At 36.6% G+C, this 204,548-nt stretch overlaps 4 protein-coding genes and 1 long non-coding RNA gene across 12 annotated transcripts; 3 read left to right on the forward strand and 2 right to left on the reverse strand.

Annotated features, from left to right (window-relative positions):
• The first annotated feature begins 3,977 nt into the window (after positions 1 to 3,977).
• Positions 3,978 to 36,041, forward strand: LOC117419678 (GAS2-like protein 3). Of its 3 annotated transcripts, none has more exons than XM_058986197.1 (10): positions 3,978 to 4,217; positions 18,059 to 18,114; positions 19,601 to 19,778; positions 20,370 to 20,488; positions 21,714 to 21,855; positions 27,054 to 27,117; positions 27,208 to 27,346; positions 28,177 to 28,239; positions 28,881 to 28,988; positions 31,307 to 36,041. In XM_058986197.1, exons 2-10 carry the CDS (start codon positions 18,091 to 18,093, stop codon positions 32,750 to 32,752), a joined length of 2,283 nt encoding a protein of 760 aa, XP_058842180.1. In that variant the 5' UTR covers positions 3,978 to 4,217; positions 18,059 to 18,090; the 3' UTR covers positions 32,753 to 36,041. The 3 variants fall into 3 exon arrangements, with proteins under 3 accessions (XP_058842180.1, XP_033888562.3, XP_058842181.1); XM_058986198.1 differs by lacking the exon at positions 3,978 to 4,217 and adding an exon at positions 5,006 to 5,135; XM_034032671.3 differs by lacking the exon at positions 28,177 to 28,239.
• Positions 36,042 to 56,985: 20,944 nt separating this feature from the next.
• Positions 56,986 to 150,861, forward strand: LOC117419832 (anoctamin-4-like). Of its 5 annotated transcripts, XM_034033091.3 has the most exons (29): positions 56,987 to 57,336; positions 59,362 to 59,439; positions 66,403 to 66,645; positions 96,415 to 96,615; positions 102,310 to 102,446; positions 103,085 to 103,243; positions 109,586 to 109,686; positions 113,150 to 113,194; positions 114,760 to 114,891; positions 120,193 to 120,299; positions 121,911 to 121,966; positions 122,238 to 122,359; positions 122,867 to 123,001; positions 123,762 to 123,858; positions 125,713 to 125,773; positions 134,605 to 134,687; positions 135,685 to 135,825; positions 138,983 to 139,147; positions 139,461 to 139,497; positions 139,949 to 140,060; positions 140,638 to 140,695; positions 141,917 to 142,014; positions 142,577 to 142,719; positions 145,039 to 145,191; positions 145,443 to 145,590; positions 145,711 to 145,812; positions 146,986 to 147,091; positions 148,632 to 148,840; positions 150,233 to 150,861. In XM_034033091.3, exons 1-28 carry the CDS (start codon positions 57,099 to 57,101, stop codon positions 148,821 to 148,823), a joined length of 3,450 nt encoding a protein of 1,149 aa, XP_033888982.2. In that variant the 5' UTR covers positions 56,987 to 57,098; the 3' UTR covers positions 148,824 to 148,840; positions 150,233 to 150,861. The 5 variants fall into 5 exon arrangements, with proteins under 5 accessions (XP_058842183.1, XP_033888982.2, XP_058842182.1 ...); XM_058986200.1 differs by lacking the exon at positions 135,685 to 135,825 and having other exon boundaries at positions 56,986 to 57,336; XM_058986199.1 differs by lacking the exon at positions 113,150 to 113,194.
• On the reverse strand, positions 123,854 to 132,604 carry LOC131697428 (uncharacterized). Of its 2 annotated transcripts, XR_009307273.1 has the most exons (5): positions 132,395 to 132,604; positions 131,707 to 131,808; positions 130,199 to 130,357; positions 128,090 to 128,286; positions 123,854 to 124,557 (listed from the first exon to the last, which is right to left on the reverse strand). It is a non-coding gene; the product is annotated as an uncharacterized LOC131697428 (long non-coding RNA). The 2 variants fall into 2 exon arrangements; XR_009307272.1 differs by lacking the exon at positions 123,854 to 124,557 and having other exon boundaries at positions 125,767 to 128,286.
• A 1,069-nt stretch (positions 150,862 to 151,930) lies between the features above and the next one.
• Positions 151,931 to 162,736, reverse strand: LOC117419833 (sodium-coupled monocarboxylate transporter 1). Its single transcript, XM_058986203.1, has 15 exons — positions 161,877 to 162,736; positions 160,989 to 161,054; positions 160,663 to 160,714; positions 160,434 to 160,501; positions 160,193 to 160,347; positions 159,415 to 159,555; positions 158,983 to 159,112; positions 158,600 to 158,688; positions 158,283 to 158,392; positions 158,004 to 158,071; positions 157,799 to 157,885; positions 157,348 to 157,559; positions 156,913 to 157,016; positions 155,491 to 155,579; positions 151,931 to 154,655 (listed from the first exon to the last, which is right to left on the reverse strand). The coding sequence occupies exons 1-15, from the start codon at positions 162,225 to 162,227 to the stop codon at positions 154,521 to 154,523; spliced, it is 1,857 nt and encodes a 618-aa protein (XP_058842186.1). The 5' UTR covers positions 162,228 to 162,736; the 3' UTR covers positions 151,931 to 154,520.
• A 1,405-nt stretch (positions 162,737 to 164,141) lies between these two features.
• Positions 164,142 to 199,496, forward strand: utp20 (UTP20 small subunit processome component). Its single transcript, XM_058986204.1, has 62 exons — positions 164,142 to 164,415; positions 164,918 to 164,998; positions 167,572 to 167,638; positions 168,052 to 168,184; positions 168,491 to 168,679; positions 168,944 to 169,025; positions 169,138 to 169,275; positions 169,488 to 169,643; positions 169,730 to 169,870; positions 170,004 to 170,138; positions 170,246 to 170,323; positions 170,695 to 170,873; positions 171,438 to 171,596; positions 171,715 to 171,803; positions 171,896 to 172,001; positions 172,568 to 172,718; positions 173,821 to 173,883; positions 174,026 to 174,184; positions 174,310 to 174,386; positions 174,617 to 174,696; positions 175,048 to 175,291; positions 175,546 to 175,722; positions 176,235 to 176,325; positions 176,897 to 176,982; positions 177,797 to 177,922; positions 178,253 to 178,419; positions 178,935 to 179,143; positions 179,896 to 180,039; positions 180,631 to 180,710; positions 181,279 to 181,514; positions 181,700 to 181,844; positions 182,195 to 182,282; positions 182,684 to 182,827; positions 184,020 to 184,073; positions 184,189 to 184,341; positions 184,784 to 184,939; positions 185,795 to 185,935; positions 186,397 to 186,534; positions 186,896 to 187,035; positions 187,274 to 187,362; positions 187,590 to 187,879; positions 188,650 to 188,789; positions 189,019 to 189,175; positions 190,272 to 190,370; positions 190,770 to 190,937; positions 191,159 to 191,325; positions 191,782 to 191,929; positions 192,265 to 192,381; positions 192,799 to 192,969; positions 193,324 to 193,455; positions 193,750 to 193,860; positions 194,219 to 194,298; positions 195,192 to 195,261; positions 195,448 to 195,630; positions 195,914 to 196,045; positions 196,340 to 196,472; positions 196,805 to 197,001; positions 197,206 to 197,277; positions 197,422 to 197,691; positions 198,053 to 198,179; positions 198,326 to 198,471; positions 198,573 to 199,496. Exons 1-62 carry the CDS (start codon positions 164,371 to 164,373, stop codon positions 198,726 to 198,728), a joined length of 8,382 nt encoding a protein of 2,793 aa, XP_058842187.1. The 5' UTR covers positions 164,142 to 164,370; the 3' UTR covers positions 198,729 to 199,496.
• Positions 199,497 to 204,548: the final 5,052 nt, after the last annotated feature.

Below are 204,548 nucleotides of genomic sequence, written 5' to 3' on the forward strand. Positions count from 1 at the left end.
TTGGTACTCAGCAGTTTTCATTTTTCTCAAACTATATATATATATATATATATATATATATATATATATATATATATATATATATATATATGCGCCTTTGTGTCAGCAAGGCAAATTATGTGCATGGGTTACAATAATGTTTTATATGTTTTTAAATAATAATTTGAATGGAATACCTAAACATGTGCATTTGGGGTCAATGTATCCAATACTGGTTTATACTTAATCTATTTACACTGTTTGTGGAATGGAGACAAACTTATTCCACATCTTATTATACTGTATGACTTGCAATAATTGCTAAATCGGTTGCTGAACTCATGGTTTTACAGTCATATGATGTTGCACAATATACAGTACGTTTTCAGGAGCAGAGAGAGCAGATCATGCAATTTTTGATCCAAATTACCGATAACACAGTTTATAATAAGATCATTGTCTACAACAGTAAGAGCTGCACATTAACCAAGCTTAAGTTTAAAGGTTCACCAAACGTGGGCAGCAACATGTTTGCTCTTCTTAACATGTCAGGGGCTTTGAATGAAAAGATTGCTTTAAAAACTTTGTTTTTGGTTAATGAGAATTGCATCCTGCGAGAAAATCAGAAGGTGTGATTGATCTGAGGCTCATTAAATCTGCTGAAGAAGGATCTGAAGTCAGTTATAAACTACTTCTTGTGAAGATTTAGCATTCCTAATTGACTGGATATTTGGAAACTATGATATAATTCTCATTGCACTGATGAATACAACCACTTCTAGAGCAAGCTGGTACAGGTACATTACTTATGTGTGTCTTACATCCACTAGGGGTAGAATGATGCAGATGGATAGATCACTGGTTACACTGTGGTGTACCAGACATGATTCTGAGAGCTCTAAGGAGGCCACAGGGCTGAAAATGGATGACAAATATAGAAAGTGAATAAAAAACAATAGGAGTACATTAGTTAAGATAACTCTAATATGTCACACACACACAGTTTGCCATGCATAGTCTGGATCTAAAACAAATCCTATTGGCATAACTGTTAACCCAATAAAGTTTTTTTTTTTTTTTTACCTAATTCCATTAGATATTGTATTGCTCCAGTAGGTGTCACTGGAATACAAGATGCAATCCATCACCCACCATTAGTGCATTTAACAGTAATTTAATCTAATGGCTGAAGTTGTTAAGCAATTGCTAAACAAGAGATGCATTTTAATCATAAGTGAATAGATCTTATCCCTCATCTTACAGATAAATGTATTTATGTATTTAAAGTTTTCATACAACATTTTAATATACTGTGTGTGTGTGTGTGTGTGTGTGTGTGTGTGTGTGTGTGTGTGTGTGTGTGTGTGTGTGTGTATATATATATATATATATATATATATATATATATATTTACAAACATTTGTATTGTTAAAATATGTAAATCCATATACTAAATATGCTTAACCAATTTTGATGAACCTTAAATAGGACATTATTTTGCACAAGTTAATAAGAGCATCAGAATCCAGGGGTGTATGGAAGCACCCTATTTGTCTCTATGTTAAACTTATATACTGTGGATCTAGTGAACACTTAATTTCTTCATTAACATATGATTTATAAAACCATATACATTTTATTTTTTTTATCAACCATCCATACCTTCATCCTAACTTCAGGTCTCCACTGTTTTCAGCTGATCTAAAGTGTTGGATCTAAATACATTTACCCCTTTTAGTTAAATTGTTACAATATTGGATGTTTGATTTTCATCACCGTGGGCAGTTTTTTTATTTAAAATGATGGTGTTTAGATTCACCTCTGCTTGGATCAATTGAAGAGACCATATGACATTTAAAAAATATATATATCACTGAAAATACATTGTATGTCAACTTTGCTGTGATAAACTGGTAAAGTGAATCGGCATACAGCTTGCTTGCAGATCAATCTGTAAAGTTATGATGAGACAAGCTATTAACAGCCTATCTTTAACCAGGCATTTAAAGTGGTTAAAGTTAGCAAAGCAATTATATTCATCTTACCTGCTGTACAGTTCCATTTGCACTATATAGGTCTCAAATGTTCAATTATATGTTCAATTTTAAAACAAATTATAGGATATTATTATTATTATTATTCATTTCTTAGCAGACGTCCTTATCCAGGGCGACTTACAATTGTTACAAGATATCACATTATACATTATGCTACTACTCGAGATGAAAGACATGTCTGTTTGCAAACCTTGGTTTCAGGTAGTCTTGCACTTCTTTGGTCATTTCACCTGGAGAGTGAAATTGTCCCCATCTGTATACTTTATTCTCTGTAGAATATACAGTATTGTATATAATCTTGTATTAGTGTGCTGACATAATGTATAAGAAACTTCAAGATTTAAGAGATATACCATTGACTCCTACCTATTCCTCCACCCTGTTCCTCTGCCTCTTCTCTTTCACAAGTAGCTTCTTCTGGCTATATGCTCTACAATCCTTCTCTTGTGTTATGTCCAAGGAGCATGCAGGCTGTCACTGAAACGTACATAAGCATAAAGCTCCAACATATAAACACAGCTCATGTACATACACTTGAATAAATAACTGAGTAAGATATATATAATCACAGTAAACACATGAATGTTGCCATGTCTTTCAAGAGCATTACAACCAGAAGGACTGTTTCCATTAACACATAATAAGTCACTGTAACTAGCTCCAGAAAGTCATTTGTGATTGATCAAAAGTAGACCAAAATGTTATCTGTAGTAGGTGCTATCTACTTGCCAATCTGCAGTAGTGTCTGTCGTAAAGACGTTTAATATTGGGACATTTCACAACAAATGGGCCAACGGTCCACACCTGACTGTCTCGGATTCTTTTGATATCGCATGTGGAGGTACCTGGAAGTGGTTTAGGAGGAATTCCAAAAATATTAGCTCTCAACTCATTTTAAAGCTATGGGCTACAATTGTGTGCAATTACCCTATTGTCTTGTTTTCTGTTTAAGTTTTAATTAGGCTATAAAGTGATGAAGCCCATCACTGATGCCTGACCCTGTGGTTTCAATAATGTGTCTGATGTTTTACTACCACTAATTAATTAGACCAAAAAAAAAATAACAAGACTAGTTTGTGGACTAGCTTTCATGTTTGTGAAAAACAGCAGGGATTTTTCATCCAGGAGTCTGACAAACATTCTAATATAGGAGCTATGGTTGCCAAGGCTATCCTGTTGCTTGCACATCACTGCACTTTGTCTAGCTCCTGTCTGCAGCTGTTTGGCTTTAGCAAGTGCCTCTCACTTTTTATGAGATGATTGTGATCATAATAAAAACTAACAAGCTTTTCTATGGGACAGAACTCAAAGTCAAAAGTTAGATCAATCACAATGCTTAGGCACACTTCAACCGTCCATTCATAAATATTATATGTGATGCAATGCAGTGTATTTGAAAAATGCATTACGTTTTCTATTGGTTACAGTTGGAAGTCGGTGCACTACTCACTGCAGGTTTAAAATGAATTAGGCTACTGTATTTCAAAACATGCCCAGACAAGGAATAACATTACCATGTGAGGCACCTCACTAAAGCATGGATTTTAACAGGATCGTTTTCAACTTGACTTAGGTATTACTATACAGTATTAACTTTTTTTTTTACACTTATAAAACTTTACCGTAGGGTACACATTAATAAGCAATTTACCATCCTTAGCACATACTTGCATTTATTTATTTATTTATTTATTTTTTTACCACTTTGTAGAAAGTAAAATAAAAACATAAAATGTCTTAAAAAGTGGTATTTCTTTATCTTTTGTTTCTATTTAATGTGGGTCATACTGTAACCCCATTCGCTAAAAATGACTGTCGTTTTTTTTTTTTTTTATCGCAACACAGCGCCAGGTAAAATAGTTCGGAATGCACACTCAGAATCACACTTTTATTTAGGCGTGTCCCGGTCCACCCACAGCAGGACTCAGTGGATTTGATCACGCTCCACCCACCTGGGCGTTTCAGTTGGATCTCGGAGTGTTCAATTGGCTGTTTCGAACGGCTGCCCTGCAGGATTTCCATGGCGCTTGGTATCAGCGGCAGCCGTGATGGGACACGAAGTGACAGTTAAAAAAAACACACACACACTGGACAAAAACAAGAATATAGTTAGGTTTACTACAAGGTCACTAGACACGTTTGGCAGTATTTGAGAAACATCGTTAGAAGAATCCAATGCCGGTGAGTAAAGATTTAAAATCACGTTTGTGTTGTAGTCTGTTCCGTCCCACTGGTCAGTGCAACAAGTGAGCTCATTTTAAACTGTATACGTGCAGTGTTTCTTTAAATCATTGAAATTGGGAAACTGTAACAAAAGTGTTACAGAGCCCCGTTCACCTGGAGTATACTTCCTGGCACATAAATAAATAAATGGTAAGTACATTAAAAAATAAATAAATCATAAAATCAAAAATAAAATCCACACAAATGGTCAGAAAATAATAATGAACGCAGAGTGAGTCATATTTTGGCGTTTTTTTTTGTTTGTTTGTTTTTTTAAATATATACAAACAATAAGTAACGTTGGAATTGCGTTTTTAAAACAGAGTTGTACTAGTCATAAAAACAGTGTGTTTGACGGAGTAGAGAACGGTAGGGGTGCAGGTTAATGATTTTTTTTTTTTTTTTTACCTTTTAAAATAGAAGGCATAAGAAAACTGATTTGTGACGGGGTTCAGCCCAGTTTTAGTTACACGCTTGCATTGTCTCAGTTTGGATACTGATAAGCTCCAGACATGTTTTAGTGTAAATTGGTGCAAGTCATTTTTAATAAATGAGTCAAATTAATTTATCGTACTGTATGAAATTAAAGCTTGCTTAGTACTATGCTTCGAAGATGTGTGTGGTTTTGTTGGCAAGACCCACCTCCTCATTCATGTGATTGGCGCAGCCGTGAGCCTTGGCGTCTTGTTGTTGGGTGTCTTTGCTGTCGTTCACAGCAAGGCAGCAGCTGTAATGTATTTATGAGACAGTTAGAGCGCTAATCTCTGCTAGATTAGTTGATGAGAGCATGTTGGTACTGGTGACTGAAGACAGCGTAGAGACGCTTCTGTCGGTGATATTTACCCTACAGAGTAGTTTGAGAGCGAAGAACAACAGGTAGATTTGTGTATTTTAAACTAACAATAACATTGCACTAACTAACAATTTTGTGTTGTCGACCTCACAATACCATTTTTATGAATACAGTGCTTGGTAGTTGAGTAATTATATGCTAACTGAACAGTCCCGTCCTGGAACAGTTATAAGCATGGGACTCTTTTTGGTTTGTAATGCAATGAAAGTAAGTGAAGGACTTCTCAAGCATATTTTAAATAGTTATAACGTTCATAGCCATAATAAGAACAAACACACATTCTGTTGTATGCAAAGGGGAATATTTATTACTGTCAAGACTCATGTGCGTGATCTCGAAATGTAGCCTATACTGTACTTTTATTCAGCCTTCCACAACCAGTAGTTAAATATATATAGTACATGGGTATCTCACTCAAAACAACTTATTCCAATTGTGTTCTCATGTGTCAACTGCAATTTAAAGCCCCTTTCACACTGGCAATCCTACCTGGGTCCCGGCTACCCGGGTCACAATCCCTGGTCATAGTGTGAAACCATGTACCTGGATCGGACCCGGGTTAACCTGGGTCCCTGAGACCCACCTCAGGATGTGGGGTGACATGCTTTGACCCGGACTGAGTGAGACAAAATGCTTGACAGCCGTTTGTGAGCCGACACATAACAAACTTAACTTCTGCAAGGAACATTTCTGTTTATTCTGTTTAGCCATATTTTTGTTGATTTGAGACACAACATGAGCCGGATTGCAGCAGGGATGAAGAAACATTTTCTGTAATCAACATTTGGGACAAAGATTCAATCCAGAGAAGCTTGGATGGAAGCGTCTGTAACAAGCTGCTTCCGGGGCATTGGGTTTAAGATAAGCAGCTGCTGCTTTTAAGCATATAAAATACAATTGGTTAATGAGGAATGGCTGGTAGTGATACTAACTTGGTAAGGCTGGCTTACGAAAACCTAATATATTCTATTACAGTAGTAAGATGCTAATCTCTTATAAAAGTTTACCATGTCAGGTCTGCCGGTTTCCCATGCATTTCCCATGGTTATACAGTACTATGCTTTTACTATGGAACACTTTTATGAGGGATTGATACCATAAAGGAAAGACTCAATACATATTGATTACATGTTTGAAGAGTTCAAGAAAGCATTAAGATCTGTTTAATGCAAATTAGTCAAGTCACTAGCACAAATTAATTTATTAATTATTATTAATATTATGCTTATGAAGCTTGTTTCTCTTTTGTTCTGTTGTGACAGAACAATGCAGAGTAGATTAATTGGAAATCTGGGGTTTTATATACAGGATTTCTCGCGCATAACCACATGCTGTCCTGTTTTTAGTAGGGCTTTACAGTGATATGCCATTCACAAATTCAAATACATTTGTTAAGAACACAAATGTTTTGTCTGGGGATTGTGCCCATAGGGATCTTGCAGCTGGCTCTGCCAGATGTTTCGGGCTATTGGAGGAAAAATGTGCAAAAGACAGGAAATATGTATTCATCTGGCTGTACAATATGACCTTCGGCCTATTTTGTTTTTCCTGCTATTGTACTTTTAAAGAAATGTTATGCCTGTAATGCCTTTTATTATTTTTAACATAATTAGGTCACCAACTTCTGTCTAGTGACTCATTTTTAGTGTGACAGATGTTAACAATGTGAAACCCTGTCAGTGTTCAGTGTGTGGTTTAGAGAAACTTTTCTGTACGATGGGATATTCAGTGAGGGTTGGGTAATAAAGCTGTATTGTAGCGAGAGCTTTGAACAGAAGTCCCATGAATTGCATTTATTTTCTGATATCATACTTTTCATTCAGTAACTTGATGTTTTCATTGAAAGGCTGAAGAAGAATTATGCAGTATTTATATCGAGTTTTTAGGTCTTGGCTCAGTTAAATATAATTCAACAGTAAGTCTGAGGCTACTAAAAATGCTTGTCTTTGTGTCTGAAATGGAATGAATCCCTAATTACTATTATTTTGGGGATTATTAGCAAATACTAGTGCTGTGCCTGCCTAACCAGAAATGCTAAAAATCTTTAATGAGCAGTTTGGCATTTAAAACACGTTGTTGATGTACTGTATGTCTACAAATATATATTTATTAAATGGTTTCAGTCTTTTAAATGTGTAAAATGATGGTGATTCCCTATTTGCCTTTCACACTGATCTTTTATAATTACTATACTGTGAATAAAGGTTGTCGCTTAAATGTAAAATAACAATAAAACAAGTATTTTCCCCAAATAAACTTCATTTATAGTTTAAGGGAGTTAATCTTTAAATATTTAAACTGAGTATCAGAAGAAGGCAAGTATCTAGTTTAGAGTTCAGAGCGATATCGTGGAACAGGCACAATATTGTACAAAATAACTTTTTGCCATTTCAAGCAATATACTATCAATTTTACAGTGATCTTTGTTTTGAGATGTATAACTTTAATTGGTGTTGTATCCTCTGAGAATAGAAATGATTTTAAAGAGCCCCTTTAATGGTCCCATATTGCTGTTTCCTGCTAAAGCCTATTACAGTAGGAGTGTTAAAACAGGGACAATACAACCAAGCTCTGCACCCCAACAGTAAGAACGGGACTCCAGATTGTATTGTTTGTTTCTTTAAGTTAGAAACATATTTTTTGCTTAAACTGTTAAAAGGGTTGTGTGCCTTCAGCAAGCAGTAACGATACCTGGACAGTTTTATGTTGGAATAAAGCTTAGTGTCTTGTTTGAATTTGGGAGTAAATAAGTTGGGGAAAATGAGCTGTAAATTTCTTAATACTTGTACTGTAATGTGTAGAGTCTAGGAACTGGTTAAGATGATTGCTTTTGCATTTGGTTTTGTATTAGATCACACGCTGTGAAAGGTGCTAAACATTCAACAGTGCTTAAAGGAGAGCTAAGCAAAGTTTTATAATCGCACAATGAGCTGTCCTTTTTATAATATATTCTGCAAAGTGTATTCCTGGCATGTATTCCATAACTTTTTAAAAAACTGCATATCCCAGTTGTGAGTCCACTTCAGTCACAATTGGCAAGGAGGCAGAACTGACAGACTTTTCACAGAGGACTGGGCGTGTAGGAACATCTGCTTGACAGGTGCTTTCATACTGCACAACTTTCTGGTGAACTTGCTCTAGATTTCGCTGAAGAAGTTATAGGCAATAATTAGGCTCCAGAAGCCCCTTGCAAAGTTACCACATTAAATCAGGGAAACTCAGGCTGCCCATGATGGCCCTACATCCAACTGACATTGACATGGCAGACGAGGCCTTTTTTATTTTTTTGTTAACTTGTGTATGTACAAAGAAATATAAGCAATTCACTCAATCTCAGAATTCTGACAAAGTTCACAAGCCTTATATCTTTTAGTTTAATTACATCCGTATATATTTCATATCCATGCATCCATTTTACTGTGTTTAGGGTTCCTTTGCACTATTGGGACTTGAAAAGGAACAAAAAAGCTTAATTGCCTTTTGAAGGCCAGTGCTTGTGTTTTGTGATCAAACAAAGCCTGACAACCTTTGCCTTTCCTAGTCTGTTAAATAAACCAGTAACAGTGTAGTGAATATCAATAACTATACAAGAAGTATAGTGGTTTAATGACATTTCTGTATTCAGTGCTATAATGTGAATAACTTTTATATAGGCTCTCATTTTGGAATCTAGCTTTAATTCATTAAAACTCTAGATGAATCTCACTGTCTTGTGCTGCTATTGTAAGCAGATGCAAAGCTATCTAAACATGTTTCTTTTCCATATATTCTACATGGTTCTCAAGGGAATCTTCTAGTTAGTCGATGATAATGATATCATAACAAACAAACAAAACGATTTAAATAACTTGTGAGTGCTTTGTCAATAAGACCAAATGTTGCATATCAAATATCTTGGTTGATTGAGGCAGTTTTGAAAACAGGAATTATCTGTAGCCACATAGTAATATAATCCCTGGCATACAGCAAACATATTTAATGAAACGTAGATTATTTTTCACATTTATTGAACATTTTTTATTTATCATGCATGGAATATATTGAATCTAGAATAACACATAATTTCTGAGGTCTGCATTTAAGAGGACTTAATTCCTTATTGGACTATATGTGGTTGGCAGAGCATCACAGTGGTATTGTTAATTAGTCTGGAATGTGGGTTTGTGCCATTCAAGAGTTGATTTAAGAGGATTCAGTTAAACCTACAGTTGTATTCTGTATAGTTTAGTTTAAACTCAGTGAATACATAAGGTCAGTACAGTGTATATGACCCCATTCACACTACTGTGCTGGCCCAAGGCCCGCCTCGGGTCCGCGGCATATTTAGGTCTGCAACCCCGTGACTATTTTGACTTAATGTTATGGTGTGTAACGGGGTGACGGTCCAAGCTTACCCCCACCCACAATCACATTATTCTCTCAAGAGCACGGAGGTATTTAGAACACAGGAAACAGCAACTTGCTAGTGTTCACAGATATAAATATTTCCCTGTTGTAAAACAAATAGTTCCATTGTAATAAAAAAAAAAAAAGAAAACTATTCATGTTCGTTCAGCTAGGAGTTAGTCTTTGTCATTTATTTAAAAATTGTTTATTCAGGAAAGCCATATGAGCTACATTTAGCTAGTTCACAACGGCGCCCCAATGAGAACCGCACCAGGTTACAGTTTGAGAGAAAAAAAATATATAAACACACGACAGTACAACACATAGTATACATTAAAATTATGCAGTACAAACACAAGGCTTTGTCAAGTACTGAAACATATTTTTTTAATTAGTGTGAGGTCTCCGATCTAAGTGCAGCAGGTAAACCAAAAGATTTTCTACCCGCAACACTTTTTACAGTAGGTGTTATAAAATATTGTCACAGACATTGCGTAAGCTATACTCACACGTGAACTCCTGAAACAAACTGTTTAAGTAAACAGGTAATGTGTATATTTAACAAGAATCTGGTTCCAATGATAGTTTCTTCTATTAGCAGGTGATAACACATTTAGTCTAGAGTACAAGGTACAATGATGTTCTAAGGGAGTGCACTGAAGAACAAATACAGATCCTATTATACTTTGTATCAATCTTCTTCAGTGACTCCTTACTAGCATTCCTGTAGATCACATCGTTGCAGTCTAGAATAGGGAATAAAAGTTGTTGAGTTAATTTAAACAGTGCTTTAAAATTGAAACAATGTCGCTGACCATATAATATTCCTACCGATTTTACTACATACATCTTTAATGTGTTTTTCAAATTTAAGAGATGTCTCAATATAAACACCTAGATATTTAAGTGTCTCTCCCATGGTGTAGTATTACAAGTAATAATAGTACAATTTGAACTAGTATTTTGTATAATTTTCTCTGAACCATATAGCATGATATTTGTCTTTTTTTTAAATTTAAGATTAAACCATTTTCACCAAACCATTTCTGAAGTTCCAGAAAATCACTCTGTAGTATCTTAGTTAAGTCATGGATATTATCAGAACTATAGTAAACCGGTTTTGATGAAAGTACTGTATGCACAGTATGTCTTTTGACTAGTGAAACCCAATCCACCTTGCAGTGTTCAGTGACTGTATTTATTTATTTATTTTTTCATCCAAGGCCATCGGTTGCTGTACATTGAACACAAAAAAATTGGTTCACTATTGGTCAATACTATGGACAGGTCATAAAGACTATTCTTGACTTTTACTGGTTCTATGAAGTAGTGGTGACATACATTTTTGTGTACACTAATTTGTAATCATCTGTTTTAGGAGAGCATATATATATATATATATATATATATATATATATATATATATATATATATATATAATATTATATTTTTCTTAACATGCTGCCAGGTCAGGTAGTGTAGATTTAATTTTTATAATCGGTTACCTTAAATAATTTCAAATAAATAAAACCTTTGACAAATGCACACCATAGGCCCACTCCCATTAAAATTCAGCACACGTACAAAAGTAGTCTTGTAAGAGACAAGCGTGTCTGCCATCTGCTACCATACTGTGCAGTTAATCAAACTTTGAAGCTTATCTGTGATTTTGCCACTCCGAAGTGAATCATGTGCATCCCCCACTCCCACAACTCATGATGCCATAAAGCCTGTAAGCTTTAAATGTCATTGGATTGTTCAATAATATTCAGTCCTTGATAGGGAGCAAAATTCCCTGATTTTAGTATGTATTATACACTAAGGAGAAAATGTTAGTTGAAATAGGCTTTGCCAGAAATTGATCTCTTAGTTACATCAAGTACTGTAGTGCTGGGACAAATATTAGAACAACAATTTTTGAATTATTGAGAGGAAAAAATACAGTAGTAACATTGACATTGTATTCAGTGTTTAATTCCTTCACTGTTGCAATAACACTGCTAATGCATGCCATTTTTTTATTCTCTCTTTGGTCACTGCTGTGCTGATCAGGACATGGCTGTCAGGAAGATAATGCTTCCCTGAAGGTTGCAACTTTCAGACAAATCGTTGATGCTGTTTAGTATAACGTCATGGTTACAATTGTATGCGTTACCTTTTTATATTAATATGTATTTGTGTTCATATTTGTGTAACATCTCATAACCAAGGGACTGAAATAGACACCTGCCATATTGCCCTTATTTATTTATTTATTTATTTATTTATTTATTTATTTATTTTGTATATACTTTTTTTGTTATGAAGGTGAAGAAACTTGCAGTGTCCGGAAACTAGATTATTGTTGTTGCATGTTGTTACATTTTTATGTTCCAGCATCAAAAAGCTGGATTTCTTGGTCAAGGAAGGAGGATTTCATTCTTGTGCCACTGAGAATGATTTAATGCCACTGGAGTTCAAGCTTGAAGAACAGTCTTGGATCACTCTCTAATGTCAATCACAATGGTGTGCTCTGCTTTTAAGTGGAGAACAAAGCAACTGTCAGCTTCCTGCAAACTGATTTTAAACATCCTAAAGTCTTTGAAAGGCTTCAGGCTCGTTGGGCTGTCCCAGTTAAGCTGTGCTGTGTTTGTGGATTTGGTAAACAAGGGGGTGACTTGCCAGCAGCATGTTAGACATCTTGAGACCTTCCCTATTTTACATCTGGTACTGATGATATTGTATACAGTAGGCCAATTGAGTTTAGATGATGTTATGTGGGAAAGTTATCTATGTGGGAATGGGTAGCTTTCATTATACAGTGCACTCTGTTCATAAGAATCACATCTGTCCCGGGTGATTTGATTCTTCTAAGCGGTTGATTCTTCAAAGTGGACTGATGTGTTTGCTGTGGTGAAGTGCTGCAGAATCGGTATGTTAATTTGAAAATGAGAAGAGCTTTGTTCCTTGCAGAGCAATGGGTTGACCACTAGATGTCATGAGTTCCTGAATGTATGCACGCCTCTGGAAAATCCATAGTTGCTTGTTTCCTTAACGAATTAAGGATAATGGTCAATTGGTTAACTGCTTGTTAAAGTTAATGACACCTCGATAAAAAGGGTTTAGCCGATAGCTTTGTGGTGGGGGTATAGAGGGGTCTGGAATTGGAAGCGTGCGTACATTGAGGAAGCAGAAGAGAAATAAATCAAAAGCAAAGAGCGAGTAAGAGATCTGTTTGTTCCAGTGCTATACTGAACAAGTAAGTAAAGTAGTTACAGTATATGTGTACCTCCTGGGGGAACGTATAAACTGTTTTGATTTGTATTTGTTTAGTTGGGTAAACGGCTTATCCGTCCTCACGTCAGCCAGGCACCACACAAAGTTATGTTTAGTTAGTGCTCCAACTGACAGCTAGCTTTATTTTGTTTGTTTTGTTTTATTAGCGGTTGTTTCCCCACCGCACTGTAAGGAAAATAAAACCAACACCGGTTTTAAACTGTAAATCAGAAGTTTAAATACAGTATGCAAATGTCAATGGTGCTCAGTCACTGAGGACAATACATCAAAATAAGGCCTTGTGGTTAAGCAGCTTGTTATATGATCATGATTATCTTGACTTAAGGCTGCAGAATCCTATTTTACTACAGTACACTTGAAGCGATCATCTCATGAGGGTGCCTAATTTAACTGTCGTGCGGTGTTACGTGTAACCGCCTTTGAATTAAAATGACATTACAGTACAGTATTTTACTGTCAGGACTCTACCACTGCATATAAGCATCTGTGGCTTACTTGTTTTCAGTTGCGATGCAAATCTAACAGTTTTTCACTAAAGCTCCGCAATCTCCCCCCTCCTCCTCCTCACCGCGCCACGCAGCAACCCCCCTCACTCTACATGCATATCACACAGTAACAGTGCTGTACTCTGTATGTATTAAATTAATGTGTATTCACTTTATTGTAGTGCTGGGACAAACACAGGATTTTCATGTTCGGATATTCGCTCGTAATTTAAATATTTGTTTGGATATTCGTTTTGTTTTCAAAAAGTAATAAAAGCCATTATATTGCTCGGAACGCAGGCAGACCGCATAGCGGCAGGGGGGCGTGGCCCATGTGTGTGCCTGTGTTTCACAGCAAGACGTTACAATATGTAACACGTTAAAGTAGAAAAATATCCCAGGAGTAACGAATATGTGTAGGCCTTACTTTACCCCAGTGAATTAACTACAAAACAAAGGATGCCAAATAGCAGTTCAAGTGAAACATTGTTTTGTTTATTCCCGAAATAAGTAGTGCATAACGTTGACACCAAGTTTCATTGGTCACGTTTATTGGTCATTCTGAGGGCGTGTGGGCTACCGATCCAGGAGAACAGAGATCAGCCCTGCTTTTTATCCACTCTGAATATGCTCAGTGGCTGGCCAGTAGGGTTCACTGTCCAAGCTGTATGACTCCATCCTGTGCTCCCAGCAGCTGCGCTTTAACTGGATGATCCACTCGGGAACCCGGTAGATTTTAAAAAAAAAAATAATAATTAAGGATCTTGAACTATACAGAAGAAGTTATGGCTACACTGCCTTAATTATCTACCTCTTCAATCTTACCATCTCTGAAGCTTTGCTGTTTCCAAATACTGTTTGTTTTTTTTGTCCTACAATAACAATGTTATTCTGATGCAAATCTCTCTAAATATATGAATACATACAGTTCATTTTCTGATTCAGGCACTTCAGGTAGGTGTGTTTTGACAGATTCTGATTCTTAAATATGTTACCTGTGTAACTATTTACCATCCAGCAGTGCTCCGTCCCCGTCCCGTCCCGTCCACCCCTTTGGTCCTTTCTTGGGGATAAATACTGGGCTTGCTCCTAATTCAAACCAATTTACCCAGCCTGTTTGGTGATCGTGACAGAGGGATTCCACAGTATTTAGATATATTTACTATTAAAAGTGTTGTTGACTCTTTCTCTAAAAAAGGTAAAACTTATATTACTGTATGTAGCTTTTAATATTTCATATTTATTTTAGAAACATACGTTTTTCATGGTTTTGTTATCCAGCTCATATCCTTATATCTGCAGTGACCAATCTAACCTTAAAGTTATACAACGGATGGTCATGATGCATATTTTTTTTCTTTTCTGTGTCCAAAAGTCTGTCTGACATTTAAAAAGAAATTCAGTAGTCTTTAGATTCTTACAGTTGTCTATCATTTTCTATGAAAAAGTGATTTAGTTGTTTTTTCTAGACTTGCAGATGCTGAACATTCTTGTGATGAGTGCTCTCTGTATATTCCACATTGTAAATCAGGCCCGCTTTTGTTCCCCCTCTTGGCAGTTTTTCTTGTTTATTGGGGAGAGAGAACGACCTGTCTACTGGCTGTCCCACTTTTTGTGTTTAACAGAAGCCACTTTCCGCAAGCTTGTTCCAATCTCTGTTGGCGACAATGGACTTATTGTACTTAACCCACTAGAAGATGATGGGGTAAAAAGAACTTGCATTAACAGAAACTCTTAATTGGCCAAAGCCTACGCCATGACATGGCCTTTTACTGCAGTATATTCTAATAATTTTGACATTTTGGGGGGGGGGGGAGGGGGGGTATTGTTCAGCTCTTATGTAGTCAAAAAGAATGATGTAATTATTCACTACTGTGCATACTCTAATACTCCAGTGTTGTACAAACTCAGTGCAGCATATCAGAGCTCTTATCAAAGACTTACTAAGCTACATAAAATATGTTTAGCTTTTTGGGTTTGTACTCCAGAGTGTTTTTTTTTTTTTTTTTTGATAAGGTAAGTTCAGCCTCTTGCAGTTTAAACTTTGCAAACATAGATAAACGGCTGAAGAGTGGGTAAGGGCCAAAGTGAAACAAAAAAAACATTACAAATCCTGTACCAGCTGAAAGCTACTTGATCATATATTGTGTTGCATCTTTAATGCTGCATTAAAATGGTAGTATTCCTGTTGGCTATTAAGACTTTACAGAATTCTACTTTTGAAATTGTTTACATTTCTTTGGTAGCAGAGCCTTTCTTATAGCAGCCCTCTATTATTTTGAAATAGCAGTAATGCAGTGCTGTCCAGCCATGATACACAGCATGTATGCATTGAGAAAACAGGAACACATTGTGCTTGCATCCGAGAAACGGCGCAGTAGTAAATGAATCCAGGGAAAATACACTGCTTTGAATGTGTTCTATAACTTGTTTGTCACAACCTTCTTACATTATTACTGCCAATTGACATTTGCAAGATAGCAGATCTCGCAAAAGATTAATTGCAGTATGGGCCCATTTTTTATAAAAGCTAAGAATGGAAGGCAATGTGCAGACTCGAGCACTCGCATTGCGTCCTGCCATGTTATTTTGAACAGAGCAAAGGCTGGATGTTAGCGTGATTTGGTTAGCGCTGGCCAAGCCATGGAAAATTGGATGAAGAAAGTGTTAGCAAATCAAGATAAACTGACTTCCACTTAAATATTGAACACTTTTTACTGCACATGCGTTTTCTGTGAATTGTCGACACTAATAAAATAAGCATTCATTATTTCCATTACAGTAAACCTCTCACCAGGAATTTTTCACAGCGTGGTGGTGGGAGGAGCGGGGGCGTGGCGAAAAGAATGAAACGGAGATCCTCGCCAACCCCTGCAGGCGAGGCAGGACAAGTCATGCACATGCTTATGCTTTTGTGGAAGTAGTTGTCAGCATATATAATATTTTATATCTATGGTTGTCAGTAGGTAGATGCAGAGTCTACGTCATAGGATGACGTACTCCCTAGCAACGCATGGATGCCATTCCACGTAGGGGAAACTAGATTTTTGCCATAGTGTTATCGTTTCTGTCTGACAGAGAAACCTGTTTTTGCTTTTTCAGAACATTAAGAATGGCCTACGGTTATGTGTATTATTTTGTTTACGACTGTAAGTCGCCCTGGGTAAGGGCGTTTGCTAATAAATAAATAAATAATAATAATAATAATAATTATTATTATTATTATTATGATTATTATTATTATGTGGATGTAATTGTTAAGCTACGTTCCCGCTAGCCGCTCGCCATGTCACCAATTACCAGAATCATGTTCCGAAAGATGTAACCCAAGGAATACCAGTCACCCATGTACACACAACTAAAATATGACTGATACTAGTCACAGGTAGGTGAAGCAGTCATGGTTTCAAACATACCCTCTGGTCCCGAAAGAACATTTTCACAGACAGCAAGCCAGGAACACGCAGCTTCAAGATCACAGCTAAGTTTTAATTATTTATTTTTTGAAATATATTTTGGAAATAGTAACAGAGTGATTCAAAAGAGGAATAATTTTAATAAAATAATAAACACATTTATTATTTTAAAAAGAGGATTCGTCTCACTATGATTTATTGGGTTTTAATGTCAGAATCGGTGCAATATTACGGTCAGTAGTCACAGGTGAAAGAACACGGTAAAAAAAAAACACATTTTTTTAAACACAGTAGTGGCTGTACAATCCTACTAATATTATTAATAACATTAGTACAGTCTTGTGTAACTAGAACTGCAGTTGGTCAGGGAGGCATTAATATTAACATACACTAATAGCACTGTCTACTGGTACAATTTTGCTTTACTGTTCTGTAGTGGAAAGAAATGCATCACAGTCAAAATAATGTAAAGGATTATGAATATCTCTGCAAACCTATTCAGAATTTAGGAATTCTGTAATGACCTTTTTCCACGTGGGACTAAGTTTGGCATTTATTAAATGGGAATCAGAGTTATAGTGTAATTTAAATATAATATTTAAGTGTATTTTAAATGGTAGGGTTTGGCATTTAAATATCTATGTGTTTTCAAATAAGATACACGTATAACATAAATGTTATACTTGCTAAGGACCTTTGCCTTCGTGTTAGCGCCACCCTGTGATCAATATTGGGCCCTGTGTTTTCTTTTTGATTTACTAAGATAACATACCTATACAAGGCCATATTTACTCGCATGGTTCCAGTAGATTCTGTCTCTATTGTACTGTTGTAGGTTGGCAGGTGCCATCCATGCAGCCATTCTTAAGATTCTAATAACAATTTAAAGGTTTCTATTTGAGGGCTGTACATATGTCAAGTTTGCATAGAGTTTTGGACAATTTTTCCCAGTTTGCCATTGTGTATTTGCTGCCATTCGAGGTTAAACACACAACCACTGTATTACATGTACGTCACAAACGTAAACTGAATAATTACTAGATTTTGAGCTTGGTTTGCTTATCCATAATTAAGCAACTTTTTATATATTCAATGCTATGGAAACTCCTCTGGCAAAATCTAACGTCACCCTTCGCTTTGACATGTGACTGCCGTAGTGGAGTCTTTACTTTTTTGCTTGACGGAATACTGGAGACCTTCATAAAAGCTGTCTCGGTACATGACTGTATTTTGTGATTCTCTCAGTCAAGTTCAATCATAGGTATCGTACAAGAAAAGTGAACCCTTTCGTGCAGGTTATTTTATAAGACTCGTATCTCAGAATATGTACAAACCTTTTTATTGTACTTGATTTGTGAGAATGTTATTTCCTTTCTGTTTTAGGTTGCAGATTTGAATTCTTTGTGATTGCACCAATGGCAGTACAGGCTGGGATTCAGGTACTGTATAGTCCTTTTTATTTTATTTATTTTTTTACCGTTGAAGAGAAAGGCTGCACTGTGTAAAACAATGTATTGATGGATTCTGATGTCGTGAAACAGCTTTGTGTAGATTATCTGTTTTACAGAGATTTTAATTTAAATCTTGTGATTGTGTCTACTTTCAAACCAGTCATTTCTTTTGAACATAGAACACTGCAAAGTGTAACCCGTCAAACTGTCTTTTGTTTAAACTTTCCTGTCGAAACATACAAGTTTGTATATCAGGTAATTGATCGTTACTACTTTAAATATTGTCTCAATTCTACCTATATATGATTGAGTTAATAATTGATTGGTTTTAAATGTTATATATAAGCCATTTCTAATGTGTGTGTTTTTTCTAAACTTTGTTCTATTTTTGTGTGTCTGGCTTAACTGGGTTATTCTTCAACTTGCACAGTTATGTTGCCTACACACTACTGCTCTGCCTACAAACTACGATAGCAATTTATTTTTCTAAACTTTAAAAGATTTGCTTTTTTGCAGTATGTGATCTGCTTCATACTTAATTTGCAATGACTTGTTTACTAGATTCATTATTCACATTAGCTCTTTCTTTGAAGGAACAGTCTCCCCTAAAGAGTTTTTTCACAATGATGTTATAATAATAAATATATAAGCTTAACAGCAGATACCTGGTGAGTGCTTTTCACGACATTCTGTATATTTACTTGAACCTATAGCACACCGTCAATACAAGAACATTGCTCTTTTAGCGTGCTCCTATTTTTTCAATCCCCTAGAGGTGGCCATTGGATGTTTTTGATTGTAGTGCACAATGGGAAACATTTACTTTCTTCTTTTTTTTTTTTAAATAAGTATTTTGTAGCATTAAAAGGCATTGAAACTCATTTGTACTACAGCTCTTTCAGTTACTTTGCATTACTTCTGGTAGAAAAGCTGTAGGTGTTTAGTGGGTTTAAGCACTCTATTTAGTATGTTGACCCAATTCTGTCTAGTATGAGTTTCAGCTGGAACTTGGGGAGAAAACGTGTTCCTGTTAAAGTGCTGCACTTACAGTACTGGCTGTGCCTCAGATACAGGCTGATTTCCCTGCTAGTTCTGAGGATTGCTCTGATGGGACTGGCAATACATTTCAAATAATTGAATCAATAACAAAGACTATCTAAAACAAATTATGTTATTGAAGAGAACTCTTTTTAAGTATGACAAAATTCTGAACTGATGCCCTACTAAATCATTGCAGGGCTTCTGGTACCCAGCTGTAGTCACTTAGACACATTGACCAAACGTCATTTGTTTAGTACCAATAAATGATGTGATCTGAGCATTCCTTTGTTAGCTACACTGCTGTACACCACCAGGAACTTGCTGGCACCTCAGTGATACAATGAACCATCAGTACATGCCAACGGCATTGGAATAGGGTTAAATTCAAGAAAAGGGAACAACGCTTTTTGCCAAAACATCTTCTTGTTTGTAGGGGTGGTTTGGAGAAAGGTTTGACGTTCCTGTTCTGAGCCCTAGAAGTCCTTTGACTCCCAGACATGGACCAGGCTTGACAGATGTTTTCCAGTATGACCAGTGGCTCTCGGTGCGACATGAAGCCACCCTGGTGCCCATGCAGGAAGACTTAGCTATCTGGCTGAGCGGCATGTTGGGTAAAAGATCTCTGTTTTGTGGGATTATAACAAAACAATATTTTAATGCAAGTTTCCTGGGCAGGATGCCATTTATATAACAAACCCTGTCAGTGATATTTGTTCTGTAATAAGAACAGCCTGTCAGTTTAGAATTGTAATGTTATTAAAGAAAACTTTGTTTTTTAATAAACTACTTGGAGCCTTTTCATGAAATACACCTTTTTGTTTATGTAAATAACTAATACATGCTGATTTTCAAATGATTTAACATTGACGGAATTTAAATCCCATTCTGATAATAGACTTTCAGCTACATACAGTAAGTTGATTTTCTTGTATTTCAAATAGTGAAAGACAAAAAAGTTGAAGTATGGTTGAGGTTCCTGGAACATTTTTAACGCACTGTGGACCTAAAAAAAAAAAAAAAAAAGAGTATCACCTATAATATTATTATACACATGTAGCTAAATACTGGTATATTCCAACAACGAAACAGTTATATTTACTGCATGCCTCATTTAATATTACTGTGCAATTGGATAATCTAAACCCTTTCATGACTTTTATCTGTTGAATTGTAATCTGACTGGGCTCTGCCTGTTATTCCAGATCGAGAAGTAAAGGCAGAGCGGTTCATGGAAGAGCTGGATAATGGGGTCCTACTTTGTCAGCTGATCGGGGTCCTTCAGAGCAAAGTACGAGAATGCTGCAGCACAGACCAATGGAAGGTAAGCACACAGTAGTGCTAGTGACTTTGCAGTCATGTCATTTTATTTATTCATTTTATTTGAATCAAATCTGGGTTCGAACTCAATGCGTTGTATTTTTGCACAATTAACTCCAGTTTTTTCTTTTGATTCTGATCTATTTTGCAGTGTTAAAAAAAAAAAAAAAAAAAAGTGCTTACACTTCCGCAGCTTTGTTCATGGTGGAGGTGTCGTGTTTATTTATTTTGCACAGTTTTACAAATTGCTGTTGTATCTAAAAATAAAGGATGTCAAAATAATCTAACGCTGCTATCTAGCTGATGTAATTGAGAATAAGTACAGTAAGCTTGATGTCTCTCTTCTGTAATAGTAGTTGCTATACTTCTGCCTGGATCTGGCTCAGGGCTCAGTTATATTTCATTTTTCTGCACTCAGCAAAAATACTAACAAAGAAGACCATATTGTCATTCAGGATAGCTTATTTTAATAGGATAATGTGAACAGTTGTATCAAGTAAATATAGCACTGAGACCCACATATATTAATTGAACTGCAATTCCATTGGGGCTAAGCTGTGATTAATTGGTGATATAGAATGCACTACATACTAATGGTTAATTTTGCAGACATTTGTATACAGCTGTCTGGGAGGAATGACATATATATGTATATATATATGGATATATATATGTACTCAACAACTTTAATGGAGCTTTGGTTGGAGTATTTAAAATAAGCTGTGCCAAACCAAGGTCCCACCTGTTTTGTGGATATCAAAGGTCTTAGACTTGTTCAAGGAAATCTAGGCTATTGAACCAGGTGGCCTGATCAAATTTCATTAGGAAGCAAACTTCAAGTACACTATAGAACATGGGACCTCTTTGAAAATAACAATTATGCTCGAACAGTTACTGGGCCAGATTTTCAAAACTTTTTACTACACGATGTATGAATATCTGAATGGAAAAAATAAAACAAATTATTAAAGAATTCTTAAAGAATAAAACGCAACTCAAAACTGCTTAAAAGACCCTGAATTTACAAAGTTGTTTCTTTCTGGTAACTTGTAACTTTATACAGTGTGTTTTTCCTTTCCTACAAAAATCATGCTTATGACGATTTTGGTAATGTAGTTATTAGAGGTTGACCGCATGCTCTCCAGGGTATGGGGAAATCTAATATACTTTGCCTAGTAATATTTGCTATTCCTAATCTATAACAAGATATATCTTTCCTTTTTGTTTAGCATTTTCCCATGAAGAAAGTCCCATGCAAAACAGCTGCCCCATCGGGTTCCTTCTTTGCTCGTGACAACACTGCTAATTTCTTGTGCTGGTGCCGAGATGTAGGAGTGGATGAGACATACCTCTTTGAATCTGAGGGTTTGGGTGAGTCTTTGTCAAGCCTGTTTGGATCTTTTGTAGGGTTTTTTTGGTTGTTTTGTTTTCTAAAGATTTTAGAGTCTGTCTCTTTTATTACAAGGCATTGGCAAATTTGTCCTTTTGAATGCCTTTATTGAAGATTTCTAAACATTTATTGAAAGGGTGTAAAGCAGGCAGGGTTGGAAATAAGACTCCCATTGCATAGCAGTTTCATCCATTCCACACGTGAGCTTGTTATCTGTACTGTGGCTAATCAAGCTAGTAGTAACACCTGGGATGGATGAAACTACTGTGCAATATGAGTCATTTCTAGATCTGTATTTGGATTGGGAATATAGCACAGTAGTCTACGGCTAAGAGAACACCACTCGGGGAAACAAGCAAAATGTTCTCTTTGTCGAAGTATTCTCTACGATGGAGTTGACCACAGACACAATATTAATCAATCAATAAATACATAAATATGTATTCCTTGTCATGGTGCATCAACATATTAACCACTTCAGCTCCGGGACGTACGCATGTACATCAAATGAAAGAGCACTTGCAATACCATGCCATACCTGCGCACGTCAAAGTTTGCCGTCTAGTCTATTTTTTTTGTTTTCTCTTCAATCTGATGTCTTTGTATACATGCCTGTCAGGAGGTGAGTGGTGTGGGTGACAAAGTGAATGTCCAAACAGTTTTCTAATTTTGTGAAGCTTTTTGTTTGGGACTGAAAACCGTTTTAACCCCATAACATTGCTGGTATCGGGGTAAAACTGTTGGTTTTCTGTCCCAAACAAAAAGGTTTCACAAAATAATAACACAGTACAGTAACCCATAAGTGCATGGGAAAGTACTCTTGTTGTAGTACAGTGGTGCTCTGTGCTGGGTTGTAGTGCAGTGGTGCTCTGTTGTTGTGCAGGGTTGTAGTACAGTGGTGCTCTGTCGTTCTGGGTTGTAGTGCAGTGGTGCTCTGTTGTTGTGCAGGGTTGTAGTACAGTGGTGCTCTGTCGTTCTGGGTTGTAGTACAGTGCTGCTCTGTTGTTGTGCTGGGTTGTAGTACAGTGGTGCTTTGTTGTGCTGGGTTGTAGTGCAGTGGTGCTCTGTTGTGCTGGGTTGTAGTACAGTGGTGCTCTGTTGTCCTGGGTTGTAGTGCAGTGGTGCTCTGTTGTGCTCTGGTTGTAGTACAGTGGTGCTCTGTTGTTGTGCTGGGCTGTAGTACAGTGGTGCTCTGTTGTGCTCTGGTTGTAGTACAGTGGTGCTCTGTTGTTGTGCTGGGCTGTAGTACAGTGGTGCTTTGTTGTGCTGGGTTGTAGTAGAGTGGTGCTCTGTCGTTCTGGGTTGTAGTACAGTGCTGCTCTGTTGTTGTGCTGGGTTGTAGTACAGTGGTGCTTTGTTGTGCTGGGTTGTAGTGCAGTGGTGCTCTGTTGTGCTGGGTTGTAGTACAGTGGTGCTCTGTTGTGCTGGGTTGTAGTGCAGTGGTGCTCTGTTGTGCTCTGGTTGTAGTACAGTGGTGCTCTGTTGTTGTGCTGGGCTGTAGTACAGTGGTGCTCTGTTGTGCTCTGGTTGTAGTACAGTGGTGCTCTGTTGTTGTGCTGGGCTGTAGTAGAGTGGTACTTTGTTGTGCTGGGTTGTAGTAGAGTGGTGCTGTGTTGTGGTGGGTTGTAGTGCAGTGGTGCTCTGTCCTGGGTTGTAGTGCAGTGGTGCTCTGTTGTGCTGGGTTGTAGTACAGTGGTGCTCTGTTGTCCTGGGTTGTAGTGCTGTGGTGCTGTGGTTGTAGTACAGTGGTGCTCTGTTGTCCTGGGTTGTAGTGCAGTGGTGCTCTGTTGTGCTGGGTTGTAGTACAGTGGTGCTCTGTTGTCCTGGGTTGTAGTGCAGTGGTGCTCTGTTGTGCTCTGGTTGTAGTACAGTGGTGCTCTGTTGTTGTGCTGGGCTGTAGTACAGTGGTGCTTTGTTATGCTGGGTTGTAGTAGAGTGGTGCTGTGTTGTGGTGGGTTGTAGTACAGTGGTGCTCTGTTGTCCTGGGTTGTAGTACAGTGGTGCTCTGTGCTGGGTTGTAGTGCAGTGGTGCTCTGTTGTTGTGCAGGGTTGTAGTACAGTGGTGCTCTGTCGTTCTGGGTTGTAGTGCAGTGGTGCTCTGTTGTTGTGCAGGGTTGTAGTACAGTGGTGCTCTGTCGTTCTGGGTTGTAGTACAGTGCTGCTCTGTTGTTGTGCTGGGTTGTAGTACAGTGGTGCTTTGTTGTGCTGGGTTGTAGTGCAGTGGTGCTCTGTTGTGCTGGGTTGTAGTACAGTGGTGCTCTGTTGTCCTGGGTTGTAGTGCAGTGGTGCTCTGTTGTGCTCTGGTTGTAGTACAGTGGTGCTCTGTTGTTGTGCTGGGCTGTAGTACAGTAGTGCTCTGTTGTGCTCTGGTTGTAGTACAGTGGTGCTCTGTTGTTGTGCTGGGCTGTAGTACAGTGGTGCTTTGTTGTGCTGGGTTGTAGTAGAGTGGTGCTCTGTCGTTCTGGGTTGTAGTACAGTGCTGCTCTGTTGTTGTGCTGGGTTGTAGTACAGTGGTGCTTTGTTGTGCTGGGTTGTAGTGCAGTGGTGCTCTGTTGTGCTGGGTTGTAGTACAGTGGTGCTCTGTTGTGCTGGGTTGTAGTGCAGTGGTGCTCTGTTGTGCTCTGGTTGTAGTACAGTGGTGCTCTGTTGTTGTGCTGGGCTGTAGTACAGTGGTGCTCTGTTGTGCTCTGGTTGTAGTACAGTGGTGCTCTGTTGTTGTGCTGGGCTGTAGTAGAGTGGTGCTTTGTTGTGCTGGGTTGTAGTAGAGTGGTGCTGTGTTGTGGTGGGTTGTAGTACAGTGGTGCTCTGTCCTGGGTTGTAGTGCAGTGGTGCTCTGTTGTGCTGGGTTGTAGTACAGTGGTGCTCTGTTGTCCTGGGTTGTAGTGCTGTGGTGCTGTGGTTGTAGTACAGTGGTGCTCTGTTGTCCTGGGTTGTAGTGCAGTGGTGCTCTGTTGTGCTGGGTTGTAGTACAGTGGTGCTCTGTTGTCCTGGGTTGTAGTGCAGTGGTGCTCTGTTGTGCTCTGGTTGTAGTACAGTGGTGCTCTGTTGTTGTGCTGGGCTGTAGTACAGTGGTGCTTTGTTATGCTGGGTTGTAGTAGAGTGGTGCTGTGTTGTGGTGGGTTGTAGTACAGTGGTGCTCTGTTGTCCTGGGTTGTAGTGCAGTGGTGCTCTGTTGTGCTGGGTTGTAGTACAGTGGTGCTCTGTTGTCCTGGTTTGTAGTGCAGTGGTGCTCTGTTGTGCTCTGGTTGTAGTACAGTGGTGCTCAGTTGCTGGGCTGGGTTGTAGTACAATGGTGCTCTGCTGTGCTGTGCTCTGCAGTGCTAGTTGTGCTGGCTCCGTGGCTGCAGCTTCTGACTCACTAGTCCTCTGCTGCACAAATAAACAAACAAAAACACAGCGCTCTGACTGTGTCCCCTGTGTACTGAGATTTGCAGCTCAGATCCCTTCTCGCATTTTAAAGAAAACTGGACATGGCAGTTTAGTAAAGTAAAATAAGAATGTGAATAAACTAACCAAAGAGGCATGTGTAACCTCAATTCCAACCATCTGCTCAGAATTGTACTTCACTGAAGCAATGCCTTTTTTTTGTTTGTTTTGGGGACATTTTTTTTTTTTTTTTGTATTTTGTAAAAAATAATTATACATGACATAACAAATAATTAACTTTACTGTTGTACACCATATATTTATATATTTTTTCAAGTAAATGTTTCCCGTATTCGCTCGAGTAAAAGTCGACATTGTGTAAAAGTCAAGCCCCCCATTGTGAGGGTGAGATTCAGGTATAATTTTTTTTTTTTTTTCATTTTTGTTATTGAAACAGAGATGGTAAGTTTTTAGTGTAACAGAAAACAAAAAGTAAGTCCTGAAATTGAAACTGTTGTTAGAGTGCACTTCAGGTGTTAGTTTTCCTAAATATATGTATTTGATATCCTGACGACGTTTGAGCGGCAGATATGCAAAAATAACAATTTTATAAGCACTTCTACCTAGAACCGCAGTACATCTATAGCCTACAATAGTATTATTTTAGTATACAAGCCCCACCCCCAGTTCCTTCTTAGCCCACATGGAAGTGTGTATTTCAGTGGAATGTGAGAGGTGGTGTGGTCTGGCTGTACAGCTGCATCTGTGTTTTACGTGACCACTCTGGATGTAAACAAACATGGGATTCATTTTTTTTATATATAGACAATGTCACAGAATCGTTTTTGCCAAATCTTCAGATGTTTGCATTTTGATTTGAGAGAAAATAGAAGCATTTGCTCTGGCAGCGAGGGCAACAAGGATTTGCCCACAACAATTGATGTGCTGCTGTTTCTCACAGAAGCACTATGTTGCAGAGTCATGCTATTGAAAAGGTAATGTTGTTGGCGTTGTTGGCGGGCAGGGGGACAGGGTGCAGGTACGTGGCTAAGTACTGTAACTGAACTTCCCTCGTGTACTGAATGCATGCCTACCACAGGGCTCCCCTGGGTCCTAAACCCTGCTAGGTACAGACAGGGATTACAGTAACCACACACCGGCCATGACTTTTGCAAACATTAAAGGTTTGCTGACAGAAGGGGGTTTTTCCTCGTGTATTAGTCGACCCCCCCCCCCCCCCCCCCTTCTTCAGGATTGTGTTTTGGGGTTAAATTTCTCTGCTTATACACGAGCAAATATGGTAAGTTTGTTATTTGCTATACTTAAATAGACAAACATAAAAATGAATAGTTGTCCCTTTTTTATATTTACGAATACTGCTACTACTTGTACATAGTTATTGGAAAGGTGAATACAGTGCATCTGATAACTTTATTTAAAAGTGTGCGGATGGTGTCGAGGTTTTTTTTTTTTTTTTTTTTATTATTTAAGGCTTTAGAGGAAAGCTATTCACAGTGTTATGCATATAGTACAATTTCTAATGTAGATATAAAACCATGTCTAGTTTACAAATCTGTCTTTCTTCATAGTTTCAAGTTTGCTGAGATAGGGAGACTTAGTGCTGCGGTTGGGTTTTGTCATGCTTCATTGAAAACCTCTGTAGCATTTATTTCTGTTTTGTCTGTTTTTTAGCTTGATTTTTCACTTCGGTTTAAAAACAAAAAGTGCCTGTCACAGTACATCTTGAATGTGTGATGAAAGAAATAAATAATCCTGTCAACAAAGAAGAATGCATATTGTTTTGTCTTTTCAGTTTTACACAAGGAACCTAGGCAAGTGTGCCTTTGCCTGCTAGAAATTGGAAGGATGGTATCCCAGTAAGTGTTTAAGAATATGTACATTTTCTGTAAAATGTATTTTAAGGTGTGGGGTTGTTTTGTTTTGTTTTAACAATGTTTGTATGTCAGGTATGGTGTAGAACCTCCAGTTCTGGTTAAGCTGGAAAAGGAAATTGAGTTGGAAGAAACGCTGCTCATCACAACAGGACCGACTGCTCCTATCAAAACTTTCAGTGTGTGCTGTAATCATGGGGACCTTCATGAAGCCGTAAGTGAAGCAAACGTCCATGTTGCATTGGTCCTGTTCAAAATAGCTCGAAGGCTAAATTCTTAATGTGCATTGGGTTTTCTGAAAACCCACTAATGAAGTAAGTTGTGCTGTCATGTAACAGTATCATACATCATGGTTTGTGTTTGTTGACATTTAAGCAAAATGTTGCTTTTATAGTTCTACAAATTAGTATAACTTGTTCAGAAAATTAAGAGAAGAGATACTTTTTAGCAGGTTGAGGGAAGAATAAGTAATTGGATAAAGAACCGTTATAAAAAGTAAAGGTGTTGATTAGGAAGTGCTGGGTTGGCACCATAAGACTCAATGCTGTGAACATTACTGTTCACTAGGTAAATGAAACAGATTCAGACCTGCTCTGTAACAAGGCTTGTGGCAAATAAAATTTAAAGATTAGAAATGTAAATACAGTGCTTTTTACATACAATTACCAATTTATACAGTTGGGTTTTTACTGGAGCAATCGAGGTAAAGTACCTTGCTCAAGGGTACAGCAGCAGTGTCCCCACCTGGGATTGAACCCACGACCCTCCGGTCAAGAGTCCAGAGCCCTAACCACTACTCCACACTGCTGCCCTACTGAACATGACTTTAAAAAAAATAATAATAATAAAAAAAAAATCACGGTTGCGTTAGATTCCAAAAAATGGTAAATGGTGCCTGATGAGCACAATAGCACCTTTTTCCATACATTCTTTTTTTCTTTCTTTCGGTATAATTTTGCTGTACTTTCCCATCCAGTTTGCATGATGCTCATGTTGTATTTATTCTTTCCATGTTTTGTTCTTGCTTCTTCCTGGATTATTCAGTCTCCTTCAGCTTTCCTTCTAAGCTTTTTCGGCAGTGAGAAAGATGCCACACAGACTGAAAAGGTCAGAATGATTAGTTAGAAATGTAGTGTTTTCTATATTAGGCTGTTGGTGTTGATTTTTATTGGCAGAGGGCTTCAAAAATACTTTTTTCTTATTGAAATTCACTGTGTGTAACCAAATGAAGTTAAACAATTTCCAAACCTTGCACGATAAAATATAATACAATATAGTATTTAAGAAAATTAGAAGTCATTTCACATTTTGTCAATCAATTTAGTACACTATCAATATTTATTTATTATTACACTGTTCCCTGATTTTGTGGTTCTTATCTGGCTAGGAGAAAGAAAATCTGTATCTACGGCAAAGTCTTTTCTGTGTATTTTTTTTTTGTTCAATACATGTTCAATACATATGTGAAAGAGTGCTGTGAAATAAATACTGTGAAATAAATACTGCAAAATGCGAGACACTGGTGAACTTTCCTTTTGCACAGTTTCTTTGCATTTTTTGTTTGTTATATGAAATGACAAGGTTGTTTTTCATACAACACCCATCCATTAAAAAGCCGTGACAAAACAAACAACAAATGTGTTCAGAGCATCAGCAATGCAGTGCAAAGACTTGATCTTTATTACAGTGATGTCTGTAAGCAGAAAGTAAACCGGATCTCATTTTGTCCTTTTGTATTTTTGCTTCAGGTCCAGAACATTGCGGAAGACCCACCTTGCAATTGCTCTCACAGGTTTTCAATTGAATATTTATCTGAGGGCAGATACAGACTGGGAGATAAAATTCTGTTCATAAGGGTGAGTAGGAAGCAAAATTTAAATATGGAGTTCATTCAATATTTTCCTTAGAATATATTGATGAAGTTCAGTATAATTGTGTTTTGTTTCAATTGAATGAATGGTTTAAATAATAAATATGCAAATATGGGTATTTGAGAACCCCAAACTTGCTGCATACAGATGGTCATAACAAATGCCATGGATTCTGAGCATATTGCTCAAGTCTACATTCTAAAAAAGAAAGGTCAATACCAATTCTGAGCATTATGCCTGCAGATTTGAATCCCACTCAGTTATTGTAGTGCTTTAGCCAAGGTAACCTGAAGATGATGATGCTTCCATTTTCCTACAGTTAAGACATACTTTCTTTTACCCTTTTTAATAAGACACAATTTTAAGAACACACTCTAAATTGGACGGGGACAATACAATGTATTATAAACACCACATCAATGCTACCAAAAGGAAGGAGCTCATTAAGCCCAGCTGTGGTGCTCTCCTTGTTAGGAACAGGGGTTCTTTTATAGCTTGGTGGTCCATAAGGAAACAGAACTCTACTTGCATGTCAACGTCCTGAATATTTTGGCTCCATCTTTAACTTGTGTAAATATGCAGTACAGCTGTATTGACTGTACATAAACTGCCTACAAACTAGCCGATGGGTTGTTGGTACAGTACTTATTGTAAGCATAAAAACCAGTGTGGGTGCTGCTACACTAGAGAGGAAAACCGAGGATAAGAGACATTAAATATAACCGAGGATAAGAGACATAACTATAAAGAGGAGGGAGGAGGGAGGAGTGAGGAGGGAGGGGGGTGTGAAATTTAGTAGGAAGACAGTTGGTTTGTGTTGCAGTTCATTCAGTTTTTTGCTCTTCAAACTACAAAGCAAAATTAGTGCTAAAACCCTTCTTCCTTTTTTTTATACTTCAAACATAATAGAATGTTACCTATTCCAAGACAAAGTTTCTTTGGTACAACTCTAATTGGTAACACTAATTGTTTGCTGAATGATTCTTAGTCACCAGGAACAAAGCCTTTACACCTTTGTAGAAGATGTTAAACTTTAATTTTGTATCTCCTTCAAGAATTTTGTCATGCATTACCAGTAACGTAACCAAATGTTCCTTGTGTTATTTAAAGAACTCGAACAAGCATTTTGCATTGTCAGCAAAATCTACCATCATTCTTTTTCTTTTTCCTTTAATAATAAAAAAAGATGTGAAATGGGTATGACCTGAAACATTAGGAAAAAGCAGTTTCCTGGTAAAGTGCTCTCAAAATGCAGCTAGCCACACCAATCTGTTAAAGAGAGTGATCTATTTTTGTACTTGCATTGCAGTGCTATTAAAGCAGCCTCTCCGATGTTTTATCAAGAAGTATTACATTGGATGAAAACCAATAAACATGGTGCTGCCCTTCAGAGATATAAAATGTATTTTTCTAAATAACACCACATGCTAAACACTTCCCCTTTGGGGTAGTACCCAAGTGTTGCAGAAAAACACATATGTTTTAATTGGTTGATTTGTAAACACTGGGCTGATTTAAAACAAATACAATATATTTTAAAGACAGCTGGTGTTTATGGTAAATAAGTACTGCAGAGTGACACTGGTACTTCATGTTCTGCTTTCCACATGTTTTTTGAAACACAGACATTCAGAAATCCGAGGAAAGCCTCGCTGATCTAATGCAGTTGACAGGAGGACATGTTTTATTACAAGGGTCTGACTACAGGAAGCTGTCATTAACCTTACACCAAGATTGTCTGCAGTAATAGAACCAGAAGTTGTTTGCAAAGAGCATTTACTAAAATAGTTTGTTCATAAGGTTCTAGCCTCTCCTAACACTTAAAATTACTGGAATATTTGTAATTTCAAATTATTTGATTGGCTTGGACAGATTTAATGCTATCCAACATTCACTCATTCTCCAATACATTTTTTTTTATTTCAGTACATTTTCAAATTGTTTAATAATCAGCATCATTCCATTTCTTGTATTTCTACTCCCTCCTCTAGAATATGTTCTGAGAAGAATAAAGCAAAAACTATCAAGAAACAACCAAATTGTAAGAGAGCAGTTCAATTATTGTTTCTTGCTAGTTTTAAAACATAATTTTGTTATCACTCAGAACACATGCTGTTGCATTTGAGCATGGTTTTAAAAAGGGGCCCAGTGCTTTTGTATACTTTAGGTGTTTCTAGATGCACATTTTTTAACATTTATGCTAGAAAGAAAGTCTTAGTTGGCATGTTGCAAATGTTTTGAAACGAGAATCCCTTTTGAATTTATACCACATTGTAAATACTGTTTTCTTCACTTTATTACAGATGTTGCATGGCAAGCATGTGATGGTACGTGTAGGTGGTGGGTGGGACACCCTTCAAGGCTTCCTGTTAAAGTATGACCCCTGCCGGGTGTTACAGTTCACCACTCTCGAACAGAAAATCCTTGCCTTCCAGAAAGGAGTCTCAGGTTCTCTTGACGTTCCACCATCCCCGGCCAGAACTCCTCAGCCACCTACTATGAACCCCTTATCAGCAGTTAATCTGCAGTCCATGCCTTCTAAGCCTAGCTCTCCTGCAGTACCCAGACTAACTACTAACAGAGCGCCAACCCCATCTAAATGCCCACATTCCCCTGCAACAACACCACGACTAGCAAAAAAACTTCCACCACCACAAAGTAAATCTCCACAGCCGCCCTCTACACTGACTGGGGGTAGACCCCAAGACGCCTCATCTAAAAGCCCCTACTCTTCAGCCAGAACACCTATAACATTAACAAAAAATCTAGAAAACCAGGCAAGGCGTCCCCAGTCACCTTTGACACATTCCCCAATGGTGTCCAGGCTGAAGCCCTCATCTAAATGTGCACCCCCAGCTTTATCTAGGAGTCCATCTGTTTGTTCAGAACCATCTGGTAAGTGCTCCAAGCCATCAACCAGGAATCCAAGACTCTTCTCCAAACTAGCCCCTTCACCCCCCAGGTGCTATCCTGTACCCTCTGGATCAAAGACACCTTCAGTTTGTTCAGAACCCATTAATTCACTGATGTCGACTCCAAGAATGCCGACTAAAAAGGCACCTGAAAAGCCCAAGCTACCTACTGCCAGCACAGCATCACCAGCTTCTTCTGTTCAAAGAAGGCTTTCAGAACGACGGGCTGGGTCTCCTGCAGCAACACTGAGGTTGAACACCAAAGGCGTTCAGCCTTCTGAACAACAACATCCTTCTTCACCTAGGATTGGAAACGCCATCAAATCAGAAACCCCTGCTAAAAACAGTCACACTTCCAGGCCATTACCTGCTTTAGGTCGTGCACCTCCCAAGTCTTCTGCAAAGAACCAGGCCCCATCCTCTGGGACTACAATCCCTAAGACTTCAGCTAAAATACCGCTGTCCACTGATATAGTATGTAATAATCTACAGACCAAAAGCCATCCTTCTCCAAGGATCATTCCAAAAAACACCAAAACACCCAGAACTCCTACTGCTAATTCTAATAGTTCTCCAAGGACACCATTGTCTGTAGTTAAAATTCCCCAAACTGTAGCCAGAACTCCAAAGGCTCCAGCACCCACAACACAGACAGCAGGTAAGACTGCAGCTTCTGCGAAGGGACCTCCAAAGTCTGGAAAAGCTCAAGGTTCATCTATAAAAAAGCCCTATTCAAATACAAAGATTGCGCCTTCTGTAACAAGACACCCTGCAGTGAAGACCAAAAGTAAAGATGCCTACTTTGAAATGGATGGCAAGAAGAAACAGAAAAAATAAAAATTAGAGTGGAGGTTCTAACAAAAGTGAAATGTGCTGCAACCTTTGATTTGTCAAAGCTGACAACCACCTGTAAATATGGTGCTACCTTTAAAGAACCAGTGCAGAAGATGAACATGCTTAAGGACAAATGGAAAGGTACACTGCAACAATGAGCTGCTCATTTATTGATAAACTTTGTTGTTTAATTCAATAAAATGTTATTTGTTCATTGTTAGTGAACTATGTCTTTATAGCACAATACCATGTAACCAAGATTTATAATTATGGTATAATAATCTACAGCAGGGGTAGGCAATCCTGGTCCTGGAGTGCCACAGACACTTCTGGTTTCTGTTTTGTCAAAGCCCTAATTAATTTAATGATTGGCTTAATTGGTCAGAATTACCATGTGTTCCAGGTATTCAGCAATTGATGATTTAAGAGATACCTACAAAACCAGCAGGATTGTGGCACTCCAGGACCAGGGTTGCCTACCCCTGATCTACAGTATAATTCTTATAAAGGGGGGGTTACAATTTATGTAATCCACTTAACCACTAACAATAGTATTACTGGTCCCTGTCAACAGAATGTCTTTTGGTTCTTTGCATAATTGCTTTAATTTGTGACAGGTGGATGTGTGAAATACAATCATGTGCCTAAACAGCAATTACACTTTGTAGAGGAGGCACTAGATCAGTGGCCCTCGAGATCCAATCCAGTCCAGGTTCTTACACCAAGCAAGTTCTAATGTAGTTAATTGAAGCTGTTAAGAGGCAATTAACTAATTTAGGACCTGGTTGGAATGAAGACCAGGACTGGAATAGATCCTGAGGGCCAGAGTTGAGTACCACTGCACTAGACTAGATCATGGAGACGTAGATTGGGGCATGCAGCAGATGTCTAGAAGTGTTATTACATGAACTTCTTAACATGGGCACGGTTCTTCTCAACGATGTTATCTTTGTGCAGGTTGGTTCAGGTTGGTTCACAGCCTCTATAATCCACCCCTCCTGCCAGGGACAGGAAATAGTATTCTTCTGTTGTGTATGTACGTGTGTTTATTTTATTATAATTTGCACTGACCCGGATACCAGTGGAACATTTCTATACACATTTAGTTTTAAAGAGACATATGGGTTTTGTTTCTGTATTTACCTTGTAGTTCCGGTGTCTTTTGAAAACCCCACTGTTTCTGTATAACTAAGGGATGTTGAGAGTGTCCTACAGACGGCTTTGCCTGTGCTCTCAACACAAGCCTTTGATAAAAAAATTTCTTGCTAAGCTAAGAGATGTTGTGGAAATGTTCTGGTTGCTGCATTAAACAGCAATTAAACTTCACTCCTCTCAAAGCTTCCTTTACCACATGTCTTCTCCCAATCAGATTGCGCTACATGAGGTGCATCTGATAGTTTTGTTTTTTTTTTCATTTTTTATATGTATTTAACCTTATTATTATTATTATTATTATTATTATTATTATTGTTATTAATAGTTTACAGCTATTGTTAAATGGTTAATAAAATCTAGCAGGATTTTAATGTATAACTGCTAAGATTTAATATGTAATTCTTACTTGTATGATGGAAAGCAGTAGGACTGCAACGTAGGGTACATTTTGATCTTCGAAGGTTAGGAACACATTACCAAAGGAAGGTTCGAACCTTCAATGGTACTAATTTGCATAGTATACTGGTGACATCACCATTGCTACTAGTTTTATATTTGATTGAAAATCAAATTTTACAGGTAAGCCATATAAATGTAATAAAACATTCACGTGGTTTAAAAATATGTTATATAGAACACTAATCATGTTTTTATCATTTAAATAAAAGTACACATTGTTTATGTACACGTAGTTGATGCTGCTTGTGATATACTGTATATAGTAAGCTTGCATTGCAGCAACACCAACTGCAGCAGACTTGGGCAAAAACAAAGCTTTATTTAACAATTACCATTCCAAGCAGGTTGTCAGTCAAAGTCACATTTTACTACTAAAAAATAGGAACTTATGCTTGTCAAGTTACCCTGGAGATTGGTTGTGCCTCCATGATACATCAACAGTTGCTTGCACAGTTTGCATTCAACTTTTTTTTTTTTTTGGTCTGGGCATTTAACAAAGAAATCCCAAACAGCAGAGGTGTTCCAAGACATTTCTTTAAATATAGCTTACGCTATACAAGGCTTTTCTGTCAAGACGGCAAATGAATAAATTAAAGGTTTGCCTCTGGATAACATGAGCTGGAGCAGGGTGGGGCAGACGGTGCTCAGTTTTCGAAATTAAAATTATTAGTGTTGGCGTATATTTATGTTTTTCAAACATGTTCTACCATAGCACTTCTCTTACACTGTCTTGTACAATAGGTATTCAGTACATATTTTACTGAAGCACTGCAACTGCTATAGGTACCCCTCCCCCCCCAGTGCTTTGGCACAATATACCACGCTCCAATACATGGCAGCAGCACCATATAGAGTTGTACATATAATGACTTGGTAGTGGATTTTAATACAACAACTGTTCAAGTGATATGCATTATACAAATCAAAAGATCAAATTTTGCATGCAAGTGACATTTAATGTGTGATTTGTATAGTATTCACACATTGTCAAACGGTTTCTATTAACAGAGAAAAAAAAAACCTTTGAAGGTTTAAAACTACCTTAGAATTCCAGGTTAGCAAACAAACTTTCGAACACAGCCCTAGAAAGCAGTCCCTTTAGAATGTATGGTACCTCAGATTGCTTGTCAAGAGTTCTAATTAAATCAAAGTTATTATACAGCTTGAATGTATTTGTATTTGCACTTTTCGATAAGGAACAAATACTAGACGTTAAACTGGATTTTCTAAAAAATATATTTATACATTGAAACTGTTATTTGTCTATAACAAGAACTTCAGGCATCAGTAGACAATTTGTAATATACTATTTAATACTAACTTTTGTAATGTAAGATTGCTAGATTAAATGTTACAGCAGTCAACTAAAATCCTATTGTAAATGTTTAAACATGTGCTTTCTTGATTTATAAAGTGCATTTACTACTAACCTCACAAAGGCCTTACCAAATTAATGCTCGTTTTTTGTTTTTAGATGTGAGGTAAAGGTGTAACCTAGATAAAAGTTCTAAGTAAAAGTAATGCAAAATGGCTTAATTAGTACATTCAAATTAATTTTGTGCCTGAAAATGTTGATGAAAACTACAGTAAGTAAACGGTGGGAGGAGAGACGGTACGTTTTTAGAAATTTATTTTTAGCTCTATGGTACATGGAATGGTCTCTCTTGTGCTTTTTTTTTAATAAAGCAGAGATCTCCCCCGTTTCAATACAGTCTAGAAAATGAGTCTGCTAATTGGCACCCTATTCATGAGCCAGTTTAGCTCAGACAGGGCTAAGAAAAATAATTTCCCAGACCAGTAAACTAATTTTATCTATTAAGTTATAATACACATTCTTTTTCAGTATAACAAACTGAAACTGTTAAGTTACTTAGGATCTTCTCATCCCATTTCACCACATTATTGTCCTTTTTTGGACAAAGAAAAAAGTATAGAACTGTACAGAACACAATCGTTAAAGGCTAAATATGATTTTTTTTTTTTTTTTTGCATGAAGCTCTTTACAGTCATAGCCTGTCCATACATGTATAAGCTTTTACTTTACTTTCTAATGCAACTTTTACTTCACTGGGCAAAAATACAGCAAACAAGACAGTATGTAATAAGCAAATACTGTTAGTTTTATACCTTTTACTGTTGGTATAAAACTACTCTAAATGCAATTGTTTTAGTAGGTTTGGTTTGCTTTGTTGCCAGCACTTTATTGTAAAATGTCTTAGATATGGGGGGGGGGGGGGTATTTAAGTTATGGTGTCTTGCTTACTTGTGTGAATAAAAAGTGGACAGTGTAAAACCTTTTTATGTAGTGTTGTGTTATTTTTTTTGTTTTGTTTTTTTTTGTTACTTTTTATACCAGGCAAAGGCTAAACAATAGTGTATCCATAAATAAACATTTACACTTCTTCCACAGCTACAGAGGGAACAATTTAGACTGTGTGGTGGGTTGGCCAGTAACACAATAAGATAATAAGGATTGCCATACAGTTTAACACAAGCTACAGTGGGCCATATTTCCAAAGCATTTCCTCCATTCTTTAAGTAACTCCTACATTTTTGAAAGGAGAAAAATTCTTGTTAATGTTTGCAGGATGAATATGAAACATCTTGAGAGTGCTTAGGATAACTTGGATGATATAACTTAGTTGTATTGGTTCTAGTTTTCTTTAATTTTTTTTTTTTTAAAAAAATAAATAAATAAAAATTTGAGTTAATTAAAGAATATAGTAAACACTTTGAAAATATGGCCCAATATTTAAGATATGCCTGTCTATATATACAGAGAAAGACTACTGGCTAAGTCTGATTGTGACTGCCTTCTGTCCTCTGCACACTGAAGGAATGTTAGTATATTAAAAAAAAAAAAAAAAAAAAAAAACAATCAACATGTTGCCATAAAACATCTGCCTGTTAATATGAAACATTAACTCTGTCAAACACTAATGCAACAAACAAAACAAATTGGTTAAATTACAACATCCTTGACATTGATTCACCCCCCCCCCCCCCCCCCCCCTCCTCCCCATAAGAACCAAAAAAAAAAACAAATTAAACTACAACTACAGTTCAAGTTATAGCACAACATGGTTCTGAATAGGATATTTCATTTCAGGATTTCCTTATAATACTTGGAACTGCTACATAACATCACTGTGAAAGCTGTACTTTCTTCAGATTTCTGTATTGCCAAAGGGTGTACCAATTAGGCTGATTTGGTGCAAGTACAGAACAATCGAACCCCTTGTATCCAAAATGTTTTCGGTATTGGGGGGGGGGATTGGTTCTACTGCTTGTACATTTAGTTTGCAAAGTTATATACAATATTTCTAATTGGTAAATCCACACCTTGGTTTTGTTTATTTATAGGGTTGTCCTAGCTTACTCATGCCTAAATTGTATTGTATTGGAAAAGTTACTAATACACCCATAATGAGGTACATCCCCTTTAAATAAAACAAAATGGACTAGCTAAATTCTACTGTTAACTCTTTTAAGTTAAGTTTTTTCCCAATGTATTGAAAAAAGGAACACTGAAAAAAAATCCCTCTATTACAGCCTTTCCACAAATAAATATCAAAAGTCACACTTCGACAGTCTCTGAGATGGAAGGTTGTGTGTGCTGTATCTGTAAAGTGTATGACTACACTACTTCTATGTACCTTTGTTGTTCTTGACAAAACTTTAGAAAATGAATGTAGTGAAAATGACCATCCTTGTCACGGTCAAATGCTAAGCACAAGCCGTCCATCACAGCAGGCAGAACATTGCATTTCAGAGTTAGAAACGGCATAGACAACTCTTAGAGGCACCTTTCTTGAGCCGCTGGGATCACTGACCTTTAGAATTGACTTGATCTGTTTCCATTGTTTAATTATGTGATTTCTCAGCTTAAGCTGGGTCAGTGCCGCAGGGTTCTCTTCTCTGGGACCTTTGCGATTCCAGGAAAAAGAAAATGCAAATCAATACCCAAGATTGACATAGTATAACAAAGAGTTTTCTAATCATTTGTTTTCAAAACTACAAAAGTATACTTTGCTCTAATTACAGTGGGCCGCCACTGAAAACTGAAGGGAGAGGTCACTTGCAAATCCTAAATAAATGGAGGGATGAGGATTTAAAATTAACATTGACAGTAACAATTTACTACAGTATTTCAGTAACAAGACAGTTACATTAATTTATTTTAAAAAAGGACAGTCACACCAAATAAATTATATTATTAAGAGTACATTCAGATCGAGTTTAGGGATTTAGTTTAAGTAACTGTCCTGCTGTGTTTCAATTTACCAGTATTCACTGTGAAATGAACAGTGCATACCAAAAAATAGACTGTTTGCAATACTTAGGGAAAGCCTGCACCCCTGTGGCAGTTAAGCACCAGGTTGGTGTTTTTTCAGTCTCAATTCAGAATTAAGTAGGATTAGAAAATAGGGCACATGCAGTTACATTTATAATCTACAATGTAAAATAATTAGTTATGCACTGATAAATCTATAAGCAAAGGAAAGTGTGCAGTTGTTGTCTCTAGAGAGTAAAGCAGAATGTTAGTCTTGCCATTTTTATTATTTTATTAATAGTTTGCTTACAAAATGCATTTGCCAAAACATTTGTTTTCTTTATCATAGTGTCTCCTTGCTATACAGATGAAGCATGATCTCACTTGTTAAGAATATTTGGGGCCCTGTTGAAAAAGATTTATCTCTGTCAAGTCTGGTTTTAGAATAATAAACTGCTTTGAAGGCTATGTACAGTAACTTAAAATGTCATTTATTTTTCCAATTTTCAATTAACTTAATCATTCTGGGTGGTTTTGAGTTCTGTTGCTTCAATAATGCATTTTAATTATTTATCTCTTTACTTAGAATCCACCTGGCATTATTAGTGCCTGTTAAAGGATTAGATTTGTTATTATGTCAACAGACACCCAAGAAGAACCTAACTATTCTACATTTAGCCATAATTGTTGTTACTATTAGTATTTTAATAATCTTAACAAGCTTAATAAAATGCTTACTGCCGCAATACTTGCTTTTAAAACTCAAAGTAGAACAAACGCCTAAGCCAGCTAATTGAACCACACAGGCGCTTTGCCTACCTGATTCTTTCTCTATCTTAAATTTGCTGAAATGGCAAAGAAATTTCCTCAGAGAAATGGCTTCTGCAGGGTAACTGACAGGCACGCTATACCAGAGTTTCCCCAGTTCCATTGCAAGGAGTATTATATTCATTCTGAAGAGAACATGACCCAGAAATATACAGTGCCTCATAAAATATATATTTCTAGGAAATAATGTAACCCAGCATACAGTACGGCTATCGTTTACATCACTTCTTTAGACAGTGGACTCTTTCTTAAAGTTGTCTCTTCTTGTATACAGTTTACGAGATGGGGTTGCTTGGAATATAAAATACTTGTACAAACATATTTATAATTAACTTTATTGCAGCAGTTTTTCAATTACAAATGGTTAATAAAGGCATGTTGTAAATAATGCTATGCAATATTTTATGAATTTCACCATAATGGTTACAGATTTAGAAGTTACTACTAGATAAGCAGTACTTCCCATACAGAGAATGGAATATGGAGACGCTGGCCCATCCATGTACTAACAAGGAAGAGATGAAAAATGTTTTCACCATGAGCTTACAGGGTGAAACTATGAAAATGATCAGTACAGTATTAGGTTTTAGTGAAATTATGCATATAACCAGCACACCTTAGTTAGTCATCTACATGTATATTAATTGATGATACGGTAATAGTGGTTGCCAGGCAGTGGTTATTAATACCTTTGTAAAATGCTTTCTTTGTCTTTCAAATGTTAATGAAAACTCTACAAAACAGACAAAAGTTTTTTTGGAGGCTGTAGACATGGACACACAGCTAGTGTAAGAAAAGAAGAACAGCAAACTAGTTATCTCTGAAAACAAAGCAAAACTCTACACCACAATGGCACCTAGATTAAGTTAAACAAACCCCAAGACTTGCCCCTGCGTTTTGTAATGGTAATAACCCTTATTAATATGTTACTTTTACCTCTTGTAGAGGTCGTATCTTCTGTGCGTGACTGTATCGAGACCAATCCCCTTTGAAGCTCTCTCTGTAGTGTAGTTTGTCTGGACGGAAGTTGACATGAATGAGAGGGCTGCATCTTTCCACTTCTTTTAACTCACAGGTTGTTGGCCTGTATGAAAATGAATTGGAAGCAATACCAATTCAAAATGATAATGTTTTAAATCAACCTTTATTAACATTATGCCGGTTGGCTTACTTATAACTTGCCATTAAAAACCCTTATTTTTCATATTTATTTTTTCCTTTTTATTGACCTTTTATTTTGTTTACAATCATTCTTTAAAAGGTTGCATGCAACTGCAACTACAGCTGTGACTTACAGTATTGTATATTTTTTCTGATTTCCCAGCTCATATCATTGTAAGTAGGTACCTGTTGTGAAATGGAGTGAACAACTTTGTATAAGAGATAAGATTTGTTTCTTTGTCCCCGATAACACTCACTGCACCCTGAAGTTGCTCCTCCGTCAGCTGGATCTGAAATGTCTTTTCAAGGATTTCCTTAAACTTTTCAAGGCTAACAGATCCATCATCAGAGTTATCAACCTTCCTACAAAACAAGAACGACAGCAGGCTGATGGGATTCAGCTCAGTTTCTGCAATGGTACACAAACAGGTATTGTTAAAAAAAGCCATACTCTTTTCAATGTAACTAGTATCTTTTTGCAAGCAAAATCTGTTCTGTAACTGCAAATATGGTTGTATAAATAGCATTTAAAAGAATATCTTTAGTAATACTGCCATAGATTATTCATGTATTTATTATAATAATTTGCCATTTCTGAAAACATTACTGTAGGAAATGCTTAAGTATAAAAGAAAAGGTGCAGCTCTCTCACTCCAAACAAAAGACAAAGAGTCCGGTTCCGTTTAGGTAATCAACTTTCACGTGTAAGGTAAGAATCTAAGGGGGGGTTGTTTTATTCACTAGTATTCTTAACTGTCGCCTTAGTTACCAATATTTTATTTCACGATTAACGTAGGTAAGGTGTGGCACAATATATAAATTACAGCTTTGACATTAAGCTGTCTATCTTATATCAATATGAATGCACCAGCTGCTTCTAATTATTAGAAACATCTTGGCTTCCTGTAACATTATCATCGTATGGATATTGAGGGGCACCATTGTGTTTCCAGTGTCATATTCTGTTTTGAAGCTCTTTGCATAACCATTTCTACCTAAAGCAGCAGTGTTCCATGTGCATGTTCTATGTTAGACCTGAATATAATCTATTAGTGTTTACTCTGTTTACTACATTCTTACTACTGCACAGTTTAGTCTAGACTAGATACCTACAGTCATTAAGTCAGGCTGAATTTGTTTACATTCTCAAAAAGGGGCATACCAAGACCAGTCCAGCCATGTTACCAGAGACTACCAGAGCCAGCACTGGAATTGACAAATACATACATTATATATATATATATATATATATATATATATTAACTAAATACAGTAATTTTTATCATAAAGCCAACCAAAACATTCCAGTACATTTTGTTATAGGTGTCAACTGTAGAAATGGCCTTGTCACTTTCTCGCTCAGCTTAGTCCAAGAATACAGACACCATAAGAGACAGGGTCAGCTATCATTATTAACATAATACAATATTTATTTGGTATATGCTTCTTGAGTTGTCTCTTTGTTACCTGAAAGCAGTCAGAAGTCTCAGGAAAAGCCCCTGACAAAGCTCAAGCAGACGTGCCTCAGCATCAGAAGCTGTCAGCCCCTCTGCAGATCCAGGAAACGCTGTCCTGTCACTAGAGGAGAGGCACGACAAAACACATCACTATCAGGCTTATAGACACAGATATTTCTCTGCGGAAAAAAAGGTACCTACAGTCATTAATGACAGAGACCAACAGCATATGTTTTTATTACTTTAAAGCTTTTGAGACAGTTATGGTACCTAAAGAGTACTAAAGAGTCTGCTAAATAAACAAATAAAAAAAAAATAATAATAAAGAGTGTTAGATTGGCAGTCCTGGATACAGAGGCCCTGTGTTTCTCCACAGAGCAGCGCTGGTACACACGCTCTTATGACTCAACAGTCCTGCAAAAGGGGTATATTCCAGCTCTCTTTCCTCTGCTGCTAAGTGAGAGGCTGTTGTTGTTTAAGAGAGTACTTTAGTCTTGCCTCTTGCCCTTGCTCTTTTTTTCCCCCAATTTAGACCCCTGCAAGTTTAATATTGGATTTAGAAATGTTCATATGTACTCCTTTTTGTGGCTCCCAAGTAAAATTACATTTCTAAACATTAACTAAATACTTTTAACCGTGTGAATTTATATTACTACTACTAGTGTTTTACAAATACAAACTGACTTTTTGCATGATGTAGTTTGTATAGTATTCGTATGCATAGTTTCTTCTTTAAAAGTTGTTGCATTGGTAACTGTTTAAGAGATTAGTTTAATTTCAGAACTTTAAAACAAAACTATTATGAGTGGTACCAACCAGTATGCACTATTATATTCTGGCAATAGGGCATGATAATGTCTTGTAAGGTTGTATATAGGAGCTAGGAAATCACTGGCCAGAAAGCTTGAAAGAGCATCTTAATACTAAGTGCTTAATTGCAACTGAATCGATCTGTTCACTGAGGTTTATGTATAGCAGCTTAATCTCTGAATTCATCCACTAGAAAAGCAGCCATGTACGGGTATAAGGCTATCGCAGTGATAAGGTTAATTTGGCCTTAGTCCCATTCTTTATTATAGTAGATGGTTTTAAGTGGCATTGGGCTGCCATTAGAAATACCAATAATTCTAATGTTGTAATGTTTGTTGCTGTAATTAGTGAAGGATGTAATGATATCATATTTGGAACTTGAAATCAAGGACTTCATTTTTACCACATGACCTTGTGCTGTATGATGATTTTGTTAATTGCCAGCATGACGAGTACTGGGTAGCAAATAGCTGGCTCCATATTATTATTATTATTATTATTATTATTATTATTATTATTAGTTTATTTAGCAGACGCCTTTATCCAAGGCCACTTACAGAGACTAGGGTGTGTGAACTATGCATCAGCTACAGAGTCACTTACAACTACGTCTCACCCGAAAGACAGAGAACAAGGAGGTTAAGTGACTTGCTCAGGGTCACACAATGAGTCAGTGGCTGAGGTGGGATTTGAACCGGGGACCTCCTGGTTACAAGCCCTTTTCTTTAACCACTGGACCACACAGCCTCCTATAATTATAATATAATTCACATAATGTTGGGTGTCCTGTCCACCAGTCTTTATAGTTTTTTTCAGTCTATACAATGATGTTCAGTACCCCATTATCTGTCATCAAGCAAATAAAAGCAGGCTTGTGAGAGTCTATTTAAATACACAGCGACAGATCTCTTTTCTGCTATTATGTATTAATACTGCTTGTGTTTTTCCCCTTGGGGTGATTTATTGACTCACTTATAACTAAATTTAATGTAATAAATATAATGATATACAAAAAAAGTGGAATGAGCTTTATGATTTTTTTTCTTTTACAGCTGTTTTAAATCATAAAAGATAGAGCACCACAGTCGTACACGATCAACATGTAACCCCCCTAGATTGATGATAGATATATATGTGTGTGTGTAAAAAATATATTTTATGTAATATAGTATTGGTATGTTGGGAGTATAATTGAATACTATTGTACTGCTTCATCAACGTTTGGGAGGCTTGTGTGAGTTTCTATTTGCATAAATTAACTCTGGAATTTGATACATTATACATTATATTTCCTTATTCAGTACTGTAAGAGATCATGCATACAATAGAAGTTTATAGATTGAGTATTCAGTATAGGATTCCACTCCAGTTCTTGAAAATGGACTTGGGAGCAGAAAGTATTTGGGCTCATTTCATGCTTTATAAATGTGAAAATGATCAGCTGTTTTAGTACACCTGACCTTGGCAGCTCTCAGTTATGGCACCAGTGCTATCTTACCCCTTTACTGCTTTTCTTTATCAGCACTTAAAGATATGAAAAAAGAAAAGGTGGACACTGTTTGAGAATATTCTGCTCAGAGACCTTGACGGAGTCTTAATAATGTTTTTAATAACCTCCGGTAACATTCTGCTGATTGAGTCTATTTTAGGTGTCCTGTAAAACGGAAAGTGTCCTGTAAAAAAAAAAAAGAGCTTCTGTAAAACAGAAACTCTTTTTGTCGACAATAAATCACTCTGGTGACCCCCAGCCAATTGCGGGTCTGTGTGTTTCTTCTCAGTAAATTGTCAATTTACAGATGCCACACTTAATCTAACAGGTTCACACATTTCACAACATGCACCTGACTATAATCCATATCTTTGTGTGATTCTTTGAAAATAATTTTAAAAAGATGAATCCTGTAATAAATGTATATATGACCTATACAAGGGTAATTGTTTTCCCTGAAATACAGGTTAAGACATTTTACAGTACAAATGGTTTTACTAATTACAACTAATCTTGGACTACCTATTGTTTGGTAATATAGTCCATGACTATCCAGGGCCTTTTACACTTGCTTTTTTTTTTTTGTCTTAGCACAGAAAAGATATTTTAGCATGTCAGGGTGGGTACCCTGATAGTGTTTACAGTAGTGAGTATCGGCAGCATGGCTGTAGCTAGTTTTCAACTGCGGACTAGATTGTCAGGCTTGTGTTGGAATGCAGCCAGCCTGAGCATGCCCTGGCACATTAATAATTGAGAGAGTTAAGGATAGTAGAAAGCCTGGACTAGATATGAAAACAAGCCATCTGTTTGTCCTACTCCCTGTGGGAAAAGCTTAAAGAAGATGGAGTAGCATTGACAGCTGTCATACATTACCTCTGATTCAAATTTTCCATTGTGTGGTTTAACATGCTAAGTGGAGACCTGCTTCCTACTTTCTCCACAAACCTCTCGTAATGCACCATCCCATCCTTGGACCTTAAATTAAGCCTGCAGGAAAATCAAAGTGCGCTCTTTCAGGGCAGATAAGAAACCACTGCAGTCATTGCAAGGTCACAGACATCTTCTACCAAGCTGCATATACAGGCACTTCTGAATAAGAAGCTACTCCAGATATTTGTCAGAATATACATTTCCATTTAATGTACAGCAGGACAGACCTTTTAAAATATCTATGCACTTGTTTTAGCTCTTTTATTTCAGTGTTTTCTGCAATGAATTTATATGATATTAGGAAACTGGAATTTTACACAAAATATTTGTTGCTGCATATAACATGCATGTATGTATACCCCTTAAATACCACTAATATAGTGCACACCCACGTAATGTTCACATTCCTATTGGAACACATAACAAAACATAACAATGCCACTGTACTGTAAAATAAACTGCCATACAATACACATAATGTATACCATACCCTAACACCCATTAACAATTCAGAGCAAAAGCAGGTGTGTGAGATGGAGCTCTTGTATTCAGCACTTTCTCCTCACACTATCACTCTGGTACTCTTAAACATTAGTCTTCCTGCCCCCAAGCATTGCTGAAGAAAGTGAGCTATGGGTCTTTGAATTCTATTCAGAGAAACTGCTGACGAGCAAGCTTGTTCTTTGAGGTTCTTCCTCTTTCCATCTGCACTGATAAATTGTATAGGTTGCTGGGGGAACTACAGTAGGATAGAGATAAGGTAAACAAATACATATATGTGTGTGTGTGTGTGTGTGTGTGTGTGTGTGTGCGTGTGTGTATCATTTTTAGTTGTAGTTCCACTCATCTTAAGCTCTTTTTTTAAAATTCATCAGGGCTATGTATTGTCAGTTGACTTGTCAACCAGTATTTTGTTTGCTAGGCATGTATTTTAATACAGGTTTCTGACCAGTAAGAACCCTGACCCAGCCAGATCATCAAAACCTGTACTTTTAGTATGTTTGAGCTAACACAGCAAAACTCTAGAAATCACTAGCTTAAAACAAAATTGCATAAGGTTTCATTATAAACATCTGCAAAAAAATAAGCATATTTAGGTATTAAAAGAGCTTGGTGGTGCATACGTACGGCATAATCCTCTAGTTTCTGAACTAATATGACCTCCTTTCCTCTTCATATGCACTTACTGCTTTTACACTTATATAAAAGCTGTGGTCTATCGGGCTGCTTTACATTGCTTTGGTTAACATGGTTCAGTAGCTCGAAAGTGATGGATTGTGAGATGGGAAGAGTTAAAGAAAGTCTTCAAAATAAGGTTCCTAATTAATAACCGGGCTCGTGCAGTACCTCGCTAGAAGATGTTCTAGATCAATAGCTCCCATCGGGATGCTGAATTGAGCCAAAACTTGTCGGAAAGCAGTCTGGGTAGCCTGTAACAACAAAGGGCACAGAAGGTTCCAATCCTCTTCTTTGAGGCAAATAATCAAGATTAACAAAGACATGTTGTGTGACTACCCCGCAAAATCGTCTCGCAAGTGTTATATTTTATGTGACGTATTTTGTATTTTGAACAACATATTGTAAACCGGAACTGACGTGTTAAAGGGCACATAAGGACCTTTTAATTTTGTTTTGTTACATGTTCACATGTGTTGCTACAACTGTTTATGTAAGGCGTGTGTATTGTTTTTATTTATTTTTTATTTTTTTACATTTTGACCACTTTTTTAAACTTTTAAATTACATTCCCTGCCTCAAGATGGCTTCTCATGTACCCGCATGGACCTCTCAGAACTACATTTCCCATCATCCTCCTGCTCACTGGTAAATCCATCAGTTACATATGTGAGCAGGAGTATGATGGGAAATGTAGTTCTGAGAGGTCCTTGCGGGTACATGGGAAGCCATTTTGAGGCAGGGAATGTTTAAAAAAAGTGGTCCAAAATGTAAAAATAATAATAATAATAATAATAATAATAATAATAATAATAATAATAATAATAATTAAAGCAATACACATAAAAAAAGTTAAGACTGGTAACTGCCCCCATTATTTTACACCATTTAATGGCAACATCTGAGTATTTACTTGCACACCTGCACAAAAGCACTATATAAATTGATGCTGTGCTGCATTGGTTCCTTGGATACAGTAAGTTGTCACTATGAAGGAAAACATAATTTCAGTGGAAGCTTTAAGGCTCCTATGCAGTACAGCCTTAAGTCAAAATATTGGGACTATTATGTCAAATTATTATGTCAAATCGTATGTAAAAGCTCTGTATGCAGGGATGGGAATAAGACTCCTATTGTATAGCAGTTTGATCCATTCCTGGTTCTACTATGAGTTTAATAAGACACACCTAAGTTTGTTACCTATACTATGGCTAACCGATTCCAACAGGGGAGTCCCATTCTAGTTTTCAATGACCTCTTCAACTCCTGAATTTGATGTTAACTCCCTAGCAAAACCTCCAAAAGATCAGATCTGGTTTCCTAGTAAAACTAATTGATTAGAATCAGCTGTCAGTCTGTGATAATTGTAGTACCTGTACTTACATTCCAGGTATTTTCTTGGATCACAGCCATTTGTGACTGAACTAGTTCAAATGGGCTTCACTCGGGACGGCTGATATAGATATTTTTCCCTAAAGAGCAGACAGTCAATTTAAAAAAAAATTAACTTGGGGATACAGATTGTAGGAAATAAATGGTGGGAAGTTTTAATACAACTGCAATAAAATACATTACAAAAGATCTTCTTTCAGGGAGCTTTTTGGGTCTCCCAGTCCTGGGTTTGTCAATTACAGATGACGTTTCTCTGAACTTGTTGATTATGCTTCGGATACCACACCTTGAAAATCGAGTGATGCAATCTATTTCACTCTGTTTTTCCTTCTTTATGCAAGTCAAGGTTGTTATAATATTAGAAAACACTAGTGGAGGCTTTGAGTAAATTATTGATGCTCATAATGCATCAGAGTAGAAAAATGCAGCATGTCTAAGACTTTTGCACAGCAGTGTGTGTGTATATATATAGATGTGTATGTGTATGTATATATATAATGTGTATGTATGTGTGTGTTCTACAAAGGGTAGTATAAACCTGTATTCTGTAATTATGTATTTTTATATTAACAAGTTTCCTTCGAGGTTCCCCTCAAACAGCTTCATTGTGTAACAAAAGCCTTTTTTTTGTATCTTAAAGAATTCTCTGGCATATGTAGGTTAATCCCACAGGGGTTTAAAAGGAGAGTCATACTCCTTCACTGCCTTTGGTTTTTCAAACAAGGAGTTTTCCAAATGAAGTACTGAGCCTCCCTCACCTTGCCCAGAGCCTGTCAAACATGTCATCATTAATAACAAGCCCCATACTGTCAAGGGACTTCTTTAGCTGCACCGCTGTGATATTTCCACTGGGCTGCAGACAGGAGAGGAGGGAGGTATTTTTCAATGGAGAAATCACTGCAAATAAACATAAAAAGAAAATGCTGTGTTTGTATGTTTGCACATACAGTATTTGTTTTTGCATGAAGTGTGATCATGACAAGTTGACATTATAAATCTATTTTGGCTGTCTACAAATATTGCATGGTTTGTCTCAATATTTTATTTACTGTATAGAATTATACAGCTGCTCATACAGTGTGTGATGACAACAGCTCCACTGAAAAGGATGGGAATCTCTAATGTGAATACTTGCAGTGTTCACAAGTTGGTTGAACAGGAGACATCCATAGCAAAGCAAATATAAACAATTGCACACGTTTTAATAAAATTAAGGAAATTTGTAGATTTTGGTCTGAACAGTACATCAACAAACAATTGTTGAAGCTGGCACTGAAACAAAACTGAACACAGCATCTCATACTGATTATCCTAGAAGGTGCTGTAACTTCCATTATTAAAGTTTTGGTTTCGTGGCTAAAAATAAATGAATAATTCAAAGCTCCTGCCATCATAGTACTTGAGCAACTTTCATAAAGATCTACATGACTTGCATTCTGTATTTGCATACAAGCAAAATTGATTATTTATAATGTCAAATGATAAAATACACTAGTTCGGTAAAATGGATGCACTGTTTTATACACAAATGCATATAGTACTGTTAGTGCTCTTTATTATTTATAAAACAACATTGAAACAAGCCAAAAGAAAAATGCAGTCACAACAGTTATGTCTATTTTACTTCATAGTAGGAGGCTAGTATTCTTAACATTTTATTCCTGTATTATGTAATTTTCTTCACACTGTTAACCAACTAAGTTGTGTTCAATGTTGAAGCCAACAGCGCAAATACATAAGATTAAGGGTAAGATGTATCCTTCATCATAATGTTTCATACATGTGAAACAATTAACTACAACTTTACAGACCATATTAAAGAGTAAGTAACGGGGTGAAATAACATACCGACAACATTTTTAACATCCTGACAACTTTTTACACTTACAACTTTAAAATCTGTTTCAACGCTCTTTTCAAAATGTCCGCTTTAGTGCACTGATAGTGTCAGGATTATTGCCCACATTGTCAAAGCGGTAACACAGCAATAACGATCCATGATGTTGTATGGAACAGGAAAGCCAGAGTACTTGTTGTTGTTATTATTAATTTTTTTTTTAATTGCTCTTCCTGCAGTGATTTAGAGGACAGATCTCAAACCCCAGTGCCCTAGATCGGACATTTTGAAAGGAACTTTGAAACAGACTTTAAATTTATAAGTGTAAAAAGTTGTCAGAATGTTAACAATGAAAATAAAAATTACAGGTACATTATTTAAACAGTTGTAGCAACACGTGGGGACGTATTACACTATTTTTCGGAACCCTGTTACTTACTCATAAACCAAGGTTGCAATAAAAAATAAATAAATACATAAAACAGCCATTTATCCAGAAATTATTGAAAAATGCAAAGATCATTAAAAAAAAAACAGTTTGCATGGCTATTTACCCCCAACAATTTAAAACTATTGTGTGCAATAGCCCCGCATTGCCCTAAAGAGACAAACTTACATGCTACATGCTGGTCTTGCTCCTTTTTCAACATTTATTTTTCAGGGACTCATAAAATACTGCAATAAATCACTCCTGCTATTTAACTGGGGTTTCACCATTTGCAGTTTATAAGTCATTTCTGACCTGCTGAGCTGACGACACACTGACTGGGGTGGAGACACTGGTATCCAAATTCAATAACAAGAAAGTGTCAGGTATTCCAGACACACAATTAACAGGTTGCATGATGTTTAAATACCGCGAGTCAGCTGAAAAATAAACACATTACTTTAAAATGTGAGTTATTTATTACAGTATTTTGTGAGCCTCTGAAAAAATAAACATAAAAAAGGAATCAACCTATACATACTGCAGATAATGACTTCCACTGTACTGTAGTGTGTGGAATATCGCATGCACCCTTTTACAAATATTGGGAATTTCTACATGCTATATATGGGTAGCAGGGGATATCAGAGCATAGTACACATGTAATAGTATTCTATGTAGTGTATAATGATGTTGATACTGTACAAGAGGTGCACATGTAACCTAAGTCTGCTTAATCATGTGCAAATAATACACTGCTATTATTTATGTCTCACCTTTTTCCATCCTTAAAGTTAATTTACATTTTCTTAACAATTAGGATTACCTCTCATTTACTTTTTCTTTTACCAAATCCCAAATTCTTTCAGCATTCTTGTCATGCATTCTCTCACATTTTGGGTCTGAACATTTCTGCTTAGCCCCTCATCACCAAGCTGTTTAGCTATTGAAGGACCAAGCCATTCATTTTGCATTACCTACAAAAAACAAACAGAATCCAGTTTCTATTGTTTACAAGAAGAGCTAAGATAATTGGTAACTGCATTGTATCACATTTTAAAGGTTTTCTTTTAAATGCCACCTTTTTGTCTTTTCTCCAATATCTTTACAGTTTATATATTACATTAACATTAAACATTTGCATCCCTTTTTCTTCACTGAGAGAGCCTACATTGCCTACACAGAAATAATGATGTATACATGGTACTGTGTTGAGTAACCATGTCACAACCCCCCGCTATACAGCTTCAGGAAAATGTTGTTCTGCAATATGTCTGCAATATCAAAGTTCAATTATAAGAAAATGTGTATACTGAAGAAGGCACTAGCTGAAATGTGTGTCTGCTTTACTTAGTTTCTTTAGATATTGTATTTTTTACATGAGTCACTTAAAGCAACAAAAGCCCATACTACCTGCACACTTCTTAAATGGGTAAATGAAGCCACACCACATAATGGAATGTAAGGGATTTTGTTTTTTAGACAGACCCATAGAAACAGTCTGTTTACAAAGCAAGGTCTGGGGTCCTTGCAACACAGTCCATCATCCTGTAACAAGCTGCTCATGAAGGGGTTGTCTCAGCACCTGCATACCGTAATTTATTTCCTGTATTTTCATCTGCAGATACAGCTGCAAGATGCAGGAGGCACAATTACTCATCAGTGGTGGAGCAAAGAACATAGAATTAATCATCTTGTCACAGTTACAAAACTTCAAAGCCCAGGCACGCAAAAGACAAAATACATTTAGCATGGAAGCTCAGGTCAACAGGCAGATGTTCCTGTTCTCTATAAAACTGACTTCCTCAGAGGTTTTCTGTAACACCATCAGAAAGCTAAATGATAATCTTAGTGCCGGGATTTTTCCTTACCTCTTTGGTCAGAAAATAAGAGATGAACTCATCAAAAGGAAAGCTGGAATCGCCAACAAACCCTACCCTAAATAAAGAAAAAAAGATCTGACAATATTGGACTGACAGCGCACTTATCATATGGCAGTTTGCAACATCACTAAGAGCAAAAATGATTCTCTACATTACAAGAGGCTGAGAAAGATGGTGAGATCTAGTGGATAAAGCTCTGGACTGGAGCTGGGAGGCAGGAGACAATGGATTTGAAACTCACATCAGTAATTCTCAAGTGACCCACTTCTTCACCTCCACCCACAGACTATAGTTTAAAACAGCTTGCATGAGCAACTTTTTATGTTGTTAGACAGTTCCAAACAGCTGGAAGCTCTTTTATGTTGTATTTCACATTTTTGTATTTGATATAATCAAATATAATCAGCCGCTTGTCATATTTTATAGCTGCCTCTGATAGATGGATAGGAAGCAAAGTGATAACCGTTTTCAGTATTAAAACCTTGACTCAGATTTGATCCACTCCAAAGACTTATTTTTTAAATTACTTGCATCTAATATTGTAATATTTTTGTGCAGTGTCTTAGCTGACTCTAGGACCTTGTTTCCTCTCAAGTAAGTACATGATTTAAAAAACAGACAAACCAGCCTAGCAATAGTTATGCATTTAGCCTTGCCATTTTTCATATACCCACTTGGAGGCATTACAAAGCCTCTGTTTGCTAATGCATAATTACTTCTATTTTTTTTTTATTTATTTATTTTTTATAAATTTAGTCGTTGCCAATTATTTTTATTATTTTCTCCCAATTTGGAATCGCCAATTATTTTATTATGCTCAGCTCACCGCTACCACCCCTGCGCTGACTCAGGAGGGCGAAGACGAACACACGCTGTCCTCCGAAGCGTGTGCCGTCAGCCGACCGCTTTTTTTCACACTGCGGACTCACCATGCAGCCACCCAAGAGCTACAGCGTCGGAGGACAACGCAGCTTACAGGCAAGCCCGCAGGCGCCCTGCCAGACAACAGGGGTCGCTGGTGCGCGGTGAGCAGAGGACCCCCCGTCCGACCTAACCCTCCCTCCCCCCGGGCGACGCTCGGCCAATTGAGCGCCGCCTCCTGGGAGCTCCTGTCCTCGGTGGGCAAAGGAATAGCCTGGACTCGAACTCGTCCAGACTATAGGGCACATCCGGCACTCTACGCAAGTGCTTTTACTGGATGCGCCACTCGGGAGCCCCTATTACTTCTAGTTTTATTCTAAAAACTTATGTTGTTTATTTGTCTGAACTATTATTATTATTATTATTATTATTATTATTATTATTATTATTATTCAAGGATAAGTGCTCATATCACCTGACACATTTTTTAAGAAAGTGAAGTGGTTTATCAATGAATATTTGATGCCACTCAGACAGACATTTATTTTCTCCCTCATGCAGATGACTTCCTTGATCTAGTCCAGAATATCAGACAATTCAGTGTTGGGGTTTGTTTTGCATTAAACTTCCACTGCGATCAACAGCTTAGGTAATTGATTTCAAGGATTCTTGCATAATAATGGTTAGCCATTTGTCATGTAAAAATGGGCAAACACCTGGCTGTCTCACAATAAGACTGATTTGCAACCAAAATAAACAACATCACGCATAAGTAATGTAAAGAAACCACTCACATTGTTGAATGGGGGAACTGACAGTGATGGGTTATTTTAACACTGGTGCATATGGGTCTTAATTCAGGGGCAGGTTAGATGGTTGCAAAGCAGGTTAACTTGGATTACAATCCTCTTTTTAGCCTGCAAGGTTTCCGGCTAGTGAGATATACTGTAATTTATGTTACCCTGACAGTACAATAACCCTCGCTATAACACCCTTCATTATAACAAACCTTTGGCTATAACGAACCTGGCCGCTGGACCCCAAATAAAAAAATAAGATAATATAAACACATACTGTCAACATCCCGGTCTATAAGCACAGACCACCTCCGCAGTGAAGTCAATGCTTCTGTCTTAATAAAAAGAGCACGCTGTGTAGCTATGCTTCTGAAAGGAAACAAAATGTGAAAGTAAATCAAATAAGGCACTACTGGAATGTAATACAATTATACTGTGATGCACACAAAATGATCAGTCTAGTCTAATTATTGTTGCTTTGCTTTCTTCTAAACTACAAAGAATATGCTGCATTTTTGTTCAATGCAGACATGTCAGCCTATTAAAACAATATAACCCACTATAAAACTAAATACAAATGTTCCCTATTTGATATAGAAATGTATGTTTATTATATCCAGTATTTGAAAATATTACACAAAAGAGAAACTTAAATATAACTAAATTAATAAAGTAGCATTTAATGAGAAAGACTGCAAAAGTGGTTGGCTAGCAGAGCCTGAATTCCTTTACATTCAGAGCATGTGACAGACGGGTCTGTTATTTTCACTTAGCCACTGGGGCATCATTAACTTGATTAAACTAGGTTTGTTTAAACATGTCAGTTTATTTAACACCCCTATGTGCAGAACATGATCTCAGTTATTACTTCACTGGTCATGCAAGTTGGCCACGGAGGTACAATAGCTTGACTCATTTGGGGACAGCATTTCTAAACCAGGAAGCTGTTACCAAGCACCGTGTGTTTGGATACACTAAAGCTGAATAGAAACCTGACACCCTTTTGTCGAAAGAATGGGGTATTAATCAGACCTGTTTGGATGAAAGAAATAACAGTATCTCTGTCTCTGTTAAGGGAATGATTAATCACATCCACTTATGCCTCTAACTGTGTAATAAGAATACCTTTAAACAATTCTCAGTATCTCAGTACCTAATAATACATTTTGTTTTTAAAGACACTGTATACATTTTTTTGCAAGTAATGTAAGATGTATTATGCATGTAGCTACTTAAAAGAAAGAAAAGTTTCCATGTATGTATGTCAGATCCACCATACATACAGATGGCTTATAGTCAAGATAGTTTTCTCTTACTTTGATCTATTATCAAGAAAAAAAAATCACATGACTTCAGGCCTTGTAAGGTATTATTGTATTTTCATGTTCCTTCTGCTTTGAAGACAATGAAACAATCCTCAATTTATTTTATTTGTGTAGTTATTCTACGGATTTTGGAATAATGTCTCCCTTTTAATTTTCAGGTGTATAAGCTAATTGGAATATCAAAACAAATTGGTTTGTTCTCAGATAACAATCTGGGTAACAAAAATCTTAAAGGGTGTTAATCTTTTCTGTTTGTTGATTAAATACCACGTACAAAATGGAAATTCCTTACATTTATTAATCCCCCAATTTTGTTTGGATTATTTTTCTGTCAATGTTTGTATTAAAAAAAGTAATAATTTACATCATTCCTTATTAAGATAACTGCCTCTTTATTTGTAAATGTGACTTGTTGCAAATAAACTCATATTGCTGTAAATGTCAGGAAACATACAAAAATATGTCAGTATATAAACACAGAAAATAAAATAAAGTTATGTTGGACCATTCTCAATTCAATTTTGTTGACCATAGGTTTTTTTGTTTGTCTGTTTGTTTGGTTTTTGTTGTTTTGTTTTTGCTTTTTTAATATGTTTATGTTTTTTTAAAGAACCGAGCTCGCTTAATTTCAAACATTCTAGAAAACATTTGACTTTGACCAAACATGTTTTCTTTTACTTGTATCAACATACACGACAAACGAATTGAAAAACAAAGTCAATAGTCGTGTTTAGATCAACCACAAAATGCTGCCTTGCTCAGAGTACAGTAAGAGATATACAATGTACAGCAAATTAATCAGTACAGTACTGTAGCAGTTTGCATTTCCCCACATTACCTTGAGTCCAGAGAGCTTGTGCTTCTCCCAGATCAGCTCGAGTCGTACATGCTCGCAGCCTGCCGTCTCCAAAGTTCCCAAAACTTTTCTTGTTCCAAAATATTTATCTGTTTTTAATCTCTTGCTCATGGAGGTTGCCCTTTATTAGTACAGCATTCATATTCCCTGCTTTCAGAAACGAAGGAGATTTATTAGGCAGGCTTGTACTTACAATGCTGCAAGGCTTTTTGGACTATGCAGGAGAAAACCACGCACGTGAATAATAAGATAACTAACTTGCAGGGGGCTGGTCTTTTGAAAAATGCAGTTCTTATTGTCTACACTTTCATAACGTGTAGCAAATTACTGTTTATCCTATAAAAATTACCAGAATATACCACTGTTTTTTTAACATGCCATTTTGTTTTAATAGTTATGTAATTATATTATAATTATTTATTTCTTAGCAGACGCCCTTATCCAGGGCGACTTACAATTGTTACAAGATATCACATTTTACAGATATCACATTTATTTTACATACAATTACCCATTTATACAGCTGGGTTTTTATTGGAGCAATCTAGGTAAAGTACCTTGCTCAAGGGTACAACAGCAGTGTCCCCCACTGGGGATTGAACCCACAACCCTCCGGTCAGGAGTCCAGAGCCCTAACCACTACTCCACACTGCTGCCTTTATGAATCCATTCTGCACAGAAGTATCTGCAACATGTTTGTCAGATGTGAACGTGAAAGGCTTACAATAAAAGCAGAAAATGTCGTAGCTTGTTAGAATCTTACACCAGTGTCATTTAGTTATAATAGCTTATTTGCCATAAATGGGATTTAGGATTTACAAGTCGCTTTTATTTAAAGCATCTGGAAAAAAAAAAGCACAACAGTATCTGCAATTGCTAACGAACTATATTGGTGATGGTTAGCTGTGTATATTGTCTGGTGTACATAAAGGCAGTTGAAAACTAGTTTGGGCTAAAGTAGCTTTTTTTTTTTAATTCTCGGCGAACGGCAACGTATTTTCCACCTTTACCTAAGAGTCAACGCAGGCGCCAATCACCTGAACCACGTGAACCAACACCACGCCTGCTTGCACTTCTGTGAACTATCACTAGACAAGTACCAGTAAAAGGCGCACGGTTAAACATGTCTTCTCAAAGCTAAACTCATTGTCGCGCCAGATTTACAGACTGCCTTGCTAATTCTTGGATGGATATAGTTGAAAGCTGATTCAATGTTTTTTCTTGCCAGTTAGAATGTGGCCGTCCTATAGACCCGGGACAGATGGCAATGTAAGTCCCAAACTGAGTCCAGCCATGAAAATCAAGCCTGTTTTCCCTGGTGGGACAGTAGAGCTGAAACGATACAAAGCGAGAGACTCAGAGGTAACGGCAGATGAGAATGAGAACGTGGAAAATCTGCAATTGACTGTGGAAGATTCAGCCGTTCCCGAAAGCCCACCTGGAATTAGATCCAGATTGTCTTCTTTCGCTGGTAAGGCTAAATTGATTATGCTATTATTACATTATTATTGTCATAAATGATTAACAATGTTAGCGCTTTCAGCACCAAGGCTAGCAACTTTTCCTGACTCAAATTACCGAACACATAAAAAGCAATCGCGTGATTTACTTAGAAAATGGTTTTATCCAATATACAGTAGCATGATATGATTTAATTCCCTAAAGAGGTCTGGAATCTTCCAGTGCCTATATAATATAGGTGTGGTTTTCTAGTGTTCTAACAATCTCATTTGGGCTAAAGGGCCGTACAAGCAATCGTTCTTTTTCCAATTTTATTATTCATGACTCTGGAACGAACGATTTAACAGACATACAATAGAACAATTATGCAACAGGGAACCTTATATTCACTTTAGCAGCTTTCTTGGGTCACTGCCAATTTTTTTTGGGGGGGGGGGGGGGGGGGGGGGGTATAATGTTCTAATAGTAGCCTCCAGCTCTGAATCTCTTATCTTGTATAATAGCATTTTATCAATTGAAAGGTACAGTGGCGGATATGTTGCTTGCTCATTAAATTAGATGCCAACATGTTTTAATCGTTACTAGAAATACTATTAAAAGCAACGGTATAGCAGTATAAAGATCCATGTAACATGGGAGAATTGCGTGAAAATTAAACGACATTTACAACTTTCATAGCATGGCATCTAACCTACTTAAACATACAACAAATCCAGGTCTATAAAATGAAATACATATAATTTAAATCTCAGAATATACAGGGAGTATGACAGATCAGTAATTCAGTTTTGTTAGCCAGATTGAACAATGGTTATTAGAGCATGTGATTTCTTCTGCTGTTAGTCATCTAGTCTGGTCACTCTTGTAAAAGCTCTCAATGGGTCTATTCCTATTACTACTACCTATCAAAAATGAAAAAAGGAGCCCGTAGAAAGCAATTGTTGAATTTACGGATACTGCAATACAGACTTAAGAAACTTGGAAAATCAATGAGGGGATTTTAGTATTCTGGTTTATGTTGAGGTGTATTATACATTTCACTGGTTCTTTCTTGTCTGATTTTAGTATAATTTAAAACTTAAGGATTTTGGACACATCAGGAATTTCAAATGGTAACTTTCAATTCTAAATAGAATAAGCTACAGAGCACCAGTGAATTCTGAGGTTTGTTTTCCCAGCGTGGTCCTATGGAATGGATCGCATTTATCCAGGTCTATCTACTACACCATTTTGTTTTGTGAAAGTGAAATAAAACTGTTTGGTAACTAACCATCTTAATGTCCATCTGATATACAATACTTGATAGTAATGATGTAACATGATCAGTTTTCTTTTTTTAAAAAAATTACATTTCACTTAAGAGTAAAGACCTGGAAGATGTTGAGCTGTCTTTATTTAAAGCTGCTGTTCTTTTTCACTCTTGATGATTAACACTTGATGCCTTGTAATCTGAAAGGACTGAAAACTGTGAAAAGGGTTTCGGTTTGCTTACTGGAATTTGATTAACGGAATAGCCACTTTTTACTTCCTAATCTAGTCTTTTGACCAAATACATCCTATTTTACTTTAAACAGACAGGTATTCACTGGGGTCTAAACTTAAACCCAGACTTGGTTAATCTATAATTGAAGACAGATTTATTTCTTAGCAGACAGATTTGGAATCATGTCTACAGAGGCAATAAACAGTAACACCCATTATTTTGAGTGGTACAGGTTTTCTTTCACAATATAATTCAATTCTTCAGTGAAATTAAGGTGATCAATTGTCCCCCTACTTGATTCACATACAACTAAAACTGTAATTCCAATTTCCGTAAACAAACATCACAAAGGTTCCCCTTGATTCACAGCACAGCAGAGCTTCTATGATTGATTGAATGGCTGTTTCTTTTGAAGAGCCTGACCATTTGGTTCCACTTTACCAGTATATGTGTTTATCAAAATATTTTTACTATTATTAATACTATTATTAGTAGTAAATATTGCTTTCATGTGTAATTCTGTTTAAGTAGTGGTAATTGAATCTTTTACAGATAGGGAACCCAGCAGTGGAAGTTACAACCTATCCTCAGGAACCAGCTACTACAGTTGTGTCAGCCAAATTACCATTGGTGAGTATCACAACCAACTAACTAAGCTTCTGTTTTTGCAAATGGGTCTCCTGTCTTTGTTTTTCATACACCAGCAAATCCAACAACAGGTCAGGGATTATGGGACTGGACCTTATACATTGTTAACCCCATGTATTGTTGTTTCCACTAACCTAAATACTTAACTTGCAGGGCACATATCTGAGTAATTGAAGTGAAGCACAAAGAAAGCCTGTAATATCCTTTAAATCAATGTGAGCTCTGCTTGCTACTTTTAAAGTTGAGCTGTGTGATGATACAACATGTAGTTGGAGAAGCTGGATTGTCTCCAACATGTATTCTAATTATCCTGTAATGTACAAAGAACTTGAGACTAGAGAATCCTGGAACGAGAAGTCGTAGAAAGTCACAGTGTCTCCAAAGCTTACCAAGCCTCTGACTGAGGACTGCTGAGTCAAGAGGTATAGGAGTGGCTGACATTTCCCCACATGTTGCAGAAAGCTATTTCATTATTTATTTATTTTTATTTTATTTATTTAACTAGGGCATGTCTATGCGGGAGGAAGTATCTATTTTCCTGTGGTGTCTCGGAGAGATAAAGAATACAACAAGCACATTCTCCCAATGACTGATATGCCGTATAGATTTAAATAAAACATAAATACTTTTATGTGAATCTCCCCTCTCTTTCCCAATTTTAATTATTTTGCTTGATATATACAGTGTGTGTGTGTGTGTGTGTGTGTGTGGGGGGGGGGGGGGGTAGGTAGGATGGTAGGGGTCATACGCAAAACACACTATCATATAATAACAGACGTATCCCCTCAACTCAACACCGCACGACCAGCATGACAGTAAACACAGACACAATGAAGCGTTCTTACCTTTGTATACAGGTAAGTTAGTGATCATCAGATGTGTCAGCCGCACGAAGAGCACAGCGTGTGGTTTTCACTACTGTACTGTGCAGAATAAATTATTTTTTTTCTATATGTAAATATCGGGACTTTCTTCCTACGCATTGGGACGCGGGACATTTGCTAGGAAATCGGGACTGTTGGAGTTTCATATGACATGTGAGGTGGCAGCCTGCCCACTGTAACAATGGATTATGCTCTGTGGTCATTTCAATCCAAACTCCAGACATGCAATTGCTGTGACGCATGCTGACAGTACTGCATCAGCAAGCCTGAGTATGTGGAGTCTGTCTTTCAAGTGGGAAAGCATGTGATATGTTGGCAGGACTAAACTTATGTTCATCAGTTAAAGACTCAGTGCAATTGGGCACAGGCCTTCATTGATTCCATTCTCAAGGATCTTAAGATACTAAAGGACAGTACTGGAGGGCATTGGTTGTCCTCATGTGGTTACAGATGTTTCACAAAGTACAGTCAAAAGTGATGGCTCTATAGGACATTCTGAGGTTTGGAGGTGGGACATAAACCACTAGTCCTACTTTAACCATAGCATCAATTCAGTATGAAACAGCATGTCTCGTACAGTGTATTTGTCAGAATTTAGGAACAAAAAAACATAAATATAATTATTGCTCTATTTTTACAGCTTTTAGCCTTGTAGTGTTTGCTGTCTGACAATCACCAATCAATACTGCTTTTACAACACAGTGTGTTACCCATTTACCATGAACAGAATCAATACTGTGACTGTAGTCATTTGCATCCAGTGTCAGCACATTGAGCACTAAAAACTAGAAGGCTCCAGACAGTCTAGAAACCAAGCAGAAGTTCTATATATTTATTTATTTATTTATTCATTCATGTTTAGTGATGTAAAGATGATTTATCACCTTCTGTGAAGTGCTACAGAGCAGGTGACTTTTAAGATGCTGCTTGCAATGGCATACAAATTTGCCTGCTTGGAATTCCTCTCCAGACTTCTCTCACAGTTGAACATGCAAGCACAGAAGTGTCTAAAGGTGGTGTGGAATGTAATGTAAAATGACTGGACTGTCAACAACAAGCCTGCATTTCCATAGAGCAGAGTGCACAGAAAGAGACATGCTTTCAGGCATGCAGACATCAGTAATTCATCTTAAAATTGAACATAATTGTGGGACATGTTGCATATATATATATATATATATATATATATATATATATATATATATATATATATATATATATATATATATATATATATATATATATATATATATATATATGCGCTCTTGCCAGCAACCATTGAGCCATAAATCAGATTATATAAAAACAATGGAATCTATTGTAAATATTACCTAAGTTTAGTTTTAGAGCAATATATATACTATTATATCATATTGGCAAATATTAAGATAAAGGGCAACAATTGATTCATATTCTAATATCTGTAATATACATAATTAAATACATTACGCCCTGTGTGAATCACTTGCATGTTGCAAGAATTCTCCACTAGATGGTGCTGGCAGCACATACCTTTTTCTATTTTTTTTTTTTTTTTGGCACTAAGGAAGTTCTGCCTCCAAGACAGTTTTGCCTGAGAGGCAGATTTGATAAAAGTGCACATAGTCTAATTACATCAGGGGTGACCCTTTTTTAGACACACATGTTTATCCAAAACTGATCTCTGCTAGTAATGTTGTCTTTAAAAACTGTCCCATTCCTTGTATACATTTTATGATTCAATATTTTGGATACACAGCAACCCTTGTGCAGTGTACAGTTTTTGTAAACCCAAAGTTCCACCAGGGGGTAGTGTTGTTTAAAAAAGGACAGTTCAGCTGTTCTGAGGCTCATCACAGAAATAATGCCTTTGTGGAGGATCATTCACATCATTAGGAAATTACATGCAAAATGCTGTGGAAGTTACAAATCTATTCTTCTTCAGTTCTGTAAACAGAATATATGCTGTATATATACAAATATTTGCTGTGCTTTTCAAGTAGATAGTGTGCTATGTGTGGGTTATAATTAGGAGTGGGTGTGGGGGCACAATTGCATTTCATGAGCAAGAAATACAGTATGCTCATGCCCAAAGCAAACAAATTTAATCCAATATTCAACAGCACAGACAGAAGGAAAAGGTAATCAAAAAGAAAACTGTTTATTCTTAAAGAAAACAGATTAGTTCAAGAAGAACCTTTATGTTTTTTTTGGCACCAACAAAGTTCTGCCTCTAAAACAGTTTTACCTGAGAGGCAGATTTGATACAAGTGCACATAGTCTAATTACATCAGGGACAACCCTTTTTTAGACACACATGTTCATCCAAAACTGATCCCTGCTCATAATGTTGTGGGTGTTTGTGCTGAAAAGCTGCTACTGTACAGTATTTTCAACACTACCAGGCTGCATTACCAGGCAGTTTCATGCTGTTGTTTAGTACTGTCTTCTTCCCAGTAACTCTGTATAGTGTGCACATGTGCATCATCTCATTCTTCTGTGTATTCTGTGCTGCCTCTCAGGCAGAATTCTAAATTAAAATACTGAGTGCTGTCAATGTTCACCCTCAGGCTCACACTCATCCTCCATGCCAGCAACAAGGCATTTGTGTGGCAAATTAATATAGAAACACCCTGATTTCAATCAGATTTTGTTGGAAACAGAATTTCAATAGATAATTTAAAAGTGAAGCACAGGCTTCAATCTGCAGAGAGTGTCTATTGTTCTTGTAATATTCCCACTGAAGTCATTAAATTGCTTTTATAATTTTCTAATTAAATGCTAATTACTTTTGGCCATCACTATCTTAAATACCAAGTCATTTTTTATGAAAAATAATGGGAAGCTGATTATTCAACATTAAGGAATTAATCCACAAACAGAATTGTAATCTGTAAATATAAATTGGGGCTGCAAACAGTTTAGCTACGCTAGAGATTTTAATTACTCTATATTGACATTTACCCATACACCAGGACCTTGAAGCACCGAACCGTGGCTGCCAAGTACCATTTGGGGCACGCCCTTCTAAGGCTTCAAAATCTCTTCCCGCTGCATCTGGTTTTCCTTTAAGGTTGCCCATCAAAGTAATGACCAGGGAGTAATGTTGTCACCTGGCCCCAAAATCCCTAGACATTTTCAGCTCAGCCAAGTTTTTCAACTCACCTCTAAAGTTGTAGGAACAATTGATTCGTTTATAATTTTAAATATAATTTAATTTGATCAGCTTCAATTCAAAATGACGTTCAATAGATTGAGGAGTTAATGATGAACACCCTAAACTGGACACAAGACTAGTCAAACACTAAAAGTTATCTTTCACAAAATGAGTAGCTTTAAATAGTTAATTAGCCAAACTTCAATGTGACTATCTTGCAATTAATTTGTTCCATGAGGGAGGAATGTAATTTTAGGCTATAGTATGTGCATTGTCTAGTCCTTGGAACCTTCAGTCAGTCAAAGTGATCCAACACAGTCTCTGTGTCTTGCTGCAAATTTGGACTTATTCGTCTTTTCAGGTTAAGGGCAGGTATAGATCCTGACGGTCTCTCGTTTCCTTCCCCACGATGTCTTGCTTGCTCAGGCTGATAGTCATGGTTCCCCTGTGTAGCAGTTTTAGAGCATTGAAGCGCTTTTGGACTTTTACAAACCGGGACTGGTGGTATTTTCTCTATGTAACTTTCTCTATGTAACACCCCCCCCCCCGCCCCCCCCGCCCCCCCCAACAGGGCTGTCGTTTCTTTGTTAAACACCACTTACACAGGGATCTGAGTTCTTCTTTTAAGGGACTCTTTTAAGGGTTTATTCTCCAAAATATAGGTAGGAAAGAAGGGTTGAAGACAGGTATACCAGGGAAAGAGGTGAATAATCTTATTCAGAGCAAGAGGGTGGTGGCGGCCTCTGTAAGAAACACATTATCAGCAGGATCCTGCCACCTCCACGCGTGTTGCATCATATCTTGGAATTCAGTACAATTTAACATGTTTTATACTTAATACAAAACACAGTATTTTATTTAACCAACAATAACAGAATCATTGTTATATTATAGAAAGAAACGCTGATGTACAGGTAAGTAAGCTGGGCTGAGTTGAGTGGGGGACGGAGGGGGGTGATGCTGGGACGCCAGAATCACAGTCGAGCCCTCTTGAGGTGTCATGGGCTAGTCGACGAAACACTGAGGATGGAAGGTGCCCACTTGAAGACCCCAGAGATGTACCCTACTTAGCTCAATCCAGACGGTTGTCATGCTGATGCGCTGGGGAGGCCGCACTATGGTTGATCCCCGGAGCCAGCATCGCAGCCGTTGTGTGTGCTGATGCGCCAGGGAGGCAAAATAAGCTGATCCCTGGAGCCAGCATTACACTTCAGCCATTAACACTAGACAGAAGGATATCTACATCATCATATGGAAGGAAACGTAAATGGATGGAGACACATATGGATCACATTAGTTTACTGTAAAGCTACGTCTTAGTTGGTGCTTATCTTGGCGAGAGCCGAGTTCAAATCAGCATGAAGTTTTAACATCTACTCTCGTGTAACGGAAATCATGTGAAAGTATAACATCTGCTATTCCGTTATTTTCAGGGTTCCAGTCAAACTGCGCAACAGGTGCTTCGTAATGCAGCTCTCTCCATCCAGAGATTTTCATGCTTTGCCTAAAGACCCTCACAATTCTCTGTGTAAAAAAGTGCCTCCTATTTTCTGTTCTGAATGCCCCTTTATCTAATCTCCATTTGTGACCCCTGGTCTATGCTTCTTTTTTCAGGTCGAAAAAGTCCCATGGGTCGACATTGTCAATGCCTTTTAGAATTTTGAATGCTTGAATCAGATCACAGCGTAGTCTTCTTTGTTCAAGACTGAACATATTCAGTCCTTGTTTGTGTTGTCTGAGGCTCTTTTGGGCTTCATTATTATTATTATTATTATTATTTATTTCTTAGCAGACGCCCTTATCCAGGGCGACTTACAATTGTTACAAGATATCACATTATACATTATTTCACATTATACAGATATCACATTATTTTTACATACAATTACCCATTTATACAGCTGGGTTTTTACTGGAGCAATCTAGGTAAAGTACCTTGCTCAAGGGTACAAGAGCAGTGTCCTCCACTGGGGATTGAACCCACAACCCTCCGGTCAAGAGTCCAGAGCCCTAACCACTACTCCACACTTCATTAGTTCATCATTCATTTCTCAATCTCTTGAAAGTCACATTGAATTGGAACTGATCAAATTAAATTATAGTCGAATAATCACAGCCATATTTATTTGTGGCTAAAAATTCACACTCTTCACTATTCTCTGTCTCTTGCGGTTGAGTTTTCTCACCCTTTCTTTCCAAGAGAGTTCTGATAACATCAGTCTGTTGAGTATGTGCAGTAAGCAAGCTTTACCGTGGTGTGACAGCTGCACTGAATTACTTACTGGTAATTAGTCAGGTTGCATGAATCGTTCCTACAAAGTCTAAATCACAAATGAATTGACGTGTGAGCTACTTTGAACTACTAACTTACTAGAGGCAAGTCCATCCACAGAATCGTAACAAAATGCTTAAAAATCCTATTCCGACCTTTGCTGTCACCCACACGTGTTTTATTTTAACATTGTTGTCCGACATTGTTGTACAATCCTGCTCAATCAGGTAATAAAGCAAGTCAGCTCGCTGCAGAGGGCTGATAGATGGAAGCAGTCCCTGCTGGAAGTAATCCTGCCCCTATGACAGAGCTTTTGATAGAACAGCTAACTAGGATCAAATAAAAGAGTTTATTCATTTAGCAAGGCTGCTCCAGCAATTCAAACGCCCTTTATTAGATGTCACGGAATCAGTTAATTTGTTTTAAAAGAGAGATAAAACAAAACTGACATGGCATTAAATGTGCCGGACTTAAAGGACCTGGTGGTAAACCTACCAGGAGGACCTCTAGGGGTCTGATTTTTTAGTCTGATTTTACACCATGTAGCATTTACAGCTGACCTACAGCAGACCTAAGCCGGGCATTTAAACATGGCACAGGGGCGTTTTTGATGCTGCTAGTCCCTTAGTTTCTTCTCTTCTTTCTGTTTGCAGGTTTTGACGTGGGTGGACAAGTAGCCATCGGTTTCTCCCGATGGAAGAATCCTTTTCCTCAAGATGGCCGCCTGTCTCCCAACCCGGCCCAGTGTAACTCAGAGGACACCAGAGTTCCCTGCCCTCTGCCTCTCATGCCCCCGGCTGAGCTCTCAGAGCCTGTTTCCTGTCCAGCTTCAATTTCAATCACACCAGTGCCTTCTTACAGCAGCAGTCAGGAAACTATCAGCGAAAACACTGCAGGTAAGGGATCACGGTGTGTCAGTCAGTGGCCATACATTTTCTTACCAGCTATTTGTTTTAGACCCATCTTCATCAGATTTTATTCAGTTGTTCCACTGAGTACTGTCTAGGTAATAGAGAGTAGTCTGTGCCCTCAATGCACAATGGATAAGCTGTATGTTTGTTGGTTAGGTTTTCAGAACATTCTCAATCTTATAACCTTAGGAGTTTGTTGAGGTAGGGTTATTTATTTATTTATTTATTTATTTATTTATTTATTTTAACCTTTATTTTACTAGGTAAGCACATTGAGATTAAAATCTATTTTACAATTGCAACCACTTATAGACCAAGTGACTATAATCCCTTGTGGAAATCTACCTTAGTTTACCATAGATATGATATGAACATACTGTGCCAAACCACTATATGATGAATATGTATGATGGTGGCCCTTGCTAATATATGTCTGCCATGGTTTTTCTAAACCACATCTACAGTAGTACTACATTTAGGTTTTGGATTTGTTTTCTAGTGTGCTTTGGTTGCAGCCTTTTTAATGATTAAATTAAAAAATGGATGGTGACACACTTAACAGGATGGATTTTTTTTTTTTTTAAAGAATCAGACATCTCAACCCACAAAAGATACTTTTGGGGATTAAATAATAAATGAACTCTGGGTAATTCTGTGCTGATTAGGTACCAAGAACTGCTTCTCACTATATTTGGGTATTTTGCATGTCAGGTGCCATTGATTTATCCAGTTTCCCCCCCTGGCTCTAATAAGGTTGTTAAAGCCAAATTGGATTGGAAAAGATTTAAGGCTTTAAACAATTCACCAAGATTGCTTTGGAATTGCTATTAATGTACAGTGCATAGAAGTAACAAATATAGAATGAGTGTCCTGTCATTCACTTATTTGAGGTTGCAGGAGTTCATGTCCTTAACTGCCAGGTCAATGATGTGTAAAACATAGATTATTGATTCAGTAACATTTTTGGATTTTAGTTAGCTGTCAGCTTTAGGTTACACATCAACAATAGGAACAACAAAGGGCTCTTGGAAATGCCTGCTGTTATCAGCTGTATGCTAACTAGTATAATGATAATGATTCTGAGTTCATATATTATTCATTTAAAAAGTGCCAGATCAGTACTGACCTGAAACCTAACTCAAGGACATCTGAGTGAACGGTCCCAGTTACTCTTATTAGAGAACAATGCTTTCATTACACTATTGAGGTCAACTTGTCAACTTACACATAAATAAAAAGATGTGGTCCATGAGCCAATGTAATAACAGTTAGAACCATGTGTTTTTTTTTTGTGGTTATAACAGTAAATGCCCAAAATATTTTAATATTTCATCAAGCTAGCATCAAGTGCGGTATGTCATGTTTAGCTTGTCTCATTTAGTTCAGTGTACATCACAGGTTTATTTAACTGATCCCCCTTTTTTTCTAAATTTGTATCTGTATGGTAGCCATGGCCAGTTATAAAAATGACAGTGAGTTGCACTTATTCCAATAACTTCCCATTCATCATTATTCATTAGTACACAATGGCGGACAGTTAGTCATTTAATCTTTCTGCTGCAAATTATCTCTGGCATGTCCTGTAATATGTATATAGTACATTGGGCACACAGAGTAAGGAAACATTAAAAAGGAGGGTACCCAAACGTGTACATTCAGTTTGTAACATGATCCGGGCAGATTGTTCAATACAACTTTGACTGTGTTAAAAAACAAAATAAAAACCAATCCTGATTTCTTGTTTATATTTTGTAACCGCCCTTAGTCCTCCAAAAGCAATTTAATTGAAGTCCACAGCGCCCCCTGCTATTTTAAAATATATTTTCCATTTTCTTTTGCCACCTGGTGGCAGGAATAATGACGTACAGTTAATTTAAAGCTGATCAGACAAAACAGGGTTGGAACATTGCAACATGTTTGCGTTGCTCTACTGTAGCAGGTCTGCATCAGGTAAATGGCTGGCCATGGCTACCTCTGTATGCCTTCTTGGTATACCATTTATTGATTAAGGATCTGATTAAATGCTAATTACTTTTGGCCATCACTATCTTAAATACCAAGTAATTTTTACGAAAAATAATGGGAGGCCATGATTATTTGACATAAAGGAATTAATCCACAAACAGAACTGTAATCTGTAAATATGAGTTGGGGCTGCAAACAGTTTAGCTACGCTAGAGATTTGAATGGCTCTATATTGACATTTACCCATAGCACCAGGACCTTGAAGCACCAAACAGTGGCTGCCAAATACCATTTGGGGCACACCCTTCTGAGGCTTCAACATCCCTTCCCGCTGCGTCTGTTTTTCTCTTAAAGTTGCCCATCAAAATAATGACCAGGAAGTAGTGTTGCCACCTGCCTCCAAAATCCCTAGACATTTATAGCTAAGACAAGTTTTTCAACTCATCTCTAAAGTTGTAGGAACAATTGATTAGTTTGTCATTTGAAATATAATTTAATTTGATCGAATATAATTCAAAATATTATTGACGTTCAGAGATTGAGGAATTACTGATGAACACTGAAAACTGGAGACAAGAATAGTTTAATTAATAGTAGCAGTTTATTGAACATAGAAATAGTAAAGAACAGAAAAATTAAACTCAGAAATAAGCCTTCTGATGTGCACTAAATATCAAGAGCAAATAATAGTATCACCACAATTCATAGCTGCTATTCTGTTTTATTTTGTCTTGCACTTTTCTCATAGTTGCTGTGCAAAAACATAGGAAGCAAATATATAATAAGATATTTCGAGATAAAAGGAATACAAAATGTAAGATGCATTAGTTTTTTAAACTATAATAGAACATAAGAACATAAGAAAGTTTATAAACGAGAGGAGGCCATTCGGCCCATCTTGCTTGTTTGGTTGTTAGTCGCTTATTGATCCCAGAATCTCATCAAGCAACTTCTTAAAGGATCCCAGGGTGTCAGCTTCAACAACATTACTGGGTAGTTGGTTCCAGATTCCCACAATTCTCTGTGTAAAAAAGTGCCTCCTATTTTTGTTCTGAATGCCCCTTTATCTAATCTCCACTTGGGACCCCTGGTCCTTGTTTCTTTTTTCAGGTCGAAAAAGTCCCCCGGGTCGACATTGTCAATACCTTTTATACCTTTTATACCTTTGAATGTTTGAATCAGATCGCCACATAGTCTTCTTTGTTCAAGACTGAATAGATTAAATTATTTTAGCCTGTCTGCATATGACATGCCTTTTAAACCCGGAATAATTCTGGTCGCTCTTCTTTGCACTCTTTCTAGAGCAGCAATATCCTTTTTGTAGCGAGGTGACCAGAACTGAACACAGTATTCTAGATGAGGTCTTACTAATGCATTGTAAAGTTTTAACTTTACTTCCCTTGATTTAAATTGAACACTTTTCACTATATATCAAAGCATCTTGTTGGCCTTTTTTATAGCTTACTATAACATTTCTGAGTCAACATTTTCATAGATTCCTTCTTCAATTTCAGTATCTCCCATATGGTATTTATAATGCACATTTTTATTGCCTGCGTGCAGTACCTTACATTTTTCTCTATTAAATGTCATTTGCCATGTGTCTGTCCAGTTCTGAATACTGTCTAGATCATTTTGGAAGACCTTTGCTGCTGCATCAGTGTTTGTCACTCCTCCTATTTTTGTGTTGTCTGCAAATTTAACAAGTGTGCTTACTATACCAGAATCTAAGTCATTAATGTAGATTAGGAATAGCAGAGGACCTAATACTGATCCCCGTGGTACACCACTGGTTCCCTTGCTCCATTTTGAGGTTTCTCCTCTAATCAGTACTTTCTGTTTTCTACATGTTAACCACTCCCTAACCTTTTATCCTTCTCGTAGGGACTGTTTTTTAAAATTATTTACTGAGCCATAGCTTTTGTAATTATGTTTTCCAGCTCTACTTTAGGCGCAATGTGTTTAGGCTGGGCCTTGGTGGCTTTACAAGGCAGGATCTGTAGTTGGTGAAGGTTACGTAACAACAGGTTTCTACTCATGCCATTTGTTCATATCTTTAATAAGTACATGTAAACTGCGAGTCAAGGCATCATCAAATCCTCTAGAAATAATGTCCAAATAGCCAGTTGCAGGGTGGGTTGTAGGTTTTTATTTTTATGTTATATTCTTAACTTAATTGTGAGAGATGTTATGGTTGATAAGACATGGTTTGGGCTCATTCTTCATGGGTTCCAGATAGGTACAGTTATTGAGGTATAGTAAATGGTCTTAACACTGGGAAATACATACACTCTAAAAAATTACCTTTTCTTCCTGTTATTTAGTAATTAAGTGATAAATATAAAAACTGCAGGATTGTGGATCTCAATAATGATCAATAATGGTGCTGGTGACTTGGCATATTCAACTACCATTGTTTATTTTGCACGCAACGATATACACAGCTACAGACGTGTGCGTCTTTACATTAAAATGCCAATCATTTCTTTAGCTGCTTGCTTTTACACACACATAAAAAAATACTGTTCTCATCCAGAAATATTAAGATTGTTGATGCACCATGTGATGGTGAGACCTTAGGAGGGAGCAGTAGTACTATTATTAGGTGGTTGGTCGTGAGCTTGTTATGCACAACCTGATAGTCATTTGCAATCTGAGTGAAGTATCTGTTACAAAAATACATATTTATACCTGTCAACAGAAGCAAGTTGCTGTTTCCTGCATTCTAAATACCTCCGTGCTCTTGAGAGAATAATGTGATTGTGCATGGGGGTAAGCTCAGACCATCACCCCGTTACACACCATAACATTAAGTCAAAATAGTCAATAATATATGTTTTTTTTTAAATATATACCATACAATTGCTCTTGTGCTGCATTGCAAACATATATATTCATAAGAAACATCTGCTACAAATCAAGGATAACAGTGTACTCCGGTAGATCTGGCTGTTGTTCCATAAAAAAACAAGCAATTCACCACATTTTAGGCCTGCTGTTCAGTCACATATGTGAACACGCAAAGGCACCTTAAACTGCAAATGTGAACGGGGTTGCAGACCTAAATCTGAGGCGGGCCTGGGCCAGCACAGTAGTGTGAACGGGGTTTAATATACATAATATGAGTGCATATTATTACTGATAATGGAATATAATTAAATGTATCCTACTGAAGTACCTTTTTTTAAAAAAATAACAGTGTGACACTTTATTATTAATACAGTTCATCCTTAGCAATCAATCCTCACTTCACATTAATATTTTATTAATAGTTTTGAGTGTGAGTGACTTCAACCTTGTTACAGCTGTATATCACTACTGGTTATGTGAAGTATGTTCTGATAAGGGCAACATTGTATTCGATGTACATTGAAAACCCCAGAATAATGACCACTACATCACCTAGCTATAATTGTTGCTCCAGTTTTATGGCTGCAACAGTTGACATTATTGCCTGTATCTGTGGCTCTATTAATACAGTATGAAGCTTTTTAAAAACTAGTTACCCCATCCTTAACAATCATTATTGCAATCTTGACATTTTGGCAGTCTTATCTCAATATATAAATTGACAGACTACTTACAACACTTATGCTTAAATCTATTATGCTGTTGTTATAATGAACATGGTTATTGTGTTATGGTGTGTTCTTGAAGTACTACATTTTGGCCAATAATAAGAAAAGAAATGGCAAACATTTATTTTACTTGTGCACGTACCCTTGGATTATGAATCTTTTTCATGGAAAGAGTGAGGGTTGGTAGTAGGCTCGTAATGTAAAGGGGGTAGTACAATTAAGGCTATACATAAGCTTGTAACTACTACAGGTTGCCCTGTAAATCACCACTTGTTTGTGTGAAACACAATCACCGGCCAGCCAGATACAGTACACACATGGTAATCTTTGGGTTAATATGAGACACGTCTTTCTGCCCCTGAGCTTATTTTTCATCAAAATGTTATGGTCTTCAAACCACCAGCCACCTTAGGGTATGATCCTTCTTGAACTGTATCAGTGGATCATTTATCTCTCTGTCACAAACCCAATTATCATATTTCATTTGGGAGCAGCCACATTCTCACCTATTTTTGGCAGGGACAGGAATTAACCCAATGCCTGCCAACCACCACCAAAACACACACACACACACACACACACACACACACACACACACACACACACACACCGACACTATTTACAGGCAGAGCTCTTGTTCTGCCACACTCTCATTGTAAATAAAAATTCTCCATCAAGCACTTATCTCATTTTCTTCTTAAGTCACTCAAAGAGACTGGGGTAACATTTTACTTTGATTTACATGAAGGAGGTGTGTAATTTGTACCCGCAGTTTTGGGTCTCAGGTAATCAAAAAAAAAAATACACAGGTCTTCATCTGTTTGGAGGTCAAACTTTAAAAATGTAACATTTTACAACAATGCTGTTTATAATCTAAGCCTATCCTATTATTATAGATTTTTTAAAACAAATAATTATTTTCATTAAAATGAAAAGTACCAAGGCTGCAATGTGCTAACCTTGACAGCTCCAGTTAGTATCTTGAATGAGAGCAACATCAAAATTGGTATTAGCTGTAGTTACTTAATCCCTGGAGCATTTCTCTGCAGATATATTCACAACACTTTTTATTTTCCACTTTGACAGGCTGTATTACACATCTGAAAAAAAGTAAATATTATTTTACTGGTCTCCGTTGATTTGAAGGGTTTTTTTTTTTCTTATCAATATTACCCATGTTTTTCAACCCAATTTGAAATGCCCAATTAGAATGTCCCCTCACCACTTTACCTCATTTACTTATCATGGGGACTGAATATCAACAGGAGACTTCCTTACCCGCTGTCAATCCAACTGCAGAATCTAAGCGACGGCAAGGGCCCAGCTTTAGAAGTCCCAACCTGACCTGAAGGGATTGCTGATGCAGAATGAGGCAAATTATACCCAAGATGATTTTCTTTCCCTACCCAATGCAGGCAGGCAACTCCCTGACCAGTAAGCTGCTGATCCTATGAATCGCCTTGCTCTCGATGCAGTGTCTTTGCTAGATGAGCCACTGTTTTTAATACAGTTGTTTCATTGAATCCAAATGAAAACTTGTCATTATGGCATGTGTCACTCTGGCATCATTTTGTGTACTCACTTGTATGTATATGGAGCATTGGAAAAAAAAAACATTACTTTCTGATGAATTACTTAGCAAAGAAAACCAAGAGCAACAAGTGAGTAGAGCATTGATTCCTCCATATTGCAAGGCATAATGTCACCATTATGTAACCGTCAGAAACGTTTTTATTCCTAAAATCACTAACTGACATTTCAGGAAGACATTGAGAAAGACATTGAGAAAGAGTTCTACAGTTGAAATGTTAAAATTAAACAGTCATTCTTATTTTATGTTTGACATTTAATTATGTTTCAACAAAAACTATAATGATTATTGGTATATGAAAAGTGTGTATTTGTAGATTTTTTATATACAAGGGCTGTATTACTAATACATGCGTGTAACGGAGCCTGAGTCTCAGAGTTCTTTTCAGCACACAACTAACCCAACACACAGGAAGTGGATTTGAAATGCGCGATTTATTTATGTACAAAAATAAATAAAACTAACAAAAACCTAGCTCTGTTTTAGAGCACTAAACTAAAACTAAACACAGATTTCCTAACTATACAATCAGACAGCTAAGCTGCTTCCCGATTAAAACACAAACACGTTTTACACAAGAAACAAAACAGTGCAGTACAGTACACACAGTCGGGGCTCTTCGCACAGGAGAGACCCCTAACAGACTGACTGTTCTGTTTTTATACTTTGGCAGCTGGTTTCAATTTACAATTTCCCAGCTGCAACTAATAATTAAAATTAACAAAATAGCAATTACATTTGGCAGGGTGATTTGATCCCCTTTCCTGCCAAAACCACACGTTCTATGTTACAATGCGATTACACATTCTACTGTATATCAAACAACAAGTTGCAGGAGAAAGGCCTTGTTTTAATCCCAGTACTTCCATAAACAGTTGAAATTAAAAAGAAATGTTGCCTGCTTTATTACTGTACGCCCTTAAACGTCCCTTGTGTAAAATCATTTTGAACAAACAGATAAACATATAAAGTAGCATTAGTACTGTAATTTCTACATGTTAGAAGGTTTAATGTAAAAGTTATGTGCCGATTACTTTATGGCACATGTTAGTGGCCAATTATCCTTCATTTAGTTTTGTTTAAGTACTGTAATATTTATCTTTACTTTGTGACTTTATTGTTGTGAATAAATGTTAGTGTGAATTTAAATTCATATTTTTGTATGTGAAATGTAGTTTTATGTAGACTAAATCAAGATGAAAATATGACATATAAAAATAGATTTTGTTAATTGATACAAATTATGGGTCTTTTTAAAAATTATGGGTTTGTGTTTGTCCAACCAACACAAAGCTGTATAAAATATCTAAGTAAGTTATGAGTCATATTAACTGGAATAACGTAAAACATGTTATTCAATGAAATGCATTATTTCCACGAAGGTCCTTTAGACCAATATGCGCTGAAAGCAAAGACAGTCTTGTAAATGTAGTACAGTACATTTCTATTTTTACATTTTAGCTTTGCTTCCTGAAGTTGTTGCATAGCTTGAAGGCATTATTGAGTTACCTGCAGGTTTCAAGACAGGATGCTTATTGTTACTACAGCTAAAACTAAGTGTTTTCTGACACAATAATGGAAGAAAGTAATAAAAGGACACCAATGAATTGCATTTTAGTATAAAATGATTGTGAGACCCTGCAGCTTTAAATCAGTACCATTACAAATATTTTTAGGGGAACTGGCATCCACTGCACCCAAGTTAAGTTAATCTAATTCTTTAGAACACTAGGGGGGACATGTATCACGCGTTTGCGACGGCATTAAGGCCATAGCCCCAAGTTTACGCTGGCATTAAAATTGCCCCGTATGTATCATGACAGTTTTGGCAAGTTAAGGCTGTGTTAGCACCACCAAAGCGCTCCGCCGTGCAATGCGCTCTGCCGCTCATTAGCCATGCATTTTAGGGTGTGTCAAGCCTTAATTATATGCATGGGCAAATTGTAGGCGGGGCTCATTTGTAAATTAAGATGGATTTCAAATTGGTCTTATTTGGGCACAATTAAAAAGTTAGAAAGTAGCTGATAGGAAAGAGCATTATGGCAGAAGTCATAACTTATTTCTTATGACAGAGAGTGCCGGCTCTCTGTCAAGCTTCCTGAACAACCAAGGAACAGAGAGAGAGTACTGAGAAGAAAGGAGAGTATTTAGGGTCTGCATTACTCTTTTTGATATCCCTGAGGATGAAATTATAGTTCGATTCTGGCTATTTCATTATGTACAATTGTTTGTATTCGTCGTATAATAAACTTGGTTCATTAAGTTATCCTTTTCATTATGTATATTTGGTTTTACCTGTCATATATTAATAATATAATATAAAGTCGAGACACTTAGTCAACACGGGTCATTTCAACTTCTCCAGATGAGCTACCCAGGCTTTAGTGGGTTAAAACCTGTACATTTTATTTAAAACCCAGTTTAGCCCATTTTGATCTGTCATTTCTGCCTCTCCAAATGACCTTCCTATTGTTCAATTGAGGTAGTCCATTTGGAGGGGAGGCGCTATTTTTCAGATTCGTCTGTTAATCTGTGCTACTGGTAGCCCATTTTGAGCACCGGCGCAGCACATTGAAGCATTTAAATGTGCTAGATTATGCTGTGCCTCATTCATTTTGAGCCAGTTAATACATTCTGGATGGGGTAAAATTTGTGCCGCGGCAGAGCTCTACTTTATACTCTGCCAACATGTCCTCTTATGTCCATATTGGCCACAGTAGCTGTTCAGTGCACTTGTTGGAGACGAGATGGGTCCTGACAGAAGTTATTTATTCTCAGCATAAGACACGCTGCTTGAGCTTCTTTGTCTCTGAGTGATGCATGAAGAAGTAAACTGATAAATATAGGCTGTGTCGTCCTGTCACTGTGATTTTCAGTGACATTAGTGAATTAATATATTCAATAAAGGGTTTGGAGGTTTTTTCTTCCCCCAGATTAGTGCTTATTATTCCCTATTAACAGAAACGAACCAAAGCATATTTCATGTGTTTCTACTTTTGCGCCATGGTGGGTGGGAAAGAATATGTATGTACCATTTAATCATACTTGACAACTACAACATAAAAAATGTCATTGTGTTAAAAAAGTGTCATTCTAAATAATGATAATAGTAATTGCTTTCCATGCTGGTGAAGCATCCTTCTTTTAATACCTTCTTTATCTACCATTGAATTGGTTGGGCGAGAAGCATTTGTTAATGACAAAATATGGGTGAGTGATTTCATATAATTGAAAAAAAAAAAGTTAATATGCAACCATGTGATCTTATATGTATGATTTTTATTGTCAGCAGATAAATGATCAAAACATGTGTTTATACTTCAATTATAATTAATTAATTACCGATCTTAAACCACATGCAGTATTCAAATTCTAGTGGCCAAGCTTTCAATGCTGTAGTAACCATCAACTTAAAGAGTTCAAAAGCGAATGAATGTTGAAATCTAGATACAGTACTTTTAAAATAATGGAGTGCTGCACTGGCTCTGGTGTGTCCTTGGGTTAGGGAGGCAAAGTCAGAAGTTAACTGCCATATTAATTAACTGTGTCTAATTTAAAATGACACAGGTTAATTGTGTTGCTTGCAATGTCGAATCGCTGTTGACAAAACATTGTTACTCCTGTTGTGGAGTTGTAATGCCGAATAAAAAGGTAGTATTAGTCCATCCTTCCAGTAAAGTTAACTAACCTCTCTAGAATATTAAATTAGTGAACTGAAAGAAAATTCTTGCTTATATTGCACAACTACTGTAGTTGTTCATTACTGTTGGGTAAAAGGTTACATGTGTTGCTCAGAGCCTCTTATTAGAATTACCAGAGTTGGTTTAGTTTATTGATTTTGGTTGGATAATTAAAGGATTATATATGCACAGAGCAGGCAAGCCAGGAGTTAACAAGTGTCCTAGGATGGCCCGGTAAGGAAAATGGTGTTTTTAAATTGGATTGCTTGTCTGTATTATTATAAGTAAAGAAGACTCAGGAATGACTTACCACAGGCATTAGGGAAGCCTGTCTACTACTTTTATGTAAGATACAAATAAAGGTTGGCTTGGGAATTGCTGCAATTAGTAAACAACCCAGCAGCTAGTTAAAAAAAATGAAGTGGAGCTCCAAAATACTGTGCTGCAGTGCTGCAGTACTAGCCATTACTTCACAGCACCAGCACTAGGCAGAATACATATGCTGCAGTCAAACTGAATACATGCTGCCAGAACACTTAAAAGTGCTTTTTTTAAGCAGAGCATGGTTCCAATGAGCCCTGTAGTTTAATGTGTAATGTTGATTTTCATGTCAGAAGATTTTGTGCTTGTGTAAGTTCTTTTGTGTCTGATGCAGTTGAGCATAAAGCAGGGTATTTCACCTCGGCATACTGCCTCCAGAACATTTGTTCTCCTGGAATTTAAGAGTGAACGTGGCACATCAAAACACATCAAATGGATCAAAAGGGCTTCAGCCCTTGGGAAATATGCAAATGCCTCTTAGATGTTCTGTCAGCTTTAACCAGTTCTTAACCCCTTTACAGGACTAATTCCCTTTACATGGTTAATTGAAAGGTTTCTGTGACAACCCACAGTTTGTTAACCAATTACATTTGTCTGTGCAGATAAAACATTCACTATCTAAACATCTGTTCAAATATTCAGGCTAGCAACCAATATCATCTCGATAAAAGGTTGAATCTGAATACTTCTAAGGGAGGTTGTTGCTTACATAGTTGGTAACAATATGTCAAAGTATTTGGCTAGTATGATTTAGCACATTATGAACAGCACTAATTCAATTATTTCAGAACTGTACACAAGGCACTTGTTTAATTGGACATTTTAATTATTCTATTAACTATTGACTAGAGTTTACACTGCTTATCTTAGCAACTGAAACAGATTTAGGTATACCACAATAAAAACCCTGGAACTCTGGGGATTGCTAATGAAATGTATTGTGCTTATTTTTTGTGTGCATAATTTGAACAGAAATTTTAAAAAATGAATACAAATAAACATTCCTGTGGCGGAGTGTCCCGCCTCTATGTATTATTATTTGTATTTTTGTTTGCGGCGCAGGTAAAAGTGCCGCGTCTTTTATTATTATATTTAAAAATCCCGTGAGGATGCATGGCTGATCAGCTACTGATTATTTAACTAGCTGACAGTCATGCATCCTTACCAAACGTGTGCAGACTCTGGCCGAGGGATAATAAGATAATTAACAACTAGTTAATCCCTCGGCCAGAGTATATAAACCTGCAGCTCTCTGCACTCGAGGTTGGGTGTACAGAGGAGAGTACGGGGAGCGGAGAGAGCGAGTCACATTTAAAAAAACAATTGCTAAAACGTGCTGGATTCTCCAGCACGACACTTACTTGTTTGTTTGTTGATTCGTTTGGCCCTCGTGCCCTTTTGTTTTGTGTTTTGTTGTTTTGTTTAAATCTTTTGTTTGTTTATTAATAAATACGCTGAGTGCCATTGCACTCAGCTTCAACCGCCCATCCATTGTTTTGGTTTCTACTTCCTGGTCCGTGACGTCACCACTGCGAGCCAGTCTGTCACAATTCCCAATAATGGTAATAGACAAGCCCACACCCTCAACGTTATGCAGGCCATTATACAGTGACTGGCCACAAAACTGGAGAACGTAGGTCAAATTAAAAAAATCCCCTAGTCTCTAATGTATTCAGACCTATGTATGTATGCATGTGTGAACCATACAACACTGTGACAAGCTAGACCTGTTTCCTCTCGAAAAATGTTTTAGGACCTCTATGGTCCCACCCATTATTAAGGTAATTCTGTAATTTGTTCCAGTAAGTCTAGCTGAAGAAGTGAGCAGATAGTAGTAACTCTTTCTACGCTCCAGCAGGTTGTCTTACTATTTCTAGACGGTTCTGCTTTTTGTGCCTCTGCCGCTGCAAACCTTTAACTCAATACTTGTCACTGAAACAGATCCCTGAGGAGTTTCTTCAGAGATAATGACTTCTTCTGTGACCATTTAAAATAAACCAATCTTACAGTGCATTATCATCTCCTATGGATTAATATGCACACACGTCATACCTGCATTTTTCGTTGTATCTTGGGAACCAGTCACTTATTTGTGATAATCCATTGTATGGGTCGATATACCTGAGTACAATTTAAAGAGGGAATTAAAATCTAGGTTACAGTGACCTAGTTCTGATTGATTAGGCTAATCCTTAAATGACTGTTTGCATCAGCATCTGTTACACAAAGTTGTGAAACACACTATAACATATCGATGACAAGTCCTGTAAAATTGTGTCGTGTCCTTGCCAGTATACAGTTAAATTAAAGGTGAGTAGCAGAAGTTTTGTTTCAAAGTATGGATACTGATAGAATTATATGTTGCAACATACAGCATGTTTTGTTTCAAAAAGGCCTTTTAGGACATGTTGTAGTGCTGTACTTGCATGAAGTCATATTTTCTGGCTTAAGTTTACACTTGTCACAAAAGCTTTGATCCAGAAGTTTAACTTGTTCATTTGGATGAGTGCTTTCTGTTTTCTGAGAACACTGCCTATAGGTTTGTCTATAAACAAGTAAAAAGCCATTTTGAGGTCCTTTGCTGAAGTAACTCCTTTAAATGGTCTAAAAGTTTGGCTTTCTTGTTGACATTGAACTGAAATACACCCTGTTTGATGTTAAATATAGATATAGTACCATTTATGTTTCATACAAATTAATTTTGGCCTCAATTCGTAAGTTCCCTCTGCTGTATTTTAATTGTCATTATCTATGCATGCTCATTTCATTATTAAACTTAACTGATTGGTGAGAGCTATTAAGCTACGAATGGTGAGTTGATAGTTGGCAAGCAATCTTACAGAAGAAAATAAAACACTAATAACCAGATTTGTAGGACTCGAGTCCGGAACTCGGACGCGAGTCGCATTTTTCATGACTCAGACTCGGACTCGCGTAACGGCCGCAAAAGACTCTGACTCAGAGAGTTACAGTTACTAGGAAACTGTGCACAAAAAAAACTCACTCAACAAAACATTATCCAATCACTGGTTAGTCCTGTTGTCTTTGCAACCAATCAAAATAAGAATAAGAAATTGGAAGCAAATTAGGTTGTAGCATAAACACACACCCCACACAACTCAAACTGCAACCACCACAGACTAATTTTTTTGGTAACGCTTTACATTGTGTGGCATAAATTAATATTAAATAGATATGCAATTGCATATTAAATTAATGTTAAATGAATATATAATAAATATGCTATAGCTGGTTTCTTGCTAAATGTTAACCAAATGTCGATTGAAAATGTAATTGCGTATCACGTCCACTTATATTACATTTTGTTACCCTTGAAAATATTTAATAATTTCCCATTGTTTACATGTTTTTAATTGAAAATACAGTTAATCTGACTTAAATGTTAATGGAAAGTAACAAGGAATAATTGAATGTAAATTTAATATCAATTGCATATCTATTAAATATTAATTTACCATTAATTTAATATGCAATCGCACATCTATTTAATATTAATTTATGCCATGCAATATAAAGCGTTACTGATTTTTTTTCTCGTTTACATTAAGTTTTATAAGGAATAAATTATGTCAGCATGGTAAACAAGTAAGTAATTATTTGGCTTTTAACATGTTCATAAAGAGCTATGGTTATTTCACTCATGAAGATTCAACCCCTTCTGGGGCTCTTGGTTTATTCTGCTATCCTCATTTGTGGAATAACTACAATACCCTATGAACATTCATGGAGTATCCTCTGTATCTATTATTAAAATATAGAAATACACGACAACACAACTGACCTAAAAATACAGTTAATGCATGAGTTCATCCATGTGTTGTGAATTGGTTTAAATCCTCTTAGTGTTCAGTTTGTCCAGGCTATTCTATAATATTTAATTGACACATTGTCTCACCCTAGGCAATGTATGTGAGACTCTTTCTCAACCTCTGACCTACTGTTAACTTGTTTCCTTGGCAACTAGGATCTCCGAGGTCAGATCGACAGTATCTCATCTAATGTTAATGGTGATACTGAGAAAAAATCTATGTATACAGAAAAAGGAGTAAGTGCCAATGTAAACATTTTAATCTATTATTCTGCAAGACGTGGTGTATGTTTTATTTTGTTTAAATAGCCAGGGTCACATGCATTAATTTGAAATTATACTAAAATGTTATTGAGATCAATGAAATAATCCCAGGAATACTGTGCTGTAAACTTTATAGTTAATTTAATATTTTGTAATCAATATCTTTACTCTACATTCAGTTCAGTATCAAGAGTTTCCTAGGCTTGTAAGTTTAAGTTGTTTGGGCAAATATAATTGAAAAGAAATAAAACGAAAAACGCAGTTATGTAGCTCTTATCCAAAGAAAAGGAACCTAATATGAAAGGAACAATATTTCTTTATATTGAACGTAATGTTAACAGTAGAATATGCTCATCCAAGTAAGTTTAACACACATTGTACAGATATAGATCTTAATAGATGTTTCAAATATTGTAATCGATTTCTGTAAAAGACCTGAAATGAACTTTTGGAAAAGAACCCTGTATGTGTGATAAGAAAATACATTACCAAAGAATGATATTCTGGCCATTTTGTATTATTTCAATATTGTATTACATTGAAGCAAAAGTCAATTGTCTATACATTTCCTATAGATCCCACCTCCATGTACAGCTAGGTCATGAAGTATTGAAGAGACATTATTCTTGACGACTGAGGCACCAGTCATTCCATGTTTTACAATGCACTTACTTTGAGTAGATGATTATGCCTCCTGTTGCCTTCTCAATGACCTTGCAGAGCACTGACAGACAGAAACACTGTATGTAATGTAGAAGCAGCAGTGCACACTGCTGTGGCTTCTCTGCTGACACAAAGCACCAAGGCAAAAGGAACGATTTCATCAGCTAATTGTGCAACAGTCCTGTCTTCGTAATGGGAAATTTAATAGATTCACTTATATAAATTGCTTTTATAAGATTTTATTCTTTCATTTAAGAGGGCTTATTTGCTGCTTAGCCTGTTCAGCATCTTTCGGTTAATCCTTAGACAGCCATAGCACACTATAGGGCTGCGCTAAACTTATCGTGGATTGCAATCGATTGTTTCTTAGCTATATTTAAATGCATGATTGTATTCTCCTGTTGATCCTGATTGAACAGTTGTAGGACAAATCCTCCTTGTTAAAATGTTCTTTTACAGAGAACAAATATAGCAGTAGTTTGTTTTCTATACATGATTTACAAATGTAATGACTGTGGCATTAAGCAGGCCTTTTATTTTATTTTTTTATAATTAACATATTATGAATATATAATAACTGGTTAGCAATTGTTTTAAAGACATCATCAATATCATCCAATTGATATTTTCCATAATTATCGGTTATTAACACCAGCAACAGAACATGACCCCAGCACGAGCTGTCAAACTGAAAGGAATTCCACCAGTACCTCACATAGTTGCTGTCTTCCCTCGCTTGCCTCAAAAATTGCTCACAAGAGATTATAAAAAATACTGCATTGGGTGGTGTGTGACAAATGAGAATGTAATACCCACCCAAGGTGTAGCATCCCACCCCTCGGGTGGGCATTACATTTTAATATCACACACTACCCCATGCCTTATTCCCTATATAGCGTGAAAGATACCATAATAAAGTTTTACAATATGGAATGTCAACACTTTAATTGTAATTCTAGCTTTTCATACTTGAAACCCCTGGGACCTGAACTCAGTACAAAATTGAGACAGAAGGGACTAATCTGATTTAACTGCTGTAAAAGATTTCTTGTGAAACAGATTTATATACCATGAATGTATCATTAAAAACAGCTTTATCCCAAGCACAGGATGTCTCTAAGGTGACATAAAAAGGAAAGGGTCTGAGATAAACCTTATACATATTATTGAAGTTTCTTACAAGCTTGGTTTGTTTCAGTCTGACTTGTTGGTTTTAAATGGTGTTACTTCTGTTATTACCCTGCCTTGAATGATTGTGAGGACTATATTGCTTCAATTGTGCATTAGTTATTTTATTCTGCCCCTCCCCCCCAAAAAATACATTCCTTGATCATCTGTTACATAATGAATGGTTTGATTGGAGGTCAGACGTCTTTTTATTTCTTGTTCAAGAAAGTGTGTACCACTTTTTACACATTTATTGTTTTTTTTCCATCAATTTGAAATAACTAATTTGAATGTTACCTCACCTCAATCACGAGGTCACCCACTGAATCAAGGACAATGGTTTTTGCCAAGCTGTTGTCTGAGAAATTTCAGCCTGGAATCATGAAGCGCCTGACCAGTAGGTAGCTCTGAATTGTGATGAGGTGAACTACACCCAAGTTAACCTCGCCAACCCACAGAAGCACAAAGGCCAATACAGGCAACTCAGCAAGACCAGGATTCGAACCAGCAAGCACTTGATCGCATGACTCACCCTGTAGTACAGTAGTATCTTTATCTTTGTTGAAGGAACAATTGGGAACCCTCATATGATTGTTTGAAATACAAATTGAATTAGGTTAGTCTGAAGAATATGTTAACTTGAACCACTGATAACTACTGTATCCAGAACAGCCAAGGGCCTCAAGGGTCCCTCCCATTGAATAATACATAGACAATGGCTTATAAACTTAGGGGGGCCTGGTTCAATTTATAATATAGTACCTTTACAGAACAGTTGGATGAGATGTAAAACCAAGGTCCTATTGTAAGTGATTCTGCAGCAGTTGTTGATGCATAGTTCATCCCCTAGTCTCTCTAAATCTAATAAAACTAAATATTAATAGTATTTCACCTGTTTGACCATTCTGAAACCAATTTATTTGTTTGTTTGTTTGTTTGTGTGTTTGTTTGTTTTATACACTGGCAAATATATGAGTGAAATTATAATAAAGCATCAATTAACCGGACTAATGTGGGATCTAAGTAGTCTGGTTAGCTGATAATTGAGCCACACTCTGAAAGTAACAAGGACAATTTGCAATACTGAAAACGACAAGCTTTTCCTGTTTTAAAATCACAATGCTTCCAGTTATGAACCTTTATAGTCTGTAAATGTTTAGTACATTTCACGCTACACTTCCGACTGGTTTGCATGTGGTTTGCAACGATTGCAACAGACGCAACACTTTAGTACATCTATCCCTAAGTGTTTTATGTATCATTGATGTTAGGTGTAAATTATCACTGCACAAATTGATTAATTTCAGTAAGTGCTGCTTAGATTAGTAATAGGTGCAACTCACACCTCCTAAAATACTTGTCAAAATCCCTATAGTACCTCATGAAATCCAGTAATAAAATCTAGATTGCTACAGGAAAAGTGATGCAAATTAATCCAATGCACAGTAATAACTGACATGGTCCCCTCTAGAATAAAGAATTGGCCAAAACCATCTCCTTTGTCTGCAAATAACACAATTTACTGTAGGCTATTTTTTTTTTCTTTTCTGTAGCAATCATAAAAACCAAAGAATATTAATGAAAGGGTTAAATTCCACTTTTAAATTTCCTTGTAAACTGTGATCTATTAGGCATCTTTCAAACGGATCCGATTTGTCTTTAACACCCAGGGTTAGAGAGCCCATTGACTCTCTCACATTGTGCTTTGGAAGCAGCTGAGCATGTGCCTCATTCAGAGCTCTGTTGTCATTCCTCTGCTCTATTGTGGTGCTGACACTGCTGACCTGGCCCTGATTGGCTGCCTGTAATGACAGACAGGAATACTGATGCTCTTGCTCTCCCCCCCCCCCCCTTTCTCTCCCCCTCTTGCTCTATACAGATTCTCTGCATTCCACTGAAAATACAATTTTTCTTTACCCCTCCCCCAGATGTGAGTGAGAGTGTTTCTCAGAGCAGACGTAGTTTTGTATGTTGCTTTCTTTTTTTTTCTTCTCCTCTCTGCTGCTTGAGTCAGTGAGACAAACAGCACATTGCTTCAGTGGCTGGTTGTGTGTAGGAGTTCTCTTCAGTGTGAGGAGCTCTACTGTAGTGTATGTAAGTGCAGCTGATAGACACAGGTTTGGGTGATGTGATGTTGCTTCTGCTGCTGCTGCCCAAGTTGGCTTCTGTGTCCTTCCTGACCTGTTAACTGAACTGGAGCAATTATATCTTTATAGCTTTTTTGTTGTTGTTTTATTTCCCGAAGCCTAACTGGGAACTTCTTTACATTTCACACCTTCAAGGTAGCTTTTTTCCTGTACATGGCTGAATCTTTCTGCATCTCATGGTAAGTGTCAGCATGTTTTGCCTCAGCTCAGCCCTTTTTTTGCTGCAGTGCACTCTCTTTCCTAGCCACGCAGTTCTTTGACCTTCAGTTTCTTGTCCTGAGCCAAGACTGCACGCATTTCTTAAGCTAAGAAATAAAGAATTATTGTTATTATTATTTTTTTTAATAATATATGATTGCTGGGAATATGTGGGTCACAGCTTATAAAGGGTATCAGGTTGACATTTTACAAATTGCGTCTCAAGATGTGTTGCTATTCTGAAATTGTCATTTTTATATAGAAAATGTGCATTAAATTGTCATTTGATAGCCAGCATCATCAATCCGTAGAAGGCACTGAAGCACTGATTAGAATTTCCTGAGTTGGTATAAATGATCTTATACCATCAAATATGATTCTGTGAGACACCTTAAAGTCACTGCTTCACATGGATGTCTTATCGGTTTGTCCTTCTCCATGTGTTTAGGGTCTGTTTTGTGTGTAACCTCAACATTGTACACATTGTTTGCACGCGCACTGTTTTACTCGTCTAAAGATAACTGTAATGCTATGGATTAGAGTTTGTTGACAGTGTAACATGGCGGTTTATCATTCACGGTTTCAGTTTTTTAACAGTGTGTATTCAAACACATATGTGTTTTTCCTTTTCATCTAACCACTGATTAGTGTATTTACTTTCTAAGAAAAAAAGTGAAAACAGCCCCTTTTAAAAATAAACATGTATGTGTAAGTTTACATAGAAAATGTTAGAAAGAACAACTGGCTAATATAGAGTAAAACTTTTTAAAATGTATACTTAATACAATTTTTCCACTGAAATGTTTACAAACTTTATAACCGCTGACCTTGTTATATAAATATTGTTACAGTATATAAACGTTGTTTTTAATGAACCAATGATTTGCTTTGTTTATTCACATAATTGCTTTTAGATAGAACACCTACAGTAAGCATAGTCTGAAGCTGATCACTCATAATGTACTGCCAAATACCAAGTTTGCATTGCAACAGTGTTATTAATTTGGTTGAAAAAAGATATTAAAGTCATTGCAAGTAGAAGTCTTGCAAGACAGAAAGTTTTCAACTGACCATGCAAAAGGCATTGGCTAAGTTATCACCTAGTAAAACACTAACACCACAGCGTCCAGCAACTGGTCACTCATCCACAGTAAAGTATGTATTGAGCATCCAAGGTGGTATGGCTGCATGCCCTTCGATCCATTTCAACGTCTTTTCAACGAATGATGTATTTCTGATATTAGTTAAAGCACTTAATAACTGGCTTTTCGGATTGATGGCCTAAAACAATCTCAGCTGATGCATATTAAACATTGTACAGAATAGACCACTTCAACCCACCCAGGCAACGCTTAGGTAGAACAAACAGGTTCAACTCATGGAATACCTCTTGTCTATATCTCTTTTTGGCACTTGAGGTATTGCTGTGCAAACTCTTTTTAGCCTGCAGAACAAAACAACTGACAGTGAATAACAACTTGAAACTGACTGAGTCGGCATGGCCAGAGCACTGTGATGTAATTTGTTCTTTATAGACATTCTTGCTAGGTAGTTCAACCAGCTAAAAGGTGCTGCCTGTGAATGGAGATATAGAGAATTTAAAATAAATGCAGTATACCCTTGTTTTATTAATACTGGACTGTCTAGTTTGGCACCAGGCCAAATGGTTTAGTGATTAGCATTTGTATTTTCACATTGGGAGGCAGTGGGGGGTTCTTTGGAACAGGAATCTCTAGCTGTAGCTGTTTGCTGCAATGTGTCCTGCAGAAAAGAAAGACACTGCCATTATTGCCCATACTGACACAGACAAATGCCATGAACAGGACTGGGTGGCTTGGCTCAACTTGTAAAATTCAGATCAGCGCTGTCTAGAAACCTAGAGTTGGATTTCCATCCCTCCTGCTGAGCCCTTATGCTGCACAGTGGGATGAACATAGATTTTTATTTTTGGTTTGTCTTGTGTTTTCTAATATTGTTCCAAAGGGAAAATGTTTCTATCTTTTCAAGTTGGAACGTACATTATCAATTCACTGGTTTCTGCAAGAAACACAGTCAGGTGTTGTACAGTGCTTTGTACAGTGCTTTGTTTTATCTATGATTTACACCGATGAAGGCATACGCTGAAAGATGTCTGCTTGACTTGTACCCCTGAATTTATGACTGCATTTGACGTAATGGAGGTATAATTTATTATTTAACAGTTTGTATGTAAGCTACAGTAAGTGGCATGTCATTTCCACTCGAATTTGTGAGTGGTATGTTGTAACATTTTGATTTTCTTTTCTTTATAAATACCTACAGAGCTGTGCCAATCTCAGATAAGTAATTCAGTTTTTTTTTTTTTTTTTTTTTTTTTTGCAAACATGCAACATGAAAAGCTTATAGTGATCAAAACTTTTTAAAAATGACTTTCAGTCGGAAAAAAAAAAACTAATAAAACAGCATGGACACCATATTTACAAAAAAACATTATGTAACAGGCATTTCCCAGAACTGAACGACATTTTTCTTGAATAGTTATATTTCAGTATGTTTGATGGTAGGTTGACTTTCGAGCTCTTAACACTTAGAGGGTCTTTAATACAAAATACAGACCCTCTGTTTTTTCTGTTTTATGGTGACATTCACTCAAAGCACTCAAAGAGTTTTGTCACTTTTGCTAAAGCAGTTGTGTGTTTTGGGGCATCCTCTGTTGTCTGGAAGTTTGATAGAACAGCATGAAAATAATGTGGGTGATTAAGCAGTGCAGTATTTTCTGATTTAGTTAAGTTTAGCATCATTTATTGGTTTGTTTCTTATAACAGTTTCTCAAGGCTGTGGGGAGATAGAGGTCCTCTCTAACTAGTGCTTATTAGTTTCTGTTTGGTGCCTCTTGGTGGCTTTCCAGTTTCCACTGTATATCATCTTATCCTACATTTATATGCCATTCTGAACAGTTGGTTTCCAACAGGATGGTCATGGGAGGAAAAAAGGAACTCAACATAAAAGCATGTTAATATTTTATTTATAACACATTAACATTTTAAAGAAAAAATGACAAAACACATTTAGCATAGATCTGGGAAAAAAATAAAAGTAAGAAAAACAGACCAGACTTATTTGCCCACTATTTGATAGTAGTAATGTGTTTGTTCTGATTCTGGCTGTGGTACAAGCAGATATAATCAGATTAAAACCATTTGTGCAGTCTATAATATAAAGGTGATGGGTATGCTGTCAATGTGCGTTTGTACCAAATTGCAACTCTTTGCACGAGGTAACCACAACCACAACCCCTGCAGATGTTTACTTTGTAATAACTGACAGTATTGTAAATGTCCGCAGTGCAATACAAGACCAAAGTTAATAGCACATTGCTGGAGTATTCTGCAGGCAAAAAGAGCACAGAACTCACTGGGGAATGCCCCCAGCTCTATATAAAGACAAGGGCAGTTCTAAATATGTCGCCCCTGCTATGAGCTGCTGATGTGCTTTTATACACGTGGCCATCTCCGAATTAGTAATCACTTAATCAATTCGGAGACGGCCACATTCTGCACGCGTTTAGAGGGATGGGGCTTTAACACCATCCACGCCGCAAAACAATAACAAACAAAATCATTGCATTTAAACACAAAACAATACATTTAAATCTTAATAATCCATTTACCAACTGGGCTCTGCCATGCCACATATTTACATGCAGGGCTCTGCCCTGCCACAAGGTCTTATTCAGTGCTGTACTTTCCTGAAACACATTTCCTGCAAAGTATTTGATTTTTAAACTGCCAGGGATTGTAAAGAACATGAATCAATTATAAAATGGTATCCTTCTTTTACTATAACCTAAAACAAAAGTAACCAGTTTCCTTGGACTAGAGTTGTTGATGGAGCTTTTATAAGACATCTTAAACCTTCACCTCCCACCTAAATCAATTGTAACCTGTTTGGAGGTCCCTGTACATACTATGTTTACATGTACACGCTACAGTATAAACAGATGGCTGAACCTGCTGTGCTAACAATTGAACTACTGTAGTTGGGATCATTACATTTATTATTCAGAGTTTTAATGAGAATACTGGAAGTAAGTTTCATAATTAGTTTTTGTGGTGTAATGTCAAGGGAATTTTAAAACAAAAAGACAATGCTATTCCCTGAACAGGATTTTTTTGTTTGCAGTGCTGAGATAATTTATTTCCAAACATCTGCAAAGAGAGGTGCTTTATTTTGTTTGACTGAAATATGTTATGGCTACTGATCCTGAGGGTCAGGGTGAGTGATCAACATAGAGGAAAGTTAACAGGTGATTCAGAACATAAATATTATTGTAAAAATAAGGTGGTAGATCTAAATACTGTCCCATGCATATTTCATAGTTTCCCAGTGATACACTAAAAAGACTAACCTTGATACATACAGGGCCCTATCTTAATAGTCAAAACAGTGGAACTATTTAAATCCACCACTGTGAAGGTAATTTTTTATAGACTTCAGTTAAAGTAAATAGATTAACATGCAAACAGTGCAATAAATCTGAAAGTACTATGCGTAAGACATTTGTGGTGCAAATCCAATACGATTTCATTTCTTTATTTATATAATATTTGACCACACATGACCCATTGAGGTGGACATGTCCTTTTGAAATGGTGCCTGAGGAATGCACTGTTAGTCAGGGACCTTATACTGCAGGATAAATCAGGTGGGTACTGTGTGCATAGTCTGGTTAGTCCTGAAATGCTATATTTTAAACAAGCTTCACAGTGCTGAATTTTCTATGAGTAAGATCAAAGAGGTGTTATTCAACTGAAATAAATCATGAAAAAGGGTCATTATTCTTGCACCAGACATTGCAGTTTTCTTTGTGGTACACCTCCTATGAAAAACTATACTACGGTTTTCCATAATTGGACAGCTTTGATAAAAGAGTGAAATTAAATATGGGGCTTCAGTTTGTCAGGAAATCAATTATGTGTAAAAGTGCATCGTGTCTATTTCTATGCTGGGCTGCTCTAGGGTATATCCCATGCAGATCCCAGTAGGGAACTGCAGCGTAAACACTGAAATCACTGCGTTTGTTTTTTTTTCTAATGGCTGAGTCTATAGAAAATTCCTACATTTGCAGTCTCTCTACATATCTAACTGTCATCCTGTCTATCAATCTATCTTTCATCTGACAACCATGCTTTCTAGTGTATTGATCAGGATAAGATCTGTCAGTCTATTTATACAACTATCTATGTATTTAATGTGTCTTTATAAAGTATACTCCTGTGATGAATACAGTACATTTGTATTCCTGTTAGGTGTACAATGCTGCATATTTATAATGTCAATAACCTATTACAATTCAGCCACGTTGCATTTAAAAATATATATATTATTACAATTTGGGTGCTTGCAAATTAGTGTCTATGTAAGGTGAGGGGCACTGTTTTTGAGGTCACAGGAGGCTATGTTAAGAATACATATTTGTTCAATTTATTTTTCTACAAGTTATTAGAATATGTAAAGCCCTAAAGTTAGGAATACCCAAAGGAGTTCAATATTATTTACTGCACCCATATTGCTATTATAGCACATTAGGAGATTTACTGGAATCACCAGCAGGGTGCTAATTTAAATTAATATAATCGCTGTGTCTGCCAAATATAATTTACATAAACCAGAAATCTGCTTTGAGGGAAAATATGTAACATTGTTTTATATTTTTATAAATTTAAAAAAGAAACCTTAAATGCATGCTTTACTTTGTACAAAATAAATACTGTTTTAGTGTCATAAATGTAAGACATTAAAAGCAAATAAGAAGGCAATATCTGTCTATCAAGTCGGATTTTATCTTTCATACATTATCTTTAATTTTGATGGGCTGTTAAAAGCATAGCTGAAAATGATTTGCCAACTTTGCCCACCCCTGTCCCACTTACTAACCACAGTGGTAAACTAGAGTCCCCTAAGTAGCTGGCTGTGAGTTCAGACTCATATCAGAGCCATGTGGATAGCTAGGAAGTTGGTTACAAATGTGAGCAGTCGAGTGATATTTGTTGAATGTTCTATAAAATATTATAAGGCACTTAAATAACCATTTAACTCAAATGTGGCAATTGCATGGTTATTACTACTACAATACGTAGTAATTAACATGTATGTTACGAAGATAAGCCGTGAATGGTTTTAACCTGATATCTTATGAACGTGGACGGTAACCATGGCAAACAATAAGATGCATTTTTACAGAAAACACTGTACAACTAGTTTAAAATCAGACCATTTTAATGCCTTCCTGTAGTGAAAGAGCATAATCTCCTTGAAACTACAAAAACTATCCTCTTCATGAACCCCACCAGTACAAATATTATTTGACATTCTATCTCCTGTTTAATAGTATTATCATAGCTTTTACCTTACAAGCTGCTACCTTTTATTAGGTAAAACATATATGACGGCACTAGTTGAAACGTTTGTCTAATCTAATCTTCTTCTAAGTTTTACCATATCATTTCTGATGGATGTACTACTGCTCATTGTAACTTAGCCATCACATGCATAGACTCGTTACTGGTTACATTTGGTTACTTTTTTCTGTTTGTGGATCCTCAGAGTAACCTGTAAAACAACTAACCCAGAAGCAAGGGACCCAGTTCTCTAACTTTGTGGGTGACGGTTCACAAAGTCCAGGAACACCTGCCTGTTCTTGTAATCATAGTGAGATTTGAAAACTTTTTCCTCTAGGTGACAACTTCATTGCCAGCCAAGTTTGATGGTGAAAGAACATGGCAGGTCATTTCTCAGGCTTACTCTCAGATGAGAAGCTTCAAATAGATTTTTTATTCTTCTTTTTTAACACTTGTTCTTATGGATTCACTTGCTGGTGTAGGTGTTGTTACAATTTTTGTGCAATTGTTGCACTTTAATAAGATGTATGTTAAGCACAACAGATGATGCATCCTGGGTATAAGACTCACTACTGAGGGGTAGATGTACTAAGATGGGCCGGTCACAGAGCGAATATCCCACAATTTGCATTTTTGTTGCAACAGTTCGCAAAGTATACATTTTATCGAATGTACTAAGAGAAAATATGTTTATAAAGAGAGACGCAAAATCTACAAATTAAAATCTTTGTTGCGTCATCTTAGCGAGATCTCTAGCATTGCGAGAGTCATTTTTTTGACCAAATAAGGAAAGGCAGTTTAATCCCATTATATCATATAGTGGGGCCCCCACCTTCACCCCCAAATAAAAAAGGTGTTTCTATCAAAAAGCTTTTTGTAATCATAGTGTAGCCCCTCACTAAACCAGACTTGTTTATCCGACATAAGGAGATGTCGAGTATAAAAAAATACAACAAAATCGCACACATATACATGTATTTATATATGTTATTTTAAATGTATAAATGATTGCACTGAAATAACACCAATGGTGGTCATGTATCAAGTGTCTGCAATGGCATTAAGGCCATAGCGCCAAGTTTACACTGGCCTTAAAATTTCCCAGTTTGTATCATGACACTTTTGGCAAGCTATGGCCGTGTTAGCATCGCCAAAATGCGCTCCGCCATGCAATGCGCTCCGCTGCTCATAAGCCATGCATTTTAAGGCGTGTCGAGCCTTAATTATATGCATGGGCAAATTGTAGGTGGAGCTCATTTGTAAAAGAAGTGAGAGTATTTAGGGTCCTCATTACCCTTTTTGATGTCCCTGAGGATTAAATTATAGCTCAATACTGGCTATTTCATTCTGTACAATTGTTTGTATTCATCGTATAATAAACTTGGTTCATTAAGTTATTTATTTTATCCCTATTTTAATATATGTAAAATAAACTCTGAAAATGTTTTGGTTTTTTTTAACCCTAACCCGACACATCCTTATGTCATACAAACATATTCGGTTTAGCGAGGGGCGACTGTATGATTATGAAAAGCTTTTTGGGGGTGAAGGTTAGGGCCCCACTATAGAAACTAATGGGATTAAACTGCCTTTCATTTTTTTAAGTATATAATAGTATTATGAAGACGGGACAGAATGCATTGTACAGATGAAGTTTACATTTAACAAAAACAATGTTATTTTGATTCTTGTACTTTTGCACTTATAGACGTTATCCTTCTGGTACTCTCTGCGGCAACAAACTGCAGCTCAACTCCCGCTATTTATTTGAACAATGTTGCACGACAATCGCAATGTATATTGCTAGAGATCTCGCTAAGAAGACGCAACAAATATTTAAATTAGTATATTGCGGCTCTCTTCATTAATATATTTTCTCTTAGTACATATGACAGAATGGTTACTTTGCTAAGTGTTACAATGAAAATGCAAATTGCAGTATGTTTGCTCTGTGACCGCACCCCCAGGACTCCCCCCCCTGGATCCGCCCATAATAAATCAATACTGTGTAAGAAAACAAAGACGAGTTTTCTTAATATCTGTTCAGACCTTGATAGTTGAAATAACCAGACTTGACAAACAATTTCAAATCAGAGTAATCAAGTTTTATTACTAACATACAGGTAAAATCATACAGAGAAATGCACTACTACTAGAGTATGTGAACTAACCCTAATACAGAGTAACACATAATGTAAAATACTTAGACCTTTCCTGTCTTTTGTAATATCCATCTGTCAAAAATGTTGAGATTTAACAGGTCGCAAGGTAAAAGTGATACCCACCAAACGTCCTTGAGTCAAGGGGAAATCCTTTCAGAGAATGTGTAAATAGTGAAGAAATATCGAAGAAGACAATTTAGCTAATCACCTTTCCAAACATGTTAAAATTAAACCTAGTTCCCTTCTGGCAAGGATGATAAGAAGTGATTGTATACATAAGCAGTATTACTACCTAATGAATAAAAAACTTATTTTTTCACACAGTTGATTTATTTTATGATTGGTTTTTACAGGATGTTTGTAATCTAGTCCTGCACTTGCAGAAATTGTATTTATATACAGTATTTACAATGTGATAAAAAATCACTGGTTAATACATTTTGGAGCATTGCCAAAGTATTCGAAATTCATGCTCTAGTAGAAAAGTGGATTAATTTTCAGCCATTGGAGCTCTGTGTGCTTTTGTTATTTAAAGTTTGTTTTATTGCATGTTGCACACTTTAAATGACTGTAGTTATTTTATTGTTTGACTTTAAAATAAAGTGACCATATCATTTGTTTGCAGGGTTTTTTTTTGTATATTTTAATCACTTCTATCAGAATAAATGCCCAAAAAACATTTGTTTCCAGTCCTAATATTTTATTAAGTTTTAGAGAATGACCAGTCACATCTAGCTGTCAATTTATTCTCAGCTTAAATGAATCACTCTGTAAGAAAGTACTGTGCCTTGAGACATGTTAGTAATTAGATTGCACAACACCTCTCCCCAGCTGTGTCACTGTTCTGTACTCAGATTTGGCCTCTGGAAGGTCACTGTGTTCTCTGTGTTGCTGTGCTTTTACTATATCAACATAATTTAGATATTTTATAAGCCGTAATAGTAGTACATAATAGTAATACAGCATTTCATGTTAGATTTCGAAAAATGTTTAATTTGTCAGTTTTTCGTTAAGTATATGGAAAACTACAAAGCAGTGTATGATTCAATATGTTAACGCAACATTATTCAGCAGGTTTCATTCGACTTTATGAAGAAAAATTAAGTACATTTTATAGGGCGATGCAAAACGTTTGGCCAGCGGTACAACAAGTGTAAAAACAAATAATATATAACACATTGTTTGTCCGTTTAGTAGTTACAGCTTTCTTAAGCTCAACCAGAGAAATGCTTTGATTATTTAACACATCATTGAAAATTGTTTTCAAAGATTTTATCGGTATTGAAATGTGCTTGCTCCTTAACTCTGTAAGCTACATTGACATGCCAACTGCAACAGCAACGGCTTCAATAGCAGTTAAGAAATGTGATTTATCGCTGTTTTTCTAAGTGATAACATATCATGGGAAACATCGACAGAACTTGTAAAGTAAAACCATCCTTCAATGTGTGAAAAATTAAAAAAAACAGTTGTCCCTTATCCTTAGAAGTATTATTGCCATTCTGTCACTCTATGAACTAAACAGAAATGTCCAACACTGGAAGGTACAGTAAGGTTGTATGGGGACCTGCTCCTTTAAGAAAGCAATGAAAGACGTGCTGACAAGAGCACTCTCAATGTTAATGAGGAGTCTTTAAAGCTGAACTATGCACACATGTCTGTGCTGCAGGCTGTAAGAGTCCAGATAAGATAAGTGACATCACTGCGGCTTTATTTCCAATTTAAATGTTTTAAACCAAATTCTAAATATTTTGAATCCTGGAGCTCTGAGGCAATAGAGAATAACATCTTGTTTTCTTTGTTTTTCAGGTATAAGTTTATCTATTCATGGGGCTGAAAAACAGATACGAAACCATCACAAAAGAAGTGCGCCTTGCCATCACACTTCAGAGCGCCTTCCTGTGGTCAGGCATTCCTCACTCCCGCCTGTTAGAAAGTCAATAAACATGGAGGAGTCATCCTCTGGATCCCCAGACTCAGCAGTCACTAATGGAAAAGTACATCACCCAGGTCAGTTCAATATTAGTTAGTGCTAGAGCCTGCCAACTATACACCACAGCAATCATTTTTAATCTATATAATTAAAACTTTAGAAACTCAATTTTGAACATTAGCATTACAAAACATTATGCCAGATCTAGTAGATATGGTTATTTATTTTTCAGCAGATGACAGGACTTGAAATCTTTACAATCTACAGCAATCTGCAGCAAAGCCCTTTCCAACATAATCTTGACATCACCAGAAGGATTGATATAGAGTTAAAGGTTATCAGTCCTTAGCTCTGACAAGGTTTAGATCAATAAAATTTACTTTCTTCTGGAAGCAGGGGGCAAATGATTTTATATTGTCTATACACTACTGAGCACTGTTGAACATGTACTGGGGAAACAATACATTAAAAAGAGTTTAAAAGAGTCACAGGACATATGAATTATTATCAGAAAAGATATAATAGCCACTTGGAATTTCTACTGCTTTTGTTTTGTTGAACATTTCTTCAGGATTCCAGAATCCCTCTGGAGACATTTTGCCTCATATCTTTTCATGAAACTCAAATATAGATTGAACATATTAATGAAAAAAAAAACTGTCTTCCTTTGGAATAAGAACCTTTTATTGACCGAATTCCTTCCATTCTAAGTACTAAGCACCAAGTGAATTTAGGCTTGAGACAACAGGGCTTGGACAAAAAAGTTCCTTGCATGCAGCTCTGGTCATGGAAAAGTGCTAATACATTTCAAATTACAAATAATCATTCCATTCAAGATGCATAATGAACAAAGTTTAATTCAGTCAGTATCTGGAGAGGAAACAGTGTAGCAGTCAAAAGCTATGTTGAGACTACAATCGATCTCAAACCACTTCACCAGAGAACAGTTCTGACAAGACCTGATCCAACCAGATCTGTCCTGTACATACACTTTTATTTAATCAATCTAAGGGGTCTGTTTCTTGTCATTTCCACGGCAATAAAAACTAGTCTTAAAATGAGTACTGTTTTATGTTGACATTTTTCAGATGTTTGTAGATTTTGCAAAATTTAAGTCAGAAAAAGACAACAATAAAATATATGAAAATAATATAAAAAGCATTAAATTGATTTAAAAAAATGTAAAAAAAACCCCAAAAAACAAAGAAACCCTGTTCCTAATGAGCCACCATAAAAATGTGCATCAGCTGCAGAAACAGCTACCTTCAGCACAAATATTACAGTCTGATAAGTGTTTTTATGTGAAACAGGCGAGTCTTTACTCAACGCAATGCTGAGATGCTGATTCATACACGATCAGTGTAGTTGATTATCCAGTTGGGGTTTCATTGCTGTGCCAGGCCCAGCTCCATCTCCTTTAGGATGGGAGGGCCAGTAGACCTCTTAGAGGGGCCACCATTTAGACACATACTTTTAAACTTTTAAACATAGTAATTTTTCATTGCAGTAATAATATAGGCTTATAGGCAATTCCATGATAAAACAAATGTAAATGCAGAGTGACTCACCAAATACGATTCTTTTAGATGTATTCAGTGCATCCCTGCCATCCATGTTCTACAGGTGTACATGATTTGGGATGACGTTTTTTTTATCTCTACCTGAGCTGTCTTTTTTATTCCTTTAAACTTATACTGCCTTTCCATTCATTTTATTTAAACTATTATACAGATATATAAAATCTTCCTTTCCACTTTCCAAAAGTAATGGAAAAAAAATGAAAGCAATATAATTAAAGCATAAGTTTTCTATTTTTTGACTTGGAGAACTCCTTTACAAGGTCCTCTCCATGATCAGACTCATAGTGATAGCTTTTTCATGAGCAAAAATAACAAGTTTTTCTTTCTGTCATGAAGCATGGATCGACGATAAGGAGTAAGTACTCATGACAGAGTGTAGAAGGGATTTTCACATGAAGCTTTAGATACACCAAGTATTAAAGCTGACACATACATCTTATGCTGTAAAGGAAATGCATTGCATATCCATGCAGAAGTTTACAGACAGCAGCACAGTCTGCATCTTTGTTGAGTTTTTTAAGCAACATAGGTTTAGCTACAACAATTTCCATGTAATTTTTGTCAACAACAGCTATCATCTGGAGAGGCTCTAGCATGTTAGCATCAAGAAATGTACTAGAGTGTGGTACAAGGCAAGTCAAAGAATTGATTAAATCCAGATTCTTCTGAGAAAATCCAGATTCCAAATCTCTATCTAGAATGTTTAACATGTGAGACTGCAGTCAGATTTAGCAGTACTTGCAGTGTCTGAATGACCTAGTGTTGAATGCACTACAGAATCTATTTACTGCTACACTACAGGGCTCATTCCAGAAATCTTCATCTTGACTGAGATTTTTTTTAATGCATCTACTGATGCATTTACCACCTCACAAGCAGAGCACAGGTGGACAGATTGTGACTGAAGAACAGCATTGGCTGGCTTTAAAATACCAAGAATATGGACTAGGAACTTACCAAGAACAAAGAAGCTCTGTCTCTTCAGCTGAGACAAAAAGTCTGTACATAAGTCTATGGAAGCAAGACTTCTGAGAGTATATCAAGAATAAGATCCTGATTATCAACACATTTGGCCACTTGAAAATGGCTTGTCCAGCAAATTTCTAGCAATCTCTTTAGTGAAGGGTCATCGTACTTTTGAGTAATGTAGTGCCGATGAAAGAATGCATACAGAGAACTACAAAGATCAAAAAATGTTTTTGCACATGGTTCATTTTGAATTGCATGCACTGCTACTAAGTGCAGCTGATGGTTGTAACAATGTATGTACGGTAGGTGCCTTCCTAGTTTTCTTTGCAGTAAAGACTGCACACCTCTATTAACCCCACTCATCATTGATGCACCATTGTAGCACTGGCTGATGATGTTGTCAGCATTAAAGCCTACTTCAGAGAGGTGTTGAGGTATTTGAGTTGTAATGTATTCTGCACCCAACTGATGCAATTCTAGCAAGCCAATTAGATGCTCCTCAGGTATTGAATCAGTAACAAATCTTACCATGATCGACAGATTTTCTACATTGCACTTATCTTGTGTCCCATCACTTTTGATACAGTACCTACTAGAATCAGAATGCATATTTCTCTTTAATTTGATTAAGAACAATTTTACTTAATGTCTCTATCACTTTATTTTGTATATCTTTTGATGTATGCTTTGCAATTTGTGGTATAGTCTTTACTATCTACTAATTTGGGATATTTCTGTAGAGTGTATTCAAATAGCTTTATGAAGGGGGGCCAAAGGGACATTTGGGGGAATCTAGCCCCCTCTGGCACCCCCCTAGGACCAGCCCTGTGCTGTGCCCCTATGCCTGTTTAAGGGTTTTGCACGTAGTGCATCTCTTCTGTTAAAATAAATCAATGCAGTGCTCAATAAAGAGACTCTTCTGGCATCAGCAAACTCATCTGGGCCATTCTAATCTTCTTAAATTAAAATCTAGTTTATGTTATTTTACCAAGCAGTTCAGTGACTGTCAGCTACCCCTGTTGTAAATATAGTCCCTGTCTACTCCTATGGTAATGACATGTCTGTTTAAAATGTTTTCACCGCTCAGATTTGTGCTATGTGTCTCCTGCCAGAAATAGTATTTCATCAGGCTTTATTTCTAGGCAGAATTCTGTAACAAATTGCCTTCACCTAAACCTCAAGGAAACGTATCAAGGACTAAAGATAATCTAAGACACATGCAGGTAGATAAACATCACCTGCCGCTATGCAGCATTTCTCAAATGTATGCTTAGAGTAAACATGAATCATGTCAGTAACTGGCCTTAAAAAGAAAATCATCAGTCTAGACCAGTGGTTCCCAACCTTTTAATCAAGGCAGGGACCACCTTGGTGTTTGGATTTTTCCCACAGACTACTTCACACACAGTTTTTCACAACAGCATTTTGAAACTAATTTGTATGTTTATATGTATAAGTACATGTAGAAAGTAAAGTATTTACATAACGTACCTAACTTAATGAGATTCCTGGGCTTGAATCTTCGCTACAGTCAGCAAGGAATGTTGTCATTTTGCACAACGTTGTTTCTTTTGTTTAAAATTGTTTATTTTTTCACATTTCGAATGCTTTGTAGATAAATGGCATTTCAGTTTTGCAGGTTTAAAAGTTTTGTTTGACAAAACTTCCTGACAAATAATGTACTGGGGCTTGGCTTTTTCTTGGCTTTTTGTTCCTGAAGTTCAATGAACACAAGCAGCAGAATGAGCACAGATTAGAAAGTAGTACATTTACGTGAATGCTAGATTTGTTTTCTTTTTTAAATAATGCTGGCTAAAAAAAAAGAAGTCTGTAACAAGACAAATGTGCCTTCATAATGTGCAAGTTATTTAGTTAGTATTTGTTTCACATTAAAAAGCTGTTTCAGTTAATGGCGGCTTTGAAGGCGATGCTTGGTATTGCATCAAAGGGAGCTAATATATATTAATTTATAAATACACCCGTAATAAAAGAAAACAGACAAAAGGGGAAAATGCAGACTATATACATATCTTATCATTTTATATCACGTGGTTAAAGCTATTTCTTGTGTTGCTTATTAATATTAGTAACACAAGGTGTGATTGTGTAGAAATTGGTTTTGCAAGAATTGCGTAACCGAATTTTGGGAGTTGTTTGCGGACCACCTGGGGTTTACTCAGGAGCACAGTTGGGAACCACTGATCTAGAGCAATTGGTAAACAAGAGCACCACCATTGGTCCATAGTTCTCAGCAGGAAACAATTCATTATAAGAACACCTAGACTTCTCAGATCCATGGACCACTTTTACAATTTCACAAAACATAACTCATACGTAGCTAGCAGTGGGGCCCTTCCTCTCACTGGTTGCTTTCCATCAAATAAACTGTACCTTAAAAAAAGAACAGATACAACTGTTGTCTTTCCTCAGTTATAATATTGTGCTACACTATGCAGTGTGATCATCCGGGTACTGTACAGCATTAATGTTATGATGATGACACTTTAGCAGAAGAATACTGTGGAAGGAAACTGCTTAAATAAATGGATTGATAGAATGTATTTATTTTTGACAGATTTCAAATCAGACCCTCAGGTCCAGGTAATTTGTGTAAATACACATGAGCTGTATAGTTATAATGTTGTTTCATTGTGTAATTAATCCCAAATCAAGTGGGTTGCAAATCAAAGTTTAGTCTTTCATAATTGCTGTGTAGCAACAAAATACTTATAAATTGTTATTATAAATACTTAATAAAATACTGTACATGAACAATGAGCTCTTTACTCAAATTGTCCTTAGCTCAGAAAGAAATAAAAAGCCTGCTAAAGTTACCAAACCAGAAGCAAACAACTCAAACATTTAAATGATGAGTTTGTTAACAGTTTGAGGTTATATTTATTTGTTTAAGAATTGTAATTGCCATTTTTTCCTTTCAAAGAAATTGCACTAATGACGATTTGGAGTAAATAGCTTTGAGAATCTAGCCCAATGAGCTGAATTTTCATTCCGTGCAAAGTTTGTTAAGTATTTTGTTCAACAAGTGAAAAAACATTGTATTTGTGCTTAATTTTCTTGTTAGTGTTACAACATTTATAACTTTTCAATGAAACAATCAAAATGGCATATTGGGGCCTATATGTATATTTTGAAATGCGTCTTTACTTGAATCCTAAGCAAATGACAAATTTCTATTTTTGTTTTTTGTTTTATGCATTTCAGCAATTAAAGATGTCAGAATTTTCTTGGACGGGTCTGAGGGTGTCAACAGCTCTTCCAAGGACGATGACTCTCTCCTTCACCCGGGCAACCTGACGAGTACCTCTGAGGACAGAAGCCGACTGGAAACAGGAAAAGATGTAAGTGTTCTTCTAACAAGACGTAAATGCATCTTGATGTAAGATTTTTTTTTCATGGCCTGTCCTATGTAGTAAATACAAGTTTACAATAAATAGACAGTATCTTCAAAGCTCAATGGAACGTGTAAGAGGGAGTGGACAATTGCTATGTCAGTTTATATGTTTTTACCTTTGTAAACAGACCTAACATTTAAAAGTATGTATTCATGAAATGATCATTGATCTGTCAGTGGCACTTTGACTACAGTGTTATACCATTACAGTAGCAACATCGAACACTGGGGTCAATTTAGAGCAAATGTATCCTGTCAATACATAGTCTGTAAGTCACTCTTGTCATGAGGTCATACTGTATCAATAACTGCCCTAAATACATATAGTATCTGTGTCAACATATTGCCTGGCCTGATATAATTTCTGGGACAGAATAGGAAGTAAGTATATTTAATAACAAACAGCTATAATGTGTAAAAAATATGCATTTAGGAATGTGTACATTATTATACCAATGTTGTTTAACGTTAAGCAGTTATATCTGTCTAGGTAGATGAAGAAAAATACAAGCTAAAGATAATTTGAGCAGTTTTAATTGTCCACTGTGTTGTTTGACATGTTTATTTGTATTTTTTTTTCCACAGGGCGTGAAAGAAACAAGTAAATTGAGTGGACTATTTTTCAGAGATGGGAAGTGCCGGATTGATTATATTGTTGTTTACAGAAAGTCCAGTCCACAAACAGAAAAAAGAGAGGTCTTTGAAAGAAATATCAGAGCAGAAGGACTACAGATGGAAAAAGAGGTAGTGATCACAGACCATTGTGTGCTTTGTATTGTTTTAACATTTCAAGACTTCTCTACTTTCACAGTGTTTGGGGAGTGAGGTGGTGGTGGTTGGGGTGTGAGGTGGTGGTGGTTGGGGAGGAGGTGGTGTAGGTTGGGGAGTGAGGTGGTGGTGGTTGGGGTGTGAGGTGGTGGTGGTTGGGGAGTGGGGTGGTGGTGGTTGGGGAGGAGGTGGTAATTCGAAAGCACGGCAGGACTTGAAGTTTGCGAACTAGGTTTATATACCTTATAGATTGATGGGAAGATGCCAATAATTGGCTTTTAGATTGACCAATACTTAAATGCGATGTAGGAACTTGTATTAATGATACTATCGATTTCCTGCCTGAAACCCTCCCAAGCTTTATATTCCTTGTTTTGCGGGTTTGTCAGGGTGTGGTTTTATTGTTCAATACAGATGGGATTCCACTATAATTCAACTGTGCGTCAATATGCAAATTACTGGACAGGAATGAACACCATGTCAATATCATTTTTCTGTTTTTACACATTTATTTATATTGGTTCTGAGTTTTTCAAATTGGCACAGATTAAGATACAGCTAAGAATATGATTGTATAATATAAGGCAAGGGTAGCCATGGAAACCTTTAAGTTCTAGTAATGCAAAACAGCAGCAAGGTGACTGGAATATGATGATGTTATCATCTTAGTTATTTAATCAGCTTGTGCTTTGATTCACAGTGTTTATGATAATTAACATTGTTTGAAAATTGTAAATACTGTACAGTACATGAAAACTCTAAACCTCCAGGGTTTATATTGGAGTTTCCCTGGAAAAATCACAGAAATCATTTGAAATGATTTTGTTCTTAAGATTTTCTCAAGTACAGTAATAGCAATTATAAAACTCACAGGTCATTTTAGCCAGGTAGAACTTAATTGTTCTATGGTGGAAATTCTCACTCTAACAGAAGCTTAGTTTGAAACAGTCCAATAGGGTCCTATAGACAGAAATTGCATTTAAAAAAAAAGTGGTTAATAAGCCTTAGTCAATTATCAGTGCCTGCTGCGATAGGTGCTGTAGCTGAACTTTATGAAGCAGGCAGCTTTTAACATTAATTACTATTTTTTTTAATGTCATCATTTAAGTTTAAAATGTTTTTTTTTCTAGATTCCTCAGCTTCTTTCTGGAGAACTGCTGATCATACAGATTCATAGATTCAATAATTGAGGCACACGACTTTAAAATTCCTTTTCTATTTTTGACAGCCATATTATGCCCCATGCTTTGATATGTCTCTTCATTCTCACCTGAATATGCAAGACAGTGGGAATTAAATTACATAAATGCCAGAGTAGCAATATTTTCAAAATATTTCTCTTCAGCAAAGTTGGCTGCAAATGGTAGTTTCTCATATTCTTTTTTGAGTATCAGTGCTAGCTATAAGCAAAATAAACTGTTGCTTAAGGCCCCAGCAGCTTAAAAGTGTCCATGGGTAAAACATTTTTAAAAAGTAGGCTTTTTTAGTAATAATTTTAACAGGTTATAACCCTATCACAGTGGCACAGCACCCAAGTTACTGGAGTTGATTGCTACAGTGTGTATATGTGCACGTGAGGTTGTTAGATATTGATGCTTTTAAGTCCTATTTTATTTTAAATGCTGTTAATCTTATTAATCTGTAGAACTGTATGTGTTTGCAGCAAAAGAAAAATAGTTTGTATTATTTCATATTTTTTATAAAGAAATTAAAGGGTGTGGGGAGAGACAAAAGTAATTTATAGGTTACCTGTCCAAGGTGCTGGGAAGAATGTTGCTGTGGGGAATATATCTAATGCCTTATTGCAAACAGCTTTTATGCCTTAATATTCATAGTTACAAAATATTTATTATAAATACAGATGTGCATACAAATTAATATTTTGGGTAGCATTTCTACCGTGGTCTGACTTCCTCCCACAAACTGATATAAACTGATACTTTGTATGCATAGGGCTGGGTGACATACCAATTCCAGAAGCCCAAGAAATGTATAGACAAGCGTTTTTAATTCTGACGCGTAACCTATAGTTCTTACCAACAGCAATGGTTGAGTAGCTCTTAATAGATCAATTTCTGTATGCATTTCATTAGTACAAGGGGACTCGTAGAGTGGTTGATTATGTCAAGGTCATGTTGTCCTACCAGGCGTCCCAGATGAAAACTGCTTCATTAATCTGTGATTTCTTGAGGTATTTGGTAATTGAAGCCATGTGTTCCCTGTTGTCTGTTAAACTATATTTCTGTTCTGGAAGGAATCACTTAACACTCCAGAAATTAATAATTTAAGCCTTCCTGCTTGCTTGTCTGTCTGTCTACTTTATGTGGATGAATCATAGCCTGTAAGGCATATATACTTCAGTGCAAAACAGATACACGTTTTCTACAACTCTGGCCATTTAAATCTTGTAATCAAAAAAACTACAAAATAATATTGCAAAAGTCAATCGGAAGCCATATTAGTAGTACAGTAGTTCATGTTAGATTTCAAAATGTCACATTTTTCAATTTGTTTCAGTTTTTTGTTAAGTATATGAAAAACTAGAAAGCAGTATGCAATTCAATATGTTAACGTAACATTATTCAGCAGGCTTCATTCAACTTTGTGAAGCAACAAATAGTTAATTCTACAGGGTGATGCAAAACTTTTTGATGCAGGCAAGGTATAAATATGATATAGTTTATAAGGACTATATTATTAAAGGTTTGAGAACTGTTGTGCCTTTGGTGTTTCATGTATATAAAACAAACCTCATAATATTTAAATAGCACTTTCATGTAAGGTTTGTGAAAATGGCTTTATTTCAAGTGTTTTTTCATATATTATTAGTTTTGTTTGTTTTCTTTTTTTGGAATCAAGGATTGATGTTCATGAAATCTCCCTTTGATGATTCCACAATGGTTTGGGGTTGAGTTTATTCTTGTGTTCTAAATGTACAGTAGAAACTCAGTACAGTATAACAAGTACAGTATGAAAACAAACAGTGGATAAACGAGTTTGCTATAGCACTATGATATTTTAAAATAAAAAATAACTATTAAAAATAGTCCATATTGAAGAATTACTTAAATGCTATTTTTCACAGTTTCTTCTAGGTCTGTGCATTCTCAGACATATAGATTTAGAAATATTGATTGATTAGTTTTGTTGATGATGTTGCTGTTCCTGGATGGCTCAAAATACAGTGTGTTTATTACTAGGTATTGATCCAGGGAGATGCTTTAAAATGTTCCCTTACAAAAGGATACGGCACATGTTCCAACAACTGGGATGTTATACGCATGGCATCATGTTGCAATCAATGTCATTCTTTTTAAAATAATAATAACAAGAAAAAACTAAAAAAACATGTCAATTTCAAGCACCATTTCATGCCATTGCTGTGAACAGATACACTTAAAAGAGCAGTACTCAAGACTTTGTCCCCACTGCTGCTTTCTATTACACAGTTTTGATAGGACTATCAGTCCTGACTCAGTACACCCTGCCTTGGAGGATACAGGCAACCCTGCAAGTGGTCACAATGTTAACGTTCAGTAACACTTCTGGGTATCGAAGTCACCTTTAATTTGTAATATACATTCCAGTAGTATTTGTTGCAGTAGTAAAAGGAAAGAATTGTGAGAATTATACTCAATACTGTCATTGAAAAAGTGACACGAGGTAGCCTTTGGTTTTAGTTCAGGTTAATGGTTAGAGTAGGCCTGCATTTGAAAGAAATAGCTTCCTGTTCTGGCTCCCCTTTATCTTTTTCTTCTAAGAGGCTGCATACAGCACAGGTAGGTTACCATGTCACACTCGATCAATAATATCTCTGCCACATCTGCTGTGTTGAAACTGTATGTCACTGTATGTCGATTGCAGGATCTTTATGTAGACGGAATTTCAATACAGGTATGTAAATCAGGTATGTACATTTCAGGTATGTAAATTCAGGTATGTAATTTGTGGCTTGAACAAACAAGCTCTGATTTCAGGATGATCATCTCCAGGTTAATTTATTAATGCAGCATTTGAACAGCGAGTAAACACAGGCTTTAGGCTACACACATATTGAGGGTCAGTTAATGCTTCAATGCAGCTTTAAAATAGATACATATATATATTATAATGGAAACAAATCATACATGAACTGTGAAATTCATATTACGTATAAGTTATAAGAAAACAAATCTGACTTAATGATTATGCCAGCAACTTACATCGGTTTTTACTTTAATCAAAATAATTTAAGTAACGGAAATCCTTATGCAAATAAGATTAACTAAACTTTACATGTAAATTATGTTTAATGAGTCAAAAAATACTAACTTTATCAGCTTTTGAAAAACATACTCTTTGGGCAACTGACCAAGGTGCTGAAAAAAATGGAAATTGCTGCTTTTTAGAGCTGGCTGCTGTAGGTTCCTTAAACATGCTTTATTAAAACCAATCATACTGTACATCAATTAGTACCTTTAATCACGTTCATACGTGTTTGACAACAATTCTAAACTTCTTTTTAAGTGTTTGTTCTGCTTTTAGACCTGCTTGATTTAATATAGCTGGGTCACAATCCCTTGTAAGTGCAAATTATGGTAGTGGAGTGTGAGTCTCTGCCACCTTTTCGGTTTCTCTGCTAGAAAAAGAGGTTCTGTCACCACAACAGTAATAAATTAGCTCATCCCTCAGGAACCATTCACATTGAGATAATTTGCCCTTGTCATTTCATGACCCTGTTTAATTCAGAGCTTTAAGTCTGGCGTTATGAGAAAATGGAAAGCATTGTGCATATGGCACATTAACTATCTTGAAAGGTTACAATAATGTACTGCTAGCTGTGTTGCTTGTATCAGGTGCTGCGGTTATATTTCCAAAATGCCCTTTCAATCTCAGATCAGCATGGACACTACAAATGGTTTTAGTTGTGTACTTTAAACATGAGAATGGCTATAAAGGGCAGTGGATTAATACACCCAGGTTTGAATCTTGTTTAAGTCTTTAGTGAAATGAATTATGCTGTCTTCATTTTATCCGTAACTTCAGTCAATCATGTACTGTAGGCATTAGCTGAAACATTTATCTATAACTCTGTCCCCTTCCCTTATATCTTGGTTAAACTTTATATTAAATGTAGAAATTGAATTATGAGTATGTACTGTATGTAAAACATCAGAGCATGATAGATTCAAGGCTTACTCATTGGAGACATTTTAAAAATATGTACTTGATGATTAGTTACAAAGAAACAATGATAATGGTGTGGTGTTAAGTATGAACACGTCATCAGCTTGTTTATATGGAATTATTATTATTATTATTATTTATTTCTTAGCAGACGCCCTTATCCAGGGCGACTTACAATTGTTACAAGATATCACATTATACATTATTTTACATTATACAGATATCACATTATTTTACATACAATTACCCATTTATACAGTTGGGTTTTTACTGGAGCAATCTAGGTAAAGTACCTTGCTCAAGAGTACAACAGCAGTGTCTCCCACTGGGGATTGAACCCACAACCCTCCGGTCAAGAGTCCAGAGCCCTAACCACTACTCCACACTGCTGCCCATTGAAATTAAAGGCACAACAGCTAAGAGTTACTTCTGCTTTTCAAGCCTGCTGTTCACAGTGAGCTGTGTGGTTTGGAGACCCCCAGAACAGAACTGCACTCCCCCAACAACAGGAAAAGCACTCACAAATATAAAGCCAGAAACTCAGAGGATTTTTTTTATTTTATTTTTTCTCCAATCAGGGGTTTATCTTTAATCAATACCAAAAAATGATATTTTGAAATTAATCTTTACTGTATAAATATCCAAAGTGTCTCTCATCAAGACGTTTGATCATTCCTAATAACCAAATGTAATAGTTTCAACAACATTTAAAAAAAAAAAAGTAAACTAAATCAGATAATCCTAAATTACATTAATACCTGCATTTTGTTCTGAATTGGTGCAGCTTAGCGTAGTACATGGTTAGAAGAATGATTTACCTTCCCAGCTGAACCTCAGTATTTTGTAGTATATTGCTATGCCTTAACCATTACAAAGAAACAAGTGATCTATCTTTAAAAGCTTTTATGCTACTCGTTGCAATAAAAGGTAACGTTTAAGAACTAAAAGCATTTTTCAAAGGACGGGTATTGGCAGTTCCCTGGACAAAAAACACCTGAAGATGCATTACGAACTGGACCTCTTTGTACTGTATGCAATAATGCATTCTCAAAGGATTATTATATACCCAAATCATATGTTAAATAAGGGCTACATAATTTATGATTACAAAATTATAATGATGATATAATTTTCCTTGCTTTTTTGTTGCAGTCCTCTATAACAAACAGCGACATCATTTTTCTGAAGTTACATGCCCCTTGGGAAGTCCTTTGCAGATATGCAGAACTAATGAACATACGCATGCCTTTCAGGTAGGTACACACTTGTCTGTTGTTCATTATCTGAAAGCATTTCAAGCCAGAATGCATTCAAGTTATGATTTGTCATTTGATGCTCATTTCACATGAACTTGGTTTACCAGGGAAACAAACCAGCATTAAAAAAAATCTAAAAATCTACTAAAAAAAGATTTAACTTCAAGGTAAGTACAATGGAAAACAAAGAAAGGGTAATAAAGCAGCCCTCAAAGCTGTGTGGGTGGACAGAGACTGTTCTGTGAACAATTTGTTCAGGGGAGATTTAAACCAATGTTCTTTTGTACATCCGCACATAATATTGTTCATTTACCTTCATCAGGATCAAAGCTATCAACTTAGATATCTATGAGTGGCAGAAGAGTTTTATAAGATGTTCAGTAGTTTGGTAATAAAAAGTTCAAGGAAGTTATTGTAGGAGTTATTTGTTTATCCAGGTAAAGCATTACATGTAAAGTGGGGTTTTGTTCAGAGCCACTTTATCTTTGTGTGACTGGAGTAATTAAAATGTAATTTAATCATTCTGGTAACTCTGATTTTCTCATGGCTTGAAACTCACACTAGCCCTGCACCCAGTCCAGGGTTTAAGAACTACCTTCAATTAAGTATATTTCTTAAATGCTCAGGAGCCATGAGTTTGATGTTTAACAAATTGTTCCTCCTTTATAGCTGCATGAACAACTCAGATTAGTAAGCCTACAGACTCAGACTTATCCATGTCGTGATCGTTGTGATTAGTTTGGAGCAGATTTACAAGAGGCCTGATTGTTCAAACTCGTGGCATCTGGACATTTCAGTCATATACCTAAACAAGGGAAGTTCTGAAACCCAGCACCTAGTGCAGGGCCATTGCAAGGCTCAAGCCTCTTTTCTACTGTATTTAAATATAGTTAAATTCAGACAACGTAATCATTAATTTAAATTTAAATGTAATTATTTATTTTAAAAAGTCATCACTATGAGTAAGTGTAGAATGTAAAATTAGTGTTTACTTCAAATTGCTTTTCTATAAATCCCATAGGAATAGGGTAATGTTAGTTTAAAAGTAATTGTGTTTTAATTACTAACATTTATTTTAAAGTGTTACTGAATTGTAGTAGTTTCTTGGTATGTGGAAGAAGAAATTAAAGTGAGTTCTGTAACACCCAACAGCTCAAAATAGGGACAATGCCACCCAGTTCAACACGTTTTTGCTTGGTCAGAGTAAAACAAAACTCTGACTTACTGTATTGAAATGTCAGTACTTTCTACTCCTTGCGAATGGTGTTGACTAACACTCGCCTTGAACCTCTCCTCTCCTGGGATATCAGTAGTTTCCATTACTGAAGTGGTTAAGGATATGCCTCTCATCCCATTTAGGCTGTAAAATAAAGTATACTGGGTCAGAAGAGTACTTTATTCCATTTATTTCAGTGTCAGAGGGGAAAGGTACTGCAAGTGGAAATAGAAATATATATATATATATATATATATATATATATATATATATATATATATATATATATATATATAGTATACATCGTATGCAGTATGCTGTGTCCTTTTTTTATTCAGCATCTCCACTTAAGCAATGTTATCACTTAAATATTGTACAAAGAATAAGTCGTTGTGACTCACTGAAGCGCCTGATGCTGGCTGGTACTCTTCTTCACCAGTGTAAAATTGTGTTCTTCCCAGCTTCCTACTTTGTTCATCTGATATGTGCTTTGAGAGGGATTCCATTTCTTGACTTGTCATGTCAATGTTGGATATAGTAATGCAAATATTACTTTATACAGTAATAATAAAGTTCAAAGTTCAAAAATACCTGAAGAGTCTTTATGGAGTGTACATATAAAAAACAAGGCACAGGGTTTGGCTTTACTGGGATGAACATCTGTAGGGATATATATATATATATATATATATAATGCATCTATGATGGATTGATCTGTTACAATTTGTAATTGCAAACGGCTTTTTATTGCATTTGGACTGTATGATTAATGTAATTAAATGTTGTTGATTGCCCCAGGACTTAACTAAAAAAAAAAAAAAAAAGCCTTTTATCCTAATTAATTTTTTTCACAGTTAATTTATTTACATTTTTTAAATAGATAATCAGATTAATATGAACAGATAATATTTTATTTCAACCAGAAACTGAACTTTTGGATGATTTTGCCAACAATTGTTACTCGTTCAGAGGTTTTCAATAGCAACTGCATTGCATTGTGCCACACATGTGCCGGAATGTTATTGCCATTCTTGGATAGCTTAAAAATGCTGCAGTCTGTGCTGCAGCAGTGAACACTAAAAAACATCAAGTTATCACATATCTTAGGATTTCTTTAAGGTGTCATTCACCTTTTAAAGACGTTATACCATCCTACACACAATTTAAACTTACCAATAGACAAAGTTACCCAAAACTGCACTAAAGGCCAGTTGATTTGGGTTGTATTCATAAATATACGGGTTTAGTTTTTTTTTTTTTTTTTTTTTTTTAAGGTATAGTGTGTGCCTCTGCTTTGTCAAGGATTTCCTTTTTCATGAATGATTAATCTTGGTACATGACAAGCACACATTGTGTTTGGCCAGTTCAAGTATGATTCCAGATCTCTATCACAGAGATGCTGTAGCTGAGGTGGACAGGGATAATCATCTATTTCGGCTGTGAATGATGATTATGTATTACTATAAACAGAGAATGAAAACTTTGGAGGAGTTTTTTTTTTTTTTATGCCCTATTAGACCACCAGCGTTAAACCAGATGTAAAGTGTGTTACCTTGAGGAAGGTAAATGATCCTTACCACTTTACCGCCTCCGTCGGTCCCCCTCGGAAAAGATCAAGCTAATATGCTGTGATGAAAGTTTTTCTTTGGCCTCAGGGAGCATGAAAATGTATGTTCATTCAGTATAAATATTTAATTGGATGCATGCCTCCCCTACTCATATCATATCTGCTTTGCTGAACTGTGCAGTGGCTGCCACATTTTTTTTACTGTTTCAAATATAGAATGGAAGGTTACTTCCCAGTAACCTGGCAGACAGTAATTATACAGCCACATCCTATTTGAAATTCATCACAATTTGACTTAGAATTTACTAGAGGTCTGTATTGGCATGTTTTCTAGGTGCTGTTTTGCATATGCTGTGTTAATGCAGTAATTTACATGACCTCTGAATGGAATTAAACTTGATATTTTTTTCCAATACATTCGCTCTGTAAGAGAAATTAAACTAAGATGGAGGAACATTTGAAAGAAGGAAGGAGAGAGTAAACGATGTCATCCATTAGAATCGGTACCCTCAGGCACATGTTTTCTCATATTTAATCTCTTAATCTCTCTTTTTAGTCTTTCTTCCTCCACCTCTTACAGGCTTCTGTCTTCAATCTCCTTTCCTTCCTTGCTAGTTCTTACTGTAACTGATGATGGGTTTTCTTCTCGACTGGCTTCATTTTTGCTGTTCTTCCAGGAGAAAAATCTATTACCTGCACCGGCGGTTCAAGTTCATGAGCAGGTTGGTGTGATAAAAAGCAACTGCTGGACTTTAAATCTCAAATGACCTTTGTCTGTCTTTGATTTCATCCAACAGTGGTTAACCCTAGCAGTAATGTTTGAGCATTTTAAATGTCAATCTTACATGTGTTTATGGGCCTTAGTACAATGCAGTAGCGTACAGGAACATAAAAAATAAAGGTTCTTAGAAACACTACTCGTACAAGAAAGTCTCAATTAAATACTGTATGTGTGTGAGCGTGGGTGTGTGTGTGTAATGGTGTATACAGTATTTGTAAAATGATATACACAATTCAGTTCAAACATGGCTAGATAGTGGGATTTTTTTCTGAACTATGATGTTCAGAAAGGACATGAAGACAGTATCAGTAGTGTGGTAGTGCCATTACTCCTGTATCAACATACCAGTTCATAGTTTACCTTTAATGACATGTAAATACAAAGATCAAAACCATCATGATTAGGGCAAACAGAAAATAATGCATAGTACACATGAGGAAGCAAGTGGTGAGAGTACCGGAGATCATAGGTGAGGACAACAGTTTCTTATGACCTTTGTCAATAGTCCTTGCTTCATTGATCTTGTAACTCATCTGTTCAGAGCACAGCTGGAGCTGGGTCTGCCACATACAACCCTCAGTAAATCTTCCATTAAGCAATGTCATCATGTTCACTTTCTGAATTTAAAAGGTAGTACTGTTCAGTTAAGTCGCTTCATGTTGTCATTTGCTTATTTTGCATCTGTATTGCACATGCATGCATAATTAAAGCTTGGCTCCATATGACTTGTACCATTTTTACATATTTAAATGTACTCTTTAAAACTGTGATCAAATGGGTATGATATGAGACAGAGGCTGACAGAAGGTTGCAATGTATTTGGTAGATTTTTTTCTGTTCGCAAACAGAATATGTGACCTAGTGTTTGCTGACTGATACAAGCGTTAGATGAAAGTGACCTAAATGCCAAATCAACACACTGTGTTTGTAAAGAGCTCTGGCAGTTCATTTATGCTGCATGAAATGAACTGTCAGTAGAGCATCCATATAAACATATACCCCCAATGTGCCAGGCAGTCTCTAAAACTGTATCAAAACAGGGCGTTCAGTATGTAAAATTGTAAAGCACAAACGGTCCTTAAACTACGAGTTCCTATATCCTTGTTATGAATTAATGCAGTGATTACCCATATGAGAAACGGCATCAGTTTAACAGTGCATTCATTTGAGAAATAACTGCAGTATATTTTGAATACAGTTGAAGGGCAAACCAAATGCACTTATTTAGAGCTAGGGAGCCTTACAGCCTTGGGTATATAACAGTGGTTTGTGTGTGTGCATGATTGTGTGTGTTCACAGACATGGTAAACCTGTTAGATTATAGAAGTGTAAATGTTAATAAATGCAGTATACATTATTTAAATATTCTACAATTTGTACATAGCCTATAGGGTATTTATTACATTACGTTGTATTTGTTACGTTTTTTGTCTATCAGTCGTCATGTAAAACCATAAATCTTATTTCCTTTCTAATACATTTATGGTTTTGTTTCCATTGTGACAGGATGGAGAAACGAATAAGCAGGTTTCGAGGATGGCTGCCTCGAAAGCCAATGAAGTTTGACAAGGAGACCTTACCAGACCTGGAGGAGAATGACAGCTACACTGCCCCCTTCAGTCAGCAGAGGATACACCAGTAAGTGATATCTAGAAAATCATAACTGTAAATGTTACCCAAGCCAACATATCATGCTGCCATTGACACTATGAGGTACCTTAGTCAGCTGTTACATCTTCATAAAATTCAATGCCAAGGTCTCCAAGCTACGACTAGTTAACCAGTTCCAGGCATGTTACACTGATTTAAGCAATAGAGGAAAGCACATTCTGAAAGAGTTAATGTTGACTTTGTTTTCATGATCATGTTAGAATTGATATAATAATCAGCATTTTAACAGGAAGAAGCAGGTGTCAAGGATCTTGGGGGGGGCTTGTGTCCCTGTAGCTGTAGATTAGTTTTTGATAAAGTATGCGTACATTACAGTGCTCCCACTTATAAGGCAATTCGGTTTTATGTTGTTTTAACTTTACTTTCATTTTTTGAATGTCCTAAATTAATGTTTCAAAGACACCTTAAACAAACATCTTGAACAATCAATACTATCATTTAAATCTCTATTAGCGTCATTGCTAGTAAATAACCTGCAAGTGGTTGGTCTTTTTGGCAAGGGGCTCCTAAAGTGCAGTTTACTTTGTAATGTAATGAAATCCGAAGCTTACTTTCACCATGTGCACCTAGAGACAAGTAAACTAGGTGAAGCTAATTTATTTAAAGAGTAGCTTGCTTCAAATAACGTTTAGATTATTATGTTGTTACTGTTCCTTGATGTTTTCAATCGTTCTGGTCGGTTCTTGTCCGTTACGCAAATGTTGTAGCTGTTTTGTAGCTGTGACCGGAAGTCTAGTCGCCTGCTATAAACATATGTAACCCAGACCAGACCAGCCAAAGTGTCTACACTTAGAAGATGGAGCCATCTAGCACATAGCTGTGTAATGCCAACAATCCTTAGATCCTTCATACCTGTTCACTAGATGGCGCTGGCTCTTACTTCTATAAAGTCTCTTTGGCTGATCTATCCTTCACTTCATATTCCTCAGACAAGCAACTAGAACACAAGAGCAGCTCCTGAACTCAGATCAAAGCACTTTAACAAACATAATATCAAAATGTAAAAAATATGCATTATTTTAGGACTTTCAATAAAAGCCACTCAAAATGACTACAAGAAAAGAAATGTAGGATAAGGTAAAATAAATAAACAAATAATCATTTGAATATGTGATCACATTTACCTGCCACTATAAGTTTGATGACTGGTTTCCTCGACTCATTCACATCCTGTGTTACAGGTACCAGGGCCCTAAATAAAGCAGCGGTGATGCATTGAACAGGAGTGTAAAAGGCTCAGGAGAAGTCCTATTAACCATAAAACAGAAAATAATTTACATTGTCACAGGATAAATTGGGCTTCATTCAGTCAAAGTGAAAATAAGGGTTAAATAAAATAAAAAATCAAGTCTGGTCCATTTTTAAGCTAAGACTCTGATTTACATTGTGCACTGAAGCTGATAAGCTCATTTCCATTTTAGACGCAGCAGGATTACTCTTATTATAACACCATCAAGTCAGATTTAATAGCTGCAGCAGTATGCTGCATTTTTTAATGTAACTGTGCTTCAAAATCCAGACAGTCAATGTGGTGTAATATAAATAAAGAAAGATGCTTGTCTATGAATGTGACAGGACTTTAAGTTAGATTGGACATGCTGTTGAAGTGGCCACAGAAAAGGCAATTAATATATGGCTGCGCTGATTTTATGTTTAATTAAGGATATTGCAGTGCATTTGGGAATAACTACACTTTCTAGACATAAAGGCTGCCTGTTTTTTTTTTTTGGCAAATTTTACAGAGCCCCACGTTCACTCCTATGGAGGACAGGGAGGGAGAAAATAGTAGAATTTACTCATATAAAAACATACTTTAATACTTTAGTACCCCGTGAAGGGGTGTCTGTCAGCAAGGAGACTCAGAGACCAGAAACGCTGTAGTTTAAGTGGTTATGCACATTTATTTACAACAATATAATACACAAAACAACAAACCATCCGGCACCTTCACCAACATTACCTATACTAACACCCGTGATCACCCTATTTATACATCTGTGGCTGGAACCTTAATTAATCATTTTATTATTTATTCAATTGATGACTCCAGCCACATCCACACGTGTTTTTGCAGGGATGAATTGAACCCCCCCCCACACACACACACACATACAAGCTGCTACATATCCATATAAAAAACTGTTTAACTGTTTTCCTATAGGTTATTGCAACTCATTGTATAATATATCGTAGGAAACTATTGTGTTTCTGGGTAGTATTTTTGTATGGATCTGTTATTCCTCTCGTAAAATTGTAACTTTGTATTATTTATTAGAATTGTTCCACATGAAGTGCTCTGTAGATCATATGTCTTACTAGGAGACTCATTTACTCATGGTAAAAGCATAGCAAAGTGCATTCAAGCATGGTAAAGCTAGCATGGTAAAGCACAGGGAAGTACTGATTGTGAGGAGGAAGTCCATTTCCAGCTGATTCTTGCAGGCTGCAGTAAGATTCTTGAAGTGTCTGAAGTTGGCCAGTCTGTCATAATGCAGCATGAACCCCTTGCTCCAACTCAGAAACTCAAATGTAATCTCCTGGGCAATGTTCAGACCTCACCCTGACTAGGTGTGTTTCTGTAGAGTACACAGGACAGTAACCCCTGTTCATATTTATTTTACAAAATGACATCATTCCAGAGTCTTCTGGCCTCTTTTCTTGTGTTACTAAAAGCTCTATCATAAAGCTCTATCATAGTTTTCAAATTATTCTACAAAAGACTGTAGGCTTAAATGATCAGATTATATATCTTTTAATGATCTTACTTCACTTAATATAGATATATCAGGCAGTTGTGTGATACACTTTGATTACAATGTATTGCAAGGTACCAAAAGAACCACTGAGGCCATAACCTCTTTAAAAATACTGTATGGTGCCTTATCCAACAAACAAATATCAGCACTACTGAAATGATGTATTTTGTTTGGGCACTCAGCTTTTAATAAATAGAGACTTAGTGAGGTATGAAATAAACACAATCTTTGTGGAGGCTTCATGAAATGGCAAAGCTGTGATCAAAAACACACTGCAGTCTTCACAATCACTGAACCCAGCAAGACTTGAGTGGGATGAAACTGATGCATCAACCATTATATTTTGTTTAATTAAAGCAGCCTATTCTTTATACAGATATACTGTGATGAGTATAAAAAGACAGCAGCTATGGCCAAAAGTTTTGCATCACCTTATATAATTAATTAATTTTGCTTCCTAAAGTTGAAGGAAACCTGCTGAATAATGTTAAGTTAACATATTTAATTACATACCTCTTTGTAGCTTTCAATATACTTAACGAAACACTAACATAAATTGGAAAATGTGGCATTTTCGAAATCTAACATGAAATACTGTACTACTATTATGGCTTCCAGTAGACTTTTGTGGTGTTATTTTGAAGTTTCTTTGATTACGTGATGTTAAATAAAATATCTAAATTATGTTCATATAGTTCATGAGACATACTATAAAGTTATGTCTCAACCCTAAAATTCTAGGTGATGCAAAACTTTTAGCGATAGCTGTAGTGTGGAAAAGAAACAAAAGAAGTGATTTTCTGAAAATAAATACAATTAGAGAGGTATTTTCAAAATGAAACTTGATGTAACCTTTAAATAAAATAAAATGACTAATTCCTAATACAAACCACAGCAAATATGCCCGAGCCATTGTAAAAACATACCTGTTTTTTTTTTTTGTTGTTTTTTCTGAATTAATGAGATCCATTAAATTTCAAAGGAGAAAGACAGAGTTGAAAGTTGGTACAGGGTAATGCACTTAAAGCAAACATCCAGCCTGCTGGAAGGGGGCCTGGCCCGTTTGTACTGTTGATACGGTGCGCTACTGTGCCAACTAGATAGGTTTCAATTATTCCAAGACTGTGCTCGGTATTGAGACTTTTCCAAGTCTGACTTTGAACACTGTCACGTATACCAGATAAGATCACAAATTGAATGAAGCATTTAAAATACTCAACATAGTCTGTGTTTGGCTGCAGATTTCTATTTAGATCACACATTCTTTCCCTGTCAAAATCGAAGTGCAAGTATTCATCTGTTATTTTCGTTAATTATAATTAGATTATGATGTACATGTATTTGATAGATTTGGTTTGTCTTGAAGCAGTACTTGCTGTAAAACAGTGTGCATAACAGCTAAAGGTATAATAATAAAGGGATGTGGCTAAGAAGCTTAATAATAGTATTAACAAAAGGAAACACTGAAACTTTTTTTTTTTAAATTTATACCACAGAGTTCATAGTTACACTTCTGGATGAAGAAAACCTAAAAGCAGTGAACCTGGCTGTTGTGTTCTCATGCTTGCTGTTCACTTTGTTTATGTAGCACTTTGTTTTCTGCACTGTAATCTGAATATTATTTATGTTCTCATTCTTTGCAGCATGCTTTGAACTGTGTGTTTTGGTTTGGATTGCTTTGATTTTGCATTGGCCCAGTAGGTGTTATGTAGATCAAGATGAAATAATCTCACTACCACACAGAACGGATTAAAGCTTCAGTTTGCTATCTGGACATTACATTGCTATAAATGCTCATACTATTTTCAGCATTGCCTCAATAGCAAATTATATATTTTAATGTATGGTATTTATCTTATTTCTTTCCTATGTAGAATTATCATTCCATATAAGAATAAAAAAATGCATAGGGCTTCAATTTTCAACCCCCTTTCAATTAAAGTAAAAAGCCCCCCGCCCCCCCCCCCCCCCCTTCCCTTTCCACACAGGCTGTGCTTCTCCATTGATCCCATACAAATCAAACGTAGATCTAAATGTGCTTCATCTTGTTTTCCACATATTCTTTTTTCCTTTATCAGTTGCTGTTTTAACTTTCTTCCTTCAGCCTCATTGCCTCCCTTTGAGCCCGCAGGGTGATGCATGTTAGTAATTCCATTTTCAGAGCCTCTCTAGACAGATTAATTCTTCACTTGGAAGTCCCACAGCTCCACTTTTCTTTCCAGTACTGTATTTGTAAAATAGCGACAGCCAGAGGCTTTCATGGATGGAATTATTTAGCAAGTGTGAGCAAACCTATGAACCCTAGGTCTATCCAAGCAATGTTCAAGTATTTTATTTCTGGTTTTATTTATTTATTTATTTATTTATTGTCTTGAGATCCAAAGCACTTTCACAATCAGAGTTGTACAAGTACAGACATAAATGAATAAATAAATAAACCAAATAAGGCTTTGCCAGCTCAAAGGCATTGTGAAGATGTGTCAGTGAAATCAAAACTTCCATCTTGTTACAGCTTTATTATACACAACAAAGATACTTTCTTTAATAATGCCACAAGAAGCCGAATTGTCCATCATATTCTGCAGAGGATCAAATATGAAGAAGGAAAGAATAAAATTGGTGAGTAACAGTTTAATGAAAGGGTAAAAATGCTCAGTATACTGTACCTTAACAAGCACCTTCTAAAGGGTTCTGGAACGTATAGTTTTTTAGTGACACATTTTTACTAGTTGGAGGAGATTTCTATTTACAGGTTACAGTAATTCATTTCATATATATTCTGAAATGCATATACACCAGAACATGTATTATTCATAGCTTACTATAAAGCTATTTTTCTCTCTTGAATTGAACTTAAGACACCTAATACATAAACATCAGAATGAGGAACAGATCTACAAAAATCCTAGGTGAAAACTAAATGCTGATTTACCAGTGTGACATTCAAAAATGCAGAATTGCTTGTCAAAATAATTGGCAATGGAATAGAGATTTGGGATTCTTCTCCACACACAGGGTATTCCACCAAACACACTTTGTTAAATCCTTTCCTAAGCCACTGATACTCTGAATCCACTGCTCTCAGGTCAGCAGTTTTAGCACTCCATAGTTGCAGTTATCTTTGGGTTTTCTTTTTTTTTTACAGATCTCCAAAGAATAAGTAGCAGGGTTCTGAAAAATATAGCATTATACGTCCCCACGTGTGCTACAACTGTTTAAATGACGTACCTGTCATTTTTCTTTTCATTGTTAACATCCTCACAACCTTTTACACTTATATAATTTTAAAGTCTGTTTCAAAGCTCTTTTCAAAATGGCTGCTCTAGTGCACTGGGGTTTGAGATCTGTCCTCTAAATCACTGCAGGAAGAGCGATAAAAAAAAAACAGCAAGTGTTCTAGCTTTTCTGTTCCGTACCACATCATGGATCGTTATTGCCGTTACTTGTTTGACAATGTGGGCAATAATTCTTATATAAGTGTACTATAGCGGACATTCTGAAAAGAGCTTTGAAACAGACTTTAAAGTTGAAAGTGTAAAATGTTGTCAGGAAGTTAACAATGAAAAGAACGTTATTTAAACAGGTGTAGCAACACGTGGGCATGTATAACTCTATATTTTTCAGAACCCCACTACTTAATCTTTAAAGCTGATATACAGTAAGGTTAAATGGCTTGATATTCACCCTAGGTTTGCAATGGAAGCTAAATATACTGTACCGTGTAGTTGATGAAATCCCTATGTTTGTAAATACCCTCCAGCTCTTACTCCATCATCCATTAACCAAACCCCTGCTTGCATCAGTCATGTGTCCCACAAGTGAAAGACAGGCCTTTACCAGTAAACAAACCCTGTGAGCCAATCACCAGTCTCTCACCCACACAACATCTGTCCAATTCTTGTAATGTAAGTAACTCTGAAATCATTACCAAGTCTCTCAACTGAACTACTTTTGAGCCAGTTTAATTAACAGAAAGTAAATGAACAAGCATCTGTTATTGTGGATTGAATTGTCAGTGCAAAGGTTGAAAGGATAGCTCACAAAGCTGTTATTTTACAATTGACAAAAACTGGGATCAAACAATTTATATTGTCCATAGTTAATGTTTGTAAAGTTGCCTGTTTAAGTTTAACACATACCCAGCCACAACACTGAATGTTGGAGGCAGTTTGGTTGAATTTTTCTTGTATTAACAAAAATCAGTAAACATCTTTATTATTGCCACCCTAGGACTTAACCGTCTGCTGAGCAATAATTCCTATGAAGCAGCCTTTCCCCTTCATGAGGTAATGTATTCTTATTATTTATTATGGGTTAATTATCAGGTATTCCTGTGTCTACATATTCCCTTGCTGGGAAAGCTCAGCTTCACTGACTGCAACTCCTTTATTTACATGTATTTTCTTTTTAACATTTATTGCCAATACCCTGTGCTTTTTTTTTCAAAGTATCTTTTTGCCATTATACTCTAATCCTAACAGTAAATAATGTATTTAATACAAGTAAAAATAGATTAAAGTATGATAAAAGCTCTTTAAGATGTATGCTCTTTTCCAGGGAAGTTACAGGAGTAAGAACTCAATAAGGACCCACGGAGCAGACAACCACAGACACCTGCTGTATGAGTGCTGGGCCTGGTGGGGAGTCTGGTATAAATACCAACCCCTGGATCTTGTACGGTAAACTCTCCTGTACTTTGGACAGCCCTAGGTACGGCTAGCACTGGTGAAATGGATGTTGGCCATCTATTTATTTATTATTTTCCTTCCAGTACATTGGTCTAGTCTCTTGTGACCACAGTTTTCCTTGGCGGATGTTGTTATCTGTGCTGCCATCCTTCTGCACGTGAAGGTTTTTCACACTGGTGGTCCGCAACACACAGTCCTTGTTATGCAGCAAAGACTTATTTCTTTGTCAATAAGATTTGCTTGTAACATATATAAACAAAGACAAGACCCCCATGGAAAGACCTTTATCAGACCACGCCATCTAACATGTGTGGGTGGAAGACAATAGGAGGGGTGGATGTTATTGTTTTCTATGTTAACAGCATTACAAAGTATATTGCTTACCTGTAGACCTGTTATAACATATATTTTTTAGGGTCTATTTAGAGAAAGTTATCTATTCACTTTATAAATGTAGAGCTTGTGCATGTGTTGATGAAATGTTGCTCTTCAACACAGGCAATATTTTGGTGAGAAGATCGGACTGTACTTTGCTTGGCTAGGCTGGTACACTGGCATGCTCTTTCCAGCTGCCTTTGTGGGGCTGCTAGTATTTCTGTATGGAGTCTTCACCCTGGATTACTGTCAAGTCAGGTAACATGAATGGATTATGTCAGAATCAGGCTGACTGCATAGAAGGGTGGTTATACTGTGTGTCACCATGTTATATAACCACTGAGGTTCTAAGAAGTCCCTTATTGCTGAGAGGAACTGAAACATACTCGTAATTGGCTTTAAGAAGTATTTGGCTTTAAGAAGTATTTATCGACAGATAGTAGGCATTAAATAAATCCATTCATTAATGTGTTGATTTCAAAACAAGAAAAGATGTCCTTCCCTCACCTTTACAATTGTTTTAAACGCTGATGGGAAGCACATTTTCCTCTCATCTGGTATGCTGACATTTTTACTGCTGTACTGCTGTATCAAGGCCTTGCATGACAATTAACATTGTTAATTGCCATTGATTGGTACTCGGTTGTAAAGGTGAGGGAAGGACATATTTTCTTTTATTAAAAAGCAACACATTAATGAATGAATTTATTAAATACCTGCCGATAAATAATTATTGAAGGCAAGTATCAGCACACCTCAAGTAAGTATTGTATCTAAGTAAAGTGGTTCATCCTTGTAATGAAGCTACATATTTCTATCAAATATGACCATGTAAGAACTGGTAATGTAGGGCTATGGTGACAGAGAACATCTTAAAGAGTTAATAGATGCACAGGATTCTGTAAAAACATCTACTGTACATTCTTCCAAATGTTCTGAGTTATTATTCATTTAACAATGTGGGGGGTATTCTTTTCTGCTGTATAATAAACTGTAATTAATGTATTTGTTCCTCCAGTAAAGAAGTCTGCCAAGCAAGCGATATTATAATGTGTCCTTTGTGTGATAAGTACTGTCCCTACATGAAATTGTCAGACAGCTGTGTCTATGCCAAGGTACTGCACTGCATGTAACTTATAACATGTTTTCTTTATTGTACTTATTTTTTCATGTGATCAGTGGCTTGTGCAATACATACCTTTACTGTCAAATATTGTAAGGCAAATTTGTGATAATGGATAAAGTGAGCAGAAAACATTTTTCAATGAAGGGTGTTATTTGAATCTGTTGGTTTTACACAGATTATTAATTACAGTTGTTTACTCTGGGGTGCATTGAGAAAATATCTCTTTTATATGTGAACATTTTAATTTGGGCTAAACCATGGTATAGCACACATACAAAAGTACAGTGCAGATTTACCATTTACAAATGTAGGTGGATGCTCTTGGTGAACTCCTCACATGTATTTATTTATTATTGAGAAACCTCACAATCACTACAACACCCTATTACTTTCATCTTTTACCACTCTTTTTTCTTTTATGAATGTGCTTATTCCAGTGGAATTTTGTAGTGTTTGTGCTGCAAAATTAAATTCAGAACCCAGTGTTCTCGAACAGCAGGTTATTTCAGGATTAAATCACCAGTCTTACTGTTTTCTTCTTTATCAATCGAAAGCAGGTCTGTAACCCCCGCTACGCCCCCACGGGTGTTCTTGAAATCTCTGCAGTGTTCAGTCATTTGCTGCGGGTGGAGTGTAGGCGATAGCCTCCCAGTGATGCAGAGCTCAGTGGTTATCTTATGGGTAATTCCTGCAGAATAAGCATGGACACATTTTGCTATTATTAAGGTTGCAGTCACTCAATGCATCTAATTTTTGGTCTTTTACAAGGCCAGTGCATTACAATTTTAATGCAAAATTATAATTGCACATGTCTCCTATTTGCCCTTTACTGTTAAACAACATTAACTGTCATATTGCATAACCTTAATGAAGCGGAATTTTCAACACAACATATTAAGGGGATGTGGAAAATCCAAGCTTTGGGTCTTGGCCTGAAAAATGAAATGCCCTGTTATGGAATTGTATCTCATATCCAAAGTTTCAGTCCTCTGACTTAATCAGCACACTGGATCATTCATACAGCCTGTGGCAAACTGGCACTTTCTCATAATATTACCACCCACAATTTCTAGAGTTTGAAAACTGATTTCCCTGAGGTTTCTAATTTTTCTAACAGCTTTTGTTTTTGTGTATGCTTTTCATGCCCACAGCACCACTATGATGTTCTCTGGGGTTGTCTCATGACCCTAAATTAAACACAGTGTGCATAAGATTACAGACAAATTCTTAATATCAATGCTTGGGAGTGTTTCCAAACTAGTGTGCTGTTTATAATAAATGAGCACACAGACTTCAGATTAGAAATATCATAACTTGAATATACCAATTAGGACGGTCTATTGCTGGGCACTACCACAAGGTAGATAACCGCGGAACATTCACATAAAATATCTAGCTTTTAAAAAGTGAAATGGAAGGAAAGTAAAACATTGAAAAGGTAAACAAAGGAACTTACCTTTTTACTTTCCCAACGCGGTCAACTACCAAATGGTAACACCTTCTAATCAGGATTCTATTGCTTAATTAATCATAAATAAATATATCTTTCATCTGAGGTTTACCATTCTTCATTTTCCAAGCTTTGTCTGTTTTTACTCACACACAAAAAGCCACAGCAGGAATCAGTAAATATAATTATAAGGACACCATAGTTTATAAACAAGATTGAATAAAACTGTTATTCAGAGACAAAATCCACAAGACTGCTTTCTAAAAATATAGCAGGCTCCGGATTTTCAGCACATGTACATGCCCTGCACATTGTATATATTACTAACTTTTGTTAGTTTTACTATATTTTTTATGTGAAGGATTTGATTTTTAACTCCAATCCTTTTTGCAGGTTACACATCTCTTTGATAATGGAGCAACTGTCTTTTTTGCTGTTTTCATGGCAGTATGGGGTAAGTTTTAAGTCAGCATTGAGAACCATAACACGCTATTAGTAGCTTAAGCAGCATATGTAATTCTTGTATTGTATCAGTCCAAATGTGGTACAATTAACATTCTTGTTATTTTAGCTTGGAAACATTTTGTTATTTTTTTTTTTTATTTAATAGACAAACAATGTATAAACTTATAAAGTATTGCAGATTATTAGCAATGTGTTCTTGTTCTTTAAAATCAGCACATTAGACCCTTTTTCCAGTTTTCAGGAACTGCCACCTTGGGACCCACTTTACTCCAGCAGTCTGGGTCAAACCCTTTGTAGCAGTCTTTGATTTCCTTTCAGTGAATTGTCAGTTTTACTCAAAAATGGAAGACTACTTGTAAGTGTGACTTAGTTCCAGATTCTCAGCCTTTGTTAGTTCTTCACACTGTTAATCTGTTTGATGAATCTTCTCTCAATAGTTTAACACTTTCTTAAGAACTTCTTCACTCAGGCCTGCTCTCAAATGTGTTTTTATTTTTGTATCTGCCCTTTAGGACTTGCCCTATTCATACACATTCTATAACATTACATTCTGGGGACTCATATGTACAGTCACGGACAAAAGTATTTCGGCAGTTTAAAAAAATGAGAAAAACTACAAAGAAAGTGATTTCTATCATTTCTAATTGTTCTATTGAAAGATATAAATTAAAATAGAGATTCAGCTTTATAATAAAACAACAAATTATTGCATAACAAGCATAAAATTAAAATGAATGCAAAAATGAATTTCATACTTTGACAAAAGTATTTGGGCAATCAACATTTTTCATATGAAACCCATTCGTTGCTAATTATTGACAATAATCATGATTGAAAACCAACACCTTATGATAATTATAGAATAAATAAATACATAATCATTAAGAGCTGAAAAATAAATTGGAAATTTGAAAATTAAAAAAGCAACAAAAATGGTTAAAACTAAAGAGTATGATCTCAAAATGGCAATGATACCACTCAGCGAAAAAGGAGAAACTACCAGAAAAATAGCAGAAAGACTTGGTTTACCAAAAAGCCCTGTGTGGGCTATTATTGACAAAAACAGAAGAACAGGAACTACTGCACCTAGCTCCAGGTGTGGAAGACAAAGAAAGATTTTTGCAAAATCTGGAAGAAGAATCGTTTGCGCAGCCTGGCAAAATCTTCGGATTGCCACAAGATTTGACACAAGAATTGAGAGAAAATGGTCAAGAAATTCATGAGCGAACAATTCAGTGATACCTTAACAAGATGAATGTCCATGGGCGAAAACCAAGATGCAAACCTTTGTTAAAAACAATACACAAAAGAAAGTGATTGGAGTTTGCCATTGAATACTTGAAGAAGCCTGATAATTTCTTCAACCAAATTTTATGGTCAGACAAATCCAAAATAGAACTTGTTTCACCAGAAAGCAATAATATGTTTGAAGGAAGAAGAATTTAAAGAAGTTCACCATGGCCAGTGTTAAACATGGTGGAGGTTGTGTGATGGTATGGGCTTGTTTTTCTTCCCCAGGCACTGGCGACCTTTCTATTGTAGAAGGATCCATGAATGCTGCAAAATATCAAGACATTTTGCATTCTCATTTGTTACCCAATGCTACAAGGCTTACTGGATGGAAGTTTGTATTCCAGCAGGATAATGGCCCTAAGCATTCTGCAAAGTCTACAAAGGAATTTCTGAAAAAAAGGAAGATTACAGTTATGGATTGGCCATCTCAGTCCCCAGACTTGAATCCCATCGAGATGTTGTGGACTGACTTGAAAAGGAAACCTGAGTCGATTGCAGAACTCAAAGCTGTATGTGTTGAAGAATGGGCAAAAATATCTCCAGAATGATGCCAGGAACTGGTTTCAAAATACAAAAAAGGAAGCTCTAAAGGAAGCAAAGGCCGGGCACACATAATACTAATGTATTGGTGCCCAAATACTTTTGTCAAAGTATAAAATTAGTTTTTGCATTTTTTTAATTGTATGCATGTTATGTAATAATGTGTTTTATTATAAAGCTGAATCACTACTTTCATTTATATCTTTCAATAGAACAATTAGAAATTATAGAAATTACTTTCTTTGTGGTTTTTCTGATTTTTTTAACTGCCCAAATACTTTTGTCTGTGACTGAATATGACCCCATCTTTTTTGGTCACTTGTTTTTTTTAACAAATAGGGATATAACTACAATCTATACTTTCCCTCATAGACTTGTAGGATTGCTTGCATTGGTTGGGTAACTAATGTGTTCTTTGTTCTTTAAAGACCTTTAACATTGTTGGCTGCAGCACATTATCTTTGACTATCACCTGCTTTATTATGCAGGTCCACTGAACATGTCCTTTAGTTTAATGATTTATCTCTGTATAATACATGTCATACTGCTGCTGGAAACTGTTCAGATAAATAAGTGGAGATCTTGAAAGGACATTCCACTGCTGATTCTCCTCATCAGGAACATGGCACTGATAGATCTCTCTGCTCAGGTACTTGCTGTTACCTTTAACTGTAATGACAACAGAGGAGAGGATCATTTACATGATTGTTGTCAGATCAAAGCATCATAACCCACATTGAGGACAGCACCCACACTGTCTGATAGACAGACAATAACATGAACATTTATGACCTGGATATTTGGATAGATTGGTTATTACAGGTGTGGAAAGCTGCACAGTTGAGTATTAGATTCTGTCTTGCACTCCACTTCAATTGTTTCTTTATAATACATTTCTTGAGGCAAGCTGAATTCAGTACAATGTCTCATTAAACACAAGGGGCCCTGTTATAAAGCAAGTGCAATTTGAGAAATGGTATGTAAATCTAGCAAAAAAAAAACAACAAAACTACTCAGAATAATAAATACTGTAACCGCTCTGCATCTAATGTCTTATTTACCTCTGCCACTGGGACAGAGCTGAAAGCCTTTGAATCAATCCTGTTGATTTCAATAGGCAGCAGTTTGATATGTGTGTTATTTGAACTGTGACAGTATGAGTTTAAAAACTTCACTGGCCCAGTCGCTCTGATGAGCTTTCAATTAAGTTCTATTTAAAAAGGCAGCTATACAAAACATGATGCGTAGGTGATTTAGGACCTTTGTGCAGTGTCCGCCTGCATATTGAATTGTACCGACAGAGCCCCAGTTTGATATTGATCTCATTTATAAGCTTAAGTTATAAGGCATCAGTTGTTTCTTGCTACACCATTAGAAAATGTGCACTTGCTTTGCAAAGGCTCTTGTTCTGTTGTAGTTCAATCAGCCTTGGCAAGTAATAACTCAGCAGCTGTACCATCCAACTTCTTCAGAATCAGATCTCCACAATAAGTGAGAAAAACATCCTGAAAATACAATGAAACATACGCAACGAGGAGAAACAGAACCTCCCCAACATTTATTTTGTATATAATTTCTTGCCCTACTTAAACCTGCTCTGTCAGCATTTGTGTTCTTTATGTGACTGTTTTATATCTGTATAATCAGGTGCTAGACTCAAGGACATGTGGGACTCAGGAGCATAAAAATCTCTTGTAATGTTACATTGTATTAACAGGCCAGTAAAAAAGGAATATGTCACATGTATTATGTATTACAACGTGTTACTCATTTTCGTTCTTGTCTTTAAGAAGTATCTATCGGTAGGTACTGTATTCAATGAATCCATTCATTAACTTGTTGATTTCAATCAATGGCAATTCGTTTGGAAGATTCTTTTCCTCGTATCCGGGGTGCTGACATGCCGAGGCCGAGGCCATTAAGTAGCAAGTAAAGATATCAGCACCCCGGATGAGAGGAAAATCAGCTTTTAAAACACTGCCATTGGTACTCAATTGGAAACTCAGTTGGATTTATTGAATGTCTGCTGATAGATACTTCATAAAGACAATAATGAGTACAAGTAATGAGTTTCTAAACACCCCTAGTAGCTACAGTATTTGCTGTCATGCAGCTCAAAATGGGAATTGTTGGATTAGGCCCTTTTTGTGAGCTTTTAAGGAGCTTCATATCATCACAGGATTGATAACCAATGTGTGACGATGGCGCCTGTAAGACACTAAAGCCTGTGATAAAAGCACATGAAAGACAATGGCAGATATTGTATCAGCACTGGGTGTGCAACTGCAAAAATCTCCATATAGTGAGCCTTTTGCGAACACAACGCAACATATTTGTTTTTGACATTTTCTAAAATCTATTTTGTACAACTACAGTATCAACTTCTCTTGGGGTATTCCAATGGTAGTATTTTTTTTTTTTTTGCCATGAAATATATATATATTTTTTTAATAAATAGAAATCAGCATACAGGCTGACATCCATTTGGGTCAGATTTATTACCTGCTATAAAAGTTAATTATAACAGTAATAGCTGTAATCTAACATTCAAAACAAAGCAGAAGTAAAATATTTTACTTACCACTAAGGGTTAGTTTTTCTGTTGAAAGGCTGTTTTGAGAGTGAAGATATTCCTCTGTTTTCCTTTTATCATATCTCCAACATTTATAAAGGACAAGGCCCATAGTTAAAAGCTGAAGAAGGAAGGTAAATATACCCAAAGTAACAATTACGCTGCCTCCTGTTAGACAAAAATAAAATAAAACATAAAAAAACAACCTAAAAAAGATTGTAATAGGGTTCATGATAGGGTGTGTGAAATATCCACTGAGAGCTGAGATTGGAGAGACACAGAAGTTGTTGTTGACGTGCCATGCAAGTTTTATTTACAAACAAAACCACAACCAGGTGACTAACCATGGTGGAGCACGGGCACATACAAAAACTGGAGTGTAAACAAAAATAATATATACAAAAATGCAACACAACACACTGTTGGAAGACAAAGGGCTTATTGATAATAAATCAATGAATGTCTGGCCATCTGTCTTGTCAGAAGGGGGATTCTAAAAACAATCCTGCCATATCTACCACAAACTTAAATTTCAACAAACGGTATTTAAAAAGAAACAAAGCTACACTATTTACACGTGCAGGGCCTCAGCCATGCCACAAAGACGTACACATTTTTAGATTGAAACAAAACACCAAACCAAAAATAAACCAGAAATAGTGCTTTTTTTATATATTGCTAATAATATATAGAATTTATATCAGGTTCATTATTTGTTCTATTGCTGATGTGTCGATAGACTTTATCTTTTTTGACATGAGCATTAAAAGAATATATTAATTTCTGTTTCTGTTTGAAATGAATTGGGTGTCTGTTCTAGTTTATCAAATTGGGTGTCTGTTCTAGTTTATCAAGTTACAACAATATATTTTAGACCTGTTTTCATAGCCTCTGGTTTTGAGCACCTTCATATTTTTATCTCAGTGGTGTGTAAAGAATACAGCGCAGCATCAAAACTCTCATCTGCGATTACAGAAAAATGAGGGAGCATGATCTCTATACACTCTGATGCTCTTAAGACAAATCTTCTTTTTTCTGGAGAATGCGACCGAGAAATTGGGATTATATTGCAGTGATACACAAAACACAGGTTACAGCAAAAGTTATGTAATGTGTTTCTTGCAAATACTGTAGGCCTGTTCTGTAATGCTTCAAGACTCACAATAGGTAGGAGAAATCAGCTACATATTTAGCCATAAAGAAAAAAAAAAGTTGCAGTTTTGCCATGTATGTGCCTATTAAGGACCATGCTGAACGGATGGCCTTCTCACCCAAGAGGCTGCTTGTGGATGATATGAGTTGGCAGGGTAATAAGGCTTGCACTGTGTGTGCCTACATGTTACCTGATTTAACTATTGGAGGGCTGCTGTGCTTTTCCTGATTTAACAATTGGAGGGTTGCAATGAACAGTGCTGTCAATCCACCAGTGTTCACAAACACTGCACCGGTTCAGGAAGAAAAAGTTTGAATGAACTTAAGTAAAACAGATTTGTTGGAACTCGTTCAATTCTTCTCACCTGAATATACAGTGATGTCTTTGAAAGAAAGCCAGGTTGTGTGTTGCTCTTTCAGAACATCTGTTGCATTTCCGGGAGAATCCATGGACTGATTGTTATAAGCTAGATCACAGAAATAGGAGAACAGCAGAATATATATGTGACAAAATAGTCTCAATGTATTAGGCAATACAAAGTAGAGAGTCATTGCTTTACACAACCTCAAATAATAATATAGAAGTATGAAATACACACAATTAATGTATTACTGGTGAAAACAAGTTAACTCCTATCTATGTCTCACACTACATGTTAGCACCTTATCATGCTGTAAAATATTGGTTAGCAAATGCAAATCTTTTAATCCATCCATAACTTAAAAAACACCCATTATAAATTATAATTTAAAACTTAGATGTTAAAGTTAAGTGCTTTCAGCAGTGTAATAATGTGTTATAATTTAAGGTTATCAAATTAAAAAGTGTATGTACTTGAATACCAAGAGAAAATCAAAGTTTAAAATGACCCGCAGTTATAATATATATATATATTACTCTTGTCCTGGATGCTTGCCTTGTCACAGTGGTCACGTGGGTCACTGCATAGTCCCACTTTAAATTGATTTTTAAAAACTTTTAGATATATATTGTTTTTATATTTTATATTTAATCAATAAATAATAAAAATACATATACTGTTTGCCACCTACCTTGATAGGATTAAGAAAGTGCAAAATATTTTGGAACCTTCCAAAAACAGAACACACCATACAGGAACAGTTTATCCTAATCAGACCTGCTTGTCCTCCAATATGCATTAATGTCCACAGGTAAGAGAAATAACCAACAATATTAACACTTTTCCTCAGAGATTCCAAACACCATTTCTGAGACTATTCCCACAACTGTGTTTTCTTTAGGCCGATCCCAGAAACCAAAGCTCAACCCACAGTAAACAATCAAATAAATGATAAACAATTCCAAATAAAGGATACTGAAATAGTAACTAATAAATGCAATCCAGATCTAGAGATTGCACAACTTTGGAAATGATTAGCTAGGTGGTCATGAGATTCAGTTTGTAATCTTGCTTTAAAAGGCCTGCCAGGTATACATTTGAATCAGTTGGACTTTTGTAATATGTGCTCTTAAAGGACATTGTCCATAAAGCACTGTTTGTTTTAAGGTTCATCTTCAGGATATATTACCTTGAGAGTATACCTCTGCTGACACAAATAATGCAGTCATAGAAAAGACTCATTTTAGTAATTATTTATCATTGAAAATAAAGTACAGTGATGAAGGTTTTTGTTCAAGCAGTCTTGGAAAAAAATACACAAATATTGTTTTAATAAGTTAGACTTTTTACTCTTCTTAGTCATGTATAACCCCCTCGATTTTATTTAGTCTTATAATGCACTACAAGCAGATCCCACATGCACTATATTGTACAATTCAAAATGCATTCCATTGGACCCTGTCTGAAAAGAACGTAGGCTGTGTCATTGAACTGATATACAAGGAGATCGTACATTAAGGTGGAGTTATGAAGCTTATTTAATTTGCATCAGAGGTCAATACATTTGCTGTACTCTTACAAATACTGTCTAGAAGCATGAAGCTAACAGGAATTATTAGCTCTGCAGCCAAGTTTGAATGACAGCAACTAAACTGCCATAACCTCCCTGTACACCATGGCTTGATGTCGGTAAATTGTCTGGGTCAATGTTTTCCTTGCAGTGCTATTTGAACCTGTGACCTTCTAGCATATGTGAGTCAAGTGAGCTGCATCCTGAGCTCAGGATCAATACAGTGTTGTGTAACATTCCTCTGCTGGATTCCATAGCGAGGCTGTGAAAGACAGAGTTTGCAAAGTTTTCCCTTGAATTTCTATTATTTAGCATATCGGCGACAAGCCAGCAAGAGGCATTGCTACATGCAGGATACACTCACTTTCCATTTAAAAACCCAGCAGCCAAATGAACTCTACCGCACTCTATCATGTCAATAGCTGAGGAGCTAGAGGAAGAGTTTCTTATTACAAATAAAACTGTGGGCTGTCAAGAGACATTAATATAAACACATACACAAATATTAACAGGAACAAGGCCATTAGGCCCAAAATGCAATGGTGTTCCATTTCTATGATTTTTCCTTTATTGCTTCACTTTACTGCATCTTCCCCTTATAGTACCTTGTAATCCTCTCAGGAAACCCTTTTTTTGTTCTCTTGAACCTGTTCTTACCCATAATTGTATTTATTTTTTATATTACAATACATAGGGAACATTAAATTTACTATAAATGGTACAATTTACAGTCTTATTATCGTTCAGTTTACCTCACTGTTTTCACACTTACAGTTTCACTGAGGATGCTTTTAGGGTGTTCCTGGTTCGAAATCTGATTACACTGATTTACTGATCTTCACTGGGGACTCACAGGGAGTAATGCATTGGCCTTTTTGCTCTCACAAGGTTAGGGAGGAATGTCAACTAGGGCTAGTTCACCTCATCATGCTTCAGAAGCTGTCCATGCAGAGAATTCCCAGACTGGACCCTTGGGGACATCTATTGCTTGGGTTCGGTGGTGGAAAAGAGGCGATTCACTTGACAGCAGGAGCTGATGTGGTCTGTTGATCATCAGTCTCTGATCTGTTAGTTAGTTTCAGTAGTTAGGCGACACTGGAATTGTGAACAAGATGGGGAAAATACTGAGTAACAGAACCTTATGAATGTAATGTTTTAAAACTCATCCATTTAACTATTTGTTCAGTTTACAGTATATGTCTATCTATACATATAAACTGTCCAAATCAGAGCCACATACTTTGTGTTTGGATAGTTCCCCATTATCATACCCACTTATCCTACCATGCTGTCTTCCTGTTGCTAATGGAATTCAAATGGTATTCTTCCAGCGACAGTCTTCTTGGAGTTCTGGAAAAGGAGGCGAGCAGTGATTGCCTATGACTGGGACTTGATTGACTGGGAGGAGGAAGAGGTTTGTGGTGCTGACAAACTGCTTTGTGGATGTCAATCATCCTGTGCTGCATGGATCCTTCTTATCTGCTGAAACGCATGATGTTCTCCACTGTATTCACTGCTAGTACTTCTCCCCTGCTTTCAATTTGTCTGCAGTTGCCTGAACATCTCCCTTAACATTGCTGATATGACTGCATTATTATGCATCTCATGCTTATATCATGCAGGGTACACTGACATTACTCTGACAGACCTCTGCTTTATACATTTCCCACATGTAGATAATCTAGGTTAACAGTTGCTGCCCTGGCTATACTGTAAAGTATGCTTATTTTAGGCTCTTGAACAAGTCTACACAGAGAGCCTATTTTAAACATTCGTCCTTTGCACACTGTTACAGCGCTCCACCTTGTCCATAAACAGGTCATATTCAGTATACACTGAGATTTTATTATATATGTTATGATCTGGTTGTTATGAAAATGTTAGCCATAGACAACCAAAATGCTGTCCACAGCACCATAACACAGAAAAACTACTATACAGTAGTTGCATCACAGTTGGTCACTGTTATTTCTATTTCTTTTCCAGTAATTGTTGCTACCATATTCAATATTTTATCACTTACAGTATGGAATGTTTATTTCAGATTTGTACTTATGGAATTATGTGAATATGGTACTCATGAAACCAGGGTGAAAACAGGCCTCATATTATGCTGTATCTAAAAAATGATCCCTACAAAACAATTCTCATTTATTTATTTTTCATTCACTGCATGTTATGTGTCATTGTATTCCCCACTAAATGCAATACAAGTAAATATAAGTCACTGTAATTAATCTGCAGCGTGTAATTCTCTTCATCCGAGTATGTTTAATGTGAAACATTTGTAGCATTCCAGCCAAGCCTTGTTAATGTGCATTTAAATTAAATGATGTATGATTCTCCTTCCAGTTGAAAGCTGTGGTGTCTGGTGGTCAAATTAAACCATGTAGTGTATATCTCCTCTGCAGGAAGAGATCCGCCCACAGTTTGAAGCCAAATACTCAAAGAAGGAGAGAGTGAATCCCATATCTGGGAAGCCAGAGCCTTATCAAGCTTTTACAGACAAATGCAGCCGGCTGATCGTGTCAGCATCTGGGATATTCTTCATGGTTAGTCACAGTAGCATTGTGGCAAATCAGAGTTTAAATTTGCATTCAAAATCTGTCCAACAACAGGACTGAATTTTCAAAATTCCACTGCAGTGCAGTATACCACTATAAATGCATGGTAAATACCTGTAGTACAGCATAGAAATAATCAAATTAAGCATTGCAGCTGCATGGTAAAGCACAGTCAAGTGTGGGAGTGGGAATAAAACAAAAACAAGGCAGGCATACAAATCTACACTGGTGAGCATTCAAAGAGGAAATATCTATAAAATAAAAGGAAGTACTTTCTAGCACTTAAGAAAATCGGTTTACTTATCATAGGCGTTCAACACGCGTTTAAAATTCTGTTAAGAATATCTGATAAAAGATTTGATTTCGTTTTCAGAGAATTGGGAATTCCAAGGTACTAAGAACAAAGAGGCTAAATAAACCATTAAATTCATCTTAGAATTGTGTTTCGCTGGATTTGCCCATTAAACTTCTTATGTGTTTTTTTAGTTCGATTCATTAGCAAACTATCTGTTACATTTCACACTATAGGCTGTTAAACACACAAAGCTGTGCAGTCAGCCAGAGTATGGGGATAGCAATGCCTCCAGAGACACAGGCCAGGAACAGTACTGCAGGTACAGTTTATTTTTCTTTCTTTTTCAAGAAAAGTGTTGTTTGGAATAAAAAAATAACAAAATAAAGATGGAGAGGGATGCATATATGGAGCTAAAATCAGGCCAACTATCAGACTAGATTAAGGAGAATCCAGGGCTAGAGGACCAGTCCATGCCCATGGTAATTAATGCGCTGTGGCAGAGGGATGGAGACCAGTGGAAGGCCTGGCAGCGAGGACATTGACCAAGGTCACTGGAGGAGGTTGTAGAGCTGGTCCTCTGCTACCTGAAGTAAGACATGAAGACAACAGCAGCCCCGGTACCAGTGTCTTCAGCGCAAGAGGGAGAAGCCCCGCTGTCTCCAGCACGAGAGGGAGAAGCCATGTCTACCCCAGCGACCGAAGGAGATTCGCACCAGTCCCCCGCGACCGAGGGAGAGCCTCACCAGTCCCATGTGACCGAGGGAGAGCCGCACCAGTCCCCCGCGACCGAGGGACAGCCACATCAGTTCCCCGTGATGGAGGGAGACTATGTGCTGCTCTCGCCTCCTCGCCTGTCAGCTGGAAAGCTGATCAGCACTGCCACCGTCAGCCAGTCCGTGGCCTGGAGCACTGCCTATGGGCCCATTGAAGCCTCCTTTCCTGGCCCAAGACTATGACCAGGACTGCTGGGTTTTTAAGGGGGGAGATGGCCATTAAGGCCATGTGTGCTGCGTACAAGGAGAGGCATGTGTGATGGGGTACTCCCCGCCCCTGTGCAAATTATGATTTTGTATTTTAATGTGTATTATGTTTTAAAATATGTTGTGAGAATGCGTGACTGTCAGCTCCTGATTTAATTAGCTGACAGTCACGCAGAATTATTAAACCGGTGCAAAATGTGACTGAGGGGTTAATAGGATAATTGATGGCTAGTTAATCCCTCAGTCACCACTATAAGAACCTGCAACTTTAGCTGCATGGGGGGAGTGTTTGTGAGTGGAGAATGGGAGTAGAGAGTGGAGGTAAACAGAAATATCTAGAAAGTAAAGAATTGCTACACGTGCTAGTTTAAACTAGCACAATACTTGTTTGTTTCTTGTTCTGTTTGTTTGTTTTGGCCCTCGTTGTACCCCAGTCCATTTTGTCACGGCACACCACTGAGTTTGAATGAACTGTCCCAAAGTTCTGCTCATCATTTGGTTCAATTAATGTTGAACAAGCTACCCCGACAGCTTCTTGGCTGGGGACATAGAGTGACATTTTAACATTTTAAAAGCAATGTGCATTATAGCAGCAATATCCTCTGGAAATTAAATTGAACATGAATATCTAATGAATGGAGTCTGATTCTGTTGTGTTGAATTAACGTAAAATGTTGACAGTTTGGGGGGGTTGCACTATTCTAGTTTGTATCACAAGAATCTTTAAATAAAAAGATCCCTTTGTGTCATAATAAAACGAGGCTGGCAGATAATAAGACAGGATTGTTAATACCTTGGAAAATATGGTTTATTGTTTTATCATCACTAATTAAATGGTAAATCCAGAAGTCATGTTTGCCTGGGGATCAAGAGGTCAGTATAATTTAGTTTTGTCAATAAAGCAATTACTGACACAGAGAGAACTTAATTCACTGTACTATATGTGGACCAATGACATTCACCTACAGTATATTATATTGGAGAGTAAAAAAAAAAGATTTATTTACCAATATATTCTAAAATGCAGTATAAAAATATTCTCTCCTAATTTAAGACACATTGGGAAATATATACTAGGTCTGTAAGAGACAATGACAGAAGATGTGCAGTTGAACCTTTTATAATGTTTTATACAGCTTGATAAATTGTATTTGCTTATTGAACCTACTAGTCCATCTAAAACAAATAACGTTTATTAAATAATCAATCGAAACAATATTGGGATGAGACAAAGGCTCAGTTCAATTTACTTTGAACTGAAGAATTCATTTTATGAGAATATAAATTCATAAAAAGTAGATTTGGAGCATTGCTGCCCCCTCTATCAATGGTGTCTTAATCAAATCATGTTTTCTCTGGTTAATGCATGAATTTATATTTTCCTAGAAGTAAAGCCTTTGTCATAGTAAAATATAACAGGTTGTTTATTCAACCAGATTTCAAAGCGGTCAAACAAAACAAAAAGCTGTTTTTAGCAAGTACCTTTACTGGTGGTGAAACAAGACTTGAGAGACAAAACAGACACCAAAAGTATAGAGATTGTACTAAGATTAACAGCTCTTCCAACTACAAAGGAAAACACAATTTAAACCATCTGTGCAAGTGCATGTCACATAGTTTTATAAGTCTTGCAAGACAGCAGCTTAAATTGAATAAAGCAGAAGTGTCATGTAACAAGGTATTATGCCCCTTATCAGTATTTATTGTGTCAAATCACACCTTGCCACAAATGTTTTTCTCTTCTTCAAATAATTGTAAGGTTCTTGCAGTGAAGCCTTCAATTGTACCATCTGATTTTTTTTTTCTTGTGCAAGCTGCTGTTACGCGTTAAAAAAAGCAAATAAGCTGTTCTCTGACTTCAATTTTGCAGATCTTAGTGGTGATTGCTGCTGTTTTCGGCATTGTTATCTACCGTGTGGTGACTGTGAGCACTTTTGCTGCCTTTGAATGGGCTTTAATCAGGAAAAACTCTCAGGTTGCAACTACAGGAACAGCAGTCTGCATCAACTTCTGTATTATCATGCTACTGAATGTGGTAAGTGTGGAAAAGCATTGTAAAAGAAGCCTGACCATCCAAGTGATACAAATTCTGATTTCAATGTACACAGTAATCTACTGAGACACAGAACTTTCCCATGTGTTTTTTTTTAAGACCTTTAAACTGAAGTGATAAAATGTTGTAGGCAATGATCAAAAGTGAGATTTAAACCATTTACTGCAGCATAGGAAAATGTAATATGTCTGCAGTATGACAGAATGACATAATTGTATTTTATCATTAATTTACTTCCTACAAGTCTCTTGTTCACTGTATGCATGTTTAATGGACTTAATTTTATTCTTTACAGTTATATGAAAAAGTTGCCCTCATACTTACAAATTTAGGTAAGCTTCTCTATGTTCTTACTTTTAGACTAGATCATGATAATTAAGCTGAGCCTTTTAATCTGTGTTCATGAAGGATTATTAGCACAATGCAGACGTCAATGCTGACTCTTCAGGATTCTGCCAGGTGATTTGTTCCATAATTGCACAAGTTACAATATGGGGAATTGTACCATTGATTTATTAAAATAGTAATTTTATTTCTAAATCCATTACCCTAGATACATCATATCTGAGATGATTCATAATATGTATGGAAGGACCATCATAATAAAAGTGCTGTTTCTAAGAAAATAGTAGGACAGTGGTACTTCCATCTCTTGTCACAGTATTTGTAATAATTCAAAATGTTTTGCTAGATGCTGATAGTGTTGATATATGATATCACACTTGTGTATGGTTCTTTCAAGCAGGGTTTTCAATATCTTGTTTGATATTTTATTCTCCACAGAACAGCCTCGTACAGAGTCCGAGTGGGAGAACAGCTTTACATTGAAAATGTTTCTGTTTCAGTTTGTCAATCTGAACAGTTCTACATTTTATATTGCCTTCTTCTTAGGAAGGTAAGGAGAGTGATGTATACTGAGCTGAACAATCAGCTTGTGAGTCTCACTATTATTTGTTTTTTAGCTTTCATGGACATTTCCATTCATATGGAAGGAATACTGAAATGTTGTGTGATCTATTACCACTATATTACAGGGTTATTTGACCATTAATAAACAAGGCTGCTTGTATCCACAGCCTGTGTTTTAAATGATATGTAAGAATAGAAAGACAATACATTACATTTCTCTCTCAGTTAATCACTAAAGTACTCTCAACTGCCTTCAAGGCAGCCTGAATAGCAAATATACATTTTACAGCATGCAGATGACAGAGTGAGAGCTTCAACAAAAGTGTATTGTTGAAATTGGTTTACTTGAAATATATATTTCTTCAAATTGTTATTGGCTCAATTATTTTATGGTGTAATTGGAATTAAGGAGAGGGAAAGCAAAGAACTGTTTAAATGTAGAGGCTAATTCTGCAAGTTAGTACATTCAATCACAGAATATTAAGATGTTGGCTAGATGTTACGTTCTAGGTGTAATTGTTGTGTGCCCAATGATGTGATCAGCCACATGTATTTCTTGTCAGATTCACAGGGCGCCCTGGTGCCTACCTGAGGCTCATAAACAGATGGAAGCTAGAAGAGGTGAGTAGAATCACAGCTGGCTTCTTTAGTAATTTGGGCTCACTTTCGTGGTGGCAAAAAAGATCCACCTGTAATGTTAATGGAATGGATGCAACCTGAATTAATCTCAAACAATGCAAGCGAAACAGTAAGTAACTTGTTTCCATTACAAAACTGTTGGATGAAAATCCTTAGGCATGGTAAAAATCTGTTTTGTTGAACCATGATTCAACATTATTGGAACTCGTTTTTGAACCCAGAAAAAGATCACACACATTGGCAGACTGACTAGACCAGAAGAACATGTTAATGTTTTCTGGAGAGTGTTGTGAAAAATAAACCAATACATCACAGTGACATAAACGTTCATTTGCTTTGCATAATGTGACAGTATAATGCCAATATCTTTAAGAAGAACTGAGGCTAATTTACAATCTCCCTGTGGTAGATAGAACACAAAGCATTTTGGCCCTGTGCCCTTTTGTATTGTACCTGCAAAGTAGACTGGAGGAATGTAAAGCTGCCAGTACTTCAAGTGTGGAATTAACCTTCAAAAAGAAAAAAAAAGACATGAATATGCATTGATCAAATACATTCATAGTCTTCCTAGCCAGTGTAAACTAGTGTACTACTACTACTACGACTACTACTACTACTACTACTACTACTACTACTACTAATAATAATAATAATAATAATAATAATAATAATAATAATAATAATAATAATAATAAACATTGTGTAACAATAGTGTAGAAGAGCATCCCTCCAGTAACTAACATAGTGTAATTCTGTGAATTCTGTATCCAAAATGTTCAGTGATACATACTAATGATAAAATGAAAAATTGATACTAACCACCCACCGGTACAAGGAAGAATGAATGCAACACAACTTGCATTGACCATTCTGTTTCAAAACACCAAATCTTCAGCAGCCTCGTGTGTACTTTCATATTATATGCTAACTTCAGTTTCAATGGTCTTGAGCCCTCTGTTTAAAAACAACTATTATAGTATAAACATGTAAAACAATTTGTTTTCCGTGAATCATTTGAGTTAAAATTGCCTACATTTATGTATTCTATGCTGTTTCTACATTATGAATAATTAAATCTGTGGACCTTGCTTTTTTTTATAAAAGCATATAAAAATGTTCTGAATAAATAAACAGACAGAAATACAATGAACGGATAGTTGTAATGCCTCTTGTCTTACTGCTGATATTATATCCCCACATCAGTGTCACCCGAGTGGATGCCTTATCGACCTCTGTATGCAGATGGCAATCATAATGGTACTCAAACAGACATGGAATAATTTCATGGAGCTCGGCTACCCGTAAGTAGATGTGGTGCAGCATTCCTGAAGAGGATAAAGATACAAAGCTGGACAACTGGCTGGCAGCTTAATTCAACACCAACTTTAACATATCTGAAATAAATCCTATTTATTTAGGTTTTATTTATGTATTTACATATGTATTTGTTTATTTATTGTGTAACATTCTCAAGTTTACTGTTGGTTCGCCAGAAGCATGTGAGGTAGAATTGTGTACCAGTTACTGTGTTCCCTTTGTTCCACATTGATAATGAACTGTTAAACAATAATATGGATGACAGCACTGCACACCAGTAGAAATGTCACAATTTTAAAATGTACAAACACATTGGGCCTAGGTGTTATACAGGTATTCAAACTGCTCGAAATATTAACTGTAATAGACCTTAGGCTCGTCAGAATAAATTTGTAACAAATGTTATAGGATTTAATTGTTGGTACTGTATACAGTAGAAATATCCCAAGGTGTGTAATAAGTCATTGCAAAGCTGCTCCCCTCTGATATGGCAATACTTACCATATGTTGCTATGTTTGAGACCATTGTTTGTTTTTAACCCAAAGGTTGATTCAGAACTGGTGGACGCGGAGGAGGTTACGTCAAGAACATGGCCATGAAGCAATGGCAAGCTTCCCACAGTGGGAAAAAGACTTCAACCTCCAGCCAATGAATGACTATGGACTGTTTGACGAATATTTAGAGATGAGTATGTGCATTTTTTTTCAGAATCCTCTTGCTTATTTATGTTACTGATAAATCTCTATTAATAATTGATATGTGTGGCTTTGTTTTTGTCTCTCTAGCTACAGAGATAAAGTCTGCTGGAGAGATAGCATTGTGCTATTGTATTCATTTGATACAAGCATACAGGCTTATCCTGGACTGTTTCTGTAGAACCCATCACTTTAAACTATATAGTCATTGCCTGCTGCTCACGAATTCCACTGGCTTACAGCTTTACAATGTTGTCTGACAGATAAGCTTATTCCAAATTTGGAAAGTGTTTTAATAATTAGTTTTGTTGAAAATAAGCCATATGGCTTGCACTGCCTTAATAAAACACTGCAATTGAATTTACAGAAAAAAAAACAAGCATAATGGTGTGATTAAACAATCAGCCAGGCTAGTATAATTGTTTTTGTTTAACCCAAATCTCATGACAAACATAATGTATCTATTTTATAAGGGGGGGTATAAGTGAGTTTACATCAAAGACTCCAAAGTGTTTTTTTGCACTTTTTTTTTTTTAAAAAGAGAAACACACTGTTACAAAACAAGAAACAGAAATAAACTCAGTAATCTAAAATAAGGTGTTCCTTTTTCTGAAAATAACCCTTCATCTTATAATGGCATGCAAAATCTGAAACTACATATGGCAAATAGTGATCAACATTTTGTATACTTTTCTGTTTGTCATGGGCATAACCTGGACATCAAAAATGTCACAATTTAATTGTGATTGACTGGGGTGGCCAAACACTTCCAAGAAGGTAGGAACCTGAGTGAAAGCTGGAGAACTGAGCCTTTTAAAACCAGAGTGGACCATCCCAAAATAAAAAAAAATACATACCAATGTGGTATAATAGGCAATGCTGAGATATATTTGTTCCATAGGAGCCATCTCAGAGGTTTCCCTTAATTTAGAAAGTTACATCTTCAGCTTAGATAACTAGAGTAAATACCAGAAACAAAATTGACTGTTTTGCTGTGGTTTGCAAAAGACACTGCCAACTCTAGTATTGATGGCTAGTGTTGTGTTCTGTGAACGCCAACAATGCCAGTATTTGGGAATGCATGTGTAACAACAAGCAATTAGTGTGCATATATGCATCAAGGAAAGGGTGAGTGAGTGTACATGAGAGCCACTGAAACTGAATCTGATGGTTTACTGTGACAAAATGTGTCATTTATGCTTTTAAAGAAGTACAGTGCTGCTTAAAACTCCACTATGAAGATACTAAGCACAAGAGTAAAACCAGACTGGCTTCAGACTTGATACCCATGATTTTATGTGATAGAAGCCTGCTGGATTATAAGCTTTCAAATGACTTTAATACTGCAGATGTAACAGCTGATGAACTCCAGACCTTTCTCAAAATGTTGAAAATGTGGGATGGTCCACTTTAGTTCTGAGGAGGCTCAATTGGGACTGTGGATAGAAATGGCAGTGTTACAAGAAACAAAATAGCTGTAAGGTAATAACCGAACTACTTTGAAATAGACATGGTTCTTTTGGCATCTTTGATATGTGGATAAAAATGGCAGCTGGTTTTATTTATTGTGTTTTCTTTTTTAAAATAAAAGGTATTTCATTCAATTAGATCCCAACAGGAGTAAACTTTGTGGTCAATCTAATCAGTCTAATCATGCATTGCCAAGACAACTTCAATTGCTTGAATTCCATTGTTTTTATGGTCTACAAAAGTGGGGAAAATATTGTTCAAGAAACAAAACATTTTACATGAGCAGAAATGTAAATGATAGTGCATGCAGGTGGGAACTGGTCTTTCTTTTAAGAAAGGAAGCACCCTTCTACTAATTTTTTACTTCATTTTTCAAATATGTTTAATTTATCTCTTTGGGCTGTTTCAGCCCCTTCCATCTGGTTGCTGATTTAAAACCTAAAAGTTCCTGTGATTTCTAAACCAAACGGTATATTAGAATATGTGTCTGTCTGCAGCTCAGACAGTTGAAGGTACTTATATCATTTTAAACTTGTCTCCTTGGCACACATCACATCTTTATGTGGCTGACCCCCTTTTTGAACATGTAACAACATATTGATTCTAACCTGGGGTCTCGGGGTCACAGGTATTGAGGAGAATATACTGTCTCCTGGATACAGTACAGTCTTTAGACAAACCTACCAACTCACAGGTGCATGGGCAAACCACTCCATCTTATTAAATGCTTCAAAGGAGATGCTTTTTGCTAGAAGAATGCATTTATTTATATAACCTTGTTTTGGTTTCTTTTTTTGTTTGGTTTCTTGTTCGTGTTAACTGTGGATTTGTACCTGTCTTAGTTCTGCAGTTTGGCTTCACAACCATATTTGTGGCAGCTTTTCCTCTGGCACCACTCTTAGCCTTATTGAACAACATCATTGAAATCCGACTTGATGCTTACAAATTTGTTACGCAGTGGAGAAGACCCTTAGCCTCAAGAGCCAAAGACATAGGTAAAACAGTTTATTCCTTATCAGTTGTCAGGTGGTAAAGGACTGTCTTTTCTTAATTATTGGCAGAAAACAAACATTTTTATTGATAATAGCAGTACAAGTTAACAATAATACATTTTGTCTGTATTTATTCATTATTAGTGGTTTAAGCCACAACTGCGCCAAAAGCATTTTCTCACTTGTCTTATCACTTGATCGAGTGTTATTTTTAGTTATATTGAACTGATTACCATGGTGTATTTCTTCTTTAGGTATCTGGTATGGCATTCTGGAAGGTATTGGAATCCTCTCTGTTATCACAAACGCATTTGTAATAGCAGTGACTTCAGACTTCATCCCCCGACTTGTCTATGCATACAAGTATGGGCCCTGTGCGGGGCAAGGGCAAGCTGGAGAAAAGTGAGTGTGTGTTAAATCCACCATTCCATCATTGAAACACTTGTTATCTTGAACTGTACAATTGAGAATCAACATGCTTTCTAACCCTCTGCTCTTCCATTTTTATTTTATGCTGTCCAGGTGCATGGTGGGATATGTAAATGCAAGCTTGTCAGTGTTCCAAGTGTCAGATTTTGAAAACCGTTCCGAGCCCAAAACAGATGGATCAATAAAATACTGCAGGTAGGAAAAAAGTGGAGGTATACAGGATATCATGACAAACACTTTGTTTTGCAAAAAAACATTTACTGTTTGTAAAAAATATTTTAGCATGGCCAGTTCAAATCTGAACATGGAAAAAAAATGAACAAATTGGATACAAAATAAAGGAATTATGGCCATATATACAAAAGGGACCAAAAGCAACCACAACATTATTAATTGAAAATGTGCAAAAGAAAACAAAAGAAAGAAAAAAAAATTCTAATTATTTGTCTTCGATGTCATCATTTCTCTTATTTTGTAAAGATTTTGTGTGAAAATGTTTGTTTACTGCACCGAGGTAGGTCTGTCTTCAGCCAGCAGCAACATTCCAAAACACTCGCATTCAAGGCTATCTCCTAATATGGTAATCTACCGGAAATACACAAGTAGGACCTCGTTTTAAAGGGCTCAATCACATCTTTCCAATGATGCAAACAGGGCTGTCTCTCACAATGCCCGAGTAAAAAGATTTAAAGGGCCAGGTCGCCGGCTGGATATTTAACATTGGGCAGACCCTAAAAGGTATTCATGCTAAATTTGGTCATGCAGCAAAGACAAGTGCCTATATATACACTATATAACTAAGTTATCACATTAAGGGTATTTTAAAGGTAAATAATCCCCAGCAAAGGGGATGTATTGTGGTAGAGGCAACTGTATGCCATATTAAAGTCTTTTAAACTGTACATGCATCTTTGTCATGAGATTATTTTCCATATGCTGCAGAAGTACAGCATGGTCCCAGAGCACCATATTATTTGGTGTTTTAAATCAATTTTATATTTGCATTCTTTTGCAGGAGATGTATGTTAATGATATACCTTGTTTATTTATTTATATATCTTTTTATTATTCATGCATGGTACCTTTAACAAATACACAATTTCTATGCATCACCTGCTTTATAATGTAACCAGATTGTTATGTAATTAGTTACCATAATTAAAATGGCTGTACTGGCAAGCATCATTAAGTTACAATTGAATTAACTGTGGTGACCAACTGTGGTGACCAACGCTGCTACGTGCGGAAGCTGGGTTTATGATGAATAAGCAAATGCATTAAGTGGCCTATTTTAAGTCACTAAAGTCAAGAGCTAAATCCCATACATTTGTGACGCACATTCAGAAACCCTATTTTCTTCCTCCTCAGATACAGAGATTATAGAGACCCTCCTAATTCCAAAGAGCCTTACAGCTACACACTACAGTTCTGGCATGTTCTAGCAGCACGGCTAGCTTTCATCATTGTGTTTGAGGTAAGCACCTTTTTTTTCTACGATCTATTAATGAGAAATTACTGAAATGATCATTCATCCAGGTTAAACAGTTAAAAGTAGGGGTGGGCAACGATATGAAAAATGTATATCGATATCGATAATATCAAAGTCTTTCAAAACACAGAAATATAATAACACAATTGCAGTATCAAACATATATAGACGTTAACTGATAGTTATATGTGAAAAGCAATTAGTGGTACTTTGCTTCACAATATCCATGGAGAAAAACAAGGTATTGTTATATTGCTTTACTATTCCATCATCAGCCACCTCAAAACCGAAATATTTCTATACTTCACTGCGCAGATTTTAGCCAATCCGAAAGTAATTGAATCATCAGCTGCTCTGCGTGTACATCATGCTGACTCACGAAACCTCTAAAGCAGGGGTGTCCAATCCTGGTCCTGGAGGGCCGCTGTCCTCCTGGTTTTTGTTCCAACTGTAAATTAATTATTTGGGCCAATTAAGCTTCTAATAAGCACTTAATTGGTCCAATTAAGTAATTTAGGGTATAGTTGGTACAAAAACCAGGAGGGACATCGGCCCTCCAGGACCAGGCTTGGACACCCCTGCTCTAAAGTGTCATGCCGAATTGTTCATTATTTTGAGATATGTTTTAAAAGTATATCTCATATATAATACCGAAAGTTCACTTTTTTAAAATACGTTAATAATAGCGTAAGTAATGAACCGCTGAAGCATGAGCATAACTCAAAATAATGCAAAATGGATGGCCAATGGTGCTTAATGCAGCATGTTATTAAATTTAAATCTATTTATTTATTTAAATTGTACCCCATCTTATAATATAAAAAGTGCATTCAAAATTAAGCTTCATTTGTCACAGTTACTAACCTTTGTCATTATATGTCATTAGGGTTACTAAATCCATGCTGCCCTGGAATGCTTTGACTGATATTTTAAATGGAAACACTATACTGTATAAGTTATGCCACCAGCTACTAGCCACAAATGGACGTGTATTTCTGAGATTCTGAGTGGTATTCTTCTGAGGCTTTTAGACTGCTTGTATAAACAAGACATAAAAATATAACATGTTCACAGCCGAGCAAGTACCAGTCATATATACATGTGGAGAATGTTCTGCGATTACATCCTCACCTCCCCATAGCCCATAACTGTCAATGCCTACTTCTGGATTAATATGTACTGTACATTCTATCTTAAACATTAATCTTTCTGCTCACAATTGGAAATAATGCTACCACTCTGTGGTGCCACCATAATGCTACAATATATATTGTCTTTTATTTTATCGTTTACAACAAAATAACATAAAATATTGATACAGTTCTCCCTCTTTATAACAACGGTAGCAACAGCTCTTCTAAAACAAAATCTAGGTGCTCAGATTTTTTCTCATGTCATCTAAAGGTTGTAGTTAAAATAGTGGAAGTGTGCAAAAAATGGAGGCTCAATAGCACACTAAACTAAAGCATTTGGTTATGCTGATACGTGTATGTTGCTCACAAAGTTCCTTTCATCTCCCTTTTAGCACATGGTTTTTACCATAAAAAATCTGATTTCCTACCTGATCCCAGACCTACCGAAAGACCTGAGGGATCGAATGCGCCGGGAAAAGTACCTGATTCAGGAAATGATGTATGAGGCAGAGCTTGATCGCCTTCAGAAAGAAAGGAATGAGAGGAAGAAGAATGGAAAATCTCATCACAATGAGTGGCCCTAAACATAACACTGAATAAGGTAGCATTTAGTTAACTATTGTGCCATTATGTAGCATGTCTTTAAGTTTAGACAGTAACAGTAAAGTGTTATTTCCTGTTTAATATCCTATTATGTGTGGACTGTATGATTCTCTATTGTTTATACTTAGATCATTATTTGCCATAGGTACAAACCAGTCCAGCAAACATGGATAAAATACAATATTACACCGGGTCTCTTTTTACTACCTGGGTATCGATTTATTAATTTGAGAATTTAAAGAAAATTTTGAAAATACGACAGTGCAGTTGTAAGCATGGGTCTCTGGCCGGCGTAGTAAAGATAACGTTTAAACAAGCTTTTGCATTAGGCCTTTTCTTACCTTACAGGGTATCAAGGTTTTACAGAAAACAGTAACACAGAGCAAGCGGCAAGTACACCTCAATAATAATAACTGCGGCGACTATTCTTCTCAGGAACTAAATAGGAAAGAAAACATCATAACAACATCCTGTTGGTTTATTTCAGTGATAACTCTGTGATCCATCAATAATAATAACCGTGTGGCCTCCAATACAAAATGCTTTATCTACAGTTATTGCACAGATAAGTAGCCTTTATTTAAAACTAAATAAACAAATAAATAAAGTATTGTGAGCGGTGTACTCCAGAAAACAGACTGAAAACCGTAAACATGTTTTTATTTTAATGAAGTAGATGAACAAAGAAAAAGCATACGCACTTAAAAATGCGTAGGTGCAAAGTACAAAATTAAATCACTAGGCTATGAGAAAAACATTACTCACACACTTACAAAATGTTGACTATTTTGTTTTGGGTTAAATAAAAAAAAAATATTTGTGCAGCACATTAAGTAAGTGTGCTAGTGTGCCCTCCTTTGTATGAAATATTTCCTTGGCAGAGTTTGCAAATTCCCTTTTCTACTGCTTTGGTAATGAAATTCCACACAGTGCTCCTTTGCTTGGATGCCATGTTTTAAAACAACAACAACAGTGGAATATGGCCACTTAATGTCGCAAAGAATCCCGCAGCATGAAGTGCATTTAATAACTGTATTCCAACTGAGATGTTTATTATTATTATTATTATTATTATTATTATTATTATTAGGCCTATTATTATGATGATGATGTTTCCAGTACTTAAAAAGGCTACACAAGTCTACAGATCTGAAGGGACTACATGTATGTGTTCTATATAGTATTTAAATATGTATCATGCACTTAAAACATTAATATTTGTGGGGGGGGGGGGTTATTTTATTTTTTTTCCACGACGGGTACCCGGTTCCGGATTTTCTACCTGCGCCGACCTCTAGAAAACAGACTCTTCTGTGTTCCAAAACTAAAATGACAGACATTAATTGTCTTTCCATTGCTGTGGGTTGATTTGTTTCTTTTTTATTTGCAGGTTTAATCTACGTCCTCTGTTTACGTGTTCCTGCTCTGAAGCCCATTCGCTTCTGGAGAATTAATCAATGCAACCTCAATGCATGTCAGGAGATGTTTTACAAGGCAAGCTGATCAGCACATTTACCAAGGGGTGTACTGTGAACACTTTTTGCAATCAACCAATACAATGTTAACTGTTTCTAACACTGCAAGCATGTTACTATAAAATGCAACAATTTGTACATTGAAGACATGTTGTATGACTGGCCATTTTACAACAGTTTGCTACTTTTCTCAGACATTGCGTCTTATACCATTACAATTTGTCATACCTTCAGTGACTGAATGTACAGTAAATAACAAATGAAAACTTTTGTGTAAGTAAATGGTCTGTCTGCTGTAACATACTATACACTCTTACATTGTATTCAACAAAAACCCTGTTTACAATTCTATCCTTTTTTTTATTTCAGACCTTTAAAAAGTTTGATGAGATGACATATATTGCTTAATTGTGAATAGCCAGATATTTAAGAGAATGTTGAATTTTCATTAAATTAAGGATCAGTTCATGAACATGAAGCCATGTTTACTGCTTGTATAGTGTGATACAATACAAATGTAAAATAAATATGCATCTGAACTTTACCCATGGCAAGTGTCGTTAAAATGCTCAAATGCGTTCTGCAAAATGTGTCTACCTGTTACAAACCCACATGTATGGCTCAGGTTTTAAAATGGTCTCATGGATCTTTCTGTACATTTTTGCAGTATATTGTATACGTTGCCCTTGACTATGGAGTCATTTGGCAATAGGGCAAGTGATTTTAAATGTACTGGAAAAACAGAAATAACCCCCTCCAATCTTGGCACTGAAGACATCATTTTGGTGGATTGTTAACAGATTGGGGAGCCAATTATTCAATTTATCTTGTGTTCTCGTAATGCAGCCCTTGCTAAAAGAAAGCGTGTGTATTTAATGATTAAATGCAGGGGTTAGGTCCATTAAGACTTTTTAAAATTCTCATTCAACCTATCAATCAGTGTCCTTTGGGTTTTTCAAAAAACTCCTTTGTGTTATGTTAAATTGACTATTTAAATACATAATAAATCCCCATTGTGGACAGAATTTGTTCAATATAAAACGTGAGTCAAAAACATATTCTTGAATTTTATCAGACCAACATGTTTAAAACACAAGCTTTCAAGAACACTGTACGTTAACAAAGAATACAATTGAGCTGGAATTGCAATTAATGACTATCCACATGCACAACTTCATTTTACGATTGAAGCATAATTGCTCTACAGTCCAATGGTCTAGTTCAGAACTGCCGTAAAATTTCTAAAATAGCAAATTACCAAACCAGAATAGTGGTTTATATATAGATGTGATATATTTATGTGTTTTAAAAATAATTCATACTGCAGTCTATTAATTTTGAATGTTACAAACAGACATACTGGAATTGCACTGGGATTGTAATGTATGAGTTTTTAGGTTGATTAAACAGTACTCATGGAAACAGAAGTTCATGAGAACTAAGGGATGTAGTGTAGATCATGCCAGAGCAGTACCAATCCTGTTTGCTTCAAATTGATGATCTTGGCCCGGGTTAGGAAAATCAGATGGGTGTAGTCAATCCAATTGCTCTTCAGTGATCAAATGTGTGTCAAAGAGGGACACCTAATTGCATTGGAATTACAAAGCAATGTATTTTGATTCAGAAAGTATTTATTTCAATTCTGATATTTAAAAAATACAGGAATGGGTATGAAAACTCATTCTTTAATTGTAAACATAGAAAAGTGTGGTCCCTTATATTCTAGCTCCCTCTAATGGATAGTAGTAGTAAAACTTCCAACTTCCACTTCTTCAATTGGCTTGTGATTCTAAAATCCAGCCCACCATGCTAACTGGCATGCATTATCTGAGATTTAGTTCCAACTCTGCAGGAAAATGGCAGTTTCAGCCGTAAGTCCCACCAGTGTATACCTGTTAGGACTGAGAGCTATTAATGGGCCAAGTTTCTTTACTATAAACTGGGAGCTGCTTTGAGATGGACCCTTGGCTGATTTATTTCGCTCATTTCCAGCCTGTTTCTGTTACTTTTTAAATGTAATTCGCTTGTAGATTATACAGAAAGATCTACTGTGGTTTTGTGTGATTGAGGAATGAGCTTGCTGTAATTGAGTGTGTTCTGTAGACAAGTTGAAAATAATAAGCAAGAACAGTTCCCTTTCAATTCAAAGATGACCAACAACATACCTATGGGATATGCCTGCCTATTGGTAGGTATTTACTGAGCTCTTTATATCAGAGCTGCTGATAGGCCCCTTTCTGGGGTGCCGTCCTCAGTCCTGCCTACCGACGGGTCAAAATAGTCAGCCCACGGAAGCCATTTCTCATTTTGCTTCTCAAGATCTTAAGGTAAGACCTCTGTGTTTAGCAAATTATTTTCTGAGTTGACTGCAGTTCCCCTGCATTCGTGCTGAAAGCTGGCTTGCCGCTTTTGTGGAATCAGTGGCTCTAAAATAAAGCCTCTTTTTCTCCTTTATTCAGCAGCCTGCCTCGCTTGCATTGCAGGCTGCCTTTTCTTTACTGTCTGTTGTATGTGAGTGACTGCCTGTGCAGCATTGATTTAAAGGAGTGCATGTATGTGTCTTTTCACACGTTGTTTTTCAGTGCATCCACTGCGGCTTTAGACTGTGTTCCTCCCTGACCAGGTGTGTGACTACACACAGTCAGGGCAGGCACCGCTGCTTTAGCTGCCCACCAGTGCTTCAGTACCTCGGTGCATGCTCAGCCCTTGGTACTTCGGTGACTCGATGCGCACTGCTGCACCCCGCTATTGAGTTGAATCCACCGGCTTGTTTCAGCCGCTTATTCGGCGTGCTGGTTAAAAACAAAATAATCCGACACTGGTTGGGGGGCGATCTGGGCAGGCAGAGGAGTCCGCGGACCCTGGTTCGCTGGACATCCTTTGCACATAACTGCGCGGGAGCTGAGAGTGGTCCACCTCGCGCTTCAACATTACCTTCCTGTGCTCCAGAACAGACATATCCTTGTCCGCACGGACAACATGTCAGTAGTGGTGTACGTGAACCACCAGGGAGGACTTCGGTCCCCGGGGTTACACCGCACAGCCTTTTGGCTGGTGATCTGGGCACAGAGGCACTTACTTTCCCTCTGGGCTGTCCATCTTCTGGGAATGGTGAACTGGGCAGCGGACCTTCTCTCCAGGAAGGGTCTTCAACCACCAGAATGGCGACTGCATCCTCAGGTGGTGCAGCACATTTGGGAATGCTTTGGGGAAGCCCAAGTCGATCTCTTTGCCATGACAGAGACATCAGTGAGCTACAGGCACTGTCGGTACACAGCTCCTGCATGCGTATTTGGGAAGATGGCAACATGGTGCCACTCGTACAAACCCTGCTTTCCTCACTAAGGTGATCACAACATCCCCCCTCAATCAGTCTGTGGAATCAGTCTTTCCATCCACCTCCGTTTTCTTCAGAGAAGGACAGGAGATTGAACTTCCTCAGCCCGATGCGGGCATTGAGGAGTTACGTGGATAGGACAAATGCTCTGTGTCATTCTGACCAGCTCTTTGTCTGTCACGGGATACGGACCCTAGGACAGCCCCTCTCGAAGCAGCGTCTGTCGCACCACATTGTGGACAAAGTCTTGACTGCATATGATAGTGCTGGCTTGCCCCCACCTGGGAGGGTAGCCACGCATTCTACCAGAGGGTTGGCCACATCTTGGGCCCTCTTCAGAGGGGCCTCGCTGTCCGATAGCTGTATTACGGCTAGCTTGGCTACGCCGTATACTTCCTCTAGGTTCTATCGCTTCAATGTGATAGATCCTTCCTTGCAATCAGTAGGTAGGAGGGTCCTTGAGGTTGCACGCTCGCACTGCTAACCTGGTATACTTTCCCATAAGTATGTTGTTGGTCGTCTTCGAATTGAAAGGGAATGTTAGGTTACTTACCGTAACCCTGGTTCCCTGAAAGAGAAGACGACCAACAAACCTTGTGAGGTCATCTTCTCTTTCAGGGAACCAGGGTTATGGTAAGTAACCTAACGTTTTTAATAAGGGAGCACTAAATGTACAATTTATTTACTGGACTGTCTGTCTGGAAATAGTAATTGATTCCATACAAGTAAAAAATACAATAATAAATATGTATTAAAACAAGAACAAATTGATACTGTACCTACACACATATATTGCATTTGTCCAACCCACAGTGTAGTCTCAGTATAAACAATTCTGTTCTGTTGCAGGATATTGCAGGTCTGTTTTATATATGAACACCATTGACTTTTTCTTTATTTTCTGGCAAGTCCAACTCGATGTCACTGAAGACAGGATTGACTGTTCCAGACACTTTGGTAGGAGAAGGCTTCCAGTTCAACATTTCAACCTGTTTTTCATCCTAGAAACAAGCATGCATAACACATTGTTATTATTATTATTATTATTATTATTATTATTAGTAGTAGTAGTAGTAGTAGTAGTAGTAGTAGTAGTAGTAGTAGTAGTAGTAGTAGTATCAAAGCCAACCCTGTTTTATCCAATATGTTATCTGTTTTTTTAAAATATTAAATGTTTAGTTTAGCGAACGGTATAATATTTACTGGTGAAAATAAAAAAAGCATCTAAATTGGATATGAGCATTACGTAAATTGGACCAAAAAAACAGCGTAAGACAACAGAATAACATTTCAACTGTGAGTTAACACATTTAGAGTTCTAGTTAACCAGCAAATGAAGTAGAGGCAGAAATAGGAAAGCAACAACCAATAAAAAAGCATTCCAAATAACAATCGGAGTGACGTCTTGCTTGTCTCTGTATCTCTGGGACTTGTTCAACTTTTAGGGTATAACAACCATGAATGGGGGTGCCAGTTTTTCTTGATACCATGATTTCCCTAAAACTGTTCAATGAATTGAATCCATATTTTGGTGACTGACTGGTGAACATGTTTGGCACCTTAATGAACTGTTGTTTTTGCATCCCTTAAATAACTCACACTTGCTGCAGTCTAACAAGGTAATTTTGCACATTCGATGTTTAAAATGTGTTTACCATGGATACATGTATTTACCAAGCTTTGCCATGATCTTTTTTTCCCATGCTTGTCTGTGCTTTACCATGCTTTCACTAAGCTTTTACCACTCTTTACTACACTATGCTACTACCATGGTATACCACAGCAAACTTGAATAAGGGTAGGCCCCAGTATGCTTGACTTAATGATGACACTTACATTGGCTTTACAAGAAGAGAAAAGGCTGTAGAAAATAAGATCTTCCTGTACTAATGTTTTTCCATACTCCAAATGCTGTTTTCTTCCTCCTTTCAGAAACAGGAAAAAAAGCAAAGATCATTAATGCAATTTTTTTAATATAAATTGTATAAGACATCGATCCTGTAGTCTTACAGAATACTGATAGTCTGGAACGCTTCAAGATTGTGTAACAGTAAATGAAGTACTACCATCATAAAAGTTCAAATCACATGAATATGCCATAAAACACCAATTAATACCTGATTTGTGTTTGAATGCCTTCATTAACATATAGACTAAGTAATCACTTTTAAAATTCAGAGACAATTTGACTAGTGTTCTCACAAAATGTTTCCTTGATTAATTTATTCAGGAACTAAACGAGAACAACACATAGCAGGGTAAGCCTTAACACCTTTGCTTCAAAGGATGACCTGGCAAACTTTAACAATCCAGACTGCATGGCTCTCAAAGGTCCTGGAAGGGCTAATAGAACCATGGTAAATGGTAAAGATATTTATGAAAATGTTAAGATTTCAAACAAAATAGGTAATAAGGAAAGTCCAGAGAAATTTTATATGAACTGATTTTAAGATCATTCTTAAATTCCTACAGACACAAAGAAGACAGTGCTTAACACCTTTAACAATAGGACATGTCAACACTGATATGAACTTGCCAATCAGAAACTTCCTCTAGCCTCCTTTATTCCAAAACCAAATCAAATCAAGAGTTTTACCCCTAAATCTGTCTTCAAAATGGCTTCCAAGCTGTTTAGTCCTTGCTGCTTTACCTAAAAGGATGCCAATTTCACACCGGAATCTTCACATAAGTATTACATAAGGTTAATGCTTATTAAGGCTACCTAAAAGGGACAGATGAGCCATGATATGAAGTTCTATGCATGATGTAATTAGATAACACATATCTTACCATAGACATGTTAGTTCTTCTAGAACTAAAAAAGCTCTTCTAGAAATAATGAAGGTACTTCTTTTATTAATCTGATTGCATCCAGTATAATTTGATTTGTCCTTAGGAAACTATGAAAGAGTTCCTATTGTAATTGTGGTACAACCTAATGTTTGTTTCTTATTTGTTTCATTTATGGGAATCCACATTGTAATTGCATGTAACTTGCAGTAGTTTTAAGCTAAATGATTGAGAAAATCTCTTATTTAATGTTGCAGAAGTTGCTTTGACGTACTCAAATGTTTTTAATGTTTATTTTGTTATGTACAAATAAATCATTCATGTTTAAACAAACTGAATAGTCTCAATTGCAAGCTTGCTTAAGAGTTTTACTTCCATTACTGAATCGAATATAACACATTGTACTCTTGTGCATTGCACCAAAAGGAATATGATGTGGTTATTCAGGAGTGGGGGGTTAGTGCCTACCTGTCAAGAGACTGACAATGAGACCAACTGCAAGAACCACCAGGGTTCCAACTGTACTGAAGTAGAGGTAAGACAATGAGTACCAATGATCAGCCAGGTAGGGTCTGGAAATAAAGACAAATGTTGTGTGCTCAGTTTAAATCTCACATCCCGATGACCCACGTACCAGCAGCCTAAGCAGCTACTGAACCCTATAGCTACTCTGCACTGTGTCACGGTGAGGCAAACCCACCCAAGACCATTGTTTAAACCCCATGTGGCTAATGCAGCACTCCACATGGGCCCCCACACAAAATCGGCAACTTGGGGTGAACAGGATTTGAATCTGCCAGCTCCTCGCCTAACCCTGCTTTGTTGTCTAGACGTTAAAATGCACGATGCAGATCCAAGGTTGTGTGACTGTACCACAAAGTAGAATGTACATCAAGCACTAACCTGTCAGCTGCTTCTTTCAGCAGTGTGGTTGTCAGTGGTGTCATTTCTGTCGCTGCCGTCCAGTTAGAATCCACTGCGAGGCTGCTGAGGTTACAGCCAGCTGTGCTGAGGTGCAAAGGCCTGGTACTCTCAGGTAATACGGAGTACACCTGAGAGCCAATTCCAACCCAGAGGGAAACAGCAAATCCACATACAAGGCCAACTAGTCCTCCCTGAAGAGATAGAAGATTTGGAGCTGGGGAGTGTCCTGGCAAACTGACTTTTGTAATATTTATGGGCTCCGGATATGCAGTCATTTTTTTTTTATAAATAATTGTATTCCTTTTACCAAGCTAGTGAACTTTGCAGACAAAGCCCGGCCTGGCTCGTCACCCACTTGTTGTGATGAATACCTGACCACTAGGGGTCACTGAAGCAAAAATACTTTTCACAGAAATTACACTGCACTTACTGTGGGGTTGGCCCAAGGAAAGAGAATGCCCAAAGTAAACAATCCCAACAGCGGACCTCCAATCATCCCAAAAATACTGAGCGCTGCCTGCAGAGGAAAGCAGGCAGAATATCGTTCATACCGATTGCATATAGCTATTAATATATGAAGTTGTGCAAATCCTAGAAAATACCATTCTGACCCCTACATGCTGTAGCTTCCGTACCTGTAGGAGACTGCCCATTAGAGAGGCTAGCGCTGCCATCCCAATACACAAAACCCCATATAGTAAACCTGTAACAGAGAAAGGGTTTAAACTGGTGAATACAGAACACCAAATTCAGTATACAGTCAGCACTCACATATCCGACCCTACACAATTTTGACTTCAGTGATGGTTAAGAGTGTGACGCATATCTGATTATTTCATTTTGGCCCGTTCCAAGGCGATTTACAGAGACTAGGGTTTGTTTACTATTAAAATTCTGGTTAATAAAATTCTTACTCATGCCCTTGGAAGTCCAAGATAGTTGCCTTTCTGAGAGATTGAAGTAAGGCTTGATTAGATCCTCCACAGTTACAGCAGCCAAGGCATTGATACTGGAGGAAACGGTGCTGAAAAAAAAACAAACAAATATCTACAATTAACTTAAAAGCCTTAAAAACTGGGATCTGACAATAGTACTGACGGTTTTCCTTCATATAACTGGTCCAATTGCTTGATCCACAGACCTACAATACTGAAGACAGTGACTGTACTATTTTTTACCTATCTAGTTTTGCAACAGAACTTGATATTATCCTCAGAGAAAATGTGTTTACCTTAATGTTCCACTATACGCACATGCCACAAAGAGCCCGGGAACTCCAGGGAAATCTCTTAGGAGGTCCAGCACCAGGTATGGCATTAGCTAGAAATAATATGAGAAAGTTACTCACTGGCAAAAGCTTCTTCAAAGTATAAACATACAGCATAATCCCTCATAGTAAGACCAGGTCTTAATGGTGAGCTGGTGTTGATAAGGAGCTGGTCACAAGGTGGGTACTGTAATATAATACTGTAATATAGTATGTTCTTTCTTTTATATATTCATTTCTTCATTAGTTTATTTATATTATATTACATTTTGTGGATTATTATTTGTGTGTGGTTATTTAGTATCTATCTTGCAATCTCCCATTCAAGAGGAGTGCTGGCTTTGTACCTGGTCTGGTGCTGGCACAATGTTTGCAGACCAGGGGTCGCAGTCCTTATACACCGAGTACAAACACAAGCCTGCGAACACAGCACAGGCCAGGATCGCCCAGAGTCCAAGGAGATTCACATAGAGAGACCTGCCGTCATCATAAACTTCAATTTCAAGTTAAAGGTTTTACATCATTTTTTTTTTAACAATTTTTTTTCTTGGTTCACCCACACATACTGTAAAAATGGAAGGCTTATAAAAGAAAGAAGAATATTATTATTATCTGATTCATATACTTTAATTGAACCACAATGCAAACACCTTAAAATGGTAAGGAATAGGACAATACAAAAATGGCAATTTATGCTAGCTACTCTGAAAACTAATAAACAGTCAGAGTTCATACAGTTCAGCCATTGCCTCATTAAGAGGACCTTCAGTGTTTCTCACATTTTTGCATGGAAGCGGGTTTTGCAGGAGATGTATCGCTGCACTTGTGCTTGGTTGACTCCATATATCCCAGTCCAGGTAAAGGTGCCCCCAAATACGATAGTCCAAAATGTATGTCTTCTTAAAGGATTGGGATCAAAGCTATAATACACAGTTTTCAAGAAAATGATATTTAATTTATACCAATCACTGGTGAACTTCTGTCACTATCTTTTTCAAAGTCTTGGTCATCAATTGTAATTCAGTATTGTCTACTTTATATTGAAACAGAAACACATCCTGTGAGAGTTTGTATGCAGGTAAGTTGCTACTACTGTACAAAACAACCATACCGTAAACATTCCATTAAAATACTATATTATGGCAAATACACAAGCATATCAATGCGTTCTCTTGTACTGTACAAAAAAAAAAAGTTTAAAAGTGCTTTATTTTATTTTTAGTGTAAGTGAAAAATTGTGTCAGTATTTTTTTTTTTTATTTAGTGTGTCCAATTATAATTTCCACACCGATTTTTCTCCCAATTTGGAATGCCGAGTCGCTTTTCTCCTCATCGCAACAATTACCCACATGGCTCAGGAGACCCGACGATTCAGTCGGCGTCCTCCGATCCTCACCCTGCGGCTGCGCTTCTACCAGGTGAGCCATTCGGGCACTGTGTCGATATTTTTAATAGTTATAACGTGTTTTAAGTTGAATAGTTCTGTCAGTATGCTATACGGTTTGTACGAGGTCTAGTGGGACAACAGTGAGGTCAGCCTCGACCTTGTTAACTTACTCCCAGAAATTCAGCCTTCCTCCGTGATACGAATCATTCAGAATGGGAGAGATTCCACCTTGAACCACCACAGTTCGAATAACGACAGAAGTGAATCCAGCAACCATGACTCCAACTTGGAATACATCTGTCCACACCACAGCCTTCAGGCCTCCCTGTAACCACACATGAGACATTTCAGCATCAGATAAAGTAAAGAACGCAGTTTTCACAACTGTTATGTGTAAAGCAATGTGACTACCATAGTACAGTAGAAGGTACAAACGACCCCAGTTGAGACCACAGCTCCCCACAGGTGAAACCCGGTAACTGTCAAGAAAAAAATTACAATTAATACATGTAGTTATTATTAACTTTCGATAATGTAGTTTCCTCATTGACAGTTATGTTACAATGCATTTGATCATTGCTCCTGCTGTTAAGGATTGCAGTGTTTTGTAATGTTTATTTTTATAATTGAAGATACTGACCTTGATTTAAAGCTAGGGCTGGAGCATAAATAACAATTCCGGTATATAAAATCTGAAAAAAAAAAAAAAAAAAAAAATGTCTATGTTAGAGGTAATAAACTCAAACTCAAGGTAATGTTCTGTAACCCCTTGACTTTGCATCTCTTTTTTTCAAAACATTACTTTAGATTACCAAGAACACTTTAAAACGAATATATATATATATATATATATATATATATATATATATATATATATATATATATATATATATATATATATATATCATATTTCACATTAACTTTCTAATGAAAATTAAATAAAGATGAGAACAAAAAGAAACTTACTGTTTGAATAATAAACATTACTGTGCCACAGAGGCGAATAACTTTGTTAAAGCGTATTTCCAAATACTGTAAAAAAAAAAATAATAAAAAAAATTAATAATCAGTTATGACATACTAACACACACCTAAATTACTAACATTGGAAATTTAAAAAAAAAAAAATGTTCAAATAACTGATTTGCTCACAATGATTGTTTTTAATTAATATAATTACTAAATGCTGCATACATTGAAAAAGGCACTTTTCTTCTCAGAAACTGCTGAACTTTAAATCTGTTATCTTATTCCCAGCACTTAACCTTTCTCTTTTTTGGGAAATATTACTGTCTCTGTCCAGAATATAACACAATTCTCAGGTACAGCTTACAACCTCTTATTAATGAAGGAAGCTGCACAGGGAGAATAATATTCTCAGTTTTATCTTGATTTCTGGTCATTCTGGTTCAGTATTAAGTTATGTTAAAAATGCCCCTGAAATATCTTGGTCTAAGGGATGGGCAATATGAAAAGTAATGTTAAGAGTAAAAGGTAAATATGAAACGGGTATATTTAAGAGAGTGTAACTATGGCAAAGCATCCTGTACTTAATTAAATAACTCATGCCTTCCCTTATAAAAGTTCACTACAGTAAATGGGTACTGATTTGCAGATTACCCATACTTTTCCCATGGTTTCATTGTGCCATAGTTAAGGCACCATAGTTTAACATGGTTTGACATGTTTTTAAATTTGCTTTACCATACACCTCTGTGCTTTACAATGCTGATCTATGTTTCACTATGCATTATTACACCTTTCTGTGCTTTTAGGGTTACCATTACAGCACAGAAAAATGAAAAATTTCCTTACAGTTAAGAGAAACAACATTTAAAAAAAAAAAGTTTTTACCTCATAAGTACTGGTGATTCCTAATCTGTAGAAGACAGGAAGAAAAATCTCTGCGCTGATGATCACCACACAGGTGTATGTAATGGCAAAGATACTAAACATTGCCCCAAACCTATAAACCTCAGACGGTGTGCCAAGTACAGTCACAGCAGACATGAAGCTGGCAGTCAGGGACAGAGCCACCGGGACTGCAGTCATACTTCTGCCTCCCATCAGGAAATCCTTAGAGGTCTTCTGTCCGCCATCAGCTATAGCATAGTATATTCCAATAGCAGCTGAAATGAGCAGCATTCCTGCAAAGACCACATAGTCCCACACAACAAATGTACCAACAGCAGAAGAGGCTGACATGGTGTCTTCAGCACTGAATCTACAAAAAAATGTACTTTCTGCTTTCTGTTAGCGTGTTATAAAAAGTTACAGATTTGTTGCTCAAACTAAATACACAATGTATGCTGGCACAAGTTTAAACGAAGATCCTTTAGAAGAAGCTAGCTTGAACACTTTAAATAAAAGAATCTTCATGTGTTTCTTTGTAGATAGTTTATCACAAGATATATCACTGAAACCAGCCAATTGTCATGTGCTTAAAATACCTCCTTAAAATGATCCTAAAAAAAAGGAAAGCAGGTGATCGGAGGAGACTAACACAGAAGTTGCATACCATCTCTAATACTGTAGCTCTAAATCATTATCCCTTACTGTTAGTTTGTAAAAACTAAAAAACTAAACAAAGGTGTCTTTTATCAGTTTTTAATAAAGACCATCATCAATGTCACTGTCCAGGGCCAAGTTAATAAAGTCCAATATGAGTCCAGAACAGAAAATGCCTTTGTGCTCAGCACAAGTCAGTGTTGAGAGGCTCTCTTCTGCTTACCTTGTAATAACTAGGCACTTAGCCTGGTTTTTAAATACCTTGAGTCATAGAGCAGCTCATTTGATTAGGTGGGTTAGCGGTCACTTGGTGGGTGTTGCCCTGAGATTTGTTTCCCAAGTTAAACATTGACTTTTCCTTTACCAACTAGAAGATTTAATCTGCATGAAATCTTCTGGCAAAACGTGAAGTATGTGGTGATCCACAATGTTATATATTTTTTTGGTATTTAAGATTTCAAATACAGCATTTTTCACTATCTGTTAAGCACTGCTGAGGGAGGCACTATTTTAAAGTGATGATCCTCTATTGTATGTATAGAGTATAGTCATTACATCATTTTGTTCAGTCATTGTGGTCCAGTTCTGTCACAGTGGTCTAATTTACTGGCTCTGCAATAGCATGTGACCACAGTGACTATGCAAAATGACATTTATGGGCTAGTATGACACATAGTATACTATCTGGTGGCGTATACTGTAAGTGGGGCCCATTGTACAAAAGGTATAGTATGAGAGGGTAGCCCAAGGCTACTTAGTCCTGTGTTATATATGTGCTTTCTGTGCTGTATCTAAACTGTAAATCACCACTATAACTACATTATTGTCATGTAATTTGAAAGAACATGAAGATAACAAATTAATAAAGTAGCTATGCTTGTCTGAAATTCTTGATAATAATAATAATAAAAAAAACACTTTAATAGAATGCCAATAGAACAGAATGTATTATTTTGTATATGGTTATGTAATTTATAATTTACACAAAATGAAAAAACACTACAGTTTATTGGCTTTATGTCATTCAATAAATGCACTGTGTTTTTTAATTAAGTTCTATGCTTATCACCCATTTCCAGAAATCTAATCTCTTAAAAATGTTGACTTTAAACACAATATTTTTTTAAGCCTTAACACCCCCCCCAAAGAATTATATATATATATATACACTTTATACACCCCCCCCCCAAAGAATTATATATATATATATATATATATATATATATATATATATATATATATATATATATATATATATATATACACTTTATAAACGAAAATATATGGCATATAATTACTTCAATTTGCAAATAAATATAGAATTATACCAAGATACATTCTTTACATGGTGGTGAACATATAGCTTACAGGAGTTTCGTGCAATTCCAGAAATAGGGAACATACTGAATAAAACAAAGCCATTATGATAATAAGAAGAATATTAATATACCACAGTGATTATATTGATTTCACTTGTAGTAGTGTTATCTATTAAGGTAAATGTTCTTCCCAACAGTACGAACAGTACTGTTCTTTACATACGGGGTACGTTCAAAGAGATCATTCTGCGCAGAATCTGACCAGTTTAGCCAATGATCTTCGAAGAATTGTTCAGCTTGGTCTCCGTGAACGCCTCACTATCTCACGTCACGTGGTTTAGAACCGCACCGTCTCCCACAATCCTGCATTCAATATGGCTGCGCCCTTGCAATAGTGGCGTGTGTGTAAACAGTGCCCACATTTCCCACTTTAGTATTTTTGTTTTAAAATTGGAAGATCTAAGAACCCAATACAACTATTACACTTCATTCCGGGGAATATCGTTAATGAGAGATCGAAAATGAAGACAAAATCGTCATATCACAAGTCTGAGAATACTTTCAGGGTAAGTAAATTTGGTAGATTTTGTAATGTCGATCTGAGATGTATCCTGATCGGTCTGGAGCACGGCACGTGTACGATATTTTGTACATTTAAGGCACACGATTAATAAACGGGGTGGGCGGACACAACAAAACAGCAGACAATACAATTATAACGATGGGGGTACTTAAGTTGTACGAACAGTGTAGGTAGCACCAAGTTACATGTTATAAAACTGCTACTATTAGAAAAGTCATTAAAATAAAAATAATGATAGTAAACGCAAAGTAGTCCTTTAAATTATGAAAAGTTGGAAGAGAGAGGCATGTGAGGCATTTTAATTGAATAAAAGCAATGGTCCAACCTTCACATTTTAACATTCGGTGGTGTCCCATGTGAGCCAAAAGCGGGGGGGGGGGGGGGGGGGGGGGAAGGAAAATGTTTAAATAATTAAATACTTTCTTCATATATGTTTTATCGTTGCTATTTGAATTGCTATCTAATTTATATTTACACCGTTACAGTTCCTCACGTTTTCGGAACGACTTGCCAATGTAAATATTGATGTTATTCATCGGATTGACAGGACTGGCAGTTACTCTGAGGTAAGAATATTGTTTACTATAACACTATCTTCATTGTTTTTCCCCCCTGATGAAATAGTGCATTCTTAATTCATACTGATAGACTGTAAACTACTACAGCCGTATGTTACACAGCATTCAGAATGCTGTGCAAATGCATTTGACTTGATTTCAATGCATAACTTAACAATGCTATTATTCACAAATTGTATAAGGCTGGCAGCCGATTGATTTAATTAATAAATAATCAAAGGGTAGTACTGATAGTATAGTATATTTTACTTTTATGAACAAGCAAAGAAAGCCTTCCTGCAAAAATGGGTGCACTGTAAGCAGGGTTTTCAGTTTTAAGGTATGTAGCACTTACAGGGTAGTATAAGGCACTGATCTCATTGTCCCCTCTCACGCGAAAGCTTTTAGAAGAAATGGGATTAAATTGGTGATTTCTAGTGGATTTTTGCATGGTTAAAGCATGTGCTAGACTAGTAGTGGTCTGCTTGAAGTGTCTGACAAAGTACTCCATTAGTGCAATGGAAGGAGCTTTATTTCAGCACTGCTCTCAGCAAGACAAGATCAACAAGAACAACATTTTATTTTGAGCATCAAGGCCCCTGCAATACAAGGCTGGCTGAAAATGTGTGTGGAATTGGTGATTGTGTAGTTGTAATATGGGAAACAGCATGCTGCAGCTCCTATGCTGAGCATTAGTCAAGTCCTGATCTGACAGCATGTAACACAGACAGCTCTTATGATTACATGTTACCTTTTATTTTTCAGTATAAACAAGTTTAAATTGCAACTTGTTCATTCTGCTATTTTCGATATTAAATACACCACAGCAAGCATATTGTCATTGAAGATATTTTCATTACCACAATCTGAGAGCTCAATTTAGTGAATGGCAGTTATTTTTTCAGCAGTCAAGTAAGCTCCATAAATTAAAAAAAAAGAAAAAAAAATCAGCATTACACTTCCTGATTAGTCGCAAATAGTTCTATGCATTCTGTTTTCATCTTTCAGGTCTGTTTGAGAAATAAACTTGGTTTTCCCTTCAACAACTGACCTAGTACAAAACTCTATTGTTACGTTATTGTTTTTCATTATGGTAGAATCTTAAATTACCGAGATTGCTTCATTGGCTGAAGAGACATGATCAGCTTATCGTCTAACTACAGTAGGGAATCTGCTACAGAATTAAATCATTCGTAAACTCCTGACTATAAACAAAGAAATACACTTATTTGTTTTGCATAAGTGTAGCAAATAGCTATTATGTACTATTTATCACCTTACAGTACGATGATATGACAAAAAATGGACTGAATGATAATACCCGAAAACAGTATCTTAATATTTTTTAATAAAAGTAGCCGCCGCAAATATAGTATTAGGTGTTGGATTGCGCTGGTGGCCGGCTTATTTTGAAAACCCTGCTGTAACAGAGGTATTGCATCTTGGTTAGAATTGATTGAATCATGAGATATTCATTAGCTTAAATAAGTGGTTCTCAAGTCAAATAATACTGGTGGACTTTATCAAATAATTGTATGGGGCTTCATAAGTGCTCATCCAGTAAAGGCACTGCTGATCATACCAATCAAGAGCTCACTGGTTCAAATCCTCTTTGCTCAATTGCCGATCTTGGTTTGGGTTCCAAAGAATGCTGCATTGGACTTTGTGCCCCTGTGGGTTGAGGACAGAATTTGGTTCATCTCATTGTGTTTCAGCAACCCCTGCTGCACAGGTACCCCAGACTGCACCCTGCTTCCAGGGTAGTGTAGGGCGTAAAAATAATCAACACGCAGAGACGACTGGTCTGGTTTCAAAACCAGAGATTTTTTTTTATTCCAAGCCACAGCAAATCAGCCTGCAAAACTGTGCTCTCAGGAGGGGATTTCAAAATCCTCCAAGTACTATACAGAGTGTTTACAGTTTTTCTAGCATAATCACACCACCTCTATTTCCAGCAGGCACCTCCTTTGCGTCATTATTTAAGCCAATCCTAGCAGACAGCACCCTATTATACCAGACCTCTAGGCACATACACACCATCTTAGTACGTTTCCCCCACCCTCAGCTGGTTGGGTTCAGCTAACTCTTTCTATGACCTTTTGGCATCATGTTTTTAACTTGACCTTGTTTTTGTAGTTTCACTGTTTCAGTTCTTTTTCTCAGGACATCTTGTGACTCTCCCCATCTCCCTGCACCTGGCAGTTTACCTTATGCAAGCATATTCTGTTTTTGCTTTTAATATAATTTTAACCTGTTAGCAGCCCTTCAGTATCTTAGCAACATTTCTTGCTTAGGTTCAGCTGGTGAAAATAGGTGATTGGCTTGAACAGGGGAATGGCGGTCATTTGTCCAGTCCTCCTGGTTGGTAAGTGGTTGCAGCTGTGAGGTGACATGCAAAATGGGCATTTGAAAGTAAGTTGATCATTGAAAAGTTTGATAAAAGAGGTTTTGTAGGTCTATTAGGAGATTACCTAAACATTGGGATGCATGTATTAGCGATTGACAGTGTTTTTTGAAATCTATATATTTTTTACATGTGTTATTATGAAGATCAGTTATATGCAGTTCCTTTTCTTCAACAGGAAGTTGAAACATATGTTTTTGAAGGACTTACGAAATGGAGGGACCTGAATCTAACCGAACATTTTGGTAAGTTTGTATTCTTATAGGCTTTGTCTGATCTGGCAAGCATGTTTAAACATCTGTATACATTCTGATGGGTGACTGTGAAAATCCATTCAGTTGGGGTGGAAGAATACATTAGCTGGCTATCATCCATGGTGCACATTTCCACTGGTGGTACCGTTGTTCACGGGTGGCACTCCTTTTCCCCTGTGTTGTCCCTGCCAGTACTTGGTTGGTAGCTTGTCTTACTGAACCAAACACAGCACCCACACTATTTGTAAAAATAAACAATAAAGAATGTTTTACATCTTACTTTTAATAACTTTTAAGTATGAAATGTATACACCTACAATAAATCAATTATCTTTAAGAGAAATAGTAATACGGTATTAACAGAAATATTTAAAATAAATAATTTCTGCTTATTTTGTTTACAGTGACGTTTTTCAAGGAAGTGTTCAACAAGTGCCAGTCTTTCAACCAGCTGGTTTTTCATCAGAGTACGATTGTGGAGAGCTTGAAGACACACCTCCAGGTCAAAGGCAGTCTAGCCTATCAACCCCTGTTGGAGTAAGTGCACCTTGCTATCCACTTTGACTGCAGTAAAAATAACTGCCATTCGCTAAATTGAGTTCTCAGATTGTGCTAATGAAAATATCTACAATATGACAATATGCTGACTGTGGTGTATTTAATATCGAAAATAGCAGAACGAACACGCTGCAATTTAAACTTTGAAATTACATCTATCAGTTGGTGAAGCTTGGCTTGATTAAAAAAAACAAAACAAAAACAAAACATAATCTGCCATCTAAGTGAGTCTATGGGAGGAATTTGGCCCCTCCACGCACCTTACTCATTGTTTTTTTTGTTTAGCCTGGTGGTTCTGCTGGCCAGAGATCTGCAGACTGATTTCTACCCTCATTTCCGGGAATTCTTTGTGATTATCACCTCCCTGCTGGAAACGCAAGACACAGAGCAGCTAGAATGGGTCTTCACCTGCCTCTCGTATCTGTACAAATACCTGTGGAGGCTAATGGTGAAGGATATATCAGAGATTTACAGGTGAGCTTTTGTACTGCATGACACAAATCTTCCCTGGCATTTGATTAATATAGCTCAATTTCTTGGCATGTTATGTATATAATTCCCTGACATTTTATGTATATACTTCACTCACTGGCCTTTTATGCACACATAAAACAGTTCCCTTACATTTAATGTAAAGAGTTCCCTGGCATTTATTGTATATAGTTACCTGGAATTATACAGAGTTAGTTCTCTGGCACATCGATTGTATATAGTTCCCCTCTTTCTTCTGTTTTACAGTTTATACAGTACACTGTTGGCCCACACAAGGGAGCACATACGGAATTTTGCTGCTGAAAGTTTTGCTTTCCTTATGAGAAAGGTAAGATATTTAAACCGCCATCAATTTGTGTATTTTATACACAGTCCCATTTTGGTTGTTTTTTTTTATTAAAGGTGGGATTACAATCTTCTTGTCCTGTTGTTACCTTCAGGTTCCAGATCTGCACAGCCTCTTTAACTGCATGTTTCTCGATCTGGAGGAACACCCTGAGAAAGCAGAAGGTGTGGGGCAGCTGCTGTTTGAAATGTGCAAAGGGGTCAGGAATATGTTCCATTCATGTGCCAGCAAGGTAATTGTTTTTTGTATGTTTGGGCTGCATCAGCCATAAGAGAGCTGCATTGTAATAACACCATCAAGATGTCTATATACTGCAGCTTTGGAGTGATTAATAGCTAATGCTTCATCCACTTTACCTAGGCTGTGAAATATCTTTTTTGCAACATACAGGATGCTGGGTTTGATAAACTGGATTATTATTTTATAACACTCTCTTGCACACAGGCGTTTTCTGTTGCTCTTAAAAAACTGGGACCTGTTACAGAAAGAGAGGTGGAGCTGCCTTGGTCTACAGTGGGGGAGGTTCTTTGTCACATGGCTGAATCGTCCGCATCTTACGTCTACGAAGAACACTTTGTAGTCCTTTGGGATTGCTTACAGGTACGTTCAAGACTGAGGTTGAAGATTTTAGAAACATTTTTTCTCGATTTGGTAAGTTTCAGAAGTTCAATTGTTGTTTTTTGCAGGCCTCTGTTTTGGAAGTGTTTCAAGAGCTGAATAATAAGAGTGAATGTTCAGAACAAATGAAACGCCTGCTGCACATCTATGTCCTCCTTATAGAGCATGGGAAAGGGTCAATGGTCACAAAGCCAGAAACTGTTTGTGAGGTGAGAGATCCCAAAGTTTCCAACAACATTGTTCTTGTAGCCAAAATCCTCCATACAGTTACTTTAATAAAAAATAAAAAAACGATTAACTTTAATGCTAATTCAAGCTATTCTTTCTTTTTTTTCCCCCCAGACATTAATTAAACTGTTTCAAGTTCCTCAGCTTTCAGTACCTTGCAAAGAGAAGCTGTTGCAAGTGACCTCTTCTCTCTTCCTGGCTAACAATGTGTCCTTGCCTGGTACTTTGATAGAGGAAACCATTAAAAAGGTATGGTTTAAACCTATGTTGTGAAGGCGCCACTAGAGAACACACGTTTTGTAGAAGAAAATGTTTTCTGCTCTTTTTATAAAATCATCTGCCACCTTTATTTGCAGGTTTTTAGAAGTGGAATGGACCACGATTTAATTTTGCCTTTTGCAGAGGATCTCTTCAATATGAATCGGTTTGAACAGGTAAGCATAAAGGAATCAGTGTACTATATAAATTATTTCTTTAGCAGGCAGAAATCAGTCTCCAGCTCGTCTTTGGGTTCAAAGCATGTCGCTGGCTGCAAACATGTTAGTCATTAGGTTTCATGATAGGACAGAAAAGCATTAAAGGGGTGGAGAAAATGTCACTCCTCAGGTGAAATGAACTAGGAGGTCCAAGTGTACCAGTCTACCTGAAAGTAACATGCAAACTGAGAGCTTTTTTAACATTGTATGGTACAATATGTAATTTATTTTAACAGGTGTTTTTCTTTTTTTTTTTTTTTTTTTTTTTTTTTTTACAAAACTGGACATGTGAGAAACTGTATTGAAATGCTCCTTTTGTTCCGCCCCAGCTGTTCCTCCCCAGTCTCCTGCAGTATTTAGAGCAGATTTTGGGGATGGATGACCCAATTGCTCAACAGCTGGCTCTGGAGATTCTCACCAAGCTGATCCTGGATAAAGCTGAACCACCAACTGATGGATCAATGGCCTTCGAAAAATACCCTCTGATCTTCACAGGGCAGTCCTTCAAGTAAGCATTTTTTTCTGTTTCCAGCATAAAGATATCTGGAATCTTGTCTCAAACAGAACTAGGCAGACCTGCCAGCTTGTAGGCATATTTGTTACAGGAATTATTATTATTATTATTATTTATTTCTTAGCAGACGCCCTTATCCAGGGCGACTTACAATTGTTACAAGATAACCCATTATTTTTACATACAATTACCCATTTATACAGTTGGGTTTTTTACTGGAGCAATCTAGGTAAAGTACCTTGCTCAAGGGTACAACAGCAGTGTCCCCGACCGGGGATTGAACCCACAACCCTCCGGTCAAGAGTCCAGAGCCCTAACCACTACTCCACACTGCTGCCCAATGTAGGTGGGAGGGTTGATATCGTTGCTGGGTGATTTATTTGGCTTTCAGAATCAGTTTTAAATGTCTTCCAGTCTCTAATGAGATATTCCAATGGTCAGTTGGATCAGGAATTGTTTCTTAATTTGTACTATGGAATAGCAGTTTGGAATAACAATATGCCATTGATTTTTTATTTCTGACTTGTTTTATGTAATCTCTGAATACTGTTTTTTCAGCCTTGCTGTAAAGAAGCAGAGGAGCCAGAAATGTGTGAATAAAGAAGCCCAGATGTCTGTGTTGGAACATTTTTTATCCTTAATTCAAGTTCCAAGTGGGGAGACTTTCACTGACCTGTCACACCCATGGGCAGCCCTGGTAGTCCTTCCTCATATCAGGTAAAATGAATGAACTCTGTAGGATGTCAATTGAAGTGATTTGAAAAGAGAATCTTCTGTGAAGAAGGGGGATAGAGGATTAAAGAGGATTTCTTTTCATTTTCTGCATCTGTTTCAGGCCAATGGACATGGAGAAAGTGATGCCCCACCTTACGTCTTTGATTGATCAACTGTTAAATGCTATTGACAACAGAACACTGGGGAAAGGTCAGTTTACACGTTGATGACTATTCATTGACATGGAAAAGAAATGGGTTTCATATTCACTACTAAAACAATTATTACCTATTTTCATTCAGGAGGCCTCTTTGTAGCCAGGCAAGCTCTGAGCACCCTGTTGAGTTTCAGTGAGTCGGCTGAAATCCTCACTCTGTTTTCGGTGGAACGTGTGAGGAACATTGTGAAGTACGTATCAAATTCCATAAATAGATACATATTTTCCGTGCGTCTTCTTGCTCCAAATAATCACCAAGGGGAAAACAAAACATTCTGAATTTGTCATTTGTCATTTATTTTTAGTTTTTGTTTTACAAGAACTCAACTCCCAGAAGCCATTGTAACTCCTCCAAGCTTAGACGCTGCTTTTCATGTGATTTACATGCTTTCGATATCCATTTCATTGAGTCAGGAATGGACACTGTAATGTTTGAACCATGTTGAGATAATAGAACCACCTAGTGGAAGTAGTCAGTACTGCAGAATGACTTTGTGGTCTTGAGGATGACAGTCGTTGTCGTTGCTTTATGTCAGTGCGTGATTGCTGTTGTATGTGAGCGGCTGAAGGAGTACACAAGGTATAATGGTTGTTGTTTAAAGCAAAAGCATCTTAATTAATAAGTAAGGCGTCTATAAGAATTACAAAATATTACAAATACTTATTTTGGCCCAGCTCGAGAATGGATGGTTACTAATAAGCCAAATGGTTACACCTTTTCTGTGCTCTAACACTAGTTAAAATATGCCTCCTGTAGGAATTTCCCCTCGGACCCCTCATCTCTTCTGCTGGCAGACCTGTACTACACCAGACTTGCACTGAACGGCTGCACAGAGCACCTCTCCCAGGAAGCCATGCTTGAGTTATATGACAAACTCCACCCCAACCTCTCATCAAACATATCCAAGGTTACTTCATATATTTCTATTTTGTTTTTTAATATATTTATTTTAGGGGTTTTAATCTTGGCATTTTCTTTTAATCGATTAATCACCCCATCTGGATGTTTATAATCGATTAATCACACCTGTTTACTATAATATGTAATTGTAGTGAAAGACAACTAACATTAGTATTAATGGTATTTTTGCAAGCCTTTATTAAGACACCTAACGTTTTACAGGCAACTTAACAATTTGACAATAAATGAAAATGTTTACTTGCATGTAATCTGAAATTAGCCAAAGCAAGTCTTTTAATACAATACATAAAATACTGTGCCATGCATTACTGTAAATTAGCAACGGTACTACAGCCGATACTGTGTTGAATATGTTGGGTCGTTTTGCATATAAACTTTAAACTGCCCCCTCAATAAACAGTACAATATATTTAAGGTGGATACACCTTATTAACACCAATACAAAAAACTCGTCACTTAAATGTTGCGTCAAGTAAGGCCATGGAGGATTTAAAAGCCCAATTTAATTTTCACAGCAAACCTCCATAAATTAAACAGATGTTACTATTATTACAGTATTGTTATTACAGTATACCTGTGACTAGTCTTTAAATAATGTTAATGCAATTACAAATAGTAATTGTAATGTTTGTCCAGCTTATTTTTTATTATAATAACTTTATTAAAGGTTTGTTTTATAAAACGTTGCAGAAATTTTGCTTGTTTTCTTATGATTTACCATGGAGCCTTTACAATCGACAGGAAGTTCGAAACATTTATTTTCCAGTCAGGTCTTGGCACCCCCCTAATAACCTCTGAAAAACACTGTCCTAAGCTATTGCAAAATGTTGGGTATATCTCCCTGTAACCTGTTTGCCTTCACCTTTTGAAGTACTCCCCGCCATCTTTCCAGGTTTTGTTCTCTCGCACTGCTTTTTGCTACAGCACATGGGTAGACTAGATTAATCGATGAATGATTTTTTTTTTTTAATCGATCAACACCCACAGGCATGTTTAATCGATTCATCTTTAATCGATCAAAACCCTTAATTCATTTGTAACATATGGTATATAATTTTGCTAACTTTTAAAAAATGTTTTTCACTTAGATTCGACTGCTGACTTTGAGAATTCTTAGTCACTTTGAAGTTGAGCTTCCCAAGAAGCCAGAGGTATGTCTTTATTTTCTTTACAAATTGAAACCTTTTTATTGTATTTATTTACTTATTTGAATTTCCTTTAAAGCCAAACAATAGCAATGTTAGAAGAGTGTCTGTTTTCATTGAAAATAAAAAAGCTTGCATTTCTCTCTAGGATGATGAAAGCACAGAAATGCAGTCAGTATTCACAATTTCACTTCAAGCGGAGTTGGTCCCAGCAACTGTCCACGACTACAGAGAAAAGCTGCTACACCTGCGTAAACTGAGGCATGATCTGGTGCAGGCTGCTCTACCCAAGGGCTCCTTTCAAGAGGTAAGAGACAGGTTTAAAGAAGTCTGCATGTAACATTATACATACTCAGGAAGTCACTGTTTTGTATGTGCATATATATAAACAAATATGGCTATTTGTCTGTAAGCTGTTTATTTTTCTCCCAGGTCCCTCTAAGTTACCTGATTGGGATGCTATATATAAACTTCAGCCCTCTGTGGGACCCTGTGATTGAGCTTTTAGTGTGAGTATACTGCAGGAGCTGTGGAATAAGGTGCTAAATTAAATTTGTATGATTGTCTTTAAAAAAAAAAAAAAAAAAAAAAAGTTCTTGATCTATTGTCATTCTCCCATCATAATGGTATTACCTGTACAAAATATTCCCTGTGCTACTTTCTTATTCCCCTGCCTGTTGTCTTTTTGTCATTTAAAAGTGTGGACTTCTAAAATGTGCTTATTCCTTTCTTGTTTCAGGTCTCATGCAAAGGAAATGGACAACAAAGATTTCTGGAAAGTCTTCTATGAGCATTTAGATAAGGTTGCAATTTCAACAGGTAACCATAAATATAGAGTGCTACGTCAGGATTTTCATATGAATCTGGCGATGTATGGAGAAGCCTGTCTGTTCGTTTGTCACATTTAAAGTTTTGACATGTCATGTACACACAGTGATCTAGATGTGATGGAGGAAAATAAGTTATATTAAAGGGCTCGAAATTGATTTACGATAATATGTGACAAGAGAGTGAAGTAGATAGTGGGCTGCATACAGCATAATATTTTTTTTAATGGATGGCTATTGTACTAGTGACCTGCACAACCTATTATACAAAGAAGTTTTTTGTGACACGACTACTTGTTAGCTATGTATCTGTGTGACATACTAGGTACTGGTGTTTTAACAGAGAAAGAACTCCTGGATGAACATGAGGATGTGCAAACTTCAGTCCTTGATCAAGACCATGACAAAGTGCAGAGTGGAGATGTAGGTGTGCTGTACCTAGAGCAGCTGCAGTCAGCCACAGAGATCGATGAGAGGACTGACTTTACCAACTTCAGGTTTCTGCTGTGGAAGGCTATGGCCTTGTTCCCAGACAGAGTGGAGCCTCGCTCAAGAGAACTTTCACCTCTGCTGCTCAGGTTCATTAAGTAAGTTCAATTTTTCCTAAGTTCCCCTTTAGCAGTCTTTAGCGATATTAACCATCACAAAAAAACATAAAGTAAGCAAGTCCTGACTGCAGTTTGTGATACTTACCTTTTATACTAAATATAATCTGATCCCTGAGTGGCTTGTCCTATAAAGTCACAATGATCCACCCCATGTCCTAAATGGATAAAATAATTGGACATTCAAATTTGAATGTTAAAAAAACAAAAATAAAATCTTTCTCCCTCTTTGTCAGCAATGAATACTACCCAGCTGATCTTCTGGTAGCCCCAACACAAGATCTGAGGAAGAGGGACAAGACCCCTGAGGACCTGCCAGAGGATGTGACTATGGTGGAGGAAGAGGAAGATGCAGCCCTAGCTGAGGATGCAAAGCAAGCTGTAAAAAAGAGGCCAAGGAGGGCAGCCGCTAAGTAAGAGCCTGTTTGTTTTTCATATGAAGAAGCAAGAAGTACTGCTTCACAGTAACGGTGTTTATGATACAAAGGATTTCATGGCTTTGAATTAATGAGGCAGTTAATGTGCTGATATTGGTGTCAAAGGTTTACTGTGAAGGTGTTAATTAACTTCTCTGTTACTCTGTATCTCTGACCTGGAACTCAGTTACTTTCTCAACACATTCTTAAGAGTTGTTTCTTTTTCTTGAGTTACTTGAAGAATGACCTTTGTTCCCAAAAAATACATTAAGCATTCCCCACATAGTTTTAGTGTTGCCTTTTCGCAACAATACATGTCGATATGTAGTTCATTACTGTTGAAAGACCTGCATTGGAACAGGTTTACAAAGCTGCTTTTCATTGTCCTAACAGTTACATCTGTTCCTAGTTGCTTGATTATAGCCTTAGTGTCTTTTTTTTTTTAATCAAGATGTATTTTCCCAACCACTTCATAAATTTCATTTCCTAAATGGGCTTTGCTTTTGTAGGCAGCTGATTGCCCATCTGAAGGTTTTCTCTAAATTTTCCAACCCACGTTCACTTTATCTGGAACCAAAGCTGAAGGAGTTGTACACTCAGGTATTTAATTTGTTTTTATTATTATGTCTCGAAATGTATTTACCAAGGTTAGTCCCAAGATAAAAGCACTGTCCCTTGGATTCAATTTCAAAATGGCGCCACTAATCGTTATAGCAGCTTTTTAAAAAGTTATACAATTACAATAACGATGATAAAGGTGCGATTTTAATTTATCGCTTACACTACATAAAATGTCAAAAGCAATCACTTATCTTGATCACTGTAGTCATTTTGTTTTGTTATTTTTTAATTTTTAAAAGCTGCTTAGGGTATATGCACAAGGTTGTAGTGTAAATAAATGGACAAAGGTTCTGTATTTAACAAGTAACATCATAAGCTGTGATAGATTTGGCTTTATTTACAGGTATTCATTTATTCTTCACCGCTAGCTTTACACGTTTCCACAATCACCTGTAATGCAGATGTGTTTGTTTTTTCGAAACCACCTGGAAAGGTGGTTTCAGACAACACTTCAATGTATTGTGACTGAGTAGATCTGACCTATCCACGGCCGAGGTGGTGGTTGTAAAAGGGCTTTGCTATTATTCATCTTGTTTTTGTTTGTGTTTAGCTGCTGTGCCACCAGGACCAGGAAGTCCAGAAAATTGCCTTAGAGTGTCTCATGACTTATAAAGATCCACACCTGATGCCTTACAAGTAAGACTGATAATATACGGTCCGTCTCCTTTGACAATGAGTTCATGTTACTTTTTCTTGGACATGTATCCTGAATTGTTGATGACATCGCTATTAAAAATGTTTTAATTGAGACCTCAAAAACATGCATTTGGGTGAATATTGTGAGTGTTTAAAATGTAGCAACAATATTCAGCAAAATGGTGAGCAGTTTGATGTACAGCCCAAAGTTTTGCATCACCTAGAATTTTAGGATTGACATAATAAAAATTATATGAACATAATTGAGATCTTTTATTTAACATCATGTAATCAAAGCAACTACAAAATGATATTGCAAAAGTCTACCGGAAGCCATAAAAGTACAGTATTTCACGTTAGATTTTGAAATGTCAGATTTTTCAATTTTTGTCAGTTTTTTGTTACGTAAATGGAAAACTACTAAGCGGTATGTAATTCAATATGGTAATGTAACATTATTCAGCAGGTATACATTCAATTCATTCTACTTTATGAAGAAAAATGAGTTAATTGTATAGGGTGATGCTAAACTCTTGGCCATAGCTGTAGAGTCAGCATGATCAGAATTATAAGTGCTGTCTGTAGCATGAAAGTTGTGTTGATTGCAATGTGGAAGCTCACAAAACTGAAATGTTTAACTTTTAACATGTTGATTTTAAGAGTAGAATATTTACAGTAAAATGGAAAGATGATCGATGGAACATTTGTTAATAAGGATTTCACTGTAGGTTGGAAATAAGTAACATCATCAAAATGGCATCTATTTATTCGATGGTCACTTATCATTTGCTGTCTTCTCTTCTTTATTCTTCAGGGAAAACCTGCAGAGGCTGCTTGATGATAAACATTTTAAAGAAGAAATTGTTAATTTTAACATTTCTGAGGAGAACACAATTGTGAAGGCCCCCCACAGACCCAGTCTCATCCCTGTTCTTATGAGGTAACAGTAATACTTATTTGCCTATATATTAGTGCTCCCTATCTAGCAGGCTGCATCGCACAATGTTTTGTACTTTATTAAATGCACAACAGTAAACATGTGAAACACATCACCTTGGGTTCAGTCTGCTACACTGCTTCAGTGTAGAGATTGTTGGCCCTGTATCACAGAGACTGTGAATGACAACAGTATAGACTTGCAGCAACAGACATTATTGGTACGCATTTCAGATTCACAAAGCAATCATTTAAAAACCGATTAAATACACCTGGTTATTTGTAAATTAATAAGAGGATTGTGTTTTATTCATTTATTTTTTCTGTGTATAAGGATCCTTTATGGACGCATGAGGAGTAAAACCGGCAGTAAGACCCAGGGCAAATCAGGAGCAGGGACTCGCATGTCCATCGTCCTGCGATTCCTGGCTGGCTCTCTTCCGGAGGAGATCGGGATGTTCATTGACCTTCTTCTTGAACCTGTCAAACACTACAGTCACGGTGGGCAGTGCTCTTGATCTTCAAGCTGGTTTTGCATATTTATAAGAGTCACCCACTGTCCTTTTGAGTAGTTGGATCTTGCCTTACACTTACCTACTTTTTAATTGGGAGGAATGAGAAGTATGTGACATTAGTCAACTTAGGTTTTAGTTCTGGGAAAGCCCTTTAAGCTCTTTCACCTGTGACCTGATAATATCCCAATTTACAGAAATTTGAAAAGGAAGTAGTATGGCACTCAAAAAGGTGACTTTTTATATTAGTGCTATTCTCCAGAAAAGCTGAAAAGTAATCAACTACATATCTGGACCCTTTAGAAATCATTAAACGTTTAAAGTAACTTAAATCTGTTAAGGGCATTTTCACATTGTAATAACTTGAACAAGCAAACCAACTAAATAATATGTACATCAAGTAACATTAGGCTCTATGATTAGCTAACTGAAATAAGACAAGCATGTTGTGGGATTTATAACAATTCCGATTAGTGCTGAATTTAGCCCTCCTTTTGACCCCAGGGCTCTGTTTGGCTGCGGTACAACAAGCTATGGAGCAGACAGACCTGTCCAGAGTCCTCCCATTGGGTCGTCAGCACAGTCTCCTAAACAGCACTGAGGTTGTGATTAAGAAGCTAGGCCACCTTATGAGTCAGTACCTGCCTGAGGTTCTGCAGATTCTCCTCTGTGTCACAGCATCCGTCACTGTAGTTCTGGCGCAAAGGGATAAGGTAAGTAGTTTTACTGTATGCAGCATTTTACACTAGTTACTGAAACACACATCAGAAACACACATCTTCTCTTTTGAACTGTATTGAAATCAGTTTCAGTACGGCCCTGAACTAAAGTAAACTAGCCACAGTCTCTGAAGTAATTCGTCACCTAAGCATTAAGTGTTCATTAAAAACTAGGTGCACTGTAATTAAACCCCACAATCTCTCCCCTGTACACAAATCAGAAGAACGAAACAAAATCTGTAAGTTTGTCATGGTCTTGTACTGTTTTCATGCCTGTCATCTGTCAAGACATCATGTACTTGGTCCTAATTGAAAGGATCTTTGTTCTATTGCGTCAATGTGTAAGTAATTAACACAGTCCGTTTTTAAATGACCAGCAAGTTGGAAGAAACAAGTTAATTTTACACTTCATTGAATGTGTAGTTTTTAATGGAAAGAAGCAATAGTTTAACAATTACTGTTGTCTAAACCATTGCCAGAAATCATTTATGCACAATTGAACTGTACTTTATTTATATTCTCATACTTGCACTGCAAATAAGGCATGCAAAATGGGATTTTCATTTTAATAAGTACATAACATTACAGATGATACTGTACCACATTAATACAGAGGTTGAACTACAGTCATTTTGTATGTGTTCAATAGGCTGGTAGATTTAGTAACTTAATGTCTACAAGCTGTAATTACAAAGGGGGGAAATTGTATTGGTAATTGACATTATTTTTTTTTATTTTACTTTCAGATACAAACGGGATGTATCAGCCCTCTTAAAAACTTAAGGCGTCTTGGAATCCTTCGAATTCAAGAGTTCTTTGGTGGTTTCGAGTCTTATAACTTTACAGCTGAGGAGATAGATGCAGTGTTCCAAGCAGTGATATGGCCACAGGTAAACAGTTAGTATGGTAATGAATCTGGGTCTTCAAATGTTTTTGTACTATGGTCTGCAACAAGCAGAAAAGTATTCATAACATTGAAAAATGACAATACGTCTTACTTTATCAACCTCATTAGTCTAGAATATGTGAATGAAGAATTGTTAGTTGGTACCAATTGGTATTGGTTCAAAATATACTTGTTATTTAAATAGCTTTGTTGCAGATAGCTTAGAGTAATCGGTCATTTAGTGTGATTAAAAGAAAAATGACCACTTTTTACTCAAATCATGTATAATTATATAATCACCTGAGGTTGTTTCTGTGTGTTGTTTTTTTTACTGCTGGTGTAACAGGTAATCACATTTAGTGTGATTAAAAGAAAAATGACCACTTTTTACTCAAATCATGTATAATTATATAATCACCTGAGGTTGTTTCTGTGTGTTGTTTTTTTTACTGCTGGTGTAACAGGTGGTTTTTTTTGTTGTTTTTTTTTTAACTGTTTTTTTTTTAACAGGTTTTTTTTTTTTAACCCTTTCTCTTTACTGTATTTCTATGTATTTTATGATTCATTAAAAAAAAAAAAATGTTCCTTTTTCTAGGTCAGCCGTCTTCCCACTGAGAGTCCTTATGCTCCAACCCCAGTGCTGAAACTAATCCATGTCTGGAGTAAAAATGCTAGGTAAACTGGTTATCAATTCCAAGTTCTCTGGTAGCTCAAAAAAGTAGCATAAACACAGTAATGTTTTTGTTGTCTTGCCAAAAATAAGAAAATAAAATGCAATATGGACCTCATCTGTAATTTTGAGGTGACCACCATTCACAATATTAAGGGTGCAGTTTAACTACATTTCAGTTCTGTAAATGGAAAGACAGGCTACACTACCAATGGTTCTTTACTGTGCCGTACATAGTGACATTCTGTTACCTTAAGGTGCAACCATCTTCACTGTCTTGAGCCTTAAGAAGTTACATCTGTCTGTCTTTATCTGGGGTTTTACATGCTGAATCCCTAAAGAAGAGACAGGTAGCTAATAATAAAAGATGGCTGCTGTTATTGGGACTAAAGCTTTAATATTAGGAATGAAGCAATAGTATATTTCCACGATACAGTAATTGTGAACCTTCTCTTCCGTCATACAACAGTTGTAACAGTAGCAGCATTTTAAATAATCTAACTGAATGAAAGACGTACATGCTAAAGTATGCAGTGAAAGTGCATTGACAGTCTGTCTTTGTTTTTATTCCAGGTTTTTTCCTTTACTGGCCAAGCAGAAGCCTGCTGAGCCAGCCTGTGACATCCTCTTCAATGTGTTTGCATTGCTGTCAGCCAAGAATGTCTCTCCGTCTACTGTCACTGTTGTGATGGACATAGCTGAAAACCTCCTCACCTTACCTGATTTCAAAGCCACAGAAACCCTCACTGCCCTCACTGTGAACGGCTGTGTAATTCCAGAGTCTGCAGAAGGCACAGATATTTCTGAAGGTACAGTACTGCCAAATACCTGTGTAGACAAAAAATAAACAAAGTTATACTAAGTAACATCAGCCCTGTGACACCTAGTAGTTGCTTTCAGGTTGTGTGTCATTCTTGTTGCTAGTGCTTTTGTTTCAATGTCACAGACTTACACATGGTACTTTGAACTTGTCTTTTCTCTCCCGGCTTTGCAGAGTCCCTCAGTATGGGCTCCAGGCTACTCCTCCCTCATGTCCCAGCAGTGCTGCTGTATCTCAGTGGGATGGTGGGGAATGCAGAGAGGATGAAGAAGAAGAAATACAGAGCCCAAGTCAGCAAGGAGCTCAACATCCTTTCAAAGTATGACTCCTTGTGCTTGTTTTGTAGACATTATACAGGTAGCTCCAGATTAGTCCAACAGAGACACCATGTTTTCTGTTCAATGATGTCCTCATTGTACCATGTCTGGGAGAGACTGAGACAAAGATGATCGCTTGTTTGTTTCCAATGTCAGACTGTAATGGGTGTAATGCCAAGTGTAATTTCTTATTATCAAGTGTGTGTATGTGTATTTGTATATATCATGGGCTGCTTAGGAGAGCTTATTGCACAAAACATATGACCGTGACTAATGCTACCTGGTAACTGTTTTAGCACATTGTAGTATTTGAATGTGTTTACTAGAATTTGTTTGTTTTCTTTCTTTATAGGATAAGCAAGTTTGTCCACGATAAAGACCAGAGTTCTATGCTTATTGGTCTTCTGCTTCCTTATCTCCACAAACCCAATATTGCACAGGTATGTTTTCTTGTAAGACTTCTGGCAAGCAGTGCAAAACGCATTGTCTTATTCATATTGAGCAATCAACGAGCACTAGCGGAAATGTTTGGAGTGCAATGTTTACCATTATATGGAAACAGAAACAGGTTCAAACTTAGAAGCTGTGTGGCATAGGAGTATTTGTGGTATGCTGTAAGGTTACAGAATTTTAAACACATCTCAACTTTTACTTAGTAAGTGGGTGGGTCACATGCTTGTTTGTGGACATTTTAATAAAATGAAAAAAACATAATCCCCTTTTTTTATATCCAAGTGAAGCATTCTGTATTGTAAATACCATGCCACACATCTGATTCCTATATACTTACACTGTTTTATAATCCTGTACTTTTGATAAAGCCTTACTGTATCTCTTTTAGGATGCAGAGATTGATATCTTGGAGACTGCACAGAACTTGCTGAAGCACTGCACAAACCCCACGTCTTTCCTCAAACCTGTAGCCAGACTCTTCTCTGTCATCCAGAACAAAGTCTCCCGGCAGACTCTCTGCACAGTGTTTAAGGTACGTGTACCAGAGCCCTACCAGTACGGAAACGTGGAAGAGAATACCTATGTGAAGTGAGCTGTATAAATGTATGTTCCTTGCCTTCCCTTAGTGCAGTTTTAAAAGTGAATTTGGTTTTCACATCTGTCATGTACTGTTAGTAATTTTGATTTTTATTCTCGAAAAAAAAATCAGTTTAAATAAGTCTTTAGTAGAAAAGAGCAACAGGAATATAGGAAGCTTTACATTTATAATGCATACGGCCCAAAGAAAAGTGCATTACCTCTTTTAAAACCCAGTAAGAATATAAACATAAATGCTGTTTACGCAGAAAAACACATCTTGCACATCTTCCAGATAAATACAAAAATCCTTTCCTGCCAATACTGATCCCAGTATCCATGACTGAAGTTAATCTCTACTGTGCTATCACTGCTTCTGGGGTTAATCCCAGGCAGGTGAGAAGAAAAGCTTCACTTGTAATTGTATTTACTGTACCTGTAAACACGGACATGTGTCACAGCTGTGATGCAAAGCACATAGTTTCTGTAGTGATCTGAAATAAGGTCACTGAGATATAATAGATAGACAAGGGATTGCTTTTTCATTCATATTTGGACCTTTCAACCGCTGGCAAGGGATTTAAAAAGATCAACATGGCACCGAGCAATTGTGAAATGTTTCTGTTCTCAAGGTGATAGGAGATTCCTAGGACAGGTTTCTGTGTTTAATATTTACACCGATGGCAGTTTATTTACATTGCTGGTGTACAATAATTTTCCATTTGTAGCATTGTTTATCAGATTCATTTAACCAAATGGAGCTTGATGGGCCTATTTTGAAGTGAAGCAGGTAGAACGACTGTAATTTTGCATTTAATGACTATCCTTTAGCATAAGTGTACATATTAATCTTCACTGGTCTATCCACACATTTTATCAAAGAACCACCTTGACTTATTTACATCCTTATCCTTATTTACAGGTCATTTTTTAATAACGCAGTCCTTGGCTGACATTGTTCATATACAACAGGGATTGTTGGCTTTTATTTAATCGTTCATCTTTCATGTTAGAGCGAGAAATCTGTACACTAATTTTCGGCAATAAAATACATTTTAGAAAAAGTAAAATCAGGAATATGACATGAAATTGAAGCCCATACAAATTGAATTGTATGTTGACTTATCTTTTATTAAATGTATTTACAGACTTTTTCTGATTTGGACAGTGGATTCAAATACATTACTGATGTTGTAACTAAGGTATGAGTCCTGTTTTTTTTCATATAGTTGTTTTCAATTTGAGGATATTTAAATATTCCTGTTAACTGACAGGTGCATTCATAATTATTTACGTTATTTTCTTTATTTCTTTTAGCTGAATGCATATGACCAAAGGCACCTGGATGAAGTTCATTTTGATGTTCGCTTAACAGCTTTCCAGTCAGTTACTAGTTATATCAAAGAGATGAAAATTCTGGACATGAATTACCTCATTACAATAATGCAGAACTGTTTCCATTCTATAGAGGTGAGTACAAACTTTAAAAATCATAATATTCCTATTCATGAGCACAAACAATAGTAACTGACACTATTTTGGCTTTCATACCTGAGACCTGGTAGGAATATGGCCAGGGGATTGAGTGAATTAAGTTTGGTTGGTCTCGGTTCACAAAAAAAAAACTAAACAAAAACACAACCATAACTGGAACTGAAACAGAACCAGCACAAAACTAAAATTAAAACCCAGCTGCATGTAAGATTAGGTGCATAATGTCTGTCACATTGTACTACTGAGGCCACTGCACAGCTCTGTATATACTTCATTCCATAATGGCACTAATTTAAATATGTATTACAGTATACTGCTGTTAAAAGATTTATGTTTTTTACTATAATACGTTCCATTAAATAGTACGCTTAAAGAAAAGCAAAAACTGCCATGTTTATTTGTATCCTGTTTTTTGTAGTTGGGTGATATGTCCCTCAGCGACAATGCCACCTTGTGCCTGATGGCTATAGTCAATCAGCTTGCTGTAGTTGACCATACTGAAGAGGAGTACAGAGAAATAATACACAGGACACTGCTGGAATCACTGAGGAATGGGCTACGGAGTAAGACTGAGGTAAGAGAAAAAAAATACTCCACAGAGCTAAAAAGTATTTGACAAACCTTTCATGCCTTCATCAGTGTTAAAAGTATGTTTCACAGTGTCCACCGTTTACAGCAATGTGTAGTTCGATGCACAGCAAACCCTCCATGATGATCGCATTGTTCTGCTTCGCCCCTGTAAACACAGACAAGACTATTTACAAGTGCAGACAGCGTGGATTGAGGATTTTAAGTCTGTCTACTATATATTCTGAAAGCTTACATTCTCAAAGGCCTGTGATTTACAAAATGTAAACACATTAAAAAATGAAAGTATGCCTGGACGTCGCCGGTTCGAGTCCAGGCTATTCCACAGCCGACCGTGGACGGGAGCTTCCAGGGGGCAGCGCTCAATAGGCCGAGCGTCGCCCGGGGGGAGGGAGGGTTAGGTCGGCCGGGGTGTCCTCGGCTCACCGCGCACCAGCGACCCCTGTAGTCTGGCCGGGCGTCTGCGGGCTTGCCTGTAAGCTGCCCAGAGCTGCGTTGTCCTCCGACGCTGTAGCTCTGAGGCGGCTGCACGGTGAGTTCGCAGTGTGTAAAGAAGCGGGCGGCTGACGGCACACGCTTCGGGGGACAGCATGTGTTCATCTTCGCCCCTCCCGAGTCAGCGCAGGGGTGGTAGCGGTGAGCTGAGCATAATAAAATAATTGGGCATTTCAAATTGGGAAGAAGATAATAAAAAACTAATTGGCAACGACTAAATTAAAAAAAAAAAAAAATGAAATTATACATTGGCATTTGTTATGATATGCTGAACTGTATGATGTGTTTTTTTTTTTTTTTAAATGCTATTCTTTTAATTGTTTACATTCTACTGTCCTTTCCCCAGAGTGTTCAACAGGAATACACAACAATACTTTCCTGCTTGGTTCGAACGTTCCCATCCAACCCTGAGTTCAAGGACTTGGTTCAGCTGACTGATTACAATGATCTTGAATCAGACTTCTTCGAACACATGAAGCACATACAGGTGACTTCGTCTGTCTACACACATACAACCTCATCGATTCATTCATTGCATGGATATTACCTGTCTAAATACACGTCTAAACTAAACCTTACAACTCAGATGAATGTACAGTAACAGTACAATCATACTAGTTGTCAGTTGGACAGTTAATGCTCACAATGTCATGCTACTGTGACATAGTTTAATGAGGTGGTTAAAACATGCCTTTGTCCCAGAGTTTACCCTGCTTTTATATGTGAAAATATGATTGGATCACTAGTTAAATTATATGAAATAAGTTAACTATGAAAATGTATAATTTTCAGTCTTTGTAATTGTGTGTTATAACCTTACATTTTCAACATATCCTGTATCCTTATTTGAAATTGTTTCCACTGAATCCAAATTCAGATGTTTTGTTTTATTTTATTCTTTGGAATGCTTTACAATATATGTTTTTTATTATATCTACTATTTTTTAGATCCACAGACGAGCCCGTGCCTTAAGAAAATTCGCTAAACAGCTTACGGAAGGAACAGTGCTTTTGTCTTCGAAATCTCTCCAGAACTACATTATGCCATATGCTATGACTGCACTCTTTGATGAAAAAATGTTCAAGGTAAACCATTTTCTCCCCTGTATTTTAACAAGCACTTCTTCTCTTGGGTTAAATCATTTCAAGCTGAAAATCAATGGCCTCACTGTGTACAGAAGGATATTGGAAGCATCTTTTTTTTAATATGAATGTTTTGGGGTATTATTTTCATATATTATGCAGATCTCAACTGCCAAAAATCATGTATTGCATTTTGCAATTAACCTGCTGAATTTTCTGAGATTCAACATGCCATTTTTAGTATAAAATGTTTACAGAAGGAAGTGATTTAATGTTAGCTACCTGCTGCGCCTAGAAACTATTAAATAAAAGTACTGGATGTTTAAATGTGCTCAGTCTTTCAGTATTCCCTTTTCTCTTTTAGTATGAGAATATGACTTCAGCATCAGTGGAAGTGGTCGGGGCTGTTTGCAAACAACTCTCGTGGTCAAAATACATGTACTACTTGAAACACTTTGTACATGTGCTGCAGACTGGACAAATTGATCAGAAACTTGCTGTCAGGTATGTGATGTTAACATTTTAAAACTAGTACATCTGGTGTAAAGCCACTTGAGGTGGAGTTAGTTGGCAGAGTTAAAGTGCATGGAATTAGATTTATATATATATATATATATATATATATATATATATATATATATATATATATATATATATATATTATGAATTCAGAAAAAGCTGAAACTTAATATGTGAAGAAATGTCATAAGCAATTAAAACTCTACCTTTCTCTTCCTTGTAGTTTACTGGTAACTGTGTTGGACGCTTTCCATTTCGACAATGAAACTCTGGGGAAGGAACTTGCAGCTGCAAAAATCAAGGAGAGTGAAAGTAAGTCAGAATGGTGCAGTGTTGTATTTGTGTGTTCGTACGCCTTTGCAGAGAAAGCACCTGGCAGCACTGCAATGACAGTTGAATCTAGCTGCAATGAGTCTGTCTGCAGAATTCAGAATAGTGGCATCATCTATGTATCCCTCTTCTCAAACTGAACTGAAGCCGACATGATTTGTATTGCCCTACTTCAAGACTGAACATTCTATTATTTTTCTGTACCGCAGGTGCCATGGATGTTGATCGGGAGGAGGAAAATGAAGCAATGGAGTCAGGCGACAGCGATGTGGAGGAGGTCATGGAGATTGTAACAGAAGATGCTGAGAAGCCGGATGAGGGAACAGCCTCTCAGGGGGCTAAAGAAACCAATGAAGAGGCTGTTTCTGCAGAGAAAGTTAAGAAGCCCTTTTCAGCACGCCCCAAAACCAAGGATGAACTGGAAGCCCTTATCCACCAAATTCACAAAACTCTCACAGGAAGCGTCCTACCAAAGCTGCAGAAGTGCCTCACGGCAAAGGTCAGTGTTCACAAATCATTGGATTTACAGTGTTTTTTTTTTGTTTTGTTTTTTTCCTTTCTGTGGTGCTATGTATAAATTATTTATTGCACAGTAATCTGTTGCATGTCCACCCATCACATATCCGCCCTAACCGTTTATCTGCCACGATCAAGCTCTTCAGCAAAGTTAGTTTATTGTTGAACAGAGAAGATTATTTCAGAGATTGTAGATCCCACCAAAGTTTTCACTGTGTTGTATGTACTCTGTGTGCTACCATTGCTGGTAGGGTCACGTGTGCTGTTCAATGTGTTGATATGTAGATAAATCCTGTTTGCCTGTGGGGCGTATCAACTTCAACCTCCATCTCGATCTCCTGCCTGTCACTCGGCAGTGAATGCACGCACCCACATGGCAGATGGCTACCCTGTCACAAGCATTAATACCCTGTATCTTTCTAAACAAGGGATATGTGGGAGCTCCCTGATACAAGCTGAATCTCAAAACAATAATTGTGTGAATATAGTAATTGTTACAGCTGTGTATAATAGTATTTAAAACAGGATTCGTTTATTCTTGTTTTACATATCCACCCTTACTCTAGTCCCACCCCAGTCAGATACGCGGCGGATTACTGTATCTACAAATTTAGACCGATTTTGTCTGGTTCAGCAGATTGGCCATTACTTCGGGAAATATTCTATGTTAATTTTATGAGGTACTAAATAGTTTTGATGATCTATCAGTATTTGTTAGGTATCCACAATATAATCTATTTTATTGTATTATAGATCAAGCGAGATGAAGAGCACAAGTTAGCAAAGTCCAAGGAAGTGAATGAGGAAGAAGTGGTCAGAGTGCCGATAGCATTCGCCATGGTCAAGTTAATGCAGTCTCTCCCACAAGAGGTCATGGAAGCAAACTTACCAAGGTAATAACCTCTTCCTTGTCCGCCCTTATCAGCTCCCAGATGTGCTGCATATTATGGCTGGTCTACAACTTTATTACCTTATGATATGTCTCACATTTTGGAATATAATCTTGATTCTTAATGGTACAAGTTGTTTTTCTTCCCTATAGCCTATGGCAGGGCTAACCAATAGAAAGTAATTAAAGTGCTTTCAAGGAAAGGTACCTCAATATTTTTTTTTTTTTCACAGCATTTTTCTGAAAATGTGTGTGCTGCTGAAAAATCGCTTCCAGGAGATCAGAGACGTCGCCCGCGACACCTTGATCAAAATCATTGAAACCCTGGGCTCTTGCTACCTCCAGTACCTCTTGAAGGAGATGCAGACGGTTTTAGTTAAAGGATATCAGGTAGACGGTTTCTGTTGTTGCGGAGGATATTTACAGCTTCTGTTCAAGCTGAGGTTCTTACTACTGCTGTGCCCATAAATGGGTAGTGATGGTTCTAAGCAACAAAACTATTAACTGAAGTCATTTTACCTACTTCCATAAAACTTGATGACCCTATCACTGGTGTGCTAAACGGGGGGGGTCTTGTCTATTACTGGGAAGGTTCACCTTTACTGGAGCAGCGTCCTCATTTTGATAACTAGTCCTAGCTGATTGTTGTCTGTTAATAGAAATAAAATCAGCCTGCAAAGGTTGTTGGTATGACAGCATATCAGGATAAGCCAGTCGACAGCTTCTAGACATTTAGAAATAGGTAGATTTGTTTTTTACATGATTTAAATCTTATAGATCTTTCTATTACTTGAAGAAACTATTTTTATTCCATTTAATTATGTAGCAATACAACTCAGCGTTACACTACTTAAATATCATAATGGATCATAATCTTTTTAAAAACTAAGGAAAGAAAAACCTTTACTGTCTGCAGTTAAAGTCTTGAGAATAATGAAAAGTTAGCAGAAGATAAGCTAAGAGGCTTGTTTGGCATTTCATTTCACTTATGATTTCCGCTCTGTGTTGCGTAGTTGCTACATTTGTTATTTGAATTAACTGTTAACAGAATGTATAACATGAATCATTACTGGCTTACAATGAACACATGGGTGAAATATATTGTTGGTCTAAAACAAAAAGTAGTGTCAAATTTATATTTTCATCCACATTGGAATTGGACAAATCAATGTTATATACATTTTAGTTTTGACTATGTACAATAGAAATGAACAGAATTCACTGACTTCTGCATGGTGATATACAAATCTGTCTCAGTACTGAAAATGAGTGTCAGAGTTCAAATAAGGGGGACCAAAAAAATACTTGCTTCCATTAATCTATAGATTTATGGTCTAAGTTTGTTGCTTTTTAAAGATTGTTCTATGGCACCATACAAAATACATTTATGAAGGTATCCTTAAAGATAAGCAAATATACATTTTGGATTTTACAGTCCCTAAAGAAAAAAAAAAAAAAAACATGCGACTGGTCATTCTCTTTCCAGGTTCACGTGCTAAATTTCACAGTTTATCTGCTGCTCAAGACTGTCACTGCTACAATGAAGTCTGGAGACTTAGACCCTTGCATGGATATTCTGGTGTCGGTAAGAGCTCAACTATCAAAACTTGTTTTAGTGACATAGTTAGTGTCACTAGTTAGTGAAGCAGTTATGATTTGATGAAACTGCAGTCAATTGTCAGGAGCTATTTTATAAGTCTGTTATTGCTTGTGATTTGCAAGATCTGTTATGTATGGGGCCCCTGGCGCTGCAAAGACTTGAAATGGTTTTGAGCACACAGAGCCTAAAGATTGGAACAATCTGTTGTCCAGTATTAAAAATGTATCAAGATTGCTTTAAGAAAGGATGGAACTGTTTTACTTTCACTGATTTAATATGCCTGTAGTTATTAGGAACCTGTATTGGTTGTTAAACTATAACCCTAGGACCCATTTATAACTGTAAAATTAGCTTGACTATTTCTTACAATTTTTCTTGTTGCAGATCTTTAACTCTGAGCTGTTTGGTGACATTGCTGAGGAGAAGGAAGTAAAAGGCATTGTCTCCAAGGTGATGGAAGCCAGGCACAGTAAAAGCTACGATTCCTATGAAATACTGGCCCAGTTTGTAGGAAAGGATCGAGTTACCCAACTCATTTTACCTTTGAAAGAGGTAAGTTGTGGGAAAGTTGGATTGGGATTTACAATGGCTTAATGGACAAAAACCAAATTGATAGCCAGATGTTTTAAACGGTGACATCTCCAGTTCAAACTTTCTAAATAAGCCTGTTTCTAACAGCTGAATTCTAACAGCTGTCCTTTTAAACAAATGAGGACTAGTTCCTTAAACTGGGTGCTTGTTTAGTTATGACAGGTTTACATTTTTTGTTGTAGATCCTTGAGAACACCAACAGCCTGAAGATCTCCCGTAAAGTGCACGAAACTCTGCGTCGTGTTGTTTCCGGGTTACTTCTTAACGAGGGAATGACAGCACAGTCTGTTTTGTTACTAAGCCACGGACTCATCAGTGAAAGTTTACCACTATTGACTGAGAAAAACAAGTAAGATATGCCCTCCTATTTTTTGTTTAATAATTTTAAATACAAATAGAGGCAGCAATTACATCTGTTGTTGTGTTCAAACGCCCAATGAGCTCAGAAGCGGACACCTGCAGCACTGGCCTTTGTCCTTTAGAGGTTGATAGCTCTCTGACATCCACTCTCGAGTTCCTGGGTGTAAAAGAGGAAGCTGGCTTGGTTGTGGGATCAGAGGACACCCACTGAACCTTCAGTTCTCCTGAACTGTGTGGGGAATTGCTGCGGTGAGGTGAAAAAATGATTGGTAGAGAAAATTGGGGGTAAAATAATTGGACACACTAAATTTATAGAAACAAATTTAATAAAATAACTGGTCTCCATTATTCCTGTAGCAGTTATGGTAAACCACTCATCCTCTGTGCCTCCATAATCAAATAGTGTGGGTTAGCTTTAATATATAAATGTGTTTTCATTTTTTAGGGAGAAGCTGGCTGCAAAACCTGCTCCAGACCCTAGACTGCAGCCCCAAAGCTGCCTTCTGCTCCCAGTCACCCCTGTCCGGGGAGGGCAAAAAGCCCCTGTCAGCAGTAGGACCAACATGCACATTTTGGTGGACACAGGGCTAAGGGTAAGTCAGAAACAAATATAGCTATTTCTTATCATACCCCCGAAACAAAACCTTGTAGTTGACTAATACTCGTTTAATAAATACGCAGATTTTGTATAGTTCCTTCATTTAAACATTGAACCATACCATTTGAGCAAAACTGAAGACCGTCTAAGAGACACTTTAAATGTTTGTTTACTGAAGTAAGAATTTGCCTTAATACAAAAACTGCAAGTCTTCTACTAAAGCTACAGCCCATAAGCTTCCATTTACATATTTTGTCTCTGGGAGTGTGTTTGTCTTAAAAGTACTGGACATGTGTAGTGTTTTAAATGCTTGTCTTACTTTAATTTCAGTTGCTTCATATGAGCTTAAAAAGATCCAAAATAAATTCTTCAGAAAGTTCTGTATTGGAAATGTTGGACCCCTTCGTAAAGCTGCTCATTGACTGTCTTAATTCCATGCATGTGAAGGTAGGTTTTCATCATCTTTTTAGTTCTTTTTTTTTGTCTGAAACCTAATTTAGATAATTTCCTATAATTTAACTTGACCCACCTGTAAGTTGGTTTTAAAACCAACAATGCTGTTGATATCACCAGGTAATTAACCCAGATATCTCCATTTTAAGATTTTCAAATACATAAAAACTGACCCTGCAAGAACTTTACAAACCTTTCCTTTTCTACAGGTAAATAAAAATATGTATTTGTGGTGCTGTGTGAAATGTTCAAAGAAGCAATGCAAGTCGCTTTGAGACGGTCTCCTTAAAGCTCCAACTTGTAGCTCAGCTACTGTTTAGTTCTAGAAGCTTCAAAGGGGCTTTAAAAATCAGTTCAGGATGCGCTCATATTTTGAATTGGGGATTGTGCTCATGTTGTAATCTTGTGCAGGTAATCACTGAAGCACTGCAGTCATTTACGTGGATTCTGAAGTTCCCCCTTCCTGCAGTAGATGAGAATGCAGAGAAGCTGACCAAGCAGCTGTTTGTGTTGCTGAAGGACTATGCAAAAGCTGGAGCAGCCACAGGAGAGAACTTTCATCTAGTTGTCAACTGCTTCAGAGTTAGTGGAGTTTTCTTTTTTGTAACTTTTAAAGATTTAAATAGCACCTGGGTGATAGTAGACTGAATCTGCTCAGTTCACCCACTTCTGTGAACTTGTTTTGCCAGTAAAAAAGACAATTGTACTAATAGTGCAAAGGGGTGTTCCTCCAAGGCAACTAACACATTAATGTCATTACTTTAAGTTTGCAGAACTGCTGAGGTGTGTGCAAATGTTTAATCTAATACCTTCACCAATGTAATGTTAGCTCATATGTTTGTCTGCTTGACTTGGCTTCTACCTTAGAATTTTTACCTTAGAATTTATGATTAAGTCCAGTTTATTTATGTGTGTGTTTGTCTTTTGTTTTTTCAGTCTATAACAATGCTGGTGTTGTGCACAAAGAATTACAAAATCACAGATAAGCAACTGCAAGTGCTGCTGGGATACGCAGAGGAGGATATCTATGATCAGTCAAGGCAAGCTACAGCATTCGGCCTTCTCAAGGTAAGCTGATTTCCCTGTTCCATTGGTCATAAGAATGTACAGTACTGCCCATTTCCCATCTAGAAGTTAAAAAAAATCCCCAAATAATAGTTGTTGACACATTTTCAAAACATGTTTTTGTGTTCTTACTAAAATTAATGTTCCAATCAAGTACACAATCAAATTGACAGATTGTTGTCAGTAAAAGTATTTTCATATTCAACAAAAATATCAAAAAAGTCCACGTTAAGCGCACAACAGTAAACTCCCTATGAAGATTAATCTTTTATTAACTAAAATATTTTTCTTCTTCAGGCAATTTTATCGAGGAAGCTGGTTGTTCCAGAAATGGAGGATGTGATGAAGAAGGTGGCTACATTTTCCATAACGGGTCAGAATTATCAAGTCCGAATCCAGTGTCAACAGGTCAGTACAGCTGTTTGTTTATATCTGTTATATTTATTTGTGGGTCAGACATGGAATTTTCTATTATTATTATTTAGCAGACGCCTTTATCCAAGGTGACTTACAGAGACTAGGGTGTGTGAACTATGCATCAGCAACGTCTCACCCAAAAGACGATGCACAAGGAGGTTAAGTGACTTGCTCAGTTTGAACCAGGTACCTCCTGGTTACAATGCCTTTTCTTTAACCACTGGACCACACAGCCTCATAACAAATGTGCTTCCACCTGTTCTTTCTTTGTTTTCAGGAAGGCATTGGGTAACAGGCTTTATGAAAATAATATTAATGTTTTGTGTGTGTGTGTTGTTTTTCATTTTAGATTTATCTGAAGTACATTTTGGACTATCCTCTTGGAAACAAGCTGAAACCACACCTGGAGTTTATAGTTTCACAGCTCAGGTAAAATAGTGTCAGACAGCCACTCCATGCATAGATCTATACAGTCAATTCTCATTAAAACGAGCTTTCCTGATACTACGAATGTTCTATATGGTCCCAGTCAAATTTAGCAGTTGTTTATTGTACATTACTTCTTATACAAATTCACTTAGCACAAATGTCCTGTTTTGTCTGAATTTTTAAACTGTGGATGCAAGTCGTCAGCGTTTCCAGTTTAATCAGTACCCTGATGTTGAGGACGCTGCTTTTGTGGTTTAAAAATGCCTGTGATCAGAACGGGACATGCAGATTTCAAGTGCAGTTCATTTGCAATGTATACTTTTTTAAAAGTTCACTTACTGTGAACTTCTGAAATGTGTAATACTTGTCATTGTACTGTAATTGATATTTGATTTTAGTGTTACTGTAACTTCAATAAAAAACTGTCAGTATGCATTTGGCTTAAACTCTTCGAATTAAGAATTACTGATGAGACCATTTTGTTTGCTGGTCCCTTGAAATTCATATTAATGAGACTTGACTGTACATATAAATTTGGCAGGTTTGCTCAGTGTGCAATATTGAATGTATTTATACAGATCCTCATTAAAAATGTAAAATGTAAAGATGTCTTAAAACCTTAAACTGTTACAGAAGCCCCTGTATTGTTTATAAGAAATGCTCCACTTTATCTTTGCTGTAAAAAACTATCAGGATTATGTTTAAAAAATATAACGCTGTTATACGGACAACACAGGACACATAAAAGGTAAATGAATGTGTTTCTTGTAAACACTGCAGAGTTTCTGTAACACATTAACTGTTCCACAACAGCCTTCCTGATTTTATAGGAGCTTGAACATTGGCCAATCAACCCATGTCAGTAATTAACATTTTCTATCCCTTATTTACAGCTATGAATATGAAACTGGACGAGAGTCTGCTCTTGAAGTGATGGCTCATATCTTTCAGACCTTCCCACAGGTATTTAAAACACTTTTTTTTTTTTCTTTTTTTTTTTAATGCATTACTGTATTCCATTTATTGTTAACATATGCTGGGGCAAGGGGGATATATTTTTCTGTCCCCTATAATTTAAAAAAAGATGTGTATATATATATATATATATATACACATGTGAGTATATGTTTTTTCTCTTTTCTCTGCTAGGTCTTACTTCACCAGAATTATGGCCTGTTCTTTGTCCCCCTCATGCTGATGATGACAAATGATGACTCACCCAAGTGCAAGAAGATGGCAGCACTTGCAGCTAAAACCCTGCTCTGCAAAGTGAATAAGGAGCACCAAGACGCCATGTTCGCTTTAGTGAATACCTGGCTCAATGGCAAAAAGGTACATCTGTTGTACCTCATTATCCCTGTGTTCATCAAAGTGAGCTTTTAGTGCTTTGAGTCGAGACTTTTTTGACACCTATGTTTTTAGAAGGCAAAACAAGAATAGCCGTCGTCATTCCAGAGCAAACGTGTGCCTGTTTGCACGTTTATATGGCAGTGTGTCAAATGATATATATTGTATGGTATTGTGTAACAGTAATTCTTTACTCTTGCTGCTAACACTCGTAGCGGAAAGGCCAGTCCCCTGCATGTTGGTGACAATGTTCTCCACTCTGCTGCAGGTGTCTCATCGGCGGTTAGGTGCCCAGGCCTGCGGCCTCTTTGTAGAAGCTGAAGGGATTGAGTTCGACAGGCGGCTTGAGGCTCTTCTTCCTCTCATTGAGAGTGAAATCAACCCTGCCAAGTTTGAAGATGTGAGTTCATTTGTTCACAAAATAAGATTTAATTGTACATGGTGACTGTATACGTTTGCATATCCTATCCCAGACCACACCTTGCTGTTTACTGGGAGGAAAAGTGTATATTGATGTTCGTGTTAAATACCAAATACAATTAAAAAAGCAATTTTAGGCAGTGTTAGCATTAAATAATTCAAATTAAATCCTAGAGATATTCTTATTGTACTTTTTATTTCTGTATTAAAACTGTTACACACTTTGTCTTGTTTTAGCCTGTATCGGTGACTAACTATTTGTTTCAATTTCCAGATAGAGGAAGAGACAGATGAAAAGGCTGCAGACAGGCTGCTGTTTAGTCTTCTAACTCTGATTATAAAACTCATAAAGGAATGTAACCTTTTGGAGCTCTTCAAGCACAGTGAGACCCTCAGCAAAATCTGGAGTAAGTTTCTGCTTTCTGATTGTTATCCACTTAGGCATCCTTATTAAGCAAATCAGAATAGATTACATTGTGGTTAATCATTCAGTATTTCATCCATAGCTAGAAAAGACTCATTGTGTATTTAGTGCATTAAGTATATTCTTCACTGAAGACATTGAGAAAAGCTTATAGTCGACAAGTTTGTTCCTTTTACCGCTATGAATGATTCATTATTGTATCTTTTTTTTTTTTTCATTTCCAGTGGTATTGTAATTGTGGATTTACAATGTATTCACATTGAATGTACAGTATAGAGCCCATCTTGCTCAATTGACATAAATATTTTTTTGTAGGCCACATTTATTCCCACTTGTGGTATCCTCACACCTGGGTATGGCTGACCTCATCCCAGATTTTCGGTTTGCTGTTCGCTGCACACAAGCCAGAGGACTTGGTGAGCAAATGGAACACAATGCAAGCATCTGGAAACAAGAAGACTTCCTCTGAACCCACGGCCTTACAGTTCTTACTTAGTGGCCTGGACAAAAAGGTAGGATACAGTACAGAAAACACTAACCAACCTCTTTACAAAAGGGAATATTTGACTAAGTTAATAAGTAGTAAAATACAGTATTTTTAGTTAATTTCTTACACGTTGATTTCATAACGAAACTATGAGTAGCCTTGTAACTTATTAAATGAAAACTTGGTGGCTCTGCATGCTTACAGTGTGTGTTTATTTTCTTTTTCACAGATGAGAGAGCTGGTTTTAGCTTTCTGTCATCAGCTGCAGTCTAAATTCTTGGATCAGTCAGTGGGAGAGCAGGTATGAATCATCACAGCAAGGGCGACGGTTCAAATTTAAAATTAAAATTAGTTTTTGCAAACATAGAGCACCAATACATTTAGTGAGGTATTTTCTAGTTGTAATAAACATGTAATTTTGACCCCAATACTACTTTCTATCCAGGTGATAAAAAACTTGCTGTTTGTTGCCAAAGTGATCTACCTGCTGGCTCCTGATTCAGAAAGTACTGAAGGTGGGGGGCAGGAGAGTGACGAGGAAGCAGAGAGCGAGCAGGCAGTTAGTGAGAGACCCACAAGGCCACAGGAGGAGGAGGAGGAAGAGGAGGAGAAGGAGGAGGAGAAGGACAGGCCCGCTTCCCTTCTCTGGGTGATGAAGAAGCTCTCTGTGCTGGCAAAGAGAGAGGCTGCCTACTCACCTAAAATCCCCTTAAAGGTGTGTATTCCTACATCTTTCTTTTAAACGACACCTTACAGTACTACTGACTGCTGAAGTGCATGTAAAATGTAATGATTTGCATTACCAAAACCAGGGGAATTTATTTACAATCAAAAGTGTAGGACTAAGTAGACAAATGGAATACTAAATGCTGTTTTGCTCATTTTAAATTGAGGTATATTCAAGGAGAATGTACATTCAATACAGAATATGCTTCTCTGCTTTGGTAAGGAGCATTAGTGAATCCTTTCTGGCTGTTTTTTTGAAGATTAGAATTTAAATTGCTATTTTATACTTAAAGAAAAAACCCATTATTTTATTTTATTTTATTTTATTTTATTTTTATTTTTTCCTGCAGAGAACTTGCGTTTTGAAATTCCTTGGAGCCATCGCGGTTGATCTTGGAAAGGAGAGAGTGGGCCCTTATCTGCCTATCATCATTACACCCCTCTATAGGGAACTCAACAGTACTTATGCAGAGCAAGGTGAATATATCTCAATACCAGCATTTGTAGAATAAACTACCCAGATAAGGGAATACAGCATTAAATACTATTCATGAGTACTGTAGGTGTAAAAAACATTTTTACTTTCCATAAGTTGTAATAGTAGTGTTTTCTTCATTTTTTAGATCCAACTTTGAAGACTCTTTCCCAGGAAATCATTGAGCTGCTGAAGAAGCTTGTGGGTCTGGAGAGCTTCTCCTTGGCCTTTGCAGCTGTTCAGAAACAGGCCACACAAAAGAGAGCAATCCGGAAACGACAAAAAGCTATGCAGGTAATGTTATTGTAGCAGATGACAGCATGTGACAGCTCAGCTACTTATTTTTTAATTTTAAGAAAATGTAATTGTATGGTTTTTTTTTTTACTCCCTATAGGCTGTTGCCAACCCTGCTGTTGCTGCAAAGAAGAAATTGAAGAAACACAAAAATAAAATAGAAGCCAAGAAAAGAAAAATTGAGTTCTTACGCCCTGGTTACAAGGCTAAGAAACACAAAAGCCATGGATTAAAAGACTTAGCAATGGTAGAATAATATACAGATGGACTTATGTTTGCAATAGCAGTTGTAATTCATAAGCGTTATCTTGTGGATAACATAGGGTATTGTAGTTTATACAACAGCCATTGAAAGATCTCAACTTCTACTTATTCTGTGGTCCTGAGTGAATGTTTCTCCTACAGGATTTCATTTTGGAATCTCTCTCGCAGTTGTTTAATTTTGGTTTAAACATGCTTTCTGTCCCATAATTACCCTTGTTTTATAAATAGAATAATCCATGGATGTTCATAGAGTGCTTTGGATATTTCACTTCATAGAGTGTTATAAATATATTGGAGGCTTGTGGGCTATTTTTGCAACTTTCTTTGCAACAGCAGCCTGAAAAACCACAGGAGACTCCTCCTTCTTCAAGAGTTCAATGTGGTTTATGCAATTTAAGCAAGTCCCAGCATAATCACATACTCACTGCACTGCTATGCAACCTGTCATGCTTTGAAAAGCGATCTGTATCCCAATTAAACAAAGTGACATTACAATTAAACGACATAAATGGCATTGGGAAGAACCGTCTCCCAGAGTTGTATCCCATTTAAGCAGAAATCCTGATTTTATCAGTATTCCTGATTTTTTTTAGGTGGTGCCTACAGTACTTGATTTGCCATAACAGTAACCAGATGCTTACTTATTTAATGTAAGCAAATCAATAATTAATGCACAGTTGAATGTACTAATATACGTACAACCAGCAATTGTTTTTCCTATTTTTGTTTTTGTTATAAATAAACCTATCTTGATATCTTTGTCAAGGTACAAGTTTGTTTTATACAGGTTTACTGAGTACTGTACTTTTATATTTACAGTACTTGCCAAGTGAAAATATAACCACAAAAACCATATATATATATATATATATATATATATATATATATATGTATATGTGTATGTGTACACACACTACACTACACTACACTTTCACCATCACAGACCCTTCATAGAAAACAGAACCACTTCCCATTGACAGAGACCATGGTCATAATACCGTCTGTTGGGCTTAAAACTTGCATTAGCCCTGCAACCAGCCCTGGGTTTCAGAACTTCCATTGTTTAGGTATATTATAGAAATGACCAGACCGGCACTCCACCCAGTCCCCAGTCCTGATTAGATTACACTGAACCCCATTCCCCTTCTTAGGGGGAAACAGTATTTTCAATGAGATCTAAAAAAAAAAAAAATGCTTCCAAAATAGTTGGCTTAATCGTATTGACCCTGATTTTAATATTGTATTTATGTTTCTTACTTATTTTCTAATATCTGGTATTGGTCCTGCAAAACTAAAATTATACTGCACTCACAATACTGTATCCACTGTAGCAAATATCCCTCCAAATTGTGATAGATAGATAGATAGATAGATAGATAGATAGATAGATAGATATAATAATAACAACAAATAAATAAAACAGGAAAACATTTGTAACTTTTTTTTATTGAAAACTTAGTAATCTAGATTTTTAAATAATTGATGCATTTTTTTTCATCTAAAAATTACCTGCAAGACCTGTCTTGAGATATGAAGGCACTTATCAAATCTATAGTCCTAAAACAATTGCTGATCAGAACATTTAAAACACCACTTCACTGTTACATATTACTTAGTCAATAATGTTAATATTTTACCAAACGGGTGCTCTTAGTAAAAATATATTATTGGCAAATTCACACCCAGCTTCAAGCATGCTGTATACCATATAAATAAGAAGTATATGCTGTACATTACACTATAAATATGTAAATGTCTTATAAGGGCAGGGAGCACCCTTTCTTGTGCCTCTGTGTGAGCAGTTCATAAGAAAGCAATGCTGTGTATTAGTTATACCTGTTGGAGGCAGGGATGTGCCATGGCAGCTTGGTACACTGCTGTGGTTTCTCAGACTCGGTGCACTCAGTTGTGTCTGTGTTACATTGGTAACATCTGCAGCTGAGCACCACAATGAATTTGTCGAAGGGGTAGACATTGCTGGGGCGCCCTTGGATTTTAATTTTCACATAATTGTACATACAGACACTCTGGGAAAGGGCAGTCTTGAATAGGAGAATCTTCACATTGGGATGAATCAGTAAAACAGGTACAATAAATATGTGCATTTGGAACATGTCCAGTACATTGTATTATCTGACCCAACACAAACTATTTACACTTTCCAAACACGCTCATTAATTAATCAATTCCTTCCTTGTTGTTTTGAGACAGTAATTAAAACTAGAAGGTTCCATGTCCTGCTTATCCCCCTAATATGTTAGTATTTTTTTCCTTCAAATAATTTGCTTTGGTTTACTCATGAGATAAGAGACTCTTGCACAACTGGAAATGAAAACAGTAAAATACAAGCATCATTTTAACCAGAACAGAACAGTGAGGCAGTGTCACAGCAAAGCTTACTACAGGAACTCACTGGACCAGAAACACAAAGCCACATCAAGTTTTAAAAAATGTCATCTTGAGCAAACCAAAGTAGCTACAGTATTCAACACTACACATTATGAATACTACAGATAAAACCAGCTATAAATTACCAGTTTTGGACTACAACAGATTTAAGTTACTGCATCTGAAGATGAATATTTTTTAGGGCAGATGGTGTCCTATAACTGGGGTCACAGAACTGTTTGAACTCTTACCAGAATTTCATGTTAGTACACATTCATTATTCAACACAACCTTTCAACAGTCACTTCTTACCCTTGACATGCAATATCCTGCACAGATAGTGGTGTTGATCACGATACAGTGGCTGCACTCATCCTTTTCCACATACAGCATGTGTCGTGTCACTGTGCAAAGAGACTGGGCCTGGCTGAAACTCCAGCTGAAGATGAAAATCAACATCCCCAGAACCAACATGCTACAAAGAGTACCAAAAAGCTGAGGTTTATTGTCATTACAGAACTTAAAACCTGTACTGTATTCGCAAACACTTAAGATTGAGTAACTTGAAGAAACCCTCTGTTCTAACAACTACTGAATGATCTTACAGGGTGTGCCCCATGTCTAAGAATGTGACTCTAACCTGGTAATTTATTAGATTTGGAAGGCATTCACTTACGTTTTAATGGAGCAAACAAACTATTTAACAATAAACATTAGAAAAGCATTTACCTTTTCAAAAAATGTAATACTGTGCCTAGTTCCTACCTTACGTAGCTATGTGGATACCATACTAAATCGATATTCCAGTTACTGACCTGGCAGAATGATGTTTCTGGATACTTTATGGAGAGTGTGCCTTGTGCTCAGTTGTCTGTATGCAGCTCCTTGTTGTTGGCTGTCTGACATTATTATTTTTTTTATTATTATTATTTCTTAGCAGACGCCCTTATCCAGGGCGATTGTTACAAGATATCACTTTTTTGTTTTTTACACATTATTTGGTAACATGCCGTCGTTATATACCTGGGTAAGAATACACCCTAAGTAACCGCAGACAGAAAATAATCTATGTAAGTGATGGACTTCTATCTCATTATAATCTCTGCTCCCATGTAATTGAAGGTACACTCAAGTTTATTTGTGTAATTGCATTAATATTGCAAAAAATATCAATTTTGTTTCATCATGTTACCTTTTTTCTAATTGTACTAGATCAATACTCATTGTTTTGAAGTATGTGTAATGTACAGTAGTCTCTATGTATAGGAACACTTTGTCTCTGAGAACACCCTTGTGGTGAAACTGATTTTTCCCACTGAAAAGAGCACCTTTTTGGAACCGATAGTGATTCGTTCACAACTGATGCATAACTGTTTTGTAACCTGATAACTCATCATCATCATCAAACTTAAATTCAAGTGGTTTACTCAATCTCTTCAAATGTGACCGGTCATCATCACGAGAGTGTCTTCAGGCATACCGATTGGTTTATTAAATCTTTCCAGAACCGCTGTCATATCATTGCCTCGTTTTGTATTCTAACTTCCAGGAGTGCACCTCACCGCTCCAAAACGACATGTAAACAAACAGCGAAACACGCTCCTTAAAAAAACCTGAATCCGCCACAAGTCGCAGCGTAATTTGGTGTTTTCAGTTCTGGTGAGTTGATTCACCATTCTGTTAAATCATTTTGTGCATGTCTTGAAAATTGCTCCTGTACAGGTATTCTTAATTAATCTATAGCTGCTGTTCCATGTTTTAACGTGTAGGAGTGCTGTGTTAAATTTAGTTTGACAATTAGTTTGTCTGTTACTTTACTATTATAGTTTATTAGCACACACTTGCCTATTGCTTTTCTCTTACTTATTCTATCAACTCTGTCTTAAAGAACACTTTGCTTCCCAAGGGGTGTTCTCTTAGCCGGAGACTACTGTATTAATTTATTATATTGTCCACAGTGTTTTTCACTGACTACATTTGTAATAACTGTGGAAATAACATAAATGTGTCTTACAGTAATTTTTCTAAATTGTCTGAAGTCCAAGCTAAGTTAAAAACATCAACAGAGATGTGATTTACAGAAAATAACAAAGTTCTTGAAAGTTCTGGAAGTCTTGTGTAATCTGAGTACTAGAAAAAGACTAGTTCAGTAACTAGAAGTATTTTATTAAATGAACAATATTATAGCATGTAAAGCAACAAACCAACTTCAATCAGAAATGCTTTAATTATTGATTTGAAATTGGTTTGAATTATTAAGCGGTACATAGGTTTAAGTTGTGTAAAATCACTAAACATAAAATAGCTTTAAAAAAAAATACAGAACAAAATGAGACATAACAGGATTTATTCATATTCAAGGCAAAATGAAATTAACCATTGTACAATAAATAAAACAATTTGTATTATGCTGGCTCAACAGTATCTCTGCCACCTGGCTCATGTTACATTGATAGTGCTGATGTCAACTTTCTCTGTGAAGTACATTGCTAACAACACTTTTGACCTATGCAGAATCTTCTACAAATTCCTACATTTCCATCATTAGATATACTCTTAATTGCATTTAGTTTTCTGACATTATCACTTAGAAACCACATACACACTCACACTTAATTTACCCCATCTTAGCAGTTAGGTAATACATTTTACCACCTACCCTTTGATTTGTTTCTGAAGGTATTTAATTAATTTTAGAAAAAATATATATATCAAATTAAAATACCCACTTTACCCTAAGTAAACTAAGTAAAAGCTTCATTATGATATACAAAATAAGTATTCCAACATTGTTGTTGAAAAGCAGGAGTGTGACAGATAAAATCCAGCTGTGAATTACTGTTTTGCATTAAATACTGTATTTTGCACACAAACAAAATTGAAGAGGACACACACTTTTCTAGTGAGAAAACCCTGTCCTTCACACTTTTCTAGTGAGAAAATCATCCATATAACTTTCCTAGTTAGAAAACCCTGTCCTTCACACTTTTCTAGTGAGAATCATCCTTCTAACTTTTCTAGTTAGAAAAACCTTTCCTTCACACTTTTCCACTGGAAAATAACCTGTCCTTCAGTTTAGTAGCACCCCATCCACCTCTTAAAATACAAAACTAGCAGTGTCAATATCAAAGCGATCACTATGACCTACATCCATCATATGTACATGTAAAAAATAAACAGACAGAAAGGATCTCAATATAAACTAACTTTCTTAATCCCGTCCAAACCAAGTTTCCTTACAACTGGATAAGCAGCTCTCTTAATATTTATAAATGTGGCACATAAAATTCTTATTGTTATCTATCTAGATTGAGTTGGTCAATATCACAATTAGATATGCAGTTTGCAGTGGTGTAACTACTAGTTAGTGCACAACTGTTGCCTCATTTAGTTTAGCCGTCTCAGGTTTTCTCCATCTGTCATA

Source organism: Acipenser ruthenus, chromosome 14, assembly GCF_902713425.1.
Source record: "Acipenser ruthenus chromosome 14, fAciRut3.2 maternal haplotype, whole genome shotgun sequence".
Taxonomy (NCBI): Eukaryota; Metazoa; Chordata; class Actinopteri; order Acipenseriformes; family Acipenseridae; genus Acipenser; species Acipenser ruthenus.

What these genes read in the sequence shown, in the direction of transcription:
- LOC117419678 (XM_058986197.1), top strand. Translation starts at nt 18,091, where the DNA reads ATGGCAGTACAGGCTGGGATTCAG. An exon ending in CTTTGAATCTGAGGGTTTGG is followed by an intron (nt 21,856 to 27,053) that starts GTGAGTCTTTGT and finishes TTGTCTTTTCAG; the next exon opens with TTTTACACAAGGAACCTAGG. An exon ending in ATAAAATTCTGTTCATAAGG is followed by an intron (nt 28,989 to 31,306) that starts GTGAGTAGGAAG and finishes ACTTTATTACAG; the next exon opens with ATGTTGCATGGCAAGCATGT.
- LOC117419832 (XM_034033091.3), top strand. Translation starts at nt 57,099, where the DNA reads ATGTGGCCGTCCTATAGACCCGGGACAGATGGCAATGTAAGTCCCAAA. An exon ending in CGGTTCAAGTTCATGAGCAG is followed by an intron (nt 113,195 to 114,759) that starts GTTGGTGTGATA and finishes CCATTGTGACAG; the next exon opens with GATGGAGAAACGAATAAGCA. An exon ending in CAGCCTTTCCCCTTCATGAG is followed by an intron (nt 121,967 to 122,237) that starts GTAATGTATTCT and finishes GCTCTTTTCCAG; the next exon opens with GGAAGTTACAGGAGTAAGAA.
- LOC117419833 (XM_058986203.1), bottom strand. Translation starts at nt 162,227, where the DNA reads ATGTCAGCCTCTTCTGCTGTTGGTACATTTGTTGTGTGGGACTATGTG. An exon ending in GGAAGGCTGAATTTCTGGGA is followed by an intron (nt 159,556 to 160,192) that starts GTAAGTTAACAA and finishes TGTGTATTATAG; the next exon opens with CTTTGATCCCAATCCTTTAA. An exon ending in TTCCTTGGGCCAACCCCACA is followed by an intron (nt 157,560 to 157,798) that starts GTAAGTGCAGTG and finishes CTATCTCTTCAG; the next exon opens with GGAGGACTAGTTGGCCTTGT.
- utp20 (XM_058986204.1), top strand. Translation starts at nt 164,371, where the DNA reads ATGAAGACAAAATCGTCATATCACAAGTCTGAGAATACTTTCAGG. An exon ending in TTCTGGCGCAAAGGGATAAG is followed by an intron (nt 179,144 to 179,895) that starts GTAAGTAGTTTT and finishes TTTTACTTTCAG; the next exon opens with ATACAAACGGGATGTATCAG. An exon ending in AACACATGAAGCACATACAG is followed by an intron (nt 185,936 to 186,396) that starts GTGACTTCGTCT and finishes ACTATTTTTTAG; the next exon opens with ATCCACAGACGAGCCCGTGC.